This window comes from Botrytis sinoallii, assembly GCF_014898435.1.
Source record: "Botrytis sinoallii strain Bc 23 chromosome Unknown BSIN_001, whole genome shotgun sequence".
Taxonomy (NCBI): Eukaryota; Fungi; Ascomycota; class Leotiomycetes; order Helotiales; family Sclerotiniaceae; genus Botrytis; species Botrytis sinoallii.
The window spans coordinates 473554-752150 of NW_024066028.1; the positions used below are offsets into that span (position 1 = coordinate 473554).

The 278597-nt window shown below is 41.1% G+C and overlaps 63 protein-coding genes across 63 annotated transcripts; 37 read left to right on the plus strand and 26 right to left on the minus strand.

Annotated features, from left to right (window-relative positions):
* Positions 1-38627: 38627 nt before the first annotated feature.
* Positions 38628-40499, plus strand: EAF02_000112 (uncharacterized protein; the record flags this gene model as incomplete). Its single annotated transcript, XM_038896160.1, has 1 exon — positions 38628-40499. One exon carries the CDS (start codon positions 38628-38630, stop codon positions 40497-40499), a length of 1872 nt encoding a protein of 623 aa, XP_038763019.1.
* A 1449-nt stretch (positions 40500-41948) lies between these two features.
* On the minus strand, positions 41949-44790 carry EAF02_000113 (uncharacterized protein; the record flags this gene model as incomplete). Its single annotated transcript, XM_038896161.1, has 3 exons — positions 41949-42656; positions 42761-44536; positions 44608-44790. The coding sequence occupies 3 exons, from the start codon at positions 44788-44790 to the stop codon at positions 41949-41951; spliced, it is 2667 nt and encodes an 888-aa protein (XP_038763020.1).
* A 623-nt stretch (positions 44791-45413) lies between these two features.
* On the minus strand, positions 45414-48484 carry EAF02_000114 (uncharacterized protein; the record flags this gene model as incomplete). Its single annotated transcript, XM_038896162.1, has 3 exons — positions 45414-45957; positions 46384-47850; positions 47897-48484. 3 exons carry the CDS (start codon positions 48482-48484, stop codon positions 45913-45915), a joined length of 2100 nt encoding a protein of 699 aa, XP_038763021.1. The 3' UTR covers positions 45414-45912.
* Positions 48485-49173: 689 nt separating this feature from the next.
* On the plus strand, positions 49174-50249 carry EAF02_000115 (uncharacterized protein; the record flags this gene model as incomplete). Its single annotated transcript, XM_038896163.1, has 3 exons — positions 49174-49275; positions 49337-49944; positions 50000-50249. The coding sequence occupies 3 exons, from the start codon at positions 49174-49176 to the stop codon at positions 50247-50249; spliced, it is 960 nt and encodes a 319-aa protein (XP_038763022.1).
* Positions 50250-50635: 386 nt separating this feature from the next.
* EAF02_000116 (uncharacterized protein) lies at positions 50636-51497 on the plus strand (the record flags this gene model as incomplete). Its single annotated transcript, XM_038896164.1, has 3 exons — positions 50636-50680; positions 50738-50763; positions 50816-51497. 3 exons carry the CDS (start codon positions 50636-50638, stop codon positions 51495-51497), a joined length of 753 nt encoding a protein of 250 aa, XP_038763023.1.
* Positions 51498-51848: 351 nt separating this feature from the next.
* On the plus strand, positions 51849-53422 carry EAF02_000117 (uncharacterized protein; the record flags this gene model as incomplete). The annotated part of the gene is made up of 3 exons (XM_038896165.1): positions 51849-52342; positions 52401-52818; positions 52871-53422. 3 exons carry the CDS (start codon positions 51849-51851, stop codon positions 53420-53422), a joined length of 1464 nt encoding a protein of 487 aa, XP_038763024.1.
* Positions 53423-56020: 2598 nt separating this feature from the next.
* EAF02_000118 (uncharacterized protein) lies at positions 56021-57202 on the plus strand (the record flags this gene model as incomplete). Its single annotated transcript, XM_038896166.1, has 2 exons — positions 56021-56049; positions 56116-57202. 2 exons carry the CDS (start codon positions 56021-56023, stop codon positions 57200-57202), a joined length of 1116 nt encoding a protein of 371 aa, XP_038763025.1.
* A 1795-nt stretch (positions 57203-58997) lies between these two features.
* Positions 58998-61433, plus strand: EAF02_000119 (uncharacterized protein; the record flags this gene model as incomplete). The annotated part of the gene is made up of 5 exons (XM_038896167.1): positions 58998-59232; positions 59293-59508; positions 59560-59663; positions 60001-61203; positions 61253-61433. The coding sequence occupies exons 1-5, from the start codon at positions 59164-59166 to the stop codon at positions 61431-61433; spliced, it is 1773 nt and encodes a 590-aa protein (XP_038763026.1). The 5' UTR covers positions 58998-59163.
* A 392-nt stretch (positions 61434-61825) lies between these two features.
* Positions 61826-63592, minus strand: EAF02_000120 (uncharacterized protein; the record flags this gene model as incomplete). The annotated part of the gene is made up of 4 exons (XM_038896168.1): positions 61826-62279; positions 62331-62833; positions 62890-63180; positions 63236-63592. The coding sequence occupies 4 exons, from the start codon at positions 63590-63592 to the stop codon at positions 61826-61828; spliced, it is 1605 nt and encodes a 534-aa protein (XP_038763027.1).
* Positions 63593-64434: 842 nt separating this feature from the next.
* Positions 64435-65650, minus strand: EAF02_000121 (uncharacterized protein; the record flags this gene model as incomplete). Its single annotated transcript, XM_038896169.1, has 2 exons — positions 64435-64473; positions 64523-65650. 2 exons carry the CDS (start codon positions 65648-65650, stop codon positions 64435-64437), a joined length of 1167 nt encoding a protein of 388 aa, XP_038763028.1.
* Positions 65651-65878: 228 nt separating this feature from the next.
* EAF02_000122 (uncharacterized protein) lies at positions 65879-67422 on the plus strand (the record flags this gene model as incomplete). Its single annotated transcript, XM_038896170.1, has 2 exons — positions 65879-66311; positions 66368-67422. 2 exons carry the CDS (start codon positions 65879-65881, stop codon positions 67270-67272), a joined length of 1338 nt encoding a protein of 445 aa, XP_038763029.1. The 3' UTR covers positions 67273-67422.
* Positions 67423-67641: 219 nt separating this feature from the next.
* EAF02_000123 (uncharacterized protein) lies at positions 67642-68366 on the minus strand (the record flags this gene model as incomplete). Its single annotated transcript, XM_038896171.1, has 2 exons — positions 67642-67856; positions 67907-68366. The coding sequence occupies 2 exons, from the start codon at positions 68364-68366 to the stop codon at positions 67642-67644; spliced, it is 675 nt and encodes a 224-aa protein (XP_038763030.1).
* A 1508-nt stretch (positions 68367-69874) lies between these two features.
* On the minus strand, positions 69875-72143 carry EAF02_000124 (uncharacterized protein). The gene is made up of 3 exons (XM_038896172.1): positions 71881-72143; positions 70395-71735; positions 69875-70284 (listed from the first exon to the last, which is right to left on the minus strand). The coding sequence occupies exons 1-3, from the start codon at positions 71906-71908 to the stop codon at positions 70124-70126; spliced, it is 1530 nt and encodes a 509-aa protein (XP_038763031.1). The 5' UTR covers positions 71909-72143; the 3' UTR covers positions 69875-70123.
* A 1045-nt stretch (positions 72144-73188) lies between these two features.
* On the minus strand, positions 73189-76185 carry EAF02_000125 (uncharacterized protein; the record flags this gene model as incomplete). The annotated part of the gene is made up of 1 exon (XM_038896173.1): positions 73189-76185. One exon carries the CDS (start codon positions 76183-76185, stop codon positions 73189-73191), a length of 2997 nt encoding a protein of 998 aa, XP_038763032.1.
* Positions 76186-78400: 2215 nt separating this feature from the next.
* EAF02_000126 (uncharacterized protein) lies at positions 78401-80755 on the plus strand (the record flags this gene model as incomplete). The annotated part of the gene is made up of 9 exons (XM_038896174.1): positions 78401-78414; positions 78501-78529; positions 78663-78785; positions 78844-79337; positions 79394-79703; positions 79766-80191; positions 80244-80350; positions 80404-80503; positions 80562-80755. The coding sequence occupies 9 exons, from the start codon at positions 78401-78403 to the stop codon at positions 80753-80755; spliced, it is 1797 nt and encodes a 598-aa protein (XP_038763033.1).
* A 2128-nt stretch (positions 80756-82883) lies between these two features.
* On the plus strand, positions 82884-83096 carry EAF02_000127 (uncharacterized protein; the record flags this gene model as incomplete). Its single annotated transcript, XM_038896175.1, has 1 exon — positions 82884-83096. The coding sequence occupies one exon, from the start codon at positions 82884-82886 to the stop codon at positions 83094-83096; it is 213 nt and encodes a 70-aa protein (XP_038763034.1).
* Positions 83097-91301: 8205 nt separating this feature from the next.
* On the plus strand, positions 91302-93681 carry EAF02_000128 (uncharacterized protein; the record flags this gene model as incomplete). The annotated part of the gene is made up of 3 exons (XM_038896176.1): positions 91302-91419; positions 92344-93049; positions 93129-93681. 3 exons carry the CDS (start codon positions 91302-91304, stop codon positions 93679-93681), a joined length of 1377 nt encoding a protein of 458 aa, XP_038763035.1.
* Positions 93682-95297: 1616 nt separating this feature from the next.
* EAF02_000129 (uncharacterized protein) lies at positions 95298-98322 on the plus strand. Its single transcript, XM_038896177.1, has 3 exons — positions 95298-95627; positions 95675-97720; positions 97770-98322. Exons 1-3 carry the CDS (start codon positions 95337-95339, stop codon positions 98172-98174), a joined length of 2742 nt encoding a protein of 913 aa, XP_038763036.1. The 5' UTR covers positions 95298-95336; the 3' UTR covers positions 98175-98322.
* Positions 98323-98503: 181 nt separating this feature from the next.
* Positions 98504-101109, minus strand: EAF02_000130 (uncharacterized protein; the record flags this gene model as incomplete). Its single annotated transcript, XM_038896178.1, has 7 exons — positions 98504-98632; positions 98702-99083; positions 99144-99343; positions 99399-99937; positions 99990-100466; positions 100646-100734; positions 100793-101109. 7 exons carry the CDS (start codon positions 101107-101109, stop codon positions 98504-98506), a joined length of 2133 nt encoding a protein of 710 aa, XP_038763037.1.
* Positions 101110-102082: 973 nt separating this feature from the next.
* EAF02_000131 (uncharacterized protein) lies at positions 102083-104377 on the plus strand. The gene is made up of 4 exons (XM_038896179.1): positions 102083-102400; positions 102525-102634; positions 102683-102869; positions 103050-104377. The coding sequence occupies exons 1-4, from the start codon at positions 102191-102193 to the stop codon at positions 103503-103505; spliced, it is 963 nt and encodes a 320-aa protein (XP_038763038.1). The 5' UTR covers positions 102083-102190; the 3' UTR covers positions 103506-104377.
* A 176-nt stretch (positions 104378-104553) lies between these two features.
* On the plus strand, positions 104554-106058 carry EAF02_000132 (uncharacterized protein). Its single transcript, XM_038896180.1, has 3 exons — positions 104554-104972; positions 105025-105724; positions 105816-106058. The coding sequence occupies exons 1-2, from the start codon at positions 104606-104608 to the stop codon at positions 105624-105626; spliced, it is 969 nt and encodes a 322-aa protein (XP_038763039.1). The 5' UTR covers positions 104554-104605; the 3' UTR covers positions 105627-105724; positions 105816-106058.
* An 809-nt stretch (positions 106059-106867) lies between these two features.
* Positions 106868-110430, plus strand: EAF02_000133 (uncharacterized protein). The gene is made up of 2 exons (XM_038896181.1): positions 106868-107962; positions 108020-110430. The coding sequence occupies exons 1-2, from the start codon at positions 107442-107444 to the stop codon at positions 110124-110126; spliced, it is 2628 nt and encodes an 875-aa protein (XP_038763040.1). The 5' UTR covers positions 106868-107441; the 3' UTR covers positions 110127-110430.
* A 348-nt stretch (positions 110431-110778) lies between these two features.
* Positions 110779-111714, minus strand: EAF02_000134 (uncharacterized protein; the record flags this gene model as incomplete). Its single annotated transcript, XM_038896182.1, has 2 exons — positions 110779-111603; positions 111673-111714. The coding sequence occupies 2 exons, from the start codon at positions 111712-111714 to the stop codon at positions 110779-110781; spliced, it is 867 nt and encodes a 288-aa protein (XP_038763041.1).
* Positions 111715-112709: 995 nt separating this feature from the next.
* On the plus strand, positions 112710-114836 carry EAF02_000135 (uncharacterized protein; the record flags this gene model as incomplete). The annotated part of the gene is made up of 3 exons (XM_038896183.1): positions 112710-113155; positions 113262-113734; positions 113764-114836. The coding sequence occupies 3 exons, from the start codon at positions 112710-112712 to the stop codon at positions 114834-114836; spliced, it is 1992 nt and encodes a 663-aa protein (XP_038763042.1).
* A 272-nt stretch (positions 114837-115108) lies between these two features.
* On the minus strand, positions 115109-115759 carry EAF02_000136 (uncharacterized protein; the record flags this gene model as incomplete). Its single annotated transcript, XM_038896184.1, has 1 exon — positions 115109-115759. One exon carries the CDS (start codon positions 115757-115759, stop codon positions 115109-115111), a length of 651 nt encoding a protein of 216 aa, XP_038763043.1.
* Positions 115760-118246: 2487 nt separating this feature from the next.
* EAF02_000137 (uncharacterized protein) lies at positions 118247-118903 on the minus strand (the record flags this gene model as incomplete). The annotated part of the gene is made up of 1 exon (XM_038896185.1): positions 118247-118903. One exon carries the CDS (start codon positions 118901-118903, stop codon positions 118247-118249), a length of 657 nt encoding a protein of 218 aa, XP_038763044.1.
* Positions 118904-120047: 1144 nt separating this feature from the next.
* EAF02_000138 (uncharacterized protein) lies at positions 120048-121352 on the plus strand (the record flags this gene model as incomplete). Its single annotated transcript, XM_038896186.1, has 1 exon — positions 120048-121352. The coding sequence occupies one exon, from the start codon at positions 120048-120050 to the stop codon at positions 121350-121352; it is 1305 nt and encodes a 434-aa protein (XP_038763045.1).
* A 910-nt stretch (positions 121353-122262) lies between these two features.
* On the plus strand, positions 122263-126370 carry EAF02_000139 (uncharacterized protein). The gene is given in 7 exon segments (XM_038896187.1): positions 122263-122359; positions 122602-122802; positions 122859-123220; positions 123279-124450; positions 124470-124709; positions 124760-125490; positions 125545-126370. 7 exon segments carry the CDS (start codon positions 122349-122351, stop codon positions 126083-126085), a joined length of 3258 nt encoding a protein of 1085 aa, XP_038763046.1. The 5' UTR covers positions 122263-122348; the 3' UTR covers positions 126086-126370.
* A 642-nt stretch (positions 126371-127012) lies between these two features.
* EAF02_000140 (uncharacterized protein) lies at positions 127013-128673 on the minus strand (the record flags this gene model as incomplete). Its single annotated transcript, XM_038896188.1, has 3 exons — positions 127013-128058; positions 128113-128390; positions 128447-128673. The coding sequence occupies 3 exons, from the start codon at positions 128671-128673 to the stop codon at positions 127013-127015; spliced, it is 1551 nt and encodes a 516-aa protein (XP_038763047.1).
* Positions 128674-130142: 1469 nt separating this feature from the next.
* EAF02_000141 (uncharacterized protein) lies at positions 130143-132015 on the minus strand (the record flags this gene model as incomplete). The annotated part of the gene is made up of 6 exons (XM_038896189.1): positions 130143-130161; positions 130222-130228; positions 130278-130374; positions 130426-130464; positions 130698-131673; positions 131726-132015. The coding sequence occupies 6 exons, from the start codon at positions 132013-132015 to the stop codon at positions 130143-130145; spliced, it is 1428 nt and encodes a 475-aa protein (XP_038763048.1).
* A 748-nt stretch (positions 132016-132763) lies between these two features.
* Positions 132764-135142, plus strand: EAF02_000142 (uncharacterized protein; the record flags this gene model as incomplete). Its single annotated transcript, XM_038896190.1, has 1 exon — positions 132764-135142. The coding sequence occupies one exon, from the start codon at positions 132764-132766 to the stop codon at positions 135140-135142; it is 2379 nt and encodes a 792-aa protein (XP_038763049.1).
* Positions 135143-135801: 659 nt separating this feature from the next.
* Positions 135802-138531, minus strand: EAF02_000143 (uncharacterized protein; the record flags this gene model as incomplete). The annotated part of the gene is made up of 1 exon (XM_038896191.1): positions 135802-138531. The coding sequence occupies one exon, from the start codon at positions 138529-138531 to the stop codon at positions 135802-135804; it is 2730 nt and encodes a 909-aa protein (XP_038763050.1).
* Positions 138532-139102: 571 nt separating this feature from the next.
* Positions 139103-142626, plus strand: EAF02_000144 (uncharacterized protein; the record flags this gene model as incomplete). The annotated part of the gene is made up of 5 exons (XM_038896192.1): positions 139103-139133; positions 139194-139364; positions 139420-139605; positions 139658-142165; positions 142220-142626. The coding sequence occupies 5 exons, from the start codon at positions 139103-139105 to the stop codon at positions 142624-142626; spliced, it is 3303 nt and encodes a 1100-aa protein (XP_038763051.1).
* Positions 142627-143687: 1061 nt separating this feature from the next.
* EAF02_000145 (uncharacterized protein) lies at positions 143688-145141 on the plus strand (the record flags this gene model as incomplete). Its single annotated transcript, XM_038896193.1, has 3 exons — positions 143688-143787; positions 143837-144330; positions 144380-145141. 3 exons carry the CDS (start codon positions 143688-143690, stop codon positions 145139-145141), a joined length of 1356 nt encoding a protein of 451 aa, XP_038763052.1.
* An 823-nt stretch (positions 145142-145964) lies between these two features.
* EAF02_000146 (uncharacterized protein) lies at positions 145965-146699 on the plus strand (the record flags this gene model as incomplete). The annotated part of the gene is made up of 2 exons (XM_038896194.1): positions 145965-146265; positions 146368-146699. The coding sequence occupies 2 exons, from the start codon at positions 145965-145967 to the stop codon at positions 146697-146699; spliced, it is 633 nt and encodes a 210-aa protein (XP_038763053.1).
* A 955-nt stretch (positions 146700-147654) lies between these two features.
* Positions 147655-149785, minus strand: EAF02_000147 (uncharacterized protein; the record flags this gene model as incomplete). The annotated part of the gene is made up of 8 exons (XM_038896195.1): positions 147655-148147; positions 148199-148512; positions 148565-148814; positions 148876-149151; positions 149207-149317; positions 149384-149489; positions 149557-149637; positions 149743-149785. The coding sequence occupies 8 exons, from the start codon at positions 149783-149785 to the stop codon at positions 147655-147657; spliced, it is 1674 nt and encodes a 557-aa protein (XP_038763054.1).
* A 1581-nt stretch (positions 149786-151366) lies between these two features.
* EAF02_000148 (uncharacterized protein) lies at positions 151367-156215 on the minus strand. The gene is made up of 2 exons (XM_038896196.1): positions 155041-156215; positions 151367-154990 (listed from the first exon to the last, which is right to left on the minus strand). Exons 1-2 carry the CDS (start codon positions 155745-155747, stop codon positions 151984-151986), a joined length of 3714 nt encoding a protein of 1237 aa, XP_038763055.1. The 5' UTR covers positions 155748-156215; the 3' UTR covers positions 151367-151983.
* A 1011-nt stretch (positions 156216-157226) lies between these two features.
* On the minus strand, positions 157227-161571 carry EAF02_000149 (uncharacterized protein). Its single transcript, XM_038896197.1, has 5 exons — positions 159715-161571; positions 159606-159663; positions 157975-159580; positions 157848-157905; positions 157227-157678 (listed from the first exon to the last, which is right to left on the minus strand). The coding sequence occupies exons 1-5, from the start codon at positions 161111-161113 to the stop codon at positions 157605-157607; spliced, it is 3195 nt and encodes a 1064-aa protein (XP_038763056.1). The 5' UTR covers positions 161114-161571; the 3' UTR covers positions 157227-157604.
* A 2722-nt stretch (positions 161572-164293) lies between these two features.
* On the plus strand, positions 164294-169202 carry EAF02_000150 (uncharacterized protein; the record flags this gene model as incomplete). Its single annotated transcript, XM_038896198.1, has 5 exons — positions 164294-164488; positions 164544-164868; positions 164918-165580; positions 165779-167777; positions 167861-169202. 5 exons carry the CDS (start codon positions 164294-164296, stop codon positions 169200-169202), a joined length of 4524 nt encoding a protein of 1507 aa, XP_038763057.1.
* Positions 169203-170479: 1277 nt separating this feature from the next.
* EAF02_000151 (uncharacterized protein) lies at positions 170480-172374 on the plus strand (the record flags this gene model as incomplete). Its single annotated transcript, XM_038896199.1, has 3 exons — positions 170480-170678; positions 170825-171271; positions 171326-172374. The coding sequence occupies 3 exons, from the start codon at positions 170480-170482 to the stop codon at positions 172372-172374; spliced, it is 1695 nt and encodes a 564-aa protein (XP_038763058.1).
* A 416-nt stretch (positions 172375-172790) lies between these two features.
* On the minus strand, positions 172791-175272 carry EAF02_000152 (uncharacterized protein). The gene is made up of 5 exons (XM_038896200.1): positions 175198-175272; positions 174983-175019; positions 174198-174929; positions 173607-174136; positions 172791-173556 (listed from the first exon to the last, which is right to left on the minus strand). Exons 1-4 carry the CDS (start codon positions 175206-175208, stop codon positions 173612-173614), a joined length of 1305 nt encoding a protein of 434 aa, XP_038763059.1. The 5' UTR covers positions 175209-175272; the 3' UTR covers positions 172791-173556; positions 173607-173611.
* A 429-nt stretch (positions 175273-175701) lies between these two features.
* On the minus strand, positions 175702-176949 carry EAF02_000153 (uncharacterized protein; the record flags this gene model as incomplete). The annotated part of the gene is made up of 1 exon (XM_038896201.1): positions 175702-176949. The coding sequence occupies one exon, from the start codon at positions 176947-176949 to the stop codon at positions 175702-175704; it is 1248 nt and encodes a 415-aa protein (XP_038763060.1).
* Positions 176950-178470: 1521 nt separating this feature from the next.
* Positions 178471-179904, plus strand: EAF02_000154 (uncharacterized protein; the record flags this gene model as incomplete). Its single annotated transcript, XM_038896202.1, has 1 exon — positions 178471-179904. One exon carries the CDS (start codon positions 178471-178473, stop codon positions 179902-179904), a length of 1434 nt encoding a protein of 477 aa, XP_038763061.1.
* Positions 179905-180382: 478 nt separating this feature from the next.
* EAF02_000155 (uncharacterized protein) lies at positions 180383-181234 on the minus strand (the record flags this gene model as incomplete). The annotated part of the gene is made up of 2 exons (XM_038896203.1): positions 180383-180499; positions 180686-181234. The coding sequence occupies 2 exons, from the start codon at positions 181232-181234 to the stop codon at positions 180383-180385; spliced, it is 666 nt and encodes a 221-aa protein (XP_038763062.1).
* Positions 181235-183404: 2170 nt separating this feature from the next.
* On the plus strand, positions 183405-183982 carry EAF02_000156 (uncharacterized protein; the record flags this gene model as incomplete). Its single annotated transcript, XM_038896204.1, has 2 exons — positions 183405-183631; positions 183838-183982. The coding sequence occupies 2 exons, from the start codon at positions 183405-183407 to the stop codon at positions 183980-183982; spliced, it is 372 nt and encodes a 123-aa protein (XP_038763063.1).
* Positions 183983-188524: 4542 nt separating this feature from the next.
* Positions 188525-191360, plus strand: EAF02_000157 (uncharacterized protein). The gene is made up of 5 exons (XM_038896205.1): positions 188525-188711; positions 188841-189048; positions 189536-189631; positions 189683-189759; positions 189814-191360. Exons 2-5 carry the CDS (start codon positions 188932-188934, stop codon positions 191102-191104), a joined length of 1581 nt encoding a protein of 526 aa, XP_038763064.1. The 5' UTR covers positions 188525-188711; positions 188841-188931; the 3' UTR covers positions 191105-191360.
* A 259-nt stretch (positions 191361-191619) lies between these two features.
* EAF02_000158 (uncharacterized protein) lies at positions 191620-195302 on the plus strand. The gene is made up of 4 exons (XM_038896206.1): positions 191620-192198; positions 192260-193436; positions 193503-194055; positions 194109-195302. Exons 2-4 carry the CDS (start codon positions 192562-192564, stop codon positions 194751-194753), a joined length of 2073 nt encoding a protein of 690 aa, XP_038763065.1. The 5' UTR covers positions 191620-192198; positions 192260-192561; the 3' UTR covers positions 194754-195302.
* Positions 195303-195628: 326 nt separating this feature from the next.
* Positions 195629-198425, minus strand: EAF02_000159 (uncharacterized protein; the record flags this gene model as incomplete). Its single annotated transcript, XM_038896207.1, has 2 exons — positions 195629-196647; positions 196700-198425. The coding sequence occupies 2 exons, from the start codon at positions 198423-198425 to the stop codon at positions 195629-195631; spliced, it is 2745 nt and encodes a 914-aa protein (XP_038763066.1).
* Positions 198426-198767: 342 nt separating this feature from the next.
* Positions 198768-199622, plus strand: EAF02_000160 (uncharacterized protein). The gene is made up of 2 exons (XM_038896208.1): positions 198768-199334; positions 199387-199622. The coding sequence occupies exons 1-2, from the start codon at positions 199078-199080 to the stop codon at positions 199595-199597; spliced, it is 468 nt and encodes a 155-aa protein (XP_038763067.1). The 5' UTR covers positions 198768-199077; the 3' UTR covers positions 199598-199622.
* An 868-nt stretch (positions 199623-200490) lies between these two features.
* EAF02_000161 (uncharacterized protein) lies at positions 200491-200775 on the minus strand (the record flags this gene model as incomplete). The annotated part of the gene is made up of 1 exon (XM_038896209.1): positions 200491-200775. One exon carries the CDS (start codon positions 200773-200775, stop codon positions 200491-200493), a length of 285 nt encoding a protein of 94 aa, XP_038763068.1.
* Positions 200776-201302: 527 nt separating this feature from the next.
* On the plus strand, positions 201303-204407 carry EAF02_000162 (uncharacterized protein; the record flags this gene model as incomplete). Its single annotated transcript, XM_038896210.1, has 3 exons — positions 201303-201491; positions 201544-201872; positions 201935-204407. 3 exons carry the CDS (start codon positions 201303-201305, stop codon positions 204405-204407), a joined length of 2991 nt encoding a protein of 996 aa, XP_038763069.1.
* Positions 204408-204830: 423 nt separating this feature from the next.
* Positions 204831-205501, plus strand: EAF02_000163 (uncharacterized protein; the record flags this gene model as incomplete). Its single annotated transcript, XM_038896211.1, has 2 exons — positions 204831-205376; positions 205448-205501. 2 exons carry the CDS (start codon positions 204831-204833, stop codon positions 205499-205501), a joined length of 600 nt encoding a protein of 199 aa, XP_038763070.1.
* A 415-nt stretch (positions 205502-205916) lies between these two features.
* Positions 205917-207674, minus strand: EAF02_000164 (uncharacterized protein). Its single transcript, XM_038896212.1, has 2 exons — positions 206553-207674; positions 205917-206484 (listed from the first exon to the last, which is right to left on the minus strand). Exons 1-2 carry the CDS (start codon positions 207510-207512, stop codon positions 206101-206103), a joined length of 1344 nt encoding a protein of 447 aa, XP_038763071.1. The 5' UTR covers positions 207513-207674; the 3' UTR covers positions 205917-206100.
* Positions 207675-208309: 635 nt separating this feature from the next.
* On the plus strand, positions 208310-209208 carry EAF02_000165 (uncharacterized protein; the record flags this gene model as incomplete). The annotated part of the gene is made up of 2 exons (XM_038896213.1): positions 208310-208538; positions 208619-209208. The coding sequence occupies 2 exons, from the start codon at positions 208310-208312 to the stop codon at positions 209206-209208; spliced, it is 819 nt and encodes a 272-aa protein (XP_038763072.1).
* Positions 209209-212149: 2941 nt separating this feature from the next.
* On the plus strand, positions 212150-218507 carry EAF02_000166 (uncharacterized protein; the record flags this gene model as incomplete). The annotated part of the gene is made up of 2 exons (XM_038896214.1): positions 212150-212611; positions 212664-218507. The coding sequence occupies 2 exons, from the start codon at positions 212150-212152 to the stop codon at positions 218505-218507; spliced, it is 6306 nt and encodes a 2101-aa protein (XP_038763073.1).
* A 3114-nt stretch (positions 218508-221621) lies between these two features.
* Positions 221622-225609, plus strand: EAF02_000167 (uncharacterized protein; the record flags this gene model as incomplete). The annotated part of the gene is made up of 2 exons (XM_038896215.1): positions 221622-222546; positions 222596-225609. The coding sequence occupies 2 exons, from the start codon at positions 221622-221624 to the stop codon at positions 225607-225609; spliced, it is 3939 nt and encodes a 1312-aa protein (XP_038763074.1).
* Positions 225610-230112: 4503 nt separating this feature from the next.
* EAF02_000168 (uncharacterized protein) lies at positions 230113-232611 on the plus strand (the record flags this gene model as incomplete). Its single annotated transcript, XM_038896216.1, has 3 exons — positions 230113-230734; positions 231053-231342; positions 231391-232611. The coding sequence occupies 3 exons, from the start codon at positions 230113-230115 to the stop codon at positions 232609-232611; spliced, it is 2133 nt and encodes a 710-aa protein (XP_038763075.1).
* A 15386-nt stretch (positions 232612-247997) lies between these two features.
* On the plus strand, positions 247998-248576 carry EAF02_000169 (uncharacterized protein; the record flags this gene model as incomplete). The annotated part of the gene is made up of 3 exons (XM_038896217.1): positions 247998-248121; positions 248194-248298; positions 248379-248576. The coding sequence occupies 3 exons, from the start codon at positions 247998-248000 to the stop codon at positions 248423-248425; spliced, it is 276 nt and encodes a 91-aa protein (XP_038763076.1). The 3' UTR covers positions 248426-248576.
* Positions 248577-249885: 1309 nt separating this feature from the next.
* Positions 249886-251394, minus strand: EAF02_000170 (uncharacterized protein; the record flags this gene model as incomplete). Its single annotated transcript, XM_038896218.1, has 3 exons — positions 249886-250198; positions 250446-250692; positions 251144-251394. 3 exons carry the CDS (start codon positions 251392-251394, stop codon positions 250130-250132), a joined length of 567 nt encoding a protein of 188 aa, XP_038763077.1. The 3' UTR covers positions 249886-250129.
* A 760-nt stretch (positions 251395-252154) lies between these two features.
* Positions 252155-252865, plus strand: EAF02_000171 (uncharacterized protein; the record flags this gene model as incomplete). Its single annotated transcript, XM_038896219.1, has 2 exons — positions 252155-252189; positions 252241-252865. The coding sequence occupies 2 exons, from the start codon at positions 252155-252157 to the stop codon at positions 252863-252865; spliced, it is 660 nt and encodes a 219-aa protein (XP_038763078.1).
* A 5236-nt stretch (positions 252866-258101) lies between these two features.
* Positions 258102-260237, minus strand: EAF02_000172 (uncharacterized protein; the record flags this gene model as incomplete). Its single annotated transcript, XM_038896220.1, has 2 exons — positions 258102-258370; positions 258422-260237. The coding sequence occupies 2 exons, from the start codon at positions 260235-260237 to the stop codon at positions 258102-258104; spliced, it is 2085 nt and encodes a 694-aa protein (XP_038763079.1).
* A 5170-nt stretch (positions 260238-265407) lies between these two features.
* EAF02_000173 (uncharacterized protein) lies at positions 265408-270059 on the plus strand. The gene is made up of 3 exons (XM_038896221.1): positions 265408-265706; positions 265961-269196; positions 269249-270059. The coding sequence occupies exons 2-3, from the start codon at positions 265965-265967 to the stop codon at positions 269671-269673; spliced, it is 3657 nt and encodes a 1218-aa protein (XP_038763080.1). The 5' UTR covers positions 265408-265706; positions 265961-265964; the 3' UTR covers positions 269674-270059.
* A 4155-nt stretch (positions 270060-274214) lies between these two features.
* Positions 274215-276396, minus strand: EAF02_000174 (uncharacterized protein). The gene is made up of 2 exons (XM_038896222.1): positions 274760-276396; positions 274215-274586 (listed from the first exon to the last, which is right to left on the minus strand). The coding sequence occupies exons 1-2, from the start codon at positions 275985-275987 to the stop codon at positions 274516-274518; spliced, it is 1299 nt and encodes a 432-aa protein (XP_038763081.1). The 5' UTR covers positions 275988-276396; the 3' UTR covers positions 274215-274515.
* Positions 276397-278597: the final 2201 nt, after the last annotated feature.

Consider the following 278597-nt stretch of genomic DNA (forward strand, 5'->3'; position numbering starts at 1 on the left):
ACAAGCCAGTGTAATGATTGCAAATAGGGCCATTTGATTGGCCTCATATTCCTAGCGCTTCTTTCTGCTCATGGAGAGGAGCGCTCTGATTGTACAATTACTTCTGTCATAAAACCATGTTTTATGGACAGGAGCGGTGTATACAGGTGTGCTGCTTCAAAGAAGCAGATGTATATGTGATGGTACTCCAGAGGAGCGAAGGATTCGGCTATTGGGCCGCTCGAGAGGAGTAGCCGGAACGATGGTTCCGCTGAGTAGCGGAATGGCGCATAGGCATAGTAGTAGCAGCTGGAGGGGGGATCAGTTCCCCCTCAGTATTCGATCGATCGCTTTTGCGGCCCATAATAGAAAAGCTCTATTAAGGTTAGCGATAGATTGTCGGTGCTCAGTGGAGCTGTGTCAAAAGGTCTATATTAAGGTAGTCTATGAGGCGGCATATAGGGTGGATCCATGTGGATCAGATCGCTATAGCCTTAAGTCGTAGAACAGTGGGAGAGTGGCCCGATCACTCTACCACTGAACCAGCCGGGCTCCTTGCGGAGGACAATGGTCTTTTTGTCTGAAAATAATAAATTATTAATAATACTATATAAATAGTATAAGTATAATTGTTTGTCCTTAGAAAGACTGAGCGTTGGGTTTCGAAGATTGGGGTTGGAAATGCTTGAAAATTCATTTGCAAGTTATTGCTATTTAGCAAAGATAGTTCGAATATTTATTCTAAAATTATCAAGTATTTGAACTTTGTCTTTTGCAAACAACAAACCAAATGTATCCATCATTTTAAAAACGAAAACGAAGATGAGGATGAAGACAAAGATAAAAACAAAAATGAAAACAAGAACAAAAACAAAAACAAAGACGAAATCTCTATCAGAGTATTATTGTTAAGGTCGGATTGCTATTAATGTATAACAACAGGATCTTTAAAAAGATAGAATATACTATTACAGTACAAGGAATAGATACTAGATTGAATATATGATATTCTATAAAAAGATTGAAAGTGGTACAATATAACTTTGCCATATAATGGCAAAGATGACTAAGCATCCACTATGCTAATATACTACGCTAGTGAACCCATGACAATTTATAAATAATAAAGGGAATAATAGGAAGTATATAAAGACTAGAATAGTATCTACTAAAGCTAGCAGAAGTATATATAGAGTAGAAAAAGAAATGTTTTTAGTATCTTATCTTCGAGTATACAGGAGCAGTATAATGATAAAGGAGTTTTGATATAGAAAGAATACTTTTAGCAAGCTATATTCGATAATACTCAATTGGTATTATAGCAATAAAGAATTTCAGGCAAAGACTAATCCTATGATATATATATGTAATATACTTCTAGCGCTTTATTTTCGATTATAAATTATACATTGAAGGAATGGATTTTATAAATAGAGTTTTGATTAGTAAGTTGGAAATATTATAGAAAAACTGCCTGACTAGGAATCTGAAATAGTAAGCCTGTGAGATATAGTCAGCTTTATTGTATAGAAGAGATCCGGTAAGGTAATGCGAAACAGTTATTAGCTGCGAAATGTAGTATATAATGACAGTGACAGCAATACTGTTTATATGGCTCGAGAGGACAGATGCATGTATTAGTCTATAATCGGATACTATAGAGCAAAGGACATAATGGAGGTATCAGATAGGCTTAAGAAGCAAACAGAAATAGAAACATAAAGAAATGGTTTTTAGTCCTAACCGGAACTTCCGAAGGTAATCATATAATAGGTGGTTTAACATAGTCAGAAAATTCTACAGAAGCCTAGTACTAGTGACTTTATCACAAGTGAGCCGGGAAAGCATCTGTAGATATAGCGAACCTACTTTGTATTATAATATATTCTAGAAAGTAGTTATAATATAATTCATTTCTGCCAACGGAGCACAACCGACCTTACGCTGGCTTGGCGTCTTTTTTGATCGGCGCCTAATGTTCCTACAGTATATCAAAACGTGTATCGCGAAAGCTATGCGTGTTATATTCCATATCCAATTAATAGCTTATACAGCCCATAGACTATTTGCAGTCTGCTTGCAAAAAGCAATCATTACCTGTGTACTCCCCATCACCCTCTTCGGTTTCGAAGTATGGTTCGATGGGCTATACAAACAATGCTTAAATGTAGGCTATGTTCCAATCGGTATTGGGATCAAGAAATATGTCGATTTAGTCAGCAAGACGATTCACAATGCGGCACGGGGAACTTTATTTGTTTACAAGATGATCTTGATAATTGTATTCCTTGTAAAAGCTAATCTCCCAGCTGGAATTGTTACACTAGAATAAGCCAGATTGAGGTTTGTGTTTCAGCTTCAAATAGTAAATGTATAATATTTACTTATAAACCGATTAAAGCTATACATTAGGAAAAAAGGATGAGGCATAGATATTCTGAAAGGTTCTAATACAAAACTATAAAAAATAAAACGAACGATTCTTATCACCAAGTGTTTCAAACTCTTATAGCCTTATTTTTCTCTCGAATATTGTACCAATCCAATAAATGATATAAACAAAAAGAATATCGCAAAAGTATTTAAGGAATGATGGGACTTAATTTTTTAAGAAGATTATTCTATGTTTTTAAATAGATTTGAATAATATAATGAATATAGTTATTATATAGGGTATAATTTTGTAATCTATTATGGCAAGTAATAGATCGATAATAGCTATAGCTGTATATATGAATAGTTGTATGTTTTTGATGTTGAAGTGATTAGCGTGTAGTAAGGATTAGAATATCTTTTGAGTATTATTAATTGTTTTTATTAGGGACGAATATGGTTATGTATTGATAGCATTTCAGTAATCTGGGGAATACGAGAAAACGTTGTTGTTTCCTTTCAATGGGTATATTACAAGTGCTATTAAGCGATGCAATACTATGATATTGTAATCAAGTAATCCTTTGGGCATATTAAGATTGAGGGTAACAAGGCAGCCGATTGTCTTGCTGATTAGAGTACGACTAAACCATTTGATTTTAGTTTATTCTGTTTTTTTACAATCAATAGTTCCTACTTTATTCTTTATACTAAATATTGGCACTTCGAAAATAGATAATAAAAGGAAAAAAGAGATCTGATCTCTGAAATATATAATATATGGAAACCGGTATATGATATTTCAAAACCGGAAAGCCTCAAGCTTCCTTGTGGGATATTATACAGACTCATAGCAATACGAATTGGATACAGTGACTTTGTAGTTTATTATATCAAATTCAATTACAAAAATAGTATAAATACCTATATATACAGAATTGAGAAAAGTCCATTACACTTTTTTCAATATTCAATCAATAATTAAATGTATAGCGATTGACCATTTACACCAAATCGATTTCAATCCAAATAAAATACAATAGCATATATCAATTATATTCTGCAAATATAATATAGCTTTACTGATCTTCTTGCTAGATCCAGATTTTATATTAGGATATATTTAAACTATACAAAACTATACGAATTCCAATTTACTTTAATATCTTGAGGATAAGCTTTTTATTCCAATCAATCTAAAACCCGTATTGAATAGTTATAAGTATTCCAAGTGCTTTTCCAATTGATAACAATCAATTTAATTATTCGCCGATATTCGGATAGTATACGAAACAAGGCTTTCTGAAATAGGATTATAAACCTTTAGATAGAATAGTCGCAGAATCGCTATGAGCGGTATTGAACAGGGGAATATTAGAGGCAACAAGCCCCTGATTAGCTAATATTATATTACTATAAGCAGCTGGAACGCTAGCAGCCTGTAGGCCCGCTCTTTAGTACATCTAGAATACCCCTTGGGAGATCAGATATTAGATATTAATCACTATAAATAAATAAATAAATATATATTGTTAATAAAGTTATATATTTTCAAGCCGCTTGATAACTAAGCAATATATCTATAAAGTATATATAGAATAAACTCTATAAATACTAGATCAATATATATATTAATCCACCAGAGTATATTACTTATAATACTAATACTAACTTTGTTGGAAGAGAGTTTCAATAATATACTACATCAATATCCATTTAGATAAAAACAGTTCCTATGGAGGTGTATCATTTGATTAATATTGTTGAGAAATTTTATATACCATTACGAAAATCTTACAAAATTATTTATAAAGAGATTTATAAACTCAATATTCACAAGACAGTTATATTTCAGATAACTATAAAAACAATCAATAATACTACCAGACCTAATAGTTTAATACCTACTTTATATCACGGGGCAGGCGGGCGGGATAGGGTTCTAATAACTTTGCCCTAATCTGGCAAGGTTATACTGATTCGGGTGATAGGTTCAGATTGAGGATTAAGACGTAGCTCAAAGAGCTATGATACAGGATCTTTCAAGTTGAAGATATACAGGATTTTGCTAAGCGAGCTAGCCCGATCGGGCCCTAGCTCACTTGCGCTCCAGCGCGAGCGCCCAATTCGGTCCTCTCCGAGGGGACCAATATGTCACGTGATCTCACACCGTGATATTACCCCCCTCCTAAGAGCCGAGCTTCGTTGAGGCGAAGGTATCATGGTTCGATTTTCCGGAGGCGGGCAGTATTCGATCAAGCGGGTCCTGGTTTATCAGGGTATCTTCGATGGAAATTGCGAATCAGTTCTTATACATCTTCCAGGTAGCTCGCAGGTTCCTCGGTCGGCGTATTGTAGCCAACCCAACGGACAGTGTATTTCAGGCGAGGTCCTCCACGACCTCTTCTTTCCCAGCGGGAGTTCAGGATTTCGGCAACCTCAAAACGCTCGAGGCTGTTTATTTCTATAGGGGGTGGTAGCGGATTACGCTGCTCAGGAACAGGATCATCGTGTGCAGGATATAGCAGGTTGATATGGAAAACAGAGTGAATCTTCATCGAGGCCGGGAGCTCCAGTTTATAGGTATAGGGGCCTATCGGGTTCAGGATTTTGAAGGGCTCGAGGTTCTTCCAATCGAGCTTCTTCTGTAGGCGCAGGGTCTTGATGTTTCTGGCATTCAGTTAGACCAGGTCATCGGGCAGGTATCTACGGGCAGGGGAACGGCGGGCATCGGCATTCTTCGAGTATCGGGCTTGACTGGCAGTTAGTTCGGTCTGTAGGTGTGAGGAGATGGTTTCCATTTTAGCGACGAATTCTTCGGCATCTCGTACGGCAGGACGGTTATTCTGGGACGGTGCAGGCTCGAAGCCTAGGCGGGGGTGAAACCCGTAGTTCGAGAAGAACGGGGTCATTCGGGTGCTTTCGGACCAGGCGTTGTTGATAGAGAATTCGGCGAGTGGGAGCCACTCTGTTCAGTCGTTTTGCAGGTAGGCTATATACGACTGGAGGTATTGTTCCAGCATCGCATTAGCCTTCTCGGTTTGTCTATCAGTTTCAGGATGGTAAGCGGTTGAAAGCTTGGCGGCTACGCCCAAGTGCTTGTAGATATGTTTCCAGAATTCAGAGACGAATTGAGCTCCACGATCAGATATAATGGTCAGGGGTAAGCCGTGGAGCTTCCAGATATTCTTCCGGAACAGGCGGGCGACCTCTTCGGAGTTGCAGGTACTATAGCAGGGCAAGAAATGTTTCATTTTCGTCAATCGGTCGACTACTACTATAATAGCATCGAAACCGGTACTTTCGGGCAGGTGCGTAATGAAATCTATTGAGATATCTTGCCAAGCTCTCTGCGGGATCGGGAGCGGGCGGAGAACTCCCTCCTAGCCTCTGCGATTCGGGGCAGCGCGGTAGCAACTATGGTAGTTACGGACCCACTGTGTAACATAATCGTAGTATCCAGGCCAGTAGTAGTTTCGGGATAGTAATTCGAAGGTTCGGGTACGGTGCGGGTGACCAGCGGCGGGCGATTCGTGGTACAGGCGGAGCAGGTAGGTTTTCAGGGGGTCGTGGTCGGGAACGTATAGTTTCCCTCGGTAGTACAGCAGATTGTTGTTTTCGGTACACTCGGCAAGAGTGATTTTCGGGTGTTTCGGGGATCCCTCTCATAGGGATTTCAGGACAGATTCGGGTACAGGGTCGGCTTGGTAGCCTTCGTGGAACAGGGTAAGCAGGTCGGCAGGAAGGTTTAGAGGGTTTTCTGGGTCCTCTAGTCGTATCGCAGGGTTGGGTACAGATATGGCACGTGGGATTGCAGGCTCTATAACTTTGCCATTTTCTGGCAAAGTTACGGTATTGTCGGAATCCAAGTGGTCGGTGGTGTCGGTAGGGTCGGGGTTTCTCTGGCTACGGGTGGTTATAGCGAAGTGTACTTTCTTAGCAATCTTGGGTTCGATTAGGGTAACAGCAGCGGGAAACAGGTCGGGATCCAGGTTCTCTCGTTTCAGAATAGTACGGCTTTGGTGTAGGAGGCGTTCATTCCCCTCCTTAGGGAGATCTTCTGACCTCCTGGTCAGCGCGTCGGGTTTGGCACCTAGCTTTCCGGGGCGATAGGTAATTCGGAAATAAATCGAGACAGAAATTCGGACCAGCGGGCTTGACGGCGGTTCAATAGCTTCGTTGTGGTGAAGTATTCCAGATTCCTATGATCGGTGATCACTTGAATTGGTGATGCGGCGCCTTCCAACTCGGGACGCCATTCTTTGAAGCAACGGATAATAGCTAGTAGTTCTTTGTTGTAAATCTCGTAGTTGCATTCAGCTGCCGAGTGTTTTTTAGAGAAGAATGCAATAGGTCTAAGTACTCCATCATCATCGTATTGGGAGAGTACTCTGGTGGATATGTAATCGGAGGCATTGGTTTTTATGATCACTTCCTTTTCCCAATCGAAGGAAGTCAGGACAGGTGCTTCGGTAAATGCTTGCTTCAATCGGTCGAACACTTCTTGATAGGCAGGGCTTTTACAGGAATGGAATATTCTTTTTGGTCAGGTTTACCATCGGATTGATGATCTTCGAAAAATCTCTAATAAACCATCGGTAAAAGTTCGAAAACCAATGAATACTTGGACATCAATTACACTAACAGGCGGTTTCCAATTCACGATTGTTTGGATTTTCTCTGGGTTCATTTGGATATCATCGCTTTCTACAATAAGGTCTAGAAACTTGATTTCGGATTTCAGGAATTCGCACTTTTCGAATTTAGCGAACAAGCCGGCTTCCCTCAGTGCTTGCAGGACCTTCTAAACATGGCGGATGTATTCCTTTCGAGTTTGGCTGTATATCAGAATGTTGTTCAGGTAAGTGGTGCAAAATATATCCAGGTATTCCCATAGGGAATCATTGATAAACCTCTGGAAGGTTGCGGGAGCCCCTATCAGCCCGAACGGTATGACTAAGGATTCGAACAGTCCGAATCGGGTACAGAACACAGTCAGGTATTCCTGCCCTTCTTTCACTCTTATATTGTTGAAGGCAGAGATAATATCGATCTTACTGAAATACTTCATTCCTTTCAGATTGTTCAGAGATTCTTTCGTTAATGGCAAGGGGTATCGATCCTTGACCGACAAGTTTGTTCAAAGCGCGGTAATCTACACAAAACCGGAGGCCTCCATCGGCCTTTTTGACAAACAAGATAGGGGAAGCGGTGGGGGAAGAGCTCGGCCGGATAAACCCTTTTCTAAGATTCTCTTCCAGCCATTCTTTCAGGGCTTCTAATTTGGGGCGGGATATGGAGTACAAGGCATCGAAAGGAGGAACAGCTCCTTCTTTGAGACGGATCTCCTGGTCGTATGGTCGATGAGGGGGTAGCTTCTCTGCGTTCTTTGGGGAGAAGACATCTTTCCAATTCGGAACTCGGGTAATAGGTCTTTGGGGTCGAATACCTTCTTCTTCTTATTTAGAATATTATCGATTTGTTCGATCGATATCTGGAACATTTCATATTTCCGGTGGGTATAAGCCGAATAGGCTTTCAGGGAGATCGCGGCTATATCCTTATTCTTTAACCCTTTGGGGCGGGCAGGCAGGTATACAGGTCGGGCTTTTGAAGGAACATCTGGTAAAGCTTTTATACGGGACGGGCGGGATGGAATGTTACAAAATTCGTAGCAAAACGAGCTATCGAACTGGAACGAGTTTGTCGCAAAGTCAACACAAGGATTGTATTTCTTAAGCCAAACTATCCCTAGTATAATAGGATAGTGGGCTAGTTTGGTTATATACAAAACGATCTTCTTCTTGATATAATCGTTGATTCTGAGTCCTACTCGAATATAGGAGGTAATTTGATTGTCGGGCAAAGTGTTTCCATCGAATCCTATGATTTCGAACGCTGTAGACAGTTGGTGTACTGGTATTTTCTGGGAAGACACTCAACTTCGATCTGTAAAGGCAATTCCTTCGCATCCGCTATCGACTATAGTGTATGTCGGGAGGGTGTCTTTTTTCCAAGAGCAGGGTGATGGGTAGAATCATCAGATCCGTATGATTGTTTAGTTCATTTTCCAAAGGAAGGCCATGAGTAGTAACAGTAGATAAGCGGAGGGTACGCGGAGGATCGTCCTGATCGCGGTTTAGGTCAGGTGTATCCCGTTTCCCGAATTGATTGAGCTGGTCGGCGAGCGGGGAGGAGAGCGAGGTTGGGGAACGGATAGGGACTCGGCCCCTCAGAGGACTGTTCGGTACAGGGCTGGTTTTTGTAGGGCTGGTTATAATAGTGGTAAACTCGGAGTTGAACAGAACGGGTATCGGGTGCGGGTAGTCTCGTATCAGGTGGCTGGCAGAGCCACAGCGATAACATTCGCCGTGTTCCCGTCGCGAACCCAGGTTCCTAGCAGTGTATTCCTTTTTTCCTAAGCTCAGGTCCATTGGGTCTCCAGGAGTAGACTTCGGGCTAGCAAGTCGTAGAGGCGGAGCAGCGATTATTCTCCGGGGTGAAGTTTCGGAAGCGACAGGACGAATACGGTGGACTTGTTGTTAGTGTTGACGGAATCGGTTATTGAGTTGTTATAGGTGGTTAGCGTATTGACGAAAATTCACGGGTTGGAGCGGGGGTTATGCAATAGCATGTCTTGTAGTTCGCGAGAGATTCCTTGAAATAGAAGCGGGGTTAGAGCATCATCAGGCATCTCCCCTTTTAGGGCGAGTCTCTGGAATTCCGCGAAGAAGGTGCTAAAATCAAGATGTCTTTGCTTCAATACATATAGTTTGTTCTATGCGTTTTATATTCGATCAGAATCCCCAAAGACGGTTTCGAGATATTCGAGGAGTGCGGTATAGTTGGTGAACTAAGGAATCCCACAGAAGATCTTAGGTAGTATAAGCTTGTATACCTTTCCAATAAGTTTTCCAGCAGTGTAAGTTAAGCGGGCAGAAGTTGTCAGGAATCTATTATTATTCATATTCAATTTTCCGTGTATCTATTAAACAAATCTGTGCAGATCAAAGCGAATACCATCAAACTCTTTCGGATCAGGGATGCGCTTACTTAATCGAGTGGTCGGAGCAGGTACAGTGGGTTCGGGGATAGAGTCAGCAGGAGTTTCAGAGAATACGGTTTTCCAAACGAGCAGGTATAGTAGGCGTGGATTCGGCAAGGCGATCGAGTAGACGGACATTTTGAATAGCAACCTGCTCGTGCAGAGCGGCTTGAATATGTTCGCGGACTAGGGATTCGGAAATTCGCATTCAAGCGATCTGTTGGTCTCCTCCAGCTCGGCATAATACGCAATGCCGATTGGAGGTATTAATACCAAACCTGGGGGTCCTCCGATACGGAAACGCCAAATTCTGAGGAGTCCCCAGACCGGCCAGGCGGGTGCAAAGCAGTCATCACGAAAGCAATATTTTAATAGATAGGAGCTACATAGTATCACAAGGCAGACGGGCGGGATAGGATTCTAATAACTTTGCCCTAATCTGGCAAGGTTATACTGATTCGGGTGATAGGTTCAGATTGAGGATTAAGACATAGCTCAAAGAGCTATGATACAGGATCTTCCAAGTTGAAGATATACAGGATTTTGCTAAGCGAGCTAGCCCGATCGGGCCCTAGCTCACTTGCGCTCCAGCGCGAGCGCCCAATTCGGTCCCCTCCGAGGGGACCAATATGTCACGTGATCTCACACCGTGACACTTTACTCGTTTTTAGTACTTTTCCTTGTATGGTCAACACCAGCCCTCCGATATCTACTATTCAACAATGTACTACCACGATTTCTAAAGCTATAATAGAGGTTTGCAGATTATATAATTCTATACAAGTATGAAAGACTTTGAATACACACAACAGATTCTTACAATTATACTTCATGACTTATTACTAAAACAATAAGATTTTAATCTGGAGAGAGGGTAATAAAACAACTATTAGTGAATGGAAAGGACCTTTTTCATTTATTAATATAGAAAGGGAAATATATACTCTTAATCTATCTTATAAATCTACAAGATTTAGATTTATATTGGTAAAACTGTATTATGAGTATTTAAAAGCTGAATGTATTGAGAAGATTGAAAACATTGATTATGATATTAATCCCAAAATAATTTTGCTAAATTTCAGTAAAGTTATATTGCTTTCTTCAAGAATAGCAATCACATATGTAACGAATCCAAAAGAACCTCTCTTGGATTATCCAAGAACAATCAGATTCCTATACCAATATCTTTTCCGCAAGTGGTTATACCTCAGATTCGAGCTTATATACAAAATTACTACTCCGAATATTTTACTGCTAATCCCAAGGATCCCATTATATATAAGGAATCCAGAAAGAAAGATATTGATAGATTGATAGCTAAAAGTATATTTAAGGTTAACGTGGTTTATCACCGAGTGGGCCATATCACCGAGTGGGCCACTTTCACCTCAATTCACACCTTCAAACCTATATTATTCAATAATGATTGAATCAATTGATTAAAATTATTAAGAATCTAATAATCTAGGATCTATTACATTATTTGACAGGTTCTTGTATTATGACCTGTCTTTCCGTATTTATTACAATACTGAATAGAAAGTGCTTCCTTATTAGAATTCCTTTCTTTTTGATGTTTATCGCGTTGAATCTGAATATTAATCTTTTGCTGAGATAATATATCAAGAGCCTTTTGTTCAGTGAGTACTCCTTCTTAATGCAATTGGGTTTTTTTTGTGTATCGATGTTTGCTTAATGCTTTATTTGCTTTTCGAAGTGTATGAATCTCTGCACTCAAAAGTGTATTCTCATAAGCTAATCTTTCTATACCTTTAGCTAAAGCTAATATAATCTCGAATATAGGTATAGAAGAGCTTGATTGATATCGAGTTATTCGAGATTTCATTAAAGTTGATTGAGAAAGAGCTTCAGTTGGATTATAAAGGGTTTGAAAGATCTATTGATCTAGATCGAAAAAGGGGGGGGGTAGGTATACAAATTCGAATATCCAATTTCGAAAGCACAATATTAGAATCAAAGGATATTAAACCTGCTTTTCTAAATCCTAATTTTATATTCTGAGAAGTGATTGATTCTTCGTATACAGCTTTAAAAGCTATAAAGAATTCAACCTTCAAAATATGATTGATATATGCCTTGATAAACTTATCAATTTGATCACTATATGAACATTTCAGATTCCTAAAACAGCCTACATCAAGTGGTTGAGTTAAATAACTTGAATGCAATAATAGATTCAAGTATATAATATCATTCTCTTTATAATATACCTGAAAAGCTCTTGTTTTATAGCTTTTATGCCTATCTAGTATCAATATTCGATATCTTGCCCTTTCTTTGATTCTTAATATGCTTATTGAAGTATTTCAAACCATTCTAAACCTATCTCATTATTTATCCATCCATTAAATATAGATTTAATAGCCTAATCCGCAAGAAGATCGGTTTCGATATACCAATTGGAAAGATGAACTTGTCCCTGAACCACTAGAAATAAGGGAATAGTTTTACCCTCTCCATTTCCACATATTATTGCTATAGCCCATTCTCGATTGCCTAACTGTATTGATTTACTTCTGCCACATTTTTCGGCATTAATAACAATTATTACTACAAATATAATCCCTATTATAAAGCCTATTTCATCGAAATTGTAGAAATCGCCATCCAAAATGCTGTATTTCGCTTGCATATTTGCAACCACTCGAAACCAATCTTCAATGAGCTTAGGATCTTCGCAGAGAGCTTTTTGGAAATCATAAACATAATTAAAACGCATCTTTAATTCGATTCGATGTTATACAAATCGATATGCCCAGAGCTTTCCAATGTGTTTCGAACCCCTCGATTCAAGAATATAATTCGCTATATCTTCTATATTCTTGATATTAGATAGAAATCCTTTTGAATCCATATCAAGTATATATTCAATAATCACATCCTCTTCCAATTCTATAATTTTATAGTAATTCGCTTGAATCTCTATACATAGAGTTAAACCGTTCATTCTATAGCTGATTGTTGTGCGAGGTATATTATATAGCTTAGCAACCTTTCGAATACTTAATTTTTTATCTTTTTGAAGAGCTTTAATAGCTAAAAGTAAATGTGCTTCTTTATTCATAGATTCCATAATAAATGGTTGATAAAACGCATGTTGAATATAAAGAGTGCGAATTGAGGTGAAAGTGGCCCACTCGGTGATATGGCCCACTCGGTGATAAACCACGTTATATCACTTTTGGATATTCCTTTTGGTATATATATTTTTAAATCACGATTTGTTAATGAGATCAAAAACAAAAAAACGAATACTGAATTCTATAAATCGAGGCTAGTCATTCAAGTATATAATGATACTGATAAGATATCTGTATTAATACAATCCCCGACAATTCAACGATCGTATCAACACATTTTAGTTTTACTAGCTACGAGTACTCGAAAAACAAGCACAGGAGTATATATTCGAAATATCATTTAGACATACACTCAATCCACTTCGAACTTGTATCACACTTTTTATACCCATATTCCGGAAGAAATGAATCTATTAACCGGTATGATTTTACTTATTGTTAAGCTATTATATAGTGTTCCTGAGGCAGGAAACCATTGGTTCCGGATATATCATACTCATTATTGCAAAAAGCTTAAAATACAGCAATCCATATATAATCCTTGTCTTTTGTATACTAATAATAAGAGGATTGGATTCGATATTATAAGGCTTCAGATAAATGATATACTTATCATTGGGGATAGTGTGTTTATATAAGCTAAGGATAAGCAACTCAAGCAAATTGGCTTTATAATTAAAAATTGCGAGGAACTCATTTACAATTATTTATTAAAGTTTAATGATATTACTCTTATATTTAAGGATAATGATAACGTGGTTTATCACCGAGTGGGCCATATCACCGAGTGGGCCACTTTCACCTTAATTCGCACTCTTCATATTCAACACGCGTTTTATTAACCATTTATTATGGAATCTACAAATAAAGAAGCATATTTACTTTTAACCATCAAAGCTCTTCAAAAAGATAAAAAATTAAGCATTCGAAAGATTGCTAAGCTATATAATATACCTCGCACAACAATCAGCCATAGAATAAACGATTTAACTCCATATATAGAGATTCAAGCGAATTGCTATAAGATTACAGAATTAGAAGAGGATATGATTATTGAATATATACTTGATATAGATTCAAAAGGATTTCCATCCAATATTAAGAATATAGAAAATATAACGAATTATATTCTTGAATCGAAGGGTTCGAAACGTATTGGAAAGTTCTAGGCATATCGATTCGTATAACATCGAATCGAATTAAAGATGCATTTTAGTTATATTTATGATTTCCAAAAAGCTTTCTACAAAGATTTTAAGCTTATTGAAGATTGGTTTCAAGTAGTTGCGAATATGAAAGCGAAATACAGCATTTTGGATAGCGATTTCTATAATTTCGATGAAACAGGCTTTATGATAGGGATTATATTTATAGTAATAGTTATTACTAATACCGAAAGACACAGCAGAAGTAAATCAATATAGCTAGGCAATCGAGAATGGGCTATAGCAATAATATGTGGAAATGGAGAGGGTGAAACTATTCCCCCATTTCTAATAGTTCAGGGACAAGTTCATCTCTCCAATTGATATACCGAAATCGATCTTTCTGCAGATTAGGCTATTAAATCTATATCTAATGAATAAACAAACAATAAGACAGGTTTAGAATAATTGAAACACTTCGATAAGTATATTAAGAATCGAAGAAAGGGCAGATATCGAATATTGATACTAGACGGGCATGAAAGCTATGGAGCAAGAGCTTTTTAGATATATTGCAAAGAGAATGATATTATATACTTGAATCTATTATTGCATTTAAGTCATTTAACTCAATCACTTGATATAGACTGTTTTAGGAATCTGAAATATTTATATGGTGGTCAAATTGATAAATTTATTAAGGCATATATTAATCATATTTCGAAGGTTGAATTCTTTATAGCTTTTAAAGCTGTATACGAAGAATCAATTACTTTTCAGAATATGAAATCAGGGTTCAGAGGAGCAGGTTTAATATCCTTTGATTCTGATGCTGTACTTTCGAAATTGGATATTCGAATTCGTATACCTACCTCTCCCTCTTTCGATTTAGATTAATGGATTTCTTAAACTTTTTATAATTTAACTGAAGCTCTTTTTCAATCAACTTTAGTGAAATCTCGAATAACTCGATATCAATCAAGCTTTTCTATATTTATATTCGAAATTGTATTAGCTTTAGCTAAAGGTATAAAGAGATTAGTTTATGAGAATATACTTTTGAGTGTAGAGATTTATATACTTCGAAAGGCAAATAAAGCATTAAGCAAGTATCGATGTACAAAAAAAACTCAATTGTGTTAAAGAGGAGTACTCACTGGACAAGAGGCTTTTGATATATTATTTCAGTAAAAGGTTGATATTCAGATTCAATATGATGAGTATCAAAAAGAGAGGAATTCTAATGGGGAAGTATTTTTTATTCGGTGTTGTAGTAAATGCGGAAAGACAGATTATAATATAAGAATCTGTCAAAATAATATAATAGATCCTAGATTATTAGATTCTTAATAGTTTTAATCAATTGATTCAATCGTTGTTGAATAATATAGGTTTGAAGGTGTGAATTGAGGTGAAAGTGGCCCACTCGGTGATATGGCCCACTCGGTGATAAACCACGTTATTCATTTTAATTAAAAGAGGCAATGCGGCAATCTACAGCTTGTATTTACAGGATCCATGGATATATATAGTATGCATAGCAAGATTCGAAAGTATGCTTCTACACATGAACAGTATATTGCATAACGAGTCTGTAGAGTATATATTACAACTATATATCAACTCAAGGTATCTTTCGATTTATTCATAACAATATAGACAACCCAACCTAACAAGAATGATATTGCAATGTTAAACAAGCATATCAAGTAGCAAAAAGAAAACTCTACTAGAGAACTCAAATACATACTATTTAACTTAGATTCACTTAAGATTGTTGTCTTTACTAATATCTCTTTTACAAACAATAAGGACTATTCGTTCCAAATAGACTATGTAATCATTATAATGAATAAACACAACAATGCTAATATTATTTATTGATTATCTATTAAATACAAGAGAGTTACACACAGTATTTTGGCATTTAAGCTATATGGATTAGTTCAGGGATTCGATATTGATATAGCAATCACTTCTACAGTTAGCATCATTCTCGATAAGGAGATTCTATTAGTTTTGTATATTGATTCCAAGTCATTATACAACCTATTTACAAAACTAGGAATAACTAGTGAAAAGAGATTAATGATTGATATTATGATATTATATCAATCCTACAAGCGAAGGGAGATCGTTGAAGTGATCTGGATTGATGGTCCGATTAATCCGGCTGATGCGATAATGAAAGGAAAGCTATATCAAGCTCTTACTGATCTAATCAATACAAATAAAATCGATATCAAGGCAATAAAGTAGGTGGAACAGGATTAAAGGAAGGGATTGGTTCTACTGGTAAGAGGTTAAGGACTTTAGTTAGTAGATGGAGGATTTTTATGATTTTACGAATTTCTTTTCAGCTATTGTATTTGAAGTTATAAAAGAGAGTTTCAAATGTGTGAACAAGGGAATTCACTTCAAAAGAATAATTTCAATACAATAGTTATTATATCAAAGGTATTTAGACGAATGCGAAGGAGACTAGCTCTTTCAGTAGTGCCTATATAAGGCCTACTACTTCCCCTTATTAGCTAGCTCTTTAGACAGAATACAATACAGACATTTAGGGGCCTACTGATAGTGGGAACCACGTCTCCCGTATTCCTGATCTCATTATTGAACCAACAAAAATTACTAATAATAATAATAATAATAATAATAATAATAATAATAATAATATAGTAATTAGCTATTTATATCAAACCGATTACAATCCGAATAGAATATAATAGTATATATTAATCGCATTCTATAATCACAATATAGCTTTACTGATCTTCTTATCAGATCCAGATTCTATATTAGAATATATTCAAACTATATATAATTATATAAATATTAATTTATTTTAATACTTTAAGGATAAGCTTTTCACCCCAATCAATCTAAAATCTGTATTAATCAGCTATAAGCATTCCAAGTATACTCCCGATTGATAATAATTGATTTAATTATTTATCGATGTGACACTTTGCCTTAGAAGAACTGCGAGAGCAGGGTACAATTTATCCTTAGAATCTATAATTACAGAATCGGGAGCAAAGCGTTTGTAGAATACTTTTATATATTAGCTATATATATGTGATTGTATATGTGTACAAGTGTGTATGTAAGTAATTGTAATTGTAATTGAGTATAATCCGTAATACTACCTTCTCTTTCAAAAAAGCTTATCCTTAAGCTTTACAATTATCTAATCTGTGTCACGGTGTGAGCTCACGTGATATGCTGGTCCTATCGGAGAGGATCGAAAGGAGCGCTCGCACCAGAGCGCAAGCGAGCTAGGGCCCGATCGGGCTAGCTCGCTGTGAAAATTCCGTATATCTTCAATTTAGAAGATCTTGTATTGTAGCTCTTTGAGCTACATCTTAATCCTCAATCTGAATCTATTACCCGAATTAGTATAACTTTGTTAGATTAAAATAAAGTTATTAAAACCCTATCTTGCCTGCCTGCCCTGTAATATTATGTAACTTTTACCCATTAAAACATCGCTTTTGCAATAACTACTTTGCATTTATCTGGCCGATTTAGGGACTCCTCAGAATTTAGCATTTCTATATCGAAGAACCCCCAGGTTTGGTATCAATACCTTTAGTTGGCATTTATATATTATATCAAGCTGGAGGAGACCAACAGATCATTCGAATACGAAATTTCCGAATCCCTAATCTGCAAACATATTCAAGCTGCTCTGTACAAGCAGATTGCTACTCAAAACGCCCATCTACTTGATCGCCTTACCGAATCCACATTTACTATACCTGCTCATTTGGAAATTGTATTCCCCGAAACTCTCGTTGACTCTATCCCCAAACCCACTGTACCTACTCCAACCACTCGATTAAGTAAGTACATCCCCGATTCAAAAGAATTTGATGGTACCTGCTCCAACCTGTATAGATTTGTTCAATAAATATATGGAAAATTGAATACAAATAATAATAGATTCCCGATAACTTCTATCCACTTGATTTACACTATTAAAAAACTTACTAAAAAGGCATACAAGCTTATACTATCTAAGATCTCCTATGGGATTCCTCAGTTCACCGACTATACCGCACTCCTCGAATATCTTGAAAATGCTTTTAGGGATTCTGATTGAATACAAAACATATAGAATAAACTATATATACTGAAGCAAAAACACCTCGATTTTAGTACCTTCTTTGCGGAATTCCAGAGATTTGCTCTAAAAGGAGAAATGCCTAATAATACTCTAACCCCACTTCTATTTCAAGAAATCTCTCGCGAACTACAAGATATACTATTATATAATCCCACTCCAACCTATAAATTTCATTAATATGTTAACCACCTATAACAATTCAATAACCGATTCCATCAACATTAACAACAAGTCCACCATATTCGTTCTATCGCTTTCAAAACTTCACCCCAGAGAATAATCGCTACTCCGCCTTTACGATTTGCTAGCCCAAAATCTACTCCTGGAGACCCAATGGATCTAAGCTTAGGAAAAAAGGAATATACTACTAGGAATTTGGGTTTGCAATGGGAACACAGTAAATGTTATCACTGCAGCTCTGCTAACTATCTAATACAAGACTGCCCATACCCCAATACCCATCCTATTTAACTCTGAATTACTACTACTACAACTAGCCCTATGAGAACCAGCCCTGTATTGAATAGTTCTTCGAGAGGCCAAGTCCCTATCCGTTCCCCACCTCGCTCTCCTCCCTGCTTGCTAATCAATTCAATCAATTCGGGAAATGGGATATACCTAACCTAAACCACAATCAGGATAATTCTCTGTATACCCTCCACTTATCTGCTATTATTACTCATAGCCTTCCTTTGAAAAATAAACTAAACAATCATACGGATCTGATAATTCTACCCGTCATTCTACTCTTGGAAAAAGACACTCTCCTGATATACACTATAATCAATAGCAAATATAAAGGAATTGCCTTCGCAAATCAAAACTGGGTGTCTTTCCAGAAAATACTAGTATACTAACTGTCTATAACATTCGAAGTCATAGGATTCGATGGAAACACTCTACCCGATAATCGAGTTACCTTCTACATCCGAATAGGACTCAGAATTAATGATTATATCAAGAAGAAAATCATTTTGTATATAACCAAACTAGCCCACTATCTTATTATACTGGGAATAGCTTGGTTTAAGAAATACAACCCCCATATCGACTTCGCGACAAACTCGTTCCAGTTCAATAGCTCGTTTTGCTATGAATTTTGTAATACTTTGTCCCACCCATCCTATATAAAAGCTCTACCAAATATTCCTCTAAAAGCCCGACCTGTACACCTGCCTACCCGCCCCGAAGAGTTAAAGAATAAGGATATAGCTACAATCTCCCTAAAAGCCTGTTCAGCTTACGCCCGTTAGAAATATGAAATGTTTCAGATATCGATTGAGCAAATCGATAATATTCTAAATAAGAAGAAAAAGATATTCGACCCCAAAAACCTATTACCCGAGTTCCGAAATTGAAAAGATATCTTCTCCCTAAAGAATACAGAAAAGCTACCCCCTTATCGATTGTACGACTATGAGATCTGTTTCAAAAAAGAAGCTATTTCTCTTTTTGATGCCTTGTACTTCATATCCCGCCCCGAATTAGAAGCCCTGAAAGAATAGTTGGAAGAGAATCTTAGAAAAGGGTTTATCCGGCCGAGCTCTTCTCCCGTTGCTTCCCCTATCTTGTTTATCAAGAAGGCTGATAGAGGCCTCCAGTTTTGTATAGATTATTATGCTTTGAATAACTTGTTGGTTAAGGATCGATATCCCTTATTATTAACAAAAGAATTTCTAAATAATCTAAAAGAAATAAAATATTTCAGTAAGATCAATATTATCTTTACCTTTAATAATATAAAAGTGAAAGAAGGGCAGGAATACTTGATTGCGTTTTGTACCCGATTTGGATTATTCGAATCCTTAGTTATGCCGTTCGGGCTGACAAGGGCTTCCACAACCTTCCAGAGGTTTATTAATGATTCCCTACAAGAATACCTGGATATATTTTGCACTGCTTATCTGAATAACATTCTGATATACAATCAAACTCGAGAGGAACACATCCGCTATATCCAGAAGGTTCTGTAAATACTGAGAGAAGCCGGTTTGTTTGCTAAATTCGAAAAGTGCGAATTCCTAAAATCCAAAACCAAGTTTCTAGACCTTATTATAAAAAGCGATGATATTCAAATAGACTCAGAGAAAATCCGAATAATTGTGGATTAGAAACTACCTGCTAATGTAACCGATATTCAAATATTCATTAGGTTTTCGAACTTTTACTAATAATTTATTAGAGATTTTTCAAAGATCATCAACCCGATGGTAAATCTGACCAGAAAGAATATTCTGTTTTTGTAGAGTTTTATCTATCAAGAAGCATTCAACTGATTAAAGCGAGTATTTACCAAAACATCTGTCCTAACTTCCTTTAATTGGGAAAAGGAAGTGATTATAGAAACCGATGCCTCCGATTACATATTCACCAGAGTACTCTCCCAATATAACAATAATGGAGTACTTAGACCTATTGTGTTCTTCTCTAAAAAACATTCGATAGCTGAATACAACTATAAGATTTACAACAAAGAACTGCTAGTTATTATTTATTACTTCAAAGAATAGCATTCTAAGTTAAAAGGCGTTACATTACCAATTCAAGTGATCACCAATTATAGAAATCTGGAATACTTCATCACAACGAAGCTATTGAACTACCGTCAAGCCTGTTGATCTGAATTTCTATCTCGATTTAATTTCCGAATTACCTATTACCCCGAAAAGCTAGATATCAAACCCGATGCACTAACCAGAAGATCAGAAGATCTCCCTAAGGAGAAGGATGAACACTTTTTGTATCAAAGCCATACTATCCTGAAACAAGAGAACCTGAATCCCGATCTATTTCCCACTGTTATTACCCTAATCGAACCCAAAATTGCTAAGAAAGTACACTTCGCTATAACCACCTGTAGCCAGAAAAACCCCAACCCTATCGATACCACCGACCACTTGGATTCCGATGATACCATAACTTTGCCAGAAAATGATAAAGTTATAAAGTCTGCAATCCCACATGCCATATCTGTACCCAACCCTGTAATATAACTAGAGGACCCAGAAACCCCTTTAAACCTTCCTGCCGACCTGCTTACCCTATTCTACAAAGGCTACCAAGCTGATCCTGTACCTAAATCTGTTCTGAAATCCCTATAAAAGGGATCTCTGAAATATCTGAAAATCATTCTTGCCGAGTGTACCAAAAACAACAATCTGCTGTACTACTGAGGGAAACTATACATTCCCGACCACAACCCCCTGAAAACCTACCTACTCCGCTTGTACCATGAATCGCCCGCTGCCGGTCACCTGCACCATACCCGAATCTTTGAATTACTATCCCGAAACTACTATTAACCTGGATACTACAATTATATTACACAGTGAGTCCGTAACTATTATAGTTATTATCGCACTACCCCAAATCGCAAAGGCTAGAAGGGAGTTCTCCACCCGCTTTTGATCCTGTAAAGAGTTTGGCAAGATATCTCAATAGATTTCATTATACATTTACCCGAAAGTATCAATTTCGATACTATTATGATAATAGTCGATTGATTAACGAAAATAAAACATTTCTTGCCCTATTATAGTACCTGCAACTCCAAAAAGGTTATCTACCTGTTCCGAAAGAATATCTAAAAGTTCCACAGTTTACCCCTGATTATTATATCTAATCATAAAGCTCAATTTGTCTCTAAATTTTGAAAACATATCTGTAAATGCTTGAGCATAGCCGTCAAGCTTTCAACCACTTACCACCCTGAAACTAATAAACAAACCAAAAAGACTAATACAATACTAGAACAATACCTCCAATTGTATATAGCCTACCTATAAAACAACTAGACAGAGTGACTCCCACTCACCGAATTCTCTATTAACAATATCTAATCCGAAAGCACCCGAATAATCCCATTTTTCTCGAATTACAGGTTTCATCCCCATCTGGACTTCGAGCCCGCACCATCCCAAAATAATTATCCTGTTGTATGAGATGCCAAAGAATTCGTCGCTAAAATGGAAGCCATTTTCTTATATCTACAAACCGAACTAACTATTAGTCAAGTCCGATATTTGAAGAATACCGATACCTGTTATTCCCCTGCCTATAGATATTTGTCCGGTAATCTGGTCTAACTGAATATCAGAAATATCAAGACCCTATACCTATAGAAGAAGCTCGATTGGAAGAACCTCGGGCTCTTCAAGATCCTGAACCCAATAGGTCTATATACTTATAAACTGGAACTCCCTGCCTCAATGAGGATTTACCCTGTTTTTTATATCAACCTATTGTACCCTGCACACAATGACTCTGTCCCTGGGCAGCACAACCCGCCACCACCACCTATCGAAGTCGATGGCTTAGAACAGTTCGAAGTCGCCGAGATCCTGGACTCTTGTTGGGAAAGAAGAGGTTGTGGAGGATCTTGCCTAAAGTATACCATCTGCTGGGTCGGCTACGATACGCCGACCGAAGAACCTGCGAGCTATCTGGAAGACACACAAGAACTGATCTGCAACTTTCACTATAGATACCCTGACAAACCCGGTCCTGCTTGACCGGGCCCCGCCTGCCTGTAGATTATAAACCGTAACATGCCGTCTCGACGGAGCTCGACCCTTAGGAGGGGGGTAATGTTACGATGTGAGCTCATGTAATATACTGGTTTTATCGGAGAGGATCGAAAGGAGTGCTCGCACCGGAGTGCAAGCGAGCTAGGGCCTGATCGGGCTAGCTCGCTGTGAAAATTCCGTATATCTTCAACTCAGAAGATCCTGTATTGTAGCTCTTTGAGCTATGTTTTAATCCTCAATCTGAACCTATTACCCGAATTAGTATAACTTTGCCAGATTAGGGCAAAGTTATTAGAACTCTATCCCGCCCGCCTGCCCCGTAATAATCTATAGATATATCAGCAATCCTAATAAGATATTGTTGTTTATATTATAATATAATATAATAAATAGACATATACGCAAATTTTGCTTTTTTCGTAATAGGAAGGTATATGGGAAACAAAGAAAACCATTCTGTAGCCTAGCAATAGCATAAAGTCTTTGAAATATATAGATCACTTGAATTTCCCTTTCTCTTTTAAATCTTTTTCGATCATTTATTTTTTTTGTATCCCTTAATCAATAATCAATATGCTTTCTATATTATTAAGAAAATACAACAGCAAGAGCAAGTTATTGTCAATGCAGTTGAAGTAATAGGAGAATGTATGTATAGTAATGAATTATTTATTTTTCTTTTGTGTTTGCTTTATTAATATATTTTTTTATAGTTTGTAGTGAAAAGAATGTTTGTCTTTTTTGTTATATAAAGTAAGTGTTTTATTGAGAAAAAGGAGGAGTTGAGCTGTAGCAGGAATGATAGTGATTTTGTTAGTAAGAAGGAGAATGATGAGGAAGATAGGTTGGATAATAAAGATGCATGTAAATGAGGCTTTCTTTTGGTGTCTCCGGCTTGTGGTTGTTCTATATATACTTGTCATCGCTGTTGGCTAGAGACTCGGCTGGTATTTCGATTTAAACCATCCAGTCTTTGCTATCGTGCTTCGTCCGACTATAACTATTGATAATTGTAGAGGCTTCTTTTCTAGCTTGATTTAAATCTACTAAACAAAGAAAAAGACTTTTTTTATTAATATTTCATTTTTATTTAATTACTTTCAATCTTTTATGTGATTAGGATTTTCTTTATTATAATAATGAATTAGAGAAATTCTTTTTATCTTTTTTATTTATATATTAATTATTATTTGTAAAATTATAATCATTCTTTTTATTCTTATAAAAACGAATTTATTCTGATAAATGTATAAAGAGTTCTAATAAAATAGAATTTCGTAAGTAAAAGTTATGGAGATAGTGTAGAGCAGTTTTTAAATCAGAGGCAGGGTACCAGGTGAGATTGTTATCAGCATTTAGCTATAATACTTTATATTTAAGTTATTGATATACTTTCTTTATAACTAGAATATACTCCACTTTCTATTCGATATTATTAGTAATATTTATTAGGAACAGTGGTTCAAGGATTTGTTTGGAAAGTGGATTATCTATTGTTTTGTGGAGTTTGCTAGATGGAAATATAATATGGATTTTTATAATAGATAGTAAGTCTAATTGAAAGAAATCTTTAGTTCAATTAATAATCTTGAATCTATCTTGAATAGAATAATTCAGTTTTTTGGATAATTGTTATATTGAAAAGTTTTTTATATTGAGCTATATATAGTTTCTCATATTGAAGTTGATTAAGCAATAATATGAATTAGCTGATTAAGATATCTTTTTTTGTATATACAAAATATTTTCTTTTATTTGATTGAGTGCTAGTTTATTATATTTGATATACTTTTTAGTATTAGTTATATTTAAATTGTTAATAGATATAGTAAAATCAGGTTTCCAATCCCAGGGATTACAGGGTAGGTAGTTATATAAGGTCTTGTATAGGGTTTGACTATCTAATGATTTATAGGGAAGTATAAGTTGAGTATAATTTATTATTAATAAGAATTCAGATTAATTATCTTGATAATAGTTTATAAAGGGTTATAAGTATTATTAGAGATATTGATTATAAATCTCAATTTGACTATTAGTTTGTAGATAGTGAGTAATAGATAGTTTGATTTGTGTTTTTAAAATATTATTGAATTCTTGTTAGAATTTGGATTTGAATTAAGAATTATGATTAGAGATTATAGTCTTCGGGGTACTATAGTATCTGTATACATAGTATAGGTACAAGCAGGCCTGATCTCTCGAATTGATTAATTTATAATAGGGTATTGAAATAGCTTGTTTGATTAATTAGTTAATAATAACGAATATATTATTATAACTATATTTATTCTTATTAAAATTATAGTAGTTTATGGTGATGTATTGTTATACTTGTGTAGGGATCGGAAGTGAGTAAAGGAAACCGGGAGTGCAATTTCTTAATACAGAGTTGTATTTGCATTTGTAGCAATTTCGTATATATTGATCGATTATATTGTTTATGTTTTTTTAATAGTATTGATTAGCTAAAAGAGTATAGGTCTTTTTGATATCAGGGTATATAGTGGAGATTGAATTATAAACTTTACGAATCAAATAGATTTATAGATTTTTGGTATTTAGTATATAAAATCGATTATTATAAAACAAGAATCCTTTTTTGAGTATAAAATGCTTGTATAATTTGATAGTTTAAATATATAAAGCTTTTAAACTTAAATGAGATCTATTTGTTTTAATAATATAATTTATGATATCGAAAAGCGATGTGATTATATATATATCAATATTTATGACTATATCCGGGTCTTGTTATAAAGATTTATATATAATCTTTGTATCTATCTAATTATCTTTTATAAACTATTGAAGACAATTCTTTTTTTTAGTATTATTTTGTTAATCCAACTTGTTAGTGTGATATGTAAGTATATCTGTGAGTGAATTGTTTTTTTCAGTATAATATATAATAATAAAATTATAATTAATAAGTAGTTCTATTTAGTGTATTTATCAAATATTCAGCTATTTAATTGATATAAAGTACTCAAATACTTTATAATCGGTGTACACTTTAATCTAATACAAGGATCCAATAAGTTCGGCTTTCTAATAATTTAGGGATTTGATAATCGCAAACATTTCTTTATCATAAACTTCGTAATTCAGTTTGGTAGTAATTATCATTTTCGAAAAGTAAATAATTAATAATTATTTATTACTATACTTTTAAGATAGTATATTAGTGACTATATTATCGGATATATTGATTTCCAATATATAGGATAATATATAGTTATAATATTGTAGGAGAGAAGTGGAGATGAATCTGTCTTTGAGTATATCAAATATGATTTGATAGATTTTATTGAAATAGAATTTGATATTCGTTTTTATAAATTCATAAAGAGGTTTTACTATTATATTATAATCCTTAATAAATCAGTGGTAAAAGTTATAAAAGTCTAAGAACGATTAAATACTTTTTATGGTAATAGAGTAAATCCAAGTAGTAATTACTTTAATCTTTTCTGAATCGATTTGTATATTATTTATAGAGATAATAAAACCTAAATACTTTATATGTTTGATATTGAATTTGTATTTCTTGAGATCTATTTAGAAGCCAATAGATTCAAATTGTTTGAGGATATACTTGATGTGTTTTTTGTGTTCATTTTTGTTTTCAGAATATATAAGAATATTATTGAGGTAATGTTACGTAAGCGGACACAATAGGAGTTGTAAGCTTTACCACTACGCCACACACGCAATCTGTCCAAAAGGCACAGTATCAGGGATTGTTTCCTGATAGCTTACTACTATATATATATCCATATAACAGGTAAATAGTATAGAAATCATTTAAATAGTCAAATAGGATATTATTCATATATCATTGATAAGTCGCAAAGCTATTTGTCAATTTAAAAGATAAAACTTTACATTTATAGGAATTATATTGGATATGGAAGGTAATGTATTCTTTGGAAACTAGATTTATATAAATATATGCTCCCCACTATCAGTGGGATAAGCTCAATAGCCAGAACCCTCAGACGAGGGGCAGAACAGAGATGGTGGAAGCGAAATGAGGTTACCCTCGCCGGCCGATACCGTTGCTGGCATCTTAGCTATCAAGTCAAGGAATCTGAGGAACTTACTCTCCTCTGCTTTATTCTTTAGCGACTAGTAACGCTCAGAACCGGATACAGGGACTTTGCATCCTATTATCAACACTTTTAGTACAACAATGCCACCTCAGAATGCTTTTGCGGATATAGCAAAGAGCTTAAGCATCTGGTGCTTTGTTGACATTCTCACACCTAATTCGATAACTGGCCGAACAAATCCGGCTCAATTTTGTGAGACACAAAGAGTACAATCGATTATCTCTTTCTTTTTTTGAAAACTTTAATAGACTTCGTAATCTTTCTAATAATCACCAATCACTTTGAGCAACTATATTTAGTTTCTCCAGAAATCCTTTAATCTTCTACTTTCATATTACTAACCGGGGCTGTACCCCCTCTGAAGCCACTTTCCTTTCTTTATTACTATATACAAACTATATCAAACAAAAACTAACAATATAGAGCCCTCTAGTTAGTTACAAATCTGAGCTATTCAGCATAAAGTAAATTGAATAGTACCGACATTACAAGCGGGAGACAAACAGCAGGAACGCGTACAGCACCCCTGGCCGCTTCTCCCCCAGCCTGTATCACAGCCATAGAAGAACAGAATGCATAGCTATGCCGGCACCCCCACTAGTATAATCCATCCCTAGTACCCCCTGGGAGGTCGTGGCGAGCCCCTGCGGCTTGCCCCCTGGATGTAAATTAAAATAAATAAATAAATAAATAAATTTATATAAATATAATAAAATACTTATTGAATATCTAATTTGATATACACCTTCACACTAATGAATTATGCGAATGTCTTATCAATGAAAGATAGAGGGTACCTGTCTTTGCGTATTAAAAAATTAAATAGTCAGAAATCTATACAAAATCTTAAGCTTCCATTCGGCTTTCTTATAAAGAGAATCAACACTACAAACAATGTTTGACTAAATTCTATAAATCCTTTAACAAAGTTTTCTATAATATATTCTTTAATGATTTTAAACTATTCGAACAACATCTTATACAAGAGATTGTATTTGAAAGCTTTTTCACCTTCTCCTTTAAATATAATCTTGTGATTATACAACCAGAAAAGAAATAAAATATCGAACTCGCGCTTAAAGAACACTCAATAATATTACTAATAAACTTTAAGGATTGAAAACTCCATTTCGATATCTGCAATAATATAATTGAGAGTAGCAATAATTTCTGGTTTAGAATTATTTAAGGCAACAACTATAATTGAGATTCGATAATTATTGTCTTAACTAGATTTATGAATCGAGATAATATTATCAATCTTTATACATATAACTATAAAGATCTCATAATTCTTGTTTCTTTTATAAATAAATTGAAATTGAATCAGTTTGAGTATATAGATGTCGAACATATCGGAGATATAAAGTAAAAGGGATTCATAAACAAACTGAATAAAGATTTAACCAAAAATAGATTTTTTCTTTAGATTAACTAAAACCTAAGCTTCGATTGTATTTGAGATTATTGTATTAGTTTCTTGGGAAGGGATAATAAGTATTTCAGGTATAATCGATGCTATAATCGGTTGTTCATTATCAAGTCGGTGGTATATCTTTTTCAATCAGGCATTCCAATTGTTAGTATTTTTCTATCTCAAATAATTAATTCTGGATTGTTGAAAACTGTTTTTGATTAAAAATATATTTTTTGATAAAAAAATAATAAAAGAATACTCGAAAGATTATTTGAAGTGTCAATTAAAATAATCAACTTTAACTCGAATCTCTATCAACCATTTGCAATCTAGAATTATACTATATAAACTCAAATTGATAATAAGAAATAGCAAATAAGATTATTATCGAGTATCAATTGTGAAATTAAGAAATGTGAAATGAATGATAATTTTACCTTATACATTATTGTAACTTTTAACTTCAATCAATAATTCGAGTAGTATAAAATAGGATTTGAATATAAGAAATAATAATGAAAGGAATATTTTATTAATAAAAGCGAAACTATTTGTTTCGGAATTTATAAGAAATTAAGTATTGTATAAATATCTGTTTTTCGAAAGTATATATAATAGATTCATAAAATCACTTTCTATTAGTTTTATCAAATCGAGGAATCTTATATTCCGGATTGTGTTTAGAAAGGAACTTCTATCTAAGTATATTGATTTAAACATTAGTTTTCAGTAGTGCAAGCAGACTCAACAGCTTCCACTTATATTTCTTAGTTTATATTCTCCTCAGCATTCTCTTCTATATTGTAAAACTCTTTGTCTTCTCCAATCTCTTGAATCTCGGCTATAGTACTTATATTACCTGTATATAGCATAAAATTGCGATTCACTCCTGATGCGGGGATAGTAGTATTATAATTGAAATTGTTTTTTGGAAATGAAGTGTTGTTTGGCTTAAAGGTTTCTGTATAGCTAGTAGGAGTGTGAGGAGGATATTGAGTATGAAACTGAATAGATGGGTTCGAATTATTCGATGAATGAAGAATATTTTTAGGGGTAGTTGATGAATTAGTGTTATTAGATAGCTTTCTAAGAGATATCTCTTTAGTTGTTCTATAACGATTGTATTCTCAAAGTATAACTTTGAATTTATTAATCTCAATAAACTTGATAGCTAGGTTTTCAATAGTATAGTATTCGTTGATATAAAGGTTAATAGCTTGTTAAAGAAAATCAGATATTTTTCTTTCTAAATTGCAAAGAAGAATTATCGAATTGGTGATTTTTGTTTGTATAGCTAATAGTCTAAACCTGTAATATTATATTAGGAAGTTTTCTTGTTAAATGTTATTAGGTATAATCTAGTGTTTATATTCAGTTCGTGCATAATCAGCTTCAGCCGGGTTCTTGTAAATAGCTACAAGCTAATCGATCAATTGTTGTCCTATCAAATAGGGTACTTGAGTGTACAACGAGAATATATATTCTTGTACCTTTCCTTTTATCTGATTTATTATATAAAATCGCTATTGCGTTTTCAAGATAAACGAATTTTCATAAAATTCGAATTGCTTGATAACTAATAATTATTAAAGACTTGTTTTCGGCTTCATACTATTTTTGAGTTTGAATAAAAGATTAATGGGCTTCAGAATGTATGGATATTTTACTGTAATAATAAATAAACAAAAGTAAAATATTCGATGGATTTGTAGATTGCTTAATAGAACGATTAGATTTGAGAAGGGTTTGCTATCGGTATTTGGAAAGAATCATTGCAAAAACTGATTTCGTGAATAGGGGTTTTTCTTGTTCTTCCTTTTCTTAATAATAGGAGATATCCTTTCAATAGAATCAATTAGAATATCAGGAGTCCGGACTCTGCAATTTGCAAAGGAATTTGTATAATATTGCTGTTGGTATTTTAAAGGTTGAAATAAATAAGCAGTATTAAAACTATACTATAATAATTTATTTTTGAGTTTTATGATTTCATTTTATAAATTCTCAAAGTCTTTAAGGGTCAGTATTTGTTCTTTCTGTAATAAAAAAATATATATCGGCATATTACCCTCAAAAGTTAATATCTCAATCAAAAAATCATTTCCAAACTATTTACTCTTTTTATATCTACCAGTATTTATATTAAAACCGTAAGGACTATAATCATCATTTCATTGAGATTAATTATTATCAACTAAGGGCGCTCGGCTAGCGAAAAGGGGAAAGCGATAGAGTTCCTTTAAAGTAAATAGATCGAATATGATAGTAGTATTTGTAACTCTATATATTAGGAGTTTGTTATCTTTTATCGAGTAGATTTACTTGGAATCAGCTCTTTTTCTATAAATAATATCGAATGTTCTTAATATATCTAAAAAGATATTATAATTATAAGATATTATTTGATTGGCTATTAAATAGTTATACAATTATATAATGAATTATAGATAATATAATATTTTGCCTTAAAAGAATTATAAGAGTAGAGTACAATTTATCCTTAGAATCTATAATTACAGAATTAAAAGCAAAGTACTTGTAGAGCGTTCTTATATATTAGTGTTACAACGGATTAGTAACAGGCTGTAGAATCACTGACTTATAGGCTATAATGGTATTATAGGCCTCAGTGATTCAGCTACAGTATACCGGGGGACACTAGGCACTTAAGGAAAGCCTCAGGCATGTATATAGTATTAGTTATAGGATATTCTAGAAATCTAGAATATAGTTTTTAGGATAGTAGGTTTTAGGAAAGATAGAATATAATAAGCAAAAAGGCTTTACTAGGATTAATAATATTCTAGGGAATTAAACCTTAGAATAAAAGGATAAGTTAGGATAATAGGAATTATGAAATAAATGTTATATAATCAAAAGCCAATCGATTTATCAATCGATTTGCTAATCGATTTGTCAATCGACTTCAGAATAAAGATCTATATAGAGAATAGGTTTTATTATAATATAGAGTTTCGTGTTCAAGAATAATTATTAGTTTTATTATTATAATTATGAGAATTGTAATTAGTTATAATCTTATTGAATTCCTACTTGAAGTTTAGTCTAAACTATCTCGAAAAATCTCTAACTATTTCTATATGACTCTAAAGGTAGCTCCTGTAATATTTTGAGTATCTTTTTGCTTCAAGTATTGATTCAATAAAACTAATCGTTAAATATAGTATCCAGAAATCCTATCATCAAATAGTTTATTGAGGATACTAATAATATCAAAATGATTGATATTCTAAAAGAGATTATTATTAACGAAACTCTTAAAATAGTTTTATCAGATAAGTATTAAGGTAGTTGATAAAAACTTGATACTTTCCTTTTGCAATTGAAATCTATTTTAGATTTAATAAGGATAAATTTATTATTAAGAAAGTTAAGAGTATATAAACTGTATTATATTTTTAAAGAGAAGTAACCAAATAAATACAATCATATTTGTATAACTATTTTGAGTATAATAATATGGATTGTATATAATCTATTTAAATAATCTTTAATAATTTTGAAGGTTTTAAGATAGAGATTTATAGAATCTTTGGAAATTCTAATGAGCTAAAGATAGTGGAAGATAAGATCTTTAATCTTAATAAACAAAATCAGTATTAAAGTATATTATAGAATTCCAAAGATATATAGAAATAATTAAATAGAACGAGGTCATTATTATAAGCTATTATCATAAAGGACTCAAACCAGAAATATATTTGGAATTTGATAGGAAAGGGAAGGACGATGATTTGAATGGATTAATCAAAAGCTTTATCGATATTGATAACTGTCTATACAGATACAAACAAACCCAATAATCATATAAACCTCAGACAAATTATAGGCAAGAGTGCTATTATAAGAATAAGGGCAGATTATATTATAGTATATAGAGTTATAGGGACTCTATGGAATTAGATACTATATATTATAAAAAGGGGAATAATAATCCAGAAAAGAAATAAAGATAAGAGAATAACTTATACTTTGAATATAAAAAAGCAGAATATCGAGCAATAGACTATTGAAGCAAAAAGATAGGAGGTAAATAAGAAAGTTTCAAATCTAAATTTAATAAAAGCTAACTCAATATTACCTTTGTAATTCAAGAAGATGTAATTATATTTGATAATCCTGATATCTTTATTTTTGAAGAGTTCCAATAATTATATCAAAAGTTATTATAAAACGAAAAGGGAGAAAATGTAGTAGATCTATAGGAACAAGAGTATTTACAAACCCTAATACCCTTTATAACCAAAGGAATCCATCAAAGAAAAGCAAATGAGAATCCTTAGAAAAAGACAGAAATCTATTATACCATATTATATTGGATTATATACTACAATGAATTTTACAGAATTTATTGATTAGATAAAGAAGCAATCGGATAGTTCCTTAAGAAAAGAAAGATAAGGAATCAACAATCCAATGAAACAAATAAAAAACAAATTATCTAGCAACTAAATATTATAGGACAAGTAGGATAGATATATTGTAAGGTCAAAATAAATGGACAAATATAGTAAGTCATAATAGATTCAGGGGCTATAGGAAATTTTATTGTATTAGAAACTACAAAATACTTGGGAGTTCTATTCCAAAAAAAACAATAACCCTACCAATTACAGCTAGTTAATGAATAATTAATAGAATCTAATAGAAATGTTTTTATAGGAGATATAATTAGTATAAATGAATATAATCTAATACTCAAAGATTATATAGCTTGATGTTGTGCTATTGGGCCAATAACAGATTATCTTAGGGATGTTATAGTTGAAGGTATACAATTCTAGGATAAACTAATTATAGGAGATAGTGATATTCGATTAGTATAAGAATAATTATAAGAATACATTCAAAGTGTTTGTGAAACAGAATATATATTAAGGGGAGTTGAATATAAACAATCCTGGTGATATAGGATATTCAGTCCAGAATCCTCTATTAAGAGTAAAGGCTAGTATACTTTTTTTACAAATGCAGAAGCTAACGATATAACAGGAAATTGTAATTAAGGCAAAAGAATCTATAATATTAGAACAATATAAGAAATACAAATATATATTCAAAGAATCAGGGACTTATAAGATTTTGCTAGAATATAAGCTATAGGATTATAAAATAATATTGGAGAAAGATAAGATACCTGTACACACCCTAATTTATTTAATATCAGTCAATAAGCTAAAAACACTTAGGGAATATATTAATAACAATTTGGCTAAGGGATAGATTAGGGAATCTATATCCTAAGTGATAAGTCTAATTATATGGATATTCAAAAAGGATGGTATTAAAAGATTAGTTATAGATTACAAAAAGTTTAATATACTTATCAAGAAAAATCGATATCTATTTCCATTAGCTATAGAATTAAGAGATCGATTAGACAGAGTTATTATATTTATTAAGATAGATCTATGCAATAGGTATTATTTGATTAGAATAAAGAAAGGCAAGGAATGGAAAACCGCTTTCAAAACAAGATATGGGCTATATAAGTATTAAGTTATATTGTTTGGGCTAATTAATATACTAGCTATTTTTATGAGATTTATGAATAATGTATTATTACTATACTTAGATATTTATTGTATATGCTATTTGAATAATATTTTAGTATATTTAAATAACAAGAGTTAATATATCAAGGATATTAGTAGTATTCTCAAAAGCTTAGTTAAAGCAGATTTGTTATACAAATCAAGCAAATACGAATTCCATATCAAGGAAATAGAATTCTTAGGGTTTATTGTATTAAGCCAAAGGCTCAAATAAGTAAAGATAAGGTTAAGGTAATATTCAAATGAAAGCAGCCAAATACGATTAAGGAGTTATAATTCTTTTTAGGATTTATTAATTTTTATTAAAGGTTTATTAAAGGTTATTTAGAGATTGCAATATTCTTAATCAATTTAATCAAGAAAAATCAAGAAAGTTTTGAATGGACTATTGAAGTACAGGGAGTATTCGATATATTTAAATAAGTAGTGATAAAGGAGCCAATATTATTAATATTCAATTTAGAAAAACCAATTATAATAGAAACCGACTCCTTTGATTTCATTATAGAAGTAGTTTTAAGCCAGTCAGGCTAGAATAAGAAATAGCAATTAATCGTATTCTATTCTCGAAAACTATTATTAGTCGAATTAAATTACGAGATATATAATAAAGAATTACTGGCAATAATAGATGTATTTAGAGAATAGCGAGTGTATTTAGAAGGATTGAAGTATATAGTACAAATGTATATAGATCATAAGAATTTAATTTACTTTATTATAACAAAGTAATTAAATAAACAATAGGTTAGATAATCGGAAACTATAGTTAACTATAATTTTAAAATTTTATATGTCAAAGGATTAGAAAACACTAGGGCCAATACTCTTAGCCGAAAATCAGAATATTAAGAGAATAAGTTGTACGAATTATACACTATATTCAAAAAAGAAGGTAAATCATTGGTTTACAATGTATCACAGCTTACAGCTATGTATATATTGGAAGACAATCATCTCAGGATTAAGATCCAATTATATTATAACAAGAATGCTATAGCTATATGTATATACAAAACAATAAAACCAGGATTCACGATAGAAAACGAGATTATATATTTTTATGGAAAAGTATATATTCCGAGTCAAATGATTAAGGAATTCGTAATAGAATAATATAGGTTGCTGGTATATGAATATCAAGGAATTATAAGAATATTTATAAGAATATAGGAAATTAGTTACTTTTTACAAATAAAAACAATAGTTAAAGAAGTTGTTGGAAATTGTAATATCTGTATACAAAACAAATCATTACAATATACTTTGTATAGCCAGCTCCAGATCCCAGATATACCTTCTTAACTATAAAAATCCATTACATAGAACTTTGTAATCAAACTACTATTTTCAAAGGATCTTATTATAGGAATTGAGTATAATGTGATATTCAATGTAGTAGATAGACTAACGAAATTTGCTTATATAATACTATTCAAGGAAATATGGAATGCTGAGTAATTAGTATATATATTCCTAAAGAGTATAATAAGCGTATACAGAGTATCAGATAAGATACTTTTGGATCGAGACAAGCTTTTTATTTCGAAATTCTGGATTATCTTATTAGTATTTATAGGTATTAAAAGAAAGCTATTGATATCTTTTTATCTGTAAATAGATAATCAAATAGAGAGAATCAATCAGATAATAAAAGTATATCTTAAATACTATATAAATTATCAACAAAACAATTAAATAGAACTATTACCTATAGCACAATTCGTATATAATATATCGGAAACGGAAATTACAAAAATCATTCCAGCACAAGCTAATTTTGGGTTTAATCTATAAGCATATAAAATCCTAATACTATAAAAAGTTAATACTGAATTAGTAATAATATAAGTCGAATAGCTAAAAGATCTCCAAGAGTAATTAGCTTTTGATTTAAGATTTATATCTTTTAGAATAATAGTATACTACAATATAAAATATAGTATAGAACCTATACTTAAAAAGAGGAATAAAGTTTATTTGCTATAACAAAATATTGAAACCAAAAGACTAAATAATAAACTTGATTATAGGAAATTAGGATTATTTAAGATTGATAAGATAATAGGAACAATTAATTATCGATTGAAATTACTAAATATAATGAATATTCATTCAGTATTCCATATATCCTTACTTGAATCAGTATTACTAGAAACGCCAAATATATTATTTACAAAAATTAAACCAATCAATCTAAACATTATATATAATATCGAAATAATATTAGACTGCAAATATATCAAAAACAAAATCAAGTATTTAATCAAATAATTAGATTACTTATATTCAAAAAATATATAAAAACTCAAAGAAGATTTTAGCTGCCCTAAGAAACTATAAGTATTTTATTTAAAATACCTATATTTACTAACAAAATCTCAAGCTCTATATTAAATAATAAAGATAATAAAGAATTAAAGAAATCAAAAGAAGAATCATTAGAAATAAATATAGTAATAACAATTACTGTTTCTTTTTCTATACACTTCTTTTCCAATTTTTCCTTTTCCAATTTTTTATTCTCCTTAATTAGATTAAGCTTTTCTAGTATACAAAGATCCCAATAAATTATTTCCTTTTTATATTTATAAAGAAATTCTTGTTGCTTATATAATCAAAGAATCCGGGCATTAATTTTTTATAATTAAGCGAAAGCCTTCTTTTTCTTTAAATACAGTAATTCCTATTATTACTTTAAAGATTCATAATCTATAGGCATCTTTGATTTAGAATAGCAATAACCTTTTTTATAATAAATACACTTGATACAATATTATAATAAATTATTATCAATAATATAATAATGATTGGATTTAATATATAAATCATAAGAATCTTTTTTAGTATTAGAATGCTCGATGCAGCAAATCAAGTTAAAAATATTATGAACAGAAATTATTTGTATAGAAGGTATACTGAAGAAGAAAATATTATAATTATTTAAATAAATGAAAGGGAAGATATACTAATATAAACACTTGGGACAAGTACTAGGCTAAAAAGGGGATAGTGTTATAATGGATTAATAACAGGCTATAGAATCACTGACTTATAGGCTATAATAATATTATAGGCCTCAATGATTCAGCTATAGTATACTAGGGGATACTAGATATCCAAGGAAAGTCTCAGGTATGTATATAGTATTAGTTATAGGATATCCTAGAAATTTAGAATATAGTTTTCAGGATAGTAGGTTTTAGGAAAGACAGAATATAATAAGCAAAAAGGCTTTATTAGAATTAGTAATGTTTTAGGGAATTAAATTCTAGGATAAAAGGATAAGCTAGGATAATAGGAATTATGGAACAAGTGTTATATAATCAAAAGCCAATCGACTTATCAATCGACTTGCTGGTTGACTTGTTGGTCGATTTTAGAATGAAGGTTTATATAGGGAATGGGTTTTATTATAATGTAGAGCTTTGTGCTCAAGAATAATCATTAGTTTTATTATTATAGTTATAAGAATTATAACCAGTTATAATCTTATTGAATTCCTACTTGAAGTTTAGTCTAAACCACCTCGAGAGATTTCTAGCCACTTCCACGTGACCCTAGAGGCAGCTCCCGTAACAATTAGCTATATACATATGATCATGCACATGCGCAAACGCGCACATGAGCGATCGCAGCTGTGATTGAGTGCGATCCGTGACAATCGATATTCAAACAATATACAAAACAAGATTCTTTAAAACAAAATCACAAATCTTTAGATAGAATAGTTACAGGGTTACTATAAATGATATTGAGTAGGGGAATATTAAAAGCAACAAACCCCTAATTAATTAATAGTATACTACTATAAGCAATTGGAATACTGGCGGTCTGTAGGCCCGCTCCTTAGTATATTTAGAATACTTCTTGAGAGATCAGATATTAGATGTTAATCACTATAAATAAATAAATAAATAAATAAATATTAATATCTACTCTTTTATAGTATAAAAAGGATTTAGAGACATCTATAATAATATGAAAAATATAAAAGAATAAGATTTGAATTTTATAAGAGGATATATCTAAAGTTAATAAGATGGTCCATGACGATAATTTAGAGCAAAATAAAAGAGATTATATTAATGGTATATATTATAAACAACGTGAATCCCCTCAACAAAATCACACGGGCTAATAGTATAGTGGTATTATGTTCGCTTCGCAATTCTCCAAAAGAGATTAATCGTGATTGTGAAAGGTCCCCGGTTCGATCCCGGGTTAGTCCAATTTTTTTTTCAATTTTCAAGGTGTTTTTGAAAGGTAATCTTCGGTTTGTTGAATGTTGGAAGAGACATTCAATTTGCAATGATAAAAAATCAGGGAAAAAAGAAGTGAGAAAATCCTGTGGGACAGGTGGACCGTGCAGGGCCTTGCCCATGGAAACACAGAGTGAGAATCACACATATACTCGACACCACCGTATTTCAAACATAGTAAGCAAAAGAAGACATTGTTGCAGAGCTACACACAGTGTTGACATAGCGTAGTTTCGATTTTCTTCTGCTACTTTGGATTCCGGTTGATTGACTACCACACTTTTTTATCCAATCTTGCAATGTGTGTGGCGATCACGTGAACAAACTTGGTTAGGAGCACCGTCTGTATTATTATGATTTGATACATAATATAAAGCAACAGTTGTGGTACGGTCTTATCAAGCGACCTCAAATGTGTTGAATAATTGGAAAAGCAATGCGAAATTTATTAAGAGTCAAGAGGTTGTCTTGATCACGGGTGGTTCCAGTGGGATAGGAGAATCAATGGCAAGAGAGTTCTCATCTAAAGGGGTCGAGGTTGTGGTAATGGATGTGGCCAGATTATGGGGTCTGAAGGAAGCATGATTAAATCGTGTCTACTGTTGTGAATGACACAGTGCGAAAGGAATGTTATACCCCTAAACCAGACCCCCATGTTATTGTTATAGCTCACTCAAATTTTATAGTATATATAGTAATTGCATTAGCGTTTGGTGGATCAGCAAGAGAATTTCGCGCACAGACCGTCAAACCCAGTAAGCGCGAAAGAAGGAAGAAATGTTTTAAGGCTCCACCTTCTGCTCTCTTATCTTAGCGCCTTCTGGCTATCATTGAATTTCTCCAAGCTCCCTAATTTTTTCTACATCCAATATATGAAGATATACCAGACACCTGTTCATTGCCAGTGATTCTAGGAGTATTTCCTTGAATCTAGGTCCCACCTTACCATAAATATGTCCTCGACTTCAGAATACACAAGGTTACACATAACCCCACTCAATCCCAACCTCCTCACTACTATAATACCTCCGTCAATTCTCCCTAATGCGAAGAACATTTCCTACCACACCCTCGAAACTTTCCAGGACAGACCTTACGGTTTTGTTGACCTACCTATTATGGATGCCGAAAAGTTAAAAAAGAAGCTCCATGGCTCTATATTAAAAGGTTCGAAAATCCGTATCGAAACAGCTCGACCAGCCAAAGATTTAAGCCCAGTAAATGAGCCAGAACCAGCGCCCAAGAGACAAAGAGAAAAGAAGGATCCAAGCAAAAAGCGCAAACGAGGAGAGGAAACCATACCTGCTGTAGTAATTGGAGATAGGAAAGTTAAGAGAGGCTGGACTACAACTGCCACAGATATAGGCAAGGCGAAGAGAGAATCAAAGGAGCTTAAGAATGTTGTTAAGTCAAAATATACTACAAATGAGGAGTGTTTGTTCAAGACAATCTTACCGCCAAATGTTGCTGCACATACGAAGGCTACGAGTGGTGAGAAATCGAGTAGAAGGAGTAAGAAGGGTAGAGGTACTGTTGTGCACGAGTTTGCTAAAAGCACAAAATATGCTACCTTCTTAAGAAGTAACACTGAGGGTACAAAGTCGAAGCCCGCGGTAGAATTTGTGGATGGGAAAGGGTGGGTAGACGAAGACAGTAATGTGGTAGAAGAAGTGGTAAAAAAGGTACGGAAGAGTCAGAAACCACCCAAGGTTGAGGAGCTCGATCAGGAAAAAGCAATGGGCAAAGATAGCGGCAGTAGTTCGGACCAGGACAAGTCCTCAGGAGGAGATTCTTCATCTGATGAATCTGATTTTGAAGATCGAGCGATGAAGAAAGTGAGGCAGGCAGCAGAAGTCGAGAGCAGCAGCTCATCAGACTCGGAGAGTTCTGCCGACGAAGACGAGTATATAAAGCCACAATTAAAATCCGAGGATATTGTGATGACAGAAGCGGTTAAAGAAGCCCTCGAGGTTCCAATCGAGACAGAGAGGCTTTCGGATGGAGAGAGCTCATCAGAGGAGGAAGTGGAACATATCAATTCGAGCCAGCCAAAAGTCTCCAAGGCTGAAGCTGAATCGGAAGATGATGCATCATCATCAGGCTCTGACACATCGTCGGATTCTGAGTCATTGGATTCCTCTGATAGTGACTCGGAGGACGAAGATGCATCGTCTGTCGTAGCCTCCCCTGAGAATCTCTCCACATCCACACCATCGACAATGCCACCGCCAACCTCGATCATGACCCCGGAAACGAAAACAGCCCGACCTCAGTCATCCTCTGGTCTAAGTATTACGATACCCTCTCCCATCGTCCATTCAACATCCATCCCCACAGAGGTACATCCTCTTGAAGCTCTTTACAAACGTTCTAAACCTAATCCTGACTCCAATTCCGATGAACCCAAACCTGAAACCAAGTCAACCTCCTTCAGTTTCTTCGGCGCTGATGATGAGGACTCCGATATTGGCGAGGAACCCAATCAAATCCCTTTAACACCCTTCACCCAACGCGATTTCGAATCTCGAGGCTTGAGAAGCTCAGCACCGACACCTGATACTGCTTACGCCAACAAGAGATTTGTATGGCCTGGAGGCAACGAGCATGATGATGATAACGATGAAGGAAATTCTCCAACACCGAAAGATTCTATAGGTGGAAAGATCATATTCAAAGAGAAAGAATCAGAGGAGGCGCCCGAAAGTGATTTTCAGAAATGGTTTTATGAGCACAGAGGAGAGAATACGAGAGGGTGGAAGAAACGGAGAAAGGCTGTTGCAAAAGAGCAAAGGCATAGAGAAAACAAGAAGAGGAGTCGTGCTTAGTTTTCTATTACCCTGTATTTAGTCTGGATGATTCTCTTTTGTCAAATACCTATGTAATCGACTGTTGGTCTTTCAGTCTCTTGTCTTGTCAGTTTCCAGACAGCTCCTTCGTATAATCGCACGACTGAATCATCACCATTATCATTCATTATGAACATCACAGCCAGTCAAAAGCATCAATGTGATCATATCATCTCTCAAAACATAGCACAGCACAGCAAAATGGCGGAAACTCAAAGGCGATTTCAATTCTCTCAGTCTAACTAACGTTAAACCGGCAACCACGAAAAGAAATTCCTCAAGATAGCTAGACCCTCCTTGCCACAGAGGCTCAACCATCTTTCAATCCTTTAGTTCCCATTTTATGTTTTCTTCAATTTCACCAACTCGCTCGCTCCCGCATAAACGCATAACTAAAACTCGAAACTGAGATGAACACTCATGCTGCTACCAATGAACTGCCGCCAAATTATATGAGTTTACTTTTCGTTCCTTCCTTTCTTCCTTTTAGATACTGTTCACCTTTTTAGGCAGTGCAGTGAATACGTGCACCATTTCCAATCAGTAAGGACTGTTGTACAAGCTGAAAAGAAAGTCTAGCTTTTTGTAATGGGTAAAAAAATCACTATATCTTCGTGTCTTTCGAGAATCGCGGCATCGCAAGGTCTCAAAGCGCGGAGACAGACGTATACCAAATTGAATAGGATCATTCGTCAAGAGCACAAAGATCAGGTTATGTAGTGTTTGCAAAGCGCCGCTGTATCTTGAACCTTGTGGAACTGTGCACACCGCAACGTATGGTACGCAAGGTGTGGCCACTTCGACAGGATTCAAGATCAGGATAGTTACAAATGAGAGTGGTTCCGTGCTCCTGATCGATCTAGAATTCGTGTTCCGAGTCCAGGGTTTTGTGACAATAAACCGTGAGAAAAATCGTATGTATCGTAAGTATGTGCCGTGTCACATTGAGTACATTATTAAGTGACGGGGTCGTAAGAGTGCGTAATAGGATAGGTGAACTTAAGATCACTCCCATATCCGTGTCGTAATTTTCGTAAAAAGGAAAACAGAAAGAGAAATCCTGGTGCATAATCCCCAAATATAAGAAAAGGTCGCAAATGGTATGTTGTAATCGTACAGGGTATTGGGTATTCAAACAGTGATCGTTCATTTTTCCAAAGTATGATCATTCTCTTTCTTTCATCGAGACCTTTCCAAAGGGTGAAGATGAAATATGAAGATGAAAAGCTTGGAGCTCGAACGCAATGGGTGATGGTAAAATGAAAAAAGAAATAAAAGCAAGTGAAACTTTTGACCAGTACTTCTAGCTCTATCGAGGGATTGAAGTCGGTTGAATTATGATGCGAATTTGAAATCGTAGGATGAATGTTGGCGCCTAGATGGTATCCGGTAGCTTTCAAATGCGAAAAGAAGAATAAGCAAAGAGTATTAATCAAAAGCACGTCCTTTACCTTTGCCACCACCAGTGTAGTATTTAGCAGGTAATGTCTCCATATTGCCCTGGTTGTTGTTGTCGCCATCGTTCATGCTATCGCGATAGGGATTTCTTGATGGAAAAGTGGAATCAGCTATATCGATACTATCCAGTGCTGAACCTTCCTCGGTATTTATTCTTGAAGCCAAACCGCCAATATCAAAATGTGCTACACCTCCATTAGTAATTGCTTCTGATCGTTGCTGGTGCACATTGCTGCCACTACTGCTAGCTGTAGCAAAATCGGCTTCGGAATTATCATCTCGTGATCCATATTGCTTGAGCTTGCCGTCTACGATGCGTTTATGGCAGATTTTGCGGGGTCTTTCACCAAGATCTGGCGGTGGCGGAAGGTGCTGTCCTAACGCAATTTGCGCACTCTGGTGACTGAGACTCTTTTCCAACTTCTCCAAAGGACCTTCGGTTTCGACACGCTTGAGGGGGGGTGGAATTGCCATGTCCAAGTCAATCCTTGAGCTAACATTTGATGGGATAGTGCTCATAGGTACGAATTTACCGGCGCCTTGTTGTTGCAAATTTTCTGGGCTGTGCCGTAGAGGATGTGGAGATGGCATGTATGGATACATGGACGTTTGTGATGGTGCTGCGGGATCAATTGTGCTTCGATATCCGTTCCAGATATCGGTGATGTCAAGCGAGGTCTGCAAGAAATAGAAGTTAGTACTAGTTTTTGAGAACAAGACTGAGATTGTTCAGAGTTGATCGCTTGACAAAACTATGTTTGACTGTAATAACTTGTACTTACTTCTGGAGCTGGGCTTTCTCCCATGAGGGTTCTCATTGCTAGATCTCGATGGGTTGCAGCTGCCACTAGACTATCCCTACTTCTGACTGATGTTCGTGCTGACATCCCAGTAGGGGTGAAAGGCGCATCTGGTGTGAGAACATTGACAGGGCGAGATCCACTTGGTTTGCTGGGAGTATGATGCACTGTAGAGAAATAATCGGCTTGTCGAGAGAAGCCCGGGCTCAGTATAGCCTGTGGCAAGGGAGTTAGAGGTGATTCCGCAACTACCGGAGAGTAGTTGTAATTTCCAACGTGTTCATTGATCATGATGGGAGACTGGTAATCTGATCCGCCTCTAACTCCATACAGTGGAACTTGCTCAAAGCCATGGTTGGTGTTTGGGACTTGTCGAAACGTGTCCGCATTAGGTCTCATGACCTCAGTATATGAGTTCTGAACAGTCTGGGGTGTGGCGAAGGAGGGGAATTCACCTTGACGAGGGGTATGAGCAATTGGGACCATTTCGAAAGATTGTGGGCCAGGAATTCCACTCTCCAGATCGCCACGACTTCTAAGGTTGCTGTCTACAATATCTCGACTTCCGTTGGGTCGTCTGACACCGACTTGAGAATTATGAGCAACTCCACGTATTAGCATAACAACGAATGTTGAAGCTCCGACGCATAGAAGGAGAACACTGAGGACAAGCCACCAGATGACTGGAACGCTGATATTGTAAGGGCCTGGTTTATTGTTGGTATCCTTTATCGCAATGATGACTCCAACGCAAACTGCTGTAGAGAGTATGCCAAATTGTGTTACTCCAACCGTAACCCAGCAACTGGTTGTTAGATTGCTAAAGAATCCAATTCCCCCTTTGTTATTGATGGGCAGGGAGCGCCGTACTAGGTGCGGCTCTGCCAAACGTCGCTCTAGTGCTAATCGTTCGTCTTGTTTCCTTGCCGCAAACTGAGCTCTTGCCTCAGCTGTCACTCTGATCGGAAGGGGTGGTCGCGGGGTTGGTCGTGGTGGTAGCTCAGTCGGGAAACTAGTTGATTTAGTGACTTTAGCAGGAGAGGGGGTTGCTCGTTTTCCATTGTAAGTAGAAAGGAAAAGTCCCATATGCATATCGCTTAAGCCCGAGTAAAGTTCATCCTCAGAAACCGCAGAAACCGCTGTGGAATTGGGAGAAAATTTGCTCCTCTTAGACTTCTTGTCTTTGCCCATTTTCGAACTCGTGTCTTTAGGACTAGTGAGAGCCCCTAGTTGATCCAAGTTCTCTGGAATAGCTTTAACACCGTACGGTATTGTATTTTTAAAGGGCGATGTACTCGATGCCTCAAAGACTGGGGCAGCATTATCACCAGAACCTTTGGCAATCAAAGTCGGTTTTTGATCATGATCATATGATCGCTGGATAGCAGAAGATTGATTCTCTTTTGCAGTATGAAGTCCATCGTCATAAGTGCTCTCCATGCCAAATGAATCCATATCATTGGTACATGCGCTTAAACCACGTGAATGACTGTCTGGTAATTGATTACGAGTGATTCCGTATAACCGTGGCGCAAACACAGCGGTATCTTGGCTACAATTCAAGGAAGGCGAACCCTTCACCATTTGATAGGTTTCATCTAGACTTCCTCGCCCGTCTTTATCCTTGGATGGAATGAGGTACTCAGATAAGTCAGCATTTGACAAGCTCTGGTTACCTTGCGCCAACTCCTTTTCCTTGAACACATTCAATCCTTTAGAAAACGCTCCCCGAGCCATGATTATCGACCTGCTGTTGGACTTGGGAGGTATTAGCAAACTTAACGTTCAAGTTTTATGGTAGATATTGTAAAGTGATGACCTACTCTTACTGTGCGCGAAGAGGATGCAACACTTGCTTCAGGATTCTGAGGATGCGCATTGGAGGATTGTCGTGGAATCGATGGTAAGTGGTTTGAATCACTGAAGGGGTTGAATCTTGAACTTGATTTATTGGGCTTCTGTCTGCCAGTCGCATGTTGTGCTGCCCGGTTTCCTTTGTTATTTCGATCCATTTTTATACTATGCGCGTTGTTATCTTATAAATAGAGCTCTTTTGAGAGGCAAAGCGTGGAACTTGATAATTATTCGTCATAAAACAACTGGTACTGGTGAAAGTTGTGGAGGATATAATCGCGTCTGCGACTATGAGGATGGAGGTAGAAAGAGAATAAGGGAGTGCCGCCTGTTGGAATTCTTTTGGGGGAAAGCAAAAAAGAAAGCCGATGAAGGCTAATTTAGCGATTTAATCAGTTACTTAGAGAATCTTCATTGAAGAATTGGACAGAAATTATGCAATCAGCAATAATTTGCTGTTGTGGAGCAGTGGTGGTGATGTTTTTGAAGATGATAGAATATAGAGACCTAGGGCTTTGTGAGATCCGAGGCCGAACAGTCGCAAATGTCAAGCAAGAAAGGTGGGTCCACTCAAAATACAGAAAGAATATCAAATATTTCTTTCAGACGAGTGTCTGGGCGGTGAATAACTTCGAGTGAGTACTATAGTGATCAGGTGGGGATGGAAAGAGAGTGAATTTTGGGAATTATGATTGTGCAAGGAATGGGAAGGCTAGCTTTAGTCCATCACAATGGCAGCAAGTGGGCAAAGAGACAGCAAGCAGGGTGTGCAAAGAAAATGAACCTCACTGTTGTTATTTTTGTTGTTATTTTTGATGCCGACTGAAACTAGTCAATCAGGAGGACCTGTTGTTAAATCAACTTCGGATCAACAACTTCGGATATTGCCGGTTGCTACCACTAATCCTTCTGTTGAAATCTTGATCCCAAGCTTCATATTATCAATTATTTCCCTCAATGTAATAACTATCTCTCAAAGACTTTAAGAAGAAAGATCTATATTGTTCATTGTCGTCATTCCGCCCATTATTTACCTTTTGAAGAAGTTTATACTCATCTGCCTCTCAATCTGGAACAGTGAGGCTATCTGACAAGGCTGGTCCAACTCAACTTGAATGGCAAGACTGTAAAGCACAAGTCTTATTCAAAGAATACAAGTGGAATGTCTAATATCTGCCGGTTTACTCCTTATGTACAATATAATACAAAGCACACCAGACTGCAGAAGCGAGTCTATATCAAGGTTAAACAACAGTACTCAATCCAAACAACTATACCTTCTACACATTTGGTGACAACAAATCATACTTGACACATCTTTCAACCTACATTGGATTGTCAGCATTTGAACATCCATCGCTAATTTTCAGTGCTAGATTAAAGGGGCTCGGGCTTGGGCTCGGCATCCCAAGACATACAAAATAAAAACTTCGTGTGGATAGGGAGAGGTGGAAAAAGAGAGCCAATGTCATGGGGCAAGGTGTGTGCAAGTCTGTTCAAGCACAGCCTGAATGATGTTGCGCTACAAACCAGTTCGTTTCAGAAGGCATAGACTAGCCAAGCTAACCTGGCACATTGACAAATTGCTACCAGCCCACCGCCAGAGGCAGACACAAAGAACATGATAGTTGCTGCCAAGCGTTTGACCAGAATAGAAGGCAACAATGATACATAGGAATGCAGTGCAAGAGTGGCGACGAAGAATGCAACAGCAGATAAAGAGACGGAAGTAAAGAAAGGGCGGAACATACATCTTCAATGGAAGCCTGCAAGAACTTTCTAGCTTCCAAACCTGCCCATACCTTCAGCATGGAGAAATCACCTTGGCGTAGCATTCCACCTCCACTCTGTGCTCCCAATTCTCGCAGAATAGGTAGTGCAGAGGAGAGCAAGTCAATATCAGGGTTGAGACTTCTGCCAATACCCTCGAGCAACAAAATGCTGATGACCACATTGACAAAATCCCCCTCCATCCTGACATGATGAGTTCGGACCATAGAGAGAACCTCGTTTAGTATATCCCCTATCTTCATGTTGCCCAGTGCTAACGTGCGACTCTTGACTCCTAGGACAAGATGTTGCATTTTCAAAGAATAAATCTCTTCATCAATAACTGCATCAGGCTGGCGACATCTTTGACACATCAAATGACCTGCTTTATAGCCATCAAACTCAGCCACAGCTTTGAAGAGATCAAGAAAGTTTCTTCGATTGGTTGCATTTAGTTCTGTGACCAGTCCTGTGTCAATGAAGATCAATTGGGGCCTGAACCCTTCTTTATCAATTTTTGAAAGTTCTGCTTGCCATGCCTGAGGATCCTTTCTATGGCGATATGGTTGAAGTCTTGCCAATACTTGTTCAGTGACATCTGGTTGGGACTGAGGATCTTCGTCTTTATGTTTACTGAAAGGTAGGTTGGGCTTCTCAGATTGGTAAAAGCGGACCATAATATTACCTGGATGAAGGTCTGCATGAATGAAATTGTCAATCAGCAACATGCGTAAGAATGCATCAAGTCCTTCATCCGCAATATCTTGTTGGAATACACCGCCACCATTTTCCATGAAGTCAGATAACGGTATACCCTGTGCAAATTCCTCCACCAGTACTTGTCTTGTGGTGAATTGAGTATATGGAAATGGAAACCATGCTGTTGTCCTTGGCTTGAAATTCTTCCTGAAAATTGACAAATTTGCAGCTTCAATTCGAAGATCAAGTTGCAATCTCATCATTTGTCCAAATTGTTCGACTTCATCTGGAAATGACAGCCATTCAAATGTGGGAATCAAATTTATTACTGAAGCAAATACCCACATAATCCGTAGATCTCGTCTAACAACTCTTTCTACCCCTGGATGAAGAACTTTAATTGCAACATAACTTGATGGGACTCTTTGTGGTGTGCTCTTAATAAGCGTATCGACATTTTTACGCACATTTCTTCGTATGTTTGTGGGCTCTTGTAGATCTGGATCTCCTGGTATTGCCAAATCGGGTTTCAGCTTGGCCTTGTAAACTTGTGCTATAGCTCCCACCCCCAAAGGCTGCTCCTGAAACTCCTCAAATATATCGTCAAAGGGTCGCCCATCAAAAGCTCTACTTATAATCCTTTTGGTGGCATGTAACGAGTGCGCGGGTGCATTGGAATGGAGTTGTGACATAATCTCGCACATTTGCGAAGGGAAGATATCTGATCTAGAGGCAGCCCATTGCCCAAGCTAGAAAGTCAGCACAGCAAAGTACAACAATAATTAGATACCGCACCTTAATAAATGCAGGCCCAGCTCGTTCCATAGCCTTAACTAAGAACCTGTACCACCACAGTGTACCCATCCGCTCATTGTCTCGCGCTATATCCCTAGGCCCAAAGTATGCAGCGGGTATAGTAACAAGAACTGGAACGAATATAGCCACAAGGTGCAGGAAGCGTATGCTTGTGCAAAGGGGTTCCCATAGATAGGCGTCTAGAAAATAGACTATACTATCTTTTACTCGTTGAAGCCCTTGAACATCATCGCCCACTTTCTTGCTAATTTCCTCCCTCGATGCCTCTAGCATTCGACCTTCTGCAGTCATCTCAGTTCCACCATTATCCTTTTCTGATAGTCGAACAAATACTGTAGGGCTTAAGCCTGCTGCAGCGGCGAGTATCAGCCCTTTGGTCTGCGGAGGCGATTTGAATTGCCAATTTCCTCGTCTTCTCCAACCCCCTTCTCCTCCACCTCCACCTCCACCTCCACCACCATTCCTATATGATTGTCTTGTCGCTGATTGAATATTTCGACATTGGATCGAGGTTCGTATTCTAGGAAGAGTCTGACGAAGACATGTTCGACCTGTGGCCAAAAACATCCTTATCTTCCTTCGTGTGAAGATTGGTTTGTTCCCGTAATTGAGTACTATCGAGGCTCCATAGATGTTTTGTTGTTAGTAGGTTTAGTTAGAGTACAACCCAAACGTTGTTAACCCCCCTTCGCGGAAGCATGAGATGCGCCAGTGAACTATTGATTCAGTGACGTCAGGAATCAATTATAACATTTCTTCATTTGAACAGCACCAAAAAAATGTAATTCAAGTTCATATGGTAAAACATGTCATGATGATTGCGAAAGATAGAAACATTTAAAGAAGAAATGGGATTTGTATATATATATAGGTATACATCTAATTACCCAGGTAATATTATCATTCAATTTAGTCAATGTCAACAACCTGATTCCTTTCATTCTCCGCGCGTTTGTTCCATGTGATAAATTATGCTCTTTACTCAAGGGGACCCATATAATTTTTCGTGAACGGCGGAAGCAACGGTTCATCGCCGGTTTGGGTAAAAAAAATACTTGAGCGGCGGAATTTTTACCGAATCCCCTCTTTCCTCCTCTTTTTCTCTCTTCTTCGAATCACAGTGAAGCTAATTCCAATAAAGATACATTCATTTACTTCTTCAGTGTTTAAGAGGACATCAATTATCTCCAATTTATATTCTCATATTCAAAACTAAAAAGTACACAAATTAGTTCATCCTAAGTCTCGCAAGCAATATGGGATGGTTCTGGGCTGATTCTCCTGCAACTGCTGCTGCAGCGTCGGGTATGAGAAATGCTCCTCACGCCTTGCCCAAGGATAGCAATGCCACTCCGCCTGTGAGTAGATAAATCTCTGTTCTTACTCAGTCATTTTGTGATTCTGATTTCCGCTCGCCAGCCATCATGTCCTATGCACAAACCCAGCGCAGATGCTCTGAAGCCTGTGGCAAAACCTCCAACATCATCACCCGAATCCGCCTGCCCATATACGCCCGACAACGTCTCTCAAGAATCTAAAGCGACGTCTAAATACTCCAAATACAACCCTTTAAATTACATGTTCCCGGACTTATCTCAAGAGAGAGCGAAGGATCAGACTATTGCATTGCCAACTGAAAGAGAGCCATCTACGATACCTAAAGGCACTGGGGATGGTAACTGGGAGTATCCTTCGCCACAACAAATGTACAATGCTCTTCTGCGCAAAGGATATACTGATACGGATGCGACCGCCGTTGAGAGTATGGTATCAGTTCACAATTTCTTGAATGAGGGTGCTTGGGCTGAAATTGTAGAATGGGAACGAAGATTTGGTAAAGGGTTGTTGAAGGGCTGGGAGAATTGCAGGAGAGGAGAAGAAGGTTCCAAGGCAGGAGCAGAGATTGGTGCAAATGAAGATGAAGTGCCCCAGCCCAAATTAGTTCGATTCATGGGCAGACCGAAGGAGATGACACCAAAGGCTGCGATGATTCAAGCCATGGGTTGGGCTTTTCCGGAAAAATATGGGTATGTAGTTTTGCGATTTGTTTCAATGCCTCAACTTGGCTAACCATGATTATAGCACTGAGCCACCATTCGATCGACACGATTGGTTTGTCCAAAGAGAATACAATGGCCAGAAGAAGGAAGTTAGATACATCATCGATTATTATTCGGGGGGCGAAGAACCCACTGGAGAACCCATATTCTATCTGGATGTTCGACCCGCCCTCACTCCGACGCAAGCTGTAGAGCGCATGATGCGATGGAGTGGTGACGTCTGGTATCGCGCATCAGGTGCTTCCGTTAGAGAGAACATCAAAAAGAATTAGGAATATGTCTATTTCTTGAGACATGATATGGCGTTTTGCAGCGGTTTTTAAGCAATACGCTTCGGGTTGGGTTATGGTTTGGTATCTATGTTTATGATCTGATTGGATCAATGACTTGTGGTTATGCATGTGGAATGGTCCCTGGGTAGGAATTACAGTTTACGCCTCTCTTCTCTTGTAGTTATTGATACCTAAATAATGACATTTCTTATTCACGACGTCAGAGTTATTAAACTTTCGCGTATAGCTTATGGGCAGCTTATCGCAGTGCGAGATCTCTAGAAGGTGGAGCCAGCCGAATCATGATAAGAGCTCCTTCAAATCCCCCACTATTCATACATTATTGTTCCCTCTTCCCAATCGTTTGAAAGACTAAGACAGCCAATATGGCGGAACCCTTTGTATCAATCAGGAAACATATAAAATGGGGAGCAAGTATTTATAATATTTCTACAATCCTACCTCAGATAGGCTAACAACTATTGCAGGATAGAGCAGCAAAAGAAAATACAAAGTGCATATCTTGAGCTGTTATCGACAGCCCTAACATGCTAACACACACTTAGCACTCTTGTCCTAACGTCTGCCGATAAACACTATGTAGACATTCGAATCCTTGACCCATCCCATCCACTCCCAAACAGTACCACCGACCCTCAAGCAATATTGAGGTTGGAGTGGGGTTTTGCGGGAACTGCAATCAGCACTCCCGCAGTTTTCAAAGATGGTGATAAAAGCATCTTGATCAAGCCTGCACACACGCAGTGGGTTCATGAAATAGATAATAAGATACGAAATCCTGGACCGAATGATCGTGATGAGGGTTACATGTATCCTGTGGAGGGCACAAACGAAGTTTTAGAAAAGGGTGCTATGGTGAATCCGGACACCGGGAAAGTGGAAGACTATGAAGAATTATGGGAGGATCTCGAGGTTGGAATGATGGAAGGGGAGAAGAGTGATTATTTTATGAGTTGGGTGCTGAAGACGAAAGATGCTGGTGAGGTGAACGGGATGGTAATTAGAATTGGCGAGTGGGTACAGGGGGTCATGAGAAAGGGGGATGACTTCTCAGTTGTTAGGTGGAAATGGACTACCGAAGAAGGATGGAAAAGAGTGTTGGCGATCGGTGAAGATTTCGGACTAGATAGCAAGGTCTTTGAGAGAGAGATATCTGTGGGTGACAGCATCAAGGTTGACAGCGGCGTGGAGTGGGAATTCAAAAGCTGTCACAAGCACAGGAAGTAAGCAAGGGAGCTGGAGAGCCAAGTAGTCAATATCGAATCTTTTTGATTGATATTATGATTTCCCATGGAAGAATGGTATTTCATTTTGCCCTCTCGTTGTGGCCAATGAGCTACTACCTTGGAATCTGCTCCGCGTTTGCATATTTACATTCCTGTTGAGGAATGTTAATATCTCTTCTCAGAATCTATAAGTATAGGATTTAGCTTCAAAGCAAACAATTGATTCTTACGGCAATACATGTCTCTTATTTCCATTGCATTCAATTCTGTCTGTCGTTTATTTATCTTGAATTTGTAAGTAACTATGCCCTGGTTATCACGCAACAGCAGTTCCGTGAATTCCATTGCAGACATGATGGCGGTCCCATCAGCACCTATTGCCCCGGCGAAGATATCGCCATCCTCTTCAATGGTTGTCACAGTCATTCCTTCGATCATCGATCCTACATGCGGGACATCACCCGCTCAATATCGTCATTCAACAATGGAAGTCCTCTGGAATTCCATGCAAATACTTTCTCGCAATTTGTACTGCATTCCTCAGATGATGGGATCTTTCACTTTTAGTGTGGCCCAAACGATCCCTAAGAGCTCAGCGAGAGATATGTATGAAATGGGCATCCAGTGTATGTTATGTATTATGGAGTGTTGGGCAATGCTTATGGTCATACCGGCATTCTTGACGATGCCTGGAGCGATGTTCATGATGTGTTGTGCGGCTATGTGGGGAGCTATGATGGGGATGGCATGGCTATTGAGAGGAAACGAGAGAATTTGTGAAAGTATAATGCCTGTTGGAGACTTTGGGGACGAGAAATGGATTTTTGTTAATGGTAGTTGTACCAGGTAGGCAGATCACCCTCTAGGAAAGGAGTATTTGTGCACATCGCTCATATTGGAATAGCTACACTCAAATGATGCATCACCTCACTCGACTGAGTATCATTTTCCACCGTCGCATGACCGGAATCCACAATCGCACCTTGGGGCTCCCTCTTGACCTTCTCCTCCACTTCCTTTCGATTACCATGCCCATCCACCGCACTATGTACTCGCATCTTCGCGAAACTCTTTTGACACCCAGTATCCAAAAAGTTGTCATTCTATCACATTCAACCGGCTCCAAGATCGTCTCTGATATCCTTGATCAACTACATGCCGATCTCCCAGCTAGTTTAATGGCGAAATTGGAGATCTATACTTTCGGAGCTGCAGGTGGCTCTTTCTCGAATCCGCTGGTCAATTCGCTATGTATGGAACTTGGCGCTCTTGGAGAAAACGAAAATACCAATATGAAAGCTTCTTATGAACGCGTAATACCTGTGAGTATCTTTGTATCATTATATTTAAATACCTATCTAATCGTAGGAATAGCACATTGAACATTACCTTCCTCTTACATCCTCGCCGCTATCTACTATGTCAATCTTGCATCCGGTCTTGCATACTCTAGACTCTCGATTCTGTGGCAGAATGTTCATCTTGAATGGGTTTCACCCAGTCTTGTTCGAGCAATACTTGGATATGATGTTCACTTGGCGCAAATCCGTCAATTCGGTTGATGGGTCTGAAACTCGAGGATTCTGGGATGAAATGGTCCGAGTTGATGGAGAGACAGCTGAAAAGAGAGAATTTACCGCGGGTGCAAGAGGTGCAGCTGGTATGGGAAAGGGAGAGAGGAGATGGAGTGGGATGATGCAGATGGAGAAGGAGGGAAAGAGAAGACCGGGTGGTTGGAGCTGGTCGAAGATGGGGATGGATGGTGTGGGAATGACGAGGAGGGAGGCGAAGGCTTTGGAGGGAAAGAGAATGAGAGAGGTGGGGAGGCTGGGTGGTTACGAGGGTGGCGAAAGACTAAGTGTGGGCTGGTTTGAGGGAAAGGGAATGATGGGGTTAGAGAAGAGGATGGTGAATGGCGGCCAGTGAAATTGGGGATAAGTGATGGTCTAGGGACTATGGACGGAATTGAGAGCGGTCTTGAGGGTGGGGATGAAGTGGTAGTTGATAATTCTGGGGATTCTCGCAATTTTAGGATAGATACCAATGGAGGCAGCTCGATTTCTGAGAACAAGGAAGAAGAAACCGACGTCGATTTGGATATGTTAGTAGCAGTATGGTTTTAACGAGGTCTGTTCTTACTTATAACTTTTTAATACTACGGAAATATGTATTTGAATTTTTGTTTTCTGATCGTATTATATTGAACCTAGCATGCTCCGATTTTTGATTTGAAAATATCGGGCTTTTTGCAGTGTCAGATCAAGACGTAGGTGAAATTCAGGATGATTCAGCTGGAGGATGTAGAATTTCAACGCCACTACCCCGAAAAGACATCGTGAGAAAATACAAGCATCACTATCCTGGTTCTCGAATGAGACCTTTTACTAGGTGCTGCTTTGACTTGGCTTGGCTACTATGCCCTTCGAAACCCGCACTAACGTTCTCTTGAGCCAGCGGCATTATAGGATGCTCTTGTTTGGTTGAAGCCTGAGGGGCGTGCTACTCTGTAGATTTTTGTGTTTTGGGCGCTGTAGATGAGGCCTTTTCTTGTTTCACAGGAGGCACTTCGTTGTATTCCTTGCAGAAACTACAGTTTCTCCGCGAATGCCTAGGTGATTCTCCACTCCTGGTTCTTTTCCTCTTGTTGAAATTAGAAGGTTGTCTATGTATAGCCCGTCGTGGAAGCTGTGTCGATTCAAAAGAGTGTTCATGGATAAGACCATGAGTAACATGTTTGCTGTACGTTGCATGATCTTTTTTATCTCCTTAGATACATGGAGGTGTTCAAAGGTCCTTCTAAAATAAACAATCTGGCGTCCCTTAAAGATCCCAGATTCTTCGGAAACTACAAGCTAGTCCTTGTCGAGTATGCCCTGTTCATTGTCTTCTTCTGTATTGTGCAACTTTCTGACGATCACAAAGTATACCTGACAGTAACAGTATATTGTGCTCGCTGGTAATCGTGTGTTAACCAAGGTGTTTTAGGCTTTGAGTAGCCTCAATCGCCGTGCTATCTCCAGACTTTCTAAATTTAGGCACACTGCTTTTCAGATTCGGGATTTCGATATACTATCCGACTGAAACGAAGCCGGGGACGAGAGGGTATGTTTTAGTGTAAACTCTGAATTCATCTTCGGAACTAAAAGTGTCTAGATGAAGTGAAGGCATGGTCTAAGAATGTGCTATCTGGACTGCAAGTTAGCTGCTGCCTTTGTTTTGAATATATTCTACAGCATACATTATGAGATATTAGATATCTTTGTCAAATGGTTATCTGTCGCTACGAAGAAAGATTTATGTAACAGATTTACCTGGAGCCTACCTTACCATAACATCTCTATTTAATGGGCTATGTCTTTTGGTGCTCTTGTTACTGTTGGCGTACGCGGCCTAAGTCCCAAGAGAACCAATCATAGACAACGTACCCAGCGACTTAATTACCTTGAAGCATGTGGGCCGGCTGACCAGGTCTCTTACTCTATCTTTTCTCTTTGTGTTACGTGGATATCGAATTTGTTTGTATGTTCATGTTCATTTGCCAAAGGCTCTAACATCGGAAAGCCAGGAACTCCGACGGGCAATCGGCTGGCCTAAATCCATTGGGAAGTCCCAGATAAGGTGTTCCTTCAGGAATACAGTCCTGTTTATTAGTTCGAGGATTGAGTAAGACATTATTTGGTTGATGAAAGTAGTGTGGGCGTGTCGATGCCCCCCCCCAGGAGTGGACCTATGAGCACTGCTCCATCAAAGTAATGGTTTTCCTTCCAGCCTTTTCACGATTTATTCCTCAACCTCCAGTCTAATAAATCCGGAATAGCGAACTAATGTTCAATTCATTTCCCGGATTTACATCTAAATATCTCTCTTGAGCTTTCCGAGTGGTTTTGTTCCATATTAAAATGCACATCGCTCGAATATCGCGGCTTTTGCATCGATAGATTTTCACGAAGGTCAATCTAAATTCAAGTATCACAAAACTTTATCAGTTCCTTCCTTTTTAATATCACTGCACTGAGTGAAATGCTCAAACTTTCGTTCTGCTACAAGTTCATGTCTTCCAGTAAAAACACACCACAGAACCTTTATACGCCGACGCACGACGTGTGATCAAAAACGAAAAGCTTTATGTACGTAGCGGGTGTGCTTCCGACCTTGTAAACTAAATTATATAAAAGGTGAGGAACTCAGTAGATTGCATTTTTATCAAGGAGCCAGCAATTTGGCCTGCGTAGGATTGTATCGCGATAGCATTTGCGTATTGAAATAAGCGCCGACCACTAGGCCTACAGGGCTGAATAACAGAGACCATCAAACCGTACGCAGCTAGGCTAGTCAAGGATGGCGGAGGCTGTTATTGTTGTTGATTATAGACTTATACAAATGTTTTCACAGTATTGAAGGAAAGGTCTGTTCCATTGAATTGAGAACACTAATCACTCGTGGAACAGCGATCAGAAAACCGCCATATTTGCAAACTAGATCTCATATTATTCTTGGATCAATCAATCCACCATTTACTCAAACATGGGCTTAAGGGGTAGGAGACGCCGCTCGTAAGTTTACCACTTTCTACATACACCAACACGGAAGTTCCGCTAACCACTAGTCATTTTATCAAGGAAATCTGGTGAAAAGAAAGAAGATAAATACAGAGAATATAGTGTCTACGCCAGCGAGTGTATGCTTCTACCTGGCTACATAGAGCAATCAATCACACTCGATGAGGGTACCAATGAAACAGGTAGGGACATTTGGAAACGCTCCATCAGATTTGAAGTAGATCCGAAGTCAGTCCAGAGAGACAGTGAACATGGGCATACTTACCGTGGTTACTCACAATCACATCGACTGGGCAAAACAGCACCAGGAGAGTTGAAGTCTTTCAAGGGAATCGTTAGGAGTATACACGACAAAATGAAGGAAGCGATAAAAAATGGTTACCGCTTCGGAAAGCTTGAGTACATAAGTGCTGTCCTCGAAAAAGCACTCAGGAAGGGAAGTTTGCTTGTTCATCAATCTAAATTGGAAGTTCTCGAGAACCCATCTGGCCGCCGAACCTGGCAGGCTCAATTCATAAGACTTGGAGCCAGAGACACGGAGAGAAAGATAACGAAACGTGAGAAGAAGCACGAAAAACGAGAAGTTAGAAGAGATGAAAGACTAGATCGGATTAACAATTCTAGGGTTGCGAGAGGATTGGGGGTACAGCTAAGCAATAACGAGAAGAGGAGTCGAAAGCGGCACGATCGGATGAGACGCCCCTCACGGAGTGATGCTGGGTCTACGGGGTCGTGGGAAACTGGTTCAAGTGCTGACTCTTATTATTCAGACCCTTCTCATGGAAGGCGGCGCCGCAGTTCATCTCGTCACTACGATGGCTATACTAGTGGATATGACGAAGACGACTCTTCAGATGACGAATCTGATACCAGATCGTATGCGTCTTCGGGGGTTTCGAAACCAAGCCGCTCCTCAAGCTATGGTTCCAGAAGCTCTGTCGCTTCGGGATCTGGTCGGTCAGACTCAGAATACGAGTCAAGACATAGAAGTGGTCGTTACAACAATTATCCGTATGATGATAGAGCGAATAATCCATATGCTTATAGATCGGATGATCCATATGCTTATAGGGCGAATGATCCATATGCTTATAGAGCGGATGATCCGTATGCTTATAGAGCGGATGATCCGTATAGAAGCTCGTGAGGAATGGCAAACAACGAGAGAGGGAGAGTAGGTAGCGGTGAAGGAAGCAGTTGGGAGAAAATGGTAAACAGGTTGTTCAGCATGTCCCACAGTTTTGGTACTGATCGGTCTGAGTTTTGTTATTGTTTCATTTTCTTTCTTACTATTGTTCATCATATGTATGATCTCTTCTTCACATTAATATACTTCATTACTTGGGAACATCTTATTTACCCATGTTTTTTCAAATATATTATATCTACTTGTGCAAAAAGAGCTTGCAGTGTCATTGAAGGGCATTTCCCGTGTCGAAAATCTACGCCCACAATCAGATATTAACTTTTGACTTCAAACGAATAGGCATTATTACAATAGTGAATATCAGGAAAGGATCGTTAGCCCAATAATGCTGAACAGATCCCACGGGTCGACCGATCTCTTTGACAGATACAAAGCCGCGGCCGATAAGAGGGCTGGCCGGGGTGCCCGCTCACACAACCTTATAACCTTCACATGCGCGCTTGCAGTGTGTATAGAATCTGTATACTCAGCCCCAGGGCGACGCTTGTAAACTCACAATCCACCCGGCCGAGCACCACATAACACTTGGAAGGACCTTCTGTATTACGTTCTTCATTTCTGGATTGCCAACTTAATTTGGCTGTCAAAATAAGACACGTCAAGAACGTGAAACGAGTGTGTCATATCTCTCACAAATAGATAATGAGCAATCTATCTGGAAGACAACGTTGATACATTCAAGCTCCCACAAGACACTTCGATTCACATAGGATACACTTGAGCCTATACATAGATATTACATATACTGTAGTGTACCGGGGCGCAGTGCCGAAGTGTGCTGTAGAAGCCGTCATGAGCGAGTGTGTTTGTAGTTCCTCCTTCAGATAGGATGAAAATTATCTAAACCACTACCTGGTAGAGATGGACATCCAAATGGACCGACCATATGAAATGGAACAACGACGATGCGCGAGACCAGTTAATTTACTTTCAGATTCACGCCGCAATCAATCAGGTCCGTAGAAAAGGTAAACATATGATAAAATGAATGGTAAAGGCTTCAGAAGTTGTCAAGTGAGATCATGCTTCATTGAAGCGTTCATTCTCTTCCTATATGTTTGATACTTTGTATCGTTCATCACCAGCCTTGATAATTATTGAAAATTCAATGAAAGAATTTTTTAAAAGTTGAAAAGCATGGGCCAAAAATGATTAGCGTGGCGCTAAGCCTGTTTAGCTCTAAGTCATTCTTCACCCAGCGAAACGGTCCTCTCGAGAGTCGAGAGCCTCTCAGAAATTCCCTCTAGGTAATACGATGCGTATATGACAATAAAGATACCTAGGTAGTATTTCTATGTACATATTATATATATATATATAACTAGTATGTTAATGAGATACCTCTCACTCAAGTCCCACCATCATTTCTCATCAAACCCACCAGCCTGTGTAAATTCTTATATACAAGTAGTTTTAGCCGTCTAATGGTCCAATATCCTCTCCGATCATGCGCTTTTGTGTCTATGTCGGAGGGAATTTGAATCGCCATAATGGAACGACGGAGTGTGAAATATAGTGAAGCTTTCAAAGTCCATTCATAGACTCACATTATTAAAAATGTTTGAATATACATGTATATTCGCTTTATATTCGCTTCCAACTACATCGTGAACGTGAATGTTCACGGGTACTATGCATTGCTCGAATTGGATAACTTCTTGCTGACTGTTCCAAGAATTCTTGCTTACCTAATGCGTGAAGCTCAAATTTCAGCCTCACCCATTCGTTCCTTTCTCTACCATTTCCTACAATTTACATCAATTGTTTCTCTGCATTAATAATTTACACTTGAAGACTTTGTTAGACTCGAGACAATAAGAACCGAAATTTCTTTTTGTATAATTCTTCTTTCAAATACACTTTCCATCCAAAACTTCATCACAAATAACGCGACGATTATTATGGCTGACTTTCATTATGGAGGGACGGATGAGGAGTCTGCTGAGATCAAGAAGCTGAATGCTGAAGTTGTAGGTTTATCAATGTGTTTCTATCGATCGCGCGTTTGCTGATCGGTGCTCTATCTATAGCTCGAAAATACGGATAATTTTGAGAGTTGGGAGAAGCTGGTTCGCGCAGCGGAGACTCTGGAAGGAGGTTTAAATCGTAATTCAAGTCCACAAGCGATTGCGACAACTCGAGATTCTTACGATCGCTTCCTTGCGAAATTCCCCCTCCTGTTTGGATATTGGAAGAAATATGCAGATCTGGAATTCTCCATAGCTGGCACAGAAGCTGCTGAGATGGTAATCAAAGATAAACTGTAAGGCAATGAGCTACGTGCTGACATATTTTAGGTCTTCGAGAGAGGTATCGCCAGTATAGCAACATCTGTGGATTTATGGACGGATTATTGTTCCTTCAAGGTTGAGACAAGTCATGATCCTGATGTGATCAGAGAGTAAGTATACTAGATGCTTTCCTTCCCTTAACACAGCATCTGCAGCATGGTCATACAGCCACATGAGCTACGTTCGGAGTTTTCATGGCTCACAAACGGTGAGAAATGCCAAAAAAAAGCTGCTCATGTTTGACTCTTCTCACCAACATGACCAGGATATCTTTCTGCTATCACAAGTTCGCTTTTGTCCCGTATCACTCTGCACACATTGTCGGCACGAGGAGGATATGAATATCATTGCATTTGTGCACACTGCCCTTCCCGTATTTGCACTCCTTGCCACCTTTCCATTCCCTCCCTTTTCAAAGTATGAGGCGCATCTAACATTTTACATTAGGCTTTTCGAGCGCGGAGCCGTTGCCGTGGGATTGGACTTTCTTGCCCATCCTTTCTGGGATAAATACCTGGAATTTGAAGATCGACTGGAAGCTCAAGACAAGATATTTGCTATTCTGAACCGAGTTGTGAAGATTCCTATGCATCAATATGCTAGATACTTTGAGCGTTTTCGCCAATTAGCTCACGCTCGTCCATTGCTAGAGCTTCTTCCGGCCGAAACACTCGAACAATTCCGTGCCGATGTTATTTCCGAAAGTACCGGCTTCCAGGCCGGTCCAAAGGGAGAATTGGAGATTGAACGTGACATTAGGACCAAGATCGACAATTTCCATCTTGAAATTTTCGCTCGTACACAAGCAGAAACCACAAAACGGTGGACGTACGAGTCTGAAATCAAGCGTCCTTATTTCCACGTCACCGAGCTCGATAATCAGCAACTTTCAAATTGGCGCAAATACTTGGACTTCGAAGAGGCTGAGGGTGATTATACCCGTGCTATTTTCTTGTATGAAAGATGTCTAGTGACCTGCGCATTCTACGACGAGTTCTGGTTTCGCTACGCCCGGTGGATGTCATCAAAGGAGCGCAAGGAAGAAGAAGTCAGAAACATATATCAAAGAGCAAGCACACTCTATGTGCCAATCAGCAAACCCGGGATTAGATTGCAATACGCCTATTTCGAGGAGATATCCGGCCGCGTCGATGTTGCTAGGGATATTCATCAAGCCATTCTGGATCGCATGCCTGGTCATGTAGAGACCATAATTTCTTGGGCTAATCTTGAACGCCGCCACAAAGGCCTTGATGCCGCAATTGAAGTCTACAAAGCACAAATCGCTTCAACAGAATTAGACATTTATTCTAAAGCGGCTTTTGTTGTTGAGTGGGCCATTTTATTGTGGAAGATTCAAGGATCTGTCGATGAAGCTCGTCAAGTTTTCCAGAAGAATACACAATGGTATCCAGAGAGCCGTCATTTCTGGACAAAGTACATGGAATTTGAGTTAGCGCAGCCAACTAACTCAGCCTCGGAATCCGAGCATCATGAAAGGCTCAAGCAAATTCATAGTGATATGATCAAGACATCCATGAGGTTGGATACAAAGAAGGAGATCAGTAATCTATACTTGATGTACCTAAGAGAAAGAGGTTCCAAGGAGACCATGAAGGAATTTTTACAGATTGATCGCGAGCTAAACGGGTAAGCATCCTTTTCCAGTACTATAGAGTACCATACTAACAGACGATAGACCTATATCAGTTCAACCCGACTATGTTAAAGCCACTGAGTTGGGAAAAGCGACGGCAAACGGAACCATTCCGGGTGTTGACTCGGCTTTACTGAAAGGCGAAGTCAGATACACTACGTACTTTCAACAGCGCAAGCAACCACTAACTGTTGATCCGCAAGGCCTCGCATCTTTCCATTAGATCGTTGCATTGCCGCTTGTGAGAATCATCAGTGTCGTCGTCGGGTCTTAATAAGTTCGATCAGGCAGCGTGTACAATAGTATCCTTATCAGCCTTGCGATTGGTTCGGAATGAACTCATCGACCTTTTCTTTTCTTCTTTCTCCTTGAATGCTAGATAAATATAACTTAGGCAGCTTAATGATTAGAGGAGTGGCGGTTTTGGGAATACGTAAAGATTTGCCTACATGGTTTCCTTTTCTTCACATAGTTGTTGATAGATAAAAAGCAACTTTTCACCCATCTCTTAGGACAAGATGTATGCATCGTCGTGATTATCATTGATCGAAGTACCGTCTACCTCTGAGTGACATATTCTATTCTCTACTATCTTCTGATATGCACTCCTCCATCTCAGTAAACATACCTGAAATTAGGATTCTCTCTATCCGTCAAATCATCAAAAGCGTGCACCATGTCTCTATCATTAGCCTCTCTAACTCCTGCCTCTGCCAACTCATCTCTCTTTCTGTTTTCCCTCATCAAGTGCCATCTGAGAAAGATTAATACTAGGAGCAGTAACGTGTAACAGCCAAGATGGGTAGCGAATGCGATAAAATAGCGTGGCGCATCATTCTTCAGGAAAACTTGAGGACCAACTGCATTTCCTGCCGCCCAACTTATAAAGTTTGCAGCTACGACGATGGTTTTCTTAGTTTGACCAGCGACGTTACGGGACATGAGAGTCAAGGAAAGGGTGGCAGTGGACCAGAAAGAGAGCGTTAAGTAGTAGGAGATTAAAAGGCCGACTTTGGTACTGAAGTTGGTATTGCGGACTGTCATGAGGACGATAGTGCCGATGAATGAGCTAAATATTGGGATTAGAATTGTGGCGGTCATATTGAATAGGTTCACTTACGGCAAAAGGTAGAAAGTCATGATTAGAATATTTTGGTTATACTTCTTCACCAAGAAGTGACTGGATAGTAACACGATGATGATGTAAAAGCCCAAAACCATAGCCAAGAGCTGCGTTTGCAGAACGGTAAAATTAAACCCTGTGATGATGATATTTGCGAATGCGCCCAGTCCACTCGTTGGTAATGTCGTGCATATAGCTATTAAACAATAACAGTACATTTGCGGATCGGTAAATGCGTCTTTGACGTGCTCGATACGGAATTTGCGGTTTTGCATGCCCGTTTGATTGGAGCGGACCCGTTCAACCATGAGTTTTTTGTCGGCTTCGCTGAAACATTTGGCGCGCATGGGGGAGTCGGGCATCCAGAATAAGATGAAGAGGCCCCAGAGAAAGGAGAGACAGGCGTAGGCGACGAAGATCGCTTGCCATGATTTGAGAGGGCCGGATTTGAGAAGGGTGAAGCAGTAGGCAAGGAGTCCGCCTACAATTTGTTGAGCACCCTATATTCATCATCGTTAGATACATTCGAACGTATTGGGATTAGAGACGAGCATACATTCATCATGTACCAGTATATTACAACTCCTGCTTGTTCTTCTCTTTTGTACCACATACTAGACAAAACTACAAAGATGGGCTGGCAAGCAGCTTCGAAGATTCCGAGAAGAGTACGAGCCACAACCAGACCTTCGAAATTATGGCAGAGAGCATGCATTGAGAGTATTATACTCCAAACACAAACATTGATACCCAGATATTTGGCGATTGGTACACGCTGTATAACCCAGTTGGTAGGGTATTCTACTACTAGAATACCTATGTATATACATGTTGTGAGCCATGGATACTGTTCCCATATTAGCCATTGCTCAAACCTGAGGGGAAAATGGATGGATAAATACCTGTGAGTCGGATACATTAGCATCTTTTCTGATGCCCATGATTGATGTGAATGCCAATGTTCCTTTATCAAGCGCTTGTATAAAGTACGTCAGGATCATGATAATCAATACTCGTCTATCGATGAGCTTCTTGAGTCGTTTATTCTCATCATCGCTTATATGGATAAGCACATCGCTGGTATATTTAGCAACTTCAGAATCGACACGCCCATAATCCATATGATCTGGCTTGTCAGGTCCTGCATAGAGCATATCTTCGACGTGGGATATGTCGTGATCTGATTTTGGATTTGGATGAGACATTCCCTGTGCCTTTGACTTTTGGGCCGAATCTTCGATGGAGCCAGCCATGTTCATCTTGGATACCGAATTGCGGGCTCAGTGGTGAAAGGGATAAGTGAAGTGAGAGAGAATAGAACTCGCAATATCCCACTTTCTGCAGAGGTCATGAAGCTGATATAAATACTGAACATCCCACGCAAGCTCGCCCGCTTTGGCCGCATACATGCATGCATCTTCATCCATCGAACAGGCCGGAGCGAATTTATCCATCCCATGGGGAAGCAGAAAGTTGTTTATGGGGAAGTGGGGTACCTGGTCTTCAACTTGGCATCAAATCCTCGGGGTATCTCGAGGGTATCTCGCTTTCAGGTAACCGAGACGTGGGGTACATAAGCTGCTTTGACAATCGGTTATACACGAGCACCAAACAGAACACCGAATACAGGAAGATCTCCATTCGCCAAAGAAACAGATAAGCAAGTATGTAGATGTGGAGGTGAGTGAAGGATGCCAAGAATGTATTGACAAGGGTAGCAGCTCAACTTGTTAATACACGAGCACTTCTACGAGACCGAACCTGCTGCGCGGTGAACAAAAAAATGATCAGCTTCTCAGAAGAATCGTGCAGTATCCTTGCTGTCTCTTGAGCCTTGTCACGGGTCAATGTACTTCAATCTTGATATCCACAGAAGTGAAAAGTTTTGTCTCGTATTGCATCTGGGTATCATATCTTTGTGAAATTCTAAATATGCCAACAAAATCCAAATCATTTTCTTTCTGAAAATATGCATAAAATTAGATCAAGCAATGTTCAAGATAGTTGCTATTAGCTGATATCTAGTAAACTCTTCAAGAATCATAGCCCCAATATAACGGTTGAAAGAAGGCAGTTCGGTAAAGTCGTTGCTTTCATTGTATTACCAGCCCTTTTTCATAGCTAGCTGGAATTTGTATGCCTAGAAAAATTAGCAAGAGATTCGAGTCCAAAAATTGGACAATACGTACCCAAGTCGTGAAATCATCTTTCTGCCCCTCCCAGTCTTTGATCAACAACTCAACTGTAGCAAAACCAGTGAACCAAGTCTCATCCATGAGCTTGTCAATTGCAGAACTATCTAATTCATAGAATGCACTTGCTAGATCATCCGTGAGGTTTGTGATCTTCTTCATTCTTACAAGTACCTCATCTAAGCACTCCACAATACCTGGATCCTCGGAGGATTTATCCTTCAGTTGTGTAGGCAATTCAGGATGTGGCAGGTAGGGAAGTGTCTTGAACCTTCTCTTCTCGACCGCTTGATACATCAGAATTATAAGTCTCAATCTTTTGGTCGACGACTCGAGCTTTTCGCGAATCTTTTCCGGGTCGTCCTTGGTTATATGTGGTTGGGATCCAAAGAGATCATCCACAATATCTTGAGGGTCTTTTCTTTCGTCATCTTCATCACCACTGTTCTCATCCTCATCCTCGTCATCTGATTCTTCCTCCGCCCATGCTTGCAATTCCTCGAGCGCATCTTTCACCAAATCTCGATATTCTACAGCTTTCTTCATAGCCAATCCTGCTACACCCAAAGTCTTCAAACCCATGACAGAATCACAGGCATCCCATACAACACCTGTCGAAGCCAAACTACCCTTCCCACTTGATTTTCCCGTTCCATTCTTCTTGTCGTCACTCAGAATGTTGCCATCTAATGGAATTGCTTTGATCAGAGTCGATAACTCCGTCAAGACCTTATTTACTCTCCATTGCAGCTCTTCACTCATAGCCTTAGTGTATTTCGCAGCATGGCAAATTTCGACGGCAGATGCCAGGCCTGGCAAAGGTCCCGACACAAGTTCTCGCAATACCTTACTGATTGCGGAAGGCGTAAAAGGTTTATTAATAATCAAAAGAGACAACTTCGTCGAGTGTGCTTTAATTAAGCTCGCAGAATCATGGGCAAGATCGATAGCATTGACATCAGCGTGCTTGGGTTGCTCTTTCTTTTCAGACGATGACCCCTCCTCCTTCACATCTTCTGGAGCTTTTGCCGAAGCTTGTAGTTGTAAAATCAAGTTTTTAATGTTTTCGACAGTAGATTTTAGAAGAGCCAAGTCATCGCCGGCTTTCTTTTCGGTGTCGGCCATGGTATTGTTGTTGTGGTGCAAATCCAACAGTTATGACGCTGAGAAATCTGAAGCCTGAAAACTATTTTCTTGGTGGGGGTTTCGGCGCGAATCCCATAGGTAGTGTGACGCGATATTTACCCCTGTAATGCGTCGATAAGCTTCAAGCAACCACCAAAATTCCCTTTAGCATCCCGATAATAATGCGCTGACACCTTTTTCGGTCCAAACTTGGACGAAATAAAAAAAATGTCTACACAGGAAAAAGCAGCAGCCGCTGCTCAAGCACCATCCAGAACTCTGGTCATTGACAATGGAGCTTACACTATCAAAGCTGGATTCTCATCTCCAGAATCCACGGATTCACCGCGAATTATACCCAATTGCATGGCCCGCGACCGCGAAAAGAAGGTCTATATTGGATCACAACTCGACAATTGTAAGGATTTTGGAGATATCGTCTTTCGTAGGCCTGTCGAAAAAGGATACCTGGTGAATTGGGAGGCAGAGAAGGAAATATGGGAGCACGAATTCTTTGACAAAAAAGCGCCATTACATTGCGATCCAAGAGAGACGGGTCTCATATTGACAGAGGCACCCAATGCGCTGCCAGTCCTGCAAACAAATTGTGATCAAATGGTTTTCGAGGAATTTGGCTTTGCTAGCTACTATCGGTGCCCTGGTATGTGGTGATATGTATAAGATATGTTTTAATTGCGTATATTAATGAATATCTAGGTCCAATTCTCAATTCGTATAACGACATTCAAGGAATCTTTAAAGGGCCAGCTCGAGATCCATCACAGCCTCTTCTTCCCGCCGAAATAATACTTCTCATCGATGCAGGATATTCTCATACGACTATTACACCTGTGCTGCGAGGGCGCCCTCTACAATCAGCGATCAGGAGGTTAGAAGTTGGAGGCAAGCTCATGACAAACTATTTGACACGCTTAATATCTCTACGCCAGTATGATATGCGCAACGACACTTATTTGGTCAATGAAATCAAGGAAGCATGTTGTTATGTATCAAGGGACTTCAATGGAGATATGGAGAAAACATGGAAAGGAACTAGAGGAGACCGAAGAGAAATATTTGAGACGGGTGGTGGAATAGCGAAAGATTATGTTCTACCGGATTATCATAATCGGTCTCAGGGTTTCGTGCGAGATCATGATCCACTACAAGCAGGAAAATTAGAACAGCTGACCAAGGGGAAGCTGGCAGAAGCTGCGGAAGATATTTTGACCTTGAGAAACGAAAGATTCACGGTCCCAGAATTGCTCTTTAATCCATCGGACATTGGTATGCGACAATCGGGCATTGCTCAACTAGTCATGGAAAGTCTTTCTGCTTTACCAATGGGTCTATGGCCAGCGCTTCTTGCAAATATCATTGTCGTAGGAGGCAGCTCAAAGATAGAAGGATTCATTTTGAGACTGCAGCTTGAGATTAAGGCTCTTGCTCCAGCGGAGTGTTACGTTCGTTGTGCGAGACCAGAACACCCTATTATCAGCACTTGGAATGGCGGAGCAGAATTGGCGAGACATCCTGATGTCTTGAAGAAGCTGTCAGTAACGAAGCAAGAGTATGACGAACACGGAAGTGCCTGGGTCGCAAAAAAGTTTGGAGGCAAATAAGGAGCGTATTTAAGGTACAACACCCGTCTCCAAACGTACGAACTCGAGCCTTTTTGTCCAACCAACCTTGATGGGCAGTCTCACCTCCTTTCGGAAAATATTGTGGTAACTACGTATACATGAATTGCACCAAGGCGAACAGAACGACAGTGAAAGTACTTTACACAGTTGTTGCTATACTTAGTAAACCTCAAATCGCTAGACAGTTTCCTCAAAACAATAACCAAAACGCCAGATTGTATCGCGTATCCCATCCACTAACGCCACTTCCACACAACAACGAAAAGACATCTACTGCGAGTCAATACCATGGTGAGTGAGATTCCTAAGGGATTGATCACTCACAATCAAACTACTCTGGAACTCGCATTACATTTTCCCCCTGCAAGCTGCTAGGCAGGCCGCAGATCCAATTATACTACCGGTGCCTACTTCTGGTATAGGTGGAAGATTGAACCCTGCCGCTGGACTACCAAAAGCCGCAGCTATTATATCCGGTGGCAATTGTGCAAGTCCATTAAGAATGTTCTGTGTGCCTGCATCCTCTGAATTCAGCGCCGATACAAGAGTAGCCTTAGTGCAACCTTGATTCTATTCAGCATTGATTGTCTCAGTTCATAGGGACAAACAGTACCTAAATTTTGCATACTGTGAATACTTCCTCTCGGAAAGATTGTCATCTGCCATGGCCTCAGTGTTTGGTTGACAACCTTCGCTCCGTTTTCCTCAATCATCCACGTCTGCGTCACACCCTCGACTGCCACTACAAAGTTCGTGCCTCGTGGGTGGTAATGAGGAGGTAACATTCCACATGGTCCCAAGTTAATCAAGGCCATCGTCATACCGTAACTAGTCGAAGCAGGGAATGTAGCAGCATCAGCGTTGACGACGGCACCTGGCGTATAGGTGTAGTGGGGCTGCGTAGTAAAATCAAAAAACCAGGTCAGGTTGTTGTTTAACAAAAAATTCATTTTGTCGAGCTGGGTAGAGGCAACTTTGATCTCGCCATCAAGGATAGAATTTATCGTTACATCGATGCACTGAATAGAGGTCGCGAGTATGCCTAGCGAAGCAATTGCAAGTTTTGGAAACATGATATTGATTGGAAGTTTAAGCAACTGATTTCAAGTGATTAAATTATTTCCGAGTGTTCGACGGCAGACTGCAGGATCAAGAGCGGATGCGGTGCGATAGAAGATGCTGCAGTGAAACTAATCAGGAATATTCCAAGATCTTTATACCTGACCCGGCCATTCGGTCATTGCTCAATGAATGAAACAAGAGACACAGGTTAGAGCGCCACTCCTTGAGCCATTTGATTGTTATCATAACTTCATTTCCGCTGGCTTCTTTTTGTGGCGTGTGATGATGGGAATAGAAGATCAATGGTCTATCAATGTGCCACTGAACGTGGTGGCATGGTACGATTATAATTAATGATAGGACGAGCGTTACGTTCTTGAGACAGATCCTCATCTTCTCTGGGATCTTTTGTGACTTCAGCTTGTGGCAGATGCGGAGAATGTATAAATGAACAAATAGATACCCATGAGCCTGCTCACCATTCTATCATGACGCCTTGTACACTTCACTCGAGTGCAACTTTCTTTCTTCTTCTAATACATTTTGCCTGATGGTTGGAACTTCGCAATGTTTCTTCGAAGCTCGGAGTAGATCACCTTGAGCTCATGTTCTTTCCTTCCAGATATGTCAGTACCTATTACTATGAATAAATGCATGCAAGTTCTTTGTAGCATGGAACATGGTTTATAGCTTTAGGTGTATTGTGCTTCATGTTTTCAAATTCAATAGTTTGGCACTTCTTTACAGCATTGTAACTGCAAAGCATACCCATTGGACTGTAATCACAAAGTAAACATCGATTTGTGACGAGCATGTTCAAGGGGCCGTTTGTAGCAGAATTTTCAGTATGACAATCTAGAATTCTATCTCAACTGGGTACTCTATCCTCTTACCGATTCCTCCCGCGGAGTAAACTTCTCATATACATCTTCCAACTATATACCTGTTCACATATTGGCTTATATCCATTCATTTACCACCTACAACATACTACCGCATGCCCCATACCGCATACCGCATACCGCATACCGCATACCACATACCACATACCACATACCACATACCACATACCACATACCACATACCACATACCATATACCACATACCATATACCATATCCCACACACTCCCCATCCCACCCCACTCCCACCATCTCAATCCCAATTTACATACATGGAGGTATACCAAAAATCCCAAGACACAGCACACAGTAGAATCGAGATACCTACCTAGATACTTACCCATACACACTACATGAGCAATCTTCCCTTCCCTTCCCTTCCCTTCCCCACCACGAAATACCAAGATAGGATATCGAGAGTGGAGGCACTGTACATTTTATACGAAGTATACATAGTACAGCTCCTTCCCTGGAGAAATAAGAAGATAAACAGATACATGAAAAATATTATAATAAGATGTTGTAGATGCTGTAGATAATGCTCGAGTATCTAGGTAGATGCAGTGTTATAGAATAATAGGTGGGTACTTATACACACAAGAGAGATGATCCATCTCTCGGATAAATCTCAAGACGAGTGAGTGAGTGCGTATCACGTAAAAACATCAAGTGCAATTATTAGGTATTCAGAAGTCATGTACGAAGTCACGATCATTTCCCAATGAGCGTGTACTAATAAGATATGCTAGATTGAAAATGTGATTAACCATCTACAATCTATCCATCTACAATCTATACACCCCATACACACCAGACAAAAATTACACATATCAACACCACCACCTACTCCAGCTCCCCATTGAAAATCTACAAATTGGCTTTTACCCACAATCCCAATTTCTCCAAGCCTGGATGTCCATCATACAGATCCCTTTCAACCGCTCTGGCATTAACATGTTTGGGACCCAACTCACTGACCTTCTCCACGCCTAGAAGTCTCATGCAAGTTTCCATTTCGGCTTTCAGGACTAGTAGATGTATGTGTTAGCAAATTTCCCAATTGAATTTCAATAACTTTTTGAGAAATGAAGTTGGAAAGTAGACACTGCTTGAAGAAACAAATCAGAAATATACATACTCTCAAACGTTCTCTCCACGCCCTCTGGACCACCAGCCCCAAGACCAAATAATGCAGCTCTGCCGACCCCCACAGCTTTAGCTCCAAGACATAAAGCCTTCACTACGTCTGTACCCCTCTTAATGCCACCATCAACCCAAACTTCTATCCTGCTGAGAACCTCTGGGCAGTATTTTTGGATCTCAAGGAGTGTGTGAATAGCAGGTGGTGCCGTATCTAACGCTCTTCCTCCATGATTTGAAAGAAGAATACCTTTGACTTGTGGTGCGTATTGGGATGCTAGATATGCATCTTCATGGGTCTGGATACCCTTCAAGACAATTGGCATTTTAGTATGTTTAGCCAACCACTGCAGGGTAGATTTCCAAGTCAAATCTGCGGCTGTTCCCATAAACAGTTGTTTACCCACCCCTCCTTTGCCAGCCGGCGGACTGTTATCTTCCACATTTTCCTTGGCTTTTACTCCCGAAGAAACAGGTAGGCTAGCTCCTACATCCTTTTGTCTCTCATCATGTTCTCTCTTTCCCGGCACTGGCGCATCTAGAGTCAAAACGATAAACTTATACTTATCACTCATAGCATTAATTCTTTGCAGCATAGCTTCACTCTTCTTCCTATCATTTTGCACATACAACTGCCAACCGAAAATCTGCCCTGGTAGTGAGCCCTCTACAATTTGTTCAGGGGTCATGCTCGCATTATTCGACACAATTTGCACAGCACCAAAGTTCGAAATTCCCTTAGCAATGCCCTGTTCACCAGCCGGATGGGCTAATCTTGCCATTGCTGCTGGCGATACGAAGATCGGCAATCCAACCTTCTGTCCCAGTATCGTGGTGGAAGAATCACATTTTGTGCAATCGACAAAGACTCGTGGTCGCAGGAGAATCTGTCGATATACCGCATTATTGAAGCTCTTCGACCAAAGATCATCTGCCGCTGAATAGTAATATGACCAGCATTTATTTGAAATCTTCTTCGTGGCCAATTGTTCAATCTCATCGAGATTAAGAAGGGTCTTGACATCCGCATCTACATCAATTGCATCTTCATCGGTATCTTTTGAACCCGCAGCTTCAGCAGGAGAACTCTTTGTTTTCTCTTCAATCGGTTGTTTTAGTTCCGAAACATCAATCTTGCCGAGGATCTTGGAGGCGTCGAGATTCTCTTCGAGGGTTCCGGGCGGATGAATCATTTCGAATTCCTCGGTAGCGTCAACGTTACCGGCGAGACTGAGAACGATTTTGGATCCACCGGGGTGATTGGGGAGAAACTCCGTGACATCGTAGACGGTGGAATTGATGCATACCCAGCAGGATTCTGGTGTATTGTGGGATGAGACTATGTGTTGCATGTGTTAGTTTAACGGAATGCATTCTCGAAACGGGTGAAATGAGACGGGATAAATCGAAGCAGAGATAATTGACTAAGGAAACATCGAATAGGGATCAAAGACAGTAGAGATGAGTGGAAGAAATGAATATACCTTCTGAACCCTTAAATGTCTTCGTCATGTTGACACAACCTCGAAGTCTTTTCTACAACAGTCGAACAATAACAAATAGATGCAATCCTTCTATCCTCAAATATCCCGTATACCTATGGAAAAATAAACAAATTACAAAATATAATAACAATCAATGAAATATAGGTCGGTATGCACAATCCAATCACTGGGACACCAGACACAATTAATATAATCCAAGATGAATTAACAGAATCAAGCTTCACTTGCAGAAGCATTCCCCAGCGATTTCGGCCCTCTTTAAACCGGAAGATGCAGTCCCCATAAATCTGGGGTTTAACGGAAAAAAGGTAAAAAGTGACGATGTGGACTCCACTTTTTTCCTCCATCGTTACGGAGTACATGATGGAGAGCGAATCATGGAATGCGATTGGTAATCCCGTTCATGTACGAGATGAGTTAACAAGATATCAACTTGGGGAGACGCGAAGGTTTGTCTGTTTCTAGGTATACATGGTACCTTGGTGAATGGTGATGTGATATTAACAAGAGTATACAAGGGAGAAATTATACCCTACCTCCCTCGCCTGGGTACGTACCCAAGTATATCTTGAAGAACTCAGAAACGGTAAAAACTAAGGTGTGAAGAATAGAAACATCCTCCTCCCTCCACTTATGTTTGATCATGTGTTACAATTATCACTTAGTATATAATATACTACACCAATACATTATTTATATCTAAACGATGGAAATGATCTTTCCGGTCTCCCAAGTAGCGGTGAATGAAGTTGGTTCATGGGTGAGAAAGAAGCATAAGAGAGCATGGAATAAAAGCTATCAAACTATTTCACAAATCATTTCATTCTAGAAAAGGAAAACGTCGACATCTATGGTTATAGTAAAAGGGTATCACAGTCTTCCTTCGCTTCGCTAACTACCTAGCAATCCTAATTTATCTATCATACAAGTAATGGTATCATTCTCCATCGTTGACCTCGCGCAGCGTCTTCACCACCCCAAAATCCCAATCCATCACATTCCAATCCATTGTACTTCTATAACCGTCAAATGTGGATCGTGAAATCTTGTGTAGGCAAGTTTCGACCATACCGTTTAAACTCCTTCAATGCTCCATTCACACTGTATAATTTCAATAGCACAAAAAAATCCATTCGCTAAAAGACATCGCGCGTTTCAAAATGGCGTGGCAAAGAAAGAAAAAACGCCTACAAACCATGCTGTGTATGATTGAAGTCAAACGATAAAACACCAAAACACATTTACAAGAGCTTCGGTAACCCAAGAGCTTTGATTTGATAAGAGGATTTATGGTCTCCATGGCTTCTTGGGATTACCTTTGCTATCAGTTGTAGATGTGCTGCTGCCTCTGTTTGGTGCGGGACTATCCCTGCCAGCCATTTCCGAGTTTCTGCCTCGTGGGGTGGGAAGAAGGCTTATCCTTCTGCTGGTAGCTAACGAGCTAGCAGGTCTTCGAACTACCGGGCTGCTAGCTCTGGCTTCATATGAATATGAAGGTTGCATCGAGGAGCGACGGTTATTGCCTGTCAGATTTGACATGGAGGACTTGCTAGCCAGAACACGGGGACGGGAAGGTGAATTAACTGATAGGGTATGTTGAGAGTATGGCCCAGGGGTAGAGAGGTCACGTCGTACTGTTCGTGAAGCCGGTCTATTGCCCGAAGGAGTCGTAGGTTCTCGTATGACTGGAGAGGCTGTATTTCCGCGACCCAGTGGGCTTCGCAATGGTATCTTGGAATCAGATGTATTGGACCTAGTAGACCGATTTGATTGGGTGGAACTTGGTGTTGTGACACTAAGAGGTTTGAAACCATGGCCAATAAGTATATCACTGGTATTAGTGCTGGTATTCCATCGAGGTCGATTGTCACTGGGTGTATTGGAAGGTCGGGGGAGTCGACCAGTTGGGGTTGCAGAGCTTTGTCGGGGAGGGATAGGGGATGGGGAAGCTCGACTCAAAGATCGAGGAGGTTGTCCGACACTTAAATTTCTTCTTGCTCCAGCCACACTACTTCTGCCACTGGAACGTATCTTTCCGTTCCTTGCGGGTGTTGTTGGGTCAAGTTTACTACTTAAATTTGACATAATCACTGAGGATGCTGGCGAACTTCCTGGTGTGTCATTGTTCAAGCTTCCAATGGTTGAGCGATCATTCGAAACCATACTCGAAATTGAATCTCTGAGCTGCTGGTTTCTGCGATCTGACTGGAGTTCTTCAAGTGTTGTGTCCAATTCATTCATCTGATCTTTCAACGAATCCCACCTCTGTTGCATATCTGAGTGTAATCTCAAGATTTCACCATTGACTGTGAGGCGATCCTTTACTCCTTTCTCGATGATTGATAGAACTCTTTCGATGGCTGGACCGTAGTGCATCTTCTTCGCTTCGTAACTCTCGATCTTCTTGCCCATTGTAGCAGGGTTGTTTAAATGGACCCCAGTATCAAGAGACTCCTTCAGCTTGGCACAGCTTCTTTCGACAGATTCATACATTTTCTGTGCTTGTCGACCCGCACCGCGGAAGACGAGAACCCAACGATCTTCACCAAGTTCCCTTCGTAATGATTCAGCATCTTTCTCGAGAGAGTTCCAACTTTTCTCCAAACCACCTCGTCGACTTTCTAGCTCGTCGCAGGCCGTAGGAAATATCGCTTCGGCTCTAGCATGAAACGTAGATAATCTCATAGGTAAGAAGTCCAAAGAAGCTCTCAGGGGCTGCATTCTTGCAAACAATGCTAGGAGGCTTGAATCGTCTTGCGCCATTATCGGTGTAACTGGCGAGTTAGGGCTCAGAGGAAAGGCTGCTGAAGATGTCATACCAAATCTATTATTGGCCTGTAACCTCGACTTAGATGAGGGCGTTTCTTCTACAATTGTCTCGAGCTCCTTGATATCAACTCCGTCGTTGTCGGCTTCTGCCAAGGACTTGTGTCGCTTCTCCTCCATTTCAAAAACGAGTCGCGCCAGAATATCCACTTCATTGCCTATATCTCCCAAAACCGTATTCCATAATTCCTCCCATTCCATGGCAATCTCAACCGAGTTTTTCACAGCCTTGAGATTTCTCCTTATCTTTTCCCATTCCTCAAGGATGCTCTCTACCTGTAGTACGACCTTTTGAAGTTCATCTGCAGGAACCGTAGCAATATCCGGGCGTTCTTGTAAAGACTCGATGGCTGACACGTAAACATTAATTAATTTTTCAAAGCGTGTAATCGCATTATCCACTTCCTCCAACCCTTCTCGACCGCCAGCTGCTGCCCATTCTACATCATCCTCTCCATCTAGGCCAGAGACAACATCTGATGCTTTTGATATCCAACTTCTAATTTGTTCTGCGGCTCCCATTAATGCCTTCGAGGCAGATTTTGAGCTGGGAATTGCGGAAATTTTCGTTGACAACGAGGCTGCATCTGGTAGTTGCAAAGACGTCAATTGAGCAAGTTGACTTGCAAAAGACGCTCGCGACAACGTGTAAATTGAGCCCGCCCGTTGATGACCAAAGGGATTGAAGTAGGATGAAACGTCATTTGAAGACTCGCTGGGTGTTGTCGCAGTTGGCGGAGTATCTTTAGCTATGGGAGGTGGAGGTGTCTCGTCTTCGTGAATAGGAGGTGGAGGTGTTTCGTCTTTGTGGATAGGAGGTGGAGGTATTTCAATCTCTTCTACAGGAGGTATCGTTCGTTCGATGTGCGCCTGCTTTATATCTGCCATTGTTTTTGTGCCATTTCCATTTGTATGTTCTGGTAACCGATACTTCTGCGAATCCATTCCTATAAGGTCAACATTTGTTGTCATGTCCTGATGACCAAAGTTATCAAGCGAAGGCGTGGACTGCGTGGCACTGTCAAGTACTCGCGTGTCACTAATGTTAATCTCTCGAAGGTTGGTCTCTTTAAAGCTACCTCCAGTTACTTGAGGAGTCAAGAGACCAATGCTGCCACTCCAGGCTCGACCTCGTCGGTGAATATGCGAACTCGTAGAATTAGCGCGGTGGAGGTGATCAAGTTGGCGAATTTGATCTTCAGGAATGCGGCCAATTCGGTCAACTGGTGACGTTGTCGTTGCCGAATTTGGATCGGGATCTTTTCCAAAACCTAACGCTGCAAGTCGAGCAGCAAGACCGGGCGATGGTTTTCGCACAGTTCGTGGTTTTCGTTCGTGATCTTTATCTGGCGTTGAAGGTGTAGAATCGTCGGATTGCACGCCGGGACTCGAAATATATTCCGACCGGGGTCGCAAAAATGTATCGGATCGCGAAAGCGCGTCTTTAAGCACTGTCATTTGAGTGAATTTGGCAATCTATCTTTGGGAATTCATGGATTTTCAAAGGCGCAAAAGCGACTATAGAATATCTCATCTCATTACGTTGAAGGAGATGGAGGTAATGTCCAGGTGGCCGTTTGATAAAGATAGTTCAGAATAACAAAGTTGGGTTTGGGGTTGAGTTTCTGGTACTGTCAAAGCAAGAGACCGTTAAGTTTAAAGGGGATCCACGGCCTAGCCTCGAAGCTTTTTTATTAAATGCGAAATGAATGAGGTCTTATCAATTTTGGTTTGGTAACAAGGTCCCGGTGTGGTACGGTAACATATTTTATTGGAGAGAGACGTCTAAAAGAGGAGAAGAGGAGAAGAGGAGAAAGGGAAAAGGAGAAGGAGAAGGAGGTGAAGAAGAGGGAGAGGAAGAAGAAGAAGGAAGAGACAATTTCAATAATGAATGATGATATGATAATTTCACGAACAATAACTTGTAACAATCTTCAATTGAATGCCATTGAATGGATTGAAATCATTGAATCAATCCAAAGAGATTGTGAATTCGAGAGGAGTTACATTACAGTATTTAGGTGTTTGAGGTTTAGGAACTGATTGCTGGTAAGAATGTTTCGCGACATTCCTCTCATTTCAACTGGATACGTATTCAGGACCAATACCTCCAATTACAAGCATAGTAGTTATTAATGAGTACTTAATAAAGTCGATGAAGTCGTTGTACAAAGCGAAAGCGATTGGGGAGAACATCAAGATTGATTTATATTGATTGGATGAGAAACTTCTAGGTCATCCATCTTTCTTTCCTTACCCACCTACCTAGGTACTTTTGAAATACTCAATTATTGATGTAGGACTGATGAGTGGATTCTGTGCCTACTAGGTACCTACCTAGATACTTATACAGTAAGTACTTGATGAATACCAGTTGATATCTGTCGATTCATCTATTCATCTATTCATCGTCCACCCAGTGACCCAACCGATTTAACATGTGGGATCCACGAATAGCCTCATTCCATTCCTGTAACTGGGATAGCCTTGCTCTCTTTTATATGAAACGTGAGAACCAGATAGAATGAGGCATCATATGATGACTAAATTAAGAGAGTTAATGACATAGTTAACGGAATACAAAGTTGCTAGCTTCAACCTTTTGTATCAACGAGCGTTTTCGAATTACGGAGGGGGGGCAGGGAAGGTTCCAATCGACTCAATAGTATGAACCTTCAGTAGGTACCGGTAGTCATTTGCTCTCGAATCACATGATCGTGAAACACAATACAATTACGCAGTAATCTTCTTCAACTCTCTTCGACGCCCATCGGTCCTGATCATTATCAACATGATGAGTAGCGAGGATGGCGAGGATGAATCGGGTCCTTTTTGCTGCATTCGGGATATCTCTGCATTGCATCAGTATGCATTTAAGGAATACCTAGGTGGTAGGTAGTCAATCAGACATCAGACATCAGAGACATCAGACATCAGACATCAGACATCAGACATCAGACATCAGACATCAGACATCAGACATCAGACAATCACTTTGCAGACCACCAGTGGACTTGTATATCCCAGCAGTCGGAACATCTTCGGTTTCTTGACTTCTTTGCCTTGCAGCGCAGCTTCTATTCTTGTACGATGCACAGCTTCCAAGGCGGTGGAATCACTTTCACTCGAAGTTCGAGATTCAAATGCCAATAACAAGTACCTGCAGAACGAACATGCGAAACTGTATACCCATTATGTTTCTTTCGGTCATCAAATACCAAATGTCCTGGACATCTCAAAAAATGGTTGATTGGAGATAGGTATTGTATAAAATTCAAGGCAAATCATGACATTTGACAGGTAACAATTGTTGGTACAGTACTACACATCTGATCTGTTGTATCTAGAGTTGGTTAGAAAAGATACCTAGGTGGCTCGGTGGACAGGTAGAGGAGACCTACTCCGTACCGTACACGAGGTTATCCCCCATGCTCCTTCCTACCCCAGCTTTCTCGTTCCCCACGTCTTCCCACCTTCCTATAGTTCAGCATATTACTTACTCTATTACTTTATTACTGCCTACACCATACCATAATTTCATGGAGGTCGTGTGTCTGTATTCTATATTCTATCCATTGAGCTTTAAGCAATTCTAAATGCTATTTACAGCCAAGATTTCATATAGCAATGATACTGGTCACACAAGAATATCGAAACTCCCCTTGAATTTTCAATGTCAAGTCCTAGGTAATCAATCTCACCGCCAAAGTTAATTCTTAAAACACAAGGCACTGTGTCTGTCCAATCGAATTTGGCTGACATGCAATCATTAGGTCTTCTGCAATTGAGCAGAACCATATTGGTAGGTGTATATTTGTGAAGTTCACAGCTTCCTACCCTGGCTGCTCGACAGCGTAAATTCATACAGCGCTTGATTTGTTGTGAAGTCGCTTTTTACCATACCCTTCATTTCAGCACCTAACATAACTACTCAGACGACGAAATTAACCATGCGAGCTTTTCCAACTTCCTTGGAAAAATACGTTTTCGTCATGGCTCCAGTGCCCGTTACGATTCCAATTTCCAAAATCAAGTGTGGGTGAAATTACCTGGAAAAAGTAAGCAGAAGTTGAATTGTCACCCCAATGATCCTTATTCACACGTACAATCATTTAGTTGGTTCTGACGACTTTATCGATGAGTCACCCGAATTAGACGAAATATATACAGTGATAGCAAGACGTGAAAGCACAACTACATCAGATTTGACTGCCAATTGGAGTGAAACTCTCCGCCCAATTATCTCCACAGGGTTAATCGAGCGGCGGCCATCTGCTACCTCTCGTACTGAAGCTTTTAGAAAGTCTATTTCGAAGGATCAGGAAAGATCCCCAGTGAAGAGGCGAAAGGTAGATGATGACAATTCGTCTGCTTCAAGCAAGCGTTCAGCTGTCAGATCCTACCCAAGAAGACCTGCAAAGAGCGATGGATATCTCACTGGATCAAATACTTCTGGTGAAATGGTGCATCGGCGACCCGTTGATTATGACTTATCTGCAATCTTCCCTCGAGAACTGAATGTCCAAAATGAAGTTGTGGATGACCTATTTCAGTCAGAAATACAGCAGGCTTGCCTTTTGAGATATTTTACAGATGAGCTAGCTGGTTGGGTATGTACAGCCCTCAAATAAAACTCACCCTTGCTCATACTTATTACTATTTTCAGTTTGACCTCTGTGACCCGGAGCGCCATTTTGCTTTAGTAGTTCCACAAAGGGCGAAACATTGTCCCGCACTTCTCAATGCTATATACACAGCATCTGCGAGATACCTTAGCCGGCTTGAACGGTATAGGAGTAATGGCATGGTTGAATATAACGGAAATCCGCTGCCCAACTTACATATGGAGACTGCTGCTGAATATCACAGCAAGTGTACAGAGCATCTTGTGTCTGTATCAGATAATCTTGATGTCTTGTATGACGAAAACCTACTGGTCGCTTCTGTGATATTGAGATTTTATGAAGAAATTGATGGTTTGCTTTTCCTGTCCAATAAAGTTAGATTACTTTGACTAACCATGTATATTGTTTTGTAGCACCTTTGAGCGGGGGAGACGGGGCTCCAAAAGGAACTCAGGTATTTCTCACAGCTCAAGCATCAGGAGGTCTTGACAGTAGCCTTCGTAGAGCTGCCTTTCGTGTCGCATACAGACAAGAAGTTCACATGGCATTTCTTAGACAAAGACCTTTTCATATGCCTCTACAGTATCACGAATATCGATCCCTCGAATATGCGGATGATTTTACATGGGCCTATCGAACAATTGTCCATTGCGCTGATGTATTACAATACTGCTACGGCCTGGGCAGTAAATCCAATGGCGACTATGACATGTTAGTCCAGTATCACGAAGGTTGGGAAAGCTTACGTCCGCAGTCCTTCGATGCTTTATACGATAGAGCTGCTGCTGTGAATTCCCGGCGGGCCCTACCTGAGATATGGTATTTATCTGATTGCCATGGTAAGTGGTTCCTAATAACTTGCAATAATGCGATACTCATCAAATGTAATAGTCACTGCACATCAACACATGGATATCTCTCGAATCCTTCTCACAACTTACGATCCACGAATACCTAGGTTGGGACCAGGCCTCAGAGCAGTCAAACAAGACATCGAAGTACTGTTTTCTCATGTATAACTTTGAGTGCTATGCTGATTTTGATCCTCTAGGCACAGATAAACACGATCGTTAAACGTCTTTGTGGCGTAGCAATATCAAACCACAAGTCTCCCTCCGCGATGAATATAGCGTATATGGCTATCTCTATGTGTAGGTCTTCGTTCTCGTCGTCAGGTTTGGAATTCAATTAATCACATCCCCTATACAGGCGGCGAACAGTTTACAGACATCGAAGACCGAGGGTGTGTTCTCGAGGTATTGAAATACACTGAGCAACAACATGCATTGCCAACAACACATATTCGTAATAGGTTGATAGAAGCTTGGGAATGCTCGGGAGATGTGCCAGTGAACCATGGCCAAGAGGCTATAGAAGGCTACATGGATATCATTGATGAATGATTGTTACAACAGCGCACGATAGAATATAGATTTGCGTCAGGGTTCCAGAAACTCAAGATATTACAGGTTACTATGGGCGAAACCAGCGTTAACTCCAATAAAAGTTATACTAGCCTTTATGTCTAATACATTCTTCGAAGCCAGTTAAATATTTTCAAATTTTAATGTATTGCTACTGCCTACCTACGTAGTCTACCTAGTACCTACTAGGTAGGTAGCAAGTGAAAGACTCTCAATCGCAGTGAGGATGAACAGCTCACGACTTGGATATGCACACCGAATGCAAGGTCTTCTGGGTAGAACATTAGATAAGTACTTTCATCATTCATAGGAGGTATGACGAATACATTGATCACGCAATAGGCAAGGAAGAAGACAGGTATTAGGGAGGTATCCATCAAGGTGTTGATAGTGAGTGACACAAACTTCAAAGGTACCCATCAAGGTGTCCGTTACTAGGTGCTTTTTGCTTCTAAAGGATTATAAAGTTAGACACATCGACTCTATATAATCCTCTTCTCTTATCAAAATTCAAAAAAACTTTTCTCTTCTCCGTCTTTAAACCTCGACCCAAGCAATCGATTGTTTGCTATTCGATTCCAGCGCAAATTTCATGTTTCATCGATTATTTTACATACGACCTCTCGTCCAACTAGGTACTTAAGAAGTGAGACTTTGGGCGGGAAGGGCAAGCTTGATCGGATTCTAATTCCTCACACTGAGATACACTTCGCTTTCGGTACGACTAAGAGGTTTGTTTCTAGAGCTCATCTCGTCCGGACCGTGCAATCATCTCGAAGATGCTTCAACCAAGACCCATCCACGCACTTGCTCATTTTGGGGCGGCTGTTCATTGCGAAACAAAGAACAGCTTCGCATTATGCTATTACGACACAAAAAATATGGTCACATATAAAACGAATTTCGTTACGACTAAGCAAGTCAAAAAGTTACTTGAACGAATGTGATGAATTTATCTTAAATCGACAACCAAAAACAAGTGGACCCTGCTTCAACCCCCGTCCTTTGCAGACAACACATTTATATCTCGTCGACGACCGACCAAGAAGATAGCATACATCCACTGTCTCATCCCCAGGAAATATAACATGCAGAAACTCCTCTCAATGCAAGAATCAATCACTATTCCAACTCATCACATGGTGTGCTGGTCGTCTCACTCGTGGTCTTCGGTCATCGCTGTCTTGGTCGAGATGGCTGGTGATATGATGGAACGACGAGGTGAATACTTATGAGGTTATGTGAGGAGAGGTCGAGAGATGATGCCATTAGTGCTACAGTGGTGTCTGTTAATACCTGGTGCCTGCCCAGCGGCAAGGAAGAAATTCGCGTACCTTGTCTTTGCAGCAGCTGCAGGTGCTTGAGCAACCTTCACTGGCAGCATGAGTGCAGCAAGAGCATGGAGACATGATGAATATTGGTATATTGTTTGCGGAGTGTGTCGGTTGGTTTTATCGTGGTGATTTGTGTGGATGTTCGTTTGATTGATTGTATTGATGTATTGCTGATGAAAGAATACCAAAAATAAGAGGAAGTAAAGCAGATACTTATACTCACAGATCGAAGCTATAAACTTCAAAGATTGGCCAGCGGGAGCTTGCGAAAACAAGCTAGAGTGCGAGGCATAGAATACAACCGGCGAGTGACCTACGCTTCCAGGGTTCATCCTGACGAATTGAGAAAGGAGGGGTCCCCAAACTAAAGTTAGATGCCATGAATTACACAACAGGCGGAACAAGAGGCAAGTGATCAACCATCATTCGATAATGATTACTCGACGGCGTGGGTGTCCTTCCCCGGAGATCTTGGTCTCACGTTCGTACTTTGCTTTTTTGAGTAACCCGAGAGCATGAATTCATTGACAGTGGGGTATTTCGGTGAGGGTGTGGTAAGATATTCTTACACGATTATTGCGCCGATCTTAAGCAGCATGGCCTCACCTGAGGTGACACGACGTCGGGAATTTTCAAGATAGATTCAATGATGCAGCTTGCTCGAAGAAGGACAATCAGTCGCGGCAAAACAGCAACCCGGATAAAGTCACGGAGAGTTTCTCGGATACACTGATGTCAATACGGTACTAGTTCAACATTATACTTCTAAGATAATGTTTGAAGGAAATGTGACTAATCCATTCTTGGGCAGAGATGGCAAGGCTGAGACACTCTGGACAAATGGATGCAATGATAAGATGGAAGATAAGAAGGCTTTAAAGACGTGGCATTACCTTTATGGAGGCTTGAGTCGCGAAGGAGATAGAGGTTCAGCGTTTGCGCTGTATGACAATGTAAGTGTGGTAGGGAAAGCCTTAGAGTCTTGAGCTGACGAATCCTTGGACTTGGTACTGGGATGGGATCAAGCTGGGAGATTGTAGCCCACTCACAAGGCCACGAGGAAACTTTCCCGCCCGCGGAAGAAGGCTTGTGATACTTTGATGATAAGATAAACTAATATAGAATCATAACAAATGGAAGGGAATACAATTGGTAAGTCGTGCAATGAGGATTTACCTGCGCTTACCCCGCCTCTACGTAAGTAAAAAAACAGGCGGGAATTGACTACTATTTGAAAGACCTTCAACAACTAAGATCTCTTTTCGATATAATACTAAATAATACAACTACTTACTATCAATACAAAGAAGACTCAAATTTTCGTTTGCTTTTATAAAATTTCAATATTTAATTTGAAATGAATTTATAATCTATTAAAAAAGTCCTTTGAAAAGGTACTCAATTTCCGCCTGTTTTTTCGCTTACGTAGAGCCCGCATTCATCGCAAGGGGAATAAGTAGTGGGGTAGGTATTTATCGAGAGTTTCTCATGTCACCATCACAAAGATCAACATTTTGGAAGCAGATTACGATGAAATATTTGGAGTCAAGATGACGATTGATTTGATATCAAAGCAAGTTTGAGAACTCCATTCCCTTTCCGTTTCCTTTCCGCAAGAAACCCAGATATCAAAAGCTTTCCATTCCCCCAAGTTTTGCTGCATCAAGTCCAACCCAACGACAATCTTTCTGTATCCATTGCGTACCCGGCTAAATAGAAAAGCGTCCGCCCACAAGATCAAGATGTTTTGTTCGCATCGAAGAGGAAGATTTTCAATAGGTAATTCGAGGTCATTTCGAGAGAGATGATAAGGTGTTTAGTGAACGTAATTGAGTATCATATTGAAGAATCTATTTGCAGGTGCAGTTGTCCTTTGCGCATTGGCCTATGAATATGATTAGTCCGAATTCTCAACCAGCTCAAGCAATCCGAAGAATGTGATACAAGGACTGAAAGTGAGATAGATACATACAGGACTCGCCGCAGTTGCATCCGTGTTCTTCGGGCATCTTGATAGATTTGAGGTGGTGGTAATTAAAGATTCAGGTTGTTTGAAGATTTGTTGATTCGTTGATATGAAGTCGCAGGTAGATGGACTTATTTCTTTCGTGGTTGTGGTTGTGGTTGTAAGACTTTACTGGCAAGAAGTTGAACTCTTAAGTATCTCCAGGATGGAATCGGAATCGCTTGCATTCACTCCGTTTCTCCCATGCCTTCTCACCTGGACCAACCATATCCATTCACACTGCGCTCTTTGTGCGTCTTGTTTTCGATTATTCAATGGAGCAAGGCGCATGCGTGCGGTGTTATTGCTTTACCCCACCACACCGCACAAACCGCTCACCCAACCATGTAGCATCTGACTCTTCCGCGCCCCCCTCCTTCACCCAATTCAGTGGATGCATCATAATACGACCCCGCTATCGTACAATACCTCATAGGTAATAGCAAGTTGATAGGTAATACATTCACCCGGATATCGTATAAAAGTTTGTGTGAGACGGTGATTCTGGGAATGGTGGTTGATATTTACCACACGAGATGGTCTAATGAGACACCGCACCCCACCTCCTGAAACTCTTTCCGTTTCGCTAATCCTTGTGTGAGCGCATCTGGGTATGGCTCGTATGGGGCCGACTAGATGATTTCGGGTGGTGTTAGTGGGGGAAGTGGAAGGAAGAAGGGTCCGAGGATGGATTTATCCATTCTTTTTCGTTCTGTTGCGCATAACGCACATGCTAATTACATATTCATTTGGTTGAGCGAAATGGAAATTGACTGGGGTGGTGAATTGGGGATTGATATCGTAGATTTGAGGATTTATATTCACATGCGAGACATGTTTTGATGCATGCGAGCTTTACGTGTGTGTTATTGTAGTAATAGTAATAGCAATAGCATTATCTCGCAACTGGAGATTCATTAACCTTGAGGATTACTCCTAGCAGTAGGTATCTAGCCTTACATTACATACATACCGTGATAACAAGTGATAATATGATACCTGATGTGAATACTATTCAACCTTGCTTACTTCCTTACCTGCCTATCTACTTATACTTACTTATTTACCTCAACAAGGTTACCGCGGTACGGTACAAAGTACATACATACATACTTCGTATGTATGTACACAGCATGATGAAAAGAAAGTTTGCCAATGTAAGGTTACGTACGATTTGATATGATATGATATGATATGGACGGGGTAGTAACATGATTCATTTCGTGCATGAAGGATCGTACGGCGTGGGAGGGAGATAGTACAGCGTTTGGGTCGAGGGGACGAATGAGAAGGGATGGATGGATGGTGCGGGTGGGAGGGGATGTGTAGATTGGTTTCTTAGATGGGGAGATGGGGAGATAGGGAGATAGATAGATATTCTTTAGGTTGAGAATCTGCTTATCGAGGAAACCCTGAGAGTGTACCTAGGCAGGTAGATTGATTGGTTATCGGATTATTGGTATTGGATTGTATTGAATGGAATGGAATAGAAGTTATCTTTCGAAATCGAGATTTTCTTTTCTTTCTTTTCTTTCTTTTCTCTCTTTTCTCTCTTTTCTTTTCTCTTGGAGGGGGATCAACTAACTACCATATCATACCATATCGTAGAATAACTAAGTATATATCGCGAATCAAAGCAAGAACATGGATTAATTAACCTATCCTATGCAGCAGCTTGCGAGCTTGCTCCTCTAGTTTCACCATGCAGATACTACGAGTATACTATCATGAATTCGTAGCGTGTGCTTGAGTCAGTCAGGACTTTTTGTTTCCTCGTTGTAGTTGTATTTACGCGCTTGAGATACCTGGGTATGGATTTTGAAGGGATGTGTTGTATTTGTTGTTGGATAAGTGAGGTTTTTGTGGTTTTTTGTATATAAACTTGTTTTGTTTTTTTTTGTTGGAAGGGTAGTTGAAGGGTTGTGTGGCGTTGTCAGAAGCTATCTGGATGTGGTTGGTTTGGCAGGATCATGTGATGTGGTGAGTGTTGATTGATGTATGTCTTGATGATCGGTGGTACGTGGAGGATGGATATAGGGAGGATGGGGTGTGAGGGGTTGATGTTTTGTTTGCTTTTTTGTGTTGTTGTTTATTTTTTCTTTTGCTTTTCTTTCTTTTCTTTTCCTTTCCTTTCTTTTCTTTTCTCTCCTCCTCCCAAAATTGGGATGTAAGGTCGATACTAAGTATAAGACGTGGCACAAGTGTGACTGTGTGTATAATGTATAACCTCGAAGCATCTCAATGGAATTCGAGATTAGTGGCGTGATTGTGGTTGTAGTATTCATGGGAGAGAGATGGAAAGACTTTATGTGGTGATTTTGATGATTTCGATGATAGAGTATATCGGAATCAAAAGTTATGGATATATACCTCAAATTATCATTTTCCGCTCCTCTTCTCTTCGTCGAATAGTCAGCAAAGCACTATCTAGGAACTCATTCCTAGGTATTGCTTGATATGTTATATTTGCAGTATGCATCTCAGACCTGTCAGAGAACCACATCTACTAGTTCAGATCATACTCAGAATGACGGTAAATATCGTTCGCATCTCAAGTTATATCAATCCAATATCACGGGTTGTGTATCCGGGAGTAATTCCACGATACAGCCATTTTAATAGTTAGGTTCATATACGCAGGATGTCAAGTCCCTTTGCTGGTACTGGCTTCTCTTCTTTCCAGCTATTCTTTTACTCTCCCTGTCTTCCTTTTCTCTCCCCAGAAACCCTGTGTCGCCGATACTATTCCATCCCATCCCATTATATCATATCTCCAGAAACTCTTTTTCTTCTATATATGACTATAGTCTGAAGAAAATGAAAATACTGAGTCTATTCTATCAGAAGACAAACTTCTAATTGGAAAATAGAGTAGTTAGTTGAATGACAAGATAATCATCCTTAGCAAATCGACCCGCAAACTCGATTCGCGTAACACAAAAAGTGGTTATAATATCTCACAACCACAGGCCTGTCACATACGATCATAGACTGAAGAGAATTGGGCATCCCGTCCGCTCTGCCATACACAAGCTTCAGATCGGTGGATTAGTAGTTGGGTGGGTGACCACCAGCGAATCCCCACTGTTGTATGTTTTTGAGTTTTTTTGGACTCTTTTGACACGGATGGAAGCAGTTCAAGGGCAGTGGTGCTGCGGGTGAGTGATATGGAGGGAAGACTTGAAGGAGGCTTTGGAGATGATGTGCTTTAGAGTATTGTGAGTGAGAATTTTGGAAACAGAATGAAGAGCGACGTATATGTTTGAACACCACTTGGTTCTTCGTCGTGGAGCATGTTCGCGTCTGTTAATGAACTGTGTAACGTAACAAAGTAGTACCAATACACTTATTTTTTGACTATAGAGTAGATGATGTGCGGAAAGTAATACTATCAGATTAGCAAGTTATCAATCACTCTATGGGATATATCAGGGGAGGAGCAAAGCGAGAATCCTCGAAATTGGGGAGGACCTCGGGAGAGTTGATCAAGACTTGAAGTTGTGGCGCTTATCTTTTTCAACTACCCTCATTTCACTTGAATCAGAGAGTGACTTTCTGCTGTTTAGAGATTGTGATTGAAAAGCGACTTTTGTTATTGTTTTATTTTAAAGAGGGTGGTGTTATGTTGATCGTATAAGTTTAGCGATTTCCAGATACAATATTCCAAGCGGGCTTGATATTTACATGATGGACATGTTCATGACGCAGTTGTACATACGTCTAATATATTAAGACTCATGAGGAGCGAAAAACTGATCTTGGTGGGAGTGGGTTCGCAAATCTAGTTGGTTTAGAGGGCATGGCCATATTACCTTTCTAGTAGCCGTACGCGATTTCCTGGCGCTTTCTTCGTCTGGTTGGGATAATACTCGTTGGTGGTTATTTCTCTTTATGGATGATGCTTATTCTATCATCTTGATTGGTGAGTGTGTAGTTGGGTTTCTCCTTTTTTTTGGATATCATCTGATTTTCTATTGGAGATATGGATGCATTATCTTGCTTACAGTATCGTATAATCTCGTACAATCATGCGTATTGACAGCTAGCAGTTGAAAAATAAAGATAATTCTTGAGATAAAACCTCGTGCGTACCTGCCGCGTGACTATGGTTTTAGAGGTCGAAAACATGGAGGGGATAGGCTTAAAGAGAATGAAGAGGAAGGAGGAAGTAGAGATAGATATCCTAGTCAACATTATGAAATGCTAATGTCGGGTTTTGTCCTGGGCTATCTGGTTGAAGTTTGTGGTTTTATTCAGTCTTCGTGTTCACTAAGTTTCGGATAGAGAGTGTAGCTTGGAGCTTCCATTCGTGCTTGGTTTTCTCTTGAGAATTTGGAGTGATGATAGATGATAGATGACGGTGAATGTGAAGAGGGCAAGCTACTGTTTTACACATACATGCATAGTATGGATGAATATGCGTCAGTTAGGAAGAAGAGATTGAGTGGGTAAAAAGAAGATAACCCGAGAGTAGAGCATAAAAGCAGTAATGGTTGTCAGCTTTTCCAAACCACAGATGAGAATTTCCATTACAAAATTGAGATCAACGATGCGTGGAATGCACTACTTAGCCAGACAAATATTTCACTACACAGGTATCAAATCGGAAGGAACAGTAATGTTACCCATCCGGGCACTGCAGACCTCGAGGTTTCCAGCAGGTCCAGACTGGTAAATTAGACGTGAATATCCAATCTTCATGTTGACTTCGGTATACTGAAACCCCCGATGGCTAGGTGCATGCTAAATATATACTACAGCGACATCAATGAAACGATCTCGATTTTTCTGCGTGTGCTTTCCATGTGAACCTTTGCATGATTAATAAAAGAGGAAATGTTTGAACGGGGCACAGAATATTGATTCCGATCCAGCTAATTTACAAAGAAGTCTGCGAGTATTTTTATCCTTCGACTTACTTGCCGCATGAAACATGAGGATGAAGATATAAAATGACAAAGACATTTGCTGTCTTGCGAGTGGGATCACATCACTGGATGGATATAAATGCCTCGCGAGGGAAACCATATTGTTGGAAGAATAAATCAGTGGTCAGGATTACGAAGAGCGGGGTTATGTAGTAGGGTTGCAGAAAATGGTGGCTGTGTACGTATTCCACCTACATATGTGTGTTCAGATTTTAGGGGGCCGTGGGAGCTCGAGCTCGTAATCCTGGTTATCAGATGTGATCCTTACCGAATTATCCTTGGAAACTCGTGGATTTCGGTATTGTGGGGGATGGTGATCATTAATGAGAGCCGGTAAGGAAGGCCATGTGTTTGGTAAATTATTATGAGGATCATTGTTTGAAGGATGCAATGCTTGCTGTTTATGTTGATGAGTAACAGTGAATAAGGGATAAGCGAGTTTGATCATCGTAAGGGTACATATTTGGTGCGTGGAGTCGGGATATCAGATTGAGATATTTATATTGTTACTAAAACTGGAAGTAGAACAAATATAATCAATTCTCTGTCGCTAAATAGAAAAATGGATAAATCATGGAGGCATGCTTACAGAGATCGAAGGAAGCTACGAGATCGTTCGGAAATTTACAGTTCCAAAGATCCTCCATTGATATTACAAATCTCCCGATTATCATGAGATTCACGGCAGCATCTTGGCCCAGCACCTTCCTTCCATTTTCAGAGCCATTGCTCATCTCATACTCGACTTCGGAGCTAGAGAAGACCCAGCAGCACGGGTACGGTGATCGTTAAAAAAAAGAAGATCATGCGCTTGGAAGCAACTCCTACTCCTTTATGGGCAGATTTGGGGGGAGCATAGCTTCAGATAGCGGCATGAAGACTCCCGTTAGCCGAGTTTGCACAAAATTAGATCTTGATGGTCAAATTGCCCTCGCTATCAGCTAGATCATCGATCGTCATGACTGCTGGATAGACAGGATCGAAATTTATGGCTTGCAAATTTCTAATTCAAGGTACAGTTTGGAGCCTATAAATCCACCAAGATATAGATCTAGTCCCAATTTGAGACATTGAGAATTGCTGGTGTAGATTTTGGAAGGGAACAATGAGAGACAGTACTTTAAATTGCTTTATATTGAAGGCAACAATGGTGATGGTAAGAGAGAAGAGTAGAGCACATCATTGATGATCCCACAATTCCAACATAAAGTCATGATAATTCGCCAAGTTACCGCCGTGAACCCGAGTCATTGCTGCAGGCAATGCCGAGCACTAGTTCGACGAAGATTTAAGTACTTGCCTAAAACTTTTCAGATTCATACCAAGCCTTCTCCTTTTGAGAGTTATATCTTAGCAGACTCCATCGTTGATATGACCACAAAGGTTGAGTATGACATTGAAGTGCTGAACAGTTACTAAATTGATCGATATATTTTGGAAAGAATTTGAAGGCTTCTCCGGGACCGGATGTTAGGTTATCAGCACACCGAGATCTATACCGAGATTTCCCCCATTCTCGAAAATGCAGGAATCACCACGATCACAATATGTTAATACCCAAAACGTCCTGTCGCCCGAAGGATAGATAACAAATGCAGACTGATATTAATGTCACAAAACTCACAAGGCATCGTGAACTTATCAGTATAGATTTCTGATATTCCGGGAGCACAGCTGTCCAATCCAAGAGCTGAATCTTGGCCGGCTAATCTACCCTAGCTAGCTGGACTCGAGGCAGACCTACTGGAGTACATTCTACACTGCTGATTGGGTAAAACTGATTGTTCTGGCGGTAGGATGTCTTCTACGGGGTCCAAGGACGCAACGAGCCGCCAGAGTCCGGTAGTTTCGTATTGAGACTTAATTAGCCTAATTGGGTAAAGAACAGGAGATTGGGTATCGTTGTGCAAGCAAGGTGTTCGTTGACAAGCAAACTTTGAATTATCTTACAACGATAAGGCTTGACGCTGACTGAATCGCCGAAAGTCTTTGAACTGTTCAATTGAGCGTACTCCGTGCAACTCTCTCGTACCGATATATTTGCGCAAGGGATAATTGTACCGCGCGACCAACCTTGATCGATCATTAGCAATACTTTTTATGTTATCAGCCCTGTTGCAGTACCAGGTCAGACCAGGACTCGCCGATAGAGACCAACAAGTAGGTATTTTAAGATTTATGTTTCCCAAGCTTACTCGTCTCGTACATTCAAACAAAGATAGACCCTGACCCTGACCGCAAATAAACAAATAAGCAGAATGGCGCCATCATCACGAAGTTGTTTCCGTCAACTCTTTATGACAAATCACTCAAGTCGAAGGGATAATGGTGGCAGTGAACAGGAAGCCAAATCCGATGAAAAGTTAGTACAACCTGGTAAGTGATATATCCTTATCGTATACCTATTGTATACCTCTCCTATCCTACCGTCTACCTAGATTGGTACGGGATGAGATATCGGAGAGTACACACACGATTTTGTCTTTCGTTTCATTTTGGATTACTCATTCTCAATTTCTCATACTCTACCGTCTTGTTCATCTGAACTTCTCCCTTTTTTTGCCATTGCAGATCAAATAATCGTTCATCCGTACATTACTTGTCAAGCTTATCACATTGGACCCCACAGTAGCCAAAGATCAGACGCCTCTAGCCGCGATCTGATAGCAAACTCTTTTCCTTGTTTGGATACGCGGGACGATTGGCATGGACCTGCAGAATGGCCGAAACCCAATCAGAGACCAAGATCATACAATTACCCCTGAGTGAACAAACAGCCGCGGGGAGATCAGTTGGCTTGAAGGATTTCATAGGTCGCCGCCTTGTTTCAACTTTTCATATCCCATGTCATGATTTCTAACGATCAAACAATTTTAAGGTACCCCTGGCGTAAATCCTGCAGGTCCTACAAAGGAGTACAGAGTAGTACCCGCATTGAATTAAGTGAAATAGGATGCGATGGCTGCCAGCTGCGCCGAAAAGAATAGTTTCTCAACTTCTCTCTTCCTTTTATACAAAGTTCAATATATAGTTGTAGCCTGGTGCTCTGCTGTATGTAGACCTCTACTTGACATTCCTTCAACGTAAATTTTCTGTATTCAGAATTACCACACTCCTTTTTTTCATTTCTCTCTCGGTTGAACTGGCTTTCTTTCCGATTTGATACTCCCCCACGATTTCAATCTCTCAATCGATTCCAATTTCTCAGTCGATTTCAATCTCTCGGTCGATTTCATTCTTTCATCATGCGATTTTCACTCCTTCTTTTGGCATCAACGCTGACTGCCTCTGTGGTTTCAGCCCAGAAGTATGTATTTGCACACGTTGTGATGGGCAATACTGCTCACCATACTACCGACGACTGGGCAACCGATATAAAGACTGCTCAGGCTGCAGGCATCGATGCCTTTACACTCAACATTGCCACTGGTGACTCAAACATCCCAACACAGGTTGAAAATGCCTTCAATGCTGCTACAAATCTCGGCAGTAGTTTCAAACTTTTCTTCTCTTTCGATTATCTTGGTGGAAGCGGACCCTGGCCGGCTACAGGTTCGTCCTCGGTTGCATCATATCTCAACAAATATGGGGTAAGTTCTGCATACTTCAAGTACAACGGACAAATCTTTGTATCCACTTTTGAGGGAGTGAATAATGCCGGAGATTGGACTCCTAGCGGCCCCATCCGGAGCGCCGTTCAAAGTACTGCTGGCTCTATCTACTTCGTCCCTGATTACACGAGCTTGGGCCCTGATGGATTCAGCGCACAACTCAACAATGTTCAGGGTGGTTTTAGTTGGGACATGTGGCCAGCTGGACCAGTAAACATGACGACTGCAAACGACCTTGCTTGGAAAAGTACTTTGGGTAGCAAGGCTTACATGATGGGTGTCTCCCCTTGGTTCTTCCACAGCGACGCAAACCCAATTGCATGGATGTGGAGAGGTGACAATCTTTGGTCTGAACGTTGGCAACAAGTTCTCGAAGTTCAGCCTCAATTCGTCGAGTACGTATTCTCGTCCACCCCTCTGATGGACTTTCTGCTCTTTAGTGCCCTTAAACATGAAAACTGACCCATTCCACAGAATTGTAACATGGAACGATTGGGGAGAGTCGTCATACATAGCGCCCCTGTTACATGACGAGGAAGTGCCTGCAAACTCCCTCAAATACGTCAAAAACATGCCACATTCCAACCTTCTCACCCTCTTGCCATACTACATATCTCAGTATAAAGGCATCAAATCTAATGCCACTACCGACTCTATGCAATACTGGTACCGCACATCTCCCGCTGCTGCTGGTTTAACAGGAGGTGTGCTTGGCAATAATCCGAATCAAGGACAGATAGAATACAGTCCCAACACTCTCTGTGAAGACAAAGTATTCTTCACAGCATTATTGCAATCAGCTGCCGATGTGCACGTGCAGATTGGCGAATCACCAGTGACGAGCTACCCTGGAAAAGCTGGCTTGAACAGTTGGAGCCATGGATTCTCAGGACAGACTGGCAATGTGACCTTCTCTATTGTCCGAAATTCGCAGACGGTCAAATCTGAGAGCGGAACTGAGATTACGGCGGAGAGTTCGGTGGTCGGCGGTCTTACAAACTTCAATGTTTGGGTAGGAGGTTTCTAGGGTTCTAGTTGCAGGTGTTGATGAGTGGTGATGGATATCTTCGATTTCAACGTGCTTTCAAGCTACCAACGCCTCAAGTGGCTCATGACTGAAAACACGGACTATTTACATTTCCTACAACCACGTTTCTACAGCACGTTATAACGATTTTCTTACAAGAATTAAGATAGATGGGATGAAACTAGATGGCTTGGTCTCAAGGCAGGGGATGTTTTTTATTTTCTTTACGCTCTTTTAGCATTTCTATTCAATTCGTTCTGTCTAACGACAGCTGGGACGGCAGAGCCTCTCCCTTTTCATCTATATACCCAATGTTTAGATATCCAGCATTGTGTTTACACACACATACACTTCGGGGCATGGATTACGGGATATAGACAGACCATGATTTATGAAGGATTTTTTGTTTATATGTATTATGTCACCATCACTTTCTTGTATACTAGATTATTAGCATGCCCATCTAGGCATATACCATTCACTTGGCAATGAATCTCAGATCAGAACAAATAGGGCAACTTAACTCTTGCATATTAATGTGTTGAATAAGTACCGAAACATAAGCATATCTTCAAGATGTTTCTTGATAACCCAATGTCATATGTCAACTCGAGACGCAGCGGTGGATACCACGCCGGTGGGTCACTGATTCACATTAAACGCCTGGGGATTTCTCATGCATGATCAAAGAACTTCTGCCTACCTACTCTCATCACAATTCCTAGTGCGAAGGCCACCTTGTACATCACTTGCTTCTGATGATGATTCGGTTAAGTTCTCGATTTCGAAAATAAATGGAACTGACAGTGACATTCTGCGCAGCAAATGATATAGATAGTACACGAGCATCTCTATTGGTCGCTCCTTGATGCTTTAGTTCGAGTTTGACAATAAGGCATCGTTCAATACTTTTTGTGAAGTTCGGCGATCGAATGCTTTTGAATGTCCCAATAGGTTTACGGTTTATTGGGTCTATCGTCGATTTGGTCTATTATCTATTTAATTTCACAGCTATTTTGTGTAGAGAAGTCAAAGGTCAAATCACAGGTTGAAGGTAGGATATTTCGACTGAGTATTAGATGGTTGTGAGGAAGAAATTAAAATTAGCAGCCACTGGATCCAGAAATTTCACAAATCAAGTTGTAATACTCCTTCATAGGTTTTTATTCGTTGTTCATTAGTATGGCTATTTCAGTGTCGATAAATTCCAGCCTCCTCTGGACGAAAAAAAGGGCACACTAAAAAAACAGTATTATTTCTAAAATTATCTATCTAAATCAAAAATCGATATTTTGATTTTAAATTGAAATATATTATAATGAATTTATAATTTATAATATGTCTTCAGATTATCTATTTTATTTTAATATTTCAAATTATTATTGAATTTTGAATTAATAATGTTTTAAAGAAAGTCTTGATTTTGGCGGGCTTGGTATGCTCGTTTTTTCGTCCAGAGTGAGCCAGCTTCATCAAATGTTTGATAAATAAGAGCCGAGTCGGATTAACAGTTTAACCGCTCAAGCCACATCGATCTCGAAACACTAGCCACAGGCAGTTGACGATAAGCGATAAAAAAAGTCATGTTGAAAAAAAGTTCGAGTAGTGAAATAATAGTTACCACGAGCTCTTGACTTTCACTGCAATCCATCAAGATGCCGCCATCCCAGCTCAAGAGGCTGAAAGCCTCTCTCCGAGAGCAAGGAATCGTTGGTCCTCAGCAATCGAAGAAGCAAAAGAAACAAAACGCACAGAATGGCGCAAACAAGGAGAAGAAAATCAAGAGAAGTGTCGCGCTCAATGGAATTCGAGATCAATTCAACCCGTTCGAGATCAAGCAGGCTAAAGCACCCAAATTCGAAGTTACAAGTAACAAAACACTTGGCGGAAGGATTTCGAAGGGTATCAAGAAACCAGGTGTTGCGAGGGGTCTTGCGGAAGAGAATGTAAGTTCGTTCGAAAGGATGTTTGATATCTGCTAATGTTCTATCAGCGCCGTAAAACTTTACTTGTTGAAATGCAAAGTAGAAATCGAGTAGGAGGCATAATAGATAAGCGTTTCGGAGAAAATGACCCTTCAATGGCCCCCGAAGATAAAATGCTCGAACGTTTTACGCAGGAGAAGCAGAGGGGCCACAAGAATAGCTCGGCATTTGATCTTGAAGACGACGAATTCTCTGGCGAGCTTACGCATATGGGACAATCGCTTTCTTTGGATGGTCCTACAATCCGTGATGATTTCGACGAGGAGGGATTGGAGTTGTCGGATGCTGACGACCACGAGTCCGACGAGGAACGACAAGCACGAAAGCGCCGTCGAGGCTCAAATTCCGAAGGGTCAGATGAGGATGAAGAGGGAACAGCTTTGCCAGAACGAAAAAAATCGAAGCAGGAGGTTATGAAGGAACTTATCGCTAAATCTAAAATGCACAAATATGAGCGTCAAGCGGCCAAGGACGATGATGAGGACTTGCGAGAAGAATTGGACAAGGATATGTCGAGCATCCATGAACTCCTTCGCGGCATGGCTCAGAAACCGCCACCAGCACCAGCTGCGGCACCGGAGGATATCCCTGGCATGAACCCGGAGCGTATAGCATTGATGAACGGCGGCGACAGAGCGAAGCTGGAAAAGGAATATGATATTCGAATGAGGCAGATGGCGCAAGACAAACGATCCCAACCTACCGAAAGATCGAAAACAGAGGATGAAAAGATGGAGAAGGAATCAAGAAGATTGCGAGAATTAGAAGAGAAGAGATTGCGTCGTATGGAGGGTGTGGCAGAAGAAAGTGACGACGAAGAAGACAATCGCGCACGAGGGGCAGATGACGAGGGAGAAGAGGAAGAAGAAGAAGATTATGGACTGGGAGAAGGTATCAAAACACGACCTAGTGCTGCGGAATTAGGTGCCGATGATGAGGACGATTTCGTTATAGATGATGATCTCGTAGCGAGTGGCTCAGACATCGACGAGTCGGAGGGCGAATCTGATGGAGAGGACGAGGAATCTAATAACGAAGACGATGAGTTTCTTGAAGGTCTGCTTACCGAAGAGGAGGCCAAGAGACCGGAATTCCTGACTGGTGCAAACGCCCCTCTCCCCGAGGTGGAGCTGCCAGCCAAAAATGGTGTTAACGGTGACCTTGCTTATACCTTCCCATGTCCACAATCGCACGAAGAACTTGTCGAGATTACCAAGGGCATAGCCCTATTAGATCTGCCAACGGTTGTTCAGCGTATCAGAGCTCTGTATCATCCTAAACTCAACTCGGAAAACAAAGTAAAGCTAGGAAGCTTCTCCGTCTCTCTCGTCTCTCATATCTCATACCTCGCAAACCAAGCTCAGCGTCCCCCCTTCTCCGTACTAGAAAACATTATCCGCCACATCCATTCGCTCGCCAAAACTTTCCCTCTCGAGATTGCCAACGCGTTTAGACGACATCTCGTTGAGATCAATCAGTCACGACCTTTGACTTTGAAGGCTGGTGATCTCGTAGTTCTCACGGCCATTGGAACAATATTCCCAACCTCGGATCATTTCCATCAAGTTGTCACCCCTGCAATCTTGACCATGGGACGCTATCTTGGTCAAAAGATTCCTCAGGATCTATCCAATTATGCTACGGGAGCATATCTTTGCACTTTATGCTTACAATATCAAAGATTATCGAAGAGATACGTTCCAGAGCTAGCAGGCTTCATCGAGAATACCTTATGTGCTTTGGCGCCTACCAAGCTAGCCAAAATCCCAGGAAGCTTCCCATATCATGAGCCAAAGAGCTCTGTGAGGATAGAAAAGGCGTCAGCATCAGACAGACAAATTGAATTCTATGACTGTATCCCACAGGAGCTTTCGGCCGACGACGAAGAGTCCTTGAAAGTCGCTTTGTTAGAGGCAAACATCAAAATCTTGAACGCAAGCGCCGATTTATGGACTGAAAAATCAGCCTTCACCGAAGTCTTTGAACCAGCTTTGACGATCCTTAAACATCTGGGAAGTAAATCTTGCAGGTCAAAGCTTCCAGAAAGTACTCAAGTAAGTCATACAGCAGAATTTATAAGTCTAATACTAACCAGCCCTCTAGACCCTCATCCGCAAATCCATCTCCAAATTCCAAACCATGTTACAACTAGCGCACCTTGCCCGTCGTCCTCTCGAACTCCACCACCATAAACCCCTCGCCATCAAAACCTCCATACCCAAATTCGAAGACTCCTACAATCCAGATAAGCACTATGATCCAGATCGTGAACGCGCTGAAACTGCTAAATTGAAGGCTGAGCACAAGAAGGAGAGAAAGGGTGCTATGCGTGAATTGCGCAAGGATAGCAATTTCATTGCTAGAGAGAGCTTGAGGCAGAAGAAGGAGAAGGATGCGGCGCATGAGAAGAAGATGAAGAGACTTATTGCGGAGATCCAGGGCGAGGAAGGAAAGGAGTCGAAGGCTTATGAGCGGGAAAAGGAGTGGAGGAAAAAGGGAAAGAAATAGATATCTCTCTCAAAGGATGTGAAGTAGTGGCGGTGCGGTGCCATATGCGGTAGTGTCACCACGTAATGTGTGGATTGGTTAGTGGTGTACATGTTGGATCTGTGGACCTGAAAGAAAATCATTCATAAATGATATAGATACCAGCTCAAAGGTTAAAAGAATAAGATCCATTTTCCATATTGCTTGCTCTTCGTAAAGTTATGCTTTGTCCCTCGTTATCATGCTTTGTTATTCATTATGTTCATATGCTAATCATTCTTCCATCCCTTTCGAAAATCAATTTTGCCTTCACTGCCTCCATATATTCATGACCCTACCCGACCTGAGAATTAATTTACACTCAATTTCTCAATACTCTTTCTCAACTCTTCATTCTCCTTGGTAATACCACTGTATTTGTTAATCCAGTCGAAAACCTCCTTATGCCAGACCCTTGAGTTTTCAGGCTTCAAGACCCACTAAGATCACACAACATTAGCATTATACTACAACAACCGAGCATCTCAGGGGGAGGGAAACAAACTGACATGATTTTCATCTGGGAACGTCAAGAATCTACTTTCTACCCCACGTGTCTGCAACACATTAAACGGAGCAAGTCCCTCTGAAATGGGCAATCGATAGTCCAAATCGTTGTGGATGATTAGATGAGGGGTTGCCCAATTAGCGACGTGGTTGGCAGGATTCCATTTTGCGTATCCTTCGGGGTTGTCCCAGATTGTACCTTCGAAATCGTGATGGGGGAAGAAGAGTTCGTCGGATGTGTATTGGTTTAGAGTTGAGAAGACACCGTCGTGGGTTACGAGAGCTTTGAATTTTCGGCCCAAATCGTGACCTTGGATCCAGTTTACCATGTATCCACCGTAACTGGCGCCACAAGCTACAGCACGGTTGGTATCGACGTAGGATCTAGCTTGTGTTAATATTGACTAACAGGTGTGGGAGATCAGGAACATTCTGAAAGCTTACAGGTTCTCTTCAATATACTCGAATCCCTTGACAAGGTCTATATATGGTCGTCCACCCCATTGACCTTTAATGCCATCTTGCAACGCCATACCGTAGCCAGTGCTTCCTGTTGGGTTCGGGGTCACTACAACATAACCTTGTTCGGCAAAGACCGCGGGGTTCCATCGCGTGCTCCATCCTTCGTTCCAGGCACCTTGCGGCTAAGTCTATGATTAGTATGTTGCAGAATTTATTGTCAGATATTGAGTGACTTACTCCGCCATGAATGAGATACGCAAGAGGATATTTCTTGTTTTCATCGAAGTTCGATGGCCGGAATACCCAAGCGTGGACTTTGTAATCTCCAGCTCCTGTATACCAGAACTCATCAACCTGCTTTTGTGAAAGTCCGAAAGCTTTTCCATCATCTGAGCTGGATGAAACTGTGATCCTTTCCGAGGGTTTTGATGGGTCTATAATCGAGTAGACGCTGTTGTCAATTAAGGAACTCCCACTAAGAAATATTTCACCACTTGGGAGAACATGCTTTTCCGTGATAGTTCCGCTATTAGTCAGAGCTTCGGGTAATTTAGTAGCATGGCGTGGGGAAGCTGGTAGCTTGAACAGCTTTACTCGGCCGTCTTCTTCTGCTGTTACGTAGATCTGGGTTCCATCGTTACTGAACGTGACACCCTCGGGTTTCAAGTCCCATCCACCCTTGCCATCCTCTGTTTCGAAGAATTCTTGGACATTGGTGAGGTCAGTAATGTCAGGTATTAACAAAAGTCTTGTCTTATCACTTTCGTACTGAATACCTGGTTTTTGTTAGAAAATTGCTCGCTTAAGAGATAAAAACATGTTACATACTCTTCATTCTCGTGAAAATCACAGACTTAGCATCTGGCGACCACACGGGCCCTTGACTGTAGCCTTTCAGGTTACCAGTCTCGACCAACTGGGGTGTTGGAGCCTCTGACTCTGTGAATGTCTTCAGAGGAATGTAGTATAGATCAGTCTTTGTATAGTTGGCTGGGTCAATCTTGGGATCCTTGGCAACGAAGACTATGCCGTTTTTACTAATATCGAAATCTCCTGTTCCTCCAAATGGTGGTACTGGGGACTCAAGAGATATTTTATGACCCGTCAAAGCATTCACCAATCCAGAGACTTTAGTATCTCCAGATCCCTCGCTTTTTGTAATCGTTGCATACCAGATCGCATTCTTGTTTTCAGTAACCCATGCATCCCATTCTCTCACAAATAGCTTTGAGTATGTTTTAGCCGTTGACAGAGGCTTCTTAGCTGTTTCAGCATTGTATAAAGTACCGGATGGAGTTGCCAAGCCTGGGGGAGGCGAGAATTAGCTATACTTGAAGCGACAGTATATTGAAACTAGACAGTATCCGACGATATGACTAAGATAATCGAACGTTCGTACTGAACTATTTTTCACGTGTAGTTGAACTTCGAATTCATTCGGAAGTTTCGAAGAAGAAAAAAGGACAAGTAATTATAGTACATACCAGAAACAGCTATAGCTACAACATCCGAAGTAAGAGCTGTAAGTTTCACGTTTGAGATGCCACCGTCGAAAGTCGTGATAATTTTGGGCCTACAAGCTGTCAGTCAAAGTTCGTTCATGAACGGTACCTGTATTGAGTCATATTTACTTCTTTTGTAAATCATCTGCATCGGCCAATACCAAATGTGTCACTCCCTTCTCTCCAGCTCTCAACCATAGTACCTCATTCTTCCATCCCAGCCACACTGGCTCACTATCATTCGCATTATCGCTCAGGGTTGAACTTTCCCCAGTACCTATATTTAACACATTGATTTTGGCAGTCTTTGAATGAGATTGAAAAGAATACGTCGAGACAGTATACAATGCCAGTTTACCATCTGCGTTTGGTGTTGCTGCTGATCTCCGAGGGGCAGAAATCAACACCTCGGGGGTGAAGGTGGAGGAATTAAACCGGATAGTCATGATTTGATTGTTCAACTTGATTCTGCTTCAGAAAAGAATGAAATGTCTGATTTTTCGATAGTTTTATGGCTCAACTTTTCAATTGAACAAGTGTTGTTGACAATCGAGAGTTAGAAAACAAAGTATTGAATATGGCCACTCTAATCTTACACCGCAATGGAGCTTCAAGTTAACATGCACGTGATATGCGAGGCAAGCAAGTTCAACAGAAACCCCGCAAATGATATCCGACACTAGCCTTGAAATCAATTTAGTCAGATTTAACGTGAATGTTCTTCTATCAACAGTCCAACAGTTAATTCCATCCTTCTCTGATATCAGAATGTCATGATTACCTTTCTAAACTCAGCTACGTACCAGATAGTCGAGGCAGTAGAATACTTATATCTCCGCCACAGATTGCCTTGCCGATATTTTGGTCCAAACCCTTGGCAACGGAAAGCGCGGTACCTAGGTTCATCAGGACCTCTCCACTTGATCATGTTGGAGTCAATTAGACCAATTTTCCACCAGTCAATATCAATCGTCAAATATACTTGAGTGACCTATTCAAAGTCGTGGATGTTATTCTTTCCCTTCAGAAAAAATACATATGCAGTCCAGCTCTAGCCTTTTCGCATCTCTTTGTTTCATTTGTGTTTTCGTACTGCAATTCAATTTAAGGAATTATATTGAGGCTTGCATATCCATACCAAGTTAAGCCATTCCTTTCGATGCCGTGTAGCCCATCCTCTTCGGTGCTGCTGCGCGTCGACGAATCTCAGACTCTCATCTGGGGGCCAAGTGTCTCCAGGATCGCTTCCCTTGGTAAGGATTTAATCACAAAAACCGATTAAAGGACTAGAATTGGATGAGATCCCCATTTATCCTAGGCTCCCAAGAATTACAATTACAATTTCTTACATATTAGTGCTACTCATGACTATATGGTGTTTGTTATTTATATAACCGTGCTTGTTGGCTGTTTCGCGTGCTATTTGCTATCCGCGATTCCCTCTTCGTCTTCGTCTTCGTCTTCTCTTTATTTGACTGCGCTTATTTCCCGTATGTTTTTTATTAATTGCTGGCCGAAGACACGATCATGTTTTCATTTCGAGGGTTTATACTACAGTTGATGATAATAGCAGTATGTCGAGCCGAGATAACTTTTAAATCTCCTTCCATGGGAGAAGTTGTTGACCCAGGACCGTATAAAATTCGTGCGGGTGATAGCGGGATAGTGCCCACGCTGGGACAATTTGATGATGCCAGTTGGGAGGTTGTTCTTTTCACTGGAAATGATACTGCTCCAGTAAGTTTGATTTCGCTTGGATGCATTCATACGGTTTATATATCGCAAGGGAGAGAAAGGGAAAGGTTAAATCCGGATCGATGAAGCGGACTGACGAAGCGATGCTGATTACATACATTCACAGTTTGAGCTTTATATCTTCAAATTATCTGGATACCAAATGAGCAATCCAACGACTCAGTCCCCTCCAGTGAATATCAGAAACAGCTCAGGTCCGAACCTAGAAGACAAATAGTAAGATACCTGTTACCTCCCTTTAGAACACCTACCAATACAGAATAGCTTTTTCGGCTACCGCTCCTATCTGACATCAAATGAATCTATTTGGATCACAGCCTACTCGGACCGATTTACTCTTACAAACATGACCGGTTCCTTGCCTGATGATGTGGTTACCGCAAATGACAATGTGAACTCGACAAATGCTCCAAAACGAACAATTTCTTGCGGCGCAAAGTCTGGAGGAGAGGTGAGTCTACCCGATCCACCAATTACTTTGCTTTAATTGCATACTTCTGTTCCCTGATCTCAAACTTTACCTCTATTTTGCATTGCACACGCCCCTTTTGCTACATTATTGGCGGCTCGTTTTCCTCGTTTCCTCCAGAAAATGTCCTCAAGACGCAATACTGACCCTCATATCTTACAGTGTGACGAGAAGGTCTTAGAAAACCTGGGACTGGGATCAGTGACGACAAATACTCCAAGTGTTAGTACAACGGCCGCAGCAACCACAATAGGAACTGCTCCAGAGAACACAACTTCCGATACCAACGAGGATAGTAGTAAAAGATTAAGCCGTGGAGCATTTGCGGGGGTAGTCGTGGGTGTCGCGGTAGCAATATCGATTATGATCGCGGCGGGGGTGTTCTTTATAATGAAAGCCAAGAAGAAGAAGAACGTGCCGAAACGAGAAACGATTAGAATTAATGAAAATTTGCCGAATCAGGATTCGAACGCATTTCATGAAGGGGATACTTACGGAGGAATGATGAAGAAGAATGGGATCGAAGATGTGGGCAGACGAGAGGAGTTGGAAGATCGTAGAACGTATGAGATGAGTGCGGGTCACCATGGAGTAGCGGAGATGCCGGTAAACTCGTGAGCTCTACCAAGATAACAATAGACGTGGGATGACTAGGTATACTTCTAATAGCCACTTGTTCCATATATTTAACATGTGTGTAGCGTTTTGACAGTCTCAAAATACTGGCGATAAAAACCTTGCACTGAATGTCATTTGGGATCTTAAATCCGCTTTGACAATTGCAGTGCTCTCAGAGAACCACACTTCTTTGAATATCTAAAGGTTTAAATATAATTTGCTGTAATCCGCATCATTGAAACACCTCTTGGAATACGACACTCTGGTTTCCAACAAGAGTAAACCATTTGTTGATTAAACAATGTACAATCTTGAGTATATGAATCCCTCTAAGGCGAACAACCCTCCCCTATTTCTCCGCTTCTCATCTCATGACTCTTCACGGACATTTCGAGACGAAATCGGATATGAAGCGTCACCATCTTTCAATTCATCAGTAAGCTGTTGGTGGAAAAGCTAGTTCGTACATCAGCCCACTAAAGCGAGTGTTGATCTTTCTGGTTGACTCTGGGCTCTGCTATAAGATCTCCTTCGTGAATCCAATTCTTTGTCGCAATTGTCGAATGCGTATATTTATGTTGATCCCGACTTTTGATTGCTTAAACAGATCGCGAGTGCAGCCAGCTAGAAATCTACATCTTCAACAGTTCTTTCATCATCAACCGAGTTGTATTCCCCTAAGAAAGAAAGGGTTTGTGCATTTGGCTGTCATATTCTATAACCTTGGGTTGGTGAATGATGGGTTTGTGTACCTATTTGGGTTAAATGGACTGACTAATAAGATATGGATGAGAAAAGAATTGAATATGGAAAAAGGACTATCAGATCAGATATGATGAATGCTTCTTTGATGATTCCATATTCATAAGTGTCACATTTTTCGCAATAATACGTAAACTTTAGAGCTTCTGAACGCCCAACCCTAAGAGTTTAAAACCCCGCAGAGGATGGATGATCCGATACCACAATACCGGTACTACGCGTGACTGCCCCACAAGAATAACCCTTCGTTCGTCAGCCTTGTGGGTTACGATTCTGAACAAATCAACCCATAATTCTCATCATAACCACTTTCTTCACTGAATGTAGTTTCAACAAACATGGCGATGCTATCGCCAGCAGGACAGGAGCGATTGCTGTTTTTAGGGCTGGGGATTACAACTTGTGCTGTTTTGGCCTTCGTGCGTTATCGCCTCGTTCATTTTCGTGAAGCTGCCACAATTCCAGCACCCGAGAACAAATCGCATTTCATCGACCAGAAGACCGAGGATTCTTTGAAACTCAGTACATTGGAGAAGTTGATCAAAAATCCGAATTACGGAATTCAAGAGACTGCATCAATTATCGTCTGCGAACGTGCTCTGCACAATGAATACGCCATTAACAGCCTACTTCATGAAATTAGTCAACCAGAATACGGCAAACGAGCGATAGCAGTTCGAGCATTTATCTTGATTGTGAACAATTGTATGTATTTCTACTCTCAACTTCCCGTTTCATTAGGCTCATTCTATTCTAGCGACTGTCAAACGCATACACAAGCCCGAAACATATGAAGCACTTGTCAAAAGCTTGGAATATTCTGTTGAGGACTACGTGCACCATGAATACGACCCAGACTGGGATAACTGGCCCCTTCGCGACACAGCGGAGAAAAGCTGTCTCATGATAATAAACGAGTTGATTTACAAATACGGTGTTCAGGAACTTCTCAACGCTGGGTTTATAGAACGTTGGTTGGTGAAAGAGCCTTGGGGTGTAACCACAGAGGAACGTTCAATCAACTTTATGGACTCCCTCAACAAAGAGAAGAGCTTGAATCGAGTGATTGTGCCACTATTTCATGACCAAAGGGGCAGGAAAATGTTAGAGGAAGCGAAACTTCTACCCGCAAGCCCTGATTCAGCTGCAAGGTACCTTGCGACGAAAGGAACTGAGGATCAAGACATGGAGGAAATCGATAGCTATTATCTCGAGAGAAGACCAAGGGATCAAACTACGGCAGAAGATTATCTCAGAAGACGCCATAGGGAGGCCATGGTTTTGAACGATGGCACAAGGCCCTTCGAAAGAGGCGACATTTATGAAAATCAACAAAGACCTAGGGGGTCTATGGAATGAAACGAAAATATTCATACAAGAAGAAAAATCGAACGACTCCAGGCAAAGTCAAAAGGTTTGCTTCAACAACCTACATACCCAAGTAGTCATTCTCTGAGGTATGTTCTACATTGGAACAATAATATACAATATCGCCTTGCTCTTGTGGTTTCTATATAAGTAACTCACTAATCTGGACAATGGCTACAGAAAATATACGTTTTCAAGTGTTTATATAGCGTTCACTACCTATGGAGCGAAAGGACTAGGACATGACAGCACTCATCGCTTTACGGCTGAAATTTCGAGCTCCTACAATTGCCTGCCTAGATTAAGGTTAACAAGGGTGAAGCTATCGGATATCTTGACATTGAAGTTAAAGGGTATCAGACAGAGAAATTGTTAGCTTTAAGTTACCAGACAATCAAAGTCCTAATTAATCGTAATTAATTTCTTTCCAAACTGAGTGATGTCCTAGATGTCCTAGATTCCTAGTGCACTTTATATGCTACAAAATACTCAAGCTCCGAGCTTCAGATGACGGACTATCATGATGCTTACCCTGATGCTTACCCGTACCTGTCTGTACTTGTCCTGTACCTGCATCAATTGCAAGGACCAGGGGGCCATCCTGACATCAAACAATGTTGGACAAGCAACGAAATGGAAGACTCTCCCAAACTGTGAATTCCTATATCAATGATGTCGTGAAGCTTGTATGTGCTTTATTCACTCATCACTAGGTGTCTAAACTGTATGGTGTGTACTTCCTGTGAAGTTTGATTTCGATGTTCAAGGAGCTAGAGAGACAATAATAAGTCGTATCTATATTAGGATCCCCACACATTCCGATAGGCAGAGATACCTCTCGAATTACTGGTAGATTTAATCAGATTTATCGGTTCATGAGAGACATGTTAGCAAAAGCATTGATCACCGAAAGATACTACAGGACATCCTTTGAATGGGGGTAATATAGAATCACCCAATATAGACAATCAACTGAAGCTTAAAGAAGGACCATGAGGCGTTTCGCTGGGCCATCTAATTAACAATGATGAGGACAGCTGCTTCATGTCCTTTCCAGCAAAATAGGAATAGTGGATTAGATCGGATAGGTATGTAATATACACCTGCAGAAGCTTCATGATGGGGGCCGGACTATGCTTCCATAGGAAACGGTAGAATGATCTTACAGAACAAGGAATAAGGAACCACAATTTGATTACACTCATGCCCACCGATGCCATTGGCTATATTTCCGTATCGAATGTTGACTTTGATCTTCTTCCACTCTCAAGTTCACCGTGATACTCTTCCTTCTGTTGCAGGGGTCGGATCAACATGTCTATAAACAAACACATGTACCGGCGTTGATCTCTCCTGCAGACTGCATTTGCATTTGCACTTGCACCTGCTTCTCTCTTTCTCCTGCCGTTTCCAAGTCTTCTTCTACTACCTACCTAGCTATAGGTGAAGGAGATAACTTCTACGTACCTGCCATATCCTTCACATCTTCTGCCCCACAAGTTCATTCATAATCCTTTCTTCCTCTTGTTTTATCTAGCATTACCTTGCAATTTGTTAGTAACGACTGTGGACGTCAGTCAATGAAAAGAACGACAAATCATCTTAGAATTATTGTCCCCATCTTTCATAACGATACAAATTCGAATTGAATAACTTTCGGCTTTATTTTGAAAGACAAAGTCAAAGTTAATTGTATAGGGGCTTCTACCAGACAAACAAGAACGTTGATTGGCTCACATTGGTGAATTGTGAGGGGTGGGAATACAGAAAACAATAATAGGGAGTATTTTGGGTGGATTGGTACAAATGTCGACCACAAGAATCTCATCACCGAAAAGGTCACCCAAAAAATCGACTTTCGTCAAAACTGGAATTTTGAGCACCAAATCAACACCCAATCTCAACGCCTCCTATAATTTGGCATTACTACAAGCTTCAGGAGCTACACCCGTTCCTGCATATCCTTCCAACAACGGTCAAGGTTTTGCCTTAAATAATCCTAGGTCGCAACCGTCTCGACAAGTCTCACTTGCTTCCCTTACCTCAAATTCACTTGCGACAATCCCAGATGCAAGCAAGAGATACCCTCTTTCTACAGTTTTTGATGAGGATATGCCAACAGTAGGCAACATGCCACCATACACACCTGCTCGAGTTGGCGGTGGGCCGGAGGAACTAGAGGTTGGTGATATAGTCGATGTACCAGGTAACATGTATGGCATTGTCAAATTTGTTGGCAGCGTGCAAGGCAAAAAGGGTGTATTTGCTGGAGTAGAATTAAGTGAAATGTTTGCTTCAAAAGGAAAAAACAATGGAGATGTTGAAGGGTGAGCCATTCAAGGCATTTACGGTCTGCAGACAATGAACTGATTGATGCGATGCAGAATTCACTACTTCGACACAACAATCGACGGTGCTGGAATTTTTCTTCCAGTTAACAGGGCGACAAGACGTAGCACCCCTTCTTCGCACGATGAGTCATTTCCCCTTTCACCGGCTTCTCCATCGATGGGCAACAGGGCTGGGAGATTAGGATCCGAGTTAAATGGTCAACCAACACCCTCGTTACCAAGATTCAGTCAATCTGTTGGTCCAGGCAGAACAGCAAACCCATATGTTCAAAAGACACGATCATCCATGGCTACACCTATTACTTCAAGACCAGAGTCACCAGTTCGAAGAGCACCCAATGCTAACCCATCATCAAATACACCTGTACAAAGGGTTCCATCTCGATATGCAAGCCCTGCACAGGCAAACTTTGGACAGAGCGTTAGAGGAACACAAGATTCTAGAGATCCAAGTAAGAAAGTTGGTTATACCCCCCGAAATGGCTTGAAAACACCAGTACCTCCACGAAGTGTTTCCGCACTTGGAACGGGGAATAGACCTGCACCAATGAACTCGATGAATTACAGCGATGAAGAGACACCTCCTGCAGAGATTGCACGCACGGCAACAAACGGAAGCGTAGGCTCAGTCTCTTCCTTTAACGCGAAATTACGACCTGCATCAAGATCCGCATCGCGTACAACCTCCCGGGCTACTGACGACGAATTTGAGCGATTGAGAAGTCTGTTAGAAGATCGCGATAGGGAAATAAAAGAACAGGCTTCCATTATTGAAGACATGGAGAAAACTCTCAGCGAAGCACAATCATTGATGGAGAACAATAATGAGAACGCGAGTGGTAGACATAGTCGGGAAAGTGTGGATGACAAAGACGTAACACAGTTAAGGGCAATTATACGTGAAAAGAACGACAAAATCGCCATGCTGACTGCAGAGTTTGATCAGCATCGAGCTGATTTCAGAAGCACGATAGACACGCTCGAAATGGCCGGTGCGGAAACCGAGAGAGTATATGATGAGCGCATGCGTGCTCTTGTAATTGAGCTCGATACAATGCACGAGAATAGTCATGATGTCAAGCACGTTGCTGTACAACTGAAACAGCTAGAAGAGCTCGTTCAGGAGCTCGAGGAAGGTCTTGAAGATGCACGACGTGGTGAAGCCGAAGCTCGGGGTGAAGTTGAGTTCTTGCGTGGAGAGGTTGAAAGAACTCGATCTGAACTCCGTCGCGAGCGAGAGAAGACTGCCGAAGCTCTTAGTAACGCAAATTCTCCTGCGAGCGCAAGTGCGGGAACACATTCCAAAGAGATTGCGCAAAGAGATGACGAGATTCGTGGATTGAAAGCCATCATTCACTCGCTCAGTAGAGATGCCATACCTGATGGGAATCTCTCGGATCAGGACGCAACACCAAACATTTTACGACCTGGACTTAGTCGAAGCCGTACAGACAGCGCTTCAGTTTCTGAAGAGGAGCGCCGTATCCGGGAGAAGCTCGAACGAGAAGTGATTGAGCTCCGTGCTCTGGTAGAAAGCAAAGGCAATAAAGAAGAACAGATGGAGCGCGAGTTAGAGGGACTACGAAGGGGAAGTGTTGGCAATCCTACCACGCATCGTACTAGTGCCATGAGCAGTGGAACTGTGACTCAGGATAGAAATTCTCTCCAGGATACTAAGAGCACAGTTGAAAGCTGGCGAGAACGTGGAACCTCGGATGCTCACCGCAATAATCTGGAGACAATGCCTGAGAATGACGGCTACTCCTCTGCAGCTGAGGACTTCTGTGAATTGTGCGAAACCTCAGGTCATGATGTCCTACATTGCCCGATGTTTGGCCCCAACGGTAACAGCAGCAATTCTAAGGATGAGTCTCCTAAAGAGCATCGAACAGGAAAGGATGTTGTCATGGAGGGACTTAAATTATCACCCAAGCCATCCCAGGAAGAATACAAACCGGCACCGTTAGTGCCAGCCAAGAAATCGCCTGATGCATCGCCTATCAAAACTATTCCCAATCTCATGGAACCAGGAGCTGCACCAGGAAAGGAAAGTGGAGTAATTAATATGGATAAATGGTGCGGTGTATGTGAACGGGACGGACATGACAGTATTGATTGTCCTTTTGAGGATGCTTTTTAGGAGACTACTGTTCCAGATGTTTCAGGATAAGCTATCACAACGTATTTTCTTATTGCTTTTCTTTTTTAGTCACAGGCAAGGCCGCATTGCATTGCAGGAGTGCTATCCGTCTGCGATATACCCTCTCGGTTCTCTATTTCAAGTATACTTTTCATGCGACAAGTCAGGGAGAAGATGATGTTTTCACGAGGATTGGATGAGGTGAAACTGGGTTGAATTTTGGGGAGGGGAGGGGAGGTTAACATGAGTTGAATGGACGTAATGATCATGTAGTATACTTTGTCAAATTAATGATTCAAATGCAGCATTTGATTTTGGATGGAAGTGCTCATTTTTAGCATGTGAAATGTTCGTTATTAATTGATTACGTAGACGAAATTCATCATGATTGTAATTCCAGCTGGGACTGGTGAGATTATGAAGATTACTGATATGAATGTGTAGTGGGAGAGAGGGAGTTCTCAGTCGAGTATCAAGAAGAATCTCTTTCGTCGCCGGACGATCACTACTGCTATGAATCACTAGGAAAGGGGATTATACGCAGAGAAAAATTTGTTTCAAGTTTAATAACAGTGGTATATTCAGACAGCTTCCATAGCGCCGTCTTCAACGCCTATGATCTTTCCAGCCCACATAGTACAATAGATGCTCATTATGACTTTTCTACTCCACACGCAACTCTTACTAATTCCTCCAATTCTTCTAGCGTCATCTCCTTGATTCCAAAAACACTATTATGCACGCGCTCGAAATTCCCTCCGAAATCAAAACTCGAGTCCGAATCTGAGCTTGCGTCGGTGCGAATGTTCCATTCTTGACCGGGTGTGAGTGATTGGGCGATTGACAAAAGTTTTTCATGGGAGATGTCGATATCTTTGATGCGGATAGGTCGATTTGCCGTTTCGCGTGGGTGGGTGAGGATTCTCCGGACGGCTTTTGAAAGACTAGGGAGAGTGGTGAGGGAGATGGGGGTTGTTTTTGATTGGGGGCTGAGGGTCGCGGTGCGGGATTGGAAATCGAAGAAGAGGTTATTTTTGAGGGATAGTTCGAGGATGGGGTTGCTGAAGAGGAGGGTGTAGCTTAGAGAGGTGTGGGTGGCTTGCTCTTTGAGGTATTCCTCGATGGCGATTTTTTGGGCGAAGAGTTGCTTGCTGGCGGAGAGCGAGTGGATGCGCGGGGAATAGAAATCATAGCTGTATTCTGAGGGGAGGAATCGGTGCACGTGGGCTTGGATGCAGGCGTCTATGAGGAGTTTTTGGGTGGGGATGGCGCGGGGGGAGAGGACGGAAATCAGGGCGTCTTGGTGGGTTAGGGCGTGGGTTAGAGAGGGGAGAGAGGTGTAGTCGACTTGGATTACTTTGAGCGCGCGGGCGAATAGTGATTGGTAGGTGGTGGAATCACGGGTTAGGATTGTGATGTCGAAGAGTTCGGATTTGAGGAGCTCGGTGACGATTGCTTGGCCTACTGGGCCAGATGCCTGGGGGTTGTTATTTGAGAGGGATTATGGAGAAGAGAGATGGGAATGGGGATGGGAATGGGGACTAACGCCAGCTACAGCGACTTTTTTGACGGTTGTGTCGAATGGCATGATGAGGAGATCGCGACTTGAGTAGAAGTAATGGATACAATAATATAAACGCTTGTGGGATGGCAAGAAGAGAATTCAAGATAGAGAATAAAACTTGGGATACTTTCTTTTGCTTTTATACAATACATTTCTTGCAACTGGTCATGTCTGGTTGTGCAGAATATGGGCTGATGAAATCACACCAATGGGTGTTCCGATACCTCAACGTCCAAGAATCAGCACGCTTGGATTTGTAAATTGCATCGCTCTTGGCCGGATGGATATCAAGTTTATTAGGTGTGAACACTTTCGTAATGGTTCGATGGTTTTGCATTTTTCGATTTTTGTTTTCGCTTCCATATCTCAATGAATCTTGCTGGTCCAGGTGTTTTCATTCTCGAATCTAGGCGTGGACAGGGGGGTTGGAGTAGTAATCCGCGATGTGTCGATAGGTTTTTTCTACCTCACGTTTTCTCTATTGCTCACTGGCATGTTGTCTTGAGAAAGTTCAACGTTCAATGAGACAATAAGTTGGGGTTTCTATCTATCTTGCAGTTGTCGATTGATAGGTAGAACATATGCTAGAACCGATCAGGGATAGTGGAATAACAAGCTCCCAAAGCTCTTGCTCGCTTGCTGAGCACTACTTATCATCTACCTACCTAGGTAGTATCATCTAACATTCATTCATGACAGTGGTTTCCTATTCTGTTTCTTAAGATCTGAAATCTATAGTACCTTCCCAAAACGATTCAAAATGGCATTGATCTTTATTTACTCATCTCGTTGCATTTCTCTTCACTCATCCCACAATCTTCATCCCTCACAATTCATACCAGATTAGATCTTTGGAAGAAATAGTTGATATCTCCTCACTCGGTCTTTTGACCTGTTAATCATTCTTTGATTTTGGAAAGCAAAACTGAAAACATACGAAACTTCAATTTGGCAGTCTTGTTTGTACAAAAAAGCTTGCCGCCTACGAACTCGGATAATCATATTAACTTAAAGTCAATATGGCAGAGAATCCCAATGTTTTCGAGCCTTGGAATGACTCCGAGGAGGAACCCGGGTTGAATCAGCAGTCCAAGTCTACGTATACGCCTACGTATACACCTGCGTATACACCTGCGTCCAATCCCAATCCTGATACCAAAACAACTGTACCCTGTGGAGAGAAATTATCGAAGATTCGGAGCAGACATAAAAATCGTATTAATCGAGCCATCGAAGTTCATTTCAAGCATACGCCACTCAGTGTACTGAAGTTTAGCAGGGAAAAGGCTCCATATGATCGTACCAGGACTTTATCCTTAGAATACGAAGCTGTTCATGCCGATGATACAACTCCTTATCTTAGTGTTTGTCCTGCTTCTCTTTATGATAGTAGAGTTGGTGCATTTGGAAATATTTTTGACCTTACAAATGGAATCGCCTGCATTGAAGGACCCTCTGAGAGCCCGTACGCCGGAGGTATCTTCTTTCTGCACATTTATTTTCCTGTTCAATGGCCTAAACGGCCTATGAAAGTGCGCTTTTTTGACACAGATTTATCACCCCAACTTCAGTGCAGATGAAGATTTCCGCCTGCCCAGCAATACAGCTGAATGGCTTACGGAGAATTCTTTACAGAATGTTCTTTTGACGATATTCTCACTGCTTAGCGAACCCGAGCTGGATGAGGATTTTATACCTGAAATTGCGAAGGAATATATCGATGATTACAATGGGTCTTCGAAAAGGCAAAAACTTTCCACAATCGAACATGCGTCGAAGATGAGATTAGATGTGAGGAAATTAGTGACAGATTGGATACAAGACTACGTGACCTTTGATTACGCAGTTGCTGCATGTCATAAGGCTCTCTTGCTATGGCGTCATAACACATGGGAAGGATTACCAAAAGATGGTAGCCACGAGGAAGTCAGTTTACAATGCATTATACCAGACTCTGCTATAGCCACCATATCTCAGAACCTGAGGAGATTGTGTACTAGCGAAATCGGACTTGACGAACTGGACTTGAAGGAATGGGGTAGACGTGAGATGTATTTAAGAGATCATTCTCAGTCATCGCTTGGAATACACTGGTTGTAGTGTGGCTCAAGCTTCAAGATGAAAAGAGAGGTATTGAAAACGACGATTATATCCTTCCTGGTGCAGCTTCAAATGATATTGTCGAAGCATGCCAGCTTATGCTTAGGCGGTGGCGTGATAAAGTATGGGAAGCGTACCCAGAGGATACTTTCAAGGACCGTGAATCTGTCATGCCAGATTCTGCTATCGTCACCATATCTAACAACCTGGAAAAAATAGGCTCTGGTCATATCAAAATTGAGCATCTGGACTTGTGGCAATGGAATTACAGCACGGAATTTCTAGCTGATGACAATGAATTTTGTCTTCGGAAATTCCTGCAAAAGTTGTGGGACGGCCACGTCAAGGCAAGAGACGAAACTACAAATACAGCTGCTCCAGAGGACGGTCATAACTCAAGGTCTGAAGGACCGAAGTCTCCCCGGAGACTTCAGCTTGGTCTCGAGTCCGAACAGAAACCATCGTCTATCAGATGGGTTGGTGTCCGTTCTGGTAATATTAAAAGCTCAAGGTCCAAGCAGGAAGCACGAGTTACAAAAAGTGAAGCGAGTACCAGGGTTAAGAAGCCAAAGTTCAAGCGGAATCTTAAAATCACAAGAGAGGCTCCTAATGCCGAAGCTAGCAGCTCAAATTCTGTTCGGGGAGCAGAAATTGCAGAAGATGGACTCGACTCAGAGACTAGAAGCCCAAACTCTAATACGGGACCACAAATTACAAATCCCGATCTTGATCCCATCATACGAGATTTGAAGTCTAAAGTTGAAGAGCTAAACCTAAACTTATCAATTTTGATAGATGATCTCAGTTCCATTTCTGAAGAGGCCAACAAGCGTCTCAAGGAAAGCAGTAAAGGGAAGGGCTCACAAACTACAAAAAGCGATCTTGATCCCGACATGCAAGATTTGAAGTCTGAAATTGAAATGACAAACTTCACCTTACCAATTTCGGTAGATGTTATCCGTTCCACCGCTGAAGAGCTAAACATACCAATGTCGGAAGATGAACTCATTTCCTTCGCTGAAGAGTTCAACAGTTGGTTCGAGTAAGGCAGTAAAGGCAAGGGCTCTGTTACAAAGTAAATAAAGATTTCCGAGCAACTTGCGTAATGATGATATACCATCATGATCACCATAACCTCGGTAGAACATGGAACAACATGTCTATTTTGACCCAAACAGACTTCTTTGCACAGAAACAGCTACATTGATAGTAACAATTCGATAAGGACATTCTGTCCCAGGGATAAGATCGAATATTTCTGTATGGACAAATCGGACTATGCGAAAATCCGACACTCGATCATTAAACTTTATATTTCTTAATCCTTTGTATTTTTTTTTGAAGCGCAGTATTGTAAATTTCCCTGGGTATGAGCAAGTTTGAGAATCAAACTAATCCAGGTCTCAGCAGCATCGAACTCCTCGCCTGCAGCTCGTCTTGAGAAACCAGCTGTACAGCCCGGGCTCTTGAAGGATGAGTTATGTCCGCAGAACACTCGTTCTTCATTCATAACTCTTCCTAATGTTTGAGCGGCTATCATAATTTCCTGCAAAGATACTGGAGTTACCCGATCATCTTCACGTATCAAATAGACTGGTGGGATCATCAAACGGGCAGCCGAAGTAGCTTTTGTTAGGGAACCGGCCACAATTTGTAGTTTTAGCTTGGCTTCGTAATCCCTAGCCATTGTATCATTAAGATCATGGTAGTATTTCTGTCTGGCGTTTCTTGCTGGGAGGAAACTATCTTGATAATCAGTATTAATGTTATAGTCCACTTCTATAGCATTCAAATCAAAAACACTCGCTTTCACATTACTAGCATGGCTGCTCCCACCAGTGATTTCCCGAAGACTAGTATCTTTAGGAACCGCAAACGCACATAAGAAAGCTAATCCCACCATCCTCCAACTTTTCCTTTTAATGTGATTCTTCTCAGTAATGCTCATCTCATCAAGAGCACTTGCCATAGGTGCTGCACCCAGGAATGACTACATACTATAATTTCTTTCCCAGCGTCGATCTCTTGCTGTACGTCATTTCTAATAGTGTTAATATCGTCTGTGAAATCAGTGGTGGGGATGGTTCCACTTGTGGAGAGAATGTCGATGGGTATACATGGATGATTGAGAGATTCGAGAATCCTGGGTACTTGGGAGAAAATAGAGGGGTGGTGTCAGGCGCTGTGGAGGAATGTTAGTGTGGGTGGTATGTTGGGTCGGAATGATGGGGTTTGGGATGATGGTGCGGGTGTTAATATGGTACCTATGTATTTGCAAGAGAAGATTGTAGAAGGGAGGGGGTGGCGGTTGATTAATGGTGTGTGGAGTTTAGAGGCTTATAGGCTAGGTTAAGTGATGATGAGTATACGTGTATTTATATATGTGGATAGAGAAAGTGTGGGAGAGAAATGCAGTCGAAGGATTTGAATTTCTCGAATAGACTACAATCCAGACTGTCAGAAACACTGAGATGGATGGTGGAGTGAGATGAGGTGAGGTGAAATCGTTAGCGAGGGGTGAATCACATATACCCACACACAAGTGTATTGACTTCTGCAAGGCAATCTTTGGCTGATATGGCTCACGAGAAGTTGTAGGATGTAAGTATTTGTTTCTAGGGGTTCCTGATGCTTCAACGGATGTTAATCGCTTAGCGAGATTGAATGCGTGGCGCGTACTGGGTGTTGGGATTTTACCTATTGAATTGCACTTGCTGTGCGAGCTCATGAGAGGTTGTTAGTGCGTACGACGTTATTTTGCAGGGGCATTTTGTATATTTTAATAGTCTTATCAATGGAATGATTCATTTTCTGAAATAATTGGATTATATACGTGGGCATGAGTTTTGGAAGTTGTGAAGCGTTGACATCCGTGCAACTGTCCTCTTGAACGTCTAGATAGCTTGGCGTCACCTAGTAGTACCTAGTATCGAATAGGGTATTACATCAAAGAATATTTGATAGGAGCACCTACATAGATCGTACTACCAGCGAGACAAATCCCTTGTCACTCCAATGTTATCTCCATATTAGTTTCAACAAGTGTACAAAATCAAATGATAAATTTTGTCCGAATTAGATTAATAATATGAGTCACTCATCGTGCTCAAAAGCACAAAAAACCCCTCCTCAAACACGGCCCACACTTATTTGTCTGATCCTTAGCAGGTATTCCGCCGCTTCATGTGTCTTATTTCCAATTCCACTTCTTTTTATGTTCGCTGCTGGCTGCTAATGAACCATTGCTGCTATCGCATTGTGTGAATGGAGGAGACTCGGAGCATTTCTTCTCACCGAATCAGGAACCAAAGGAAGTAAGACACGATCTGCGGGATCCGCGGGACAAATCAAAGCCAAATGTGATGAGCTTGATGTTGTTCTTGGATTATTTGCTAAAGAGACTTCGGATGAGCGTCTTGAGAATCTTGGCGCGGTAACTCGGATCGGAGAAGAGTTCGGTATGCTACTATTCTGCCAATCTTATGTCTGGGAGCTGGATTGGTCTTTAAATTCAGAAGACAATGGTTAAAAACATCGTCGCTCTACACCTCGCTTCAAGATTCAGTAACTAGTAAGCCGGATCGAGCGCACAAAATTAGCAAATTAGACTCAGACGATAAGCTCATCCGGAGGTAGTCAACTTGGTCAACTAAAAGTCCCGGAAAGCAACGCAACTTGGCCCGGGATGCCAACAATATGAGTGAAAACTATTCTAAAGGATTAAACAACCCTCATTCAGATACTTCATCGGATCAAACCAAGTACAGTGTTGGATACAATCGACCATTCACACGGAAGTCCTTGGCCGGGAACAGTGGGAAACCTTTATCGGGCAATTATGTTGGGAATGGTGCAGTTGACCTCGTGACAATGCACCCCGAGGCTGGATCCCCATATCCGGTATACAAAAAAGCAGGACGAAGTCGAGATATTCTCCATGGAGGTACCATCGAAAGGGCAAGCAAAGCAGGCGGGGTACGAAGGGGTGATGACAAGACACAAAGAATTGCCAGAGTAGTAGTTTTCCCAGCTTTTTTGAAAACGATAGATGAGCATGGGCGAAAAGTTTCAGATGCTACTAGGCTGTCAAAGCCGGAGCTGGCTAGGTGGCTAGGTGGCTAGGTGGCTTGAAGAATCTTGATTGTGTAGCGAAGACCGGCGTTATCGTTGAAAACGATGACAAAACGTATTTCGTTTATTTTATCATGCATTGCATTTTGTTCTAGATTGCAGAATAATCTTATGATTCAAAGAATGTTTACCGTCAAGCATTAGCATTATGGCAATTCGATTGACTGCCAATGAAGTGACAAATTAGAAAGGTATATGAGAGATACTGTATACTCAAAATAGAGGTGCTCGTGTCATGATAAAAATGAGTACCTGGCCCACTAGCCAGCTCCCTGCTGTGACACCAAAAAACAGATTCATTCCGGGACCCTCTGTAGTCATTTTCCTACGATTTCAAGAATGATAGGGTTTTGCCTTGCAATGCGTGTTTTTGACTAGGGCTTCGAAGAATATGCGAGTCTCCCAATTGTATTGTCTCAATATGAGATTGCCCCAAAATCATTGAGCTTTTGCCTCTCAATGCACGTTGTTTGCTGGGACTTCGAAGAGTTTGCGAGTCCCCTGATTCTATTACCTCGACATAGGATGGTGAAGCAGCTGGTCTCGTCATTGTTTCCATCTTTGAAATTACCCCCAGCAAGCTTGCGTGTGCTGTATTGAAGTATACCTGTCGTACCCTGAAGAGCTCTTTCCCCTTCATAACCCACCTGAAACGCAGCGAAATAGGTATAGAATCATTGATTTCACTGGCAATATGGTATGCTACAATAATTTGACCTATCTCCAGTACTCCTTTCTCCATCCTTTCAATAATACCGTCGATGTAAGAGCGATCGCTCGACGCAACTTCACTGTTCATCTCGGCAAACTTGTCGGTTCGTAACTCCCGGGCACGATTGAGGTCGCAGTCCACCACTACAAGGAAGTCAAGACAAATCCTCAAGTCTTTATCAACATCTTGCAGTCGAGAAATATCAAGGGCAACGTGGAATACGCCATTCAATACCGACAGCGCAGTGCCGGCAACCTCAAGAGAGGCCATTGTACAGCGTTTAACTTTGTAACCATCTAAAGGTTGGGAAGATGGAGAAGACGGAAGATTACTGATCTTATTCCCACTTCATGCATTCTCCTCAATAACTATTAAATAGCCTGTCCTGTTGGTGAGTTTGACCCAACCCAAGAACATCATCTGCTATCACGATAAACATATACACCATATCTTGAAATCTATAAAATCAGAATCAAGCAAGACCAAATTATGTCATGTTATTATACAAGCAGAAAAATTCTACAATATGTGGTTATAAAAATTCATTCTGATTGATTAAAGGATAACCAGGGTTTCTTGGAGTAGCCCCGTGGGATGTAACGATCTTAGGGAAAAACACTAGTCAGCATATCGTTCTTGTTCGCTTGTACAGTTAGATGTAATACATATATGCATATAAAATCTGTATATATCAAGTGAGATGAGAATTCAAATAGTATAATTTTTTCTTTTTTATTTGATGATAGAGATAGATTTTTTTTTTAAAAAAACATACATAGAAAGCAGACTATTTCTGGTTAATGACTTATCTTATTTAAAAAACGAATTCCTATTATATATTTATTTCGAGTACAAAAACATTTTCCATAAATCAATACTCGCATGAGTTCTCAATTGAGCTCCTATATCTCCTTTCGTTCTCGCGTACACGATAGCTCTGTACTGTCATCGACATATTCTACATCTTTCGTTTCACCTTGGTCTGATTATTTCCACAGCATTCGTACCCAACATCATTCAAATATAATGAGTAATCGGTATCCTCCAAGTGGCACTGATGGTATAACTTTTTTGAAATTCATTTGGGTCTTGGTAGCTCGGCATTGTGGCATTGCTGATATGATTCTTTGTTTCTCAAGACTCGCGCATCAAAGAATCGTGACAAAATCTCCATGCCATAAACAAAAACTTTGCTTTCTGTCGGGGATAATATCATCCCCGACAAATCAGTCCTTTTCTTTCATTCTAGAATATTTCTTCTTCTATACTTCATCAAGCGTAGGTCATTTTCGTTCTTTGTCTGTATACATTTCCTATTAGTCAAGTGGCCAAAATACATATTTCGGAAAGCGCCTATGCCACTTTTCTCAAATCAAAATCACTCCGTTTGCGTTCGTTTTCAGTGTCATTATTCATGGCGTACCAATCGCCATCTAAGGAGCAGTTTCGGGCTACATTGCCACCGACTCCTTCAACAGATAGGCATTCTCTTTCGCACTCGAGATCTCAATCTCAACTAGAGACAAGCGCTCGCGCAAAATTAGGACCATGGGCACAGTGGGGTCATACATCTGCTTCTTTGAGTGGCTTGGAAACTATGAAACGGCCTCAATTGAAACATAGTCAAACTACGGGAGATAAGTTGCGCTTCAACAGGGATCCACTCTCCAACAGAGATCCACTGCCAGCAATTCCTGGCGTTCTAGCGAAGAAGTTGGGCAGGGGGAGTAGGAGGCTCGACGGGAGGTTGAATGAGTATGGAGAACCTGTTCCAAAACCTTGTATGGATATTTCTGTCTCAAAAAGTCACGATGATGATATTGAGGAAAGCGAAGATTTTCGGAGGGTGACGAGGATTTATTCTTCGCCCGAAACTAGTACATTGCCTCCACCCCCCGATCCACCCTTAACAAAGTCGGCAACGAAGGTGATGCAGAGAACAGGCTACGACCCGACTATGGAAATAAGAGAAGGAAGGAGTCGACAGTCATCGTTAGCTACGGACAACTCTGACAGTTCTGGTAGCATTTACAGCCAAGAAGATGATATAAATTCACACATGGCTCACCAGAGCCAAACTATTGGTTCTGCTCCTGTGTCTCCGATGCAGCGGGATGAGGGAAGCTCGTACTTCTCCAACTACATACCTAGTAATGCATCGAGCCTGGCCACGTCTTCACCGAGATCATTAGTAATATCGTCAGAATATAAAGAACGAGTGTCAAGGTTTATGCAAGGTCATTTAGAAGATCTCAATACTAGCCAAGATCTGTCATACACTAGTGGTCTCGAGAACATGATAGATCAAGGAGTGCCGTACGATTATCAGAATGGGCGAGAATATCCACTCAGACATAAGGCTCACAACGATGATGTCGCGTTAATGCCACCACCACTCTCATTGCCAACAAAGAGAAGTCGACAAAGCTATTTCTGCGAAAGCCCAGATTATTGGGAGCCACGAACCCCGGTTGCTCCATTTTTGGGTAGCGAGGAGCAGCAGAGTTTGCATAGACCCTCTGCAGTCTCACATACATCATCCATGGCACCACCGAACATAATAATACCAGAATCGAATAAGCCTCGAAAGAGAGATTTCTCAAGTGGTCAACACCCCCTGAAGAGTCCTTTTCCATTTCTTTCAACTAATAAGCTACCGGATTCTCCAAAAGCGACAGGTCCAACAGGGTCATTGGGGAAATATTATCGGGTGCTTTAAAACGGCTTTCCGGAAGCACGAAGATGGCGCCAACAGAAGGCAATGAAATAATCTCCAATGCTGGTAGAAGTGCTACAGGCCCAGATACGCCCATGCCAAAAAAATCGGGATTCATGGGGATTAAAGGGGCTCCAGATGTGATACAGAAAGGGAATGAGCATTTTCATGGAGTGGTAGAGAAGGTAAGATTGAAAGTCAATAAAAAGGAGAGGAGGAGAAGGGAATTGAAGAAGCAAATACTGGTTGTTGGGATTATGGATCAGACACCAGGTTAGTCACTAATCTCCATGAGTGATTCTGGCAAGGACAATACTAATTGCTTTTCTGAATAGACGGACGAACATCTGAATGGCTTTGATCTGAACATAAAGTTATAAAATGTGGGAGAAAGCAATGCACAAGTCCTCTTCAGGGCTTCAAATAGACTGCAGATTTGGGGAGCTAGCCTAGGCTGGAGTACTGTTTGTAGAATGGTATGGCTAACGGTATGCTTTCAAGAAGGTCAAATAGAGGCCGATTTCCTGTTGCACACGTATCAAATGTGTATTTGAATACCATGTAATAATAATTACTCTCATTCGAGTCGAAGAAGCGTGTTTTCTTGGACGAGAATCGTGATTCTGTTGCGTGAATATCACTGGCCAATGTTTGATAAGGAATGTGATGCACATAGTCGGTCACCATCCAGTAATTGCCGGCTATTGTACAACTTCCGACTCGATATAGACTGAAACCATTGCTTTTTTTGGACGATCTATTCGACGAATGAATCCACCGCCGACGAATCATTCTCTTCTCATAACGTAAACAATGTACCTGCAGCTTCAACCCCGCATCTTTGTATGACCCTTACAAAGGCTTGGAATACCATATAACTTCGTATTTGCTGTGCTCATGACTTTGACATCTTGGTTGATACCCTTCAGCTTGTCTTCCTCTTTGATACATCAACGACCTACTTTGAATCAAGTTTGCGTTGGCTGTGGAAGTCCGTGAATGATGTCGAGGTGAGTTGTTGATCTACCATATAACCCCTTTCACGTGCCACGTGCCACTGGATTTACTCGTAATGTTTCGCGGCTTCCAACCTCCACATTTCCCCCCGCGCTTTCCTAAAGCTTACCCCTGTTGGAACTCCACTTCTACGTAACAAGCGGCGTAGTAGAAGAGTTACCACTTCCCGCGGCTGAGCTTCTACTATTTACTACCTATCTGCTCTTTACAACTGACAATTGCTTTGTTTTCTCAGTTCATCATCCCATCTCGAATCCATCAATAAATTCATCCAATTGCCAATTATGGGTGGTGAAACTATACTAAAGCCAGAGCTCAAGAGCTCATATCCTGTTAGGTCTGAAGGACCTAAGGGTAAATTGATATCTAATCTCTACAAAGATCGAATTGGTCAATTCTATGCTGGCGGACAATATGAAGGACACAACTTGCGAGCGTGGGTCTTTTCAATTCTCTGATTTATCGCATATGCTAATTGATTCTTGTTAATAGAATGTTGAACGAAGGGGTCGCATCTGGAGAACCGCACATCAAACTTTCGGTCTGGGACGCTCCGGACCTTTCTCGACCCACTTTCAAAGATGCCACAAGCCATGAATTTAGATCAACACACATTGGAGAAGCTTTCGGTCCTTCGTGGTCGACCCATTGGTTCAAAGTACGAATAACCGTCCCGTCGGAATTTCAGAAAAAGGACCTTTTGGAGTTACATTGGGATGCCAACAATGAAGGAATGGTATGGACCGAGGATGGCAACCCTCTTCAGGGATTGACTGGAGGTGGCGAGAGAGTTGAATGGGTCTTGCCGGACAATTTCCGCGACGGAAAGGAACACACAATCTATATTGAGATGGGTGAGATAGAGACAAGACATATGGATCATACACTTCTAAATGCTAATATCAAAACTAGCCTGCAACGGAATGTTCGGTAATGCTCCAGGTGGCGATTCCATCCAACCCCCGAACCCGAATAAATATTTCCAACTGTCAAAGGCCGAGATTGTGGCTGTAAACGTTGAAGCCCGAGCTTTATGGATTGATATCTGGGAAATCAATGATGCTGCTAGAGAATTTCCATCGGACTCGTGGGAACAACATAAAGCATTGAGGGTTGCAAATGATATAATTGATGCTTTCGAGTTGGGAAACCAAGATTCAATTATTAAAGGCCGAAAAATTGCACAAGAATATCTGGGTGAAAACATCAACTCATCTGCGGTTTATGAGACTGGCACAAAGCCTATTGTTTATGGTATCGGCCATTGTCATATTGACACCTGTTGGCTTTGGCCATGGGCCGAGACCAAAAGAAAAGTTGCTAGGTCTTGGTCAAATCAATGTGACCTTATGGATCGTTACCCCGAGCATCGATTTGCTGTCTCCCAAGCTCAACAGTATAAATGGTTGAAGCAGTACTATCCATACGTGTTTGATCGGGTTAAGGAAAAGGTCAAACAAGGAAAATTCCAACCTGTCGGAGGCAGTTGGGTTGAGCATGACACTAATCTGCCCAGTGGTGAATCCCTTGTGCGTCAATTTTTGTATGGTCAAAGGTTCTTTGAAAGTAACTTCGGAGAGAGATCCAAGACATTTTGGCTACCAGATACTTTTGGTTACTCGAGTCAACTTCCTCAGCTGTGTCGCCTCGCAGGAATGAAACGCTTCTTCACTCAAAAGCTCAGCTGGAACAACATTAACAATTTCCCACATACCACATTTAATTGGGTATCTCTAGATGGTAGCCAGGTCATTTGTCACATGGCACCTTCCGAGACATACACTGCAAATGCTGATTTCGGTGATGTGAGAAGATCAGTAACACAGCACAAATCTATGGATCAAGATGAGACGTCACTTCTTGTCTTTGGAAAGGGTGATGGTGGTGGAGGACCAACGTGGCAGATGATTGAGAAGCTCAGACGTCTTCGTGGAATGAGCGACACTACTGGACTTATACCTAGAGTTCATATGGGTGACTCTGTTGACGATTTCTTTGATCGCTTGGAGGGAAGGGTATCTGAAGGTCTAGACTTAGTGACCTGGTACGGTGAATTATATTTGAGCTTCACCGTGGACCTACACGTAAGTTTCATTCTATTAGTATCACACTATTATGCTGACTCTCCCCAGAACGCAAGCAAACAACAAGCGTAATAACAGAAATTCTGAAATTATGCTACACAATATTGAACTTCTCTCAACAATTGCTAGTCTCAAAAGTAAGGACTTTAAGTATCCAAAAGAGGATATTGACGATATGTGGGAGGCTGTATTGTTGTGTCAGTTCCATGACTGCCTACCAGGATCATCTATTGAGATGTGTTACGACGACAGTGATGAGGTATGTGATTTGCACTAGCTTTAGCTTCATACAATACTGACACATGATAGCTATATGCCAAGGTATTTAAGACTGGTGAGAAGATTCTCAAAGAGCTTTACAAGACTCTAGGTGTAGGCCAAGCCGAAGACTCGTCCAAGGATGGCGATCTTGTGGCCCTGAACACGATGCCATGGCACAGAAGAGAGATCGTGCCACTTGGCGATAATACAGCCGGAGTTGCTTGTGGACAAGGGAGTCTCTTGAATATTAAGACTTTCAAGATTGCAGAGACACCCGAAGTGACTGTCAAAGAAGTCAGAGAGGGCGTTTTTGTGCTACAAAACGAACAGCTCAAAGTCCAAGTCGAAGGCGGCGCAATTACTTCTCTGTATGATCTACAAGCTGAGAGAGAAATAGTAGTCGAAGGAGGTAAAGCCAATCAGCTTGTCATATTTGATGATAAACCACTTTATTGGCAAGCTTGGGATGTGGAAGTTTTCCACTTGGATTCTCGCAAGGAGTTGCCCGCAGGAAATACTAAGATTGTGCAGAGTGATGCCCACAGAGTCAGTGTAATGACTGAGACTAAGATCAGCAAAGACAGCTGGATAAAGACTCATATCAGTTTATCAGCCGCATTCAAGGGTCAGCAATCTTATGTTGAAATGGAAAGCGAAGTTGAATGGAGGGAAAGTATGAAATTCCTCAAGGTTGAATTCCCAGTTGATATTCGAAACACGGAGGCATCCTATGAGACACAATTCGGTATCGTCAAACGACCTACTCACTATAACACTACGTAAGTTTTGACATCATTTGTAATCGGAGTACATAACTAACTGATTTTAAATAGCTGGGATATGGCCAAGTTCGAAGTATGCTGTCACAAATTCGCCGATCTTTCAGAGAATCAATATGGTGTCTCCATTCTGAATGATAGCAAATATGGCTTTGCTACTTGTGGCAATGTGATGCGCTTATCACTTCTTCGAGCCCCTAAAGCTCCAGATGCACATGCAGATATGGGTCGTCACCACATTCGTTGGGCTATTCTGCCTCATCAAGGAGGTCTTGGCTCAACTACCGTTCGGACGGCATTTAACTTCAACAATCCATTGAAGCTTTGCAAGGCTTCGAAGGGTGTTCAAACCAACACATTTGATAGTCCAATCAAACTTACGGGAGACCCGTCATTGATCCTAGATACTGTTAAGCGTGGTGAAGATGATGAGGATGTCAGCCGTGGTGAATTAGCCAAGAGAAAGGGCCAAAGTGTTATTTTGAGAATCTACGATAGTTTAGGTGGAACTAGTAAGGGAACAATTGAGACGACCCTGGATGTGAAGAGGGTTTGGAAGACCAATGTGTTGAGGATGATGAAGAAGAGAACTTGAGATCAAGGAAGGAAAGGTCTCCATCACATTGAAGCCCTTCGAGGTTGGCACATTCAGATTGCAGTTGTAGGTTCGGGTTATTAAGTCAGCGAGATGGCCTGGAATGAGTAGACTCGGGAATGATGATGGGATGATGATGGGATCGTACAAATTAGCAACCATGTATTATGATAGGTTCTTTCCTTGGTATATTAAAATCACAACAAATTTCATATACCTTTCATTTTGCAAAAGAAAAGAGAGTGTTCAGCTTGTTCACTTTTATCCACCTACATAATTATTCACAGTCCTTGCCCACATGTACATGTGTGTTGATGGCAGCATTAAAGAACATTCTCCATGGAACAAAGATAGAGTCACAGAGTATGATTAGACAAAGGGAAGCAAAGATGAGAAATAAAAGTACTTGCTTGCAGGAAGTATGATATCGTAGAAAGAAGAATACCAATGGTATTTTACGGGTACTAAAGCGATATTTAAGACATTTCAGCAATGTGAGGCTCATATAAGTGATGAGAGAGAGTTTATAATGTGGAATAGGCTGTCTTTACGAAACTCTTCTATGTATGGTCATTTCAAGAATCTAGATCATTTTAGTGCGTGCAGTTTGAAGCATTACAATGATGAGACTTAAGTTGTTATACCTAGGTAGGTATGTAACGAACGATAGAATGGGCACCGGGAGATATAGTCCAGTCCAACACAAGAAATCTTTTGGAACGTATTTTCAAATCTCATTTCATCTCATCCCACGATCCTCATCATCATAAGTTAACCATATCGCTATCATGCTTCATAAAAATAGTATACACAAACGCCTTTCAACAATAAACAGGGATTTGTTCTCCCAACATTTCGCTTTCATTTTGCGCTCATCCCAACCAATGTTCCAAGGCCCATCATCCATTCATCCATCCATTCATTCCATTACATCTTAACATCGTCATCCTCACCCAAATCATCCATATGTTCCCGAGCCCACGGACTCCTCTTCCTGAGATCTCTCCCCCATCTCCCCAACACGAACGGAATGGGCATTAACAGAATCGCCGCAAACCCCAAGACACTGCCCGCCCAATGCACACCCAATCCATCAAACATCTGCGTCCCAAACAAGGGAAACGTCCCGCCGATAATATTCCGCGCAAAACACACGCCGGCCAACGCACTCGCCGCATACACTTTATACGTATCTTCGATATACATAAACGTCATTTGGATGATGGTGTAGAAAGACCAGCCATAGAATGCCGATGCGATGATCGGCACAATCCAGTGTACGGAACCGGGTTGGGCGGACCAGGCAAACCAGAAGAGAGAGATGGGGAAGACGACGGAGCCCACCATGCTGAGTTGCACGCGCGCTTCGGGGATATTCCGGATTCTTCCATTTGGGGATGTGATCTTGCGGAGATAGTAGCGTTCTTGCCAGATGTGGGTGACGGGACCCAGGAGCGCCCCAACGCACACGCCTAGGTTTGCGAGACCGGTTTGGATGGTGTTGAAACCGTAGCCATCGGAGAAGACGACGGTGAAGGCTCCGTTGAAGAGAAATGCAATGCCGAAGAGATATCCGTTGTAAGCCGCAGTGAATAGGATGACGGGTTCGGTAAAGAGTAGACGAAATGGACGAGTGAGAGCGGTAGCGAATACTTGGGTGGCGGGTTGCGTACGCATGTCCAGTGGAACGTCAAGATTTTGATTCCCGGTTTCTTTGCGGAGACGAGCTGCGCGACGACGGAGGAGCACGGAGTGTCGAGTTTCCTTGAGTGAGACACATAGGAGGAGGAAAAATCCGCCGGTGGCTCCGCACATACCCCAGAGAACACCGTGGAGACCGTGTAGTTGGGCGATGAAAGAGAAGACGAAGACTCCACTTGCAGAGCCGCCGGCTGAGGTTACAGTGTAGACTGCTAAGGGCATACCAGTATGTTCGTGATGGAACATATCGGCGATCGTTCCTCCAATGTTTGCTGAAAGTTGTTAGTTCGTATACAATGCTTGAGGATTTGCAACATAGTACTTACTGATTGATGCAGAGGCAAAGAAGCCCGTGATAAACCTCAAGATAATGAATCCGGGGACATCATCTACCAAAGCAGTACCGATTAAGAGCAATGTAGTGATGAAGAAATTGGCCAGATATACAGGAGTTCTTCCATAGTACTCGCTCAGAGGTGCTAAAAGCATAGGTCCAAATCCCAAACCAAGCACATAGCAAACCAAAGGAAGTGTAGCGACTTCAGCTGAAGTACCGAATCTCTCCTCAAATTCAGGGATTGCAGGTGAGTAACCTGAAGCTATCCTGAAGAGCGAACATTAGCATTCTGTGTAACCGCAATGGTCATTGGACAATTTTACCAGAGACAACTAAAATTCGCAATTGTCAAAGATAGAACAATCGACCATTTTCTCAGCGAAGTCCAATTGAGAGGATTTTCTGGATCGTTTGGGACGAATTCAACCAAATCCGCATCCTGCTCTATGTTTTCTCGACGATCTTCGTGTCGAATTTTGTCCTCTACCTTTTCGACATCAGTATCACTTGGAGTGGAAGGAGGAAGATCGCGAATCTCTGATTGTCTCATGGTTCTCATTTGCTCAATGAGAAAACGTGTGAAGTTGGGATCAAATTATACCAAGCTTTTGCTAGGGTATCGATGGGCATTGGCATTTTATAGGGAAAGACATGATTGATCTATGGAAATCCACCTAATGCAGGGGAATTAAATCAAGAAACAGGATATCCCCAATTACCCCACAAGGAACGGATATCCCGTGCCGGTAAAAAGCTTGCCACTTACGACATTGATCTATCTGCCGTTATATGATGAATTCGAGAAATGAGTTTACATACTGATTCTTAGATCCATGGGGAAATCGGGTCCGAGATTCTAACAGCAAATATCTCGTCTCATGTTACCTACTTTTCTTTAACTTTCATCGTATCATCGTGTGCAAATCGTTGATGCGGCTACTTTTAGTGCTTGATCATGAGTATCGATGGACGGCTCGACACTTCCGTAATCTTTCTCAAGATTGAACTTCATGACAGATTATTTTTCGGAGAGGAAAGTTGTTAGGTACGTTGTTGTTGTTGTTGTTGTAAGAATCTCTGTCTCAAAAGCATGCGGGGCCTAGATATCCTACGGCCTGTCTAAGGGTTGTTTGATTGTATTGAGAATTTCCTTGGTGGAAAAAGTTGGTTAGATCTTTGATGGCTAGCGAGTCGCGGATAGCCAATGCTGCCCTAGTATTAAACCGTGCCAAGTTGAGACCTGAGGAGTGCCGGAGTACAATATAATATGGAATTCGTTAGACTGCTTCGTCACTAATTTCCAGTGAAAATTAGACTTTTGAGCATAGATGCATTGGCATTTCTATAGCCTTTCCCCTCATAAGACCCCAATATTGAAAGACTCCGGCTTCTCTACCGGCAAACAAATAGAATAAAAAACTGTCACTCCAGCGTATAGTGCCAACTGAGCTTGTAATTGATTCGTATTACACAAAGCAGTTGCTAGTGGAGAGCTCGGTGAGTTCGGATTTGAGTCATTTAAGAAATGGTTGAACAGAGCATACACGATATGATATCTACATGCGTCTCGCCTAGAACCCCACAGAGAGAAAATCTTGAAATATGTACTAGGTATACATATATGGAGCGGAACTAGTCAATGTGCTCCAATTACTTGGAATGGGGAGATGGACAATGGACATATATTCGACTAAGAGTGAAGTAGTGGTTCTGCTCCGAATATCAACCGCTTTCGGTCCGAAAGACTAAATTCTGCAACGATGGCCACCCGCAATATCCATCAAATCTCGTGGGGTTGTTTTGGGGGAAAATCAATCAAGCTCCAAAGATTCCCACATATTCCCACACCGAAAGAATGACCCCAAGGAATGAAATCATTTGAGTCGTCGTGGAGAGTAGGGTTGAGCCATTCGATGATCGGTGATTTATGATCATGCATCTGTAGAGGGGAGATCATGTCCGTTTTTGTATTGAGTTGTGTGACAAGCGAGAATAGATCAATATAATTCCCTCGTTCGCCTACCACTTCGTGAGCACCCTAATTATTATTGTTAGCATCGGTACTTGTTTTGAGACCAGTTGGACTTCTCTCTCATACAATCGCACTAGTTACGTGTCAGTATTAACATCTACAACCATCAATTGCATGGCGACCTGCTGTGGTTAAAGTTGATCCCTCATTATGGACCGTGCAGTATCCTCCATTGCAGATCTTGCATCTCAACTGAGTCTTCTGTATACATTCGTGACACTACGACGCCATTAGCGAATAATCCCATAACCACTTCTCGTGTTGTCTTACATTGAGTCCACAAAATAAGCAGCTTTTTGAGACGCCAAACTATGAGTTTTCGTTAGTTGATCTCCATGAAGGTTGACAACGTCAGATTCTAGATATACAATTGTTGAGAGGTTGAAAGTAACTGAGATGCCCTAAGAATGAAGCGCCGAATGAATAACTCGGTACTTCTTTTTTGCCACGGTGAAATTGCTTTAATTCCACATCCTCCTGCTTCTATCACGAGATATCATGGCAGATATTAGACAATCTCTAACACAAAAATCCATATGTACCTTGCTAGATTCCACTTCAGGCACCATGGAAGGCAATAATGGAGAACTACTGGTACTACTGATTGTTTGAGTTCCTTCAAAACAATCCTCGCACCACCACTTGCGACAAGCTTCACAGTACCGGGTTCGTAGACAATCCACGCAACGAACCATCAGCTTTTCTCGAGATGAAGATCCATCGAATGGTGTTTTTGCTGCCTTGGCACTAGACACATGAAGAGGGACAGGCGACAAGAGTGGAAATAAGACCATGGGCGACTGTCCAAAAATCGAGGCATTTTTAGCAGTCCCACAGCCGCTGCAATCACCTAGAAGATGAGTCGCTACACGCGCACCGTCAATGCGATTTTGCGTATGGTTATACCATGGACCAGGACTGTCCGATGGTAAGCTTGCAGAGTGACGAGGTCCCTTGCAAAGAACAGCATCAAAACTGATGATCCCCTCACAATAGGTCATAGTATCTGCCCAGTCATTGTGGATGGGTTTTGGGAACCTGTTCCCAAATTCCGGGTGTCCAACTTCACCTCCTCCACGCAATACACTCTCTCCTAAAGCATCTTCGGATCTTCGATTCCAGTGCATTCCAAGATTTGTTCCTGGAGACCTCGCTCCGTAATTGGGAATTGTGTCTATAGGCGCGATACCGGCAGGATACCTATTCACATGCCTTCGACGTTTCACAACTTGCGGAGCATCCTTGCAACCAAAGATATATAGCCCTTGAAGCCGAGGAGTATTGTTGGGTCTCGAAGGGCGACACGAATATTTGAGCGCACCTCTCAGTTTTCCTTCGTTAAGATTTTGTACTTCGCGGATTGATAAGATGCGAACATTGTACGAATCGTTCAGGATGATTTCGCTTACCAAGTCGGAAGGGACCGAAAGGCCGTCCAATATCAAAGTTTCCACATCAAGTAGTAAATTTCGACGGCGGAGGTGATTGAAGATGCCCCTCAGTGGGCCACCATAAAAGCTATGAACATGTCAATATACAATATTTCAGAGCTAGGAGTGGCAAAACGGACTCATCTTCTGTTACATTCTCATCTAGTTGTACATTTCTCCAGTTCTGTCCTCCATTGTCAATTGATCCAACTCCGGACCTTGCAGATTCGACGTCCGAGAGCTTCAAATAACGGAAAACATGAGGGGTCTCGTGAATGAGCTCTTTGAAAGATTTTGAGGTAGCTCCGAGAGCTAAAAGAGAAGAAACTGGGAGATAAGGAGTAGTTTGATAAAGAATCAAAGTATTTGATAATAATTGCAAGAGAGAAGATGGTAAGCTATCTGTAGTATCTCGAGATTCGAACTCCATTGAAGTATCTATTGAGTCTAGGAGGAGAGGTATCCCTTGATATGAGGAATTCAAGATGTGCTAATATCTCTGAAACGAACTGGACAAACTGACAAGGCAATCAAAGAAACTAAATGTAAATACTCTATATTGAATGAAGTAATTCAAGATCGATCTCCCAAGCCTTGGAAGTCAATCTTTCTATTGAAGTTAGTCAGGTGCTAATGCTAGCGCCACTTAGGCTGGCTTGCCACTGCCACAGATGGCCCGAATACCAAAATTGAGATGTAACATTCTTCCATCACTCAATCCAGATTCAACAACTAAATGGTCTTTCAGAAATATCGACTGTCCAATTTACTATTTCGACCTTGACAATCAAAACTACCTTTCCAGCCTTTGTGCTTTGGAGTTACAGGGGATTTTGCAGATCACCTGGGCTGGAGGTCTCAAGTAGCCACACTAGCCACAAACCACAGTCGTAATCACGTAATCACACCCTCCAGGCTCTTATCGATAAGAGATGAACAAGGATTATCTTCGGTATAGAAGGATCCAGCATTATCTGACATATCAATCAACAAGTTTCTACAATACGGTAGAGTACAGTACAGTACCACTTCAAGTGCATAAATTCAGAGCTCTTCTGAGATACAAAATTCAAGAGTTGGAAGAGTCCTTTGATACATACCATTGAGATTAAAGTATTTCCAGTTACATTAGAGAAAACTCACTATAACAGGTGCCTGCCTTGTTGTTCATGGACATGATGGCAGCAACTCCAGACATTTCTTTAACATGGTCATCAGTCTATAAAGTCGCCCCAAAAGACAATGTCTCTCTGCCCGGAGACAAGATACTATTACCCCAATCTGCTCTGGAACAACTATTATCAGCATCCACAGTTACAGTCAATGCTAATAGTCGCTCAAACAATGTCGCATTCGATCCATTCAATCCATATTCATTGGCAGCGGCTCGCATAGAACAGTCGCAATGGAGAGATACCCAACAACAACTTCCCCATCCTCTCACTTTTAGGCTAGTTAACTCGAAGAACGGCAATGTTGTATACGCAGGAATTCGAGAGTTCTCAGCAGATGAAGGAGAAGTTGTCCTAAGTCCATTTTTGCTAGAGGCATTGGGAATCACTGCGCCCATACGAAAACCAACACCACCAAGACCAAGGGCTGAAAGTAGGCGAGGATCATCGGATACGCCTATAGATCTTACAGATAACCCTGCAATCGACCTCACGGGTGACGAGATGATAGACCTTACAGGCGAAACCGAAGAACCGGCCCAGATCACAGTGCATGCAAAACAATTACCCAAAGGTACATACGTGAGGTTAAGGCCATTGGAGGCTGGTTATAATCCCGAGGATTGGAAACCATTGCTCGAAAAACACATGCGAGAAAATTTTACAACTTTAACAAAAGGTGAAATATTGATGGTTCGGGGTTCAAAGTCGGAAGAGTTCCGATTTCTGATCGATAAGTTTGCGCCAGAAGGAGATGCTGTTTGCGTCGTTGATACGGATCTAGAGGTCGATATTGAGGCTCTGAATGAAGAACAGGCTCGAGAAACCTTGAAGCAAATCATGTCAAAGGCACAAAAAGCTCCAGGAACAGCCCAAGGAAGTTCCATCGGCGGAGAGATAGATCTATGGAAAGCTTTACAAGGACAGGTCGCGGAAGGTGATTATGTCGACTATACTTTACCTTCATGGGATCGATCAAATGGCCTTGACACTGAGCTTTCGCTCGAGGACGATAGTGATGGTGATGTCGAGATATTCATTAGTCCTCAATCAGCTCATCAAAGAGCAAAACCACGAGAAGATGAACATGTTCTCGGAGATTTCTCAAGTGACAAAATCAAGAGGATAATCATACAACAATCAAACGTGGAATTAGACGGAGCTGATGCCATATTGATTTCTGTATACTGTCGAGGAACCGGAGCAGCTTCCGAGCCATCGCATGGACCACGGAAGTATTCCATTAAAGTAAAATCGCTTGAAAAAGGGGCAAGCAACGGGGCTCCAAGCAACCCAATCTTGCTGGAAGAAGATACCGAAATGCATGGATCTGATGAGGAGCAATGTAAAAATTGTCATCAATGGGTACCAAAGCGGACAATGATGCTTCATGAGAACTTTTGTCTCCGCAATAATATCTCATGCCCCCATTGCGATGGCGTCTTTCAGAAGAAATCTCCAGAATGGTTGAATCATTGGCATTGTCCTCGTGACTCGGCCCATGGAAATTCGTTAGAAAGCAAAAGCAAACACGACTCTATTTTTCACGAAGCTCGACAATGCCCCAGTTGCCCTTACGAAGCAACAAACTTAAGGGATCTTGCTACTCACCGTACGTCTGTATGTCCTGGCAAGATTATTCTATGTCAATTTTGCCATCTCGAAGTGCCTCAAGAAGGCGACCCCTTCGATCCGTCTCCAGAAAGTCTGATATCTGGACTGACAGCACACGAGCTTGCGGATGGAGCTCGAACTACGGAATGTCACCTCTGCAGCAAAATCGTTCGACTTCGGGATATGTCCACCCATCTTAAACATCACGAACTAGAAAAGAATAGCCGATTCAAACCGGCAATCTGTAGAAATGCCATCTGCGGTAGAACTTTGGAGGGCGTTGGTAAGAATGGGGAAGTGGGCGCTGGATCGAGAATGGGCCAAGGGCCTGGTAATGATTTGGGTCTTTGCAGTATCTGCTTCGGTCCACTATACGCTAGTATGCACGACCCACTAGGAAAGGCGATGAAACGCCGCGTGGAGCGAAGGTATTTGAGTCAGATGATTACGGGATGTGGCAAGAAATGGTGTACAAATATATACTGCAAGACTGCAAGGGCGAAAGAAGCCAAGGGGCCTCAAGCAACAATAGCGATGAAAGATGCCCTTCCTCTTATTCAACCATTAGTAGCCCAAATAGAGGATAAGACCGAACCGATGTATTTCTGTGTCGATGAAGGAAATCAAAAGAGGAGAAATCTGGCTGAAATGTTGGCCATGGAGCCTGGAGGCTGGGAGTTGGAGTGGTGTATTGCGGCTTGTGAGGCGGAGGGTGCAAATCTTGATAAGGCCAGGACATGGTTATCCAATTGGGCTCCTAAGAAAGCTTGATAGGGCTCGGATCTGGAAGGTATTTTGGTATAGGTGGGTATAGGTGCAAGGAGTGGAGCAAAGCGTGGTACTGATTGCATAAGTAAGGGAGTTTTGGTGGTTGATGATGATATGATATGATACCAATTTATAGACCAGATTTTATTGTGTGCACATAAATATACATAGTCGGCGTAGCATTAGCTAGAGATAGACCGAATTGATTAAGAATTTACTGCTACTACATGAAATTTTATTTTTTTATCTCATGTCATCAAAGAAGTGCCAAATTGCCGATTAGACTCTCTGAAAGTTCAACGACCACACAAAACTCCAATTCTCTGAGCATCGACAGGATTTCTCGAATGTTATTTGTCTTTTTACACCGAAAATTCGGCATCTATTTATTGTAATCATGTCTTGTAAAGCAGTAGAGATACGTTCTATATAATACAAGTAAATGTCTTGCCAAATACATAGCAACAAAATGCTCCCAGTGATCTATATATAGGCAGTAGCGCATAAGCGCCATAAAAGCAAAAGGGTATCTCGAATCCAGCCAAACGCCATATGTATCTTTCTTTGCAATCCATATTCCTACAACGCATATTAAGCACCACTAAGCGACTCCAATCCACCGAATACAAATTCCACATCGCACTTTTCCCCTCTACCCGACTTCATCCACGCTTCGACTTCATCCACGCTTCGACCACATGACACAATTTCTTTCCGACAGCATCTCTATCTGTGGTAGTCATCTCAAGGCCACGAGCTTGAGTCCCGCGGCGAACATACGTATCCTGCTCTGAGGTCTCCATGACAAGTTTTGAGATTCCATTAATATCACTTTGAACCGTCTGAAGAAGTTGATGAATTTGTAAGTCTGCAGGTATCGATTCTAGGGGAAGACGTAAAGTTTGAGCTCGCTTCAACTTCCGAGGTCCTCCAGTGATGCTAGAGAGGACGGAAAATGATTTTTGTCGTTTCATCAGGTAGCCTCGAGGATCGCTATCCGGAAGAGTGGTACAGACGCCTTCGTTGTTCGCCGAGGAAGAATTCTCCCCCAGACTCTCTTGAGACATCTCGAGGCTGGCTAAAGCAGCATTGTAACGATTTTTGTGAGGAGATGGCCGAGAAGAAGCTTTGCTTGTAGCGGGTGGCTGTTGGAATGTCTCTCGCATAGCTTGGAGCTCATCCCTGCGACGTCGAGTGGCACTCTCCTTTCTATGTTCAAAGTCCATAGCCCACTCCAGCTCTGGGTTTGGGTTTGGCTGTTGTTTTTGTACTTCCAGTACTGGACTTGCAGTCGCAGCAGGTTGATCGCACGCTTCTCTTTGTATTCGAAAGGGCTGATAAGGAGCTCCTAATTGTGCTTGAACATGACCAGATGATACACTGTTAGACTGCGGAGTTCGAGAAGGAGGTACAAATGGTTTGTTAGGTCCTCGGCCTCTTGTTTGCTTCTGCAGTTGTGCGTTTGGAGATGTACTTGGTGGCGACATCAATGGGTTTCTAACAAAGTTTGTAGCGGTGATGAACCCATTACTGTCGAGACGATCATGCGAAGGCTGAACTACTGGTACATCACCTTCAGTTGTTGAATCTGATTGATCGGCCGGAGTCATAGGGTTACCGTGCATGTGGCTCTTAAAATTAGAGTGTGAATGTAGAACATCTGCTATGCTGGTACTAACTTCGCCAAAGTGACTAGCTTGTACCGGTGAAATAACATTAGTAACTGCGCGTGGCGACACGGATGGTACTGAAATATTCTCGATCGAATCAAGCGATATTGCCGAACTGGAATTTGTGCTGGTAGCGCTTGAATTTGTGTTGATTGGGGCAGTCATTTTAGCAATAACCCAAGGATTCAACTCCTTAGAAACAGACAGCTGATTGCTGTTTAAGTAAAGTTCCTTCTGCGATTTATTGACAGAGGTTCGAGGATTAAAATCATCTGTATATTCTGTGTAATCGTGAGACATATCACATCCCCATTTTCGCTTCCCTCCGAGGGTGGTTGCTTCATCAAAAAATTCATAATGATCGGGCTCTGCGATATCTAACGTATCACATGCAGTACTGGGACAGACTTCTGACATGGTCTTTGAATTTGGAATTGTGTTAGAGGCTGGAGGTGTATTATTGAGCGTCAATGAGGCGTTGACAACACTTGAGGGTGATGGAGAATCCTGTTGCGGAGTTCGGGCAAGAAGTATGTCGAATCCAGTGGGCTGGGCCACAGTATTGTTTCTTGCTACTTTAGACATGACTGTATCGCAATCTCCGTAAAAATTATTGAACATCTTCTCCGCCGCTTCCAACACAAGCGTCTCATTCTCGAAAATGATATCGTCCTTGGCGGGTTCAACATTGGGATCATAACTTGCTTTCGGGCAAGCAATATTGAGGCGCATAAACAGATTCTTAAGTTTTTCTGAAGGAGCCCCTGAAGCGAGCCTATTTCGAAGATATTTCTTAAAAATGATTGTAATTTTCTTCATGGTCCCTTTGTCGGAGGCTACTGGCCTGGAATCAACGGAGAAATATTGCCCGTATCCAATTTTACTCTGCTCTGCATCGGGTCGGGGGATGAAAGCTTCAAGGCGAAAATGAGAAGTTGCCACGTCGTTCGCAGGATTGACATCGGCTGGGATATCCGCGGCCTCGGATGTGTCATTTTCACGATCAGGAGATTCTGGGAATATCATCGAAGCTTCAAAACATTGGAGAGCAGCTTCTCGGCCAATGACAAGAGATACTGAATCTTTGATAGTAATGTTTGGACGAGGTGAGTATGACCATGCACCTTTGGTACCCTTTACAATCTTCAGGGTGAGCTTTACTGAAAGCCGTGCTAGGGCGTACCTCCGTATCAACTCTTGGATTTTACCGATAGTTTTCGGAGCTTCTTTCAGGGCTGTTTGTTTTCTGACAGGTAGCTTTGACATGAAGTTCATCACACATACTGTTGTTCCAGTCGGATGGGAACTTCGAGATTGTGATTGAATTCCACCTAGTGCCTTCAATTTCACACACGTCCCAATTAGTTGTCCATCCATCTTAGTGGTTATCGAGACATCACCAAGTTGACAAGCCGATGCTAGTGCCTCTCCTCGAAATCCCAAACTTCTGCCGCCTATATTTCTGAGCTCCGTAAAGGTTGTCAATTTAGAAGTGTGACCGCGCCTGCCTAATGCGTCGAGATCATCAGGCTGAATACCATGACCGTTATCACGAACTTCTATCTTATCAATGGTATTATGAGAAATAAGGATATCAATGCTCGTAGCTTTGGCATCGAGGGCATTGTCAATGAGCTCCTTGATGAGAGATGTAGGTGTGGTAAGAACCTGAGATGAACCCAGAAGATGAATGGTTGAGTCTGATAATGGCTTGATTGCCATCTTGCATATTCAATCCTCTCCAATGACCAGATTGATATGAGATTTATAACATGAAAATGTTTTAGGTCTGGAGCCGACAAATGAATGAACGGGTGACCGTCTGATCAAGTACTACCTGATAAAAATATAAACGTATCTTAACTTCTTTTTTTGTATGTCTCATACAGACATTGATACTATCATTAAAAGAGTTTGATTGGTACTAATAAACATAGTAAAATATGCAAAAAATCACCGAGAAAAAGAACGAACTGTGATAAAAATGGATGTTGCAGGTGAATGAAGATGCGAAATACCACAGCTCCAAAATCTACACCAGCCTCGTGTGGCTTGTGTGGTGGTGCATGCACAAGCCACACGAGGGGTTTTGTCGCCCAAATTCGAGTCACAACTTATCGCATTTTATTTTGAAGATTGTAAGTGCCAAAACAAAACAACTTTCGAAGTATCTATAAACTTCGTTCGATTCTCTGCACTTTTACACAGAAACCGATTTCAACTTTTGCTCAGGGCACTCTGTGTGCGCAGGTCGCCCTACAGAAGTAACGTCGATTTTCCTCCTATTGTCAAAATGGCTACCAACCCTGCGTCATACAATCCAAGTGAGGACTGAAAACATTGCAATTACCTGTGTATTGAAGCTGACCATAACTGATTGGCAGTCGGGGAAGAGACTGGTCCAGTAACAGGACAACCACCCAAAGTCTCAAGCGAAACTAAAGCTGCACTTGCAAACGCTGCAGAATCCAGCGCAACTGGTTCGCATGTCCCAGGACAGAATGCAGCTCCTGTAGCTGGTGAGGGAGAAAAGAAAGTAAAGAGCGAGAAAGAGCGTATGGACTCCAGCTACATTCAAAAGGTCCCACAAACTAATTGTTCACCACGCAGTCGAGAAGGAACGCAAAAAGGCAGAAAAGCAAGCCAAGTTTGACCAAAAAAAGCAAGCTCAAAAAGCAAGCGCTGCTTCAGCTGTACCAAGCAAGAACAAGGAAAAGAAAGCCAAGGCTGAGAAAAAGGCTGCCGAGGAAATCCTGCCAAAATATGTCGAGGATACCCCAGAAGGAGAAAAGAAGAGTGTGTCAACTGAAAGCATTTATTCAATTATCAAGCTAATTACTTTGCGTAGTTATAAAATCCTTCGACGATCCTCAATACAAAGCATACAATCCAATCGCCGTCGAATCAGCTTGGTACTCATGGTGGGAGAAGGAAGGCTTCTTCAAGCCCGAGTTCACGGCAGACGGAGAAGTTAAGCCAGAGGGATCCTTTGTGATTGTTGAGCCTCCGCCAAACGTTACAGGAAATCTACATATGGGCCATGCTCTTCCTAACGCTTTGCAAGATTTACTCATCCGTTGGAATCGTATGCATGGTAAGACGACGCTCTGGCTTCCAGGATGCGATCATGCTGGTATTTCGACTCAGAGCGTTGTTGAAAATATGCTGTGGCGCCGTGAGCAGAAAACTCGTCATGATCTTGGAAGACCCAAGTTCGTTGAGACCGTCTGGGATTGGAAGGATGAATATCACAAGAAAATCAATGCTGTGCTCCGCAGGATGGGTGGATCCTTTGATTGGACCCGTGAAGCTTTTACGATGAACGAAAACTTCTCGTCTGCTGTCACAGAAACCTTTGTTTCACTACATGAAGAGGGTATCATTTATAGAGCCAACAGACTTGTGAACTGGTGCACAAAACTCAACACCTCTCTATCGAACCTCGAGGTAACCAATAAAGAGCTTGCGGGCCGTACCCTCATTGATGTACCAGGATACGATAAGAAGGTGGAATTTGGAGTCATCGTTCATTTCCAATATCAGATTGAAGGATCTGAGGAGAAGATTGAGGTTGCTACAACTCGTGTTGAAACTATGTTGGGTGATACTGGTATTGCAGTCCATCCTGATGATGCCCGTTATACACACCTTGTTGGAAAAAATGCCATTCATCCTTTCATCGAAGGTCGACTAATGCCAATTGTTGCCGATACATATGTAGAGAAGGACTTTGGTACCGGTGCTGTCAAGATCACTCCAGCTCACGATCCTAACGATTTTGCTCTCGGTCAACGCCATAATCTTGATTTCATCAATATCTTGACAGATGATGGAAAAATGAACGATAATGCCGGTCCTTATGCTGGACAAAAACGCTTCGACGTTCGTTATACCATTCAGGATGACCTCAAGAAGGCTGGTCTATATGTTGACAAGAAAGACAATCCTATGACTGTTCCACTCTGTGAAAAGTCAAAGGATGTAATCGAGCCAATGTTAAAGCCACAATGGTGGATGAAGATGAGAGAAATGGCAGATGAAGCTATCAAGGTTGTGAAGTCAGGTGAGATCAAGATCAAGCCCGAATCAGCCGAAAAGAGTTATCTCCGATGGATGGAGAATATCAATGATTGGTGTTTATCTAGACAATTATGGTGGGGACATCAAGCACCTATGTACTTTGCTCAAATCGAAGGTGATGAGAATGATGAGAGTAATGGTGATCGGTGGTTCGCCGGTAGAACAGAAGAAGAAGCAGAGGCCAAGGCAAAGAAGGCTCTTCCTGGTAAGACTTTCAAGCTCAAGAGAGATGAAGATGTCCTGGACACCTGGTTCTCGTCTGGTCTCTGGCCTTTTGCCACTATGGGGTGGCCGAAGAAAACAAGTGACTTCGAGAAACTATACCCAACGTCAGTACTCGAAACTGGCTGGGATATCTTGTTCTTCTGGGTTGCTCGAATGATCATGTTCGGCATCAAAATGACTGGTAAAGTACCATTTACAGAGGTATACTGTCATTCTTTGGTCCGTGACTCTGATGGTAGAAAGATGTCGAAGTCTTTGGGCAACGTCATTGATCCTCAAGATGTGATTCAAGGTATCGCACTTGAAGACTTACACGCCAAGCTTTTGGTTGGTAATCTTGCCCCAGCTGAAGTTGAAAAGGCAAAGAAGTATCAGAAAACCGCTTTCCCTGACGGTATTCCTGAATGTGGTACAGATGCTTTGCGTTTTGCATTGGTTTCCTACACAACCGGTGGTGGAGACATTGCATTCGACATTAAGGTCATTCATGGTTATCGAAAGTTCTGCAACAAGATCTACCAGGCGACAAAATACGTGGTTGGTAAATTGCCCGCAGATTTCGTTCCAAATAAGACTGCAAAGCTCACTGGCAAGGAGTCTTTGTCTGAACGCTGGATCTTACATAAGATGACAATGGCTGCGAAAGAAATTAACCAAAACCTTGAAGATCGTGAGTTCATGCGTTCAACAACTGCAGTATATCAATATTGGTATAACCAGCTGTGCGATGTGTACATCGAGAACTCAAAGGCGATTCTCCAGGACGGCACTGATGAGGAGAAGAGATCTGCCACTGATACTCTATATACCGCTCTCGAAGGTGCTTTGACCATGATCCATCCTTACATGCCTTTCTTGACCGAAGAGCTCTGGCAACGTCTTCCCAGACGTCCAGAAGATAAGACTCCATCTATTGTACTTGCAAAATACCCAGTCTATGAGGCAGAATTAGACGACCCAGCTTCTGAAGCAGCTTACGAGCTTGTAATGGCTGTATCCAGGGGTATTCGATCATTGATGTCTGAATATTCGCTTAAAGACGAAGGAAAAGGTAAGTCATCAACAGCAGCCTATCGTACATGAATGTAATACTAACCTGTTCTAGTGTTTGTCCAAGCCTATGATACTACCTCCCACTCCACCATCACATCTCAAGTCCAATCCATTAAGTCTTTGTCCGGTAAGGGCGTATCATCCTTGGAAGTACTCTCCTCGACCGATGCCCGCCCAGCTGGATGTGTAGTATTTTCCGTCTCCTCCGCTGCTGCTGTCTTCTTGCACGTCAAGGGCCGTGTAGACATTGATGGTGAGATTGAAAAGGCAACTAAGAAGCTAGAGAAGACTCGCACAGGTGTCGAGAAACAGAGAAAACTTCTTGATGACCCCGCTTATCAAGAGAAAGTCAGCAAGGAACTGCAAGAGATAGAGAGAAAGAAGCTGGGAGATCTTGAGACTGAACAGCGTGGCTTTGAGGAGACTATCAAGCAATTTGAGACTTTGAAGTTAGAGTAGAGTATATGCATATTTTTGTAGATTTTTAAATAGTAAAACATCCAAGAAATACCAGAAGTTTCTCAATCAATCTCGAGCTTAAACTGCGACTGTACGTCTACCTTCTTATGGTACAACCGATATCATTACAGGATCTGGAATTTATATTTAAATTCTCGATTGTTAGCATATCGAACACATAGATAACTCAAAAAGTCTCATTCAAATCACTATTTCTTGTATTCTAGAGATTTCTGTTTGATAAGGCACGACTTTCTTTACTATCAAATACTTAAGGTTGGATCATCCGTTACAAACACTCCTTAATGGACTTTATTTAGAGAGGAATGCCGACCACATCGCCAACATCGAAGTGGCTGAAAGTCAGAAAGAAGAAAAGAAGAATGGCGGGTGGGTGTTGTTTTCCTACACGTAAAAAACAGACAGAGGCAACAGGGAATGTTACCAAACCAAGTATCAACTAAGCGATACGTACATTATCTAGACGCTACTTTATTAATGACTTGGTTTAACTACGAACAAAACTCGGAATTAGAATGGTTTGGTGAGATATTCCATCCTAATCCGGAGTGCGATGGTGAATATGTCGCTTAAACACAAGTATATCTCCTGAAATGAATTATTTTCGTTGTTTGCACTCACCTTAAATGCTATGTTCCTTCGGTTATATTCTTTGAGCTTGGGTTTTATCGCTGATAAGCCGTTCAAATAGTAAAGCGAGAGTAATCTTGCAGGAAGTATTTTGAAAAATGAGTTATAGAATGGCGTATAGCTCTGCAGAGACGAAACAGCAAGAGAATACCGATTGAGTTTTGGAACGAAACAGCTGGTCCAGAGAAAGCTCTGAGGGCTAATGAGTTGTCTAAACCTTCAGTATTCATCAAGGTCAATCTTTCTGCGATTCATCTTTAAAGTCATAAAATGTGGCAAGAGCTACGGGAAGTGAACTTTCGCTTTTCCCTACAACTGCAACCTTTTCCCACAACAACACCATTGAGAACAGCTTATCGCCAGTGACCATTACGAAAATAGAACTGTTGCTCCTCATTTCCTCCATTCAGATGGCTTCGACAACTCACAAAGAAACACCAGAAATTTCGAAGTATGTTGTATGGCCCCCCATCATCAAGCATGTTGTCCCACTGGGTTATTTATACGATGGTAAGTTGAATCAAACTTCATAGAGACTAAAGATCTAAAAATATCTAAGAGAGCGGAAATTCCTATCCCAGATTGGGAGGAAGATCAAGTGCGTTGCCAAACGGACATGTGCTATTCCAATTCAACAACACATTCTGCCACAATGCAGCCGGTCAATTTTTAGGAAAAACCGATTCTACACTCTCATTTCTCACCAATCCTACCAATCCGGTCATGTCGAGATACCTGGCGCCGCCTGGATCAATTAATGTTGAAATCACCGAGAGACAAATCCCAAGCTTGTTCAAGCGCTTCGAGGATGAACTTGACAAGAAAAACGACAATAAGGTCTTCTGGGCCACCGGTGGAATTGCATGGTACCTTATTACCGGTGCTGCAGCATATGGATGGACATTCTTCGAATACAGAGGTATCAGAAAGGATGGATCGACCTTTCTTGTAGCAGTCGGTATAGCTTCAGTGGAGGTTAATTACCGGACCAATCCAACGACTATTGTAGCGAAGCGTGAGATGGCTGGCTGGAGCGAGCGCATCTTATTTTATGTAAGTCTACCAATTCTCTACAACACGAAAAAATACTGAGAAACGATAGCCCAGTGAGCCTCGACTTGGAACTTTCTCTGTTCTCTCTGATGGTAAATATTTATACGCCTACGGACACAAAGGTGGCGATCACAATGGAGATTATGACGTGGTACTAGGTCGTGTTCCTTTGGAGCTGGCAAACGCAAGAGCTTGTTGGGAGTACTGGGGAGGTGGAAGAGGCTGGGTCAAAAATCACTTCTTCTCCTGGCCAGTTCTCAAGAATTATCAGCATGGTCAAATATTTGACACAAAGCTGTTCGGAGAGGGTTCACCATACAGATTTGGCTTTGTTGGTTGCACTCGGACAGGTGATAGTAAGTTAATGTTCGGAAGAGCCGTCAATCCATGGGGCCCATTCGAAATTGTCGAACTGATGAAGGCATACCCTCTGGGCCATATACAGAAATTTGCATACACTGCCCACATGTTTGCTCACCCCTGGGCATTTCCAGAGAGTAAAGGGGATCTAATGGTCACTTGGAGTGAAGGAGGGTCGGCGGGAAATATAGTCGCAGTAAAGATCCGCTTTGAACAGGGCATCGGTCGCTTACAACCGAAGGAGCTGAGAGTTGTCCAACGCATCGAGGAAGAATCAGACAATAACAATATCGCATTATCGGAGTTGCAACTCCACGATGAGTTGTATAGCTTTGAACGGTACGAGAAAGACGGTGAGCAAAAAGCCGTGATCGCCACACCCGAGAAGAAGAATGTATTTGAGAAGGCTGCTGCGGCATTTGGTAAACTATGTAATAAGAGAGCTGAATAGGGACAATTGCACACGAGACGAGAATGATGAAAGGGGATTGGTTGAACAGTTTTGACACAGTATCTGCAATCTTAGCATTCGAGGATAGTTGTTGAAATTACTGCAGGATATGCCATAGTACTTTGATGGGACTGCCCAGCATAGACTTGAACATATCTGCAATCTTTATCATTATCATCAGAGGTCTATCCAATGCATTTTGTGGTCCAAGTGCAGTGACTATTGCTTGTTGTAAAGAAAGAGTAACATAATCGACTAGACTGGCAGCAAGGAGAATGTCAAGCTTTGAAGAGATTCGAGGAATACACTACTATAATACCAGACAAGAAATCATATCATCATCTATCAGCTCCAAGTAAAGCTTCAAAATAATCCAACAGGCATTTCATGATCTGTACTCACAGTGCTACATGTGACCATGAGGCTAATCTTGTGATGAGTTAAATTTAGAGTGAAGTGAAGTGAAGTCTGATTTGAAATCCACATCTCGATTCGAGAAGGTGGGCGAATCTACGATTAGTCAGCCACCAAGCTACAAAAAAGCGCGCTAACGCTAAGAAGCTCGGACCGTTCCGAGATATCAGGAACTTTCAACATTATCAAGCGCGCCTCATTTTGAATACAGACAAATTGCTATCGACGCATACTCACCATTGTGTATTCTGCTACTTTTCATACAACAAGAGACGACCATCGAAGCTTAAGAGAGTTATTTCACCTCTCCATCAATTGCCACACCCAGATTCAACAAACAAACCTTCACAAACTTGATTCGTACCTACAGCTATAATCCTCCGCCCGAACCAAATCTCACATCTTCAAAATGGCCAACTACCTCGCCTCCATCTTCGGTACTGAAGCCGATAAGGTCAATTGCTCCTTTTACTACAAAATCGGCGCCTGTCGCCACGGCGACCGCTGTTCCCGCAAGCACGTCAAGCCCTCCTACTCGCAGACCATCCTCCTCCCCAACCTCTACCAGAATCCCGCCTACGACCCGAAAAATAAGATGAATGCGTCGCAGTTGCAAAACCATTTTGATGCTTTCTACGAGGATTTCTGGTGCGAGATGTGCAAGTTTGGCGAGATTGAAGAGGTCGTCGTGTGTGATAATAATAATGATCGTATGTCTTCTTCATCTATTTTCATTTTCCCCTTTCCTCCTTTCCCAATTCCCCAAGAAAAACCTTCAAATAGATAAACGGAGACTAACATATCCCCAACAGATCTCATCGGAAACGTGTACGCGCGCTTCAAATACGAAGATTCTGCGCAAAAAGCCTGCGACGCATTAAATTCCCGCTGGTATGCCGCTCGGCCAATCTACTGCGAGCTCTCCCCCGTCACCGATTTCCGCGAAGCATGCTGTCGGCTCAACAGCGGCGAAGGATGCGTGCGTGGCGGATTTTGCAATTTCATCCATCGCAAGAACCCGAGCGATGAGTTAGATCGCGAGTTGGAGTTGAGTACGAAGAAGTGGTTGAGGATGAGGGGCAGAGATGAGAGGAGCGTAACGAGAAGTCCTAGTCCCGAGCCCACGAGGAAGAGATATGCGTGAGGTGGAAATAGAGATGGATATCGTGGAATGGTCATCTGGGGCGAGAGTGTAGGATGATGGGCGCATTGAAATCTGGGGTGAGGACAGTTGAGGAATGCTTCTTGGGAGGAAAACGATGATGCTGACGGATACTTCTCAAAACATGCAACGCACGAATATTCGACATCTCCTACCACTATTTCGTTTCTACTCTCACGCGCTACAGACAAAACGAGACGCACACTCTGTCATGTTTGAAGTTCATAGTGGAAACACGCCAATTTTTGGCCGCAAATCTTAACTATGGAGAAACTAATTGGTGGAACCACCCATGGAAAATTTGACATGATATGCAGAGCGTAGGGTCTTTGGTGCGAGGCACTGGGGATCTTATGAATTTGTATTCATACAAGGCGTTTCATGGTCATCTATCTATTCATTTCAATAACCTGGGGAATATTAAAGCAAAAGGCAAAGCAAAACACAGCAAAGCAGCATGAGGCTGCTCATGTATAATAACCACATCAAAAATTTGATAAAAACGCAAATAAAAAGACATCAAAAGCATATGCACATATTCACGTGAACTTAATGTCGAAAACATGTAGAATAGAAGTTGTGTATATTTCATTAGTTAAAAGCATCCGTCCATGCAGCCAGTTCATTCCATTTGCATGATTATTTCATCAATCCGTTCTCCCATCCAGCAATCTCATCGCAGACTGTCAAAAATCCCAACATATATAACAAAGGTACAGGTTGACCCCCGCCCGTCCAATCTAGTAGTATATCCGAGCTTCCAAAAATTGCGTTTGAATCCTTACCCTGCCCTTTTCAACCATAGAAGAAAAAGGAAATCTTGATAGTAAAGCGGGTTGAAATTCTCAGCTTGGGTGACACCAAGTATCACATGTGAACTTATGCATTGGCCAAGCTCAGCTCATTCCGACATCCCACCGCACCTTCCTTTCTCGAATCATCCCTCAGCATCTACAAACTCGTCTACACTGTGAGTATCCGTATCCTGTCGATACAGAGTGGAGGTGGCCGTTCCCTGGGTGTCAGTAGCTGCTGGTAAGTCTTTTCTTAGATCATCATGGAAGTCGATTAATGGACCCTGGTTCTGACCTTGGACCGTACTAGTGGACTGGAGGATTCGCTCAAGATCCTTTTGTTGCTGCCCATTATTTTTTGTCTGAGCTGCAAGGAGATCAGCTGGTACATGCTGGGATTGGACTGGCGCTGGTGATTCTCTTCCCAAATCAATGAGATTCTCCTTGTCCTTCTCCTGAGAGGGAATTGAGACTGGAGCTGCTGCCACTGGGATCGTGGGTGGTAATGGATTGGCCTGTTCTGTATGTTGGTGATGCTGTGGAGGAATACGGTTCTTTTCCGTGAATTTCTGACCTGGAAGGATTGGATAAACCGCGAGGATTTGTTCCGTCTGTTCTTGTGGACTAGCGCCATCACTGTTTTCCATGTTAGTAAAACATTTGACAAATAAGCCTGTCCCAACTTACATGCTTGCATTCAAGATCCAATCGAGATCTTCTTCGCCCTCTTCGGACCCGCCGGGGCCACCTCGTACTGGTCTAAACAACCTTGGAGTCCACTCAACACCATCTTCTGCTCTCTTTGCAGCCTCATCTCTCTGCATATCTTCGATAAATGTCTTCTCATCTGTCGCAACTTCGTGGTTGCGTTCTTTGACCGCTTTTGCCGTCTTAAACCATAACTTTTGCGATTCTCTATCATCTTGTTCTTCTAAAGGTCTCACTAATGGAGGTGATGGTCTCGCTCTCGTAGCATCAAACAAAAGATCTTTCTTACCCGTCTAAAAGCATGATCAGTAGCTTTTACGAGTCGTCCAGGATTTAGGATCATACCTTCACGTTCTTGATAAACATTTCTCCATTCCACATACCCGAAAGTTCATAGAGAATTTCCCCTGTCTTGTCATTCTTGATACTACCCCCAATAGCATTGTAAGTTCCTCCAAAGTAGCCCTTCGTCTTGAACTCAATATCTGCGCTCAATCCGAGCTCCGGGCAGCGCACAAAACTATGATCACCGAGCTCATACTTCATCTTACCGAAAAGAATACCTCGAGCGTACATGTTGGGTTGAGTCAGAATGCTAATAGCAAGTTAGAATCCGAGAGTTTCCCGTGTTCAAAGTTCTGCAGTATGAAACCTACTATCTTTCTCCTTTAGGTCCAGTCCCTCTGTTCAAAAATCTCAAAATAGCAATACCCTCCATCATACTAGCCGCAGAATTGCCCAAAAATTTGCTTCGAGGTTTCAAACATCCGTCGATTCGTATATTGTGTTCTGGCGCCATGTAAAAGTAGCTTGATTTCGGAGGATGATGAGAGGTTTGCTCGGAAATATAGTATCCCTTTGTATTATCTGGAAACTGCCAATAACAAGTATAAATTTCGCCGAGGATAGGATTGAGTGGTTTCTTAACCCCTCTGCAATATCTCATTAGCACAACCGCTCCTCTCAAACATGTCGAGTCTGCCTTACGGAGGTTTGATGTGCCATCCACTCAGGTAGAACTTCACCACCGAAGTAAATCTTTGCAAGGGGTCCTCGACCTCCGCCATGGGAAGCAGAGTTTCCGGATGTGCCATGAAGCTATACACCATCAGCAAGCCTGCCCTTCAAATCCGCATCCCTCCCGAAGCTCCGACATCTACGCACTTTGTGATTCTTTCCAGCATACTTCTGGGCTCGAGAATAAAGGTAGGCAAGACGACGCGGCTCAGATCAGCCCCCGGACGAAGCTGTGAGATGATGTGTGAGAGAACTGTATTCCATTCCACCATGTCAGCCTCTGCCCCATTTCTCCCGTGTCAAATCTCATGGACTCCTACCATTTCCCTGATCTGGCTCAACGACCGTAGTCTCATCCTCGGCATCAGAAACCTTTGACTCGTCGACGGAAGACCGGTTGCCTAGAATTGCCATATTGTTATTAGCGATGCTATTCCAAATCGTCTATTTCGCTCCGTGGTAATAGCACATCAAGAAAGCACATTCCAGCCCGAGAAGAAACATACTTGCACCAGACTGCCTCCGATGAACATGACCCAAGCTAACCATCCTTGCGATTTAATAAATTGTAAGTACGAGTCGAGCGTTCTTTCTTTCTAGATACTGTGGAAATTAAGAGAAGATCTGCGTATCCACCACTTTCCAAATAAGGTGGATGTAATGGGAAGCTGGGTTGGGCGAAGGGGTGAACAAATGTAAAGGATTTCAAGGTATGTCGGTGTTGGAAAGGGTTTGGGCAAAAAGTGTGAGTAAAAACCTCAGGTGGACCATTAAAAAGTGTTCGTTAACGGCAGGAAGTACCAAAATGTGCTGAATAGAGGGGAGATCCGAGGAACCATGCAACGTCACAGGGCTTAAATATGGGTAAAATTTAAATTTAGTGTATCACTGACAATGGTGGATGATGTGATGCGGTAAGTACTGGTAGACGTGACAGGTAATGAGTCGACGGACAGACAGGGCAGGGAGATATGCTTGTGAATTGAGGCGATTGTTTACCTGGTATGTTTATGTAAGAATGTATGTAAGAAAAGATGGTTATTTATATATACATATATCTATATACTATATATGTATCTATATACCTACTCATCCTTCCTATCTATAAGAGTTATTAATCAATTTATATTTGTATCTACCTACCCGTACTACCCACCTACCTACCTACCAACCTATCCATCTATCAGGAAGTGAGCCGTGTGGCGGAAGTAGAGAGACACATCTGGCCCAAAGTTACTTTTGCTACCCGTGGACCTACGCATTGAGAAAAGATCTTTCGTCATCGGAATTATCAAGAATTTCCAGATTCCGACTTTTACAAAGCTTCCTCCCCCCTTTGTGCAGTAGCAATACTACCTAGGTCGGTATTGCAAACCTTATTTATACCCATCTACTCCGTACCTACCGCTCCTATCACCATCACCATCATTAAATTGATATCAACAATCTATACAATTTTATCTACCTACCTACACATATACATACTATACACAAGATACACAGATACCTCCTCCCTAGATACCTACCGAGATATAAGTTCTATCTCATCGCACTACTCACCCACCTCCTACGGTACCTACATAGTAGATACATACCTCCTCCCTACCCAAACATTACCTATCCAGATACACAGTATACGGTACAGCCGCACAAGAGCTAACCACCCAGCTAACCAACTCAACATTCCATTCCCTATTCAAGAAAAAAACGCTTTGTGCCTCTCTGCCTCACTCACTCACAGAATAATCACTAGCTGCGGGGTCATTCAATGACGACAATTTTCAGTTCCCAAAACACGCCAAGTTCCATCTCATCTCATCTCATCTCATCTCATCTTAACGCTCATCCCCTTAATCCATCCATCTATACGCGTATTGAAAATACTTATTAGGTAGGTAAATACGCGTGAGCTGTTTGGGAATACGAGTAGACCAATCAGGTTACTCAACACACTCGCTCTACCCACTAACAATATTGAAAAAAAAACCAAAAAATACCATGCATATGGATATCCCAATCCCGATCAACAAAGAGATATATGCCTAATATCTACTAGGCTACCTAGATATGTAACTCCCAATGAATAATTCAATCTGCACATCCACATCCACGTCTACATTCACATCTACATACCTACCTACCTACCTCTACCTAGGCATCTTTCAACTCTCCCCAACTTCAAACCCCATTCATTCATTCATTCATTCATTCAAAGCATACTAGGTACGACAAAGTCAAAAAATATATATTAATTTATCCATATCCCATATCCCATATTCCTGTCCATATTCTATGGTTTCCCACATTCACGATCGAATTTGGATCCAATCCAATACCTAGATGCCCATCCATTCCCCTTCTCCCCCCCCTTTTCCTTCCTTGTTCCTCAAAGTAGCCTCTCTCAACGTAAGAAATCAACCACCATCTTCCTACTATGCTTATTATTACAAGGATCGTGAATGTCAGATATTATATAGACAGGATACGTAAATTATATGCCTTTCTGATTCTCCAAGGGGTTGCTCTTTCCCCTCCCCCATTTCATTCCAATCAATCAGCTATTCCCTCCACCCAACCATGAAAGTTCATCGCTATCCACCTATCGCCATATTACTCCGGTCCTTTTTACAATACATGTAGGGCTGCATAACACCAAGAGACTTTTTCGACCAAAGAAATTCGTTCATGTGACGATCAAATGCATATTAGTAAAGTGAAAAAAGTGAAACGTGTGCGAAAGCTTCCAATCATCGAGGATTATCAATAGATGAGCTTGCACTAATTCGTCCATCTACCAGTTCAGCAGAGCTACCGAGATATTGCGGATTGTTCTCCGGTGGGTTGATGGTGTGGATGTGGTGCTGTGAAACATATCCTACGCTCGTCGGCCGATCATGTCCATACCCCTCAGTAAAATTACCGAATGAAGTGTTCCGAGAATGTCCATATCCCTCATGCGGTGCTATGCTGGATCTAGCAGAGATGTCGGAATGTCGCTTGTTGGAATTCGATCTTTCAAAAGGGAGTCGTGAAGTAAGAGAATTTTGAGGCGTGTGACGACTGATACCTGGAATAGTTAAGTCCACACTTGTATTCTGTGATTTTCGACGGGAACTCTTTCGTGGAACTGTAGGCGTTCGAGCTGGAGGACTTAAAGGCATATTTGGTATTGGGTCGCCGGCTCGTGAGCCATGAGGTACTCTTGAGCTAGCTTTTGAGGGAAACCTACTAGGCAGCTCCATACCACCTTCAGGGATTTTAAATCCTTGCAGCGAAGGGGGAATATCAGAAATCCTGGTCATTTCGAACTCATCCTCGTCGTCATGGTAGCTCTGTCCATCATCCGATCCCATAGGACTGACTAATTCACCATCATCGGCATCTGCGCCATCCACATGCGACGGGCCAGCTCGTCCTGATGGGCCGGCGGTATCATGCTCATCATCAGAATCGGAATCAATCGGACCATGTCGAATTGCTCCTGTGGCTACTGGGATTCCTTCCGGTGGTGATTCATCACCAGGTGCATTCCTTGCGTTGCTCAGTCCTCCTGGTGGCATCCTAGAGCTTCTCACAACCTCAAATCCTTTACCTTTCTCCTTCGTCTTGCCTTTGAAGAAGCTCTTGAACCAGCCTGCAGCGGAGGCAGGAATTCCCGTAGGATCTGCAGGACCAGTTTTGATTCTCCGACTAGGTGCTTCAGCGTTCAGAGCAGGTCCACGAACGCCGTAGTAGAAGTCGACCTCTCTTGTAGTGTAGTCAGCCTTCGATCGGTTAAGCTCCAATGGAGCTCCATCTAAAGCTTGATGCTGAGATGGACTATTACGGCCAGAAATTGAAGGGCCCTCCAAAGGCTCAATGGCATCAGGATCGGCAGGTGGTGATTCATGCCTATTAGTCCAATCACCACTGGCCCATGATCCTCGACTTTTTGCCCCTGGGGAATAAGCATCTGCAGTCGGCCGGCGGAATCTAGGAGGCCGATAGTAAGGATCTGCTGTGTCGGTGGTATCCAAGCCTAATATGGGACCTTTATTGCGTCCCCGGCCGCTTGGGGCGGCAGCAGATGGCAAAAATGAAAATGTGCTTGCCTCTCCTGGCGTTGTTGGGGTATAAGAGCTCGGTGCACCGCTGCCGACATGATGTGTAGGCATTGCACCGAAAGCATCTACAGTCATATTATCGAGATTCGCACTTTGTCTATTGAGCAGGATCCCAGCGCTACCCGCAGACTGACTCCGGAGCCTGCCTCCTTCGACTAAATATGATTTTCTGTCTTGGTCAGAAAGCATAGCAGCGCTTGATAATTGACTTTGGCGCGATGTGGCATCCCGACGGGGCAATCTTCTAGACAATTGTCGCATACCAAATACCTTAGAAAGACCACCTCTAGCTGCGCCACTCTCATTGCCTCCGGCACCCGCAAGCCTGGCAGCAACTTCAACAATCGTCTGCATTGCATTCAACATGAAGCCAAGAATAAGAACAATGGCATGCATTAGGAGAATCGCATAGCCAACCCAGCCCTTTGGCCCTTCAGTAATACCAAGTGAAGGAGCAAATGCTATCATTAACAAAATGGTGGAAAAGCGCACCGCGGCGAAGAATGTGTGGTAGGCATTCATTGATGTTGGCGAATGAAAAGGTCGAAACGCATGTAAGGTCAATATTGTGATGACTTCGCAAATCGCAAGAAGAACCAGCTGTGCAATGCCTGATGGTTGAACAGCTCCGATTGAGATGCCGCGGAGAAAGGTCAGGAGTACCGGTACGAGAGCGAAAGGGGCCGCATTGTCTGAATATGTGTTGTACAACGCTCCGTAGGTAAGCACCGTTGGAAGATCATCGAATAGGTATGACTTTGGTCTTGCTGTTGCGATAAGGTACAACAGGTAGATGGCAAAAACGACGATTACGATCAGCATAAGTAACGCTAGACCGGTCGTATAGGCCGGTGACCTAGAAGCCTCGACTAATTGAAACATGGAAAGGGCAACGATGGGAAGCAAGAAATAATTAAACACAATACGAATCACGTTTCCAACGGAAAATGGCACGTGTTTCTTCCTCAAATCCTCTTCTTGAGTGCCCATTAGCAGCCTCCACGCCCAACGCGTGGCGAAACCCAGCTGAATCAGTACAAGGACGACTCCAATAATAGCCAAAAGCCAAACGGCCATGCCAGCCCAGACATCATCAGATTCCCCCATTCCAATCAGTTGTCGCATGCGATCAAGACCATAGGTTCCATTCACTACGTATATGCCGTCGACCAGACTGTCCTGATAAGTGTTGCTGACGAAGCTTTCATTGAACATCAATGATGACCATGCAACTTTACTAACGATTGGTTGATAAAAGCCAGGATAGTCAAGTGTTAAGCCTCCAGTCAGAGCAACAAATTGGATGTATTGTAAGCAATCACCGAACCCAGGTGTGACCAAACGGAGCAGGTCTGCATCTCGACCATAGTTTGTTGTCCATCGGAAGATGTCATTGGTGCCCCAAGGACTGTATATGCCCGCGAAAGCAGTTGCAAACGCGACACAGAGAAGCACTATCAAAGGTACATACTTTACAGTGGCAGATAAACTGTTCCCAATGTCAGGCGTAATATCAGCTGATATGCAACCAATAGTAGTCGCAGCAGTGTCACCATTCTTGATCACCATCGTTGCAGAGAACGAAGTGAAGGCATATGAGGAGTAGAAGTTGTTGTTGAACCCAAAAGAAGGAAAAGTGTATGGATCCCACCTTGCACAGATTAGCTAGAGCATTATAAAACATCTGGGACCATAGCTTACCTTGATGCATTGAAGGTAGGGCCAAGAGGACAGGTGCCGTTGACAAGCTGATTACAGAAATCTACAGCGGCACTGTAAGGCTGATAGGTTAGCACAGTGACTTTATTGAAAAGCGTTGTGAGCTTTAGAGATGTTGGATCGGGCTCGTCTGCGATCTTGCCATTATAGGTATCGGTTGAGTTGCTTTGCCAGTACGCTGTGTCGTTGGAGCCAGGTAATTTATCAGTTGTTGATGCCCCTGGACCCGATCCCAAAACATCACCCCATACTTGAACCGCAAGATTATGAGTCGATTCCGTAGTATTAAACACTGCCCATAGGAAATGCGGAACAAACTGCAATTGATAAGGCGTATTACCCTGATAGCTCTCTTCCAAACAGTTCTGAAACTCTATGAACACGGCAGAAGCAGGAGTAATCCAGAAAGCTGAGATCAATGTGACTAGAATTATCCAGACGCCGGAAGAGGTTTTCGTAGAAGCTCTGGACCAAGGACGGTGTGCATGTGTTTGCTCTGGGACAGAAGCTCGGGGGAATAGATACGATCGATTCGAGTATTGTTCGCTTTTGAATCCCCCCTCCCTCACCATTTCCTGCTCCCAGCAGTCCGCAGACATTATCAATGTGGTATTCGGACGACTCGTTCGATCATGGTCAGCATAGGAATCCGGAATGACCTGAGCTTCGTGTCTCGAATTTCCTGGCATTGGTAGTACGAGTGACCGTACCCAGCGACGCGACGAGTTATAATGGAGCCTTAAGCATACGAGGTGGTGATTTGCTTTACTAGTCTAAAAAGCCATGTTGATGTGGTTGCCGTCACAAATGAGTGAGAGTGCCTATTGGTGAACAATTTACCCAAATTATTTCTTGACCAGAAAATCCCAATTCGCTATATGATGATGCCTAGTTCCTTCTGAAACGCCTCTTACTGTATAGTCTGTCAGCAAGCGCTACCCAGACAGGTCCTTGAGAACTGAATGTTTGAATGATTTGATGGATAAACAAAAACTGATAAGATAGATCAAGAAGCAAGAGATTCTCTCGAAAATTAGTGAAAGAAAAACGATAGAGAATTGTTTTAGTTTGGTGGTGTGTATAGTGTAGAAGCTGGAGGGGATGGAGAAGTTTGGACGTGGATGAGATCTCTCGTAATTGCGGGTATTCACAAGCCACGAGAGCTAATAAGATGTTCTGGATATATCGGCTTTTTGATTTGATTTGATTCGGGTTTGTTTTATTTTCTTTCTGCGCAGTCTCTTTTCCTTCTTTCCCAAGGGGGCAGGGGAGGGGGGGTTTTCCAATGATCGAATCAAATACATGATTAGGTATTGTCAATTAAAATATGAATCATTATCTGATTATTTGATCAATTGTCTGTACAAAATGTCTACTCGTACTATGACCTAAGTAACTTGGTGAGTACCTAGTAGTTAAGCAAGTACCCGGGGTAGTCAAGTAGTGGTAGTAAGGGGTTATGTTATGACTATGCTGCATTTGCCTAACTTCATTATCACGACATGCGGTTTATCTTCAACTGTTGAGTGACTAAATGAAGTAGCCTCGTAGCTAATGCGTACCATTGATTTACCAAAAGGTGCAGCGAAGGTACCTACTAGGTAATAATATATTATACATCCTGTTTAAAGTTTTCATGGGTGGTGTGGCTGTGATCTGTCCCTTCATCTAAATGGTCGATCTTTCGAACCACATCTATTTGATTGGACTATGTGAAGGAGTTATTACTCTATAAATAACTCACCCACCCCGGTATCACAAGGGGGGGATTTGAATACGGACCTTTTGTTTCCAAAATGCATCAAATATTTGCATACATCGTAGTTAAATGCTGGGTATAGGATCATAATTCGGGTGGATCCCATCAATGAATTGACCCCCTCTTGGAAACATATCAAAAGACACAAATCTTACTTTATTTACCTAGGTATTCATTAACTTTATCACCCATTCATCTATTTCCTTAATACTGCTACATGTCGACGTTGTAGGGAGGGCAGTTGTTCCATAGTCAGTCAGTCTACACATCAAAGTGAATACCATATAATCATTCGTAATCATACTTCCTTGGAACGAGTGGTTGGTGGCATATTGAGATTGCACCGCATATTATCGTATAAGTCCAAGAGTTAGCTTTTAGTACACCAGACATACATATCAAGCCCTGACACTAATGAAGGGGGATAACAGTAAAATAGTGGACCTCGGGAAGCAATGCATGGCCGTTCGCTTATGAAAATGGTTAGAAAAACCACCTTTCTGTGGTTCCTAGACTAGAATTATCTCCAGGTCATACTGCACTAGATAACTTGAAATCTGAACGCTCCCAAAACGAAGACCGATGCTCTTCACATAAAACATCGACTTTGGGGCAATGATGCTGCTGCCAGCCAAAAAAAAAAAAAAAGAACTCCAGTACAATGATGGATATCTTCCCGTAATGCTATCCGCTAATATTCAAATTCCAGATTATGCGCCATACGCCTCGCAACCATATATCATGTACTCTTTATTGCAATAATTCTTTCATGTCCAAAAGCTTGCTCTTATCTCCTTACTGATCCCATCCGTGAAGCTACTTTTACAGGTGCCGGTAATGATTTACTAAATGTGTCGCGTTCTGGATAGGAGAATTAGCAAAGGAAACTTTGATGTGTTGAAAACAATGTGTGCTTTTGTCCCCGTTTGCTTAGACTGGGTAAAGTGTAGTTTTACTAGGAAACTAGAACCCAAGATACACAAGTTGGGCCTGTGATAGAGTCAACGGGAGAATAAAATATCGCACTTACCCGCTTCCGTATCAAATATTACTGTGATATCATCATGCTCGCCAGGATAGTCAGGCATCTGTAGGTTGTTAGCCAATTGATACTTGTAGTGGTACGATAATGGTCCTGTTTTGAAATGGATACCTACATCTAGATTAACAAACCCACTATCCAATGCTGCGTGTCCCTCGACACGAGGCTTTGGCATTGCAAATTTGGCGTCAACGATGCGCAGAGAGAACTTTCCACTCTTGTTTGAGCTCTCGAATGTATCAGTGGATTTCAAAGTGAAGCCCATACAATCTCCGTGGCTGAAATTCTCAAAGAAAGCAAGCAGTTGCACAACTTTTTCTTTTTGGACCAATTGCAATCTAGTTATGGCAGCATCCCACTTTTTGTAGATGGGAACCACCATTCTTCGCCTCGAAATATTGAAGGATGCTGCCCTGCCATCAAAGACAACAACAAATCCTGTCAATGCTGTTTGGAAAAGATGAAGTTCTCTCAAGCTAGGAAACACGTAAGTTCGGGTTGTCTCGGCTCTCGCAATTGTTGCAAGAACGTCAGCAAATTCTTTTGTGGACTGATTTGATGCTTGTGCTTGCGTTGCCATGATGGTCATGTCGTGCTGAGGTTGCCTCAAAATCTTCAGTTCATTTGTCGAGTGCAGATCAAGTCGTAGCTTCAACTCCCCAGGCCCAATGTTAAATCGATCCGTGATTGAACCTGTTTTGAAATCCATGATGACTCGTAAATGTTCTGAAAGAACAGTCTTGGCGTTCTGAATATCAAAGGCATCTTCGTTGATCACTCGAGCACTTTGCCATTCCAAACCCCCAAGACGCGGCGCTAGGCCTCCTGGTTCCTCAATAACAAATGATCGAATGGGAGTTTCACCATAGACAGTCTCTTCGCGTCCGATCACTCCGCCCGTAAGTAGAGCATGCAATCTAGCTCTTTGATCTGCATCTTCAAATGTAAAGACCATTGTGGATCTAGGGTTTCCATCATCAATCTTTAACAAAAGTGCTGGATAGCCGTTGTCACCCCTTAGAAGACTGAACTGGATGGGTGTCATGGGTAAGATATCTTGATCGATGCCTCGCAAATTTTTGGTCATCTTTCCCGTCATCACAGCAAGTCGGAATCCTCTGTGCTTCTTCCTGGGACCCGTAGCCGCTTTTTCGACGACACTCTTTTCGAACAACCTTACCTCGCATTTTGGCACGGGTTCTCCTGGAAACGACTGTGCTTGCTTTTCTTGACCAAAGCATTGAAAAGCCTTGATGGTCATTTGAAAGACAAGATCTTCATCATCCAGTCGAGCAAGACTTTGTCGGACACTGTTTTGAAAATCATAGGAACCTCTGAGACTCCTAAAATCCTGTGGGGTACAATTGATCCGAAGCTCAAAGCCTCGCGGAAGTTTGATATTAAGCGAACTGTTCTTTTGTATCCAGGAGACATCATTCCACGTGGGCCCGCGAGTTTTGTCGTGCTGAATCACAAGCTTTAAAGTGCCAGTTTGATTGCTTATTACGAAGCTCAAGTCGTCTTCATGATTTCCTCGAACGATAGATAAAAGACAAGGGCAACGATAATGTGACGAGGCTGCTTCCTCTAGAAGGTAGACATCTACAAAGTGACGTCCATAGGTGAAACTTGTGCCTGAGTCACCTAATGGAAGAGCTCCAGATAAGGTCAATGTTGTATTTGGCCGCTGTAGTGCTAGCAATGATCGGTCGCCTTCATCTCTGGTCCATATCTGATTATCGTTACCTTGGAGCAATGGCGCGTCTTCGCCAAACGGCGGGAGAATGTTGTTGCGTTTCATAGACTGCGTTATTTGATCAGTAAAATTAGTCTAGCAATATTCATTGGTGCTTACCATTGTCAATTTTTTTCAAGCCAGATATAATTGCTTGTCGTGATTCCAGAGCGTCATTAATAATGTGATCATTTGCTTGGTTGTTCATTTCGGGGCATTGGGGAGCAATCTTTTCCATTAGCCAATATGCCTTGGCTAAATTTGAGTAAGCCTGTTGACGACCAATTGCATTGTTCTGTCTTGCTTCTGGGGTTGTAGATCGGTCTCTGATGCTACTTTCCAGCTCGGATCGGCCTTTGAGAAACCACCACAACGCACCTCTGACAAGCTCTTCTAATGAACATGACGGGAGTGGTTTCAGCGACTCGGCTGAAAGTCTGAATAACGTGAACATATGCGAAGTGCGTCTGGAAAAGTCATTTAGGGCATCATCTCCTACAGCCAATGCAGCATCTTTCAGATTAAATGTTGGGGCCCGTGTAGTTGGAGGGGGACTTTCAACCGCACTAGCGGAGTTTGTTGTGGAAGTCCTTGAAAATGATGAAGGACTCTCGTCAGCGACAGGAGGATTTGACCTCCCACTGTCACTGGGCGTCTCGGGCCTCCCAAACTGACTCAATCCTGGTGAAGAGCTTAATTGTGTATTCTTCATGGTATTTAGATGAGCAGCTTCTCGTGGGGGAGATTTCTCATTTGCTGTCAAAGCTGCCAGCGCGAGATCTCGTTCATCAAAATGTCCCGACACCGCCCTTACCAATGCTTTGCCCTCTGATGCACGCATCGCCGCTTCTGCCTTGCCATTGAAGGAGCTACGCGATCCGGTCCTTGCATTACTATTGTAATTTCCTTCATTTCTTTGATTTCTATTGGGCTGGGGAGGTTCACTATCGGATGCAGAGTCATTGTCTGCGATCGTTGAAAAGCCAGTTTGCGTACGTCGTAAAGGACCGGGTCTAAACATGTCGGGGTCCCCAAATTTATCGGCAGGTCCCTGTGATGAGCCATATGGCGGGGGAGGACCTGGTCGTCGGGGTTGTTTTTGCTGCGGAATTGTTGCAGCTCGACTTCGCAGAGCTTCTGCGATTTCTGCTGTTGGTGAGGCACATTCGTCGCCTCCTTCACCTATGACTTCCGGCTGGGCGTCTGTAAACCTCACGACCAATCCTTTCCTACTCCGTTTTGGGCTCGCAGATCGATTGCGCCTAGCATTATTTACTTCAGCCGCCGTGGGCCATCGTTTTGCGGTAGATGTATCAATTCGACCAAGAACAGGAGGTCTAGGAGGGGTATTCGAGGCTGCGGTGGATGATGCAGTGTACAGTTTATCAGTAGGACCATGAAGAAAGTCGGATACTTCCTCTGCCGAAGATGGTTTCTTTTCCTTTCCAAACAATTTTCCCATCAATCGACCTTTGAGTTGCTTGTGTTCAATGTCTTTTCTACTATCGGTTGCGTCCATCTTCCCATTGACAATGATCTACTGAACTGTTGGAACTTGCAATCAACCACACGACAAGGAAAACTATGAAGCAGCGAATTTGATCTTTAGAGGAATGAAGCAATGAACATTAATAAGTTGATCAATTGTGAATTGAAAATGAAGATTATATTGCAATTGTGATTGCAATGAAATTGAGAAAGAGTATTCACTTGCGTCCAAGCCTTCGGGGTTGTTTATCTGGTCAGTATAATTAAGGAAGATAGGGTATTCCTACGATCCAAATTGCCGCGAAATGAGGCACAGCTAAGGCCCAACATGTACTTCCAATTCCAATTCCAATTCCCGTTCCAAAGCCTATTCAAAAGGCAAAATAATATGGCTGCAACTGCAAGGGCGTCGTGGATCCTTACTCGGAAAGTGTTTCAGGGCAGTTACTTTCATTTAATCGATGCTTGAATAAAAGTGTAATGGCATGCGACTCGTATCAAGTTTCCAAAGAAATGAAAGAGTGAGCCTCAATGGCCATGGGGGTGGAGACAATTAACAATGGAAAAGATTTAAGGGTCCTACATAGTACATGCTAACCTTACCGGCACAAGAGATATGTGTACCTAGTACACACTTGGGTAGATGGGCATGTTGGTTTGGATCACTGCGTGTTTAAGGTTATGGGCGAAGCTCAATTGAATAGTCCTGCTCCTCCTCGCACAACCTCTTTTTTTGCGTCGACAGCGCGAAATGAATGGTTCAATTGATATTCACCATGATTTTATATACCAGTACGGTCTGGGCGAAGCTCAATGGAATCCTCACCACCTGCAACTTTCACTTCTTTCCATCGTGCTTCGTACTATCGGGACAATCTGGATGCTTTCTCACCCCGGCTGTGCCAAGTATTCAATTGGGGTTGATCGTACGTAGTTCGTATTTAAGATAAGATCCTATCAGTGAAGCGCGATTTCTCTCTGGTGCAGGCTGTACGGGTGAAGGAAAGAAAGCATTCAACGGGCATTGGTAATGGACGATACCTAGGTAGGTTGGGAAGTATTGGTGAAGATCAATCGAATGAATGAATGGATTGGACACCAACATCCTGCACCCGCAGACTATGCGATAGATATGCGATATTGCTCTGTATTGGACGGATTGTGTACCTATGTGAAGTTACCCATCCGCTGAAACCTTAGCTTTACACGATCATCCGGTGGGTACGAATGTGTACGGAGTACGGAGTACCTACCTCAGTGCTTCGTACCTCCATCGTATGATGAGGATCTTTGACTTGTTAATAATTCATTGGTATGGGGATTCATCGTCTCCGCCTACCAGTATGGCCCTCACCAACACTGTACCTGACACAATTGATTCATAGAAACTATTTCATTCATGGACAGGTCTGACACTGTAGTGAGTGTAATATAACACAGAGTGTTCTTTCCACAGTACATAAGTTTCAATTCTCTAACCAAGACAACAACGACAACGACAGCGACAACGACAACGACAACAAATCACACGTTATCGGTACCTCCTAGGTAGTATTCATCCAACACACACAATCTCCATCACAATCTCATCACCTACCTACCTACTCGTACATAAATATCCATCTAACCCCGCCAGCTTACCTTACCTTCCAGTTAATGCCACGCTTCTCCAGCCACACATTGTCCCAATAATTTGGCAACCTTGGAACCCCAAACACTCTCAGTCACTGGTTCACAAGCCCGATTTTACAAGCCTTCCTCACTATCTCGCATATCGAATATCTGCAGCTCAATCAACTCCACTGTACCAGCCGTCTTGTCCCTTACTGTATTCAGTTTGCAATACATGCGGAGATTATCCAAGCAAGCCAAATTGTAACGGGAACACCGAGGGAGCCCATTTGAGGAGGGGAGATTTCTAATAATCATTACACAATTAATCAAAGATTTAATGATGATAAGTATTGTAGCAACTCAAATTCAGCTGATTTCTTCTTGAACACCCGCAATGCAAAGACTTCCTTCTCTCAGGTGCACTAGGTGGGTTGAACATTCGAATGGGGATAATGGAAGAAACCTGGAATAACCCTCCCCTGCCCTCCACATTTACATATTCCTTGTACTGCTGAAAATCGCTAGGGCGACAAGGACCATGGCAGCATGGCACACACTAGGTAATAAGTTGAGTACTCTGGACTCTGAATTTGTACAGAGGAGGAGGCAGAGAAAGACCAACAGACTCAGAACTTGCTCAGAATTTAGAAGAGGCCACTTTACAGCAAGCGACGTGATAATGCTTGCTGCTTGCTGCTTGCGAGTGAAATGATGTACACAAGGATTAGCAAAATGGAAGGGTATCATGTGATGTTCGGAGTGCTCTGTGTGAAGATGATATTACGGATACCCATAAGAAGTGAAGTGAGGAGGAGCATTGGAGCATTTATTCTTATATTGTGTTATATTGTATTGGGGATTTAATGAAAAAAGGAAACATGTCTGAAAACAACTCAAGAAGTGTAATGCACATCAATAACAAGGAAACCCCCCCTCTCCCCCCCCCAATCATTTATCTAGGTTCATACAGCTGTCAACAAACTATAAAAAATCATAAAAAATCAAGGCTTGGTTTGATTAAATCGACTGTGAATCCCCAGGCCTAGGTACTTCCTACTCATTTTAAAACCCTTTGGGTCTTTGTCTGTCGTCATCGCCAATCGTCTGGGTGAAGGAAGATCAGCTACAAATCCATTTTACATTTCTCTCTCAACAATCCTCCTAGATAAAAAAACACCCCCCTTCACTTCTTCCCAACCTTTTGAGGAAAAGGGACTCCATTCGAAGCTCTGGATAATTGATATCCATGGTCTTACTTTCAAACTAAACACCAATTACCCAATTCTTTAGGTGGTTCGGATTGGCCAATTTAATTTAATTCATTCCCTATCTTACCTCTCCCGAAGCTATAAGCTTCTAGCCTCCCGCTATTACCACAGCCCTTTTCCATAGCTCCATTCACTTCCTCAGCCTGCGAAATCAGTCTGAAATCAATATTTGAGTATTTCGCAATCAGAAACTTTATCTTCTATTTATTTGCTGACTGCTCTTTTCGACGACATATCCCGTCGTTGTCTGGTTGAAGTCGGCACTTTTATAAGTGACCTTTGCAATTCGGCCTTCTTGATCGGTCCGGGACAGCACAACCACAGCAAATATGTCGACAACAAGGGGATTGGAGGGAGAGCTCAAAGCACAGGGTGCAGTAGAGGCAGCACAAGATCCTAACAGTTCAGTGACAGCAGCAGATGCTGAAGCGAAAATTGTCAATGAGGGTAAAAGGGCAGGCGTGCCAGCTTTCTCCTTTGACCCAGATGCGAGTCCAGAGGAGAAGGCAGCACAGGCTAGGGCTGTAGGTTATAGTCTTTCGGAGTCTTGGTCATCTGCTAATGTCAAACTTCTTGCAGCGTATTCCAGAAGGATTTCACCATGAGCACAAATCGAAAGGTGTCGCAATCGCTACGGATATTGACGATGGTTCACCGGGAGCTTACGACCTACCACCTCCCTCTACTGCCGGAGCTCTTGCAGCTCCAACAAAGGGAAGCAAGCAATCAGAACAGCCTGTAGCAAACGGATATGTCGATGATGATGAGGATGCCCGCTGGATCGAACGAGCTGGCTGGGCACCCAGATTTGGTTCTGGAGATTCTGGCGAATCTATAGAAGGAGAAAGTCTTCTAGACCATCAAACTTGGATAGAGGGCAAGATTGAAGATAAATTTTATGGGGGTAATTTAATGCTGCCTTCTGCTTGCGGATTTTACTAATTTCACGTCAGATTGGTATCAAAATACTGCCGTCATCATATTTGCATGTCTTTCGTCATGGTTTGTGGCTACGCTTGGTGGAGGGCTTAGCTGGGTATTCATTATCATGGCAATTTGTGGTACATATTATAGGACTTCGATACGTCGAGTAAGACGCAACTTTCGTGACGATATTAATCGCGAGCTTGCCAAAAACAAGCTTGAAACAGATACGGAAAGTCTGGAATGGATGAACAGCTTCATGGTCAAGTTTTGGCCAATCTTCCAGCCAGTTTTCGCCGAGACAGTCATTAACTCCGTTGATCAAGTCTTAAGTACAGCAACCCCGGCCTTTTTGGATAGTCTTCGTATGAAAACTTTCACTCTGGGTACAAAGCCACCTCGCCTGGAGCACGTAAAGACGTATCCCAAAGCAGAAGATGATATTGTACTCATGGACTGGAAGTTCAGCTTCACCCCAAACGATCATGCGGACATGACTTCCCGCCAAATCAAGAATAAGGTCAACCCAAAAGTTGTCCTCGAAATCAGAATTGGAAAAGCAATGATCAGTAAAGGTCTAGACGTTATTGTCGAGGATATGGCTTTCTCAGGCCTCATGCGTGTTAAGATCAAGCTTCAGATTCCATTTCCTCATGTGGAAAAGATCGAAATCTCATTCCTTGAGAAGCCTAGTAAGTTTTTTTATCTTTTTGTTCTGTCCTATGAATGCTCGCGTTTCAATACATTATTATCCGCAAGTTGGAACGTCCTCGAGATTTTCATGTTTCGCCTGGACACAAAGCTGTCCCAGTCTTTGGGGGCAGCTTCAGACTTGAACTGTCTATATCTCGCGTACTCTTAGTAGAAAATTTAGGCTGACTTTTCAAAAGCAATCGATTATGTGTGTAAACCTCTTGGAGGTGAAACTCTTGGATTTGACATCAACTTCATTCCTGGACTTGAAAGTTTTATTCTCGAACAGATCCATGCGAATATCGGACCGATCATGTATGCACCTAACGTGTTTCCAATTGAAGTCGCGAAAATGCTGTCTGGGTCAGCTGTTGATCAGGCTATCGGTGTATTGGCCGTCACTCTCCACGGGGCTCAAGGGCTTAAGAATCCCGACAAATTTGCTGGAACCCCCGATCCATATACTGTCCTGTCAATCAACAATGGTCCTGCTCTAGCACAAACCAAGATCATCAAGGAAAACGCTAATCCTAAATGGAATGAGACGAAATATGTTATTCTTACTTCTTTCACCGAGAGTCTCACAATGGCTATTTTCGATTATAACGAATACCGAAAAGACAAAGAACTTGGTACTGCCACTTTCCCATTGGAAAGGGTGCAAGAGGTTACGGAATATGAGAACGAACAGCTTGAGGTTATGGCAAATGGCAAGGCACGTGGCCTACTATCTGCAGATCTACGCTTCTTCCCCGTCCTCGAAGGACGTACTCTCGCAGATGGCACGACTGAACCTCCTCCTGAGTCTAACACCGGTATTGCTCGTTTCTGTGTCGAGCAAGCTAAAGACCTCGATGGTACCAAGAGTCTCATTGGTCAGCTCAGCCCCTACGCTGTACTTTTACTAAACAACAAGGAAATTCATGTCACAAGGAAATTAAAGAGAACGAACAATCCTATTTGGGACAACGGATTTAAGGAAATTCTCATCACTGATAGAAAGAGTGCAACTTTTGGTCTTGTCATTAAGGATGATCGAGAACTCGGCACCGATCCCATCCTTGGTACATATCAGATCAAACTCAATGACATGCTGAACTTGATGGAAAAGGGTCAAGAGTGGTACACGCTCGCTGGAGCCAATTCTGGCAGAGCGAAGTTGACGCTTCAGTGGAAACCAATCGCGTTGCAAGGCGTGGGCGGAGGCACTGGCGGTTATGTTACTCCTATCGGTGTCATGAGATTTCATTTTAAGAATGCGCGAGATCTTCGAAACCTTGAAACTCTGGGTAAATCTGATCCTTATGTCAGGGTCCTCTTGTCTGGCATAGAAAAGGCCCGAACAGTTACATTCCAAAACAACCTTAACCCAGATTTTGACGAAGTTGTATACGTCCCCGTCCACAGTGTCCGGGAGAAGTTAACTTTGGAAGTTATGGATCAAGAGACTATCAACAGTGATCGTACTTTGGGATCGATCGAAATTTTGGCTGCCGACTACATTCAACAACTTGAGAATGGGGAATTCATTGTACATGATGACAAAGTACCACAAGCCGGTGGATTGCGCATGCATGGAAAGGGCTCCCCCAGAGGAACACTCAATTATACTGTAGCATTCTATCCATGTTTGAACGTCGCAGATCCCGAAGATGAGGAAGAAGCTAAAGAAGAGGCCGCCCGCAAAAAGTCTTCAGAGAGAGGTCGCATAACTGGTATGGAAAATGGCGTCAAGGATGTTGTGGAAAATGGGGACGAATCAGAAAAGCCTACACGATCTTCGAGCGAATCCGCGATGGCTGCAAAGCTTGCGGAAGGTGAACAGGAGCAAGAAGAGACCACGAAAGAAAAGCAACTTCCTAAGATTCATCTCACACCCGAGGAATTACTCAAGTATGAATCTGGTCTTATCATTTTTAAGATAATTGACTGCGACTTGACCCGAAGCAATGTTCACGTCGAAGTTGTCGTTGATGATATGGCATTCCCGTCATACTCGTCCTCCACAATCAAATCGAAGAGAATGACTTTGGATGAGATAGGTGATTGTTTTGTTCGTGAACTAGATTTCTCCAAGATCACCATACGTATTCGAGAAAAGCATAGTAAGGGGGATGACAAGAAAGACTCCACTATTGCCCGCCTAAGTGGGGAGACACTAGCTACCCTAAAACAATGCCTCAACAATCCTACCATGTAAGTGCAAAATAACATCGATTTCTGAGGGTTATCTTTCTCTCACGATCCCTACTTTATACAAGTACTAACATATTCCATAGACTCAAGCTTCGAGATGATGACGGACATACTAGTAATATCAAGGTCTCACTTAAGTACATCCCAGTTAAGATGGATCTGGATCCAAGCGAGAGTATCAACAACATGGGAAAACTACGAGTAGATGTTTTGGATGCTACTGATCTTCCATCGGCAGACCGCAACGGGTACTCAGATCCATACTGCAAGTTTGAATTCAATGGCAACTCGGTGTTCAAGACTAAAGTCCAGAAGAAGACTTTACACCCAGCTTGGAATGAGTTCTTCGAGCTCGATGTACCTTCAAGAACAGCAGCGAATTTCATTTGTAACGTCATGGATTGGGACTTCGGTGATAAGGCCGACTTCCTTGGCAAGGCCGAGATCAACCTAAATCTCTTGGAACCATTCAAGCCAAAGGAAATGAGCTTAGCTTTGGAAGGTAAATCGGGGTCTATTCGTCTGCGCTTGCTATTCCGCCCAGACTACGTGACTAGGTCGAGACAAGGAAGTTCGACATTCTCTGGTACATTTGCTACGCCAGGAAAGATTGTCACTGGAGTCGCAGGAGCTCCAATCAAGGGTGTTGGCTTTGCGGCACAAGGTGTTGGCAAAGGAGCTTCCTTTATTCGACACGGCTTCAAAAGTAAGAAGAAGGATGAAGACGACCTTAATGGCAGCATTAGTTCCGAGTTAGATAACGACGCTCCTATTACTAATGGAAGTGGCGGATTAAAGCGTGGAAGTGTCCTCCCCGGCTCAGGAGCACCAATTCCGGAAATCATGCCTCCAAAGACACCGCCATCAGAACCGAATCATGCACGAACCAAGTCTTTCGGAGCATCTTCGGGGCACTCTGGCATGTTCGGTTCTCCTGGTACTTCAGGCGGACCTGTGGGTATTGCAAACTTCACGATTGTGTCTGCATCTGGGTTTCCACCTTCTTCAAGCGTTATGGTCTATGTTAAATCACTGGGTGCCAAGCCTAAAGTCATTCACAAGACTGATCATATCAAATCGCCCAACGGCACCGTACTTTTCAACGAGAAGAAAGAAAGCTTCAAATGCACCACTTCTGCAGACGCAACATTCCAAGTGTCTGTCAAGGCACACAATACCTTTGGCTCAGACGATGATCTTGGCGAGGGAGCTCTCGTCGTAGATGAAACTGGCACAATGCAAGAAAAGCAAATCCGTTGTGGTGCGGGCTACATTACGGTAAAATCTAATTTTATTATGAGCTCTACTGAGAATGGATCGGAGAGTCCGAAGACCCGTTCAGGTTTTGGAAGAAGTTTGCTTAGCAAGAAAGAGACTGGCCGAACTAGCAGAGACATCACACCCGTCGGTACACATGGCTCTTAGTAGGATGCAATACTAGAGTCGGTATTCAGGGGCAAATGAGGGATAGATGATAGATTTTCTGGCATGGGGGTGGCCTATCTCTTCCGCGTGTTTTAGGGGGAGGGATGGGTGGTCGAAAGCTTACGATGGATTTTGCTTTCCTGTTCTTGTTTCTATGGGAAGGAGATACCATGGCGAGTTTGGTTGTTCATTTATTGCGCGTTGTTCCTTGCCTTATTTGACGAATTTCCTTGATTGAAGCTGGCGCAGTTAATATTGGTACAATAATCATCTGGAGAGAGCATGAGAGTTTTGAAAGCACTGGGGGTAAAGGGGTCGATGGGCGATGTAGGCCTGGATGATGTGGAATGGATATTTGGATTGTAAAAGGGGCGGGAACGAGGAAGCAATCCCTTGAGAGGCAGACAAATTCATATTTTCAATGTTGTACTGTGTTATGTCGTAAGAAGCTATGCTGAGTACATTGTGTCAAATGAAAATAAAAAGATCCTAATACAACACTTTATCCATTTACTTTGCAAATTGATTTGCAAATTGATTGCCTTCTTCTTCCACTACTCCTGTTGTCTTTCCCACTTTTGATATTTGATACAATCGATATATTATCTCTGTAACCCTCGGAGGGATCCGATGGAGTTTCCTCTGTGATTTTCTCAATAACTTCGAATTCTCGCCGAGAATATTTAAATATCACGAGCTAATCTGCTAATGCAGTAGAACGACCCTCAGCGCATGCAAGTACAGGGTTAAAAAGGCCTAGTCGACAAAATATTGGACCCAAGCTGATAGAAAAGTGCCAGGTTATTTGCAAGTTGCAAGCAAAGATTTTGTTGGACCTTGTTCTTGGATGGAAAAAAAAATCATGTCTTTACTATAAATGTACGTGTAACTCATTGTATGCTTTTTGTTCGTGACAATAAGAAAAAGTGTTGGAAAGATTGAATTGAATCATCATTCTGATTTTCCAGAGTTGCATAAACTAACTTTTCTGACGCAATTGGTTTTAATAAGAGCAACTTGTGAATCACACGCCCTTTCTACCCGCTAACTCGAAGGTCTGCAGAGCTGCGTTTCCCCCGCCACAATTTTGAGTTTCCATTATATAAAACATTCCTACCCCGCAAAACAGCTCGAGTTACGATTCAGACCCATTGGACCACGAGGTATTCATAGCGTCACCGCTGCCTGTTTCTCTTTCCTTAGGGTGCGATTTTCGCGGAACATAAAAGTCGGCGTGTTGTCGCAGAGACGGGGAACGAGGTAGACATTCCACCATCATGTCGCTGTCGCAGAGAGTAACGTCGTTTGAATCGCTGTCGCCGGAACGAGGCAGGTCCCCGGCGGGTTCGCAGAGGAGGAAACTGAGCTTTAGTCCGTTGCCGGGGAATTGGGGGGATGATTTGGAACCGCAGGAGCAGGTGGTCGAGGAGATTGAAACGGTGGCTGCGTTTGAGGTTTCGAAGGGGAAGCGAATTTGTAAGTGTTTTTCTTGGTGATGTTGGTTTGTCGTGATGCGCATGCGACATTGGAATGTTGGGCTGCGAATCTTCATCTCTACATCGTCTCGTCTGATGGTCTAAAATCGTGATGCGGAAATGTACTAATTGAACGCTCAATTGTAGTACAAGTCGCAATTGCAGTGGTGTACTGTCTCCTCGCTGCCGGTATCGTCTTTGGATATGCAGCGCTCAAGCCAGTTCTTATCCGCGAAGGTGTTTATCGAGAATATTGTACAGAAGATGAATTGAAAGAGGGAGTACGAACTTGCTTTGAGCAGGAGATACATTTGAACTTGATGTTCACCATTGCTGCGGTCGGTACGAATGTTGCAGCTTTACCAATTGGCTCTATCTTGGATAACTTTGGTCCAAGGGTAGCTGGTATCATAGGAAGCATTTTCTTGGCGGTTGGAGCTACTCTATTTGCTTTTGCTGATGAGTTACCCTTTGATGGATTTATTCCAGGATATTTGTTGTTGGCACTCGGAGGAGCTTTCTTCTTGATCACCTCTTATCAGCTTTCGAATACCTTTCCCAAACATTCTGGTTTGATCTTGGCTCTTTTGACTGGTAAGTAATTGTTATTTTGCCTCTTCTTTCGCACTTGACCTAATGATTTTCAAGGTGCCTTTGACACCTCCAGTGCGCTCTTCCTCGTATATCGAATCATATATCAATGGAGTGATGGAACTTTCCACATCAAACAGTTCTTCCTCATCTATCTGATCGTTCCGGCTTTTATCCTCATCGCACAAATTTTCGTCATGCCTTCCCAATCGTACAAGACAGTGGGAGAAATGGTTAAACAGGTCGAAGATGACGATTTGTTCGACGATCAAATGGACGAAACTACAGCTCTCCTTCGCGAAGAGCGTCGTCAACGTCGTGATTCCATTGTCTCGGAAATAACCGAACTTTTGGGCACCAAGCCGGGCAGTAAACAAGTCAAACAAGAAGAGCGCAAGAATAAAATCTCCGGCGTATGGGGAGTGTTACACGGAAAAACCGTAGTACAACAAATCCTGTCTCCGTGGTTCGTTCTTATTACCCTATTTACCGTTATCCAAATGACACGGATCAATTTCTTCGTCGCCACCATTCGTCCACAGTACGAGTACCTCCTTGGTTCTTACAACAAAGCCGTCGATGTTAACACTTTCTTCGATCTGGCTCTTCCACTAGGAGGCGTCCTCTCAATCCCTTTCATTGGCATCATTCTCGACAATACCAGTACCACATTTGTGCTCTCCCTCCTCGTGACCATCGCGACCACTATTGGCGTTCTCGGCATGCTCCCCTTTTCCTGGGCCGCCTATGCAAACATCTCTCTCTTCGTCCTCTACCGTCCCTTCTACTACACCGCCGTATCCGATTACTCAGCCAAGGTCTTTGGATTCCGTACGTTTGGAACGGTATACGGATTGATTATCTGTTTGGCAGGTCTTCTCAATTTCAGTCAAAGTGGATTAGATGCCCTCCTCCACAAAGTCTTCAACGGAAACCCAGTACCGATTAACGGTATATTGATGGGCTCAGCATTGGTGGTAGGAATCATCCTCTGTGCATTTGTGGGTTGGAAAGCATACACCTTGAAGCGAGATGGCTTAGAAATGGAGGCAGAAGCTGCGAGAGAAACAGTAATGCCTGGTGCGGAGAGTCCGGAACGATTATAAGTTCTGGATTATTTTATCAAAGTAATATTATTTGGAAAATTGGTTCTGGCGGTTGGAAATATATATTGATGGATGGATGGATGGATGCTTTGAAGCATGGACCGGCGTTGTTTGGAATATCCTCTCTGTCTAGGCAATGTATAGCGAGCGAGCGTGCGTGCTTGGTCTGCATCTGTATTTGAGTTCGGATTTAGGGAGTCGTCTCATACATGCATGTCTTATCATATCTTACCATACCATACGTATACGCACGCATATATTATTTTCTGGGAGATTCGTCGATGAGATGGATATCCTGTATTGTTTGCTATCATTTGGGTATATTTTAGTAGAAGTAATTATCCATATACACACAGGAGAATGTATAATTTGTATTCAATCACTTTGGAGTTTTTGTTTCCTTTGACTATTATTCTTGAGTTATCAATATAAACGCAAGATTGAGTCATGAATATATGTCCAAAGCTAGATATCAACCCAGATCAACCAATGGCCGCCAGAAAACTATTTGAAGCAATCCGTTTCAAAGCCAGATGGTTAGTTTATGAACTCATAGTCGCAATCACAATGGCAATTGAGGGGTACAAGAAATTATAGAGGAAATGCAAGTCAAATTTGAATATCCCATTACAAGATGTTAACACATACAATAATGTATACAATGCTAGTCCTCAGCATGATGCAAAGGAACCTATGCAACCCAAAATACCTCGTGAATGCTGATTGTCTAAGAAAAGAAAGTACCGCCCTTAAATCCATACATTTTCCATCTAACCCGTTTTCATCATCCTCTGGTCTAAAATATGAAGGTTGACTCCTTGAAACAGCATGTTGATAAAACATCATTAACCTGCACCGTTTTCTTACCCTCTCTCTACAACTTTTTAGACGCAAAAGATAATTAGCGAACAACGAACTACTGCATTACTTTTTGGGCGTCGACGACCCCCTGTTTGAAGGCGTCCAGCTTTTGGCCAATTTCTGCCAACATTTAAGATTCTTTATCGTCCACTGTTTTGGGGGTAGCTATGACATCTTGCGCAGTGTTTCGAAGTTGAGCAATGTTCCTCTGCAAAGTCTGGAGCTTTCGATCAAGGTCTCTCAAAATTGACGATTCTCCATCCTTTGGAGTTTCCGGGTCTTCCTTAGGAAGAGCAACGGTCTCTTCCGCAGTGTCATTGTATATGGAGGTGTCAGTTTGTGAGCCATCCAGCTTTTGGTTCAGATCTAACCTTGATTATTCTCCACCCTTTGGATTTGCTGGGCGCTCTCCTGGCTGAGCAGTGATTTCCTCCGCATCTTGGGGCGTCCTGGCGAGATCGGGTTGGAGACCATCCAAATTTCGATTAATGCCTACTACGTTTGACCATGTTCCGTTCTTTGATCCTTCGTGCTCCTGCGCAATCCAGTCCTTGAGCGTACCTATGAGTGGACGTGGACATAAGCGCAACCTCTTGTACCCTTCCCACAAATAAAAGTATGGCGAGTCACATGAAGGTCGAATGTCCATGCTCATTTCAACACCTGGTGTGGTGTCAATGTATATACTTGGTTTTTCCAGCTTGATCTTAACAATTGGACATAATTTGGGTACAAGCGTTTCCTCCCATGGGACGACTTCATAATCATCAGCAAGCTCATCCCAATTATCTCTTGTGGAGGCCTGCTTTATGATGGTAGGAATCAAAGAGTGTCGAATGATGTTTTTGCTTATGCGCTCTGCCAGTGCCTCCAAAGTTTGGAATGATGATTCTTCTATCGTCTAGATATTGTCAAGTGAAATTAGTAAATGGGTTGCGCAAGATGGGGAATATGCTGGCTACCTTCACAACGATCTGTTGTATATCCCAATGAAGATCTCCCTGGCCAACCCATCTATCTATCTCAACATTCGCAACCACATTCTGTTTCATGGTGCGCTCTTTTGGCAACAAGCCTATTATGGTGGGAACTGTAAGGTCATGCAGTCGAAGGGTACTACTTTCTCCGATATGACCAATGCTGCGCAAGACGCCTGCTTCCTGTTCCTCTAACGAAGGTTCTTTGAAAATCGTTTGTGTAGTAAGACTGGCACCAGCTCCTCGTAAAGATGATTTTGGAAGCATGATTCTGATTGAGGACCAATTGACGTTTCTACCTACTGCAATTCTACGCCTAACGAGAACAGAAACGATGAATGAATAGATTGAATTCATGGAAAGTTCGCTTGCAGAGTCAGGTGTTATACCTCTTGCATGATAAGCCCTGAGACCGTCGATAATTGCTGATTTGATGAGGCCATAATGAATAGTGTCCCCTGCGATGTCATCATCTTCAGATGCCTTCTTAAAAGGTCGTCGTAAAGCGAGGGACACCGAGATGAGAGCTGGTTGGTGTGGACAAGTAGTCTCAACCCAATCTCCAGTCCACCCATCGGCTCCGGCCATGACCTGCAATTGCAAGTCTTTGACGCCAATGACAGCAACTGGCTCTTCACGAGCTTTTGAAAGCTCCCAGCTTGACATCCATGCAGAGGGCTTGAGACTGGTTGCCATATTCAAGATAGATGAATGATCCTACTTCTATTAGTCTTTGTCCTTGGCCCGATAGACGAATCCCCAATGCTTACTTCACTAAGAATGGTGGAAGTATTGATAAGATCGGCGCTTGAGATTATGTGTTAGTGAATGTAGCAGCGCAGAGATTCGTTGCCAATTGAAGTGAGAGTGAGAGCAATCATAAGTCCCCGTGAACTAATATGCAAATTGAAAAAAAGCGAGGGGAATGTTGATGTGATGAGGGTTTGTTTGATGTTTGCAATAATGATTGTAGAGATGAACTTACTGAGACTCCATTGTGATTGCCAATCAAGAAATAGAGAGGTTAATGAGGAAAGAGCGGATATGAGGTTGTGACATGGAAGTGATTTTGTAGGATTGGGGAAACAACGGCCATGTTTTGGCGGGGTAAATTGTAGATGGGCAGAATAAGGCGGCGAAAGAAAATTGTATAATGTGAATTTGATGGCGGGGTACATTGTTTCATTGTTACAAAATTTCACTCGAGCAAGCATTGATTCTATGTAAAAATGGAATTTTAGTATTTCATAAAAGTGCCCTACGCAATGCAAGCCAATATATTCAATCCTCTGAAGTGATATATTTTCATCAGTTTACTAGCTGGTTGAAAAGTATCATTAACAAGGTATAAGTCCCAGAGCTAGCCTGCTGCCTCTAGCTATTAACGCCATTTACCCATGGCTTCATCCGTAGATGATTGTATTTGCCAGTGCCCCCTAGATTCCACTTTGATGACCCAAAAACGCCTCCCCCTATCAAACAAATGCTTTCAGGCCTTCTTAGGCATTTTAGGAGTACATACTGGACATATCCAGGTGCCCAAGGGATCACTCTTGACGCCAACACAAGACCAATGAAACCATTCATAAGGACAGTCTTCGTTATCGCATGCCACCATGTCTCCATAACTGATATTGTGACAAATGCAGTATTTCTTATCATCCCCACCCTCTTCGTCATCGACATCAACCATATCGTCGTCTCCATCAGCGTCCTTGCTTTGACGTCCGGTGTTCTCTTCTTCTTCGATGGAGCCGGATTCCGCATCGCTCAGCTCACTGTCGTTTGCAGAGGACGGCGAGTTTTTATGTCCTCGCTTTAATCTACTAAGACCAGATTTTCCAGGTTTACCTTTGCGTGGAGCGCCACTTTGCCTGCTGCCCTGAGGTGCCACTTTCTTTTTCTGCGAATTTCTTGGTCCAGCACTACCGCCGCGTACGGCAGATGGTGTACCTCCACGAGGAGTACCCGGAGTCATTGATGAATGGCGAGCAAGTCCACTAGAGGCGGTTGGTAGGGTACCCAGTCCTCCAGTAAGTCGTGGTCGCTTGTTCATTGCGCCAAGTGATGATTCCCGAGTTTGCCTTTGTAAAAGTAAAGTGGCAGCGGGTGTTGCTGGAGCAGAAGACGCCATCGCGCCATTAAGTTGGTTACTGTTCGCAGATATTCTGGAATTACTTGGATGTCGTGCATGAGGGGAGGAGACTGAGTTTATGATTTCACCAAGTGGTCTCGTGCCGCCGTGGGTATCTAATCGGGAGCGGTCGATTGGTTTTGGGTCTAGTAGCGAAGGCAGATCTGGATCTTTTGGGAATTCTCCTTTATTTTGTAGCGTTTTGATTTGCTGGTCCAGTCGTCGAACGTGTCCCTCAACAAGGCTTTCTAGATCCTGACATAACTTGATTTTCTCATCTTGAAGGCGCTCTGCTTTTTCATAATTCTCGAGTATTATCTTGTTCAAGGTTGGTTCTTTTGGGTTCGGCTGGTTTGCCCCGTTCGCCTTGGTCCATTTTTGAAGAGCAGCATCGTGCTTTGCGATGACAGAGAGGCACTCTTGCATAGCTTTGTCCTTTTCTCCTATCTCATCTTGCTTGAAAGCAATTTCGTGGGGTAAATTTGCGACACGGTTGATCCAGTCATCGAGAACTCCCGCTGTATCTAATTGCTCCATCTGCGGCATATTGATATTATTTTTGTACTTGGGGACAAAATCGATGGAAAGATCGTCTCTGGGCATTGTTATTAACGTTGACGGGAATCCCGCAGCAAACGTATGTTATGAAGGTAAGATGTGATGCCCGAAAAAAGAAAACAAAAACAAAAGACAGATAGGAAGATGTAGGTGTCATGAGAATATGATGCCTTTGACAGGAATGATTGCGCATGCAAAATTGAAGTTGCGACAGCTTACCTTGAATGTTAAAAATATTGATGATAAAAGTTACCAATCATCTGCACAGGCACAGGATAGATTAGTGAAGGGGGTGGCTCCAGCACTCTTATCCTATTTGATTAAGAAAAAATGGGAATTTTCCTTTTACAAGTAATTAATTCGAGGGGCAGGGAGCGAGTGAATGCGTGGAGGGGGATTTAGTTGAACCACCACACGAATGCAAAATGCACACAGGTGGGATGTTTGTTTGTTGTCCGTCTGGTTGTGGGTTGTGACTGACTTGTGACGATTAAAGAGAAACAGAGCACCGAGCCGAGGAAAAGATGATAAGATAAAGGCCAAGGACAGGGACAAGGACAAGGACAAGTACAAGCAGGTACAAGCACTCGAGTTATCATAAATAGGTAGAGAGGTAGGTGAGTAGGTACTTTAGATAGATAGACATGTAAGTAGGTAAGGTCAGCATACAGCCACTGGGCAAGCCCAGAGGATATCCGAATATCAATGCGATGTAGAGGAAGAAGGGTGAATGAGAGATTAGAAGGGAAAAGATCAATTATAGACCGTTCGTATCGCCTTCAATATCCACATAAAGTTGTCATGATAAAAGGAATTGCTTGCCTTGCTTTTGGAGATTGAAGCTAAGGTTAATTAGTAAGCATGAGATCAATAACATTCAATTCATCATCCTTCCGCAGAGCCTCAATAATAATTTATTGATATTCAATGATTGGGTGATCCAGACCTTGAACTCAATCAATTCCATTGTATTCTACTTGTTTATACCTATCTCCTTCAATCAGAAGACTGATTCATTTCTTATATTTAATTCACTACCTCCCTACTCCAACCATAAAGGGAATCTTCCCAGTATCAATACCTACGAGAGGAAATTGTCGAGATTGAATCATCCCATTCGAAATATTTCATTCGCCTACCTACCTGTACCATTCGCAAAGTGACGAATAACGTTACAATTCTTACCAGAGGGAGGGGAGAGGAAGGAGCGTACTTGGCTATGATATATAGCTAGAGTTGTACTATCTCTAGAGCTACACAAGAACTATTGAAACTCGATTTACTCCCAAAGAACATGATTAGCTGAAGAGCAGATTTGAAATTGATCTGTTTGCTTACCAAAGTTCTAGACAAAACTTACAGACGGTACACACCTTCATCGAGAGCTACCAGCGAATTGCATGTTGCGCATCTTCCTATCGTCTACCCACTCGCATATCTACGCCGAGCGCATTCTCTGGATCATCCACGATACTTGAATTCATAATCACCCAATCGAGGATTCTTGCAGCTTTGATTCACACAACAATTGCGCTCAATATCTAAGGCCTTTCCACAACAATCAAAATGAGTTCTATTGTTCGGGAATGGGGAGTTCCACTACAAGAACCAAATGATTCTGATAATCTAAGATACCTCGAGGAGGTCAAAAAGGAAGTTATCAAGAATGGAATCGTTCGGCCGACGGGATACAATGTTTCTTTTCATATGAACCCCATGATCGAAAAACATCATTTCGGACCAAAACACCCTATGAAACCGTGGCGTTTGACTCTATCAAAAGGATTGATTATGGCATACGGTATGCACGTCGCTATGGATACTTATGTTTCACGTGCGGCAACCCAAGAGGAGTTGGAAGATTTCCATACTCACGATTATCTCGAATATCTCAAAAGTGCCAAGGTCGGCCCGCCAGACGAACGTGTAGAGACACCATACAACCTTGGTAGTTTTGATTGTCCAGTTTTTGATGGACTCTTTAATTATTGTTCGATGTACTCGGGTGCATCGATTGATGCTGCTCGGAACCTTTGTAATGGGACATCAGACATTGCCATAAATTGGTCCGGAGGTTTACATCATGCCAAAAAGACTGAAGCTTCTGGGTTTTGTTATGTGAACGATATTGTACTTGCAATACTCCAACTTTTAAGAAAGGTTCCAAGAGTTTTATATATCGATATAGATGTCCATCACGGTGATGGAGTAGAAGAAGCTTTTTGGTCAACAGGCAGAGTCATGACTGTTTCCTTCCACAAATGGGATCCTGTAAACTTTTTTCCTGGAACCGGCGCCTTAGACGATACCGGCCCGAAAAATGAAAACAATCAAGGTGCTCATCACGCTGTCAACGTCCCATTGAACGACGGAATCGATGACGAGCAATATATTAGGGTGTTCAAGCAAGTCATTGATAAATGTGTCGAAAAGTTCCGTCCCAGTGCCATAGTCCTTCAATGTGGAGCCGATTCATTGGCAGGTGATCGCATTGGAACATTCAATGTTCTTGTTCAGGGCCATGGCGCTTGTGTTGAGCATGTCAAAAGGTATGGCATACCTCTTATGCTTGTAGGAGGAGGAGGTTACACGCCTCGAAATGTTGCACGTGCTTGGACAAATGAAACTAGTATTGCAATTGGCGCAAAGCTAAACGAGGAACTTCCAATGCATACACCCTACCGCGATCATTTCCGAAATCAATCCTTATACCCAGACCTAACTGAGTTGCTAAGTGCTAAGGGGTCAGTTCCCAAAGGTCAAACAGGAGCCAGAAAGAATCACAATTCCGAGAAAAAGATCAATGACATTGTATCCAGCATTCATGAACAGCTTCGCTTTGTAGAACACGCGCCAAGTGTACAAAGTCAAGACCTTCCACCTGATTTAGGAGCTTGGAAACAAGATGTTGAGGATGAGATCAAAGAGGCAAAGGAGCAAGAAGAGTCATATAGGTTGCAGAGGGAAGAGGGTCTGGGCATTCTTCGAGAGTATGCTTAGACAAGTGAGATTAGTACTTGGAAAGCTGTGCTGGATAGCTCACGCGCAAGGGGCATATTGCAAAATAATAGGGGCGTTTGGATGGTGCAGGAGTTACAAAGAATATACCTGAATTTTGGAAGCGGAATCTTTGATAGTATTGAAAACCATGAAATTATACCCAGTCATGATCATGACAAAAGGGAGGAGGGCATACACCTGGTCGCTGCCAGGCTGTGAATAGGTCACAAATTAGACAATACAAGTTTAGCTATTTGTGTATCCATAACTATAAGTCAACCAATTTTCTTGTAGTTGTTTATGATTAATCTATTTACCATTATGTTTATTGTCTAGTAATTATTCTATAACCCACCCGAGCCACTCTATTGGATACCATTCTGTGTAGAAACGCCGTAACCATTATTCTCAACTCCGCCCATGATTAATCTATTCGTTTAGTGTTTAACTGTACTGCAACTTCACTGCTTCTCAATGTTCACATACTTCCCGTCACTTTCCTCACAAATTCAGGAGCCGGATCATACAGCATGACGTGGAAATGTTCTACCGAATGTATCGATTTCAAGCTTCTCCAATTTCTAAACCAGATGACCTGTAAATGAAATTCTTCATTAGCTTTCTTCACATGGCAATACGATACCCAGGCGAGTTAATCATTGCAAGCCATAACAAGCCAAAGCAAGCAACACCAAAAATCTTACTTGCATACAGATATAGAGTATACATAGAAAATAAAAATGAAAATGAAAATAAGAATAAAATAAAAAGAGCAACTCACATTCTCACCCCCACACTTTTCCCCAAACACGCGATCCACCCACGTCTGAATATCCCTCTTCGCATCCTCCCTCGTATCCCCCGTCTCGAGATCATCTTCCAGCGCGAATTTCGTCCACACGACCAAATGTACAATTTTCTCATCAATGCCATAGGGCCAATCATTCAATAAAATTTTATATTCCCCCGCATCACTAAAGGGCGGATGGCGTGCACACAAATCGGACTCTCGCCAGTGCAATTTCTCATCGAGGATAAAGCGCATCATGGAGCCGTGGGACTGTTTGATGGCGTAGCAGTATTCGAGATATTTGCGGAGCTGGGAGGGGCGGCGCTGGAAGAGATCGAGGCGGTTGGTGCGGATGATGTTGCGCACGGCGGGCCAGCTGAGGGTGGGTGAGGCGGAGTCGGGGGTGAGCAGGATGTGGATGTCTTTTTGCGAGAGGGATTGCAGGGAGGGCGGACAGTGCGCGGTGTGTGCGGTGGAGGGGATGTTGGTTTGCCAGTAGGGGAGGGAGGAGGGACAGGGGGCGGGGGTGATGCTACCCATGTTTTTCTGTTCTTTTTTGGGGAGGGGCTGCTTTTATTTACTTTTCGGGATAGATGGTGGGAGGCTGGATGCTGGGGAGTTGGGAATGCGGGCTGCTGATAGGTGGTGATGATTGCAGGTGGTGATTGTAGTGACAAGGTGAGTGGTAAGCGACGGGATGGATGGTGGATGGTGGATGGGGATAGGATGGATGATATGGATAAATTGGAAATAGATTGAAGGTGTAGGGGTGGTGAAAGGATGGGTGGGGGAAGGAAGGATTTTTATTTATTTATTTATTTACTTACTTTGTTTGTTTTTATGGCGTGGTGTGAAGGTAAGTGAAGGTAAGTGAGTGGTTGTGCTCACTCAACTGGTGTGTGGTGACCACGGGTGTACAGACGACACAGAGGATTAGCATTGCATTGCCGGGTTGCTAGGAGACATTTTTACTAAATGTGTGTCGGGTGCGGGAAATGAAGTTTAGCACCACCTCCCTACGCGTGTGCTGTGCTTTTGAATATCGGTATGAGGAGGACTCATAGGGATTTGATTCTGATGATCTTCTACGGAGTGAGTACGTAGACAGACGCTTAGATGCAATGGGAAGCTTGTACTCTCTTCTCCCTACCTTTGAACTTTACCCCTTTCTTGGCCATCTTAGCTGCGTTACCTAGCTACCTACCTTAGCTATAGCTTGCTTTCCCCTCAAGATCTCTGAAGCTATTCTCCTGATTCTTCAGATGGCATTGGTACTTCTTTGTACATAGTAGCTCATTACAAAGTATATCCATCCATGGATCATTCCACATGCCATATATGATATACAACATGCAATGAATGAATGCATCCCTACCTGGACGACTCGAGTTTGAAATTTATTGGATTTTGATGTCACACATTCATCATCAATATAGATGTGACGGACGTGATTGGATGGTGAAATGGTGAGAAATGAGATTTATCTGGAGTTCATCGGATGGGAATCGATTTCATTGAATCGTTGCATCGGCATGACTCCACTCTCATTTCCTACGATTGATGGATTATGGCCTGGACTTTGAAGATTCAACGATATTGAGTGCTGCTTTTATGGTGGAGTGGCTGGGTTGTGTGTTTTGTAAGATTCAATTGATGTTATGTACGACAGCAGGACAGACAGTCTGCAGATGTAAATGATCAAAGTAAAGCAGCGTGCATTCATTCTTCATTCATTCCATTATCGACTATTGAAGGCTTGAAGACTTGAAGACTTGAAGAATTGAATTAAAAAAGGAAAGATCAAAGAACAAGACAAGCATTAAAACTCACGATTTGATAGTGGATCCATGATCCATCCCAAACCTTCCTGCAGCTGATGCAGCTGATGCAGCTGATGCAGTGCAGCTTTCACCTTTTTTTGTAAATTGTTCACATCCAGGGTTGCTTCCTGTTTGTACCGGTGAGTATGAGATAGAAGCCTGTACCGAGTACCTTAATAACAATTGTATTAAGCAGTTGGAAATCAGAACGGAACCGACTTTGCTTTTTCTTACAAACAATCCAGTTCATCTCATCTCTTTCCAGAAGTCGTTTCGTTTTGTTTTGTTTCGATTCGTCTCGTCCTGTCTTTTTGTTCACTCACTCACTCACTCACTCACTCACTCACTCACTCACTCACTCACTCACTCACTCACTCACTCACTCACTCACCCACCCACACACACTCTCTCTCTTTATTTACAAAACATTTGAATGTCAATCTGAAAGTTGAAGCTTGCTTTCTTTCTATATTTCACTCTTTTGTTATCCTACCGTCGTTCACTTTTTCCAGATTGGAAATCGCATTGATACAGAGATCAGATCAATTACACACACTCTTTGGAACTTTAAAGTAATTGAAGAAGGCACCGTGCCGCGACCTACCATACACATTCTTTCGTGTGGTGTTGAATATCTGGATTGGGTTAGAGACTAGTCTTGAACCATTACACTCACTTTCGCATTCGACTTAACAACCAAACTCAACTTTACAAATATTCCCAACCTCGAGATTATCCTTCTGAATATAAGAAAGGTCGCATGAAAGTCTACTTTTCAGTCAACTTCTGATCCGATCAAATAACTTTCCTCATCATCTCGACTCAACCAAGATATACGATATTTGAATCACAATCTTTTCCTTACTAGATACCCACTCTAATACAACAAAATGGGAGGCAAACCACGCAACTTCGGGATGAAGGAACATCGTCCTTCACCATTGAAACAAGAAGTCTCGCAAAGACCTATCTCTATGCAATCGCCCAGCATGGGTTTGGTGAGAGATCCCATGTTTTGGAAGAGGTTTTCGACGGCGGTACATATGTCGGAAGTGGACTTGAAGGAGTTGGAGAGTGGATTTGCTAGTGAGAGGGTGGAGAGAAAGGATTCTTATGGGTAGGTCTTCTTGATTTTTTTTTTGTGGATTGTTGATTTTTATGTCTTTTGTGGATTGTGGGTTGGAGAGTAGGGAGATGGGAGATGAGGTTGAGGTTGAGGAAGAATTAAGTAATTGGACGGATGAACCGGAGTATATGGGTACAGAGGATTGTAATAGAGGATTGGAATGAAGGATTTTTGCTAATCATACTGTGTGGAAATAGCGGAGGTGAAGATTGGCTGGATCAACAGTATAAGGAGAAACGCCGATGTCGCTTCATCTGTATTGGAGTCACAATCTTGGTGTCTATTCTCGTGGCTGCTGCTGTGGTAGTGGTGTTGTATTTCACGGGAAGAATACACTTTTAATGTTGAGGCGCCTCAATGGAAAGGAAGGATGAATGAAACGAAGAAGGAAACTGACCTCTTCGGAACTACTTTTGACGATACGTAATGAAATGATACGACAATGATAATGGAATGGCACTTTAGATGGGAGGAAATAGAATTCGATTCGACAGGTTCGACGGCATGACAACAACGAACTCAATGGTGCAGATATCTACCGTGCGCGAACTTTTGCGAAGAATTACCTTGTTCCTACTTCGATTCGGAGGAACAAATGGTGAATGGATGGACGGATGAGCAGTTTGCAATAGGCGATGCGATGGAAAGTATGAGTATGTATGCATGGTTATATTTTGATATGTCTATCATACCGGAGTCTTAGGGAATATGGAATGGATCGCAAATTGTATCTGTCGCTATAAATTCACAATTGCTGAATGGGTCTATCGTCTATAATATCAATGCTCGATGTGCTTGGTTTTGATTGAGATGAATGTATGGAAGGATGGGTATGGAATGGGATGGGATGGATGGATGGGGCAGGACGGGGTGGAATGAAGAAAAGACAGTGCTAGGATTGATATTTGTATGTATACAGATATTGGTGACTGGCTACTGGCAGAATGGAGGGAAATAGATAGATAAAATTAAATCAAATCAATAACAAAAAACATGTTAAAACTTTATTGGAGGCGCGGAAAGAAACGCAGTGATTGGTATATTGGTCGTGTAGAATGTGTATTGGTGTTTGGATTTTGGATTGTTTTAAATAGATACTTTGATATACGGAGACTTCTAGAGATACTTTGATTATGAATACAGCTCTGAGAATTGAGAATTGAGAATTCTAAAATTGAATAGATTGGATTGGATTGGATTCGGTACTTTTTTCTGGAAGGATAGATGGAAGGAAGAAAGGAAGGAAAGATGAATTGTAGTTTATATGCCTTTCTAGGAAATTTCCAAATATACTCTGGAAAGTGAAAAAGATGGGGGATTTTGGGTGATGTGATGTGGTGATGGGATGGGATGGGATGTGATGTAGATTTTTAGGGGAGTGGGGGGGAGGAGGGAGAGGGGGAGGGAGGGAGGGAGGGAGTAAATGGGTTTTGTATTGAGAAGGGAAGAGATGAGAAGAGAAGAGAAGAGAATTGGATGCTTTGTATGGGTGAGATGGGGATGGAGAGGTGGTGAGATAGTGAGATTATGATATGGTGAGTTGGTGAGTTCTGAATCTGAATCTGGATTAGGATTAGGATTGGGAGTGAGTTGTAGGGTATGGTATTGTATTGTACATGGTATATGCTGTATATGGTATATGTTGTAGCTTGGAGGTGGGTAGGTAGGGTAGGTAGGGTAGGTAGGGTAGGTAGGGTAGGTAGGGTAGGTAGGGTAGGTAGGGTAGGTAGGGTAGGTAGGGTAGGTAGGGAGGTAGATAGATAGAGAGAGAGAGAGGGAGGGAGAGAGGGAGAGAGGGAGGGGGGAGGGATGGGGATAGAGGAATAGAGGCGACTGAACGAGGATTGAATGAATGAGGAATGAATAAGGAATGAATGAGGAATGAATAAGGAATGAATGAGGAATGAATAAGGAATGAATGAATGGATGGATCTATATGTACTCGTGATTTGGGGGTTATCGTATAATATAGTATAGGAGAGGAAAAGATGGATGGATGAATAGATGGATCTATACTTTGTATGTACGGGTATGGAGTATGGAGTGTGTAAATGTGGATGGATTATGATATTTGATAGTTGATAGTTGATAGTTGGTATTTGGTACGATATAGTGTTTGATCTTGGGGTGTTGGGGTGTTGGGGTGTATGTATTTATGTATTTATAGTTTCATAATTTTATAGGAGAGTATACGAAGTAGATAGGATAGATAGGATAGAAGTATGGATAGTATGGATAGGATAGAAGTATGGATAGTACATACCGGTAAGAGATGGAATAATTGGAAAAGGAGAGGAAGGGATAAGATAGACTAATAGGCGAAAGAGCGGTCAGGTCAAGTCAGTTGGCTCGGTTCGGTTCAACCTGGTTGGGGAGAAGAAGGGGATGGGTTCTCCTATACCTAGGTAGCTATATATCATGCGTGCGTGTGCACTGTGTACGAAGTATGCACCGTACATTGTAACCCATAGACCGAGTATCAATTCTCAAGACGTGGTGAATGTGCTTCGTATCTACCTAGAAGGTACCTACTACCTATGGATGTAGGAAATAGGGATTTTTCTGGATTTTTCAATGGGGCCGCTGGTGGGGGAAGCGGGACGGGGGACGGGGTATGTATTTGCTATTGCGATTGCTATCCAACTATACGAATGATTGAATGGAAACTTGAAAGAACACGTCTTTAATGTCTCAATGTCTCATTTGATGTTGGGGATGTGTGTGCGTGTGTATGTGTATGAAGGAATCACGGAAGAAGACCGCTTCGGACCATACCGATTACTGTGTGTGTGTGTGTGTCTGTGAAGCACTGAAGCTTTGAAGTTTGAGATGGGACTACGTGTTAGGTTTGTAGAAGGAGTGGGTGGGTGGGTTTGTATGCAAAGGGGGGTCCGATGTATCATGTAGGCACGTTGGTTGCAAGGGGGGTGTGTACTAAGGGTATTCCCTTTTGAGATATCGATCGCGCTTCTCGACCTAGAACTTGAAGGTATCGCAAGCTAGAAGCTGTGTGGAAGAATACCTAGGTACTCGCGAGAAGCTAGAAAGTCATCAAGCACACGTGATGAAGCTATTTCATGCACGACTTGAACCCGCCGAGCCTCGCATCTCATCTGTTGATTCGACGGATATTTATGCATGTCTCATCCTGAAATAAGATATGCAACAAAAAACGTTATCGGAAAGGAATATTGCGACTCATCGTGTGATATTTATCTTGAATATCACGTGGATCTATGATCTCTCCTTACTTTTGCGTGAGTTTGGGGTTGGTTGAACTTTTCCCGTTTGATTGATGATATAGATAGGTACTTTGGTAGATATGGATACTAGATAGATTACTTCCACTAGAAGCAATGTTGAGATGTTCAATGATTAATTCAGAATGATATGTTTTAGGTCATCGTAACACAAGATGGCTCGCTGGGTTCCTAGATAAGGCTGGGTGAGATGCAAATGATTTCTTACCGTTGAGAAACCCCACGTGGAAATTGTAGACATGAACATTGGAAGTTACCTATGTATGAAGTTGTCGTCCCTCCTTCGGATGCGACAAGAAGGTTGAAAGGAGATTCTGCAAATCTAACTTGGATTAACTTAAAGTCGCTAGCTGCTCGTATTGGGTTATCTTTTTGGCGTCGGAAATGTGCCACATTGACAATTTTGACAGTTCGTGTAAGTAATCTGAAATTTTTTGGTATGTTTTTGAGAAAATGGGACGGAAGCTAAAGGGAGCTATCGACCTGTGGCTTTCTCCAATGTACCGGACAGGGTAAAATATGTTGTGTAAGTGTGCTTTTACTTTAATTTCAGCCTTTTCGAACGGCTCATCATAGCACAGCGTAAAGTCCCCGGAAATTATAGAGAAAGTTGGTTGATGTTGATATACTTCGTACAGAGTAGATACTAATCAAAGTAGGGAGCTCCATCGGCTCCATTCACCAGGTGGTTGAAAGTTTAATACCGGTAACCCCCTCCGTGATCCTCAGAAAAGACTGGAAGCCATCGAGAAATGAATATTGTTACTGCACAATGTATTCCAAAATTCAATAACAATTGATGTTCATCTTTTGATCTTCTTAAATCTTTTGAATAAAATATGTTTTGGATTCAAATCCATGTTTGATGGTCTGTGACAAATCGAAACAGTGACATGTTGTCTTGATGTCGATTTTCCTTTTTTTTTCTTTTCAAGATTGTCATTCTGGTGTCTGGCTTTTCGTCAGGGTCGCAGGAACCCCTTTTTCTTCTCGACTGAGAGAACGGAAGATCCAAAGAAGAAGCCAAAGTGGAATCTAGAGCTGAAGCTCTCCATAGTAAAAATGATAGTTTGGGTCTTAGATCCATGGTGGAGATATCTGACCGCGATGAATATTCCACAAGAGCATAGTTGGGTAGAGCCGGACCGGGTCAATATGGACCAAGAGGTTAGATGGCTGTTAAATATAGAAACTTGGTACCTAACTTTGGTGACGATTGAAATATCATGGATGGCATTCTGTACGAGGGGAACCGTCAACAATCATATGAGAGAGAGAGAGTAACATGTTTCTTCCAAAGAGCATGTACCACGATGAAAAACCGGAAAAGGGTCGTCGTAACACCAATAATATCCAGAGCACATGTAGTTCTAGACGATCTGTAACTGTTGAATTCGTTCATTTATCCATGTCCTCAGGATTTCTTGCCACAACATGAATCTGTTCATGCAAAACCGTGGATTCTTTGGGTGGTAGATGTAACAACATTTCACCGGGAGGACGAATGAGACGAAAATGGTGATGATCCTGGTATGAAAGCACCCCTCTTATTAGCCAACCTGGTAATCAACTGCCCAGCCCCTCAACCTTTCCCCGAACACAATTTATATTATTTCTCTTCCTAATTTCAAAGCTAAGAGGAACCAACCCATTACCTATGTAGACTACGAGCACTACGACCACCACGAGGCACCATCTGAACGTATATAAAGGAGTCAACATTTCCATCCGGACACTCTTGCTTCTTTGACCTGACATCTTCTTTCGTGTGTTTATTGCGTGTAAATACCTTCTTGTCTTGAAATTCCAAAGTAAGTGGCCGAATCATCATTTCCTTGGCTTTGGCGGGGCACAACAACTTCATACCAGATTTCCCTGTCGTGCTAAATATTCACCGTGTTGATCTTATCGCCTAACTGACCTTCTCTTTCCTCTCATAGAAAGCTTAGATTGCTTCTCCTCTTCCATCACATACCCAACCATTTACTTCTTTTTACGAATCTTCGAATATCTTCCAAATCATAATACAAAATGGCAGCACAAGCATTGAAAAGCGCTCTCCCTTCCCACCTCAAGCCTTCGAGCTTATCTCCAAACGATAATGGCGAATTCGCCCGCAAGCACCATGGAAAGACACAATCACACATGGTATGTGCTGTCCTTTCATGAAATGTCAACTTTCACCATCTCTTTCGTTATAGATCACCTACAAAAGACCACGCATCTTCACCCTTCCAGGTGACAGAAGTGGGAATCTTCTGGTCTAAATAAACAAAATGCCAATATGCAAGATTCAATACTTCAAATAGGCTTTTGCCTTTACACACATAATGGCAGGAGATGAGTTTCTGTATCATCCAGTGGATGTCGCAAAATGCAAAGTCTTCAAATGACTCAAAAGTGGTGTTTGTATGTACCTGGAGTTTGCATGCATGTTGGAGCCAACTCGGAAGGGGCAAAGGTTCTTCACCACAGCAGTGTCGGAAAAGACATCGAATTTGACTCGACATTTGATCTAAACCCTCCTGTTGACTCACACCCTGCCATCTCCCTTTCGTTCATACCAGAGTCTCAAGATTTTAGCATACCTCCAACTATCGACTCTTCAGCTCTAATTAAACTAACAAACAACCAGGCTTTCGAGAACACCTCAACATCTGTAGCTGCCAGTCAGATGAGAAATGCTCTCAACAACCTCGCAGACACCGTTGAGGATCCCGAAGAGAAGAAGGTATATTCAAGCACGTTCCCGCAGACCCATCACATATCTAACGCCGTATAGCTCTTCGAGACCGAGATGGACAACTTCTTCGCTCTTTTCCGCAGATACTTGAACGATAAGGCAAAGGGAAACCAACTGTGAGTATCAGCCTCTTGGGTGTAACAGATACGTTTAGTCTAATGAAACAACAGTGACTGGGATCGTATTGCCCCACCTGCCCAGAACCAAGTCGTCGACTACAACTCGCTTGCAAACTCCGAGTCAGTTGGGTTCCTTAACAAATTGGCTGTTCTCAAGCTTAATGGAGGTCTTGGTACTTCCATGGGTTGTGTTGGTCCAAAATCAGTCATCGAAGTCCGTGATGGCATGTCCTTCCTCGATCTTTCCGTCCGACAAATCGAATACCTCAACCGCACATACAACGTCAACGTTCCCTTCGTCTTGATGAACTCGTTCAACACTGATGACGATACCTCAAACATCATCAAGAAATACGAGGGTCACAACATTGACATTCTTACATTCAACCAATCTCGATACCCAAGAATCTTGAAGGACTCCCTCCTTCCTGCACCAAAGACATTCGATTCCCAAATTTCTGACTGGTACCCACCAGGACACGGAGATGTTTTCGAGTCTCTCTACAACTCCGGCATTCTCGATACCCTCATCAAGAGAGGTGTTGAGATTGTTTTCCTTTCCAACGTTGACAACTTGGGTGCCGTTGTCGATCTCCGCATCTTGCAACACATGGTTGAGACCAAGTCTGAATATATCATGGAGTTGACCGACAAGACCAAGGCCGATGTTAAGGGTGGTACCATCATCGATTACGAAGGTTCCGTTCGTCTCCTCGAAATTGCTCAAGTACCAAAAGAGCACACCAACGAGTTCAAGTCTATCAAGAAATTCAAGTACTTCAACACCAACAACATCTGGTTGAACTTGCAAGCTGTTAAGCGTATTGTTGAGAACAACGAGCTCGAGATGGAGATCATTCCAAACAACAAATCCATCCCAGCCGATAAGAAGGGCGAGTCTGATGTCTCGATCGTTCAACTTGAGACTGCCGTCGGAGCTGCTATCCGTCATTTCCACAACGCTCACGGTGTCAACGTGCCCCGTAGACGTTTCTTGCCAGTCAAGACCTGCTCTGATTTGATGCTTGTTAAGTCGGACTTGTACTCTTTGAAGCACGGTCAACTCCAAATTGACCCCAGCCGTTTCGGTCCAGCTCCTTTGATCAAGCTTGGTAACGACTTCAAGAAGGTATCCGATTTCCAAAAGCGTATCAGCAGCATCCCAAGAATTCTTGAGCTTGATCACTTAACCATCACTGGAGCTGTCAACCTTGGCAGAGGTGTCACTCTCAAGGGTACTGTTATTATTGTAGCAACTGAAGGTCAAACCATCGACATTCCTCCCGGATCCATCTTGGAGAACGTTGTGGTACAAGGTTCCTTGAGACTTTTGGAGCATTAGAGGGTTACTGATTTACTTGCAATGAGCGATGGCCTTGGTGGATCTCCTGTTTATATGATCCACCATGCGGCATGAGTTATTACAGTTCGATGGTCTAGCATGGCATCTCTAGTACAATGAGTTAGTACCATACAGACTAGATGAGGAAAACCATTTCAAAGTTTTAGCACAATGATTGCGATTACAAAAATTTAATACCAAGATTCATAAAGATATCTCTCGATCCAATCTTTTCATGTTGTAATGTTGTGATTCGTGTTACTGGAGTAGTATTTTCTGCCTGCGTGACTTGCACGGTAGCAAGCATGCGTTGGCGAACTTATTTACACAAGTCTTAGTGAGTTGATTAACCAAACAACCGTTCGAGCATTCATTTGATGTTTGATATCTATTGATCCACAGAGAGGTGGGTAGCGCGCCTGGCAGACCGTAAAGCAAACGTGGGACGAAGGGAAGTCTGATATGATTTGATTCGTCTTGTAAATGAATAATCTTTTGGTGTAACCTTATCATGACTTTAAAGGAATGTTCAACTGCATTTTCTTTTCTGGATGCGAAACAAGTCATTCTCTCCCACTGAAAATATTTCCAAAAATTCACATCAAGATCAACCTTATATATTGTAACCGCCACACCCAACGAAGCCAAGGATATTTTATTCCCTGCAATATATTAAGCTTACGGAAATAGCCTATAGGTACCTCTTGTAACTCTTATCGCGATAACAATAGTCTGTTTGGACGATTGATGTACTACCACCACACCTCACTGGTCAAACATTATCCGTCTTGATACCAGTAGGTACACAGTTTGAAATACTTTGAGTTCCGCGAGAATTAATCGTAATTCTATTGCCATTTCGAACGGTTTGCTCGTCCTACGTGACAACGTATCAGAAGAATTTGATGTCAACGGGGAATCGAAAGGGAAGGGAAGACGACTCTGGACTGCTTGTTACGGTTAAACGGATTCGATCATTTGTTGGTTGAGTATTGGGATTGGCAAGTTGGTATTGAAAATTTGTCGCGCTTGGTGGTTTAATGGACTTGAGGGGAATTGATTTATAGAATATCAGTGAGTGTTCTCTGTTTGTGGTAGGTGAGATGTCATGGGTACTTGTGAGAGGATTGGAATTGTTAATGTGATGATCAATAGCTCGCGTGCAGCACAACTCACCCCGCCTCGACCTCGACGATTACTTGTAAATTTGATACAGCGAGAAGTAATATTCGTGAATGGGGCCAGGAAGGATTTGTGCGAAGGTCATACTGTGTTAGGGAATACTCTTATCCTCCAGACTAATTGCCGATACGGCGTTGGAATTCGCATTCTTAACAATATTTACAATCACATAATACAGTATCCGAAGCTATATACGGCCCCGAACTTTTATTAAACTACATCCTGCTGTTTCGACCTATCCTATTCCATCAAATCGTTATCAAAGTCCTAGAACAATGAATGATCAGTGGGTAACTTCTGCTGGGGGTCCATCCAGCGCTTCTGCTCCTCACACACCAGGGGATCGACCACTCAAGAGTCCTAGTCATTTTCCGCGGTCTCACTTCTATACCGAAGGCAGTGATTCAGGGGAGGACTCGCACATGCTGAGATTCATGGGTCCTTCTTCTTCCGAAGATAACTTCAATAGTCATGTTATGGTTGAGGTAGGCGATGAATCTGAGGGCGGAACTACTTCACAAATGAACCTAGTGAGTGGCCGACAAAATGATACAGAAGAAGAGATAGCAGCATTTGAAGGAACTATGGATGACCAGGCGACGCTTCGAATGAGTCGGGGAAGTGATGCTTCTAATTCTAGCGAGGGAAGTTCAGTCAGCAGTGTTAGACGAAGACAAAACGCGAGTCTCGGAAAAGCCCCCATGAGGGAAGACAGCTTAGGCTATAGTGTTTCTACTGCTGGCTATCAAGCAGACATGTCAACCACTTTAGATCGGGTTCCGAGCTCGTCCAGCTCTTCTCGACGAAATACAACGTCATCTAGGTTTGATCGCAGACCTTCCAATCAATCTTCGTCATCGAGGCGAACCTCAACTCAATCTAATAAGAGCAGACGAATATCCTCTTCTCCAAATTCTCTCGCGGAGCAGTCGCCAAGAAGCTCGGCTAATCTTACGAATTCACCTCCGGATGATGACGCCACACCAACTATATCTCGGTCCCCCTCGAGTGTTGTACAAAGGCAGACGAGAGATCGAGAATCTGCACGGAGCGAAGTTGTAGTTCCTAGATGGCAGCCGGACTCGGAGGTTATTCAATGTCCTATTTGTAATGCTTGGTTTGGTTGGCTAAACAGAAAGCATCACTGTCGGTATGTGAATTGACCCTTCTTACTGTACCTAGTGGTATTTTTTATTCACCTTATTAACTCTTGTAGAAAATGCGGCCGTGTGGTCTGCAACTCTTGTTCTCCGCATCGAATCACAATTCCCTATCAATACATCGTACAACCTCCAGACCATCCGTCCCCATACAATTCTGTGGCCTATAATCGTCTCCATGATCCACAGGGCGAAGGACGTACAAATACTTTAGAGTTTGGAGGAGGAGATAGAGTTCGTCTGTGTAACCCTTGTGTACCTGATCCGAACGTAGCTCCACTTCAAACCAACCAAACAGGTTCTAACACAGAACCTCGATACAACATTGGGCACCACGGCCGAACACGAAGTTCTATCGTTCCCTCTACGACTATTCCAGGAAGCCTACCAGCGGAGTCTCGATTTCGACTTGCGGATCATCGTTCACATACAATTCGTGATCAAAGTACTTCTAATAGATATTCACCATCCGGCATGAATCCCACTCCTAGAACAGCGGAAGAGTTTCAGACTTGGTACAGGGAGCGAGCTGGTCTGAGCTCTGGACAAAGTGTACGTTCAAGAAGCTCGACTGTTGCTGGAACTGGACGGGATGCAACTGAAGATATGGTAAGTTGTTGATTTGTCACGAAGAAAAATCAAATGCTAATTTTTTTTCATAGTTTACATTCCTCAGGAATGTGCGAGGCCCGTCCACTAGCGTTCAGACACCACCAAACGCTACTGTATCAACAGCAGCCAGGCAATATATTCCATCAGCAGAAGATTTGCGTACCCGTCCTTTACCACGACCACCTCAGATACAAGAGGAAGATGAATGTCCCATCTGTCATCATGAACTCCCTTCTAGAGCTCTCGTTAATTCCGAAACCCTTCGATCTGATCATATTATGTCCTGTATCGATCGCGCCACATCTAGGATGTTTATCGGTGCTCCAACCTCAACACCTTCCCCACCAATCCCGTCAACAACACGTCCGGCGCCACCTATCACGCAATCATCTACTCAGTCAACTTCCTCCCACGCTTCAACTTCTTCTACAGTAGCCGCACCTCCCCCTCTTGCATCAACCCCTTCAGCTGGCCCCTCTCAACCTCGACGCACAGGAGTATTTCCGTATATTGCTACGGAGAAAGATTGTCAAGACGATGCGGAATGTCAAATCTGTTTGGAGGAATACGAACCGGGATTGGAAATGGGACGATTGGAATGCTTTTGTAGGTTTCATTTGAGTTGTATCAGAAAATGGTTTGAGAAACATCCGGGAAGATGTCCGATGCATCAGCACGACGAATATGGATATTGAGAGAGATATGTCAAGTGTGGATATTTGGGAAATAGCAAAAGCAAAAGTGTTGTGGAAGTGAGATATTGACATATTAAGATTTAAAACGTTGTTCGATACAACGATATGATGTCAGATCAGAGATGGGATGTGGCCAATGTTAGCACAACAGCGAACATTCTTCTCCACTCACATCACCCACAGGAATCGAAGGAAACACACCCTCGCGGCGTCGGGATACTGAACTTATCATAAATATGGTACTACCATATAGCATGCACATTTATTCATTCATTGATTACATTGACGAAACGATTTTTTATGGGGCATGGTGTTTATAGAAGGCTGGGTCGGATTCGAATATGGATATGGGTATGGGTATGGATAGGGATACGGATATGGATACGGATATATGGATAAGACAAGGATACCAATCTTCATGACTCGTTGCTTATTTTACTGGCGTAGATAGATGAATGGAGATGTTATATTCTTTGTGATTGTTGATTTTTTTATGGTTGTGTATGTGTAATGTGTAATGTGTAATGTGTAATGTGTAATGTTCGATGTGTGAGGTGGTGAGTGATGAGTGGTGTGTGGTATGTTGGCTACGTAGATGGGTATAGGTATTGCGCTCGCGCTCATCCACATACACGTATACATGTCAAGGCTACTAAATAAACGAAATAGCTAGCTAGCTAACTGCTCCCAAAAAGTTCAAGAAATGTTTCTGTGTGCCATATCCACCCGTCGAAGTAAGTCATAGTGATAAATACAAAAAAAAAATGTGACTCTGCTTCTCGTCTTCAAGAGTCACACCTCCTCTCCCCCTTACCCACCAGAAGAAAAAGAGAAGAAAAGGGCCATCGAAAGCCCTGACATGCGGAACCGCACTCCTATAATGCACCTTCAAACCCCGGAACATTACCACCCATAAACTGACCAAAAATATCCTCGCCGAAGTAGTTCCCAATATCGCCAACGCCAAACGTGATACCCATTGCTTGTTCGAATCCATCGCCCATTGCAAAGCCTAGATCCATGCCTAAAGAAGGATCGATATTTCCAGATATGTCGCCGTAGCCTTGAAGCATTTGAGCATTCATGGGGTTTAAAGATGGGTCGTACGTGGGAGGATATGGCTGCTGCTGTTGTGCTGACCAGTCGTTTTGTTGAACTGCGTATTGGTTTTGGTTTTGAGCTTGATTTTGATTGTCGGGACGGGAACCACCGGAATTACCGGTTGCGACTTCGCTAAGAAGCTGGAGGGGTGTGTTCGCAGGGGCAGGACTGTAACCTGGTTTTCCGCTACGTTGTGAGCCCATTTGTTGAGCATTTTGATCTGGCTGGTTCGCAGCTTCTCCAGAATTGTCACCGGTAGATTTTGTAGAGTCGCCAGTCTCTAGATTTTGTGTAGGTGTCGATTTGCCCTCTCGTTGGCGATGGAACCAGGTTTTCAACATTATGAGAACCATCAAGAATTTCGCAGCGGGGCGAGATCTCTCATCTGCTGCAGAGGCACGGAATACCTCGACCAGACCGTCGAGATAGTGCTCCACTTTCATGTTATCCTTGATGAAAACCTTGCCCAACTCCCCGTTAGGGTTAGCTGCCGCAAAATACATCTTGATGAGGACCACGACAGCATAAGCCACTCTAACGAAGTGCGCAACAGGGAGACATCTAATGACATCAACTTCAAATTGCAGGAAAGTTTCAAAAATGCCATCGATGGATGTCAAACAACAGGAAAGAGCGGAAATATGAGCAGCAGTCAAGACATCCGGGCTCTCTGCAGGGCCATGTAAAGCTGCCTCAGTGAATGGTGGCTTGAACTCTTCAACGTTATGATCGACATGCATAGCGACTTCATGCATATAGAGGTTGATTACATGTTCCGTCAAGGTTAAAGATGCTATGTGACACTGTCAGTAATCAATTTTTAATTAATGGAGCTTACTACTTACGTGTTTGAACCTCGGGAGGTATGGACTTGCTCCATTTATCAAGCTCTTGTTCGAAACCTTTAAGAGCATACTGAACCTTTGGGTCGGCGATACTAATGCTTGCACTTGGGTCATCCATTGAAAATGATAGTCCAACTTCCTCGGCAATTCGTTGACTGAGAACCCATTGACATAACATGTTATCGGTAGGTGCTGCGTCTGGCGAGTTCTGAAGTACTTCAACAGATTCTGCCATAAATGGGGACCAACGAATAAGATTTGGTCGCCGTAAACCCATAGATGCATTACAACATAGAAAGTAACAACCCAACCACGTACGTCTTGATTCAACGGTTTCGGGGTCGGGATATGGTGTTCGACGCCACGGATGATCTCTCCACAATCCCGCGCTCTTCATTTTATCAGTTCTACCACTCTTTCCTTTCTTGCCCATTCCAATATCAATTGCCATGACTGCCGCGATGTGAATGAGTTGATAGAATTTTAGCTCTTCGAAATGTTCCGGTGGCCAATACCAGAGAGTGCTGACAAGAAGAGCTTGTATAAGCTCCAATGTCTTCTCGCCATTGCAAATGATGCGATCCGCATAGATACTCATCACTTCCTTCGTCAACTGTTTTTGAAGTGCTGGAAAATTTGTGCCCGAGCTAGCGCTCAAAATAGCTAAGAATAAAATTGGCTTTGTTTTGCGAATCTCAGAAGCAGTGGTACCTGCAGGAAAGATGACAGCTGGCATATGGGGGGCCATTCTTTCAACATAACAATTAAACATTTTGGTAGCAATTTCTGACGTTATCAATCCTCTATCTACCACATCTGCATATTCGTGGGAAGGGGTTTGCTTTAATTGCGCCTGCCATGATGCTTGATGAGCATTGGGGTCTGGAGTCTTCTGCCCCATGAAGTTAGTAGTCATGAAAGAGTCAGGTGGAGTACCATCTTGATTATCGGCATGCTTCCTCTTCTGACCTGCCATGACCATCGGGGGTGCAGATAATACCTGGCTCTCGGGCTGAGAAGCTTTGGGATAGTTGGACCAGTCGTTGGAGTTCATTCTCGATTCAGCAGGGCCTGAGTAAGGCGACGCGAAACCTCCATTTGTAACTTGCTCATATGGATTCTGTCTTGCTGAAAATTGCTGGCCCTGCTCCTCAAGACTAGATTCAGCACCATGCACTGTTGGTGTGGAAGCCGATTTCGTTGCTTGCAAGGTAGCTGTTAAAGCTTCGACCCTTTTCTCCAACTCGGCGACCCTGCTGTCTGCTTTCTTCTGTCTCTTTCGACTTGGTGCAGTAACGACGCATTGCCGATTAGCTTTGGTGCATCGTTTGCAAGGACCATCGAAATTGATCATATCGGGTTCGCATTTAACTTTCAATCCTCGACAAGCTTCGCACGCTCTTGATCGCTTTGGATCAACCGACGCGTCTCCCAGCATGTGTCCATCGTCTTGTGTGTGAGTGGCCGACTGGGGTGTTTGAGGCATGTAAATTTGAGATTGGTCTCCATCGTGAATAGGTTGATGATACTGTTGTAGCTGTGCAAGCTGTGTGGGTGATGGGCCAGATAATCGAGGTGCGCTTGCAGGAATTTGAGTGTTTAGATTATGAAGTTGGTGATGGGCTTCTGAATGTGGGTGCTGTTGAGGTTGCGCAAATGAATTTGTGTTAGATTCATCTCGAAGTCGAGGATCAATTTGACCCAGATTTAAAGGATTATTTTCCATTGCGATTGTTGATTTCGTGCCGACTGTCCGATCGGAGAGTTGTGATGCCGTGGATGCGATGGTCAAAAGAGCCGGTGTTGTAAATTTTAGCGCTAGTTCGAGTTCGAGGTAAGAGAAAAGCTGGGGAAGGAACAAAACAAAACAAATAAAACAAAACAGAATAATAATAACGATAATATACGTATGTATGGAGGGATTGTTTGTCATACGACTTTTTAGATTCAAGTTGTGGCCTGTTTTTATATGTAATCTGTATGGGAAAAAATTGTTTATTTATTTAAAGGAATTAAATTCCGTTTCTACATACAAGGTAGTATATGTGATAATTCATTGGTAGTCGTAGTAAAATCATCATAGCCATGAAGTTGGAGCGTATGCAAAGTACGACTCTACTTACTCAATTATATATAACTCATCCAGTTTCTTCCCCTCTTATTGTTTGCTTGAGAATCAGACATTCAAGAATACGACGACCTCTCACGAACAATTCATCGTCGGATGAGACTTCCTTGGTATAATTTCAAGCTACCTACTCTCCTCTACTCTATTTGACCTTGTCTTTCAGCCGGAAATCCTTAGTTGAGGGGCAACTCACAAAACTACCTCAAGTCGATGAACCTGATGGTCTCCAAGACCATTTGAGTATATATATATGATGGACACAAACACATCAAGTAGATTCGACGAGAACCAAACTTCAAATGATTTGCTCAATAGATGCTGGGGTCATCAAGACTGCTGGGATTGTTTGTCAGTAGGCCCTTGCTCGTGGTGTGCCGTATCCTCTACCTGCGTTCCAAATACATCTCCGATGAAGATCCTCGCACCTATTTTCAACAGTAATATTTGTCCTCTCTGGTCTGAACGATGGGAATTGAGAGCGAGACCTCTAGGTTGTCACGTTTCAACGTAAGTGGCGCTCAGGCCGATCCCATGTGTTTCAAGACTAATCGAGGTTCAGCATCACATTTTTGACATTTCTTGGATCAATTTATGGAACACTTTTGGCATTGGGGATTATCCTTCTCGTAATGAAGTGCTTGGGAACTGGAGAAACAAACCAAAGGTGGTGGAAGATATCGAGACAGTATCCATGGAGATTCTGGAAAAAGAAGGACTCGGGAGTGGTTGAGGCAGATGATTCCCCAGAATCTCGTCCATTATTAGAATAGATTTGGAGCAACGTATCTCAAATGAAGTGATGGCTTGGCCTATGGATACACAGTTCGATAATTAATTGGCTTCGTAGCTCTTTCCCCATTCTCTCTTGTCTTTTTCCCACTCTCAGATTCCTGCCCTATGATACCTGCCTTGGCTGACCCTTCATTAACGATTTGAGTATCTCTCTCTACAAATCCACATTGTAAAGTTCTTCGCCTTCTGGGTTTCATGTACCAATCTTCCACTTCCCCAGAGAGGTCCATTAAACACATCAGATTGGTGATATCACTACCCCTCTGCGATTATTTTCTCCCACGCGACACCCAGACCCCCCATTGGGTATTCCTACACTCCCTTCCATATCTATTCAGAGAATGTCTCATAATTCTTCTACCGATCCTGTTCCTCTCAGAATCGCTCTTCATGTTGGCCCTATGAGTTCTCACGCCCTCTTCCAGTCTCTGACCCTCCTGTGGCCTTCTCCCATGCAAATTCTGTTACCCTTCTATCTGCTAGACACCTTGCAGAACGATTCAACTCCTGATCTCACAAGAACAATTGGGATGATCCCCTGGGCCTGCAATAGTCGAAGACAGAACGTTCGTGATATAGCTCTCCTGTGTCCCCACTTTCTGCAAGAAATATAAGAGATTCATATATCTCCAGCACGTCGCTCAATATCTTCACCCAATTATCATGCATACAACGAAGCTGCATTTCGATGCCGCCCTGGCGAAAGGGTAAGCTCTTGGACTATTCGAGAGCAACCATGTATTCATTGAAAGTCAGATAATATTTTTGAAATTAAATGCGTAAATTAAATTTGCTAATAGAACGCAACAGAGACTTCACAGGGCTTTCAAATGAGGCATAAATGTTATCGAGTATCACAAATGGCACTCCTTTATCCAGAGCTCACTGGCGGAATAATGGCTACCTCATACCCATCTTTGATGATTACTTCCGTGCTATCAGAGCCTGTCTCTGGAACATCAACATACTCCAAGTTGATAGTCACTAGGCAACTGCGCAAGACATTGTCTTTCATTCCATTGTAGCGATCCTCTAAAGTCTCAAACAATCGTGAAAGAGGGAGAGGGGCAGAAAAAGTCTCGGAATCCTTTGAGGTGTATGAGCTAGCAGTAGCAAAATAAAGAACAGTGAATTGTCCTTCCTTGAAGTCAGACATGCTCTCCAAAAAAAATCTGTGAGAAACAATCATCAGTCAAAGGCCATGATCCAATAGGATACGAATGTGCAAGAAGTTATGAAAAGTCAGAGATCTTGGTGTAGACCACAGCGAGATATTGTCGAAACAATATATCTTCAGGTAATACATGCTAATTTTTGTTCATCATACCAAGTTGTATTGTAATAGAAAGACAAGCTTCCGAGTGATGCTAGACAGCTAGAAATGTATCTCACCTCAATATAATAGCTAAAGAGCTTCAATTCTTGTTGTGCCAGTATTATGAACTGATGGCTGGTGGGAAAGATTTACCAGTTGACGTTGTGCAGAGAAGAAAAAGTAGAAAATAAATACTGAGACTGTGCTCTAGAGGGAGCTTGGACCAGATTTTGATCATCTCACGTGCGAACGCGATAACGTCGTGTAAAACGTTATCTCAATGAATCGGAGAAATTTTGCCGATCAAATACCTCACATTTCCAAAAGTCTACATAAGTGCTTGCCAATTGTCACAGTGTGTGAAGACTATGTTGAGAACTTCCCAACTCTCAAGAAATAATGTGCGACCATTCGTTTGCTGGAAGTGTTGCGCAAACTTTAATTCCGGGGCAACAGTTGGAAGGCGACAACTGCTACAAGGCCTAGACGGAAATGGTCAATCGAGGCAAAAGACAATATTAAGGCGAGGTACGAAGTCGTTCAGCACCAGCCATGTAGTAAGTAACACTTTTCATTCGGTCAAATTTACTTTTCTGACTTAGTTTTCAGAGCCGAGCCGAAACAGAGACGCAAATTCGCAGACTTCCCGGTTTGTCTGATGTTTTGTACAGACGGAAGGAAGGGTTGGTGCCGCTTAGAAAGCGGCTAGAAGCGTGGGAGGCAGAGCATGCCAGTCAATATATTCCTGTCACAATCAATGACGATGCTTCACCCGGAAGTTTGGACAATGCCAGCAGTCGAATCCAGGATAACAAGTTCGAAATCGATGACGAAGAGGATGCAGTGCATGATGACATCTCGACTGTTAGATTTGATGATTTGGTCGATGTTGGAAGTAGGCGCGGGTTTTTGATTCCCGGGGATCTCGTTGAAGTTATGTGTGTTTACTCACTATATCCCCTTTCAGAATTTAGATGCAGAACTGACATAAGCCGACTAGTGGCAAAGGGCAGAGACAAGAACTTGCAATATATATACGCGATGTCGGCAGACTTGCCGAATTCTATACAATGTCTGGCACTTTGATTAAGGGCCCCATGAAAGCTACACACTTTTATGTACCAGGCTTCGTTAGCAACGATGAATTGAACACAATTCGACCTTTTCTATTATTGGCGGAAGCTGGACAATCGGATGGGTCAAATATACATAAATTAGATCAACAAATCCCTAGAGAAGCGACCAAGTCTATGTTGGAAAAGATGCATAGGTTCTGGGATGAATCTGAAGAGCTTTATCAAAGCACTTTTTCCAAGCTAGACCATGCTCACAATCTCGTTGCCAAAGATAAATCTTACCGGTATGCTACATTAATTGAGCTAGCCAATGAAATTATTCCTCAAAGCAATTCAAATGCAGGGAATGGTTCACCTTCATACCCTGTATTGTATGCTCTACATCGTTCCCTTATGCGCGATGAAATTGGGTTTCGACCACAATTGAGGGGGGCTACTAGAACCGGCGGACAGTACGAGATTAGCTCCAAAGCAGAGGTAAAGAATATCATGTACGTTGTCGAGGAAGTTCGCAAGCATCAAAAAGCCTCGGAGACGAGTTTGATGTTGAAAAAGAGATCTCTACTTAATTGGGTCAAAGATTGTCAGGGGGTTATAGACGAGAGTCGCAAATCACGTCAACTCACAACCCATGGTACCATTAGACCGTTAACTACATCGGATGAGAAAATAGATTTTCCACGCCAAGTTGGTAAATCGCCATATACAGAGTTTTTGAAGTCATGGGCGGCTTTCCGAACCATTGATCGCAACTCCACAATAAATTCAACGGGCTCCAGCCTTCTTCGAATCATAGCTCGATACGAGGATTTCCAATTGGATCAAAGCACTGCATGGACTTTCTTGCAAGAAATTGGTGAAATTCATCCCACAACGAACCGGGTAGCCTATGATCTTCGGGTTCATAATCACGGGTGCAACGATATTTCTCAGAAAGACTGTTTTACTTCTGAAGATAGTATGTCGGCTCTTCGAGAGGACTTCCATCTACCGGTTTACTGTATTGATTCTGTAGATGCTCATGAAGTTGATGATGGAGTATCAATAGAACGCACTGAAACACCAAACGAGTATTGGGTTCATGTTCATGCAGCCGATCCTGCATCACGATTGGAAGCAAAGGGTGAGTTTGCGGATGAGATTTCAGATCGTACTGAAACCATCTATTCGCCAAAAGAAGTGTACTTCTTATTGCCGCCTGATTTCGTGCAAAATAACCTCAGTCTCGACACTAATCGTCCGTCTTTGACGTTTAGCGCCAAGATGAATTTGAATGGTGACATACTGGATACAAGGATATCTCCACGCACCCTTTTAGATGTAAAATTCATGACACCCAAGGTAGTTGCTGAAGTCGTTAGCGGAAGTGATTCTACAGACTCCAATATCACTTCCACTTCCAGTACTGTTGGATCACCTATCGCCCATACTTCGGAGAAGAGGACTATGCTGTCAAGCCACCAGCTTTCTGACGAGCACAAGGAAGACCTTCGAATACTACACAGGATTGGTGATGCTCGACTCAAGCAACGTATAGCTCATGGTGGTGTTTCCATGAGCTCTGCCAATGTTAATGTATCAGTGTCGCCCACAGCGGGAACAATTCAATTGCAAAAAGAAGAATCTAGTAGTCCGGGTTCAAAAATAGACGCAGTTGCACCACTTATGTTGATCGCCGCAGAGGTCGCAGCGCGATGGTGCTACGATAGAGGGGTTCCAATTCCTTATCGTGTCACTCCTCGCAACACAAGCAAAAAAGATCCCTTGGAATTCTATAGGGAAGTCGTATTGCCTTCACTGGACGAGCATGGTCACCCTCCAGTTAATATTGCTCTGCAATATTTTCGATTACTTGGCACAATACTTCCATCCACTATCCCAGGCCCGCATGTGGCAGTCGGCGTCGAAATGATGGCCAAGTGTACAAGCCCTCTGCGCCGCTACGGTGATTTGCTACTCCATTGGCAAGTACAAGCTGCACTTCGGGAAGAAGCACGCTTAGGACATGATCTTAAAAATAACATTAAGGAAGATTTCCTTCCATTCACAAAAGCCGAGCTTGATCGCATCATTTCCCATCTTGATGCTCGCGAAAGAATGATTAAACAAGGCAACAGGGATTCTATTAGACATTGGCTATGTCACTTTCTGATTCGCGCATGGCAATTCAAAGAGGCTCCTCTTCCTCCTACCTTCAACTTTGTAGCCAGCGAAGATGTTACATACAGTAGCACATGGGGCAAGCTGAGCTTTTTTGATGCCCCTGCAAAATTGGTAGGATCTGAGACTTTTAATATTGAGAGTGTCAAAGCTGGCGATCTACTAGAAGTCGAATTGGAGGATATAAATGTATACTTACGCAGCATAACTGTCAAGGCGATTCGTCGTTTGTCATAATAATAAACATTTGCCCATCAAATCTGGTTGGATATATAGTCAAGAATTGATGCGACGTGTTCATTCGCTAAATCAGGTAGCCTTCTTCAAACTAGACCACCAATTGACAGGAACCATGTACGAAGCAGATGATTATGTTCCTGGCTATTGTTTCATGATCGTTGTTTGTTTGGCATTCAACCTCTTACAGGAATGTTATTGGCCACCAAGGGCACGTTTTTTACATTCCACAGGCAATCTCCTACCATTTCTGTTCACTGGAATTTTGCCCCCAGTGAGATTAATCCTCATAGATGACAATCTTGCTTTAAAATGTTTATAAAATACACGACGGTTAGATCAACTTGCCCCAGTCGCTCGTTGTATTCTCGTTGTATTCTCGTTTTTGACTGACCCACCAGACAATCACTTATAGCTACAGCCATGCAGTTTCAACCCTCCATTCTCACTCCTTTCCTCGCCCTTTTCACAAACGCTCAATCCATCACTTTTCCTGATATCAACATCCCATTCATACCTGACACGGCTTCCTTTGCTTCCTCAACAGATATAACCAATGGCAAATCATCCTCATCCTCATATTCATCATCCTCTAGCTCTTTTGCAGACGGCCAAGGAAGCACCAATATCCAGCACGTTAGCACAACGTGTGATTCCGACGCAAACTGTGAAACTCGCGCCAATGGCATCGTTAATGGGACCGCGGTAGGAGCCACAACTCTTGGAACATCAACGGTGAGGATAATTAGCACGAGCACGATTCCGGGTGCTAGTGGGATCTCACATCAGAGTGAAGAGACTGCTGGTCCTGTGAGAAATGGAGGATTACTTGGAGGAAACGCAGATTTGACAACGAGTGGAACGGCGGGGAGTACGGTGATTGTTACGGAAACGGCGACTGCAAAGCCCACTGGAGTGGCGAGGCTGCAGGATGTGAGTAGTGAGACTAGGAGGGGAATTGGTAGGATGGTATGTCTTCATTCGTATATGTTTTGGCTTGGAGAGGTGCACTGATACTAACTAGCTAACCTCGGTTTTAGGGAAATATTATCATGCTGGCACTTGGGATTGCAGTAGGGGCTTTGACATTGTAGGGATCAGCTTTGGGGTGTTCTTATTCTCCGTCTTGTGGGCAATGGTTAAGAATATATGGTCATTGACGCTGTTCTTTCGCTTGAAGTAGAAGAAGCAGTACATAAAGATCGATTGTAGGATCGATTGTTAGACCGCTATTATAAAATTCGTGCACTGGTCTTGGGATTCTGATCGTGGTTGTAGGAGTTGCTTGGAGTTTTCTAGGATTCTTGGTACAGGAGAGGCCGACCGTATTTCAATTAAATAGATGTTTGACTTTATCTGCTAAATTGTTTTCACCCATACTTTCTGCGGTTCGAATTGGCTTCCTTCCTGTTTGACAATGGAATAAACTACTAAAGTAATGATTGTAGCAATCACTCAATGTTTCTCCTGTCTGTGATAACTTTTTATTAAGAGACTAACAAATTACAATAACTTTGGTCAGAGGGCATTTTATTACCAATTCGCCTCAACAAAGAATGCATACTGGTTTTAATTCGCTTTTATTAATGAAATTACATGGTTTGCTCGCTTTTTGAACCCGATTTTTACATCTCCAACAACTAATATATACAGATCATTCTCATTTCAATAGTTCATCTTGGCTATTTGGATCTTACAACTTCGGGGCGTAAATCGAATTCCACGCTGCTCGATCTGCAGATTCCAATGGCTGTTTTCTTCCATCCCAGAACAGAGGACATAGCTGGAACCATTTCTCCCGGCTACAGATTGAATGGACCGATCGTTTGTGTCCCAGATCAACGTACTTTCCAATGGTAAGACCTTGGGCATTCTCGTAAGACAAGATGGTACCACCTGTTGCTTTGGGCTCACCAACTGCATTCACAGTTCGTGGATCGTCGAGGAATACATAATGGATACAGCTTGAATACCAGGCGTTAACACGCTGTGGGCCACGGAACGAAGCATCACCGACGAGAGAGTGGCGCCCGCGATCATAATCTCCAGCGTTGTAGTGAGCACCATAGTGATCCTCCTATGATATCATGTCAGTATCAATGGGATAACGCAGAATACGAGTCATAAAAGGAGATGCCAACTTACTTTTGCCCAGTAGAGCTCAAAATAGGAGAAGCGGGTATCGTTGAAGCGTCCAAATAGACACAGCACGTGAGGATCGAAGTTCAACTTGCGTAGATACTCACGATGCTGGTCCAATGTTCCAGTTTCGTTCCAGCCCTTAGCAACACGAGGATCATTTTGCCACGTGTTGAAGGTCTTTAGATGTGCATCGTTTTGCCAATCAACCACTTCGAGAGAGAAATGCTCGTCCAATTCGGGAATATAGCGACTGTAGCAAATGGATCCCGGATGTGGCTTGGGACGGCGTGTTGGGTGGTGAGTGTAAACGGCTTCTTCGGGAAATTTCATGGTGAGTTGGTAGTTCTCGGGCATGACTGGATATTGGGCTAGAGATCCTCGGACTGGACCGTCGGTACCATCTCCAATTACCCAGATAGGGCGAGGGCCAAGTGGTGAGGCAGCTCCTTGCCAGAATGCACCTCGGAGAATTAACAATTCTTCGGTGGGCGATGCGGTTTTTGCTGCGCTTGAGAAACGCCATGGTTTTGGGTGCTCAATTCCCAAACCAGTAGATAGCAACTCGCTTCGGATAACCTCCTTCTCGGAGCCACTCAAAGTCAATCGGAAATACTCTACTGTTGGGTGGGCGAGATATATTGCGTGGACAACATTCCAGATTTGACCCAATGTAGGAGCATTGTTTCCAGTCCATTGGAACGTGGTTTGTGGGCTTCGACATGCTCTTCCCCAGGCGGTATTATCAGATAGAGGGGGGCACTCCTCTTCGCGCCTGGTGACCAAATCAAGCCATGAAAGAGAATCGGAATGTAATGGTTGAGGTAAAGACTTTACAGATGTGGGTTGCTGACTATCCAATGTCAAAGTATGTTTAGCTGGTGTTGTTTCCGTATTGGTATTTACTCGATATGTAGTCAAAAAAGGATGTGGTAATTTTACCAGAGGGTATTTGTGTGGTGCCATCCTCGCAAAGTTTGTGATGTGAAGTTTATTGAGAATATAGAGACGCGATAAGTTACTGTCACGGCGGTTTATTGAAAGAGTTTGGATGTAAATAAGACACTAAGAACTACAACATGGTCTACACGAGTACACACAGCTGTTTTATTTACAGGTTCGTAATAATGATTTTCACCAAGGATCGTGTAACACCATTCATGAGGATTGGACCAAGGCAAATTCCTGGCTTTTTGACTTTTACGAAATATCGGTCTAGCAAAACAGAGAAACGCTCTAGATTTGTTACGGATTTAATGCCGGGGCAAGACAAACACAATGTCGTTGATCTACCTACCTTGGTATGTACCTCATAAACCCCACTTCCATACAAATAACAGGAGATACTCGGACCGAGCAGGGTAATTGCAACTCTACATATTCTTTCGTATAGTAACTATTACTAAGTTACAACTGCATCCATACCTTTCTCAAGCCGATGTTCCGATACCGCAAATTCACAATTGCGAGCCAGTTCGATTGTGCTTCAAATGGAGTCTCAGTCTCAGGGATGTCGAAGCGAGAGAAAGCTTTCTAGGAAAATGTACTAAACAAGAAATTAAGAACGCACTACGAATCCATACATACATTTACCTGCCTCGAGCCTGCTAGATGGTAGATGGTGGACGCACTGATCAATAAAATATTATAAAGTTGCATGACGGGAAGCTCGTAAAACTAGTCAAAATATTATCCTTTTCTACCTGTATGAGATTTTGCGTGGCTGGCAATAGTGACATACTATACATCGACCCACTGTTAACATGTCTCTCAGATCAAGATCCTTGAATTTCAAACATTTCAATGTCTCTTTTCCTCAAGAACGAATTGTGCAGGTCACATTGAATAGACCCGAGAAGCTCAATTGTATCGATCAAGCCACGAGTCGGGAAATCCAAAAAGTATGGGAGCTTTTTGATCAAGACGAGAGCCTCTGGGTTGGAATTATCACCGGTGTGGGGAGAGCCTTCTGCACTGGAGCCGATTTACAAGGTTAGAAAACTTCAATATTCAGTTATTCAGTATCGAATTATACTTTTTGCACGAAAACTAATCAAAGCCGGCGAGAACAGAATGGAACGAGATGAATAGAGCAGGGGTTGTCAATGACATGTCTGCACCAGGTCTTGCAGGACTCCCACGTCGAAGTGGCAAAAAGCCTATTATTGCTGCAGTCAATGGCATATGCATGGGAGGGGGATTTGAAATGATAACCAATTGCGATGTCGTAGTCGCTGCCTCCACGGCCGTCTTTTCTCTGCCCGAAGCGAAGCGTGGGATCGTCCCTGTGGCGGGGTGTCTACCGAGGCTAGTTCGCACCCTGGGTTTGCAACGCACCTCGGATCTGGTTTTAACCGGTAGAAACGTAAGTGCTCAGACTCTGAGTGATTGGGGACTTATCACTCGAGTGGCAGAGTCTGGTACGGATGTTGTTGATCTTGCTATTCAAGTTGCTCAAGATATGTGCAAGAACAGTCCCGATGCGTTGATTGTTGGTCGTATGGGTATTAGATTGGGCTGGGAAGCTGGAAGTGTAGAGGAAACTGTGTCGACTTTGGCTGATGAATGGTATCCTCGTCTGGTTAAAAGTCCTAATTTTGCCGAAGGTATTCAAGCATATGTGGACAAACGACCACCGAAGTGGGTAAACTCAAAGTTGTGAGAGAGTGTGATGGCGATTCAGGATACTGCAGCGCTATTTCAGAAAGGAAAAATGGTACTAGATAGGCTCGAGATACGCAGACGAGACAGGTTCCTTCGATGCAGCTGTCTATTTTCATGTGTTGAGAGAAAATTTTAAGTATGTAGTGGAGAAAGCCAAGGAAAAGTGGGGAAGAACATGTAATTATTATCTTATCAGATGACATGGATAAATATCTAATCAATCTTATTAATTTATTTCGCTCAAAAATCTATACTAAAAGTAGTACTTAGCAGGGACAACTAGAACAGTCGTAACCGTATTGCTAAGAGTCCCGCCCCCCGAGGTCATTGATGGTAATCTATTATCTTATCAGATGAGATTGAAAAAGATCTGATAACATTTTGAGCCCCGTAACTCATCACAATCTGATAATATAATAGAATATTGATATGTTAACGTGGTTTATCAGTGCGTGGCCCATATCAGTGGGTGGCCCACTTTCACCTCAATTCGACTCCCTCATTTCAATATGCGTTTTATTAACAACCCACAATAAATTCGAATAATAAAAAAGCCCGTATATTACTCACTATCACAGTTATTCAGAAAGATAAAAAGCTAAATATTTAAAAGACTGTAATATTATACAATATCCCATAATCAACATTACGATATAGAATTAACAATATGCCTCCTTATACAGAAATTCAATCTAAATCTCAAAATCTCTTGGAACTAGAAGAGAAAATCATTATTTAGTATATAATTGATATAGATTTGAGAGGTTTTGTATCTAAACAAAAGAAAATAGAAGATATGGTAAATCATATTCTTGAATCTCAAAATGCAAAAAGAATTGGAAAGCTCTAGGCTTATCAATTTATCAAACATTATATAGAGCTAAAAACACATTTTAAATATATTTATGATTTTCAAAAAGCTTTCTACAAAGATCCTATATTTATTGAAAACTGGTTCCGACTTATATCGAATATGCGAGCGAAATATAGTATTCTCGATTGCGATTTATGGAACTTCGATGAAATAGGCTTTATAATAAAAATGATAAGTATTGATATAATTGTTACTAATACTAAAAGATGTAGCAGAAGTAAAGCTATACAGCCAGGCAATTGAGAATAGGCTATAGCAATTATATACAGCAATAGTGAGGGGAATACTATACCTCCATTTCTGATAGTTCAAGGATAGGTGTATCTTTCCAATTGGTATACAGAAACCGATCTTTCTACAGATTGGGCTATTAAACCTATAAATAATAAGTGGACAAATAATAAAACAGGATTAGAATAGTTAAAACACTTCGATAAATATACAAGAAATCGAACTAAGAGCAAATACAGAATACTAGTGCTAGATAGGTATGAAAGCCATAAATCAATATTATTCCAGAATTATTACAAGGAGAATAATATTAAATATATATATTTATCACTGTATTCAAATCATTTAACCTAATCTCTTAATATTGAATACTTTAATACCTTAAAACAAAAGTATGATACACAAATTGAGGGGTTTATAAAAGCATATATCAATCATATCTCAAAGATCGAATTCTTTATAGCTTTCAAAACTACATATCAACAATCAATTACAAATCAGAATATGAAATCAGGGTTTCGAGAAACAGAATTAATCTTATTCAATCCTGAAATAATACTTTCTAAATTAGATATTCGAATCCATACACCTATTCCTCCTCCTCCCAATTTAGAATCTTGAATCTTTCAAACACTTTATAATCCTACAAAAGTGCTTTTTCAATCAATACTAATTAAATCTCAAATAACTTATTATCAATCAAGCTCTTCTATACCTTTATTTGAAACTATACTAATTTTAGCTAAAAGTACAAAGAAATTAGTATATAAGAATATACTTTTAAGTACAAAGATTCATATACTTCGAAAGGCAAATAAAACATTAAGTAAACATTGACACACAAAAAAAACCTAATTACATCAAAAAGAAATACTTATTGAATAGAAAGCTATAGATATATTATTTCAATAAAAGATTGATATTTAAATTCAACACGATAAACATCAAAATAAAGGAAATTTCAATATAGAGACATTCTTTAATTGATATTATAGCAAGTGTGGAAAGATAAATCATAATATAAAAACCTGTAAAAATAATATAATAAATCTTAGATTATTAGATTTATAATAGCTTTAATCAATTGATTTAAAGATTATTAAAAAATATAAATTTGAAAGTGTAAATTGAGGTGAAAGTGGGCCATCCACTGATATGGGCCACGCACTGATAAACCACGTTATAGGAAAGAAGTCCGGGTCCATCTTTTACGTCATCTAAAATCTAATTCGTGTAATGTGGATTTTGATACTAGCTCGGCTAGCTAATTATTATCAGATCCGATGACAATCATGGGATCAGCGGGGTGAAAATTTAATACTGGGATATCCGCTAGTGGGAACAGTCAGGCTCGAGCTAATGGAGAAGTCCCATTATTTCATCTTGTCAAACAACAAGGATGAATATTTTATGTCTTATATTAACTCACTAACCAACAGCTTCATTGAACTGTAGGCTAAAACGATGTCACTCTTCCCGGTCTGTTCTTTCCAGTTGAGTCATGGTGATTGCGTGTTTGGCGAGCTTCTATGCTCAAAGTCGCACTATCATGCCGCACCCACACACGTAACGCAATATGGATATTGATCCTGACCAGCACAAAAATAACAACAGAGATAGTGGCTTTGCTGCTTTACTCTCAAAGGAAGGAGGTATGCTATCATGATCTTTAATATCCGAGCACTCCGATTCCGAATCAAACATAATATCTCAATAAAGTGCAACCCGTGCAAATTTTAACGGAATTGAACACACGGGTGAATTTCAGCTTTTCCCCTCCAAATCTCAGATCACCGCCAAAACCCCACGACCATAAGTTCTGGCTGTCGACAGGATGGGTTCTGTACATATTGATGATTTACAAAGTCAACATTCACCTGGAAATGGGTTTGTTGACTTATTACCTGGCCAGCCTGACAGCGAAGGCTTTAGAGCTTTCAATGTCAAGGGTCTTTCGTGTGATCAGGCCATTACTAGAACTGGCATGAGAGAAGAAATTTTACTTTTATCCTGGCTCATCGTGCTTTTAAGGCTACAGGATGAAGGTAGCCAGATATGTTATGACTGGGCGTACAAAACTCGAGAGGATAGTTTCGAGCATGAGCCCGTGAAGGGGTGCCTTTCGCTAGGCGAAGTAATGAAGACATCGCAAGATAATGTCCAGCAGGTTACTTCAGAAATTTCACAACATATCACGAAAGTTGTATCAAGACAGGATGCCACTATTTCAAGTCCTGTCTCGCTTTTACTGAGCACCAGTTCTTTATCCCAAACGTCTGAAGAGGCGATAGATGAAGTGAGCAAATAATCCGTTTATGTTGCCAAGTCGCTAATGGTAGTGAGCAAAGGGTGTCCTCCACCTCGAATTACGTTTTACGAACGATCTTCTCGAAATCCGACCCCTATGGCAAACCGAAACCATATTAGAATTTACAGTCACACACTTCGTCGAGAGTCTAGTCGACACCATCAAATTGTGCATTTCAACCCCCGATGCTTCGATCGAAGAATGTCTCCATCCAACGGCACGTGACCTGAACGAAATTTGGCGGTGGAACTACCAACTACCTCCAACATACAGCTCTTGTATGCAGGATATGATTTCTGAAAAAGCAAAAAAATTACCTGCTAAAGTGGCAATTGATTCCTGGGATGGCAGTTTAACATATGCACAGATCGATCAATATTCCACTTTCCTGGCGTGCTCTCTCAGAGAAATGGGTGTCAAGCTACATGACGTCCTGCCTGTGTGTTTTGAGAAATCGAGATGGACGATAGTAGCTGTACTTGCGGTGATGAAAGTTGGGGCAACTTTGTTGATGACTGACCCAACGCTTCCGCTTGCGCGCCTTCAAAATATGGCTGAACAAGTAAATGCAAAATTGATAGTGACTTCTCGCGCCCAGTACGATTTCTCAAAACTTATCGTTCCAAATGGAAAGACTATTGTAGTAGAAGAGAACACATTTACGAACTCTTCAGATTCGCCTGCTAGTCCACCGCTAGAGGCCGTGCCACCATCTGCTTTAATGTACATAATTTTTACTTCTGGCAGCACGGGTACGCCGAAAGGAGTCATGCTTTCACACGAGACTTACACAAGCAGTGCTGTTGCTCGAGCGAAAGCAGTTGGCTATACAGAGGAGTCGAGAGTTCTTGATTTCGCGGCTTACGCTTTCGATGTCAGCATTGACAGTATGCTACTGACTCTTGGAAATGGCGGATGTCTTTGTATCCCATCAGATGAAGACCGACTGAACGATATAAACGGAGTGATGCGGAAAATGCAGGTCAATTACGCAGGCTTAACCCCTTCAGTTGCTCGAATTTTGGACACGGATGTTATAAAATCGCTTCACGCCTTGGGTCTTGGAGGAGAGGCATCATCAGTGAGAGATGTCAATACTTGGGGTCAATATACGAGAATTGTAATAGGCTATGGCCCTTGCGAGTGTACCATCGGATGCACAATAAACAGCGACACAGCTACCGGTAGAAATTATGTTTCTATTGGAGAAGGAAATGGCGCTGCTATCTGGATTACTCACCCGGACAACCACGAACAGCTAATGCCTGTGGGTGCTGTAGGCGAATTACTTATCGAGGGGCCTATCGTAGGGCAAGGCTATTTGAACGATCCCGCGAAAACTGCTACATCTTTCATCGAGAACCCGTCGTGGCTTGCTGCAGGCCATAGTGGGTATGCTGGTCGTCAAGGGCGTCTTTACAAGTCGGGAGATCTTGGAAAATACGATCCTGACGGCTCTGGAGGTATTCTGTTCGTTGGGAGGAAAGACACACAAGTCAAGTTACGTGGACAGCGTGTTGAGCTTGGTGAGATTGAAAGTCAATTGATGGCCAGACTACCATCGGAGATCAGCGCAATTGCTGAGGTGATCACACCCCAGGGACTTGGAGGACAGCCCACACTGGTCGCATTTGTTGGGCCACAACAAAAGAAAGGACAAGAGGGTACTGAAATAACGTCAATTCAGCCTTCCGAAGAGTTAAGTCAAGCGCTGTCGCAAGCCACGTCAGAATTGACCAAGGTTTTGCCGCGATATATGATACCAACCGCATGTATACCAGTCAATTACATCCCCGTTTTAATCTCAAGCAAGATTGATCGTAAACGACTGAGGCTATTTGGTACCACGGTGGATTTGAGGGACGTGAACGAAGAAACAACTAAGGCCAGTACTCGAGATTTAACTGATCTTGAAAAGCGTTTGCGTCAGGCTTGGGGTCATCTATTAAAGCTCGATGCAGAATCCATTCGAATCGATGACAATTTCTTTGCACTTGGTGGAGACTCTTTGGCGGCAATGAAACTCGTTACTGTTTGTAGGGAGGAAGGACTGGATCTTAGCGTCATCAACACTTTCGGCCACCCCACACTCTCAGCCATGGCCGAAGTCGTACATGTTTCTAGCTCGGAAGCAGAGACAGAAATTCCAGCATTTTCAATGATTTCTCAATCCGCCGAAAGTGCTTGCCTTGAAGCATCACAGGTCTGTGGGTCCAATCAGGCAGCTATTGAGAACATTTACCCATGTACACCCACGCAAGAGTCATTGTTTACATTTGCGCTCAAATCAACTGAAGTATACGTCGCTCAAAGAGTTACATGTATTCCATCCCATATCGAACTCGATATCTGGAAGAAAGCATGGGAGAATGTTGTTGCGGCCATCCCTATTCTTCGCACTCGCGTAGCCCAGCTCCAAGAACCTGGCCTTCAGCAAGTAATACTCAAGGAAGGCATCTCCTGGAGAAGTTCAAGCAACCTAGAACAATATCTTGAGTGTGATCGAAATGAAAGAATGGACCTAGGACACAGCTTAGCTCGATATGCTATTGTCAATCAGCCAGACGATGACAACCGATATATGGTCTGGACTATTCATCATGTAGTGTATGATGGATGGTCAGAGCCGTTGTTGTTGAAAGCAGTTAGCAATGCTTTGCAGGGTCAGAATATCGAAATCCAAGCATATATGAGCGACTTTGTCAAATATGTGCGTGATACGGATGAAGTGGCCATGCAAGAATTCTGGAGAAATGAATTGGATGACGCTGTTGGACCTCAGTTTCCACGATTGCCGTCTAGAGACTACTTGCCAACTCCAGATGCGAATCTCGAGATCAACATAAGCCTTGACCGCAGCACTAAATCCCCCTTTACAATGGCAACATTGATTCGTGGTGCGTGGGCGCTTGTTGCATCGCAGTATACTGGAAGCGAAGATGTGGTGTTTGGTGAGACTCTCGCAGGTCGGGACATCTCATTGAAGGGTGTCGAAAGTATTGTTGGCCCATTGATCGCAACAGTACCTGTTCGCATAAATGTCAGCCGATCAAGCTCCATTGAAGCTTATTTACAGAGTGTACAACAAAGCATGTTGGCCCGCATACCATATCAGCATATGGGGATGCAAAACATTCGAAAAGTCAGCCAGGATGCTCAACATGCATGCGAGGCTGGCACAGGGTTGGTCATTAATTCAGAGCCGGAATACGTGGGCAGCGACCTCGGATTTAAGTCAGGAGATGTAGAGCACGAATCTCTTCATTTCAACCCTTATCCGCTGATGCTGGCCTGTGGAATTCGTAAAACCGGGTTCAGAATTTGCGCAAATTTTGATAGCAGCCTGATTGAGATTGCCCAAATGGAACGAATGCTTGCACAATTGAAGGTGGCTTGTTCGCAATTGACTAAGGATCTGTCCAGGAGAATTGATGAGGTATCGTGTCTGCCAGAGGTGGAATTGAATCAAATCTGGAAGTGGAACCAAACTCCTCCATTGTCCTTGGAGAAATCTTCGAAGAGGATCCGAGCAGACGCGAGTATCAAGCAAGGGTCGAGTTACCCCCCAGCGGTCGTCTCTTGGGTGTGCGATCCTCGAAACCCATCTCTACTTTCGCCTATCGGCTGTATTGGAGAGCTGTGGCTTGAAGGACCTTTTTCTTCGGACGAAGCTGTTGAATCTCCAGATTGGCTCGTAGCCGGAAGCTCCACATGTGGTGGTCGCACTGGCAGAGTGCAACCCACAGGCGATATGGTCCGCTTACTAGAGGACAAGAGCTTAGTATTTGTTGGTCGAAAAGAAAATGTCATGCCGGTTCAAGGACATGCAGTGGACATCACAGAACTCGAAGCCCACTTCGCCAAATACCTCCCACAAGCCGTACGTGCCGCCGCTGCCGTGTACCAACCATCGTCAGATGACTCTCAACAAACCTCAAAGCAAGAGCTACTGGTCTTCGTAGAACAACAACTATCTGACGAGGGAGATGTTGAAGTTATATCAGCCGAGCACGACCTAGTTTGCAACGCGCCAGATTCACAAAATTCCCAGGCCACTATTTGTACTAAGATCTCTTTGAGTCTTGCTCTAGGACTCAAAAAGCTCGATAAATTCATCCAAGACTCTCTTCCTTCATACATGATGCCCTTTGCATACATCATCGTTGACAAGATACCAAAGGAAAGGAAGACTGTGGATCACAATTTGTTAAATCTACTAGCTTCGAACATTCCTCGACCTGTGCTCTCCGAGATTCGTCAAGGATTCAAAGAGGTCTGGTTAAATAACTCGGCGAAACAAAATTTGACAAATTCGGAAAGTATTCTTCAGGCTGCATGGGCTAATGTACTCGGGATTCCTTCAGAGAAGATTGATGTTGATGACAACTTTTTCCGCCTCGGAGGTGATTCTGTTATGGCGATGAAACTAGTGTCAGGTCTTCGCATGCAGGGCCATGGCCTAACAGTGGCTGATATCTTCCAACACATGCGTCTTGGTGATGCTGCTAGAGTACTTAGGGTAGACCAAGCATCAGCTAACAAGGTTCAGCCTTACAAGCCATTCTCAACATTGAACAATTCAGACATTAAGACATTCTTGTCCGAAGTTGTCCGGCCAAAGCTCGCAAATCAAGATTGGACTATTCAAGATGTGTCTCCAGTGACTGACTCCCAAGCACTTGACATCAGAGGAACTATTCAATCATTGCGCACTTCCATACAATATACTATGTTGTACTTCGACGAAACCATTGATCGCCTGCAACTATTCCGTGCCTGCAAAGCTCTTATTCAAACTCATGCAATTCTACGCACTGTCTTCATTGAACACGAATCGAACTTTTTACAAGTGGTTATTGATGAGTTAGATAACCCTAAAATTAATACGCTACGAGCCGAAAACATTGAACAATGCGCCGCCGAGCTTTGCACAAGGGACATCGAATCAGGCTTCCATCTAGGATCCTCCTTTCTTCGGTTACTACACGCCGAAGACAACGATGGTAAAGAATGCCTCATTATAGGCTTGTCTCACGCTCTTTACGATGGTGTTTCTTTGCCCATGCTACTTCGAGATTTGGAAGTTCTCTATAAAGGAGAAAAAGCTGTTGATTTTGAGCCTTTCTCGGCATACATGGCACGAATTTGTGATAAGAATACACAGACAACGGCCATTAACTACTGGCGCAATACTCTAGATGGCTCATCATTATCCGTTTTGAATGGAAAGTCTACGGAGCCTACAGATAAAGCAATCTTCCAAACAAAATCAGTCGATATCTCCCGACGCCCAGAAGAGATCACCACGGCAAACTTGCTTACTGCAGCATGGGCACTTGTCTTAGCACGTCGTCTTCAGAAGCCAGATGTGACATTTGGTAGCATTACATCAGGACGAAACATTGACCTGGCCGGCGCGGAGAATGTTGTAGGCCCATGTTATCAATTCACACCCACCCGTGTCTCGTTTGAGTCAGAGTGGACAGCTATGGACCTGTTGAGATTTGTCCAGAAGCAAAGTGCCGAGTCCGCAGCCCATGATTTCCTTGGCTTTGATAAAATATCTAAACAGTGCACTCAATGGTCGTCGGATTCGGAGGCACGATTCTTCGACTCCATTGTTCATCATCAGGATTGGGATGATTTCGATAACATGCCTTTTGCTGGTAGAGAATGCAAAGTGGATATCTTAAATCCACACGGAGATGCGGCGACTCCTGTCAAAGCTGTAACTTTCGTCAAAGATGGGCAAATGCATGTTGGTGTAGTTGGAAATGAAAAGGATACTGTGTTTGTGGATGCAGCTCTTAATGAGCTAGCTGCTGCTATTCAAGAGTTGGCTAATAGCCGATCAGAGCTGTTACTTGATGGTCAAATGTTTTAGTTTTTGAGTGAGTCATAGCAACTTACATCCTTCAAAAAGATTCGACGGATATATGATTTTGTACATAGGATTTTAATTTATGAGATATATGAGCAGCGAGTCCGTCGTCTAATAGTATTGTTTTGATATATATCATTTCAGAAGTCATCTGTACTCATTAGAAGAAACGATTAGCCTGGAGCATCAGAATTCGAGACAAAAGTTTCGGACTAGAGATCTTGAGCAAATCAAATGCCTATATATATTTCTACTACGTTGCTGCCCGAGTACCTTGGTATGTTTGAGTTGTGCTACAACTACATAGAACGAACATTTTCAGACACCACATGTTAATAGTGTATATGACGTAATTTGTACGAGACAGTTAACGTGGTTTATCAGTGCGTGGCCCATATCAGTGGATGGCCCACTTTCACCTCAATTTATACTTTCAAATTTATATTTCTTAACAATCTTTGAATCAATTGATTAAAGCTATTATAAATCTAATAATCTAGAATCTATTATATTATTTTTACAGGTTTTTATATTATGATCTGTCTTTCTATACTTGTTACAGTATCGACTAGAGGATACCTCCATATTGGAATTTCCTTCATTTTGATATTTGTTGTATCGAATTTGGATATCAATCTTTTATTGAAATAATATATCTATAGCTTTTTATTTAGTAAATACTCCTCCTTAATATAATTGGGTTTTTTTTGCATATCGATATTTACTTAATATCTCATTTGTCTTTCAAAGTGTATGAATCTTTATATTTAAAAGTATATTCTTATGTGCTAATTTCTCTGTACTTTTAGCTAAAGCTAGTATAGTTTTAAATAAAGGTATAGGAGAGCTTGATTGATAATAAGTTATTTGAGATTTAATTAATATTGATTAAAAAAACGCTTCTGTAGGATTGTAAAGTATTTAAAAGATTCAAGATTCTGAATTGAAAAGAGAAGAAGTAGATATATGGATTTGAATATCTAACTTAAAAAATATTACTTCAGAATCAAAGGGATTAATTCTGTTCCTTGAAATCCTGATTTCATATTCTGATTTGTAATTGATTATTGATATATAGTTTTGAAAGTTATAAAGAATTTGATCTTTGAGATATAATTGATATATGCTTTTATAAACCCTTTAATTTATATATCATATTTTTGTTTTAAGGTATTAAAGTATTTAATATCAAGAGGCTGGGTTAAATGATTTGAATGCAGTAATAAATATATATATTTAATATTATTCTTTTTGTAATAATTCTGGAATAATATTGATTTATAGCTTTTATACTTATTCAGTACTAGTATTCTGTATTTGCTTTTAATTCGATTTCTTGTATGTTTATCGAAGTGTTTTAACTATTCTAATCCTGTCTCATTATTCATCCATCTATTACTTGTAGGTTTAATAATCCAATTTGCAGAAAGATCGGTTTCTGTATATCAATTGGAAAGATGTATCTATTCTTAAACTATCAGAAATGGAGGTATAGTATCCCTCTCACTATTGCCGCATATGATCGCTGTAGCCCATTCTCAATTGCCTGGCTGTATAGCTTTACTTCTGCTGTATCTCTCAGTATCAATAACAACTATATTAGTACTTATTATTTCTATTATAAAGCCTGTTTTATTGAAGTTCCATAAATCGTAATCGAGAATATTATATTTCGCTTGCATATTTGATATAAATCGGAACCAGTTTTCAATAAGTATAGGATCTTTGTAGAAAGCTTTTTGAAAATCATAAACATATTTAAAATGTATCTTTAGCTTCATATGACATTTAATAAATTGATGAGCCTAGAGCTTTCCAATTCTTTTTATATCTCGAGATTCAAGAATATAATTCACTATATTTTCTATTCCCTTTTATTTAGATATAAAACCTCTCGAATCTATATCAATTATATATTGAATAATGATTTCCTTTTTTAGTTCCGAGAGATTTTGAGATTTAGATTGAATTTCTATATAAGAAAGCATACTATCAATTCTATATCGTAGTGTTGATTGTGAGATATTATATAGTATTGCAGCCTTTCGAATACTTAGCTTTTTATCTTTCTGAATAGCTGCGATAGCGAATAATATATGGGCTTCTTTATTATTCGAATCCATTGTGGATTGTTGATAAAACGCGTGTTGAAATGAGGGAGTCGAATTGAGGTGAAAGTGGGCCACCCACTGATATGGGCCACGCACTGATAAACCACGTTATACAAAACTCTCATTTAGACACTGTAACGTACGCGTGTTCGGATACGGTGAACAACAACTTAGCGATCAATTGAGATTTCTCCATCTAAATACCAAATTTACAAGCAAGGATTCATAGAGAATGTATTTATCCATAGTTTCCGGTTCGGATGCTGTTCGGGAACGAGACGCTTGTGCATCACCTCATTGTTCACATGTAATAGCAGCAGCACCTTTCAATTTCTACGGTGTATAACGAATAAACGTAAGTCTATGGGTCTTGAGTGGAGCGTTATGTATTCCCCTGTACTACCTGCTATACTAGGCGAATAGTCCGTACGTAACCTTACTAGGGAGTTGCACGACTAGTGACTAACCCTAACACAGCTAACTTGGCTGCGGACTCCTGGTTAGCGATAAATCAAGTGGAGTCGTCTTAACTACTAGTTGATTCCCCCCACCTTCCTAACTATTATCTAATCTGATGATCCGATGATCTGATAAAAAAAATTCAACATTTTTGGCTAGTATGGATCCCTAGGTACTTAGAATAAACATCTAAATTTTCAAAACCCATTCGAGCCACCGCAGAATTGCCAAGGAAGAGGGAATGCACCTGGATCTGTTCTCCAGTGCCTCCCCTTGTCCGACCCCTGTAAAAATGAGAACAAAATGAGAACTAATGGGTGAAAAAGTTTGACTATTAATGTTGTCGGTACAAGTATAGGTATAGGTGGCATTTCAAACTTGCAATAATGACTCAATTTGTGTGGAGTGATGTCGGGCTAAATTTCATAGCAGAATTGTTATGCACCTTAATTTCTTCCCGTGTCTAACGATAAGATAAGACAAGCTCTATAATAGGCAGTCCAAGGTTGAAAGACTTTCCTTCCGACCTCAAGCAAAGTACTTCGCCATGGCCGAGAAAATTACGGCCTTCCCTCGCCTGCTTTTGGCTGGCAGTCCTTCTGCCGCTGATAAAGGTACACTATTGCTGGGTGTGATATGTTCCATCGCAGCTGGTGTTCCCTTCCCACTGATTGGAGTTCTGTTTGGTCAACTCCTCGATGATTTCAATGCAGCTACATGTAGTGAATCTTCAAGCTCCTCTTCTGACGAAGATCAGAGTGAAATCAACAGCAAGATTTTGATCATCGTATATCTGGCTATTGCCCAGTTCGTGCTCATCTATCTGCATCTCTCATGCTGGAGTCTTCACGGCGCGCGATTGGCCCAAAGACTGCGCGAACGTTATCTGCAGAATTTGCTTCGACAGGAACCTTCATACTTCGACAATCTACCTCCCGGAGAAGTCGCCTCACGATTGAATAGCGATGTTCAGACTATTCGCTCGGGCACTTCGGAGAAAGTGGGCATAGTCCTCTCCAGTCTCTCGTTCTTCGTCACTGCTTATATTGTAGCTTTTATCAAGGACTGGGAGCTTGCAGCAATGTTACTGTCCTTGATTCCGGCCTATTTCCTGATGTCATTCATTGGAACTTATTATATCGAGAAATACTCTGGACTCATGTCGGACCATGCAGCTACCGCCGCGTCGATTGCTTCGGAAGCTCTTTCTAACATCGTTGTGGTGCAAGCTTTCGGTGGCAATACCCGGTTGGAGAACAAATTCTCTACTGCTCTTAAAGCTTCGAGAACCGAAGGTTTGAAGAAGGCAACCGCGATTGGTATACAATCCGGATTCTTGTATTTCATTGCTTATTCTGCGAACGGACTGGCATTTTGGCAAGGAAGTAAAAGCATCGCGGATTCTGTGCGCAACAACACTGCAGGTGTCACCGTGGGTGCTACGTTTACCGTCATTTTTATCCTGGTTGAAGGTAAGTTGGACTCGAATTTCACTGCAGGGTTACACTAACACGATAACAGCTACCTTGCTTTTGAGTCAAGTCGCACCCTTTCTCCATCTTTTCATTGCAGCTATCGCCTCGTACAAGAAGCTACGTTCGGATATAGATCGACAACCACTCATCGATGGCACAACCGATTCAGGTCTTCGACTTCCACAGGCAGGCGGTTTCGAGTTCAAGGATGTTTCTTTCACCTATCCTTCCAGGCCCGAGATTACAGTCCTAAATAATATCACTCTATCTATCCCTGCCAATAAGAACACGGCCATTGTCGGTCTCTCGGGAAGTGGAAAATCGACTATCGCGGGTTTGGTCACGAGATTGTACGATCCTACGCATGGACAGATTCTTTTTGACGGCCACGATATTCGTGAGTGTAATACTCGTGATTTGAGAGGTTTTCTCAGTTTGGTACAACAGGAGCCATCTCTCCTTGATCGTTCCCTCTTGGAAAATATCGCACATGGTTTGATCAACTCTAGCAATCCCAATCATGCGCATTTGAAGACAGCACTCAATAGTTCTGAGCTTTCAGATTTAGCAAGCGAAGTCAGGGAGGGTAAAGATCTCATGGCTACTGTCGCATCAAGGTCTCCGGAAATAATCGAAATTGTCAACTTGGTTCGTAAAGCCGCAGAGCTTGCAGATGCAGACTCTTTCATTACTGCCTTGCAATACGGATATGGAACGACTGTGGGATCCAGTGGACGACTGATCAGTGGTGGTCAGAAGCAAAGAGTGGCCGTTGCAAGAGCTCTTGTTAAGGATCCCGCTGTGCTTATTTTGGATGAGGCAACGGCATCTTTGGATTCAAGAAGTGAACAACGTATTCAACAAGCCATCAACAAGATTGCGAGTGGCAGAACTATGATCACCATTGCTCATCGTCTTTCAACAATCACTACTGCAGATAATATCATCGTCATGCACAAAGGTGTCATCGTGGAGCAGGGAAATCATTCAGAATTGATGGCTAAGAACGGTGCATATGCCGACCTCGTCAAATTACAAGGCCTTGGATCAACATCTGGTAAAAATGAAAGAGCTAGCATAGACAGCGTTAGCAAATCTGTAGCCACCACATCTACTGCCGTGGATATTGAAAAGAGCAGCGTCATAAGCACCCCTGTTGGTGATGGAGAAGAACCCGAGCTCTCGGCCAAAAAGGAAACAGCTGGCGATGTCCCAGAAGAAGACCAAGAGCCTGAAACTCCCAAGAAGTCTATATGGGCTCTCATGAAAGGTTATGCTCCAGCATTGCGACCTCACTTCCTTACGATTTTCATCGCTCTTGTTGCCTCTATTGTTGTTGGTGGAGCTTTCTCCGGCGAAGCTGTAATTTTCGGAAACACCGTCGGAAGTTTGAACCCGTGCAAGAGTGCCAGCTATATTGATGCTCACGGAAACTTTTATGGACTTCTATTTTTCATCCTTGCTGTCATCGAGTTTTTCGGAAATTTGGTCAGTTGGGCAGGATTCGGCTGGATCTCGGAAAAAATTGTTTTCAACGTGCGAGTCTTGTCATTTAGATCATTGTTCGAACAAGATCTGCAATGGCACCAATCTGAAGGTCGCACGCCAGCGGTACTCCTCTCATACATTACCAGGGATGGTAATGCTTTGGCTGGACTGAGCGGCTCCGTCATTGGCACATTGTTCTCCATTACCGTCAATCTTATTGCTGCCATCGTTTTGACCCACATCATCGCTTGGAAAATAGCATTGGTCTGTTTGGCTTTGGTACCACTTCTTCTTGGAGCTGGTCTTATGGAACTCAGAGTCCTTGGCCAATTCGAAGACAAACACGAAAATGCATACACTCAATCTGTTGATATCGGTGTAGAAGCCATCACCTCAATCAAGATCATTGCATCTCTTTCCCTCGAGGAAGAGACATTGGCCACCTACCGAAGATCTTTGAAGGGGCCTCGCACAGAAACTTTCAAAGTTAGTGTTCTAGCCAGTCTCTGGCAGGCAACTACCTACTTCCTTGGAAACCTTGTCAATGCACTAGCATACTGGTGGGGTGCCAAACAGATTTTAGCAGGAACGTATACACAAACTCAATTTTTAATTGTAGTCTTCTCCCTTCTTGTGAGTGCACTACTCTGGAGTCAAATGTTCGCCCTTGCACCTGAACTTTCTAATGCTCGAGCCGCTATGGCAAGAATCTTGAGTCTCATCGAAATAGGATCAGACAAGATGCGGGGAAACGTAGAGGATCTTCCTTCCAAAGACATTGAAGCCATGGCCGAAACCAAATCCGCCGCTCCGTCGTCCAATCAAGGAGCTTCCAGCGTTCAGCTCCGTGATGTCCATTTTTCATACCCTGCCAGACCAGATATGCAAGTTTTGAACGGCTTGAACATCGATATTCAACCTGGAAAGTTTTGTGCCCTAGTCGGACCATCTGGTGCTGGTAAATCGACAATTATTTCATTGGTCGAACGATTGTACACACCACAGTCTGGATCCATCATTATTGACGGCGTCGATGTGACCAAACACCGAGATGTTGCCTTCCGAGACTCCATTTCCTTGGTACCTCAAGAAAGTGTACTCTTCGAAGGAACAGTCGAGTTCAACATTGGATTCGGTGCCAGACCTGGCCACGAAGTCACCATGGACGAGATCATCGCCGCGTGTAAACTCGCCAATATCCACGATACCATCGCAGCCCTACCAGATGGATATCAAACCCTCTGCGGAACAAACGGGAACCAATTCTCAGGAGGACAGAAACAGAGATTATCTATCGCTCGTGCGCTCGTTCGAAAACCTAAATTGTTGATTCTCGACGAATCTACTAGTGCTTTAGATGCCGAGTCGGAAAAGCTCTTGCAAGATGGATTGGAGAAGGCTGCGAGGGGAATCACAGTTATCGCTATTGCTCATCGTCTACGTACGATTAGAAAAGCTGATGTCATTTTCTTGGTAGATGCAGGAAGATGTACGGATCAGGGATCGCATGAAGAGTTGTTGAAGAGGTCGGAAAGTTATAGGGCGAATGTCATGCATCAAACAGTAGTATAGAAAAAATGTTTCTGGGGGCGTAGAACTCGTATATATCCTGGGTATTTCTTTAACCACCTATAGAATTTAATAATATCAAACTCAAGTTGGTGTCCATTTTGCTTTTTCTTTTGACTATTTACAGTACCCAGCCGCTGGTCGACGGAACCTAAAACCCCTGCGACTTCCCGTCATCACCGCAGCGTTCATCGCAGAAACTGCATCAACCCGATATAGACTATATTAACATTTCTATGAAGAATAGACTATGAGGTTGAGAATTGTGTCTAAGCAAATCGTTAACAGTCTGATAATTTAGATAAACATGTTTTAGTATAGGGTAGCCGTGGATTAGATATGGTCACACATAGCCCTTCGCGATACTTGTCTGGCCTGCATATGTTGTGAAAGAGGGCAATGGGTGCATAACGGATAACGAGCTTTAATGCAATTTGCCAAGAGCTACTCACTCAATAGGGTATCGAATTAATTGCATGTATCCTATTTAATTTCTCAGGTGAGTGTGAAGATTACAACGCAACAATGAACAAGTGCTAGTCTGTATGAATTACTGCCAATCGGAAACAGCCCAAAGCAGGGGCTTGGGCATACTGAACAAGATCAGATGACAATTTGGAACATGTATCCTGCAATTGTCTCGGTTTGGAAAGCGGCTGTAAACCTGATGCGACCGTATCTTTGCCCTGGATCGGTTCGGCATGTAAGCCTGAGACGGGATCACAGTACTTTGTTTTCTCAAATTCTTCATCCACAAATGAGTGTTCTAGGTCCTAGGGCTGAAACGAAAATCTAGAAATAAGTAAAAGTGTGTGATACCATAGGGGTAGGTCATACGACGCGCCCCAAAAAGAAGTAATTAGGATTGTATCGCAAGCATGTATACTTCAAGCGACAGTATACAAATCTGTAGCGGGCTTAAGCCCATCATTCGGGCTAGATCATTCAAAGCTTATGAAAAGATAAATTATGTACCACGCGATGCTGGCCGTTGACATGTTGATATGCAGCGCGGCTCAAAACCCTCTCACAAACAACGCAGAAAAATGAGTGAGACTTGACGAAAAGGAATAAGAGACTTCGATACACCACATTACTAAAAATGGCTCACACAGCACAGTATGATAAGGCGAGGTCTCGAGTGCCTCTCCTGCCCTACCAACAACCGAGATCTCGAGAGTATCTACCTTGCCTTGCCCGAGTTCTCGGATCTTGAGTAACTAGATCCGAAGTCCTACTCCGAGATTGTGGGACAATCGGGAACTTTCAGCGGAAATATATCACACGTGATGAGTACAAGACTTCGATGCATGAAGACGAACTACTTGTCATGTACCTTAGTATCCTATCATGGGTCAACACTTAGATCTATGATCTCTCAAAAGCATGGAAGGATATGTCGTATTGCTTTGCTTCTTCAAATATAGCTTCGATACTGGAGGAAGCGAAAGCGAAGAAGTCAAAATCGAGGGGAATGCATAAGGAAAAGAGTAAATGTCCTGAATTATTCCCCATGTTTTCCCCACACCGCTTCTTCCACGACGGGTGTTTGCAGTAATGACGCTTTCAATCCATTTATTCTTTTGATAATCCGACAAGCTTTATATGATGTACCGACCGAAAACCCCAGAATCGCTTCATGCAAGAAGCCGTTTGTAAGTATCAGTTTATGTAGGTTCAGAGCCGGGAAAAATAATCTATCATTTTTCTTTCCATCGATCAATACCGAGAAATAACAACAGAACGGAACGCATGAATAAGCATTGATAATTGCTTTTTAGAAATAACCTGTACTTTGATAAGTATTTATAATGCCTAATTCGTCTTCTGAGACAAATTGGACGATGTGATTTGTGATTAAAAGCATGCTTCGTGGCTGAAATTCAAAAGGCACCCCCCCCTCTTGTCCAACCAGGCCATCTGCAAACTCTTGCAGATGACTTTCTCGAAAAAGAAAAGACAGCAAATGACCGGAGGTACCCTCAATCCTATCACAAACATCACGAAATGCGGGATTCAGAGGATTTTTTTTTACATGAGCAATCAACTCTCCCTCCTATAGACTTCACTTGGAGGGGTAGAACCAAAAGATGCGTTTCTACAACGTAATTGCTAACAAGAGTTACGTACCTATAGTATGATGAAAGATTTTCTTTTGTACAAGTACAACAAATTCAATCATCCCCGTTCATCCACCTTGCTCTAGTGCATTGGTGATACGACAACAGGTGCTGCACGACACGTTCGCAACTCCGAGAGCTGGGGTTGCCGTCCCATCATTTTTTCTACAGCTGCAGGCATCTCTTTGAACCCGGCTCGCTCTAAGAATCGTTCACGAATTAATGCAGGAATTTCCGTATACGATTATACCGCATACCGCATATCGTGCAGCTGCAACGCACACTATCGGGGAAATGAGAAGATAGGGATCTTTTTATTTCTTCTCATGGGTGAAGGGGGAAAAGCGGATGGGAGAATGCGCGGAAGAAAGGCAGAGATTTAACAGCTAATAACGAATAACGAATAACGGACAACGAAACACCAACAAAATAAACCCCCTTTCCCAAGACGTGTGTGTGCTCGATATTCCGGGGCTCACCCAGACGGTATAATAGAATATGAGACATACGATACGCTTAGAGAGAGACCGATAACTGCACTAACAAGACATTTGATAACGGCACCGAAGCACGATATAAGAATACGCCATTCTCTTTCGCTGATCGCTATATTCCTCCGGTCGGGGGAGGTGGTGTGGAAAACAGTCTGTTGTAGGAGCTTGGTATAATGTATATGATGTATCCAAACCCATCCACATTCGGATCCAATATCTAAAACCATTTGGAAAAGAGTCTAGGAAACTTTGAGAACAGGAATGCATACATGAGAAAGATTTTTTGAAAGGAAAAGAGAAGCAAAGAACAAAACTATAAAGTTCGTGACTGCAGATGTGCATTTATGCACCCAGGATGCGTGAGTGATGTGTTTCTATTATTGTCTGTATGGACTTCATTCGCATTTTCCTTCCTTGTCCTTCGAATTCAATCACCATCTCGCATATATCTTCATGCATTATCTGTCGTAATAGCAGCAACTCTTCCGGGTCAGACTGACATGCATTTGGTAAGGTTTTCCAAGCAAATGTGAAGACGCGGTTCTCATTGGAGCTGAATCCTTTGCATTGACTGATGTACAGGTACAGATACAGATCTCAGTATTGGATATGATCTCCCGCTCCGAATCATGCTTTGGGGGTTAATGGGGGGTAATGCTTTGCCAAACAAAGAAGTCTTTTTTTCTTGTATCCAGCCATCGAGCCGTTTTATTTTTTTGATACATTCATTACCTTGTTGTATCGGCTTGTTCTTTTCCCCTCTTGCTTTGACCATTCGGAAGAAAGGATACATGATATCTCTCACTCATTTTCTTGGCTGGCATGAGAGAAGATAATTATATTTATTAAGATAATAAATATTGTTGCAAACATTTTCATGAAAGGATTCGGATTGAGACTGAGAGAGAAAAAGGGGGGAGAGGAGAAGGGATTTATTAGAAAAGTAATCATAGAATGAGTTGAATCATTGAGTTGAATGATTCACTTGTTCACTTATTCACTTATTCACTTATTCACTTATTCACTTATTCACTTATTCACTTATTCACTTATTCACTTATTCACTTATTCCTCACCTGCTCACTCATGATCATCAAGGTCAACTCATTCCTGATGCAAATGATGACTACTACCGAGGACTCCCACCAATCCCCACGCTATTACGATATCGGAAACTAATGATTCAGATAACAACCCCACCACGACCACCATTACCCATTACCACCATTACCACCACCACCCGCTTACCTCCTCCATACATTCTACATTATTTTTCCCCCATCTCATATCTCATACTTTCCCATTGTGGATTTGTGGACTTCTTCCGTTGAAGACCGCATGTCACCACATCACCATATCATCATATCACCATATCACCATATCACCATTACACCATTCCACCATTCCCTCGATTCGTTCCAATTCAATTACCCTTTTGACGACACCACCACCACCACCACCACCACCACTCCTAATATCATCATTATTAGAAGAGACCACACCATTTCAACGAACAAGACGCCACCACATCCCGCATCTCATATCACACTTGCTACTTACTATTCTACGCCCAATCCTGCAAGATTCATTCCAATCTCATCATAAGTTACAACACACATACACCTTTTCGATAGGCCGAGGCCGCCCATGCCAGTAACACTAAATCGCACATTGCATCGCGCATCTTGTACGGCTCAAAGATCCCAAATCTGTCATTGTCATTCAACCGGTACCCTAATTTACTACAATTACTTATTCTTCTAGCTTGTGCTCAGGTTCTCACGCCAATCCACATCACCCTCTTACTCTGGCTACAAAATATTCCTCCGCGAGATCGACTTTTCTATCTATGAAAACTGGTAATCGAGTGTAGTAAAGACGACGACGGCGCAATGCTTTCAACTCCACTGACTCCTCCTTATGGAGATTCGACAGATAATATCGAGAATGACTCATCCAATGGCCGCATGTTGACGGGCGGATCGAACTCTTCCTATATAAATCAACCATTTGCGCTTGCAACTCCGACGAGTAATTCGAGTATGATGTTCAACGAATCTAGCGAAGAATATACACCAGGGGGTCGCTCCTTCTCTGAGGATATGATGGAAGAGTCCGATCAGGATATGTCTGATGGAGGAGCGCCCTTGACAACAATGCCATCGCATGCAGAAGAACCCACCACTGATATGGACCCAGGAGATTCTGAAAATATATACAATAATGATCCGGTAGCACTACACAATGACTCTCAGTACCAATCCTCGGCCAACCCGTTCTATACTCAAAGTTTCATGGAAGAATTTGATGTGCCATCGGAACTAGGAGGTAGCTTATACCCATACGGGGCCTATGTTCCTTTACCTTTACCTGAAGCCATTAACACCACCGATTTGCCAGCTGTCATGTCAGAGGTTTCGCAACAACTACAACATATTCAGGATGGGCAAGAGCATGGAGATTCTGAATCGACCCCAGATGAACATCATGATATGTTCATAAATCACAATCAGAGTACACCCCCTGCTTCATATGTTCAAAATTTCCTGGTGCAAGATTCTCTTTTTGAAGAAGATAAAAGTTTGATAACGTGGTATGACCTCTCAGCTTGAGGGGCGCTTTTCACGTTAGCTGCGTTACTAGAAGAAGACAAGGAATCTGTTGATCAGGGTATTGGCCATGTCACTCCCCATGAAGTTGATCAGGATGTTGAGTTTGTCGTTCCCAATGAAATTGATCAGGAAGTTGACCATGTCACTCCCCATGAAACTGATCTTGACATCAACCATGATGCTCACAATATTGATGAGACTGATGCTAACCAAGCTCAAGTTGACAGCCAATCTAATATGAATTTCGGTGTCTTTCTCGGCGACTGGGCAACATCTTTTGCTCGCAGAGGCACAAACAATTCGAAGCCTTCACAGGCCGCTATCACTGCTCATATACTTGCCGATGATTTTGAGCCAATGCGGAGATGCGACCTTCAAGGGGAGGAATGTGACATTCAGAGAATTGATTGGACAGACTTGGGGGTCACACGATTGGAGGCTAGACAAAGACGTCGGGCCACTTACAAAAACTATACCAACCTTGTATACCCCAATCGTCCACAGCTCAATGTGAGTTTACTCTACTTATGGATTAGTTGTTGATCTGACCAGATTTAGCCCCGGCAACTACATGGCACAAGACTTAGAAATGTTGATAATTACTTCAAATTCCGCCAAATGGATTTTCAACACGACGTCCACATTCGACACTTTCAATTGCGCAACTTAATTACCTGCCCCTCACAAAACTGTGTAATATACGCCGCAAAGACAAAGGTGTTGTATTATGACCCTACCTTTGAATCGACTCCTCGCGTGTTAATGGATCTTGGCAATCCAAGGACGCAGTCATATCATTCTTCCTTGAATGGGTGTCAAGTTTCCACTCTCACCAGTGGCCACGAGATCGTTGTTGCAGGTGGATTTGAGGGGCAATACGCATTGATTAGCACTAGGGTTCAAAAGGATGCGAAACATACTGAAGGCGTGATTACAGAGCACCCAAACGATATCACAAATCATGCCCAAGTTCATCTGTCAAGGTCTTCCTCGCCTCTGATTACCTTTGCATCAAACGACTCTGGCATTAGGACTCTCGACGTCACAACCAACAAGTTTATTTCAGAGCATATGTATGATCATGCTATGAACTGCACAGCTGTATCACCCGATCGACGTCTACGTGTACTGGTCGGTGATACTCGAAAGGTTATGATCTGCAATTCCGAAACAGGGCAAACTTTACAAGAGCTTGAGGGTCATCTTGACTTTGGCTTCGCGTGTGATTGGTCTGAAGATGGATGGACGGTAGCGACTGGAAATCAAGACATGCAAGTTAAGATTTGGGATTCTCGCTATTGGAATCGACCTGTAGTGAGTATTGCTGCAGATATGGCTGGTGTCAGGAAACTCAAGTTTTCTCCTTTGGGTTCTGGTAGGCCAATTCTGGTCGCAGCGGAACCAGCAGACTATGTCAACATCATAAATGCCGAAACGTTCGATAGTAAACAGACTCTCAGCTTCTTCGGAGAGGTTGGAGGCTTCGACTTTACTAACGATGGCCAAGAGCTGGTTGTTGCAAATTGCGACACCTTGAGGGGCGGGATAATCGAATATGAACGTTGCGATTTTGCTACCGAAGGTTTGTGTGGGAAGGATGAGCAACTGAGAAATATGCTGGAAGATGACGAAAGTAGATATATGATGGCTGGGAGGAAGCGAAATTATGGCACCAGCCATCTGGCTGAAGAACTTCTAGAGGAGTCACCAGCCCTTCGAGGTACTACAAAGCGCCGAGAAAGAAGAGCAGCTCTTCTAACCAACTTGGGATCATTCTAAGTATTCCTATACACAGACACATTTCGATTACGGAATACCATCTACATTGTTGAGGGGTATATTCAATGAGCCCAGAATAACGCCTCAAGTATTTATAATTTGTTGGCTGGTCATTCAATCCCTCTATATACTCCGATACCTATATTTCAATATATACAATCCGCTACTGGTGGCTCAGATACAAGTCAACGGCACTCTTTTTTCCTTTGTTGGTATTTCATTTCAACTATTCGGCATTATTTGGAGTCACGAATTCATCATCATCATCTTTGGTGATTTGGCATATGGGATGAATGAATGGCATTCCAGGAAGGACTGCATTGGCATGAAATAAGGAATACCACTTGGGGACAAATTCAAATCTTCTAAATTAGCGATGGAGTTTTGGGGCCAGGCTTAATTCCCGTATTTTTTTTCTTCTTGGCGAATTTTTTTGGTTTGGTAGGAAGGATTTGGTATGGATCTCAAGGGATGAGATGGAACATGGAGAAGGAATCCGAATGTGTAGGGAGCATTATAAGTTTGTCTATATTTTACTTCACTTCGATTTGTGGCATTTTTGCGCCAGTTATCAGGCATTTTTTAATTCGTTCTACTCGGGGGGGAAAAAGATTCAATATGGGCTGGGATTTGATTTGAGATGTGTGAATGAGATTGTGGATCTTGTCAATAAGGAGGGCCTGGACATTGTGAAGTGGATGGATTATTTAAGGGGGTTTTGTGGTGTGAAGCGGATGAAATGGAATGGCATAGAACTGTTCTGGTTTTCATCGGCACATCTGTCTCCAGTGTAGCATGGAACGGTACATAGGAACTTCAGCAGCCTGAATGAATATACAAAAGTTATTGAGAATTAATGGATATCTTACTGTGTCTGTTAAGCGGATTTATGTCTTGATATCTTGATTTGGGTGTTATCTGTTGAGGGGATAGATGGTCTTTCTGTGTTTTGGTTGTGTGGCGAGGGGTTTTGGGGATTTATATATGTATTTATATGGGTTTCTCTTTTGTGGTTCTCCAGGAGGTAGTACTTAGTATGCTAGTACATAACCTTACTATCGGGCATAAAAAATCATGCGGGCGGCGGGCGCTAAGCTTTGAGTTTCGTTTTAGGGCTAGTTTGGATGTAAAATCCGTACTGAATCCGCTGAAATAATCTGCACTTTGTGCTATCGCAGATTCCGTGATGGTATTAATCCGCTTCAAAAAGAGCGGATTATTAATCTGTAGTTTTATAGTTTGAATATCAAATCTGTCAAATAATTCATGGTTTTTCTAGAATATTTAATTTAAACTTCAATTCGATATTAAAACCCTATATTTAAAATTGAGAATCATATAAAAAGCTTTAATAGAGTAATAATCTTGAAAAAGTGCTTAGAATTGGAAAAGAAACATATTTTGATTTTATCTTTCTTCTTTCTTTTCTTTTCAAAGAAAGAATCTTTTTTTGAAGTATTTTTGAAGTTATTTTCTATATATAAAATTATTTCAATAGCTAATAATGTAATCATTATCCAAAACATCTCGAAAGCATCTAGGAAGTCGAAAATTATTGATAATGATAATAATCGAAGGTTTATATCTATACAAAAAAGAGATAGAAGATCTCGAATTCGAAGTTTTTCTTTTTTAATTCGTTATTCTAAACAAAAGTCTAAATCTATAGCAAAAGCAATCAAATCTCAAAGCCAATTTCGAAATCATAATATCTCCTCCTCTTCTCCTATTAGAAATTTACTATCCAGTTTCTTCTATAATAACAATACTACCTTCAATCAGAAGAAGATATTCTCTATAAAAAAGAAAAGCTATATATAAATATTTAATTCAAATAAAGCTTATTTTAATTATATTAATTTATAATATATAGTAGGATTCCGAAATTGATAAGAGGCTCTCAACAAATATCGATATAAACAATAATGAGAATGATAATAATAAAAGGGATATTGATAATAGCTACAACACCAATCAAAACCCAAAATATAACACCTGTAGTGATTCAGAAAGTGAAAAGAATCCCTTTACTGATACTATTGAAAGAAAGGATAAATCAGTAGATCCGGAAACTGAGACCAAAGATATTTCAAAGAAATCTACAAATCAGTTCAAATGGAAACCCTACGAAAAGCTTCTTTTAAATTTAATACAAAGTCATCTACAAAAGACTAGTCAACAACCAGGTTAATTCACTAAATGGAGAATACTTTATTATAATCAATTTGTATAAGCTATTGCTTTAGAGCACAAGATACATACTAATAGTAATAAGAATCTAACTAATGATCAAATTAAAAAGAAAATCAATTTGGTATAAACATTCTCTTTTTTTTATTGTTTATTTGATCTAATTGATTTGATTTAGATTAAGGAATATTATATAAAGTATTGGTATCTTTTTAATCTATCTGGTTAAAGCACTAGATTCAATGAAAAGAACAATACTATACAGCCTTATACACCTGATCATCTATGGAAAACGCTTCTACAAGCAAGCGAAGCTAATAATCGAAAATATCATTGGTATCGAAGTCACTATATAGAGAGCTGGTCGATTCTTCAATTTCTATTCGAAACTTGCACAGCTAATGGTAAATTTGCATATCACTTTACAGCTTTAATGCAACAAACAATCATTTCTTCGGATGAGGAGGATAATCTTGTTGATTCAATACGCTCTATACCTTTCTCAGATAAGAGTACTAAAAGATGAAATAAATATAGCTTTGGGATATACAAGATAAGGAATTCATATTTTTGAGATGTATTTTATTATTAACTGATTTATAATTAGAAATAAAGCGATATAAATAATCTATTACAAGCTATATATGGGATGCGAAGACTCAACACCTGTACGCGGTGCATCCTACGAACCTCCAGCTCTCTCTTGAGAGTCTGCAGAGCTAAGATTGAGTCGCAGATGGAATTGGAAGAATTGGAAGGAGAGAGGTTCAGAGATATAGCGAAGGATTATATTACGATTTTACGACAGCAATACCTACGAAGAGTTGAATACCAGCTTTAGACGCGGATACGAAGGTTACGGAAGCCCCGGTTAGATTCAACATCTACCATCGATTACTATTTCAAATACAGAAATATGATACGCAGTAGGTCTCTTCTTTTAGAAGAGTCTTTTCGATATAGAGCTTGCCGCCGCTCTACTCGTACTACAACCCTTTTTTATACCCTTTGGCTTTCAGCCACTCGAATACTACGACGACACAATACAGAGAATGCCATCGCTTTCAAATTAATACCATGCTCTGGGCATCGATACAATACAACGTTTTTCTTTTAATTTTCGAATTTTCGAATTTTCCGAATTGATTTGTGTGTGGGCAATAGGGCTTAGGATTCGGCCCTGCCCCACTATTTTCAACAGTTTCGACTATACACATCTAATAAGAGCTGGAGGATATCAAGCTTATGAAGATATACAAGGGGCTAGTTTAAAAGAGATAAAGACAGAGAAGAGTGGTGCCTTCTTCTGCTATCTCACTAGCAAGAGGACCCTTTGTTATATTGGAGGCAACTCGGGAGGGGATAACTCTTGCCTTTTATAGAAAGGGAGGGATAGCAAATTGGATTTAGGATTTTAAAAAGAGAAATTGGATATTGGGATGCTTTAATTGGATTAGGGGTAGGGGAAGAGTGAGGAAGGAAGTGTCTCAGAGGATGAAGACTATTTAATCTCTATTTGCACTCCGAATAGAGATCGGGCATAGCACCCCAGCATTCGTTTTTACTCCCCCAAATTGAATATATCTACTATAGATATCCACTAGCAGTTGTTAGGTTCTTAAAGCCTAGCCGTCCTAAATAGTCTTGGACTGAGAAAAGGACGTTAATTAAATCAATCAATCAATCAATCACAAGCTATATATCATCAAAAAGACCTCGAAAAACTGTTTCTTCTAAAATTGCAGATAGTTTACTTCATATTAATGAATCTTTAAGAGATTTTAATAAATCGAGAAACCACTTTAGTATCTTATATACTCAAGTCAACAATCTATTACCCCTTTGGTATTAAGTATACTATATGATTACATAAAATTACTCTAGCAAATATGAGTCCCTAGGGGCTGATATTGCTTTCAAGCTTGTTGATTTCCTACAATATCCGGTGCCTGGTGTTTGCCAATCTTATAGTGAGCTACTGATATTTATGCGTATAAGCCCATTTCAAGCAGAGTTTGTAAATAAGATCTGTAGAGAGCTTAAAGAGTAATACGAAAAGGAAAATAATGAAATGCCTTTATTATTCGCTTCTTTATAATAAGCTTTAAATAAAGAATGGCTTTCAAGTTCTAATAACTTTTGATTTGACAGTTCTATTTACTTTATTCTCTTTATTGTATATTTTTATTAATATAATCTTTATATTTATTTAATTAGATATTAATATTATATCTTTCAATACCTTTGTCTTATTTGATATTAATAATATATGAGTATAAATGACATCTATTCACTAGCCCTAGGTATATGAAATAAAGAATATAAGTATATAGTGATTGGCTAGTGAAAAATAACAAGTGAGAAACGGCTAATGAGAAATGGCTAGTGAGAAACGGCTAGTGAGAAAACTGTAAAGTTTAGTCTCTTAAGATATAATATCCACTAATAACAGGGGTTACCAACTCCATTATTCTTCGAAGAAAAATGCTATCTGTGTCTTTAATAGTTTGCCTCTTTACATAAAATGCATAATATTGTAGCACTATAAATTAAATCAATAATCTACTCAATTGATAAATAGAAAGAATAGAAAACGCACTTTCAAAATGAGTAACCATAAAGGATTCAGCTGCCTCTTGAATTGCTATAAGAGCAGTAGCATTCCATTTCCAATATTCTCCACCAAGTACAAATTGATCTAAAACCTCTTTAACTAAATGTTGAAAAGAGGCTTTTTTCAAGAGCAATTCAATCGATTTTTGATACTTTTTAATCTTTTGTAATACAATCGCTATACTTAATTAATAAGAAAGAAGCTTATAAATCAAGAAAAAGTTTATTTACTCCCTGCTTTCCATTGGTAAGCTCTTTTAACAACTTCTGCTTTTCCTTTTCTAGACTACTTTCTTGCACTTTGAACCTTTGCTTTTGAAGCTTTCTTTACACTCTTATTTTTAAAAAAAGGTGACCTTCTATCTACACCTAGCTTTTGTTTATTTGTTGATCTCTTTCCGATATTAGTATATAACATAGCTTCCCTATATAGTACGTTTGTAGTTTATATTACAGCTACAGGATTTCCTGGAATATAATGCTTTCAAGGCCTAGATTTGAATCATTTCAGTCTATTATAGAAAAGGTTTCAAATATTCAAAGAATGTATATCTAAAAAGCTTCAAGAATAGGGGCGAAAGGAATAAGCATTGAAAAATTAAATGTTTAGAAACACGTGTTTGTGAATTAATGTATCACGTGTCACATAATTCAACCAATCATACTACTTATTTCTCATGAAATATAGTTATTCCGAATACGAAAATATTACAAACAGCACAAACAACGCGCTTTTAGAAACAATAATAACAATAATAATAATAAACGTTATATTTATAATATTGAATCTCTTCTAAGCTTTAAAAAATCAAAAAGATACTAATAATAACTAAATCTAATAAGAAGAAGCTATAGGGAAAATAAGAAAAATATTAGCAAAAGCGAAAAGCTAGAAATGCATGTAATCGAAAGGCAAGAATAATATCTAAAAAGCTAGAAATCGAAAAAGAGAAAGATAGGAAAAAGTATTAGATTTTCTACACTTTAAAAATACTTTGCAAAATTTCTGATTTTTTAAAAGCATTAAAGAATAAATAAGATAAAATGGTTGTACAAACTTGATTGAATATTGAAATATAACAATCCCAATATATAAATCCAAATGAAAATCTAATTTTAATTAACTTTATTTAGAAAAACATTGAAGGTAAAAAACCTTATTCAAAACAACGATAATCCTGTATCAAAATCTAAATCAGATAATTCCGAAACAGATTTTGAGGGTTGAGAAGTTGATATTAATAAGAAAGAGGAAAAGAAAAAGAAGGAATCTAATAATAAAGAAGAAAATAATAAAATTAGAGAGCTTGAAAAGATTAACTTGAAAGATTTGAATATCAATCAAGAATTAAAACAAATATAAAGGTATAATATTTATTAATTCTATAAATATTAATATATAAGTTTAGGCAATTAGACTTTCTGGGATTTTGATTTGGATTAGAGCTTGGAAAGCTAGTGTAAAGCAGTTTATGATTAATTTAAAGAGTCTAAACGAAAAAATTGATAAAGAATCTTTGGATTTTTTATGAGTGAAAGATTCATCTGAGTAGGTTTATTTTGATTTTTTCTCACTAGCCATTTCTCTCTAGCCATTTCTCACTTACTATTCCTCACTTATTATTATATTAAATTATTAATATATTAATAGAGTATATTTATATCCTAATAAACTTCCTTATAAAATATTCAATTATTAACAACATGCTATTTGAAGAAATCTTGCTTCTTGAAGCTCTGATATTTTGAAGCTAGAGGGAGAGAGTGATATTAAGCTTCCTGGATCTAAAGAATGGTGGATTTCTAATAAAAGCTATAATCCAAAAAGATATGGATTTTGGATTTCTAAAGATGGGGTGAGATATAAGCGAGCTTGGAATCTACTCCATTATACAGAATGGAAAGAAGATCTCTTTCAACTCCTTAAAGAATTCGAAGAAACACCAAAAGTTATAGCAGAAAATAATAATAAATAAAGAAACCCTAATGATTACTTTTTATTCTAATTATATGTACTTATCAAATTCTATTTCAATATAATATTGCTTTTCTTTTTCTCATACTTTTCGAACTCTTTTCACCTTGCAATAATCTCTCCATATAGCCTCTACAATTCCTTATTGAAAGTAATTCATAGATTGTAACAAAATAGAATCTAATTTGTTACTACTTGAATTCATTATTATATTATCCATAGTGCTTGAAATATAATTAATAATATAATCAAATTGAACTTCAAATAGATCTTCTTCAAAACTATTTTGTCAAATAAAGTTATATAGAGTGTATAAAGTATAAACTATACGTATTTGAGTTGTATATAGGTATTTTTGTTGTTATATTAGAAATAGAAAGCGCATTTTGAGTATTCCAAAAATTCTCTCAATCTTATTTTGTAAAGAAGAGTATTGAAGGTTGAAAAGCTTTTCTAATGTTTTGAGTATCTTATTGGATCCCAATTGCTTTTGTAGATAATATCTTACCCCTTTGAATGAAATAAGAACCTGCCCAGTATTTACATATTCTGCATTACCTAAATAATAATAACCTTCTGGAATTCATAAACCTTTTAAAATCAAAGTATTTGAAAGTACTTTTTAATTATTCGCAGAACTTTTCCAACCGGTTAATATATAGCAGAATTGTAAATTGAAAGTAATTACTACAAGAATATTCTATATAATATACTTTTTTCGATTGAAATAAGTAGATCGATCTTCGAAAGGTACTATTGCTGGAATAAAGGTGCTATTAAGAGCTCCTAGGCAATTTGCAAAATATATACGATATTTTTCATCTTCTGCTACTCAAGGAAAAGCGAATTGTATAGTTGGATCCGGTAGCTTTACTACTAATGGGTATAATATCATTATAGCATTTAAAACTTGATAAAACCATCTTAAAGCGCATTAGAATATTTATTTATTTATTTATTTATTTATAGTGATTAACGTCTAATATCTGACCTCCCAAGAGGTATTCTAGATGTACTAAGGAGCAGGCCTACAGGCCGCTAGTATTCCAGCCGCTTATAGTAATGTAATATTAGCTAATCAGGGGCTTGTTGCCTCTGGTATTCCCCTGCTCAGTACTGCTCATGGCAATCCTGTGGCTATTCTGTCTAAGGGTTTGTGGTTCTGTTTCAGAGGGCCTTGTTTCGTATACCATCCGGGTATTGGCGAATGATCAGATCGATTGCTATCGATTGGAAAAGCGCTCGAAGCGCTTATGGCTGTTCGATACGGGTCTTAGATTGATTGGGGTGGAGAGCTTATCCTCGGGGTATTGGAGTAGATTGGAATTCGTATAGTTTTGTATAATTTGAATATATCCTAATATAAAATCTGAATCTAGCAAAAAGATTAGTAAAGCTATATTGTATTTGCAGAATGCGGTTGATATATATTATCATATTCCATTTGGATCAAAATCGATTTGGTATAAGTAGTCAGTCACTGTGTGTTTGATTATTGATTGAATATTGAAAGAAATACAATGGGCTTTTCTTAATCCCATATATATAAATATTTGTACTATTTTCGTAATTGAATCTGATATGATAGACTGCAAAATCACTATATCCAGTTCGTATCACTATAAGTCTGTATAGTATTTTGTAAGAAAACTTGAGGCTTTCCAGCTTTGAGGTATTATATACCGGTTTCTATATATTATACATTTTGGAAATCAGACCCCTTTTTTCTTTTTACTATCTGTTCTCGGAGCACCGATATTTGGCATGTAGAACAGAGCGAGAGCTGCTGACTATAGGGAGGCAAGATGGGCCAGGGTCAAGCGGCCCAGTTGTGCTCTGATTAGTGAGGCGATCAGCTGCCTCGTTGCTTTCAATCTCAGTATGCTTAAAGAACCACTTGATTATAATATCGTAGTGTTACATCGCTTGATGATATTTATAATATACTCATTGAGAGGAGGCAATGGTGCTTTCTCGTATTCCCCAGATTATTGAGGTGTTATCAATATATAACTATATTCATCCCTAATAGGGACAATCAATGATGCTCAGGAGGCATTCTAGTTCCTGCTATACGCCAATCGCCTTAATATCAAAAACATGTGACTGTTTGTATATACAGCTATAGTCAATATCGATCTGTTGCTTGTTATAATAGATTGCAAAGCTGTATTTTATGTAGTGATTGTATTTATTATATTGTTTAGACCTGTTTGAAAATACAGAATAGTTTTCTTAAGAGATTAAATCCCACCATTCCTTAAATGCTTTCGCAATATCCTCTTTATCCATATTATTCGTTGGATCGATATGGCACTCGGGAGAGAAGTGAGACTATAAGAATCTGGGGCACTTGGTGATAGGGATTGCCTGTCCCATTCTTTGCAGTTTTGTATTGGGACCTTTCAGAGTATTTATACCTTATCCTTTCTTTTTAATATATAATTTCAATCAATTTATAAATAGGTATTGTGCATTTACTATCTAAAGCCGAAACACGAACCTCAGTCTGACTTGCTTTAGTGCAACAATTCCAGCTAGAAGATTAGCTTCTACAAGAAGTATGATCATCGGGGTTATCTTGTAAACAGGTAAAGCTCTTTGTACTATATTATGAATCGTCTTGCTGACTAGATCGACGTGTTTCTTAATCCCAATGCCAACCGGAATATAGCCTGCATTTAGACATTGTTTGTATAGCTCATCAAACCATACTTCGAAGCCGAAGAGGACAATAGGGAGTATACAGATAATAATCGTTTTTCACAAGCAGGCTGCAGATAATCTGTAGGCTGTATAAGCTATTGATCGGATATGGGATACAATATGCATAGCTTTTACAATATGTGTTTTGATATACTATAAGAATGTTAGACGTTGATCAAAAAAGACACCAAGTTAGTATAAGATTGATTATGCTCTATTGATAAGCTCTAAAGGGGTTGGTATAATGATTAGATCCCGACTTATCCTTATAGCCGGGTTTACAATTTCATATTTTCTCGATATATAAAATAGCTCAAACTTTTCCGGAATGAAAAAGACTTTATTCTGATCTCTCCATTGTAGAATATATCAAATGGTTTGGTGGAGCATATATATATTTGTAAATAGATCCTTAGATATATAATATATAGCTATATTATCAGTATATCCGAAGCACTATACTCTATCTTAATTGAAAAGCTCAGTAAGATAGAGGGTATATAGGATAAAGGAGAGTGGCAATTCCTAAAGAATACTGTATATAATCAGGAAATCCTATATTATAATCTCTTCAAGTCTTATATATATATATCTCCCAGTCAGAAATGAATCAACAAATCACAAGAACATTATAGGCTAATCTTACTTCTTCATACATTATAGAAGCTGTCTTTTAAGAAATATATTATAAATATCTTGTACATTTATTGTTATTAATATAACCATTTTACTAACTACTAAAACAAGCTCAGCATTATAAGTGAAGGCAGCTATAAGATCAATACCGACTCTTTTCAGCAGCACTCCGCAATGCTGAGGGCTGATAATATTGTATCTCATGGCCGTTTATACAATTTGACTGGCAATGTATCTTTCTAGTCCTTTTCTAATATACGATATCAATATAATCGACCTCCACAATCTCAGGGATATTCTATCCTTCTTATCAACCTTGAGCAGTATAACTACTTCAATAAATTTCTATTTGTTAGGGTAATAGTTGAGCTTGAGGCAGGCCGCGAAAATCTTATGTATTATACTTTTCGTATTAGGCCAGCATACTTTGAGAAAGCAAACAATTATCCGATCGATTCTGGGTGATGTGCTTTTGACTCCTATTATATGTTTTTCTACTTCCTTTGCAGTAATTGTTCTTTTCTATAGTAAGATTGTCTGACAGTCCTGTTTCTGTAAAAGATCGTGCTGTAGATTATTCGATACTTTGAAGCGGTTGAGTATTGTTGTAAAGAGTGCTTTAGCTTTTTTTCTGATATTAATAATCTCCTAGCCTTCGATTACCAGAAGAAAGGTCTTGAGACCTGCTTTTGGGGTCAGTTTGTGCTAGTTTATGACTTTGTATAGTTCCTGATTGTTCTATATATTGTTCAAGTACTTAGTCCAATAGGCTTGTTTTGATACTTGCACGATCCTTTGTAAGTCCTACTAGGCAATTATTATTCTATTAGCAGTTCTAGTTCTTCTAACTTATATATATGTTTGGTGTGCCTTTTTATATTTATTGGTCTATTATGGGAATGATTGGTAGGGTTTGCAGCCTTTTTGCCTCACAGCTACTACAGAAACGTTCAATGTGCTTGTGAGTCTAGCAATTAGTTTATCGATATTATAGATAGATTGGAGATTCGGGTTTTGGAAATTCGCTAAGCGGTTAGTTATTATACCTGCCAGGCAAGGTAAATCTGAATTGCGTATCCGGATATGCGCTTGTTCATATTCAGAGATTCCTCTATCCGAGATGGTAGTGACTTGAATGACATGATCGGAGCCGCTGTACAGATCGTCATCGATCACCGTCGTAGCGGTAGTCAGGTTGGAAAAGGTCAGATCCAGAACGTATCCCCTCACATATATAGGGGTACCAGGAATCCCGATATATTCTATTCCCTATTCAACAACCCATTGTATAAGCATGTCACCTTGATTGGCAATTGCTATTCCAGATTCCCACAGATTATATTTAGCATTGAAGTTACCTCCGATAACCATACCAGTTCCTAAAACGATTTCTAGTCCAAGTATATATTCTATTATCAGCGGATCGAGTAGGGCTTGATAAGTATTAAGGATCGAGTACCCGTTAATATTAATCCAAAGTAGGTTTCTGTTTTCGATTTGTCTTATTTATCTGACCTTCAAATTGCCTCCTTTTCGTACATAGGTAATCACTCGTGGCTTATGCTTAGGGCCATCAGCCACTCCCCAGGTGTCGATCGGCTGGTATCGGTCATATGCGGCATGATTTTCAGAAATGAATTATATTATAACTACTTTCTAGAATATATTATAATACAAAGTAGGTTCGCTATACCTACAGATGCTTTCCCGGCTCACTTGTGATAAAGCCATTAGTACTAGGCTTCTATAGAATCTTTTGACTACGTTAAACCACTTATTGCATGACTACCTTCGGAAGTTCCGGCCAGAACCAAAACCATTTCTTCACGCTTCTATTCCTGTTTGCTCCTTAAGCCTATCTAATACCTCCATTATGCCCTCTGCCCTATAGTATCCGATTATAGACTGATACACGCATCCGTCCTCTCGAGCTATATAGACAGTGTCGCTGTCACTGTTATTATATATTATATCTTGTGGCTAATAACCGTTTTGCATTACCTTACTGGATCTCTCCTATACAACAAAACCGACTGTATCTCGCAGGCTTGCTATTTCAGATCCCTAGCCAGATAGCCCTTCTATAGTATTTCCAATCTACTAACCAAAGCTCTACTTGTAAAATCCATTTCCCCAATGTATAGTTTGTAGTCGAAAGTAGAACGCTAGAAACACATTGCATATATATATTATAGAATTAGCCTTTGCCTGAAATCCTTTGCCGCTGTAATACCAATTGAGCACTGTTGAATATGGCTTACTAAAAGCATCCTTTTTATACTAAAGCTTCTTTACTGTTATACTGCTTTTGTGTATTCGAAGATAAAGTGCTAAAAACGTCCCTCCTCCTATTCTATATATACTCCTGTCGGCCCCAGTAGATACTGTCCTAGCCTTTATATACTTCCTATTATTTCCCTCACTATTTGTAAATATCCGATTCAGTATACCTATAGATTATATATATTATTAGATTGTAAAAACTCTGTATACTAGTGTTCTAAAAGTATTCTATCGATTTTCATTTGTTAAGTTAAAGATATCGGCCCTACTCTCAATACAGACTTCAGTCAGATTTAGCTATATTATAGAAGCTTTATTATCCGTTGTTTCAAAGACTAATTCTGCTTTGCAGATACTTTGCCATAATATACTCTAACTCTGCTTTTCACATAGATTCATAAAGATATGATTCTATATCAATCCCACTCTCATTTCCCTTCTACCATCGAATGATTTTCATCTCTGTTTTACTGGTAGTCCTTTGTTCCAAGCATCTTCGCGATCACCCTCTGGTAATCAGCTGCGCATACCTTTGCTCCCAGTACGGCCTCCGATTAGTGTACAACCACCACCCGGCTCCAGCTGACTCTACTTAGCTCTCCGATCGCACGATCGAAGGTTCGTAGGATACACCACGTACAGGTGAGAGTCATTGTATCCCGTGTATTAGAATAAACCAATAAATAGATTTATATAAGGTGTTTTTCGTATCTATGGATTGTTTCTTCAAAATGAGAAAAGGCTTCAGCTGTACTATGTATAGTTCCATACTGGCTTACAATATAGAGAAATATATATAGCTTTTGATCAATTGAAGCATATTGAGAGTATTGTAGCTTTGTTTTTTCATAACAAAACTCGATCAAAAGTCGAAAAGTGCGTAGAGGCATATGCAGTTGTTCTTGATAACATTGAGGGTGTTTAGAATCAAGAAGAGATTGTGTTTTAAATTCATCAGAAATACCAGTTCTTTTTTCGAAATTGGAATACAATAAAAAAAGCCAATAACAGCAGCTAAATTATAAATCAAGATAGAAATAAACTGTTCAGAATCATCAACCTTATTGTCGCTTATTGTGAATAAGAAAAAGACAGTTTATAATCTAAATCATTAATAAAATCTAAAGCTATAATAGAAAGAATATTGAAGAATCTACTTTTAAACTAAGCTATATATATTCTAGTATGTGGGGAATAGAAATATAAAATAATCTAAATCGAAATCAGAGACAATTTAAAGAAAAATAAAGATACCCTATAAATTTAAGTATTTGAAGCACTAATATCATTATAATACTATATGGATATAGAGTGAAAGGCCTATAAGAGCTTATAAAAACGCGGATTATTTGTCAGATTGAAAACGAGGACTGCTTTTTCTAATTCTCGTTTTCAATCCGCGCTCTTGTTTTCCCATACAAATTTAATAAAAAACACGAATTATTTAGTATCATTTTAGAATAATCCATCTCCTCCCTACCTCGAAATATATTAAATTCATTGAAATACGGATTATTTGACGGAATCCGCAATTTGATATCTAAACATGAATTCAAAATCCGCTTTCAAAAAGAGCAGAATATTCAGCGGATCCAGTGCGGATTTGTACATCTAAACTAGCCCTTAGTATAGTTTTTGTTGGTAATTCTGGTGATAAAATATCGAATCTAAATCTCGCATTCCTCCGAAAGCTTTCAGACTTATTATTGTATATTAAACTTTACTAAGCAAGTGGAATGAATACATACGCAGTACGGCGATTGGTCACATCGCACTTGTATACAAATTCATCGCCACCATTTATTTCAATCTTAGTCTGCTTCAGCCTTCTGCTCGCGAACGATATATGGGATTGGGATTTGATAAAGTGGGCGCGATATATACGTACAGAATCTACCGATTGATCATTCAACTCAGCGTCTTTAACAATGGGTGCAGGATACGAGGGTGAGGGGACGTGAGAGCGGGTAAGAGCTTGGCGGCCGGTCTTCCTGGTAGGTTATGCACCGCGGCTAATACTTTAATTTAAGCTTATTACTCCATGGTTGGTAGGGCTTAACTCTGTCGGATATGGGTTTTTTATGCGGCTTTGCCTTGGTAGTGAGTGGTACGGTCGGTCACCTTTGGGTTTGGGGAGTGGAGAGCAAGCGCTTATGAGGATAGGGGGTTGTGTGACTTGGAGTATAAGCTTAAGCTTGAGGGGGAGTGGGTGGGTGGTTGATTGCGTGTGAGAATCGAAGACGAAGATGGGGGATCGCGGGATCGTGGGTTGGGTTCGGCGCTTAGGATGGAAGATTGGAATGGAAGGTTGGAAGGTTGTGGATTTTTTTTGATTTTTTTTAGATTTGTTGTTGATTTGCGCGTGAGAGTTATGCTGTCGTATCGGCTGTATGATTCTAGATCTCTTGTTTTCTGATGATTTAAATGTGGAGTCTTTTTAGTGGATTTGGAGTGTTGGAAGAATCTCGAGTTTAGCAACTCCGTGAATATCTTGGGGTTTTGGCTGTTTATCCTCCTGTGTTTTCTCTATTGAAGCTGTTTCATTGTATATTCCCATTTTAGAGACGTAAAATAATCCTTCTCTGTCTAGTCGTCGCCCCCAAAGTTGGGCGGAGCAGCGAAGCGTCAAAGCGACGAGATGTCCAAAGGAATATGACCACCTTGGCGTATTACACAATGTATAATGCCAAGGGAGCAAAGTAATTCTGTACGAGAAATCTTGAACAGCATGACAAAATTTACTGTCAAGAAATGTATGTCAAAGAAAGCCAAGTGTAAAACAGCCTCTGGATAGTTTTTACATGAAGATTGATCCTTAGATTGATGGTGAATAGAGAGATCAAAATCTATATAAACTCAGTTTCTGTCACGCATTAAAAATTTCTCTTCATCACACAATCATTCAATCATTCAATCATCTCACTCAACCATACAACCAACTCAATCACCTCAATCTAAACCATCCAACAAATCCACCGCAATCATGCAATTCACTACCATTATCATTTCCTCCATCCTCGCTCTTGCTACCAACGTCGACGCTTGGTCCCTGGATGACCATACTCAAGTCTGGACTGCAAACAACAACTACACGACCATCCGAGGCTGTAAGTGTTCCCATACGCATCTTATCCGATCCGATGGTGTCAGTTGGATATTGAACTAACTCTACTTCTTAGCCGTTGTCCACGAAGCTTGCACCGAGATGAACACGCAGAATATACATCCCGGCGGAGCGGATTGCGCTTACTGGACTAATGGTGTAGGGGGAATTTTGAATGGAAGTATGTATTTTGTTCTTCTTTTTGGTTTCAGAATGATAATGAGTCGGATATCATGGATGCGTACTAACACAATGATATAGAGTGCAGCTATCAAGGAAACTCGGTTCTTTGCATCAGTGGTTGTTAGAGGACGGGAGCAGATGCGCTGTCGGTGATAGACTTGTGATCAGGGTTTGCGGGGCTTTTCGCCCTTTAGATGTTTCGTTCTCTTCGGTTCCGTGTCTGTTTTTGTAGATCTCATTTCGGTATATAGTTCAATAGAATAGAGTGGCCACTCGTTCCTTGGATCCATCGTTTTGGGTTTATGTGTTTTTGTGATTCTTTTCTTCTTCTTCGTGAGGTTGATCGTTATGTTTTTCTTGTGTTGTAGTGTACTAGTGAAATTGCTCTGTACTTTGAAGTTATCACATTCGACTTGTTGTAGTTTTGTATTCATGAGTTTAATATTCATAGCCATTCTAGTCGTGCTTTCGTTCTACTACTTTTAGCTCGCTTCTGTTACTAGTATATATTTTCCTCTCATTGTCTTCTGCAGTTTTATAATTCTAGACTCCTGAATAGGTAAATCATTCAATAGATTATTACAGTTCTAGCTTCTGGAATAAGCGTTAAGAACCTACAACTTATGAAAGTGTGAAAGTATTTAGGGGGGGCTAAGACGCTAATTTTTAGCCGATATATTCACTAGCCAGAAACTTTCGAATGCCACGGTGATTAACAGGGTTACACTTCTCTTAATTGATGTGATCTATGCTGAATTTTGCCACCAAAGAAACTAATGCATATCCAGACCACGATCTCTTTCGCAACATACAAAGCGATGGTAGGTTATAGATAAATTGAATCAATTCTGATATACATTCTTTCTTCCAGCTCTTGCACATTTCAATAATTCTCGGAATTTGTACAATTCTATCATACAATAGAGCCTCAGATCGAAAGATCTCATATCATTGAACTACGGCTTGTTAAATTGATAACGTTGCAGTGAACAAATAAGCACGACACGATGATATCACCAACCATTACCGATATTTAGAAAGTAAAGTAACCCTCAAGTATCTCGGCTGGACCCCATAGAAATCTAAAGAAATCTAGATACGCTAGCAGTGGGTAACCGGTCGAGACCGAAGAAGATAAAAATACAATATTCGAAGTAAATTTCCTTGACCACGATTTAGGATTTCCCCATCCATCTGAAGTCGAAGCTGGTGAAGTAGATTGAGAGGTCCCCATGCGGGAGTTGGGAATAGCAGCAAAGCTTATAAATGCAATCATGATCTAGAACTTACAGATTTGAGACTGGCGAAATCGGGCAGGCGTTGAATGGCAGATGCGATGGAATTGTGGTATTTAAATTTGAGGGGAAGGAAGGCTATATAAGGGTTTTCGGAGTACCTATGCGGTTTGACTACCAGGCAAATTGTCTAGAAGACTCGCAATATTTGCAATGTTTAAACCACTGGAATCGTTTGAACATGTTGGATCAAAATATTCCCAGAACGTGAGAGCTTGCACACCTTATTGTTATCAATTTTCTATGACCAAGTTTTACGGACACACCGACGTAACATGTTTAAAAGAAGACCATGTCTATTGATTAATCACTTGGACCTATGAAAGCGACTAGAATTGACAAACAATAAATATCTCTACCCCATCATCACACAACCACTCGTCTCCTCTTCACGCCGCTCTCGGTAAATCATCAATGCATTTCTTACTCCTTGTCCTTTTCTCTTATCCCCTTTCCTCAACCTCTGCCACGCGAAATGCGTTTGTTCATCAAGAATTAACCCTGTTATTCAGAACAAAGCAAAACCAAGCATACTTAATTCTCAGCCCCCAAATCCCAGGGCAAAATCGAATCATCCGTCCACACGCCTCCTTTTGGTTTCCACTGGCAACGGGTTACTACATGTTCCCGCGCAGAAAAGCCAGAAACGAGAGAAAAAAAGAGGAGTCGAAGCCATGTCAATAAACTCCTCGAATACATCAATCAACCAATCAATCGACCAAAAACATCCCAAGATATAAAACAAGGGTTTTAAGACCAAGGAATATATCACAATATCATCCAACAATTCCCTAACCTCCAAGTCGAAGAAAAAACACAGTGAAATCCAATAATGTAAAATAAAACTCACCATAGCATACTGTTCCTGCGGTAAACACTTATGACATAATTCCTGCCACTCCTCACTCATATTTTCCTTGGTTCCATAAATACAATATTTAAGTAACGGTCTCCAACCGTGTTTCTCGAGTAGAAATCTCGCTCCTTCTCTTCCAATTCCGCCTTCGGCTTCACTCCAGCATCTTGTATCGTTAGTTTTATCTTCAAAAAATGAGACTTTAGATGATTTTTTTTTTTCAAAGAAATGAAAGTCTACGCTAGGAGAAAAAGAATTTCGTGGGAGAAGAGGTTGAAAATTCGGGGTTGAAATCGAGATATAGAATTAGGTAAATAGGAAAACCTGCAAGATTGATGAAATTATTCACATACTCTCCAGATTAGTTCTTTAGCTTTCTCCTCTCCGAATTGCATCAAGAGAGTTTCTACGCCTTGACGACGGTAAGAGGGATGCGTAGCTAGGATATTGAGGACTGTTCGATTTCCATGATTAGTTCCTCTTATTCCTCATAGAATCTTCTTCCTCCTAAGGAAAGACGAGAGAAGAAGAAGAAAACCTACTCAAACACCCCCTCCTCATCCAACTCATCCTCGGTCTAAATGCCTGCTCCAACACAAAATTCGCAAACTCCCTCCCCTCCCCCCCTCCGCCCACCACCCCGCCTCAATCTTCGGCATCGGACTCGAAAAATATTCTTCTCATTCACCAACCAATTCGCCGCGCCGACTACCTCACCAGTCTCACTATCCTGAACAGTAATCCAATGACTCCTTGGTGTATGCGTGTGATTGTTCCAGAACCAGTCTTGGGAGAGGCTGAGCGCGGTGGGGAGATCGGGAGCGGAGGGCGTTTGGATGGCGACGAAGGGACGGTAGGGGGTGCGGTTGGCTTTTTGGATGAGTAGGGCTATGGTATGGATTTCGGGGCGCGTGTGCGCTTCGGTTACGGTGAAGGGGGACATTTTGGGATAAAGGGGGTTGTGTATGTGGGTGTGGAGAATGGGAGATGGAGAAATTGAGCTAGTGTGGTGAGTTGAGAAGTAAGTACTCAAATTATCTCTTCTATTTCCTTCCTTGAGGATTCTCGAGATTCAGAAATATATGTCTTTTATATCTTATATCCCGTATCTAATATTCCGCACCTCGACCACGTCACAATTGTTCGCAACAGTTGGTTGGTTGGTCTGACATACATCGCAAATTACAATTTCCTACAACTATATCTCAAAAAGGAAATTCCTTATCTATTCCACGACATCGAGTTTCTAGCTTCCTGGTTTGGATAGTTGTAACAGGAGTATATGTTGGGGATACGTATATCGTGAGGAAATTGATACGGGTTGTTAGGAAATTGGCTTTTTTTGGTAGTGTGGGAGAGAGGTGGGAATTTGGAAAAAATCTCCCGTGTAGATTTTCCTTGTACGAGTAGGTATATAGACATGGAATATTATGTTACTTTTATTCTCAGATCTTAAGTATGATAAGTAAACTTGCAGTTGTAAAGAAGAAGTCTTCAAGTCGTCTGAAAGCCCTTCATCATCCATCCCTCCACACCCTCGAGCAATCTCAAGTCAAAATGTCTGATTAAAAAACCAGACGACCCATCAACTCAAGATCAAAAGGCCCCTCCTATCAAAGCATGACCGACCCTAACATCATCGACTTCGATGGCCCAGACGATCCCGCAACCCCATAAACTGGACTCCCCGCTACAAATGGTCCATGGTAGCAATTCTTTCCCTGATGAATCTAATGGTGTACGTCTCAACCCTAAATCTCCCTCACCTTCTCCTCACTAACTCCTCCAGAAATCTAGGAACCATTATCGTAGCACCCGCAGCCCCGCAAATCCTCGCAGGCTTTCATGAAAACAGCGGTCTATACTCTACCATCCTCGTATCCATCTGGGAGCTAGGCGAAATTCTCGGGCCTTTGATAATCGCGCCTCTCGCGGAGCTTTATGGAAAGCTGGTTATATACAACGTAGCCAACGTCCTCTTCATCATCTTCTCGATTGGAGGAGCGACCAGTACTAACATCGACAAGCTCATTGCGTTTCGATGTTTAAGTGGTCTGATGGTTGCATCTACAACACTCAATGATGGAACTATAGGTGACATGTTTCCTCCAGAGCAGCGTGGAGGTGCTATATCACTTATCAGTCTTTTTCCACTACTGGGTATCGTCGTTGGTCCGATCATCGGAGGGTATCTTACGGCTGCTGCGGGATGGCGCTGGACATTCTGGATCATCACTATTGCAACCGGTGTTGTGCAAATAGGAATTTTTGTTCCTGAGAGAAACATACGCGGTAACGATTCTCCAAAAAAAAGACGAACCGGTTTAAGAAAGGAAACAGGAAACATGGCACTCTCCGATCTAAATATGCGAGCGATCTTTCTAAAAGCGAGGTCTTCCGAACGGGAGCTTTAAGACCTGTAAAATGCTTCTCTTCTCTCCGATTATTCTGATTATGTCTCTGTATTCGGCAGTTATCTACGATGGCTATATCTAGTAATGACAACCCTAACCGAAGTATTCGAGTCCCAATTCAACGTATCACAAGGACCCGTCGGACTCACCTTCATCGGGATAGGAATCGGCATGTTTATTGGAGCCATCAGCTGCAACCTCCTCCTCGACAAATGGGCGATCCGAGCCGCAGCTGGAGGAGAGATAAAACCGGAATACAGACTGCCAGTTATGGTTCTTGGCGGTATGATTCTCCCAATCGGATTCTTCATCTACGGATGGACAGCCGAAAAACACATTCAATACGTCGTCCCCATTATGGGGACCGCAATTATATCTTGCGGGTTGATACTTACGACTCTTCCTTGCGTCACATACATGTGGACGCATATACGCAGCATGCGGTGTCCGCCATGGCAGCTATGATAGTATTACGAAATGTGGCGGGTACGGTGCTTCCTTTAGCCGGGCCGCCCCTATATACGGCAAACTTGGGCTAGGATGGGGCAACTCAGTTTTGGGCTTTGTTGCACTGGCATTTGTCCCCATACCATTATTGCTGGTAAAGTTTGGAGAGAAAATTAGAACGAGTAAGAGATTTGAAATGAACATGTAGACGATAAGTTAAGGGCGTGGCAAGACGGGAGAGAGTTTGAAGCTTGGGTTTTGTTGTAGATGGATATTTTCAGTGGTCTTAGTATTGTTTCTCCGTACACGACAGCATACTGTTTCGAAGAAATCAATCTACTTTCGCCTCATTAGTTCATTCAGCAGGCAGTGAACCTAATGTTGATAAATCATCAATATTTGCCAACTTCCAATATTAGCAAACTTACAGTGAATTATAATTATATTAGGGTTAGGTACTGAGGTCGGGCTGCTCTGGATACCTAGGTAGGTAGGGTATACCTGGGTATTTGAACTGATATTCACCTGGTGGTGTCTCGTAAGATAAAGTAAATATTCTACAAAATGTTTCTGAGTATGATTATATGATATTTATACAACTTAAGCGATCTGATCAAAAGATTTAGATTATATTATAATACAATTATAAAATGTTAGTTTCTGAAATGATATAGTATTGAATTACGAAGTTATATAATACGGCAAATTACTCTCATGCCCTCCGAAGCTATTTAACTACTCTTGTATCCTAAGATACTTTACTCTCATGCTCCTTGGATTTTACAATAGAATCTATAATCCTAAGTGACTAGAATCTAATTATTTCAAACTAGATTCTATAATATGAGAATAGATTCTAGTTACATAAACTCAAATGAATATGTAACGCTTAACCTTAAAAGAATTACGAGAGCAGAATACAAAATATCCTTTGAATCTAGTATAATACACCGTATCATCTCACCATATCGGATCAGAGATAACAGGAGAGTATCCTTACTAGACTTTACTAACATAGCTAAAACTGGGGAAACTTGGGCAAATATTGTGATATTCAAATCAAAATCAACGCCTCTGGATAGTTTGCCGATTTCCGAGAATAGGAATACCCGAAAGAGACTTTATAAAACGAACTAAAAGTCACCCGATCAAAAGCCAAATGAAGACAAGAGTATATCGTAGCTAAGTGCAGCAGCCTTATCAACAAACTACGATCAAGCTGGCGCATTTTGGAACACTAGCTCTGATTTGGGAGTAACTTTCCACGACTCCCACGTAAAGGGACGAAAACCACTCAAGATAAAACCTCTACTTCCTGCTCATCAATCACCTTTTAGCTTGCTCATTTATTCTCTGCATGTCTGAGAAGCACTACTAAATCCTGAAAGTGAAGTTTACCCGATGTCTCAGAGTTCGAATGACTATCGCAAAACATTGCAGTGAACAGTACCTGTTGTGGTTCTTGGCGGTATGATTCTCCCAGATATGTATAGATCCTGCTTACCATATTCTTTCTCCCCCATCTCCAGCAATGATGCTAGCCCTCGCGTGGTAGCTTACAATGCAATCCAACACATGCATCTTGTAAACAACAACGAAGGAGTAGGAAACGCCATCTTAGTTTTGTGTCGATACATTTCCGAGATAGTTCGGCGACGCGAGATACCTTCCTGACTAACAATAACCTCGCCATGGGATCGTTCTCAGAGGCCACTATGCCAGCCACTGATCGCATCTTTAGACGCTCCTGCTCTTCGAGAATCTCAAGCAACTCGCAGGCTTCGAGGCCCTTATGCAGAGAGCTGCCCAGAGACCCGGCCACGTCATATCCCGCAATGTCACCAAGTAGTTCATGCGCCGCAAATATTTCACCCAGCAAACCCTGTAATATCTTGGATCAATAGGACTCTAACATTTTGTACGCTGGATGTTGTATTAAATACCTTTTCATATTTCTCGACCATCCGCTTGAGACGTTCACTGATCACATGAACACAATAGCTGAGTCAGATGATGAAAAGGATCAAAGCTATTCGGCAGTGTACGATGTATAACGAGTCTCGCAGGGTCCACGCATCAATGACTCCAACAACAAATGACAAGGCGCAAAACTTTCGAAGAGACCACGACGCATCAGATTTTACTAACAGCAACACAGAATCACAGATCAAAGAACAACTTGATAAGTTGATAAGTTGGACTCCACCGCAAGAAGCTCACTCCCACAAAGAGCAAAATACAGCTTGGAACTAGAGTAATACAACACCCCTAAAGAAAATTCCACAAAGACTACCTAAACAAGATACTTTTTTCCATTCCTCCCTCCAAAAAACCCTCACAAAATCGATACGGATACAACATCATCTTCAGCCGATCCGAAAACCGCGACCCAGATATTTCAGCCTCGCCAGCTTTACGCATCAATCATACCAAAACGACATACATGTGCTAACGAACAAGTCTATACTATGCAGTCCTGATCTACCAGACGGGACAGCTGGGTAGCCGCTACAACGAAACGAAGAATGCTACTTCCACTATACTACTTTCTTTCACTACAAGTAAACTCGACGTGTTTACATTTTCAAGCCCGCCTAGTGGTATCCCACCCACCCGCTATTATAGTCGCTCTCTCCCTGCATCGATATCCCTCACCAGTATTTATGCGAGCTTCATCTCCCCTGAAATTCGTGATCAAAAGATGGGTTTCGATGGAATCCATTAGCTTTGCATAGGTAGATACCTAGGTAGGAGCCGCAAACGCGAGTCGAGCTATCCTGCGTGCTATAATTTATTTAGAGTTGCTCTTTGACGAGAAATAGAATAGATAGTCAAGTCGGTGATGTGATGCGATGCACGTCTGTTGGCTTTTTCTTCTTGTAATAGCTATGCAAAAGGAAAAAAAAAGCATGTAATACATACCCACGGATTCTCTAAACCTCTATAATAGATATATAACATAGGTAGGTAGTTAGCACTTACCAAATAAACCTAGAAACGATTACACTCCCTGAAGAGATCTGAAGAGATCAGATCGGGTAAGCGATACATCGATGGAATATACAGTATTCCCCTTTTGAATTTCTAGAAAATATAAATACCCAGGGCTACCTAGATACTCTTCATCCAACCCAACTCACACTCATAGCCATAGATATCCACAAGCACCAGACAAAAAGAAAAAAAGAAGAAAGAAAAGAAAGAAAGAAAGAAAGAAGAAAGAAAGAAAGAAAGAAAGAAAGAAAGAAAGAAAGAAAGAAAGAAAGAAAGAAAGAAAGAAAGAAAGAAAGAAAGAAAGAAAGAAAGAAAGAAAGAAAGAAAGAAGAAAGAAAAGAATCAAGTACCTATCCAGATAAATCAATACCCACCTAGCTCCTACCTACCTAGCTACATGAATAAAACATCTAGATATCTATACAGGTATCTATCTATACTTCAGAACAAGACAGCTACAACTCGTCCGTATTTCAGAATATCTAATATCCATTCCTTACAAACCCAGATACACTAGTATCAAGAGTATCGTAAACACAAAATACGCAATATATTTTTAACAACCTTAAAAAAAAACTAAAAAAAAACTAAAAATAAAGCTTATTTGATATATATATTTGAATTGATAACAAGAGATTAAAAGATTAAAAGATATTAAGACATTAAGACATTAAGATATTAAGATATTAAGATATAATATAACTACCTACCTACCTATTTATATATAAAGCACATGCTAGATACAAATTGAATCCTGAATACCTATAGAGAATACAATCAATATATAGGTATGCGATACAAAAATTCCGTAAAATTTGATGCATCAGTTACTTTCGCTATGCTCCGAATTACATCACACAGGCGACTAGCCAACACCACCAACTCCCTCCACACCTCTTTATCTCATCATCATTATCAATCAAAAACACACAAATAAAAACATTCACCCATCCACCATCCACCCATTCATCATTCAACCTCCCCACACATATCAACCATTAGATTACATCAACCATTACATCAATCAATCAATCCATGAAATCACATAACGTCATTATATTGAGTAGCAACAAAACAATCACTAGGTAGATACCTATCTCTTCCCCATCCACTCATTTCCCCATCTGCTCCTCCTTCATCAAATTCAATCATTTCCCGACTACTCAATCCATCACCATCTCATCCCATTTCAAATTTCGCCCCCAACCCACTCACTCGGCTAAGCCCCCTGGTGAAAAAAAGTCACCTCCTATAATTCTCTCCGTCGTACATGTGCCATTTTTAGCCGAATACCCACTCCCTGAAATCTCCCTTCCCACTCCCAAAAGGACCATGCTGACCCCTGCCCCCAGACTATGCTCCATCCCTCCCCGTTCAAATGCAGAGATCATCAATGCTATATAAAGAAATACGCACACAAAGATATTTCTTTTTTCCTCGAAACATGATAAAATAAAAAGATAAAACCAAAAGACGCCATTCATTATCTAGAGTAATGAAACGCCACGCCTCGCATGCAACGTATCAAACGCGAAAAAAAAGAGCAAGGCATTTTGCCCAATGCATTCAAATCTTATCCTGCGAGATCTATATCAAGCCTTTCTATATCGACAGCTATGGCCACAACCAACAGTCTATCTCTGCTAATACAGTCCAGACCACACTGCTAGCGTTAATTTCCAGACTCGGCTTCTTTCATTGTGCCAACCAATAATTATTAGACATCAAAACTCATTGGCGTGGCTGCAAAGCTTTTCGCTTTCTCTCCCCAAAGTCGGAACTTCCTATCGCTTCTTCACATTATCACACACTCCTTCTCATCTTTCCCCGGTTTATCGACTGCCGAAGCACTTTTCTTAATCTTGGCCGCATTTCTGGGTGGGGCAACTTCCATCGGTGTACCTCCCGACGCTGCAGCTCTGATTTTGGCAAGTCGGTGTTTCGCGCGCTCATCGCCAGATTCGGCAGCTTTCACGTACCAAACATTAGCTTCCAGCGGATCGCGTCGGCAACCAATACCCATCTCTGTGAAATATCCTACAGCATACTCTGCCTTGAGAAGACCTATAATATAATTAGTTTTGAGTGGATGAATGAATAATGTAGAACACATACCCATGTCAGCAGCTCGTCGTGCCCACTCATATGCCTCATTCTCATCTTTTTCGAGTACCGGTTCAGCACCAATCAGATACCAAGCACACAACGCCATCATAGCTTCGGGATTACCAGCCTCCGCGGATCCATTATAAAAATGCACACTTAGAGCAGGATCTCGAGGACACGAAAGCTTTCCATGTTCATATGCCTGGCCTAGCTTGAAAGAAGCATCGGCGTTTCCTAGCTCTGCAGCTTGAGTAAAAAGTTCAGCGGCATAGGCTTCATCCTTGAAAAGATCTTCTCCGTAGCCATTCTCGTACAATACTCCAAGATGATACGGCGCAGAATTGTACTGGGCATCAGCCGATTCAGTGGCTCGTTTCAGCCATTTAAGGCCCTCCTTATATCGGTCAAAGCCGAGGTCGCCAGAGAGACAAGCTCGACCAAGACGAGTCATGGCACCAGGATGATTTTTAGCTGCCGCTGCTCGATAGAATTGCACAGCTTTGGCAGCATCAGCTCTACAGCCCCACCCAAATTCATAACACAACGCAGCTCGGTAGCCAGATTCAGCATGGCCGTGCTTGCTTGCTGAAACGAATAATGAAAAAGCTGTAGAGTGATCTGGTTTTCCTTTATTGAACAGCCCAGAGGAAAAGCCGTCAGCCAAATAATATTGTGCGAATGGATACCCTCGGTCGGCCAGTTTTTGTAGAATGCTCTTGGCTTCGCGCAGTAGGTTTTGTGGGGTGGCAGGTTCACTCTCTATATAAGGGCTATTGCGACCAGGTTTCGGGCTAGATTTTCGTGGAGTGTCTTCTTCAACGTTTAAACCAGCCTCTTGAGCTGCTTGTATTAAAAATATAGCAAAAGAATATTGTATCTCCGAGCTACTCGATTTCTTGGCATTTTGCCGATACATCTCCAATGTCTTCTGTGCACTTAACAGTGACGCATTTGATCCTACAACTGTCCTCAGCTGTGAATTATCTAGTGAAATTGGACCCGGTGCATGTTGTCTCGTGTAGGGCATGTTAGCAAGGTCGATATACGACATTGGCCTATCATGAGACCTCCCCGAGTTAGCGGATCCCGTACGCCAAGTTGGTGAGTTGGGGCCATTGCCAGGTGAACGAGTTCTACCACCCAGATCAGAATACGCAGATAATGGTCTCTGACTTGAATTATTAGAAGAATGTCTGGCATATGAATTAGGGATCAAGTGGCGATTTGTTGAGGATCCTGCTTCCATGAAATCGGTTGAACCTGTGCCAATGGGCATAGAAGCTCGATGATTTGGAGTCGTTGTACCCTGGTGGTAATATTGCAAGTGAGGCACTGGTTGCTCATGTGCATCAGCTTCATTTTCATCGATTCGTTCAGGAATTCCATTTCCAAATCGGCTTGGGTAGGCTGCCGAGGTCTCTGATGAAGTTCTTGAAGCTGACGAAGATTCCCCAGACATCCTCAGTTCTGACTGCTGAGGAGGATCTATAACAGTTGTGGGCGGCGGCGGCGGTGCTCGGTATGGCATTTCAGTGGTAACCGGTAGAAACAATTCTGACTGCTGAAAACTCTCATTTTCATGAGTTTTACGTGATTCCTCTTCGTTCCCAATCTGCGACTGACGAGACTGCCGTTGGATGTTGAGTTTAGTGGGAGTCATTGGTGATCCTTGTATTCTTCCAGCAGGAGGTGACGGTGGCACTGACTTTCGCCCAGTATTGTTTTCTTTCGAATCTTCACCGTCAAAATATCCTGCAGGTGATCCTCTGGTGGAAGCTTTGCTGAAGCCTTCTGGACCAGGGGGGGTTGCGACTTGGGCTGGCATGGTCAAGTTCCGTATTGCTCGACCTTTGACCCGCTGTTGGACACTTCTCCACCCAAACTCCACTGGATGAGGTTAGGTGATTCTTTCTGATATATCTCCGTACTTTCCGGGTATCAAGAAGTTGCGCTGCAATAGTAAGACCAGTCGGTACCGAGGTAGGAGGGGAAAGGTGCGATATATGGCGAGCGAGAGTTTATTCTATGCAGGTATTTCTCAGGTACTCGTGTAATCGGAAATGTTGGAGACGCAAGGCAAACGAGTGTGGTAGATCGAGGGCTTTAAAAAAAGGGAAAGGTTTGGTCTCTGTAAAAGGTGAATCAGTATTGAGTAAGATGGTATCCTCAATCTCCATATGGAGTTTATTTGAATGTACAATGTGAGATCTTACCGGTACTACCTGCACAAAACTGTATGATGAGATGATCAAATTTTATAATCTGCCGTCAGAGTCCCAAGCCAAAGCGATTTGAGTTGAACACAAAGGAGAATGAATGTATCCGTGGCGGCAACCTTATTATTCTTGTTGGTTTCGGAGCATCAAAGGGCCAGTGAATAATATTTTAGGATTCCACCCCTGTCGCAACCCTAGGATTTATTTATGCCCCCCGCGAGTACGATGTGCGAAGGTAGTATTTGGTGGGTTGATATACGAAGTACAGGTAGAAGTGCGGCTGATACTCTAGATGGATGTCCTTCACACAAGAAGTGATTTTTTTCTTGTTGACAAAGTGTACGAGGGAATCTTGAATCTGGAATCTGGAATCTGGAATCTGGAATTGGCCCTCTGTTTCCGATTGTCGGCTCGGCCTTTGTTGAATTTGACTGGATTGGATTGGATTGAGTTTCGCGTGATGGGAGAGAGGAATGAAGATGCAATATGCAGGAATGCTGTTGTCGCACGTCAGAATTAGAAACTCTTTCTCAACAGACTCGACCCTTCTTTCTCGGCCGAGTATTGTATCTTACGATTAGGTATTAGGTATGAGATGACGCTTGCGGTACCACTATTAATGTGATTGTGGTAAGTAAGTCAGTCTTACTTGCTTGACATTTGAATTCTTATTATAATCTCCAATCTCCAATCTCCAATCTCCAATCTTCAATCTTCCATCTTCCATCTTCCGTCTCCATAAAAGAGTGATTGATAATTATGACCATGCCATGATCATTATGGACACTTACCTTACACTGATGTCCCCGCTTTGCATATCAATCGACTTGATAATTTGATTGAGTTTGTCTCCGTGCTCTGTAAAGTTCGTACTTATTACTTAGATAGGTAGGGCGGGAGGGACCTAAAAGTTTCAAAGCGCACCTAGCTCTCCCCAGCTACCTCACTACTCACTACTCACTACCTAGGGATTACGTTGAGTCGGTACTAACAGTCGTAGTCCATCACTCGACATCTCCACTTTCCTCCACATAGTTGCCTAGGAGTCATTATTCCCTACCTGGTCCCTTGCGACGGATGTCTTTCTTCTCCGTATGGATAATTGCAAAAGGACAAGACAAGACAAGAAAAGACAAGAAAGGGAAAAAAAGGAACGGAGGCGGATAAGCGTCAAAAAAGGAGTCGAGCTGCGGGGAAAAGACCTGCCTTCCAATCCCATTCGAGCACAGAGTACATGAAAAGTTTGACCCGATCCTAGCTCCCTAGTCAAGAGATGGATAGTTTCGTTGGCTCGCTGGTTCGCTTTGAAACCTTTCCTAATATGTACCCAAGATGTCGGTTTGGAAGATCCGGGGTTTCTGGTGTCTTCCGACGAGTTACCAGTTAGCACTTTTCTGACAGATGTCAATCACTTGCTACTGTATGTAGGTAGGTAGGTATGTGTGTGTGTGTGTGTGTATGTGTGTTCATGTTATGTGTTACCGGTATGTTATACAGCACTGCATTACGCCCATTAAAGAGTTAATCAATTCATGGACATTGGATATGTTTTATTCGGTGATGCTCCCGACGCAAATTGCAATACCAGAGATGATTTGGGGGATATCAAATCACAATCACCATATTACATACATTCTATCTGTTACATCAGTCGAGATTGATAAACACAGATGATAAATTGGCTCATCAAACCAATCCAGGTACATCGTCCCTCTGTTCTTGAGAAAAAAGATCTTCCAAGTCACCTGAAGTTCACGTATCAATCAAAAAAAGTGGAAAATCATGCAGATAACGCGCAATATGTTATGGGTGTTGATGCAAGAAAATTCTATCCCATTATCATTTACTCGTATTATCTTGTTCATTGTCCGTTGATCAGAAAGGTGGGGAGGGAATATTGTATTTATTATTTATTATTTATTAGTTATTAGTTATCATTTACAATGTATTATTGTCTGACACTTCACCTGTTTATGGATTGGAATACCTTTCCCGCTACGAGTGACATTTTGCTGTCTTAGACTTCCTCGGTCAGTCCACCACTACTTATCCGGAGTATGTATATACCTACCTATATGTTGGCCAACAATGTGAGATTTATCATCGGAAAGAAAGAAAGAAAGAAAGTTGAGATAGCCTCATTGCTACCAGGCATAGTGTCCTTTTTTCCCCTCGTGCCGTATCTTGGTATCGGGTTCAAGAGCCTCAAAAAGGACATTCCACTATCACATCGGCCAATAATTGATGACTTCTTCCCTCTACACATTTTAGCTTACTGCGCAGTGTACGGTCTGTACCTGAATGGGATCCAAATGTCCATACCAAGTCTCAAACGCTGAGATCAGCCATGAGAATGTTCGCACATCGAGGCTGAGTTACGAAGTCGACTTACCCAGTCGAGGGGAAACGAGTACGAGCAGCACACACACCCAATGGAAGTGTCGCTGTAGTTATTGTAGTCGTGATAGTCACATCGACTATTAGTAGAGGATCTATTTACGATAGTCACTACTCGTACTGGTATCAATAATCATTCACCGCACATAGGTCGGATTCAGTTCGTGATTGAGCTAAAGCAGAACTTTGCAAGTCACTACCTACTGGTATCAATCATCCCACAGACTCATCAATGTAGTCGCAGGATGCTGTGACAGCCATTTTTCGAACGTGCTGTCTTCATGAGGAGTGGTTGGACAATGGATGATGACATGGAGACGAAACCCCAAGACACACGATCGGAGTAATAAATGGAATATTTTTTGGTATAAGAAAAATTGACTTTATGTCAAGCGGATGTGGCGATCATTATCCTCAACAGACATGGTTCATGTTGTTGATGCGGAGAATCCCTCCCCTCCTTAATATTCTTAACCAAGGGTCTACTCCATATAATAAGTAGGTACCAATTACCTACCTAGTACCCCTTATCAAAGATGAGAATCAGTTGACGACTTGACATGCATGGGGATGGTGAAGAAAAAGAGGAATTGACGAAGGAGTTGAAGTTTGACATTTATTTATTTTATTTTATTTTATTGTATTTATTTTATTTTATTTTATTTTATTTTATTTATTTTATTTTATTTTATTTTATTTTATTTTATTTTATTTTATTTTATTTTATTTTATTTTATTTTATTTTATTTTATTTTATTTTATTTTATTTTATTTTATTTTATTTTATTTTATTTTATTTTATTTTATTTTATTTTATTTCATTTCATTTCATTTCATTTCATTCATTCGTTCTTTCTTTCTTTACCTACCTACCCAGGTAGTATTCATTCAACTTTTTTCCCCTCTTTTCCAATCCCACTTCTAGATCGATTAGGCTGGTATTCCATTCCATAATAAGTGTATCGTAACGCCATACCCAAGCTAAAAAAAAAAGAAAAATAAAAAAAGATGGTAGTATTCTTGGTGGCATATTATCGGTTGGCGCTGCTCTTCTCGTATTTCCCCTGTCTTGACTCTTTTTTTATCCTCAAGGTGGAGTGGAATGTGTCTCTTCGGTCCAAATGGTCCCAATTCAACAAGCATCCGATCGGTCGGATATCTCGTGATGAAACTCGCATCATCGGTGTTATCACTGTTATAGCTCCCACGGTGATCCATAATCCATCGGAGCGTCAAGGCTTTCAAAGTTATGGAACAACACAACATATTAGAGTATGCATTGCATTGCTTTGCGAGATGGAAATGGTAATGGAAAATGGAAATGGAAATGAAAACGGAAACGGAAACGGAAACGGAAATGCCACCAGGAAAGGTTGTGTCAATAGTATGAAACGGCTAACGCCAATCTGTCGTGATTGATTATGTACAAGGACAAGAACGATGATGATTGACACCGATCGACCGGTACTGAACGGTGTGAAGTCTGTACGGTACACGATGAGGAATTTGGTCAAAGTGCATGTCTGCTTTTGCTAATGATAGATATCGTATGTGAAGTGCTTATCAAGAATATCGATTTAGTATTCTACTAATCCGTAGGTGCATACTTAGGTCCATCGAGATTCAAGGTACCAATGCAATCAATCCCCTTAGCAACTTCCCTTCCTACTTAGATACTTTTATTACTAAAGCATGGATATTTTTAGGAATTTCCCTTCCAACCTCCATCCACAAACCAATCACTCTCCTTCAAATTCACATGTTTGGCGGATCTCAAGTTCCTCCGTACACTTCTCCCCGGTGAGCATACCATTCATTATCCCGGATAGGCCGTGGTGACAATATTGGTGCATTCCAAAGCCATCCATCCATTCTCTTTCTCTTGGTTTGCCTTTCGTTAGCAAATAACCATTCAGGTAATACGTGAATCTCTCTGTAGCGTTGTACCCATTGTTTTTCCATCTTCTCTCTCATCATGAACTTCAAGACTTCGTGCGTCCTTTCATAAACCAACCCATGGTGAAGATTCGAGGAGAAAATCATTCGTTTTTTGGCTCCATCATCTCCAGCTCCAGCTCCACCCCCAATATATTCGGTTTCATCATCACATCGAGCTTCTCATAATTACAAAAGTTTATCACTCGTTTACTAAACAGCAAGGCGAGATCGTTCGTATTATCACATCAATATTCACTCCGACCTTTCCACTGGCAAAGTACAAAATAAGCTCCTGCCAAAAATACTGTACCTACCTACCTGCCTGCAGAGTACACTGGCTCAGTCAAAATAAACTTCCGCTTCTCCCCTTTGCGCCATCGAGATTTGTTGACATTTCGATATACTGGGATAATCCAGACCCCAGGTCTCACTTATCACTTGTTCGAGAGAGAGAGAGAGAGAGAGAGAGAGAGAGTGTGTGTGTGTGACAGAGAGTGAATACATACATCTACACTACATGTTTTGTTTACTCAATTAAATCACTCCATCTGCCTACCTACCACATTCGTTATTTTCAAGGAATATTAATCAATCAGTACATGGACTTCTGCAACGCCGCCACCTCCTCTTGACTTTGGTCGACCAAGGAACCAACCCACAACACTCAACAGGGATAATAAAACAATCCCTCTACGACTCCGTGCAAACAAAATAACTTTGACCACTATTTGACCGCCATCAATGTATGTTTCCCCATATTCTTCATTATTCTAGAGTTATACTTGCCCCTCACAATCGCTTTTGTTGCAAAGCTTGGAAGAAGAAGAAGAGTCCAGGTGCTGGATATCTGATTTCTCTTGGGGAATTTGATTACCACTGCCTCATTCCTTCTAACCGCTCTTGCCTGCGACGGAGACGCCGAAGTAATTGAAGTTGGAATATTCTTCTGAATCTTTCATTCATTCTTTAATAGTAACTAACAATTCTACTCAAATAGAATTATGTCTCCTCCTAGGCGACCTGATCACAGTGAATCACATAGATCTAACCACTATCGAAACAATTCGCGGCGCGCACAAGTTCAAGATGAAGAAACGGTCTACTATACTCTCCCCCCAGCTTCGCCTACACATGAAAGTCGACCTTCGAAATCTTCCTTTGCGGATACAGCATCATCTCCACTGACTCCAACAATGTCTCGTGAACCAATCTCACCATCGCGAAATACCACACCTGCGACTGCGATGTCGAGGAAGCGCAGTCTTATTCGCCCAGAACGTAACAGAATCGATGAAAACCATCCCAACTACCACTATCGCCAACATGCCGCCAATATGGATACCCAACCTTCAACGACTGGCAACGATCCCATAATGGAGGACATCGAGGCAGATGCTGCGAATACAGAGACTTCGGGGCTTCGATCATCGGGGGAAGCGGAATCTGATATTGCGCCACCCGCAAGACGAACTACACGCGGCCATGGAGCTGGACCAGAAGACCTCGCCTCGAATGAAAAGGCTGGATTTGCTTCAAAATCTCGAGGAGGAAATAAACTGAAGAGGGAGAGGGTGCCAAAAATGTCCAAGGAGGAAAAGGAAAGGCAAAAGGCCCTCGACACTGTGAAACCGCCTAGTCTTTGGAATGTTTATTGCGCCATTGTAACCTTCTGGTGTCCAGGTTTTGTTCTCAAGTGTTTCGGCTTCCGTTCTAAAGCACAACAAAGAGCTTGGAGGGAAAAGATGGGATTGATCAGCATTATTCTCTCTATCATGGCATTTGTGGGATTCTTGACATTCGGGTTTACCGCAACAGTGTGTGGAACGGGTTCAGGTCTACGATTACAGGTCAACCATGTGGATTCTGGATATATGATCTTCCACGGAAACGCGTATGATCTTTCAAAATCAGAACATCCCGCTGCAACAGGCATCACAAATGGGGCAAACGTTCTGTATGATTTGCCCCAGAAGTATGGGGGCATGGACGGCAGTTTCTTGTTCCAGAATGTCAATGGCAAATGCAAAGGTTTAATCACTTTAGCTGATGGATCGGACGTTCCAACCAATTCTAACAAGGATCTTGCATGGTACTTTCCTTGTCATGCATTCAATCAAGATGGTTCAAGCTCTCCAAATGAGACAGTTGGTGCCTATTTTGGGTACGCGTGCCATTTGCAAGCAGATGCTCGTTCATCGTTTTACGGACTCAATAGTGCTGGAGCTGTCTACTTTACCTGGGATGACATCAAAAATTCTTCAAGAAACCTTATGGTTTACTCTGGCAACGTTCTTGACCTAGACCTTTTGAAATGGTTCAATACTACTCAAGTTTCCGTTCCATCCAGGTTTACTACCCTTGCCGATAAAACTTCCGCCGCCAACGCCGCTGTACGCGGTAGGGATGCTACACACGCCTTCCAATCTTCAGAAGACAAGAAGATTGCTCAATGTTTTGAGCAAATCATTAAAGTTGGAAGTGTTGATACCGAAACTGTTGGATGTATCGCTTCCAAAGTGGTCCTTTACGTCTCTTTGGCGTTCATTCTTGCCATTGTTCTGGTCAAGTTTGTCTTAGCTTTGATATTCCAATGGTTCATTGCCTCGAAATACGCCGCATCAAAGACTTCTCAATCATCTGACCCCAAGAAGCGTCAGCAACAAATCGAGGAATGGTCCGACGATATCTACCGAGCTCCTCCAAGATTGGCTGGTGATATTGGTAGCTCCGCTGCGGGATCTGGATCCGATAAGACAAGCAAACGAACCAGTGTGTTCTTGCCAACGACATCTCGTTTCTCGAATCCTTATGCCGCTGCCGATCGATCATCTCGCATTGGACGCCCTCAACCTACAACCATGGCAAGTCAAGCCTCAACAGCTCAGCTGATTCCCCCAAACCCTATGTTCCGAAATCAAAACAATAGCCGAAACAGCCTTTTGCGAACTGATAATTCAAATGATCTCGATGGATCCGGCCCTACCAGCTTCATTCATGATCTAGTCGTTCCTCAGCCACCAAAAGAATGGGAACCATACGGCTTCCCTCTGGCTCATGCAATTCTTCTCGTGACTGCCTATTCTGAAGGTGAACTTGGTATTCGCACGACCCTCGACTCTATCGCTACGACTGATTATCCCAACAGTCATAAAACTATTCTGGTTATTTGTGATGGTATTATTAAGGGTGAAGGTGAACCAAAGTCAACACCAGAAGTTGTTCTTGGCATGATGAAAGATTTTGTCACTCCTGTTGAAGAAGTTCCTGCATTCTCTTACGTGGCGGTCGAAAGAGGATCGAAGAGACATAACATGGCCAAAGTATACGCTGGATTCTACGATTACGGTGCCGATTCTACTATCAACGTAAATAGACAACTCCGAGTTCCGATGGTGTGTATTGTAAAGTGTGGTACTCCTGATGAAGCTACCCACCGCAAACCTGGAAACAGAGGCAAGCGTGATAGTCAAATTATCTTGATGTCTTTCTTGCAGAAAGTCATGTTTGATGAACGTATGACTGAACTCGAGTTTGAGATCTTTAATGGATTCTATCAAATCAGCGGCATCTTCCCGGATATGTATGAGGTTGTTCTTATGGTTGACGCAGATACAAAGGTTTTCCCTGATAGTTTGACACACATGGTATCGGCAATGGTTAAAGATCCTGAAATTATGGGACTTTGCGGAGAGACAAAGATTGCGAACAAACGTGCCAGTTTCACGACAGCGATACAAGTTTTCGAGTATTTCATCTCTCATCACTCTGTCAAATCTTTCGAATCGATCTTCGGTGGTGTTACTTGTCTTCCTGGTTGTTTCTCCATGTATAGAATCAAGGCACCAAAGGGCGGTAACTATTGGGTTCCTATCTTGGCCAATCCTGATGTCGTCGAACACTACTCCGATAACGTAGTAGACACGCTACACAAGAAGAACTTGCTACTTTTGGGAGAGGATCGATACCTGTCAACACTCATGCTTCGAACATTCCCCAAGCGTAAACAAGTATTTGTCCCACAAGCTGTTTGCAAAACTCAAGTACCAGACTCTCTTTGGGTTCTCATGTCACAAAGACGTAGATGGATCAACAGTACCGTCCATAATTTGATGGAATTGGTTTTGGTTAGAGATCTTTGCGGTACTTTCTGCTTCAGTATGCAGTTTGTCGTCTTTATCGATCTCGTCAGTACTCTGGTTCTTCCAGCCGCTATTGCCTTCACAATTTACGTCGGTAAGTAAATCATTCTTCATGAAACTGTAATGTCTTACTAATTATTCACTAGTAATCATTTCCATTATTCGTCGCCCTGTCCAAATAATTCCGCTCGTACTTCTAGCATTGATCCTTGGTCTACCAGCAGTTTTGATTGTTATAACAGCTCATCGTTGGGTCTATGTTCTTTGGATGATGATTTATCTCGTCTCATTGCCAATTTGGAATTTCTTACTCCCAACATATGCCTTTTGGAAATTCGATGATTTCTCCTGGGGAGATACTCGTAAGACAGCGGGTGAAAAGACTAAGAAGGCGGGTATTGAATACGAGGGAGAATTTGATAGTTCCAAGATTACTATGAAGCGATGGAAAGAATTTGAGAGAGACAGAATATTAAGGAGTAACCCAAGTTGGGTTAATTCAAATACTTCGTTGAATAAGGAAAATCATCGTTGGCAGCAACATCAATATGATGATTACGCGGATAGTTAAGGGGGTGGCTTGGATAGTGTTATTCTGATGGAAGGTATTGCATGGGATTGATTAGACTTTGCTCGTTGTTTATTATTGAGCGTACATAATGCATGGCGTGGTTGGAAAGTGGGAAGGAACACTTCCCTGATTTGTTGAGGGTTGCGGCGGTAGTATAGTTAGTCAGTCTCCCTTCTTGAAAAAGATGGCGTAATGTTATATTGTTTTTTAATTGTAGTTCTGGCCTACCTACCTTTGGTGGTTTGTTTAATGCTTTTTTTGGTATTTTTTGTTGATTGATTGATTGATTGATTGATTGAGGGTAGGTGGGTGGGTGTGGCTGTGGCTGTGGATGTGGATTATACGGTTTTATGAGTTTATGGGTTGGAATTGGGTTGGGATTGAGATTGAGATTGGGAGGTGGGAGGTGGTAGCGTTTGTTTGAATGGATGAATGAATAGATATGAGGGGTGTGAGGGGAGAGGTTGGGGGGAGGGGGTAGGGGGTTTAATCAATTATACGATATTATATTATATTATATTTTCCTTCTCTTTTTCCTTGATGAACTTGATGAAAAGGAGGTATGTTGATGAATAGAATGAGTTTTGAATGATTGATTGATTGATTGGTTGATTGATTGATTATAGGTTGGTTGCTTGATTGTGGATTAATTGATTAATGAGTCTTGATATTTGAATTTGGGTTCGAGAATGTGTGTCTAGTTTTTTTGTGAGGTATGTGGGAGGTGTGCGGGATGTGTGAGGGAGGGAGAGGGGGAGGAAAGGGGGAGGGGAGAAGGGAGGGGGGTAGTTGAGGGAGGGGGTAGTTGAGGGAGGGGGTAGTTGAGGGAGGGAGTATTGGGGAAGATGATATGGTATGGTGTGGATAGTATGGATAGGTATTATAAGTATAAGTATAAGTATAAGTATAGGTATAGGTATGGGTATGGGTATGAGTATTTTGTGAGTAATTTTGTTGGTAATTTCGTTGATAATTTGTGGGTAATTTTGTAGAGAGGTAAATTGGATTGGAATTGGAGAGGGGGATGGAAATGGAGATGGAGATAGATGAAGATAGAGATAAAGATAGAAATCAAAATGGAGATGGAAATAGAAATGGAAATAAAGAGTGGGTAGGTTTATATATAGCTAGGTATGTGTATGTAAGTATATAGAGTGGGATTAGGAATTCGATAGGGAGGAAAGGGTAGGAAGGGAAAGGAAAGAGAGAAGAGACGAAAGGATTAAATGAATGATTAAATGAATGATTAGATGAATGATTAGATGAATGATTAGATGAATGATTAGATGAATGATTAGATGAATGATTAGATGAATGATTAGATGAATGATTAGATGAATGATTAGATGAATGATTAGATGAATGATTAGATGAATGATTAGATGAATGATTAAATGAATGATTAGATGAATGATTAAATGATTGAATATATATATATATATTTACAAATGAATCATTTTTAGTCTAGCTTTAAATTTGATTTTGATTTTTCTCAATCTATCTAGACGTGAAATTGAAGTTGAACTTGAAATTTGAGTTTCTAATGTGGAATTATATATATTAAATAGATAAATAAATAGATAAATAGGTAAAGGAATCTTATATAATATTTATTTATTCTATAGAGAAAAAACTAGATATTTAGGTATTTAGATAGCTATGGATCTATTTGTTTGATGGTGGAGATATAATATTAGAGATATAATATTATTAATTTAAGAATATAAAAGATATAGCATCTATGTATTTATAAGTTCTAAATATCTATAACGTGGTTTATCAGTGCGTGGCCCATATCAGTGAATGGCCCACTTTCATCTCAATTCGACTTTCTCATTTCAATACGCATTTTATTAATAATCTATAATGGATTTGAATAATAAAGAAGCCTGTATATTATTTGCTATCGCAGTTATTCAGAAAGATAAAAAGCTAAATACTCGAAAGGCTGTAATACTATACAATATCCTATAATTAATATTATAATATAGAATTGATGATATGTTTTCTTATACAGAAATTCAATTTAAATTTCAAAATCTTTTAGAATTAGAAAAGGAAATCATTATTCAGTATATAATTGATATGGATTCGAGAGGTTTTGTATCTAAACAAAAGGGAATGGAAGATATGGCGAATCATATTCTTGAATCTCGAGGTGCAAAAAGAGTTGGAAAGCTTTGGGCTTATCGATTTATCAAATGTTATATGGAGCTAAAGATGTGTTTTAAATATGTTTATGATTTTCAAAGAGCTTTTTGCGAAGATCCTATATTTATTGAAAACTGGTTTCGATTTATATCGAATATACAAGCGAAATATAGTATTCTCGATTGCGATTTATGGAATTTCGATGAAATAGGTTTTATAATGGGAATGATAAGTACTGGTATAGTTGTTATTGATGCTGAGAGATGTAGTAGAAGTAAAGCTATATAGCTAGGCAATTGAGAATGAGTTATAGCAATTATATGTGATAATAGTGAGGGGGATATTATATCTTCATTTCTGATAATTCAAGGATAGATGCATCTTTCCAATTGGTATATAGAAATCGATCTTCCTATAGATTGGGCTATTAAACCTACAAGTAATAGGTGAACGAATAATGAGATAGGATTAGAATGGTTGAAACACTTCGATAAATATATAAGAAATCGAATTAAGAGCAAATATAGAATACTAATACTGGATGGGCATGAAAGTTATGAATTAATATTATTCTAAAACTATTATAAAGAGAATAATATTAAATGTATGTGTTTATCATTGTATTCAAATCATTTAATTTAGCCTCTTGATATTGGATGCTTTAGTATCTTAAAATGAAAGTATAGTATACAAATTGAGGGGTTTATAAGAATATATATCAATCATATCTCAAAGATCGAATTCTTTATAACTTTCAAAGCTGTATATCAATGATTAATTACGAATCAGAATATGAAATCAGGGTTTCGAGGAATAGGATTAATTTTATTCGATCCTGAAGTAGTGCTTTCTAAATTAGATATTCGAATTCATATATCTATTCCTCCTTTTTCTAATTCAGAATCTTGAATCTCTCAAATACCTTACAATCCTACAGAAGCACTTTTTTAATTAATATTAATTAAATCTCGAATAACTCATTATCAATCGAGCTTTTCTACATCTTTATTTAAAACTATACTAGCTTTAGCTAAGAGTATAAAGAAATTAGTATATAAGAATATACTTTTGAGTACAGAGATTTGTACACTTCGAAAGGCAAATGAGATATTAAGTAAATATCGATATATAAAAAAAACCCAATTATATCAAAGAGGAGTATTTATTGAATAGGAAGCTGTAGATATATTATTTTAATAAAAGGTTGATATTCAAATTCAATATAATAGATATCAAAATGGAGGAAATTCCAATACGGAGACATTCTTTAGTCGATATTATAGTAAGTGTGGAAAGACAGGTCATAATACAAAAACCTATAAAAATGATATAATAGATTCTAGATTATTAGATTTATAATAGCTTTAATCAATTGATTCAAAGATTGTTAAGAAATATGAATTTGAAAGTGTAAATTGAGGTGAAAGTGGGCTATCCACTGATATGGGCCACGCACTGATAAACCACGTTATTGTATTCTATCTAAAGAGTTAGTTATATAGAAAAGTAGTAGGTTTTATACAGATACTACTAAAAGAGCTAGTCTTTTTTGTATTTGCTTAATTTCTTTAATATAGTAGTTATTGAATCGGAGTTGTTTGTTTATGTTTGTATAAATATAATGTGATATTTGAAGATGAGATTAAATATAGATATAAATATAAACATTTTTTAAATATAAACATCCCTCAAATATAATAAATAAATATCAAGAGAGATCTCAAAAAGAAAAGAAAGATATAATTTTAAGAAAAGATTAAGGGTTTGTATGTAAACAAGGGTATTCACTTCAAAGGAATGATTTCAATACAATAACTATTATATCAAAAGTATTAAGCAAATACGAAAGAGATTAGCTCTTTCAGTAATGCCTATATAAGGCCTACTATTTTCCCACTTAGCTAGCTCTTTAGATAGAATACAATTAGACATTTAGGATCTACGAATACGTGAGTGCTACGTCTTCCGTATCCTTCTCGAACCAACAGTTTGAATAAATAGAGAGGAGGAGGGGAGTAGTATATATATTTTAGATTTTAAATTTGATATCTTATGATTTTAGAGAGGGTTTAGAGAGAGGGTTTAGAGAGAAATAGATATATACATATTTAGAAGAATATTTAAAAGAATAAGATATCTGCGAGTTAAGTGATTATCTAATAATATTTAATTATAAGGAGATAGAGATAGTAAGTGAGTAAGTAAGTAGATGAGTAAGTACTAGATAAGTAATTATTTTAATTATACTATATGTATACATATATATTATAAATGAATAAAGATTGAGAGATATGAGAATTTTGGAATATGTATGTATTTAATTATCTAGATACTAAGATAAAAATACGAAGAAAGAAGAAAAAACGGTTTTTATATACTATTTATCTAAATATACAACAGCTCCGCAAACCCAATATCAAACCCAATATCAATATTAGACTATATAATATGGGCATGTAAAGTAAAGTAAAGTAAAGTAATACAAAACTCTCAATTCAACCCCTCTACTAATCAATCTTAAAAATCTCATTTAATCCGACCCCGCGGATTTTATCTCCAAAACTTTTCATTAAAATTTCTCCAAGTCGCTGATTATCTATACTTTGTATTCATGTTTCCTATCCATAACACCAAAAAATCAATCTCACCCTACCCTATCCTACTTCCAATCTATAACCGCCAAAAAACTCATTACGATCCCATTCTATCTCTCTGTGGCGGACTGGGTGTATAAGCCGTTACACTTCCTCGATAAACATACGCTTTTCGCCCGAAAAAACAAAAACAATTAGCAACTTTGTATCTCAAAAAATAAATCATAATTCAGAAAGCATCCAAAAAAGAAAGCAGAACAAAAAAAAAACAAATCATCTATCCTCCCTATCTTTCCATCCCTCTTGTTTCATCAAATTATCTTCAAGAAGTTGATACGTACGTTGACCCTTCTGTAATCCAGCTAATCCACTCCTCTCCATCATATCCGTGAATGTAGTGTTGTGACTTCCTCCTCTTTGTCCTTCTACTCCAAATGTTGGTGGTAAACCGAGATGATTTCTACTTTGATTGTGATTCTCATTTTGTTGTTCTCTTACTTGTCGAAAAGAACTCGCGGTATCGGCATCTGTAAATATATTTATATCTTCAAAGCTCGGTTCGCGTTGTAGAGGAGGAGTAATGGGACGATTGGATACGTTTGTTTGTTTTTTTCTCTGTATGTTGAGTGGGATTGGTAATGCGGGGGGTGGACTATTTTGATAAGCGATGCCGGGACTATTGGACATTCCTGGAGCGGTGGATTTTCGAAATAAGGATTGAACACGTGTAATGGTTTTATTTCTTCGAGGAGTACCATCTGCGGATGTAGAAGGAGTTTGAGGCATCTTGCGGAGGAAATCGGTACGCACGTCGCTGGTGGGAACAGGGTCGGAGATATTTCCGAAGGAGGAACCGCTTTTGCGTTGGGAGTGTTTACGGCGACCGAGACAGCATACCGTGAGAAGAGCAAGAATGGCTCCTATGGCGATACCTGGAAATAAACCTATCAGGATTGCAACAACAGGGTATTTGTCGCATGTTTCTGGGATGATAGTTATAGGTGTGCCGGTTGAGGACGGAGTCGAAGTAGACGATGGGTTAGTGAACGAAGGATTGCCAGAAATAGCGGTTACTTGTGTACCTGAGCTCGTGGCTACAGGTGATGTTCCGCTGCCCACCGCAGAACTCTGTTGTTGACCTGGAACGGAATCCGCTTGATCGGCGTTCATCTGACAGTTGCCATTTATGCAGGTATAACCAAATGGACAGCAATTACTTCCACATTTTTCCAAAGTTGCTGTCAGAGATGTAGTTTTGAGTGTATTTTCAGGATGTGAAGTGATATTTTGTTGAGTGATGTCGCAAGTGATAGGTTGAATAGTGCTACAATCACTTCCACTAGGACAACACAATAAGGTGGTGTTTTGTGCTAAAGCTATACAAGTCGAAGTAGAAGGGCAACAAAAGTCCGATGGTAACCCAGTATTTGCACATTGTACATAGCCCGCTTGAGGACATGTTGCTCGTTCGAAGATAGTGTTTGCTTGCGCGAAATTTGAGCTTAAAAGAGAAACAATCATTAATAGCGATTGTTTGCTAATTTGACTTTGCCTCATAGCTGCAACCATATGTAATAACACTTTTCTCACCGAAAATGTACCAAATCGTGATGTAAACACTTGAAGCAGTGGACTTTGTATTAAAATGGTAAAGTCCAAATATGTCAATAGTATGAATGAGTGTTAGAAGTAGAGATAAATGATACAAGAAGTATTAATGTAAAAGATGGAGAGTCCAGAAAGAGTATATCACGAGAAGAAACCTGGGAGAATTTGTAAATATAAGAGAGTAACAGAGAAAGATAAAATTAGAATCGAAAGATTTCTTTCCTGCGTGAAATAATGAACAATGAAAGTCGAGAGGTTCCAGAAAAAAATGGAGTGGAAGTTTTTGAGTACGAAGAGAAACAAACTAAACTTCCTTTGTTCACTACGCGATCAAGCATTTGACTTGACTTTCATCATATAGCGTTTCTGTAAGAGACTTCTACTTCAGAAACACATGGTTTTAGAGGAACAAAAGGCCATCACCCATACATTCTTCAATGATGACCCATATCCATGTCTAGATGGTCATTCATGCGTCGACCGTGTACCTTCGAATAGGATATTTAGAAACGCGATCCATAACAAGCTACACATGGGAGTACTGGCTCTCACGGCAGCGGTTCGAGATGATGAAAATAGTTCATTGGTATTGAAGTTAGAGTTTGAAGAAATTTCAGAAAATGAGTCAATGACCAATTAGATGGCATAGTGTCTTCATCGTGAAGTCATTGGAGATGGACAGGTTATCAAGCGCTGAGAAGAAAGATTTGTTGTTGAACCTTTGGCGCGAATGACTGGTAAATAATGATTTGAGTAAGTTGATTGGATAAGAAGAGTCGAAAAGGGAATTGACGCGCTGGTTTGAGTTTTGTGCTTTTTGATTGGTTCACGGGTTTTAGGTAGTGAAACTTAGGTAAGCATAGGCGGTCTAGACTTGTGGGAACGAGGGAACTTAAAAGACAGATGAGAGTCACGAGACAATTATTCTATTTTCCTTTTGCTGAAGAGGTAATGGAGTAAATGAAGTGACGGAAAGACAAACACTAGGTATATACCAACAACTGATGATTATTTTAAATATTCATAATAAAATACTACATCATCATGACAATATCAGAGCAATTTGGGTTCATTCGGGGTCTTTGAAGTATCTTTCTTCATGAAGCTTTTCTCTTGACAGATCTCGCAAGAGTATACTGGCTGTAGGTATTCAAAGCTTGTACTGATTGTGCGTACCTACCTGGGTACAGATACCGGTGTAATGGTGACAGTATCACAGCAGTTTGTTGCATATTTCTCTCTCGGCTTCTTGTTTTCTTCGTCCGTTCTTCTCCTTCCTCGATTCTCTCCTCTCCTCATCCAATGCTCGCTTTTCTTAGAGAATCAAATTGAAGCGAATTCCATACTAATCAATGATTATCTTTACAGAGTTCTCCAACTCTATATATGTTGAGCAATCTATTTCTATTTCTATTTTTATGGTTAACCTCTGAAGCAAGTTAAAGTTCAGTCAGATGGAAATGTTTCTCTTTAATTTGGAAAAAAACACGAATGCCAAGTCTACCGAGGTCGTGGCTTTCCCTTCCCAAGCGTTTCGCCGTTGAATGCGGTAGCTCTCCTAGATGATCTATGAGATCCAGCTGAATCGTATGCCGATAATTACCAGTACGGACGACGTCGGAGCATTCTACAAGCACAGGGCAGATAGGCAACTCGACTCACCCATGGCGGTCTTTTAGATTCCTTTCAATTTTTGCAACTATTTAAAAAAAGAAAGTGGGCGTGCAAGACATCCATCTACTGTACATCCATCTACCTCTCTGGAAAGTTTGTAAGAGCAAGTTCGGCACCGTGCTCTTCCTACCTAGTTTCCATCTCTGCAAAAGGGATTGAGTTCGGCATTGTAACATTTCTCTCGCGACTCGAGTCTCATGCCCTGCGATGGTCGTGATCTTCTGTCTGATCTTCTGTCGTTTCCCATTCAAGTAAAATTTAATCAAAGGAAATGAGATGATCTTCTGTTATGCTTATTGCTAGGATTGAGCTTCATGCCAAGCTTGATAGATAGATAGATTGATTGGAGGTTCCTCCTAGTCTCCTCCTTACCAACGTTTAGTCAGGAACCGATGAACGGACGGTCAGTCTGTACGAAATTTGTGGGTTTTGTGGATATGAATGATGCGAGTGGTGGTTTACGAATGTTTCTTTAAGTGGTAAACGAGGGTAGGACCCCTGTTTCCTTGTGCTTGTAGAGAAGTTAGAACGGAGAGAACGGAGAGCACGGAAAGACAACGGAAAGACTGCATGGTTTGGATTGTACCTGCGCATGTTGCCGAAGTGATACGGTAGAAGACGAAAGGGGCAAAAGGAGAGGAGAGAGATGAGATGAGATGAGATGAGATGAAATCAAATAATGACCACAACTATGTGTAGGTAGGTATCTAGTAGGGAGGAAGGTATGAACTGTGAAGTGTGAAGTGTGAAGTTGAAGTGTATAGGTACCCAAGTATACCTCGAGTGTATATAAAATAAGTTTACACGATAATGAGAATGACAGCTGGTAGAGAGACAGAGAAAAGTTAAGACCTGGGTAGCTATGAATAATTCATAATCCGGGGAAGTTGTGACCAG

Coding starts and splice junctions, on each gene's coding strand:
- EAF02_000148 (XM_038896196.1), bottom strand. CDS start 155,747: ATGCCAGGAAATTCGAGACACGAAGCTCAGGTCATTCCGGATTCCTAT. Junction 154,991..155,040: donor CCTACCTTCAATGCATCAAG/GTAAGCTATGGT, acceptor AATCTGTGCAAG/GTGGGATCCATACACTTTTC.
- EAF02_000133 (XM_038896181.1), top strand. CDS start 107,442: ATGTCGACCACAAGAATCTCATCACCGAAAAGGTCACCCAAAAAATCG. Junction 107,963..108,019: donor AACAATGGAGATGTTGAAGG/GTGAGCCATTCA, acceptor GATGCGATGCAG/AATTCACTACTTCGACACAA.
- EAF02_000129 (XM_038896177.1), top strand. CDS start 95,337: ATGCCGCCATCCCAGCTCAAGAGGCTGAAAGCCTCTCTCCGAGAGCAA. Junction 95,628..95,674: donor GGGGTCTTGCGGAAGAGAAT/GTAAGTTCGTTC, acceptor ATGTTCTATCAG/CGCCGTAAAACTTTACTTGT. Junction 97,721..97,769: donor AGCTTCCAGAAAGTACTCAA/GTAAGTCATACA, acceptor CCAGCCCTCTAG/ACCCTCATCCGCAAATCCAT.
- EAF02_000131 (XM_038896179.1), top strand. CDS start 102,191: ATGTTTTCATTTCGAGGGTTTATACTACAGTTGATGATAATAGCAGTA. Junction 102,401..102,524: donor CTGGAAATGATACTGCTCCA/GTAAGTTTGATT, acceptor ATACATTCACAG/TTTGAGCTTTATATCTTCAA. Junction 102,870..103,049: donor GCGCAAAGTCTGGAGGAGAG/GTGAGTCTACCC, acceptor CATATCTTACAG/TGTGACGAGAAGGTCTTAGA.
- EAF02_000173 (XM_038896221.1), top strand. CDS start 265,965: ATGTCTCCTCCTAGGCGACCTGATCACAGTGAATCACATAGATCTAAC. Junction 269,197..269,248: donor TGCCTTCACAATTTACGTCG/GTAAGTAAATCA, acceptor ATTATTCACTAG/TAATCATTTCCATTATTCGT.
- EAF02_000149 (XM_038896197.1), bottom strand. CDS start 161,113: ATGGACGCAACCGATAGTAGAAAAGACATTGAACACAAGCAACTCAAA. Junction 159,581..159,605: donor AGACGCGCCATTGCTCCAAG/GTAACGATAATC, acceptor GATATGGACCAG/AGATGAAGGCGACCGATCAT. Junction 157,906..157,974: donor GTGGGTTTGTTAATCTAGAT/GTAGGTATCCAT, acceptor AACAACCTACAG/ATGCCTGACTATCCTGGCGA.
- EAF02_000160 (XM_038896208.1), top strand. CDS start 199,078: ATGATGGACACAAACACATCAAGTAGATTCGACGAGAACCAAACTTCA. Junction 199,335..199,386: donor CTAGGTTGTCACGTTTCAAC/GTAAGTGGCGCT, acceptor ATCGAGGTTCAG/CATCACATTTTTGACATTTC.
- EAF02_000139 (XM_038896187.1), top strand. Junction 122,803..122,858: donor GAAGGACACAACTTGCGAGC/GTGGGTCTTTTC, acceptor TCTTGTTAATAG/AATGTTGAACGAAGGGGTCG. Junction 124,710..124,759: donor GTTACGACGACAGTGATGAG/GTATGTGATTTG, acceptor GACACATGATAG/CTATATGCCAAGGTATTTAA.
- EAF02_000158 (XM_038896206.1), top strand. CDS start 192,562: ATGAATGATCAGTGGGTAACTTCTGCTGGGGGTCCATCCAGCGCTTCT. Junction 193,437..193,502: donor AACAGAAAGCATCACTGTCG/GTATGTGAATTG, acceptor TAACTCTTGTAG/AAAATGCGGCCGTGTGGTCT. Junction 194,056..194,108: donor GGGATGCAACTGAAGATATG/GTAAGTTGTTGA, acceptor TTTTTTTCATAG/TTTACATTCCTCAGGAATGT.
- EAF02_000174 (XM_038896222.1), bottom strand. CDS start 275,987: ATGGTTGCAGCTATGAGGCAAAGTCAAATTAGCAAACAATCGCTATTA. Junction 274,587..274,759: donor TGGATTACAGAAGGGTCAAC/GTACGTATCAAC, acceptor TCGGGCGAAAAG/CGTATGTTTATCGAGGAAGT.
- EAF02_000152 (XM_038896200.1), bottom strand. Junction 174,930..174,982: donor CTTCCACCATTCTTAGTGAA/GTAAGCATTGGG, acceptor TAATAGAAGTAG/GATCATTCATCTATCTTGAA. Junction 174,137..174,197: donor TACAACAGATCGTTGTGAAG/GTAGCCAGCATA, acceptor GACAATATCTAG/ACGATAGAAGAATCATCATT.
- EAF02_000124 (XM_038896172.1), bottom strand. CDS start 71,908: ATGACGAAGACATTTAAGGGTTCAGAAG. Junction 71,736..71,880: donor GACATTTAAGGGTTCAGAAG/GTATATTCATTT, acceptor TGCAACACATAG/TCTCATCCCACAATACACCA. Junction 70,285..70,394: donor CGTGGAGAGAACGTTTGAGA/GTATGTATATTT, acceptor TACATCTACTAG/TCCTGAAAGCCGAAATGGAA.
- EAF02_000132 (XM_038896180.1), top strand. CDS start 104,606: ATGGCGATGCTATCGCCAGCAGGACAGGAGCGATTGCTGTTTTTAGGG. Junction 104,973..105,024: donor TATCTTGATTGTGAACAATT/GTATGTATTTCT, acceptor ATTCTATTCTAG/CGACTGTCAAACGCATACAC.
- EAF02_000164 (XM_038896212.1), bottom strand. CDS start 207,512: ATGGCACCACACAAATACCCTCTGGTAAAATTACCACATCCTTTTTTG. Junction 206,485..206,552: donor TTGAGCTCTACTGGGCAAAA/GTAAGTTGGCAT, acceptor ATGATATCATAG/GAGGATCACTATGGTGCTCA.
- EAF02_000157 (XM_038896205.1), top strand. CDS start 188,932: ATGGCAGCACAAGCATTGAAAAGCGCTCTCCCTTCCCACCTCAAGCCT. Junction 189,049..189,535: donor GAAAGACACAATCACACATG/GTATGTGCTGTC, acceptor ACAAACAACCAG/GCTTTCGAGAACACCTCAAC. Junction 189,760..189,813: donor AAGGCAAAGGGAAACCAACT/GTGAGTATCAGC, acceptor ATGAAACAACAG/TGACTGGGATCGTATTGCCC.